The sequence below is a fragment of the Thalassophryne amazonica genome, chromosome 15 (assembly GCF_902500255.1).
Source record: "Thalassophryne amazonica chromosome 15, fThaAma1.1, whole genome shotgun sequence".
Taxonomy (NCBI): Eukaryota; Metazoa; Chordata; class Actinopteri; order Batrachoidiformes; family Batrachoididae; genus Thalassophryne; species Thalassophryne amazonica.
Genome location: NC_047117.1, coordinates 64892574 through 65136366, shown reverse-complemented (window position 1 = coordinate 65136366; position 243793 = coordinate 64892574). Strand labels below are relative to the sequence as shown.

Sequence of the window (243793 nt, the reverse complement as noted above, 5' to 3'; positions counted from 1 at the left end):
ATCATCCCGGAGTCCACTATCGTGGCCACCCTCACCTGGGACGTAGAGAGAACCGTCCGGGAGGCCCTGGCACGAAGCCCGGACCCCGGAACTGGGCCGAAGAACAGACTTTACGTCCCACCAGAAGCTAGGGCTGCAGTCCTGGACTTCTGTCACGGCTCTAAGCTCTCCTGTCATCCAGGGGTGCGAAGAACCGTGGCAGTTGTCCGGCAGCGCTTCTGGTGGGCGTCCCTAGAGGCCGACGTCCGGGATTATATCCAGGCCTGCACCACCTGCGCCAGGGGCAAGGCTGACCATCGTAGGGCTTCGGGTCTGCTCCAGCCGCTGCCCGTGCCCCATCGCCCCTGGTCCCACATCGGCCTGGATTTTGTCACGGGTCTCCCGCCGTCCCAGGGCAACACCACCATCTTCACGATAGTGGACCGATTCTCCAAGGCGGCCCACTTTGTGGCCCTCCCGAAGCTCCCGACGGCCCAGGAGACAGCGGACCTCCTGGTTCACCACGTCGTCCGGCTGCATGGGATCCCAACAGACATTGTCTCAGATCGCGGTCCCCAGTTCTCCTCGCACGTCTGGAGGAGCTTCTGCCGGGAACTGGGGGCCACGGTGAGTCTCTCATCCGGGTACCATCCCCAGACCAACGGTGTGGCGTGCCGCCCGTTCTGCCTTGCTGAGGGCCCGGATGAGGTCAAAGGCCCATGCAGACCGTCGGCGGACCCCGGCCCCTGCGTATCGGCCAGGGCAGGAGGTGTGGTTGTCGACAAAGGACATCCCCCTCAAAGTGGACTCCCCCAAGTTACAGGACCGTTACATTGGTCCCTTCAAAATCCAGAAGGTCATCAGTCCAGCCGCAGTGAGGCTTCAGCTGCCGGCCTCACTGCGGATCCATCCTGTATTTCACGTGTCCCGAATCAAACCACATCACACCTCACCCCTCTGTACTCCGGGTCCGGCACCGCCTCCTGCCCGGATCATCGATGGCGAGCCGGCTTGGACTGTGCGCCGGCTTTTGGATGTCCGTAGGATGGGCCGGGGCTTCCAGTATTTGGTGGACTGGGAGGGGTACGGACCTGAAGAACGCTCCTGGGTGAAGAGGAGCTTCATTCTGGACCCGGCCCTCCTGGCCGATTTCTACCGCCGCCACCCGGACAAGCCTGGTCGGGCGCCAGGAGGCGCCCGTTGAAGGGGGGGTCCTGTTGTGTGGGCCGCTGAAGAGGAGGTACTGCTGGCCCACCACCACCAGAGGGCACCCTGCCTGGAGTGCGGGCTCCAGGCACCAGAGGGCGCTGCCGCCTCACAGGAGCAGCCGGGGTGACAGCTGACACTCATCACCTGTGACAGCTGTCACCACTCATCTGATCTGCATCGGTATATCAGCAAGACGTCATCTCCACCTCTTTGCCGAGATATCGTTCTACCTGAAAGGTAATATCCTCAGCCTGACTGCTTGATAGAAAGCCCTTTTTGTGATTTTTGTGAGTGATAACAGACCTTTTCTCCAACGAGAGGTGGAGGTAGCTTCCCTGCCGTGCAGATTGCTGGGTGCAGACGCACCCACGTTTAATTGTGTTTTTGTTCCTCGCCAGCAGTACCAGGTCCGACACGCGGAGGCAGTGGCCACCTGGGAGTTCGGGACTTGGCGGCTCCAGTATTCCCGGGGTCTGGTGGCGGAGGAAATCGTGTGGTTCCGGTTCTGCTTTGGACGGGCGTCTCCTATCTTCGAGCCTGCCCACACAACACCTTGTAATTTGACCTTTGATCTATTGTGTAATCTGTTGTGTTTGTTGTGCACGTTCGCAACAGTAAAGTGTTGTTATTTGACCTATTCCATTGTCCGTTCATTTGCGCCCCCTGTTGTGGGTCCGTGTACTTACACTTTCCCAACAGAAACGAGGCCATTTTAAGCAGAAACAAGGCGATAATCGGTGAATCGCTACTGACGCTTCGAAATGTCATAGGCACAGCAGCACATCAGATTCAGACGTTCTGCTGTGGCACTCTGATCGGCCCTCTGTCGTTTTTTATGAAATAATGCTGAATTTATGTAGAAATGATTGTTGTACAAAAGCTTCAGATATCTGTCGCTGAGATAAATGATGACTGGAGTGCAGTTTTAAGCATAAATGAGGTGATAATTGGTGAATCGTTGCTGACACTCAGAGATGACGCTACTGATGGTCCGAAATGACTCTTGTGCAATGAAGGCAGGGTGAACCAATTTTTAGGGGGCACTGTTTGGTTGGTGTCACCAGTTTGGTGTGCAACAGATACTCCATACAGCCTGTGCACGTCTGCGGTCCTTTTGCCATAGCAGTGAGCAGAGCTGTATGCCTCGGCCATGCTAATCTCACCCCACTCCCCTGTGCAAAGCCACTGCATACCGCTGTGCACAATGACTACCTGCTCTGGTCAATTAAATCACCCTGCTTCAAAAAACAAAACAATCTGCACTGTATTTTTCAAGATGCGCTCATAAGAACCAAAGCTCTTTGGAAAATTACAGTAAAAGATGCATATTATAACCCCCCATCTGCACAAATTACATCCCATTTTTCACTTTTATGGATCACGATTCATCCCAATGTCATTAATTTTTTTAACATGTTCAAAACCTTTTCCATTGGTTGCAACGTTCTACAATGCTACCGTTACCACAGATTACACCTGTTTTCCTGCACCTGTTGGGATTGTTTTTTGCACCAAACAAGTACACAATTAGTACGCTAGTCTCTTTGGCTTTTCCCTTGTTTTCACTCAGGGTCACCATAGCAGATCACAGGTGTATCCACATTTTGACTTGGTACAAGTTTTATACTGGATGCACTTCCTGAAGCAACTCCAGATTACACCGAGAGTGGGCAAGGAGTGGTCTTGAGCCGAGAAGCTTTGGCAGTGGCAACAATCACACTTAACCGCTTTTTGATGCCAAAAATCAGCAACGCGAGACCGCCTTCAGGATTAGGGTTAGAGCTCTTTATACTTTTTTGTACTCAGGCTTTCTTGATGTCATCATCAGGATTGGGTGGGGGAGGGGGGTGGAATTAGAATTCTGACCGCTTTATAATTTTTGTACTCAGGCTTTCTTGATGACATCATAAATTTCAAATTTAAATTTATTAATTTATATAGCGCCAATTCACGACAAAATCGTCTCAAGGTGCTTCACAATATAAAAAACAATTCAAAATTTAAAACACAATAGAAACAACCATAAAAGAAAGACAGCAGTAAAAGAATACAAGATTAAAAACACATCATAACACTAATGATAAAACAGGGAAAATAAATGAGTCTTTAAACGTGATTTAAAGGTCTCCACAGTGTCCGACTGCCGAATGTGTGCTGGCAGATCATTCCACAGAGCTGGGGCACGATAGGAAAAAGCTCTGTGACCGGCAGACTTTTTATTCACCCTGGGAACACACAGAAGTCCTGCACCCTGAGAATGCAGGGCCCGAGCTGGTACATAAGGGCTTATCAAGTCAGCCAGATAGGGAGGTGCAAGTCCATGAACAATTTTATAAACTAAAATCAGTACTTTAAAATCCAATCTTGCAGAAACAGGAACCAGTGCAGGGACGCCAAGATTGGCGTAATGTGGTCAAACTTTCTGCTCCGTGTCAAAAGTCTGGCAGCAGCATTCTGACCAATTGAAGACCCCTGATCCTGGACTGCGGTAAGCCAGAGAATAGAGCATTACAATAGTCCAATCTAGAAGAGACAAACGCATGAATCAAAGTCTCAGCATCAGCCATAGACAGAATAGGACGAATCCTCGCTATATTTCGCAAATGGAAGAAGGCAGTCCTTGTAATGTCTCTAATGTGGAGATCAAAGGACAACGCAGGATCAAAAATTACTCCAAGGTTCCTCACTTTATCCGTATGATGTATAACACACGGACCTAAGCTAAATGCTAGCTGATCAAATTGATGCCGATATCTCGCTGGACCAAAAACCATAACTTCAGTCTTATCAGAATTTAAAAGTAGGAAGTTACTAGACATCCAACTTCTTACTGATGCAAGACAATCTTCCAAGGATTTTATGTGAGTAAGATTACCAGCAGTTATTGGCATATACAATTGAGTGTCATCAGCATAGCAATGAAAGGGAATCCCAAAACGCCGCAATATATTCCCGAGGGGTGCTACATAAAGAGAAAAAAGCAAGGGGGCCAAAACGGATCCCTGAGGAACCCCAAACTTCATGTCTCTACGATCGGAGGAGGTTCCATTACACAATACACAGTAGGAACGACTGGACAGGTACGACATCAACCATGCAAGAGCAGTTCCAATAATCCCAAAGTGATTCTCCAGCCTATTGAGCAGAATATGGTAATCCACAGTATCAAATGCAGCACTAAGATCCAGCAGCACCAGGACATCATCGGGATTGGGGTGGGGGGTGGGGGTGGAGGTTATATTAGAATTCTGACCGCTTTATAATTTTTGTACTCAGGCTTTCTTGATGTCATCATCAGGATTGCCTTGAGGCAACCTTGTTGTGATTTGTGGTTGAAGCATCCTGTGCTTGACGTGTTGGCATCAGAATTTTGGCTCTCTGTTGGGACTGTTTACACAGAGACTGCTACCTGCTGCTTTGGACTTGAATTAACAGTCTTCTTCAAGACTTTTTTACCTTTTTACTTTTTTACTGTGCTCCAACGCCTAAGGAAGACCTCTAACGGTCGAAACATCGCGACGGAGCACTTTTATCAGCTAACTTTCATCAGCGTTGGCAAGCTAACTAGCTTGCTAACGCTTTCGTTTTTATTTTTTTTATTTTATTTTATTTTATTTTTTCTCTTTTAGCACTGTTGTCGTGCGTTATCTGTGCTGCTCCACAGCGTGTTTAGTTGATTTTTATTTTATTTTAGCACCGTTGTCGTGCGTTCGCTGTTGTCGTGCGTTGCCTGTGCTGCTTCATGGCCTGTTTGGTGCCTTGATTGGGGCACTCCTTCTGCTGAATCACCTTTAAATTATTTACACATTATTCACTTCGTGTGTTTTTAGGAATCCGCTAGGTTGCGTAGCTACTAGCTTTTAGCCGATTTAGCATGGCGGCTTCTCCTGTCTCACCCGCACTTTTCTGCTCTGGGTGTGAAATGTTTAGTTATTCCTCGGCCTCCTTTAGCAGTAACGGTACTTGTAATAAGTGCAGCTTATTCGTAGCTTTGGAGGCCAGGCTGGGCGAATTGGAGACTCGGCTCCGCACCGTGGAAAATTCTACAGCTAGCCAGGCCCCTGTAGTCGGTGCGGACCAAGGTAGCTTAGCCGCCGCTAGTTCCCCCCTGGCAGATCCCGGGCAGTCGGGAAAGCAGGCTGACTGGGTGACTGTGAGGAGGAAGCGTAGCCCTAAACAGAAGCCCCGTGTACACCGTCAACCCGTTCATATCTCAAACCGTTTTTCCCCACTTGACGATACACTCACCGAGGATCAAACTCTGGTTATTGGCGACTCTGTTTTGAGAAATGTGAAGTTAGCGACACCAGCAACCATTGTCAATTGTCTTCCGGGGGCCAGAGCAGGCGACATCGAAGGACATTTGAAATTGCTGGCTAAGGCTAAGCGTAAATTTGGTAAGATTGTAATTCACGTCGGCAGTAATGACACTCGGTTACGCCAATCGGAGGTCACTAAAATTAACATTAAATCGGTGTGTAACTTTGCAAAAACAATGTCGGACTCTGTTGTTTTCTCTGGGCCCCTCCCCAATCGGACCGGGAGTGACATGTTTAGCCGCATGTTCTCCTTGAATTGCTGGCTGTCTGAGTGGTGTCCAAAAAATGAGGTGGGCTTCATTGATAATTGGCAAAGCTTCTGGGGAAAACCTGGTCTTGTTAGGAGAGACGGCATCCATCCCACTTTAGATGGAGCAGCTCTCATTTCTAGAAATCTGGCCAATTTTCTTGGATCCTCCAAACTGTGACTGTCCAGCGTTGGGACCAGGAGGCAGAGCTGTGGTCTTATACACCTCTCTGCAGTTTCTCTCCCCCTGCCATCCCCTCGTTGCCCCATCCCCGTAGAGACGGTGCCTGCTCCCAGACCACCAATAACCAGCAAAAATCTATTTAAGCATAAAAATTCAAAAAGAAAAAATAATATAGCACCTTCAATTGCACCACAGACTAAAACAGTTAAATGTGGTCTATTAAACATTAGGTCTCTCTCTTCTAAGTCCCTGTTGGTAAATGATATAATAATTGATCAACGTATTGATTTATTCTGCCTAACAGAAACCTGGTTACAGCAGGATGAATATTTTAGTTTAAATGAGTCAACACCCCCGAGTCACACTAACTGTCAGAATGCTCGTAGCACGGGCCGTGGCGGAGGATTAGCAGCAATCTTCCATTCCAGCTTATTAATTAATCAAAAACCTAGACAGAGCTTTAATTCATTTGAAAGCTTGTCTCTTAGTCTTGTCCATCCAAATTGGAAGTCCCAAAAACCAGTTTTATTTGTTATTATCTATCGTCCACCTGGTCGTTACTGTGAGTTTCTCTGTGAATTTTCAGACCTTTTGTCTGACTTAGTGCTTAGCTCAGATAAGATAATTATAGTGGGCGATTTTAATATCCACACAGATGCTGAGAATGACAGCCTCAACACTGCATTTAATCTATTATTAGACTCTATCGGCTTTGCTCAAAAAGTAAATGAGTCCACCCACCACTTTAATCATATCTTGGATCTTGTTCTGACTTATGGTATGGAAATAGAAGACTTAACAGTATTCCCTGAAAACTCCCTTCTGTCTGATCATTTTTTAATAACATTTACATTTACCCTGATGGACTACCCTGCAGTGGGGAATAAGTTTCATTACACTAGAAGTCTTTCAGAAAGCGCTGTAACTAGGTTTAAGGATATGATTCCTTCGTTATGTTCTCTAATGTCATATACCAACACAGAGCAGAGTAGCTACCTAAACTCTGTAAGGGAGATAGAGTATCTCGTCAGTAGTTTTACATCCTCTTTGAAGACAACTTTGGATGCTGTAGCTCCTCTGAAAAAGAGAGCTTTAAATCAGAAGTGTCTGACTCCATGGTATAACTCACAAACTCGTAGCTTAAAGCAGATAACCCGTAAGTTGGAGAGGAAATGGCATCTCACTAATTTAGAAGATCTTCACTTAGCCTGAAAAAAGAGTTTGTTGCTCTATAAAAAAGCCCTCCGTAAAGCTAGGACATCTTTCTACTCATCACTAATTGAAGAAAATAAGAATAACCTCAGGTTTCTTTTCAGCACTGTAGCTAAGCTGACAAAGAGTCAGAGCTCTATTGAGCTGAGTATTCCATTAACTTTAACTAGTAATGACTTCATGACTTTCTTTGCTAACAAAATTTTGACTATTAGAGAAAAAATTACTCATAACCATCCCAAAGATGTATCGTTATCTTTGGCTGCTTTCAGTGATGCCGGTATTTGGTTAGACTCTTTCTCTCCGGTTGTTCTGTCTGAGTTATTTTCATTGGTTGCTTCGTCCAAACCATCGGCATGTTTATTGGACCCCATTCCTGCCAGGCTGCTCAAGGAAGTCCTACCATTATTTAATGCTTCAATCTTAAATATGATCAATCTATCTTTGTTAGTTGGTTATGTACCACAGGCCTTTAAGGTGGCAGTAATTAAACCATTACTTAAAAAGCCATCACTTGACCCAGCTATCTTAGCTAATTATAGGCCAATTTCCAACCTTCCTTTTCTCTCAAAGATTCTTGAGAGGGTAGTTGTAAAACAGCTAACTGATCACCTGCAGAGGAATGGTCTATTTGAAGAGTTTCAGTCAGGTTTTAGAATTCATCATAGTACAGAAACAGCATTAGTGAAGGTTACAAATGATCTTCTTATGGCTTCGGACAGTGGACTTATCTCTGTGCTTGTTCTGTTGGACCTCAGTGCTGCTTTTGATACTGTTGACCATAAAATTTTATTACAGAGATTAGAGCATGTCATAGGTATTAAAGGCACTGCGCTGCGGTGGTTTGAATCATATTTGTCTAATAGATTACAGTTTGTTCATGTAAATGGGGAATCTTCTTCACGGACTAAAGTTAATTATGGAGTTCCACAAGGTTCTGTGCTAGGACCAATTTTATTCACTTTATACATGCTTCCCTTAGGCAGTATTATTAGACGGTATTGCTTAAATTTTCATTGTTACGCAGATGATACCCAGCTTTATCTATCCATGAAGCCAGAGGATACACACCAATTAGCTAAACTGCAGGATTGTCTTACAGACATAAAGACATGGATGACCTCTAATTTCCTGCTTTTAAACTCAGATAAAACTGAAGTTATTGTACTTGGCCCCACAAATCTTAGAAGCATGGTGTCTAACCAGATCGTTACTCTGGATGGCATTTCCCTGATCTCTAGTAATACTGTGAGAAATCTTGGAGTCATTTTTGATCAGGATATGTCATTCAAAGCGCATATTAAACAAATATGTAGGACTGCCTTTTTGCATTTACGCAATATCTCTAAAATCAGAAAGGTCTTGTCTCAGAGTGATGCTGAAAAACTAACTCATGCATTTATTTCCTCTAGGCTGGACTATTGTAATTCATTATTATCAGGTTGTCCTAAAAGTTCCCTAACAAGCCTTCAGTTGGTTCAGAATGCTGCAGTTAGAGTACTGACGGGGACTAGCAGGAGAGAGCATATCTCACCCGTGTTGGCCTCTCTTCATTGGCTTCCTGTTAATTCTAGAATAGAATTTAAAATTCTTCTTCTTACTTATAAGGTTTTGAATAATCAGGTCCCATCTTATCTTAGGGACCTCATAGTACCATATTACCCCATTAGAGCGCTTCGCTCTCAGACTGCGGGCTTACTTGTAGTTCCTAGGGTTTGTAAGAGTAGAATGGGAGGCAGAGCCTTCAGCTTTCAGGCTCCTCTCCTGTGGAACCAGCTCCCAATTCAGATCAGGGAGACAGATACCCTCTCTACTTTTAAGATTAGGCTTAAAACTTTCCTTTTCGCTAAGGCTTATAGTTAGGGCTGGATCGGGTGACCCTGGACCATCCCTTGGTTATGCTGCTTTAGACGTAGATTGTGGGGGGGTTCCCATGATGCACTGTTTCTTTCTCTTTTTGCTCCGTATGCATCACTCTGCATTTAATCATTAGTGATCGATCTCTGCTCCCCTTCACGGCATGTCTTTTTCCTGTTTTTTTCCCTCAGCCCCAACCAGTCTCAGCAGAAGACTGCCCCTCCCTGAGCCTGGTTCTGCTGGAGGTTTCTTCCTGTTAAAAGGGAGTTTTTCCTTCCCACTGTTGCCAAGTGCTTGCTCATAGGGGGTCGTTTTGACCGTTGGGGTTTTTTATAATTATTGTATGGCCTTGCCTTACAATATGGAGCGCCTTGGGGCAACTGTTTGTTGTGATTTGGCGCTATATAAGTAAAAAGTTGATTGATTGAGTTGATTGGGTGGGGGAGGGGGGGTGGAATTAGAATTCTGACCGCTTTATAATTTTTGTACTCAGGCTTTCTTGATGACATCATCAGGATTGGGGGGGGTGGGGGGGGTTATATTAGAATTCTGACCGCTTTATAATTTTTGTGCTCAGGCTTTCTTGATGAGGTCAAGTAACCGTTAAAGATAAATAGATAAAGATAATAGATTAAAGCATTAAATTAATGGTTGCCAAGAACTTTTTAAAAAATGGTACCAGTTTGTTCCCCATGTCATAAGGATTCAGAATATATATAGTTTTTAGGGCTACATGTTATAGTTTTGGAGTTTATCCCGGACAGACAGACAGACAGAATTGGCCCTTTATGTGTATTGATTATATATCACTTTGAATTTTTCTGTTTCTGGATATTATCGATGACGTGATCAAAGTTTGATAAACACACAGCTCCACCTGTTGCTTTTGACGAAAGCGCACGCGGAGCAACAACAGGAAACACGAGGCCATGAGGAGGACCGCACTCATCCTCCTCCTCCTCCTCCTCCTCCTCCTCCTCCTCGTGGAGGAGTCAGGTAACCACACGGGCTGCTTTCTTTCTCACACGGCGGTGAAAGAGGCTTTCTGGCAGCGTTCCTACTTTACAACAGACTTTATAGCGCAGTAAAAGTAGTTTTATAAGACTGACGTGGTGTCTGGGCTCGTGCTCGGAGTCCGTCAGGTGTCCACTTCCTCTTCATTCATAAAACTGGGACAAAGTTTGCTTTTTACTCTCTTTGGAGACTCCAAGTTCCAACTTGGTTTCGTTTTTTACACTTTGTTGGACTTAAGTGGCTGAATTTAAACCTGGTAAGTTTGGACTTTCTTGTTAGAATTTTAAAGCTGGTTTCGTGTTCGGTTCACACCGAGCAGGTCTGACAAACACTGAAAATATTACAGCTATTCAGAAGTCACTCTTACACATTGTTTACCATTTCTGTCTTCTGAGTTTTGTCGGCTATGATCAGGGAGTTTGGAGCTTTTAAAGGGGACATATTATACATGCGAACCAGGACAAACAACTCCTGAATGTGAGCATTTCTGGAAGGGCGCTGCGCCCTTTGGTGTAGCCTTAAAAACTGATCTTTCCCCTGTTAACAACCAAGCAAAATATTTATCTTCAGTGGTTTAGCATTAGGGTTATGGTTAGCTGTTTATTTTTATGAAATGGATAAAAAGTTTGGAATTTCCCAATCCAATTCTGGAATATTTCCTGTTTGCATACTGCAGGGAACATGGGTATGGATTAATGTTTACCTTTTGCGAAATACATCAAAGTTTGTTCATTTTTAATATTATTTCCCCTTCCAGACTATGGTTTTGTGCACTTCCAGAAGTTTTGTTTTTCATACTGTAGGGAACACAGATAAGGGTATGGGTTTAATTTTTGTCAAAGGCATGAAACTTAGCAAATTTCAATACTTCTTACCTTCAGGTCACAGCTTTGTGCACTTGAAGAAGTCCTGCACAATAGCAGAATTCTGACTTGGTCCCAACACTGTTGTGAAAAGTTTTTGTTCACATACTGTGTGGAACATTTAATAGTTTGGCCACTACCCATAATGCAGTGTGGTGCTGAACTGAACTGCATGTGCACCAAATTGCTGGGAGAGTTTCAGTTTATAGTTTCTCTTGTGTATATATGGAATCAGGTTTTTAATGTTGATGTGACAAGATTGCTAATGAATATGACTAACATATGACTGGCAAAGCTTCAGGGACTGTCGGCAAGACAAACCACAGCTGTAAATAACTTTTGTTCAGTGCCTTTTTGCTAACCGTACAACGGGAAGTGTACACATGGGTACCAAACCAGAATTCTTGGAATGTTTTTGCGCACATACACTGTGCTCTTACTTTCACAGTTATGGATCCCAGAAGGTCACGGGTCCATGAGGGTGTCGTTGGTGAACTGGAATATTCAGTCATGGTTGCTTTGGTTTACCCATGGCTGGATTTTCCAGATGTTCAAAAATTTATTTTTGTCCGTCATAAACTTTGACATAGTTTTGTAATCACTTGCATTCCCAAGACGCTCATGATGGTATTGTTCATGCTATGACGCCCATGGGAGGTTTTCTGGAAACTATGGTTATTTCATCATTATGCTGTGATGTGCCAAACATGGTTCTTAGGGCCCTGTCACACCTTGACGACTTATCCAGCATATGCTGACAGCCCCGTTTCCACCGAGTGGTTTGGATCGGTACTACACGGTTAAGTCTGTCTTGGTTTGCGTCTCCACCGCCGGCAGAACCTTTTTGTTTGGCTGGCAGAACATGTAAATATTGACAAGCATGTCGTTAAGCACGCGTACCCTGTCACACGGCCTCTCCTCTCCACACGGAGGCCAAACAGAGTAATTTAACATTTTTTAAATTTTATTTTATTTCATTTTTGTCTCAGTGGATCATGGAATTTATTTTCATTGCATGCAGAATGCTGAAGAATTGATTGATGCCTGTGGTAAACACTGACATGAATGAATGAGGTGCTGTGACTCTTAAATTTCTTGTTGTGGCACAAAGCACCGGGGTTCTCTGGATCAGACTGAGAAATACACAAAGCACAGAGGGACTTCATTTAAAATGCTACATTTCTTCAACCACAACAAGGAATTAAAGTATTCTCAGATGTCGTTTTCTAAAATCAGAACGCTTTAGGTGGATACATTTTTGTCAGGCTGTGACGATGAAGCCAACTGAAATGAACATGTAAGATAAGACTTTTTATTATATGGCTGTGATGCTACGCGTGCTCTGAATACTGATTTCTGGTGTCATATTTCGCATATCCTACCAGTTAACCTGACAATCAGTCTGAAATGCGTATCCCATTTGTTAAAAACCAGAAAGGTAAAACACGATTAGAAAAACCAAGTCGGACATGAACATACTGCATAAATATCTAAACATCATTAGAACAAACACACAGACTGAAAGCGTACCAGCTAACAACCGGACCATCTGTTAGCAAGTTCTTTATGAAGGTGAAGAGAACAGGTCTGACTATGAGCCCAAAACAGTCAGCAGCTTTCGTATTCAGATGATACCCTACATTTGTGTGTGTATAATAGCCATATAATAAACAAATTATTAACTTCGCTTGCTTGGTCTGTACGGGAATATCAGACATCGCTGTTTTTCGCACGGACCTAACGCTTGGTTCATGCTTACGCCTCGGTCTGATATTTTCCTGTACAGACCTCGCACTCGGTTAATAATCCTTTAATATTTCATCTCTGTGTGAATGATTTTAATATTTGTAACAGTCTGAACTGTTTCCACGAGGACTGCAGGCTTCAGTTGTTGAGCCAATCAGTGGACAGTCAGTGGACGTATTTCAGCTTATGAATAACTTAAAAGAAATGTGTCAATAATCACATAACTTACCTACAACTTATGGTCTGTGTATGCGGGATGTATGAGCCATACGCTGGCATACATTGAAAATATTGTGCATGGCCAAAAATGATCATATCCGATCATTTCTGGTGATCAGAAATGATAATCATTACTGATTTTGGACCCGCAGCGGGTGCAAAATCAGCCTACAGAAATGATCTTTTTTTTCCATCAATCTCAATCAAACCCATTTAAAGATGTCAATCATGACTCACTTTTCTGCTGGTTAAAGTCGCTACCAGACTGTCATCTGTTATTGTGAGCAAGAAGAGAAAATTGTCCACTGTTTCACACCACAGTTTTTTTTCCGTTCCTCATGACGTGCGTTTTCCATGGGACAGCGCACAAAGGTTCTCTGGTGTGGATCATTGTGCGTATGGGAAAAGTTCTTGGGGGAACTTCTCGTACAGCCGCTAAAGTTCTTCTGCAGTGTGCTGGGCACCGAGCGCTGGGGGGAAAGTTCTGCAGCCGCTAAAGTTCTCCTGCAATGTGCTCCACACTGAGTGCTGGGGGAAAGTTCTGCAGCCACTGAAGTTCTCCAGCAATGTGCCCCACACCGAGTGCCTGGGGGAAAGTTCTCTGCAGTCACTAAAGTTCTGCAGCAGCTAAAGTTCTCCTGCAATGTGCTCCACACTGAGTGCTGGATGAAAGTTCTGCAGCCACTGAAATTCTCCTGCAATGTGCTCCACACTGAGTGCTGGGGGAAAGTTCTGCAGCCGCTGAAGTTCTCCAGCAATGTGCCCCACACCGAGTGCTGGGGGGAAAGTTCTCTGCAGTCACTAAAGTTCTGCAGCCGCTGAAGTTCTCCAGCAATGTGCATCGCACAGAGCGCTGGGGGGAAAGTTCTCCTACAGCCGCTAAAGTTCTCTTTGCAGTGAGTTGCATGCAGAGTGCTGCAGGATAGGGGAGAGCGGAACCAGCTTCCCCTGCTAGATTTTTAAATTTATAATGCTCTGAAAAACTATTGCCTGCATTTTGAGCGCCAGATTGTGTGAAGTAAAGCCATAGTTTTTTTTTTTTTATCTTTGTTACAGCCTTACTTTAAAGCCAAGAGAAACAAGCCATCAGGCCAAAATACAAAACAGTGTAGATGTGTGTCCGGAACATCAGAACTGCTTATTTATACATAGCAGTTTATTCAAGAAAATCCTTGTGTTTTTTCATACATTAAATAAATTGCAATTAAAACAGTTTTAAGTAAAATAAAAAAAGAAGATTCTTTAGAAATCTTTGATGTTTGTCTGTAAATTAAAACCATAATGATTGATTCCTTCATTTAATGTTAAAATGAGGAAAAGTTTTTTTAAAATAATAAAATAGTTACTGTTTAAAGAGCCTTCGTTTTATTTAGAAGCATAGCAGCAGGTGTGAGTTCAGCACATCTAACCAGATGAAGGTCTCCTCTGCAGCTTCACCTTCAAATTGATGGCTTTTTTGGAAACACTTTCCTCACATTTTGAAACACAGAGATGTTCTCTTCTTCTGTCTGGACATCAGATTTTGGTATATTTATTTAGATTAACAAAGAAGGCTCTTTGTAAGCCCATAATGCAAAAGTTTCGGGGGCGAAGCCTAAGCATTCCCCAAACCCCTGGCTTTTTAAGGTGATTTTTCCATCCCATTACACTGCATCCCAAAATCCTGCTGAGACCCCTGCCCCGACGTACTCGCCCTGTTACGACGTATATCAACGTGCGTCAATGTGCTCTTAATTCATACAAAACTTACTCATAACTTATTAGACGTATGCCAGCATTTTTAATACGGTCGGCATACACTGGCTAAATTGTCGAGGTGTGGCAGGGGTGTTAAATTTGTGACAGCACAAAGTAAAGATTTTGATGTTGTTTGTTTGTTTTGCAAAGGACTGTCTTTAGCTTTTTGGAGCATTAATGGTAAATGGAGAACCTCAGCATACAAATCTATAAGATACTAAGAGCTGTTTTATCATGCAGAGGCTGAGAGAGGTTCTCTGTTGACACTTTTCTGGCTGCTGCAGTTGCAGCTCGCCACCACTAAAACACGCGCGCGCGCGCACACACACACACATGTGCACGCACATCTCACATTAACCACACATAGGTTTTTAAACTTGCTTCACCTACTTTTGAGCTACAGATAAATGCAGCTATTTGCACGCCTGCAAACTGCAGGTTGTGGTTTGGCCAGGTCAGCACTACACATAGTTTTTTTTAAGTGTGTCACTCATCAGAGAAACAAACAGTGTTTATCATGCAGCTCGACGTCCTGATTTGCAAACAGACATCCCAGCAGGAGCTCCTGACACAGCTTCTCATCTGTCAGGATGAAAAGCTGGCCTTGAGGCTACATCCTCAGGGTGTTCTGCACCTCTGGCTTATTTTGATTCTTAGGAATGGGGTGCTTTTTGAAGATTGGTTACCATGGATGCTTGTTGCCCAGGTTTCAAAGGCAAGTTAACCAACACAGTGGTGTAAAAGAGGTGGAATCACACAGCTGTCTTGCGCTATTTAAATTACATCATGTCATGTTGGTAAGAATAGAACTCCTGTTCTGGGGCAGTCATTGTCCCAGTATGACTAAATAACCCTCCAAGGTCAAAACAATAAGCTTGGCATTGCTCTGTTGTTCTGGCTTCAAGAAGCAGTAGTAAATGGATATATCAGGTTGAACAAATCACAGAACAGCTGTGACTGTTATGAGCTCTGGAGGAGCTTCATGTGGGGTTGTCATACCTCCATTGTCTGTCATTGTTTTTTACTGGGCGTACCATGTTATGATGACTGTATGGAAGTCGGTTATTGCTGTTTTATTCTATTGTACGATAGCATGCAGGTGTGAAATGAGTTGGGCTGATACACTGATCAGGGATGTGTTTGGACACTTAACCCTCTGGGGCTGATGCCGTCATATACGAGGGCTAAGACCAAGCTTTACTACATTATAAATAATGTTTTATTGATATGAGATAGAAACTTACTTTTTTTTTTGCTGAAAAGTTAACTCCACGGACTTTCGAGCCAGCCATCGGCCATCTTTGTACTCCTCATAGAAGCTGTGTGATGACGTGCGAATGTGAGTGTCCAATCAGAATTGGTTCACCGTCACATGGTTTTCCAAAATCCAATTGTAGGGCAGATTTACCTCATGTGAAAAGCCAAAGATCGTTTTCAGGAGTGATGTGTTACTAGTTGGCCCATTTGAATAGCCCCCTGGGTGCTCCAATGAGTACATACTATTAGTACATACTCAGTGCGCCCTGCACCATTACGCACAGAGATCAGTGAAAGCAGGAGCAGACGGAGAGCCTCTGATGACAATATCATGTGCTCAAAGAGTGTGTAGCTATCAGGATTGCTCCACTAGTTTGCATGTGAATGTTACTGGATAACTCTGTTGCTTTCTCTGCGCAAAGCACTGTTTACCATATCAATGGACAACAAAATGCATAGACCATTTTGTATATATTGTTCAAAATGTGCATTTGTGTTTATTGTTTGAACCTTTTGGTTGTACAGTCTTTCACACAAGACCTCAAATTACCTTTATAAAGTATCAAAACAGTTGTTTATTATAGTTTGCTGTGTGTTTTGAATAAATGTGTGTGGAAAATTATTTTTAGCTTTATTTTTTCCTTGCCTATTTTTGATTGTAAGCCTTTATTTCACTTATAAAACACAACAAAAACATACATATTCTGAAAGCACAGGTTGTCCTGAAAAAAAAGAGACATAACACTTGATTGTGGGATGCAGGGAGAGCTGTTAACAACAATAATAAAACATTTATGCCAGGCGAGTGAACTATCCAAAAAATGCCCTCGGACCCAGAGGGATTTTGTTCAGCTAGAAACAGTATTTTTATTGTGTTATAAGAAAGTTTATTTTTTGGCTTCTATGTCAGTAAAATGTAATTCAGTACTTACAGCACCACACACAGGCCTGGCATATGTACTACAACATTAAATGAAGCTTCGAGGCACAGAATTTGCCTCGAACATTTTTTGTAATCAAATTATTCGAGTTACTCGACTAATCGTTTCAGCGCTATATTTAATATTTCTTTTAATGCAATATTTCTTTTCTTTTAATTGTGGTTTTTAATGTTTTAATTGATTTTAATTTGTTTTTGGGTTGTTTATGTGACGCGCCTTGGGGAAACGCTGTCGTGATTTGGCGCACTACAAATTGAATAAATTAGATTAAGAAGATCCTCTCAGCAGAAGTCCACTCTTTCTTGTGTGTTTTGCTCAGACTCGCACTGAGTGTTTCACTTTTTAGTTTTTGCTTTTTTGGGCAACACACAGTGCTTCACAAACAGGGTAACTTCAATAATAATAATAAAAAAACAGACATGTTCAACCTCCAGCTGAAATGCGTCTGCTGAATTGCAGAGAAAGAGGGATTAAAAAAACACGCAAGGACTGTCCACCAACTTCTACAAAAAAAAAAAAGAAAAAAAGAAAAACTTAAAAATGGTTAAATTTTACAAGTTGGTGGAAAAAAAAATAAAAACAGCAAGCCACATCCCATCACAATTTCAGAAAAATGTCAAGACTTTGGTCCGACCATGGTCGGGCAAATAGACTTTTGTCTATTCGCCCAATTATTTGTCAGCCGGACTGACTGAGAATTACACTGACCGCCTGTGCTTAGGGTCCGGTGTCAGGGGAGTGCTGAGCTGAGTTCCTAACACCGGGAAAGATCCAAAACTTGTAAAGATGTGAAAAAATAAATATTTACCCAGGTAAACAGAAAGGGATACACTAAATTTGACAGTTTGTGTAATGGCACAGCAACATTGTGCCACGGCTTAGGGAGAGCCCTGGACTGTTGATGTTGTTTAAAAACGCAAGAGTACTTTTTCCAATTACTCGATTAATCGCCAGAATAATTGATAGAAAACTCAATCACTAAAATTATCGATAGCTGCATCCCTACTGCCAGGCTTCGCTAAAATCTTCATTACTTCATGTGCTTGTGGCTGTTCTATTAGATGTTGCCACATGACCTCATCTTCATCTTGTGATGTACTGGTCAGATAATTTGGGGCACAGTACTATAATATAAAAACTCATTTTTCTTCTAGCTTCTGCTACAAGTAAAATTTGAGTCATTATGGAGTATATATAACAACTCCAGATGAATTAACTGCTGTAGATTTTAATTTATTTTATAATTATTTTATAATTTTAGCAAAACATAATGTTCAGATATGCAATATGTTGTTTAATAATAAAATACATTTTGTTCAATGGGATTTTGTTAACCCAGGCATTTCACATTTCAAAATGACACATTTTCAAGCTGTAATTGCAATACTGTGACATATTTGCTTAAGGTTATCATACCTTAAGCATACCTGCGACTCATACTGGTGTCGCAGACAGAACGGTCCCCTTAAAAATCAGTCCCCCCGATGACGCGGTTCACTGATTAACACCTTGTTTCTGCTTCAAACTGCACTCCAATCATCTTCTATCTCAGCGACAGATATCTGAAGCTTTTGTACAAAAATCATTTCCACATAAATTCAGCATTATTTCATCATCAAAGACTGAAGAAGTGATCAGAGCGCCATGGCTGCATAAGCTGCTAGCTGATGACCTAGTTCAAAAATAATGAACCCAAAGTGTGACATAACCACCATCAAAATGTAAAAGTGGTCTTTTTTGTGAAATGTTATCATTTAAGGTATGGTTATATATCAGAGTTTCAATATTTCTGTTGGTCTCAGTTCAGTCATTGCTAGAAATTATCAGTGCATATACGAGGGCTGTCCGTAAAGTATAGGTCCTTTTTATTTTTTTCAAAAACTATATGGATTTCATTCATATGTTTTTACGTCAGACATGCTTGAACCCTCGTGCGCATGCGTGAGTTTTTCCACGCCTGCCGGTGACGTCATTCGCCTGTGAGCACTCCTTGTGGGAGGAGTCGTCCAGCCCCTCATCGGAATTCCTTTGTCTGAGAAGTTGCTGAGAGACTGGCGCTTTGTTTGATCAAAATTTTTTCTAAACCTGTGAGACACATCGAAGTGGACACGGTTCGAAAAATTAAGCTGGTCTTCAGTGAAAATTTTAACAGCTGATGAGAGATTTTGAGGTGATTCTGTCGCTTTAAGGACTTTTCACGGTGCGAGACGTCGTGCAGCGCTCTCAGGCGGCGTCATCAGCCTGTTTCAAGCTTAAAACCTCCACATTTCAGGCTCTATTGATCCAGGACGTCGTGAGAGAACAGAGGCGTTTCAGAAGAAGTCGGTTTCAGCATTTTATCCGGATATTCCACTGTTAAAGGAGATTTTTTTAATGAAAGACGTGCGGACGGGTCTGCGCGTCGGGACGCAGCCGACGCGGCGCGGCGGCACAGGAAAAACACCTCCATGTTGATAACCATTTGTTAAAATCCAGTTGGCTTTTGATGGCTTTCAGTGGAGTGAGTATATGAGAAATTGTTTATCAGCTGGAGATGTTCCAACTTGTCCTTAAGGCTTCCAGCAGAGGTGTTTTTCCTGTGACGGAGCGTCGCGGCGGCTGCGAGCCGACGCTGCAATCCGCCCGCACGTCTTTCATTAAAAAAAATCTCCTTTAACAGTGGAATATCCGGATAAAACGCTGAAACCGACTTCTTCTGAAACTTCTCTGTTCTCTCACGACGTCCTGGATCAATAGAGCCTGAAATGTGGAGGTTTTAAGCTTGAAACAGGCTGATGACGCTGCCTGAGAGCGCTGCGCGACGTCTCGCACCGTGAAAAGTCCTTAAAGCGACAGAATCACCTCAAAATCTCTCATCAGCCGTTAAAAGTTTCACTGAAAACCAGCTTAACTTTTCAAACCACGTCCACTTCGATGTGTCTCACAGGTTTAGAAAAAATTTTGATCAAACAACGCGCCAGTCTCTCAGCAACTTCTCAGACAAAGGAATTCCGACGAGGGGCTGGACGACTCCTCCCACAAGGAGTGCTCACAGGCGAATGACGTCACCGACAGGAGTGGAAAAACTCACGCATGCGCACGAGGGTTCAAGCATGTCTGACGTAAAAACATATGAATGAAATCCATATAATTTTTGAAAAAAATAAAAAGGACCTATACTTTACGGACAGCCCTCGTATACTATAATGTGCTAGAGCGTAACGCTTGTGACAACAGTTGGAGGTAAGAAATTGTGTCCATTAGTTCCTGGTATTATTGAACAAGTAATATAATTATTCTATTGAAGCAGAGTAGGAAATATAGCTAGGGTTTTGACACAAATAAATCAAGGACTTATTCTCAGCGTTACGCTTGTGACAGTTTTACCTTGCTTTAGAAACATGATGTTTTTTCTAGGAAATGACATTTCTACCTTTACAAAAATGTATTACTATGTGTTAGTATGAAGCACAAACAAACACACGGACAAAATACAAGGGTATTTCTTTAACATTCAACTTTAAATGATAATGCTAAATAGCAATGTCACACAAAATTGATGAAAAAGGTGCTATTTTGGGGGTACATTTCGTGCATATCTCTGGAACCGTGCGGAATTTTTCCACGAAATTTTCAGTACGTCAAAGAGACTATAGGCAACTCACAGATAAATCTGGATGGTGCTAAATAAAATAATGGCTTGTTCATGACAAATGCAATGCAAATCAGCAGTTAGGCTTCATTATTTTTGAACTAGGCCTGATGTGTTCACTGCGCGTCAGACATTTCAAAGCGTCACAGAATTTCACCTTGTTTCTGCTTAAAACGGCCTCTTTGCAGTTTAAAACTAACTTTAGAATGATGTAAGAGGTTTTACCTTTATCATCTGATGGTTAATAATCCCATTAATCCATTTGATTGCTTTGGGTGAAAAGACTCCCTCTCAGACATGCTGCTGTGGTCCGAAATGACGCATGCGTAGATGCAAAAGGACGGACCGATTTTTAGGGGCGGACCGTTCAGTCTGTGACACCGGCCTGTGCCTAGTTGAGAGAGACTTTTAACCCAAAGATTTTTTTGGTGATTACAGCCGCTAAGATGCTGCCTGTAAACCTGAGCCACAGTGATGTGCAGCGTAATAAGCAGACAAAACTTTATCTCGTCTGATGGGTTGTTTGTTGCTACACCAGTTAGTGTATGGAGTTCAGATTGAACATTGAGAATCATTTGCTAAGGAATTTTTGTTGTGATCTGAATCTGCGGAAATCATCTAATCGTGTAGAGAGGGAGCGAGAAGGAGTGTGATGGCTGTTAAAGACAGATAAAAGTAAACGAGAAACTGTGTGGTCGTCGGCACCGTCAATCAGTGAGTGTTTTATCTTTTCAAATCTTGGTGAAGAGAGCAGGAGCGAGTCAGACAGTGACGAGGCAAAAGGAGATTGTAAAAGGGAGAGATAAAGGGGAGGAGAAAAAAGTAACTGTTTGAAGAAATTCACCACTTGTTCTCTCAGTAAAGTGGGTGATGGATGAATCTAAAAGGGAGGGGACATTCCTCAGTCCCACATTGCCCCCGGCTTAATTTCTGTCTCTCCCAAATTTTTTTCTTCAGTCTCATGTTAAGTGATAATGGATTTTCTCTCGCTGGCCGGATGTCACATTTTCATCACAGACTATTAATTATCAGACATGAATAACCAAACTCAGACTATCAGCTCCTGTCATCTGATATCACACCATTTTTAAAAAGACATTTTGAAAATGGAATGGGACTGATAAGATTGAAATTTGTTTGAATTTATTGATTTTTTTTTCCTCATTGTGTTTGGATTACTGGTGTTATGTACACATACCGACCTAAGCTCATATATTTATGTGTCCTCCTTGTGCAGAGGCAGAGAGGCCAATGTTGCGTTTCCTGTAGGGTTTTTATTAGCAGCCGGGGCAGGACAGTCTGAACCCTCCAATCATTACATTGAAATAAACGTACACTTCACTGCGAAATAAACTTGAACATACAGTTGTATGTATAAGTTTGGGCACCACTGATCATTTTCATGATTTTCCTTTATAAATCACTGGTTCTTTCAGCAATTTCAGTTAAATATATCATATAGCAGACAAACAGTGACAATTGAGAAATTAAATGAAGTTTATAGGATTTACAGAAAGTGTGCAATAATTCTTTAAACAAAATTAGACAGGTGCATAAATTTGGGCACCCCAACAGAAAAAAATACATCAATATTAAGTAGTTCCCCCTTTTGCAGAAATAACAGCCTCTAAATGCTTCCTATAGTTTCCAATGAGACTCTGGATTCTGATTGAAGGTATTTTGGACTATTCTTTACAAAACATCTCCAGTTGAGTCAGGTTTGTTGGTCTCTGAGCATGGACAGCCCGCTTAAAATCACACCACAGATTTTTAATAATATTCAGGTCTGGGGACTGAGATGGCCATTCCGGAACATTGTACTTGTTCCTCTGCATGAATGCCTTAGTAGATTTTGAGCAGTGTTTAGGGTCATTATCTTGTTGAAAGATCCAGCCCCGGCACAACTTCAACTTTGTCACTGATTCATGAACATTGTTCTCAAGAATCTGCTGATATTGACTGGAATCCACGTGACCCTCAACTTTAACAAGATTCCCAGTACCTTCACTGGCCACACAGCCACACAGCATGATGGAACCACCTCCAAATTTTAGAAAAATTACTCTAAAACTCTGTCACAAGGAAATCTCTTTATTATTGTTTGTTGTTGCTGTTGCAGTATATAAAAAATGTCTTTAAAATGTCTTCAAAATTTTGACCTTTAACAGTATGGTGGCCATCTTGACCCCTTCTCTGGCTGTGCACCTGTACTGTCTCTGTAAGCAGGAGAAACAGCCACAGCAATGAGAAAAACCTGTTTATATTTTGTGGCAGTTGCTACCTGATTGACCTGTGAGGCTCACACATGCTGAAACAGGCTTGTTGTGCATTTTAAGTGAAGGAGAGTGAAATGTTTGTAAAATTGGCACCATGGCAGCACTGTTATTGCTCTGTGCTGATGAAGCAGAGCGAGACTGAGGCTCTATCAGATACACAGTGTAGTATTTCATACAGAAAAATATACCGGGTGAAATGATTAATGTATTTTTGTAGAATATTGTTCCCAGGATTATTCTGACACCAATGCTTATGCTGATCAAATAAATGCATGTAAGTGCACATTCCGGACATGTGACTGTCCTACTGAATCAGCTATAGCAATAATGCCACAAAATGTTTATAGGCTGCGATGCACATAAAATAATCTGTGACCTCCCCATCAATTCTGTTTTTATTTGCCCTGCTTTGCCACCTATGTCAATGGGCCACAAAGAGGTTCTCAAATACCACCTAAGCTACGCATTTCCCATCTCTCTTTATTCTGCCACTAGTGGAGTAAGCTCGTTATAGCGTCTGTAGTTGACTGGCTGCACACCTCAATCATAAAGAGTTTCTAGGTGGTGTAGATGTCGGTGTGATAGGGTGATTTATGTGTGATGTTGGGTGGGGATTGTTTTAGTCAGGAAGTTGGTCAGTCTCAGCAAAACCACCATGAAGCGTTGAAGGAGTGAAGCAGTGAAATTGATCTAGATGGCAGCTCAACTTCTGTCTCGCCTACAGTCAGGGAACAACTCCACCAGGCAACACGGAAAAACAGAGTTACCGGTAAGAGAGAGAGGCTATCGCATTTTAACATCAATGTAATATCTATTGAAGATTAACTTGGAGAACGTGAATTACTGACAACATCATAGTCACTAAGCAGGGATGCACCATTCCACAATTTTTCACTTCCGATCCGATCCCGATACCTGAATTTGGATATCTGCCGATACTGATACTTTTCCGATCCGATACCAGAGCTCTGTTTGCTTTAATATTCTTAACATTATTGTTGATTTTATATGAGGATTTTCTTAAAACGAAGACCTGAAAGTTCAGCTACAATTTGCCAGAAAGTGCATCTAAGATGAAAGTCTAGATTTGATGTTTTGGTACTATAGCCTATAACCTTTTTTTTTAGACTTAAAGAGAAAAGGTAGCACTCTCTCTCTCTCTCTCTCTCTCTCTCTCTTTCTCTTTCTCTCCTCAATTTTCACTTTCAGTTTAGCTATATTGATATTGGAGACATGTTTACATTGTCAAAGCAAGTGTTAAGAGTAAAAAGTAAGTCCTCTCTGTCTCTCTCAATTCAGTTTAAATTGAAATGTACGTATAGGGCAGTCACAATTATTACAATATTCGCCAATCGCGATTATTTTTCATATTCACAAATATTTTTCATAATCGCGATTACTGTGAATTACTTATTTTATCCACAAAGTTGCACAAAACGACTTGGAATCTGACGTCATCGTGTTGCAGCAGCAGCCACACACAGCCTCGCTGCCTCACTCACTCTGTTTCCTCTCGTCTTGGTCGGATGGTTAGCAAGGCTCGGAAAATGACACAGAGAGTGATGAAGTTCTGGTTCCAAAGCCATGTACCACGGCACCACTGTGGATGCATTTCGGTTTTAAGTAGGGCTGGCACGACTAGTCGACTAGTCACGAATATGTGGACGATTGAAATCGTCAACAATTATTCATAGTTTTAGGCAGCAAGCCGTCCTGCCATCATTTGGACGTTCAAATTTTAAAACTGGCCATCTTGTTCAAAGCCTTTTAAAATGCGCAGTTTACCGAAGGAGCTGTGTGTGTGTGTGTGTGTGTGTGTGTGTGTGTGTGTGTGTGTGTGTGTGTGTGTGTGTGTGTGTGTGTGTGTGTGTGTGTGTGTGAGCAGAGTCAACTCACTGCAGACTGCGAGGGAGGGAGGGAGATTCCTGAACAGAGGCACAAAACGTTACGTTCTGCTGAGAACCATCAGTGCACATGAGACAGCGAGTGTGGAGCAGAGAGAGAGGATGTTAACCCGAGTGAACATGTTAAAAGAAACAAAACCAAACCGTGGAGCTGACTTTACTCTCTGTACTTTCTCTACACATGCCATCACAACACACTTCATGTTCTGATGGCACCGTCCTGTTCACACCATGTGCGCGTCATATACTGAATTTATGAGATCATGAGATGAAATAAACGGTCAAACATCCTTAAAAAAAATCCTTAAAAATGAGAATATATAAATGAACTGAGCAAAAATTACACATACACGGGTTAAAAACCCTGCTGTGGAGAAGCTGTGCAGTGATGTTCAGAGGCACAGATCACAAAAAGCTGAACTTTAACAGCTGTTATTTTCCAAAGGTATGTATTTGTTCAGTCTTGAACTTAATGTAGTGTTCAAGCACAAAATGTGACAATGACAAAAAAGGATGACTTCATCACACTAAAATGAACTGGAGTCAGAATAAAAATAGAATCTGCTGATTTCTGTTATTTTTCAAAGTTATTAAGCTGCAGCTATATGTTTTAATTATTTCAAAGTGAGTTGCCTCTTATTTTATTTTGATTTATTTATACAAAAAAATATGGGAGTCTAATCAGCCTGCATTGTCCGGTTTTCCTGCACATGTCCAGGTGTTTTTTCCTTCTTTATAAGAGTTTGGTGTTTGCGTTTTCTCCACAAAGTTTTAAAACACAATAAAATGTTCACACTTTTCTTTATAGCAGTTCTGTAATTTCAGAAATGCAACAGAAATAGCCACAAATCAGAAAAAGTTGGGACTATACAGTAGTGTTCAGAATAATAGTAGTGCTATGTGACTAAAAAGATTAATCCAGGTTTTGAGTATATTTCTTATTGTTACATGGGAAACAAGGTACCAGTAGATTCAATAGATTCTCACAAATCCAACAAGACCAAGCATTCATGATATGCACACTCTTAAGGCTATGAAATTGGGCTATTAGTAAAAAAAATAGAAAAGGGGGTGTTCAGAATAATATCATCTGCTGTTGACACGACAAACTCAAAACTATTATGTTCAAACTGCTTTTTTAGCAATCCTGTGACTCACTAAACTAGTATTTAGTTGTATAACCACACTTTTTCATGATTTCTTCACATCTGCGAGGCATGGCGTCAACCAACTTGTGGCACCTTTCAGCTGTTATTCCACTCCAAGTTTCTTTAACAACATTCCACAATTCATTCACATTTCTTGGTTTTGCTTCAGAAACAGCTTTTTGATGTCACCCCACATGTTCTCAATTGGATTTAGGTCCGGGATTGGGCAGCCCACTCCAAAACATTAATTTTGTTGGTTTGGAACCAAGACTTTGCTCGTTTATTAGTGTGCTTGGGGTCATTGTCTTGTTGAAACACCCATTTCAAGGGCATGTCCTCTTCAGCATAAGGCAACATGACCTCTTCAAGTATTTTGACATATCCAAACTGATCCATGATACCTGGTATGTGATATATAGGCCCAAAACCATAGTAGGAGAAACATGCCCATATCATGATGCTTGCACCACCATGCTTCACTGTCTTCACTGTGAACTGTGGCTTGAATTCAGAGTTTGGGGGTCGTCTCACAAACTGTCTGCGGCCCTTGGACCCATAAAGAACAATTTTACTCTCATCAGTCCACAAAATATTCCTCTATTTCTCTTTAGGCCAGTTGATGTGTTGTAACCTCTTCTGCACATGTCCTTTATTTAACAGAGGGACTTTGCGGGGGATTCTTGCAAATAAATTAGCTTCACACAGGTGTCTTCTAACTGTCACAGCACTTGCATGTAACTCCAGACTGTCTTTGATCATCCTGGAGCTGATCAATGGGTGAGCCTTTGCTGTTCTGGTTATTCTTCTATCCATTTTGATTGTTGTTTTCCGTTTTCTTCCACGCGTCTCTGTTTTGTTTTGTTTTTTGTCCATTTTAAAGCATTGGAGATCATTGTAGATGAGTAGCCTATAATTTTTTGCACCTGCGTATATGTTTTCCCCTCTCCAATCAACTTTTTAATCAAACTACGCTGTTCTTCTGAACAATGTCTTGAACGTCCCATTTTCCTCAGGCTTTCAAAGAGAAAAGCATGTTCAACAGGTGCTGGCTTCATCCTTAAATAGGGGACACCTGATTCACACCTGTTTGTTCCACAAAATTGACGAACTCATTGACTGAATGCCACACTGCTATTATTGTGAACACCCCCTTTTCTACCTTTTTTTACTAATAGCCTTAAGAGTGTGCATATCATGAATGCTTGGTCTTGTTGGATTTGTGAGAATCTACTGAATCTACTGGTACCTTGTTTCCCATGTAACAATAAGAAATATACTCAAAACCTGGATTAATCTTTTTAGTCACATAGCACTACTATTATTCTGAACACTACTGTATGTAAAATGAAGATAAAAATAAAAATGTTGCACTATTCCCAGTTTCTCCACTCACAGAAGCCAAATGTTCTTTCAGACTTGTGTAATTATACTACAATAGTAGAATATAAAGAAGGGGAAAAAAGAAAAAAATAGACAATATAATCGTAATTATTTGCCTGACAAATAATCATCTCCAGAAATTCCTAATCGTGACAGCCCTACGTACGTATACATTGTCAAAGCAAGCGTTGGAGCAAAAAAAAGAAAAGAAAAAGTCCTCTCGCCGTCTCTCTCTCTGCCCCTCTCTCTTTCTCCCCCTCGCTCTCGCTCTCTGTCTCTCTCTCCCTTGCCTCTCTCTCTCTCCCTACTTGCCATTTTCCTCCTGAGCAAACACGAAGCCTTTCAATTACAAAATAAACTGTAAATTTCTAAATGTATCATCAGCAGCGCTCACACAAGTAACTCTGGGTAAACACTGAAGGATTTTGGTGGAGGTTTTCCCGTTCAGCGCAGAGAAAGTGAATCTCTGTTCGGCTGGCCTCCTCAGCTGTGCTCTGCTGTTAAAGCGTTTCACAGCCTTGGGACATTGAAGTGGCGGATTTTTCAGTAACAATTCAGTTAATCTTTTGGAAAATCCGTATTCGGCGGCACAGATCATTTGAACCCAAGAGCCGGGTGGAAATTTGCCATTACCAGTGGCTTAAAAGCTGTGGTGCGTGGAAGAAACAGCTCAGCTTCAGCTCAGAAACATCCCCTTCCCCCGCCTCTCCTCCCGTTCAGCAGTAAACAGAGCAGAGAGCATGCAGCACTAGAGAGGTTTCACAGACGTGGTTTCTCTCCAGTATCAGAAAATCCCGCATGTTGATTCGGGAAATTCCGATCTGCGAATTACGTCCGTATTGGAACCAGATACCGATCGGGGTTCGGATCGGCCCCAACCCTATCACTAAGACATGAAAATTAGGAATTTCTTCTCAAAGTATCTGAACCACGCTTCCCAGTAATACTCCTATTCAGTGTCCAAGAATTGTGGAATAAAAGTCAGAAATCCAAGCAAATTATTAAAAAGTACTTGTTTAAGGCAGCATAGCACCATTTTTTTTCTTTTTTTAAGGAAGACGCATATCAGATTTTTGAGATATCATGTGCGTAGACAGACAAACCTGTGCTTACATAACCTATCTTCATGTATCACTTGTCCAGCTCATGCGCTTTGTGTCATGTTACCACTATTGTGGCTATCAGTTTACAAACCACACAAAAGCACATCTTTGGGCTGTTCGTATTATGGCTGTGCAGGAGATTAGCTCAATGGTGGTTCATTTAGAAAAGGAGACAGACGCTGTCCATGCAGATTTTTATTATATTTTCCAGTTCCCTTCTCATATATCATGAAATGAAGTTGATGAGTTAGAACAGTGTGTCTTCCCAGCGTAAAATGATAGAATAATGATGTCACAGTTCATTTGAGGTATATATCTACCACACCTTTCAGTAACGTGCTTAAAACTGGTGTAGTCACCATGTATTAATTCAGTTACAATGACTCCGACTCAGAATTTCTTTGGATTAAGGGATGGAAATCCTCTTAATCTTTTTCATGGGTGGTTTTATTTTCACTGCTGAGAAATGCACTGAAATTAAATTAATCTAAATTATTCCTCAATGAGCACATTTTACCTGCAGTGCACGTTTCTGGATTATGTCATCATGTCGGTCCTCACATACCTAATTGTCAAAGCATTCAAGTGAGGAGTATGTTTGATTTCGCAGGGGTTCATCCATTTATCTGGACTCGATAATGTTTTATTTTTCTCAGTGATTTTGTATCTTTGTAGGAATAGAAGGCAGTTTTGTGACAGTACCTTGTGGATCAGTGTTTGTGTATATTCTTTTAATTTGGAACAGTCATTTGACTTAATACTGCACAAATCTTAGCTGACAGTTGGTGAGAGTAGGAAGAGGATACAAAAACACTATGCATCTAAGGTTTTCTCAGTCTGTAGTATTGTACAATGTACACATTGCTGTCTGACAGCAGCAGCTATTAAATGTCATATTCTGGCCTTTCATATATTCACAGCTAGTCAGCAGCAGGCAGTGTGTCATCTAAAAGTATCAAAGGTCAACTGACAAAGCAGCATTCTGACAAAGTTAATAACTTACAGAAATATTGCATGATTTATTTTACTTTTCAGATCAGTTGCAGCTATTTTATAAACCAAAATCACTACACAATTTATCACAAATAATGTTATTGTTTAAAGTGCAGGTGAAAGCAGTTTCATCATGGCGACTGGGCGACATTAGTTTGCTAACTCAGTTGTTTTTCTAAATTCAAACTTAAGCCGAGTAGTTACAGCATTCAGGTGACTTCATACTCTACGAGCCTCCATGGTACACCACTTCCAGTGCATCTATCTGGCATATTGCCTTTGTCATGTCCTCGCTTAGTTTATAGTAATTCCAAACAGGTGAGGATAGGTGGCCAAGATGAGATTCTAGCTATTTTTCCCATTTCTACAGAGAAATTAACTTGTATAAATAAATCAGGCCTCCAAGAATGTGCTGACAAAGTCCATCTTGCAGCTGACCTTTATTTATTGCCTATATTTATATTTAAACATAAAAAAATCTGACTTCCACAATTAAAAACCAATGACCATCTTAACAAGTGAATATCAGAGTAGTCAAGTATTCTGGTTCAGCCCTAGACAGAAAGGAAACAATGCTCAGAATGACAGGTGTATATGCTCAGGATAAAGATAGTCACTTCTTAAAATGTGCATTTTCTTCAGCTATCGGTTCATTTTGGCTTAATACAAATGTTTCGGGGTGAAACCACCTGAAGCTAAGGGCTTAGTATCGCTTATTAACTTGTTTTACATACTCTTTTGTTTCTGTGTGTCAGCAAACACTCCACATGTGTCCGTTTACAATAACGGTGCAGACGTACGATCATGCACAAACACGAAAACGTCCAACCAAGAAGGAAACTAAAACCTGAGAAAGTGTTTTGAAACGAAAGAAGATATTTGATTCCAAGAGGGATAAAACTAGAGTTGTGCTTTGAATTAAATATGAATGTTTGTGTGCACTGAAGACTGAGCTTCAATGCAAACACTCTCTGCCAAGTCAATGGAGACATGATTGCATGATTGATTGTGAGCATTTATTAGATTTATTTGTTAGTGGTTTTCAACAGGCTAAAGAATAGTACTTGAAAGGAGGAGTAAGAAGCATTTCCTGGAACACAAGCAGTTTGACAGCTTTCAACAGTGATATTGCTGAAGCCAGAGAAACCAGTGTTGCAAAACATACTGGAAAAGTGACAAAAGTGACAAAAGTGAAGAGCCATTGTGTGTGGTTGATGATTTCAGTAGTATTTGTACTTCGCAACACTGACAGTGTGCACCTGTTATGGAGTGTTGTATTAGTGTGTCCCAAATTGCAACATTGTGGAACTGTTACGTATTTCTCCTAAAAAATAATACATTAAAGGTGTATGGCCTTTTGGTTTTTCTAAGCTTTAAGTCATAAAAATAATTTTCTTTGCCACCTCTATAATTTTATTTCTTATGTATTTAAATAAGGGATTCATAATATTATATTGCCAATATGATCAAAATTTGTGCTGTCTGGAAACAACTTAGAATTTTGACCCCTTAAATTTAAGCGATCAGACACCAGGACCTACATTTGTTAGCATCATCATAGATCACACGGGGGCTTACCTAGAGCTTTTGTTGTGAAAGGGTAGTGACACGGACCCACAACAGGGGGCGCAAATGCACGGCCAATAGATGAGCCAAAAAGTAACAATTTAATGTTGTGAAATGTGCACAACGAAATACAGACAATCTCAGAATATAATTACAGTCAATTCACAAAGATGACGTGTGGGCAGGCTCGAGGATAGAAGACGTCTGTCCTGAGAAGAGCTGGAACCACACGATTTCCGCCGCCACTGAACCTGGTGAATACTGGAGCCGCCAAGTCCCGAATTCCCAGGTGATCACCGTCCCCGACTGTCGGATCTGGTACTGCTGGCGAGAACAAAGACAGTCAAGTGTAGGTGTGTGTACACCCAGTAACAACAACGGTGGGAATGCCACCTCCACCTCTCACTCAATATGTGTTGCAGCGGTCCCTCAGAGGAAAAAGAGTGCTGTCCTGCACAGCCTCCACAAACGAAGGACCGGTACTCCTGCAAACACTCACAATAGACAGATTCAGAAAATACCACAAAGGCTGAGGATATTACCTCCAATGAAGTACGATATCTCGGCGATGAGGTGGAGATGACGTCTGGGTTTTATGGAGTGCGATGATGAAGAATGAGTGACAGCTGTCAGGAGTTAATGAGTGACAGCTGTCACTCCCGGCTATGTCTGTGGCGGCAGCGCCCTCTCGTGCCTGAAGCCCGCACTTCAGGCAGGGCGCCCTCTGGTGGTGGGCCAGCAGTACCTCCTGCTCTGGGGGCCCACACAACAGGACCCCCCCCTCAACGGGCGCCTCCTGGCGCCCGACCAGGCTTGTCCGGGTGTCGACGGTAGAAATCGGCCAGGAGGGCCGGATCCAGGATGAAGCTCCTCTTCACCCAGGAGCGTTCTTCGGGTCCATACCCCTCCCAGTCCACCAAATACTGGAACCCCCGGCCCATTCGACGGACGTCCAGGAGCCGGCGCACTGTCCAAGCCGGCTCCCCGTCAATGATCCGGGCAGGAGGCGGAGCCGGACCGGGAGCACAGAGGGGTGAGGTGTGGTGAGGCTTGATTCTGGACACATGAAAAACCGGGTGGATCCGCAGTGAAGCTGGGAGTCGGAGCTTCACTGCGGCGGGACTGAGGATTTTGAGGATCTTGAATGGTCCAATGTAACGGTCCTTCAACTTAGGGGAGTCCACTTGGAGGGGGATGTCCTTCGTGGACAGCCACACCTCCTGCCCGGGCTGGTAAGCAGGGGCCGGGGATCGCCAGCGGTCCGCATGGGTCTTCGCCCTCGTCCGGGCCTTCAACAAGGCAGAACGGGCGGAGCGCCACACCCGACGGCACTTCCGCAGGTGGACCTGGACCGAGGGCACACCGACCTCTCCCTCCACCACGGGAAACAATGGGGGCTGATACCCCAAACACACCTCAAACGGGGAGAGGCCGGTGGCAGAGGACACCTGGCTGTTATGTGCATACTCAATCCAGGCCAGATGTTCACTCCAGGCCGTCGGGTGTGCGGACGTTACGCAGCGCAGGGCTTGCTCCAATTCCTGATTGGCCCGTTCTGCCTGTCCATTGGTCTGCGGGTGATACCCGGACGAGAGGCTCACAGTGGCCCCCAGTTCCCGGCAGAAGCTCCTCCAGACGTGTGAGGAGAACTGGGGACCACGATCAGAGACGATGTTGGTGGGTATCCTATGCAGACGGACGACGTGGTGGACCAGGAGGTCTGCTGTCTCCTGGGCTGTTGGGAGCTTCGGGAGGGCCACGAAGTGGGCCGCCTTGGAGAATCGGTCCACTATCGTGAAGATGGTGGTGTTGCCCTGGGACGGCGGGAGGCCTGTGACAAAATCCAGGCCGATGTGGGACCAGGGGCGATGAGGCACAGGAAGTGGCTGGAGAAGCCCTTGGGACCTCTTGTGGTCTGCCTTGCCCCTGGCACAGGTGGTGCAGGCCTGGATGTACTCCCAGACGTCGGCCTCCATAGATGCCCACCAGAAGCGCTGCCGGACAACTACCACGGTCCTTCGCACCCCTGGATGACAGGAGAGCTTGGAACCGTGACAGAAGTCCAAGACTGCAGCTCTGGCCTCTGGTGGGACGTATAGACGGTTCTTTGGACCGGTTCCGGGGTCCGGGCTCCGTGCCAGGGCCTCCCGGACGGTCTTCTCCATGTCCCAGGTGAGGGTGGCCACGATAGTGGTCTCCGGAATGATGGGCACCGGTGGATCCGACAGCACCGTTTTGACTTCGTCTTCGTGTACCCGGGACAAGGCATCCGATCTCTGGTTCTTGGTCCCGGGGCGATAGGTGATCCGGAAGTCAAAACGTCCAAAGAACAGTGACCAGCGGGCTTGCCTGGGGTTCAGCCGCTTGGCGGTCCTGATATACTCCAGGTTCCGATGGTCAGTGAAAACCGTGAATGGCACAGACGCTCCCTCCAACAGGTGTCTCCACTCCTCAAGAGCCTCTTTCACCGCAAGGAGTTCTCGATTGCCGACGTCATAGTTCCGTTCAGCTGGGGTCAACCTGCGAGAAAAGTAGGCACACGGGTGAAGAACCTTATCAGTCTCTCCGCTCTGGGATAGCACGGCTCCTATCCCTGAGTCAGAGGCATCCACTTCAACCACGAACTGGCGGCTAGGGTCGGGCTGCACCAAAACTGGCGCAGTAGAGAACCGTCGTTTCAACTCCTTGAACGCGGCTTTGCACCGATCCGACCAGGTGAAGGGGACTTTTGGAGAGGTCAGGGCTGTCAGGGGGCTAACTACCTGACTGTAGCCCTTAATGAACCTCCTATAGAAATTAGCGAAGCCGAGGAACTGTTGCAGCTTCCTACGGCTTGTTGGTTGGGGCCAATCTCTCACCGCCGCAACCTTGGCCGGATCAGGGGCGACGGAGTTAGAGGAGATGATAAACCCCAGGAAGGACAAAGACGTGAGGTGAAACTCGCACTTCTCGCCCTTCACAAACAGTCGGTTCTCTAATAACCGCTGCAGGACCTGATGTACATGCTGGACATGGGTCTCAGGATCCGGAGAAAAGATGAGAATATCGTCCAGATATACGAAGACGAATCGGTGCAGGAAGTCCCACAAGACGTCGTTAACCAAGGCTTGGAACGTCGCGGGGGGCGTTGGTGAGGCCGAACGGCATGACCAGGTACTCAAAGTGACCTAACGGGGTGTTAAATGCCGTCTTCCATTCGTCTCCCTTCCGGATCCGAACCAGGTGATACGCATTTCTAAGATCCAGCTTAGTAAAGATTTTGGCTCCATGCAGGGGGGTGAACACGGAATCCAACAATGGCAATGGGTATCGGTTGCGAACCGTAATCTCATTCAGCCCCCTGTAATCAATGCATGGACGGAGTCCGCCATCTTTCTTTCCCACAAAAAAGAAACCTGCCCCCATCGGGGAGGTGGAGTTCCGGATCAGCCCGGCAGCTAATGAGTCCCGGATGTAGGTCTCCATTGATCCGCGCTCAGGTCGTGAGAGGTTGTACAGCCTGCTGGACGGGAACTCAGCGCCTGGAACCAAATCAATGGCACAATCATACGGACGGTGCGGGGGAAGGGTGAGTGCCAGATCCTTGCTGAAGATGTCAGCAAGATCGTGGTACTCAACCGGCACTGCCGTCAGATTGGGAGGGACTTTGACCTCCTCCTTAGCATGTAAACCGGGAGGAACCGAGGATCCTAAACACACCCAATGGCAGGTTTCGCTCCACTGAACCACCACCCCAGACGGCCAATCAATCCGGGGATTGTGCTTCAACATCCATGGGAAGCCCAAAATCATGCGGGAGGTAGAAGGAGTTACAAAAAACTCAATCTCCTCCCGATGGTTTCCAGACACCACCAGAGTTACTGGTTGTGTCTTGTGTGTGATTAAAGGGAGGAGGGTGCCATCTAGTGCCCGCACCTGCAATGGCGAAGGAAGCATCACCAGAGGGAGCCCTACCTCCCTTGCCCATCTGCTGTCTAGCAGATTCCCTTCTGACCCCGTGTCCACCAGTGCTGGGGTTTGAAGGGTTAAATCCCCGCTCAGGATTGTAACTGGGAGTCGTGTGGCAATCTGTGTGTGTCTCACGTGAATGTTTTGACCCCCCCTTAGCCCAGTCTCTGAGGGCGGTTGTTGTTGTGGCCGTTTGGGGCAGTTTTTCTGTGTGTGCTCCTTTGAGCTGCAGAGAAAACACTCCCCGCGAATCAGCCTCTTCATTTTGGCCCTGTGCGTTTCCCTAACAACGTCAGCAGGGGGAGCTGTTGCCCCACAGAGCGCTGCGGCTGTGGAGCGTGGGGAGGGCGGCCCCTTTTCGAACCCGGAAGGGAGAGGGGCGGCGCGTATCCGGCCAAGTCCTTCGCCTCGCTCCCAACGGCGTTTCTCCAACCGATTGTCTAACCGTATAACGAGATCGATAAGCCCATCTAAATCCCGCGGTTCCTCCTTAGCTACCAGATGCTCCTTCAGGACCAACGACAGTCTGTTTATGAAGGCGGCGCGGAGCGCAACGTTATTCCAGCCGGACCTCGCAGCCGCGATGCGGAAGTCGACTGCATATTCGGCTGCACACCGGCGCGGAGAGAGCCTCCACCCTGCGGTTCAGGAGGATGTTTTGCTCGGTCATTTGATCCAACCGAGCCGTAAAGGCGGTGAGAATGTGCTGCAGCTCACCAACCACGCCTCCTGCAGACGCCTGCACTCCCTGCTCTCCCATTGGTCGTTCAACAGCCGGGTGACACCCCTCGGAGTCCATGACGCTGGCCGAAATATCCTGTTGTGAAAGTGTAGTGACACGGACCCACAACAGGGGGCGCAAATGAACGGCCAATAGATGAGCCAAAAAGTAACAATTTAATGTTGTGAAATGTGCACAACGAAATACAGACAATCTCAGAATATAATTACAGTCAATTCACAAAGGTGACGTGTGGGCAGGCTCGAGGATAGAAGACGTCTGTCCTGAGAAGAGCCGGAACCACACGATTTCCGCCGCCACTGAACCTGGTGAATACTGGAGCCGCCAAGTCCCGAATTCCCAGGTGATCACCGTCCCCGACTGTCGGATCTGGTACTGCTGGCGAGAACAAAGACAGTCAAGTGTAGGTGTGTGTACACCCAGTAACAACAACGGTGGGAATGCCACCTCCACCTCTCACTCAATATGTGTTGCAGCGGTCCCTCAGAGGAAAAAGAGTGCCGTCCTGCACAGCCTCCACAAACGAAGGACCGGTACTCCTGCAAACACTCACAATAGACAGATTCAGAAAATACCACAAAGGCTGAGGATATTACCTCCAGTGAAGTACGATATCTCGGTGATGAGGTGGAGATGACGTCTGGGTTTTATGGAGTGCGATGATGAAGAATGAGTGACAGCTGTCAGGAGTTAATGAGTGACAGCTGTCACTCCCGGCTGTGTCTGTGGCAGCAGCGCCCTCTCGTGCCTGAAGCCCGCACTTCAGGCAGGGCGCCCTCTGGTGGTGGGCCAGCAGTACCTCCTCTTCTGGCGGCCCACACAACAGCTTTGAGAGGATGCTGAGAAGGACACGGCCACTGGCAATCGGAGTTAAAAAAGGCAGCATACCCTCAGCTGGCTGCTCGAACAAACAAAATGAACCAAGATGGTGGAAAAGCTTATTCTTGTTTAAATCTAATATGTGCTTCGTATATTTTGTAATAGTTATCGAGAAATAAACATTTCTGAATCTAAAAACTAAACCAGATAACATGAAGTGATTTACAAGACATCTTGTGGATGCTGGCCTGCACGCTCCGGGAACACGCATCAAGCAGGTGGGTGAGGTCACAGATAATCTCAAAACCTCACTCATTTCAGTAGAAACTAAATGTTATCAGTTTTGTGAAATTTGAAAGGCCTTGCAGCTTTAACATCAGTTTCGACGAAAATCATGCGTCGGTCAAAGTGTTGGATTATTTGGGTTAAAATGTTTGAAGGGCCTGTTCAGAGTGCCACTATTTATTTATTTTTATTTGTTTGTTTTTCCTCCAGCTGTGACACTCTGACTGTTGTCTCACTCCAATCCATTCATACGGTTTGTTTACCAAAAGTTAGAGGGCCGCACAAATTTCACTAAATTGCCAACATTTAGTTTCCGCTGAAATCCAAGCATTATATTGGTTTATTTTCAAATCATCTTATATAACTGCGGGGGGGTTCCATAACGAATATTGTCTTTTTTTTTTTTTCTTTTTTAACGTTGTCTACAGAGGGGCATGTGTGTGCACATGTTTGACCTTTTGAAAAGACCGGAAGTTACCTTTGGCCGCGGGTGATACGTGATACGCAGATAGCATGCACACTGGCGTCCATGAGATGTATTGGAAATCCCTTCAGAGGCATTATCAGGTTATAAAAACAGCATTTTTAGTTTTAGAAGTGTTTATTTCTTGCTATCTTTTACATAATATATGCGAAACATGTTACATTTATACAGAAACGTAACAGTTTCTGCGCTTTTTACACCATGTTGGATTAGCAACCAGAGAGAGAGAGAGAGAGAGAGACCAACCAGTGACATCACAGGCCTCTCTATTCTGATTGGCTGGCACGGTGTCCTTCCCAGAATACCTCGCACAAGTCTGAGGAAGCCCCCATGTGATTGATGACATCACTGTCATAGATTGTATGAGTCTCAACCATCACTGGCATTAGTAGTTCAAGGTCGTCTGTTCTTTTGAAAGTTTACCTTTCAGGGAAAGTTTTTAATTTTTTCTAGACAACGCAAATTTTTATTGTTTTGGTAAGATCATATTATGAATCCCCTATTTAAAAGACAATGAATAAAATTATAAGCAGTGCCTAAGAAAAGTATTTTTATGCCTTAAATCTTAAAAAGCTCAGTGAGCCTATACTTTTAAGAGAGTGTCTCCTCCCACACTAAATTGGGTTTATGGGTTTGATGTGTTTAATGAAACCCAAAGAACAAGAAACCTTGTCCTGGAGAGATAGAGGCTTTCTGTTGTACCAGTGTTTTGACCCGGGTTCAGTCATAGTTTTGTGTTGTGCTTTTGACCCAGGTAGTGAAAGCCTGCAGTGTTGAAACATGGGAGTCATCCAAGACCTTTTACCCCTGAAAGAAAGGATTTTAAACCCAACACTGGTTTTAAAGTGAGAGTGGGAACTATTAAATAATTAACTGTCTGTGTGGTTACATTTTCACCTACATCCTTTTGCTTTGTTTGTTCACCAAGATGATGCAAAATTTTAAGGGCCACTTTAAAATTTTGGTGTGGATACTCTATACTTTTTCGCTTTTGATGTTTAAAAAAATCTGTTAAAATTGAAAAACTGGTTTGCATTATTTGTAGCATGACTGAGCTATCACTACAGCATGTCAGTCAAATCTCTACAACATGTTGCATATGTGGGCAGCCTGTTCCTTACTGTTGGCTACATATTTGGACAGTGAGACAAGTTTTGTAATTTTGCCTCTGTACACCTCCAAATTGGAGTTTAAATGAAGAAAAAAAAAAAACTGAGACGTGCTTGTAGTTTATACTTTATTTCATGTTTTTTATCATCACATGAATAATTTAGGAATTGCAGCCAGGAATTGCAGTGTGTCCATATTGAGGGGATAAACTCTGAATTTTTGAAGATTACATGTGGTGTGCCTCAAGGTTCAGTTCTTGGTCCACTGCTGTTTCTTTTATATATTAATGATATATGTTTGATTTCTAAGTCCCTGAATTGTATTTTATTTGCTGATGATATGACTGTGTTCTGTAGTGGGGATCATTTGGGGCCGCTTTTGGACATGATGGAGACGGAATAGCAGAAATTTATTTCACTTCATCTTGGTAAAACAAAGTATATTATATTTGGAAATAAGCCCAGGAATTTAAGTAGAAATTTATTATTACAGGATGCTGAAATTGAAATTGTAACCAAAAAAAAATTTGTTGGCGTTATCATTGATGATGAATTAAGATGGAAAACACACATAAATTATGTTAAATCCAAAATGTCAAAAGCCATTGCAATCCTGTATAAAGCCCAAGATTTCTTCCCTCAGTATTCGCTATCACTTTGTATTATTCATTAATAGCTCCTTATATGACATATTGTATTGAGGTTTGGGGAAACACTTATAAAACACACACTAATTCAATATTTTTATTGCAAAAGAAAGCCATAAGAATTATCAGTATTAAACCATACCGTGAGCCGACAAACCCACTATTTATTTGTTTGAATATTCTGAAATTCAAAGACTTAGTTGATTATATTACAATACAAACCATGCATAAAGCAAAAAACAAACTTCTACCTCAGCTTGTCCAAAATCTGTTTAAAATGAAAGACTCCAGTTATAATTTGAGAGGAACATTATTATTTGATAAATTACAGTAAATATTCGAACTACTGTAAAAAGTCACTGTGTTTCTGTAAAAGGTGTAAACATTTGGAACATCTGTCCTAAACATATTTAATTACGCTCTACTCTAGTCAGCTTTAAAAGACTTTATAAAACTAATATAATCTCTCGTTACAGTATGGGCAATTAAGTTTAATGATTTGGTATTATTTCCTTTGGATTGTGCATTATTATTTATTTTGTTGTGATGAGAAAATTCTGTTCACTGATTAATCTCAAAGATCTGTGCTTTGTTCCTTTTGTATTTGTTGTTATGCGTATGTATTAGGTATATGTGTATGTATGTATATATCTATATATACACACATATACATATATACTACCCCAATTCCAATGAAGTTGGGACGTTGTGTAAAATGTAAATAAAAACACAATACAATGATTTGCAAATCCTCTTCAACCTATATTCAATTGAATACACTACAAAGACAAGATATTTAATGTTCAAATTGATAAACTTTATTGTTTTTGTGCAGATATTTGCTCATTTTAAACATGCTGTGGTGGAACCAAGACTCAAAAAGCCTAACTTGGACCAGTCTGAGCTTAAGAATTTCCGGCCAATATCGAAGCTCCCCTTTCTAGCAAAAATACTGGAAAAAGTGGTCGCAAAACAACTAACGTCTTTCCTTGAGATGCACAACATCTATGACACTTTTCAGTCAGGCTTTCGGAAACACCACTCCACCAAGACCGCACTAATGAGAGTGTCTAGTGATATCATGATGGCCGCTGACGCAGGAAGATGCACGGTCCTAGTCCTGCTAGACCTGTCCACAGCCTTCGACACCGTCGACCACAGCATTATGGTCAACCGGCTGCGCGATCTGGTAGGGTTGTCGGGGTCCGTGCTGAAGTGGTTTGCCTCATACTTGGAGGAGAGGACCTTTAGTGTGTTGGCTTGCCATAAACTATCGAAAACAGCTGCTTTACAGTATGGTGTCCCACAAGGTTCTGTTTTGGGGCCACTGCTGTTTCAGTTGTATGTCCTTCCCCTCGGCCAGTTGATTCAGGGCTTCAGGGATATTTCCTACCACCTGTTTGCGGACGACTTACAACTGTACTGTTCCTTTAAGATTTTAGAAGTCCACAAATTGAACTCTTTATTTGACTGCCTGTCACAGGTGAAGAAGTGGCTTAATGGAAATCGTCTGCAACTAAACTCTGAAAAAACTGAGACACTTATTGTTGCCCCTGACAGTGCTGTTCCTGTTATCAGGAGCCTCCTTGGTGACTTGGGCTTAACGGCAAAAACAAGCCTTAGAAACCTTGGCTTTATTTTCGATGAAGGAATGTCTCTTGCTCAGCACGCAAGCAAGCTTGTGAAGAATTGCTTCTTTCAACTGTGAAATATCGCCAAACTTAAACAATTGGTGTCACAGAAAGAATTAGAGGAAATCATCCATGCCTTTGTCTCCACGCGGTTGGACTATTGCAACAGCCTGTTCACTTGCCTGGGTAAGTAAGGAGATAAATCGGTTGCAGTATGTCCAGAACTCTGCTGCGAGGCTTCTGACCCGCACCAACAGGAGAGCCCACATCACGCCTATCTTGGAATCCCTCCACTGGCTCCCTGTTGCCTCCAGAATTAATTTTAAAATCTTGGTCAGCACTACATGGTCAGGCTCCCGATTACATTGCTGACTTGATTCAGCCCTACACCTCAGCCCGCAGCCTCAGATCTTTAGGTCAGAACCTGTTGATGGTTCCTCGAACCTCCTTTAAAACTCGAGGAGACCGATCTTTTAAAGCCGTAGTGCCTCATCTCTGGAATGAACTCCCTCTGTCCCTGCGATCCCTGGACTCTGTTGAGATATTCAAAAAGCAACTGAAGACTCTACTTTTTGAACAGGCTTTTCATGGCCAATAATCTTTTAGTACTGAGTGTGTATTTTTACTGTATATTTTTATTGTTTTACCTTGTAAAGCGCTTTGTGACCCCTGTCTGTGAAAAGCGCTATATAGTTAAAGTTTACTTACTTACTTACTTACTCATTTTGAAATGGATGCCTGCAACACATTTTTAAAAAGCTGAGACAGTGGTATGTTTACCACTGTGTTACATTACCTTTCCTTCTAACAACACTCAATAAGCGTTTGGGAACTGAGGACACTAATTGTTGAAGCTTTGTAGGTGGAATTCTTTCCCATTCTTGCTTAATGTATGACTTCAGTTGTTCATCAGTCCGGGGTCTCCGTTGTTGTATTTTGCGCTTCATAATGCGCCACACATTTTCAGTGGGCGACAGGTCCGGACAAGGGATAGGTATCGAGAACTGGATCTTTTCGGGTATTTTTAAGAAATTATTTGATCCACCGACATCAATAGCCTTTTTGCTTAGCGATTCCCTTATCGGTCCTTCAGACTGGCTGTTATTTTTGGAGGTGTTTGTTGGGAAAATGATCATTTCTCTACATTGATTACAGACCCTGCAGCGGGTCTGTAATCAACCGTTTCTGCAGCGCGGCTTTGCTTTGAACCTTGAACCAATGAATCAATGCTTTGATCTCCTACTTTGTTGGGTCTTTGTTTTATTTTGCTTTATCTTAAATTTTCCCCGCTAAAACCCCGCTAAAAGGTATGTCTGTGAGTAATATTTACCTTTTTTATGTTAAATCGTCCTGTTATGGTCTTCTGAAACAGTTGATAGATGTATTTTATAACTTAAAAACTGGACCAATGCTAATGCATTTGCATGTCTATGGCATTTTCAATGTTAAAGTTAGCATTAAGCTGTTCGCATCTCAGCACGTTTGTGTGCATTTGTTTTCTGTATAATAAATAATGGCTCACCGTTTGTTGTCATAAAAGAGTCAAATGTATTAAAAATTGTAAGATGCTTTTAAATGTATTATTTATTTATATATTAATAATAACAGCAACAACAGCAATAATAGTAATAATACCTAATAATGCTACAATACAATTTTAGACAAAGAGACAAAAAGAACCTCATAAAACAAAACACAACAGAAAAGATAAAACCAACTAACAAAACATAAATAAATAATATAGAAATAAATAACTGTTTCCTGTGAACACCTAATGACTCTTCCACTTCCACTTCATCCCTGTCTTATTTAAGTTTAATGACAATTTGTTTCGGTCAAACCATATTTTCAATTTGTTCATTTCTTCAGTGATTTCCTCCAGAAATATCTGCCAAGCTAGAAAACTGCTGCATCCTATTAAGAGCAGAATACTACTGGAATGAATTTGACTAAGGAAAGTTATGTTTTTTTTCTCACCAAAATGGATGCTGCACTCACTGCAGTTTATTGTCTGGAATAGTCCCAGATTGCATTTCAGAGCTTCTAGAATTCAAACATTTTCATGCGGATGGTGTTGGTGGGTAATATTGGGTTGGAATACAAACTGTAATCGATCAAAATGAGACGTCCTGCGCTGACGTGCAGCAGCCGGCTGAGCTCAGCTCAGAGGTATGGAGAGACCTTCATGCCAAAATGTCTGAAAGGAAATACTTTTGACAAAAACTACAGATTTTATATATGTCCAGAGATCAAGGATACAGTGACCAATTTAAAATATTGTTGACATAGAAAACCTGTAAAGCGTACCTGTAGTACACAGAAAATTCACAAGAGGTATCGATAAGGGAATAGATAAGGAATTGGATTGATAAGCGGAATCGATAATGGCATTGATATTGATAAAATCTTATCAATATCCATCCCTAGTCTGGATTGCAGGCAGGCCAGTCTAGTACCTGCACTCTTTTACTACGAAGCCACGCTGTAACACGTGCAGAATGTGGCTTGACATTGTTTTGCTGAAATAAGCAGGGGCGTCCCTGAAAAAGAATTGCTTGGATGGCAGCATGTGTCACTCCAAAACCTGGATGTACCTTTCAGCATCACAGATGCGCAAGTTGCCCATGCCATGGGCACTAACACTCCCCCATTCCATCACAGATGCTGGCTTTTGAACTTTGCACTGGTAACAATCTGGATGGTCTTTTTCCTCTTTTGTCCGGAGGACACAACGTCCATGTGGACTCATCAGACCACACCACACTTTTCCACTTTGCGTCTGTCTGTTTGAAATGAGCTCGGGCCAAGAAAGGCAGCGGTGTTTCTGGATGTTGTTGATGTACGGCTTTCGCTTTGCATGGTAGAGTTTTAACTTGCATTTGTAGATGTAGCGACGAACTGTGTTAACTAGCAATGGGTTTCTGAAGTGTTCCTGAGCCCACGCGGTAAGATCCTTTACACAATGATGTCGGTTTTTAATGCAATGCTGCCTGAGGGATCGAAGGTCACGGGCATTCAGTGTTGGTTTTTGGCCTTGCTGCTTATGTGTAGAAAGTTCTCCGGATTCTCTGAATCTTCTGATTATATTATGGACTGTAGATGATGGAATCCCTAAATTCCTTGCAATTGAACATTGAGAAACATTGTTCTTAAACTGATGGCCTATTTTTTCATGCAATTGTTCACAAAGTGGTGATCTTCAATGGCTGAGCCTTTTGGGGATGCGCCTTTTATACCCAATCATGACACTCACCTGTTTCCAATTAACCTGTTCACCTGTGGAATGTTCCAAACAGGTGTTCTTTGAGCATTCATCAACTTTCCCATTCTTTTGTTGCCCCGTCCCAGCTTTTTTGAAACATTTTGGAGGCATCCATTCCAAAATGAGCAAATATTTGCACAAAAACAAAAAAGTCTATCAGTTTGGACACTACGTATCTTGTCTTTGTGGTGTATTCAATTGAATATAGGTTGAAGAGGATTTGCAAATCATTATATTCTGTTTTTATTTACATTTCACACAACATCCCAACTTCATTGGAATTGGGGTTGTATATATATATATATATATATATATATATATATATATATATATATATATATATATATATCAATCACTGAAAAGCCATGCGGTGCAGGTGTGTGTGTGTGTGTGTGTGTGTGTGTGTGTGTGCACTTGCGGTTATCTTGACAAACTAAGACTTTTATTGGCCGCTGAGAAAAGCAGTTCGACAACCACCCACCCCCATGACTGAATAATTCAGTTTTGACCTAGAAATTAACCCTGCTGACTGCACTGACTGACTAACTAAATACAGCCAACTGCATGCTGAAGAAATCAAATCTGGTCACACCTCTGCCCTCTGGGCACTGAGCTAATCACAGTGAAGTCATTGCACAACTGAGACTGGTTGTTTGCACTGATGCTTGTATGAATGGTGATGATTTTTAAATTGGTATTCATGGCTACCATCTCTCTTGTAATCATCCCTCCCTTTTTAAATTTAATGAATGAAGTAAATTCATGTTTGCGCTGACTTTACAGCTGTCTCGATGTTTGCTCTACAGCAACTTGACTTTTTGTTGGACATAGAGATGTTCCTTCACTCATCCAATGTGAATGCTTCAATTTTTAAAAAATAAAGTCTCTTGAATGGGTGGAGAAATGTCTTGAAGTCCAGCTGCTGTGGAGCAAACCTTAATATCTCATGCCTGTATGAGTGAGAACCTTCATGGACTGACTTCACAGCCCTTCACTCTGTGTTACGCTGGGAATGAAGGATTTATTAGCTCTAAATTTTTTAAGCCCAGGGCTGGACTTTCAGCTCTGTATTTGTCCATGGTGATAGGAAAAAGGAGGAAAGTTAAACATTACTTGATTTGCAGAATGGGTTTATGGAAAACCTGTGAACCAACAATGTCAAGTTATTACATTTCAAGTATATGATATCTGTTATGTGTCGACGCGAGTTGAGGAGCGGACCTGCGTCAGACAGAACCCAGCGCTAAAAATAACCAGAAAGCGGTTCCAACAACAGAAACAATTTATTTTTCACCTGTGCATAATAATGTGTACAAAACTAAAAGAACGTCCTTCTGGTGGAGTGACTGTTGGCACGCTCTTAAGCGCCCAAAAGGATAGAAGCCCGGCGTTCCTGGACCCACTACCACCAGACAAACACCCCCCAGGTGGACACGACAAACTGACTCTCTGTGAAGCAAAGAAGAGGTGAGGTAAGTCAGCAGTTACAACAATATCTTTCAAAAGACACACGCTATCAGCAACACATTCAGGTCTGTATTTTTTAACTTTATGCAAATGAGCAGCTTCTCACAACAAGTGGAGGATCACTTATCCGCACGCCACAGCAGTGAGAAGCAAACTGCACAATTCTCATCACAATTCCAGTATACTGCGTAACAAAACACCAAGTTACTATCAACAATTAGTCGAACACTTAATCACCTTTAATGTGTGCTGACAGCAAGTGTCCTCACCCTTCCTTGCTTCACGGGCTCGATGTGTCAAACCCAGGCGCGGTCCTCAGCGTCTCACAAACGGACATCACAAGGTCGAGTTCCCGGCAGTTCTGCTTGAATCACACATGCCTTAAATGCAGAACGCCATCCAATTATCTGCTTCAGCTGAAAGTCTTTAAGGTTGCATGTGAGCACCAGTCACAGGTGCTACGCATGATGTTGACGAGGGTGAGGATTCTTCAGCCAGCACCTTCTCCACAGACAAATCAGTTCTCATGCCACCTGAAGAGCAAAGAAAAGAAAAGAACACCAAAACATCCAGCCACACCCCCCAACACACAACAATATCAAATAAATGATAATTAGGGATTGTATCGCCAACAGATGCAAGGACATTTATATTTGTCTTTCAACAGAGACTTAAAGGATAAGATCTTTTTTGAACAACCGTTGTCATGTATTATATCTTTGTTAATAATCAAGCCTTTGAGTGTTCTATTCACACTTGACAAGTTGTTCATTTGCAAAACTTTTTTTCTTTTTTCTCAGCGTGTTTAGGAAATTGTTTTTTCTAGAAACCACTTAGGTTAGACCTTACTTGTGTGAAGGGCCTTGAGGCAGCTTTGTTGTAATAAACTGAAACTGAAAGCCATCCGTCCCAGGACTTAAACGTGTACACTCAAAATAGTATTGAAATAATGCTAACAACTGACTTTTCTAATAAACACATTAGTGGAACTAAACCTTTGAAGAAAGTAATCACTTTTTTTAAATATGCTAGCTTGTATCAACGCTGTATCTGTTTTAAAATCTGACACCGGTCTGTGTTGTTTATGGTGGATGTGTTGGGGAAAGTGTAATGCACGGACCCACAACAGGGGGCGCAAATGAACGGTCAATAGATAATCCAATAAATACAATTTATTGTGGCAAATGTGCACAATGGCTCGAATACTGCTTTTAGACAGTCAATCACAAAATACAATTGGTGACGTGTGGGCAGGCCTGAGGGTAGGAGACACATATCCAGAGAAGAGCCGGAGCCCACAAGGTTCCGCCGCCAACGAAGACCTGCAGTATACTGAAGCCGCCAAGTCCCGAGTCCCCAGGTGGCCTCTGCTTCAGCTGTCAGATCCAGTACTGCTGACAGGAACAAAAACAGGTTAATGGTGGGTGTGTGGACACCCAGTAAGCAGTCAGCAAACTCACAGTTCTTATCCACTTGGAGGGGACACCTCCACCTCCAACTCAGGAACAATTCAACGGCAGAGCCTGAACTACTACTTATCGTAAGTGGAGCGAGGAGTGAAAGTCGCCACTCCTCCACCGTCCACAAACCCAGCTCCAGCTGCGAGTAGAGTTCCAGGTACTCCTGCAAAAGGTTCAGAACAGACAAGGTACGTGCGTTCGGCACAGAAAAATGGCTGAGAGGATTACCTGTGTGGTAAACTGATATCTCAGCAGAGATGTGGTGTCTCCTCCAGGCTTTTATAGTGATGATGATGGTGATTGCTGACAGCTGTCAGTCCTGGCTCCTGGGTAGTAACTGCGCCCTCTGGTGCCTGAAACCCGACTACAGGCAGGGGGAGCCCTCTGTCGTAGGCCAGCAGTACCTCCTCTTCGGGCGGCCCACACAACAGGACCCCCCCCCCCCTCAACGGGCACCTCCTGGCACCCGACCAGGCTTGTCGGGGTGTCGCTGGTAGAACTCGGCCAGGAGGGCCGGATCCAGGATGAAGCTCCTTTTCACCCAGGAGCGTTGTTCAGGTCCGTAACCTTCCCAGTCCACCAGATACTGGAGACCCCGACCCCTCCGGCAAACATCCAAGAGCTTGCGGACTGTCCACGCAGACTCACCGTCGATGATGCGGGCAGGAGGCGGCGCCGGTCCGGGGGTGCAGAGGTCCGAGGTGTAGTATGGCTTCAATTTGGAGACATGAAACACGGGATGAAGCTGAAACTCCCAGCTTCACTGCGGCTGGACTGATGACTTTAGTAGTCTTGAAGCGTCTGATGTATCTGTCCATGAGTTTTGGTGACTCCGTGTTGAGAGGAATGTTCTTGTTTGAAAGCCAGGCCTCCTGCCTGGGCTGATAGTCTGGGGCCGGGGCGCGTCGGTGGTCTGCATGGCTCTTCGCCCTCGTCCGGGCTTTCAGCAGGGCAGGGCAGAGCAGGCTGTACGCCACACCCGACGGCACCTCCTGAGGTGGGCCTGGACCGAGGGAACCCCGACCTCTCCCTCCACAGCTGGAAACAATGGGGGCTGTTACCCCAAACATGCTTCAAATGGGGAGAGGCCGGTTGCTGATGAAACCTGACTGTTATGAGCGTACTCGATCCAGGCCAGATGTTGACTCCAGGCTGTCGGGTGCGCGGAGGTCAAACACCGTAGGGCCTGTTCTAGCTCTTGATTAGCCCGCTGTGCTTGTCCGTTGGTCTGGGGGTGGTACCCGGATGAAAGGCTCACGGTGGCCCCCAGTTCCCTACAGAAACTCCTCCAGACTTGCGAGGAGAACTGGGGACCACGATCCGAGATGATGTTCGCAGGGATACCATGCAGACGTATGATGTGGTGGACCAGGAGGTCTGCAGTCTCCTGGGCCGTCGGGAGCTTTGGGAGGGCCACGAAGTGGGCCGCCTTGGAGAACCGGTCCACTATCGTCAGGATGGTTGTCATTCCCTGGGACGCAGGGAGACCCGTGACGAAGTCCAGGCTGATGTGGGACCAGGGGCGATGAGGCACTGGCAGCGGCTGGAGGAGTCCCTTCTCCGGTTGGTGGACTGCCTTGCCCCTGGCACAGGTGGTACAGGCCCGGACATACTCCCGGACGTTGGCTTCCAAAGACGCCCACCAGAACCGCTGCCAAACAACTGCCATGGTCCTTCGCACCCCTGGATGGCAGGTGAGCTTAGAACCGTGACAGAAGTCCAAAACTGCAGTCCTAGCGTCTGGTGGGACGTACAAACGGTTAGGTGGTCCACCACCGGGGTCCAGGTGACGCGTCAGGGCCTCCCTGACGATGTTCTCCACGTCCCACGTCAGTCTGGCAACGATAGTGGACTCCGGGATGATGTCTTCTGGTGGATCCGACAGCTCCGCTTTGACTTCTTCTTTATGCACCCGGGACAGTGCGTCTGACCGCTGGTTCTTAGTCCCGGGGTGATAGGTGATCCTGAAGTCAAAACGTCCAAAAAAAGAGACCAATGGGCTTGCCTGGGGTTCAGACGCTTAGCGGTCTGGATATACTCCAGGTTCTGATGGTCGGTGAAAACCATGAATGGAACCACAGCTCCCTCCAACAAGTGTCTCCACTCCTCCAGGGCCTCCTTCACCGCCAGGAGCTCCTGATTGCCGACGTCATAATTCTGCTCTGCTGGGGTCAACCTGCGGGAGAAATAGGCACAGGGGTGGAGAACCTTATCGGACTCCCTGCTCTGGGACAGCACGGCTCCTATCCCTGAGTCAGAGGCATCTACTTCCACAACAAAGTGGCGGCTAGGATCAGGCTGCACCAGAACTGGCGCAGTAGAGAACTGGCATTTCAACTCCCTAAACGTGGCTTCGCACCGATCTGACCAGGTGAAGGGAACTTTTGGGGAGGTCAGGGCTGTAAGGGGACCAACAACCTGACTATAGCCCTTGATAAACCTCCGATAGAAATTAGCGAAGCCGAGGAAATGTTGCAGCTTCCTACGGCTTGCCGGTTGGGGCCAGTCTCTCACCGCCGCTACCTTGGCTGGATCAGGGGCGACGGAGTTGGAGGAGATTATGAACCCCAGGAAGGACAAAGAAGTACGGTGGAACTCGCACTTCTCACCCTTCATAAACAGCCGGTTCTCCAACAACCGCTGCAGGACCTGACGTACATGCTTAACATGGGTCTCAGGATCCGGGGAGAAGATGAGGATATCGTCTAGGTATACGAAGACGAACCGATGCAGGAAGTCCCGCAAGACGTCATTTACTAATGCTTGGAACATCGCGGGGGCGTTAGTGAGGCCGAACGGCATGACCAGGTACTCAAAGTGACCTAACGGGGTGTTAAATGCCGTCTTCCATTCGTCTCCCTTCCCGATCCGAACCAGGTGATACGCATTCCTAAGATCCAATTTAGTAAATATTTTGGCTCAATGCAGGGGCGTGAACACTGAATCCAACAGGGGCAATGGGTATCGGTTGCGAACCGTGATCTCGTTCAGCCCTCTAAAATCAATGCATGGACGGAGTCCGCCGTCCTTCTTGCCCACAAAAAAGAAACCAGCACCTAACAGGGAGGACGAGTTCCGGATCAACCCGGCAGCTAAAGAGTCCCGGATGTAGGTCTCCATCGATTCTCGCTCGGGGCGTGAGAGGTTGTACAGTTTACTGGACGGATACTCAGCACCCGAGATTAAATCAATGGCACAATCGTACGGTCGATGCGGGGGAAGCGTGAGTGCCAGATCTTTGCTGAAAATGTCAGCAAGATCGTGGTACTCAACTGGCACCACCGTGAGATTGGGAGGGACTCGAATCTCCTCTTTAGCAGTCTCACCGGGTGGAACCGAGGATCGTAAACACTCCCGGTGGCAGGTTTCGCTCCATTGAGCCACAACCCCAGACAGCCAGTCGATCCGGGGGTTGTGTTTACTAATCCATGGATAGCCCAAAATAACTCTGGAGGTAGAAGGTGTTACAAAAAACACAATCTCCTCCATGTGATTCCCAGACACAACCAGTGTTACGGGCTGTGTCTGGTGTGTGATTAGTGGAAGAAGGGTGCCATCTAGTGCCCGTACCCTCACTGGTGAAGGAAGAGCCACTAGAGGGAGCCCTACTTCTTTAGCCCATCTGCTATCTAGCAGATTTCCTTCTGATCCCGTGTCGATTAGTGCTGGGGCTTGAAGGGTTAAATCCCCACAGAGGATCACAACTGGGATTCGTGCAGATTTACGTGCATTACCCGCGTGTGTGTTATGGCCCACCCTAAGCCCAGTCTCTAAAAGCGAGCGTTGGTGTTTAACCGCTTGGGGCATTGTTTCTGCAAATGCTCGTTAGAGCCGCAGAAAAAGCACTCTCCGCGGGCCAGCCTCCTCTGTCTGTTTTCTAATTTTATTTTGGCCCTGCTTGTGTCCATAGCTTCGTCAGCAGGGGGAGCTGTCGTCACACGGAACACTCTGGCTCTGGAGCGTGGGGCAGGCGGGGCTGCTTCGGACCGGGAAGGGAGAGGGATGGCGCGTGCCCGGCCGCGCCCTTCGTCTCGCTCCCGTCGACGTTCTTCTAATCGGTTGTCTAAACGTATAACTAAATCAATAAGCCCGTCTAAATCCCGCGGCTCATCTCTACCCACCAGGTGCTCCTTCAGGACCGAAGACAGTCCATTTACGAAGGCGGCACGGAGCGCTACCGTATTCCAGCCGGCCCTCGCGGCCGCGACACAGAAGTCGACTGCATACTCCGCGGCGCTCCGTCGCCCCTGTCGAATGGACAGCAGCAGCGTGGAAGCAGATTCGCCTCGATTAGGGTGATTAAAAACTTGTCTGAATTCCCGTACGAACCCAGTGTAAGTCGTTAGGAGCCGCGAATTCTGCTCCCAAAGCACCGTAGCCCAGGCGCGTGCCTCACCTCGAAGCAAATTGACAACATAAGCCACCTTGCTGGAGTCTGACGCGTACATTACTGGACGCTGAGCGAAGACGAGCGAGCACTGCATTAAGAAGTCCGCGTACGTCTCAACACAGCCTCCGTACGGCTCCGGGGGACTTATGCATGCTTCAGGGGATGGGGGGGGGGTCCGTTGAATGACCACTGGAGGGTCCCTGTTCTGCAACAGGTTGGCAGGAGGAGGAGTGGCAGCCGTGCCCTGTGCATGCGCTTCCACCTGTGCGGTGAGAGCCTCCATCCTACGATTGAGTAGTACATTCTGCTCAGTTACCAAATACAACCGAGCAGTGAAGGCGGCCAAAAATTGCTGCAACTCTCCCATAATTCCTCCTGCAGAAGCCTGTGCACCTTGCGTCTCCATTGACTGTTCAACATGTGGGTTGTGTCCCTCGGGATCCTTGACGTTGGCCGAGATATCCTGTTGGGGAAAGTGTAATGCACGGACCCACAACAGGGGGCGCAAATGAACGGTCAATAGATAATCCAATAAATACAGTTTATTGTGGCAAATGTGCACAACAGGTCGAATACTGCTTTTAGACAGTCAATCACAAAATACAATTGGTGACGTGTGGGCAGGTCCGAGAGTAGGAGATGCCTATCCAGAGAAGAGCCGGAGCCCACAAGGTTCCGCCGCCAACGAAGACCTGCAGTATACTGAAGCCACCAAGTCCCGAGTCCCCAGGTGGCCTCTGCTTCAGTTGTCAGATCCGGTACTGCTGGCAGGAACAAAAACAGGATAATGGTGGGTGTGTGGACACCCAGTACGCAGTCAGCAAACTCACAGTTCTTATCCACTTGGAGGGGACACCTCCACCTCCAATTCAGGAACAATTCAATGGCAGAGCCTGAACTACTACTTATCGTAAGTGGAGCGAGGAGTGAAAGTCGCCACTCCTCCACCGTCCACAAACCCAGCTCCAGCTGCGAGTAGAGTTCCAGGTACTCCTGCAAAAGGTTCAGAACAGACAAGGTACGTGCGTTCGGCACAGAAAAATGGCTGAGAGGATTACCTGTGTGGTAAACTGATATCTCGGCAGAGATGTGGTGTCTCCTCCAGGCTTTTATAGTGATGGTGATGGTGATTGCTGACAGCTGTCAGTCCTGGCTCCTGGGTAGTAACTGCGCCCTCTGGTGCCTGAAACCCGACTACAGGCAGGGCGCCCTCTGGCATAGGCCAGCAGTACCTCCTCTTCGGGCAGCCCACACAACAGGATGCAAGTAATCTCACCAGCAATTAGAGGTGTTGGGGGGAAAAAAAATATTTCAGAATCGTGATTCTTATCTTTAACAATTCACAATCGATTGAAAAACTTTCCAGTATTTTTTTTTAAATAAGGTTTTCCTCACTGACGTAAATGTAGAATTGTTGTCACATGTCCTTCTCAGCTAACAAACAACAGTTTGCGCCACATTAGCAAGTTAGCTCAGTTCATTAGCATGGAGCTACAACAAATTCAACCTGCTCAATCAGTGTTAAAAGCAAGTTGTGTGCACTTTGGATCCAGTAATATCCCGGGAAAGAACAATACCAGGAGCTGACCAGTGCACACTACAATACTTGAACAAACTTCCAACCAATTCTGAACGTGCAAAAAGAATAACTGGATCCATCGCCTGTTTCATTTCAAAAGACCTACGCCCCACCAGCATCGCAGAAAACAAATACCTTTATTCATTTACTTTTTTTTTACATTGCCTTTTTCAAATATAAAACTACACAGTCTTAGACACATTTGGCTTTTAAGGCATCATTTACTGCACCACCTTTCTTAGAACACTGCAGCACACTTGAGTAGATCCTGAAATTAGCAGCTGTATGTACTGAATAGATTCAGAATCGAAAATCAATTTTTAATCTAATCGTGACCCCATGAATTGGAATCATATTGAATTGTGAGATAGTGAAACATTCACACCCCTTCCAGCAATATACATTGTACGTAATCATAAAATGCAAAAAACAAACAAACAAAAGAATCAATAAACATGTTCATAACTACACTATGCAATTTTAAGGTTTGTGAAAATGAGACAGGATTGTCTCAAGACACAAGTCTGGGGAAGGGTACAGAAACATTTCTGCTGCTTAGAAGGTCCCAGTGAGCACAGTGGCCTCCATCATCCATAAATGTAAGATGATCGAATCCACCAGGACTCTTCCCAGAGCTGGTCGCCCGTCTAAACTGAGCGATTGAGGGAGAAGGGCCTTAGTCAGGGAGGCGACCAATAACCTAATGGTCACTCTGTCAGAGCTCCAGCATTCCTCTGTGGAGAGAGGAGAACCTTCTAGAACGATAATCATCTCTGCAGCAATCCACCAATCAGGCCTGTGTGGTAGAGTGACCAGATGGAAGCTACTCCTTAGTAAAAGGCAAATGGCATCCCACCTGGAGTTTGCCAAAAGGCACCTGAAGAACTCTCAGATGATGAGAAACAAAATTCTCTGGTCTGATGAGACAAAGATTGAACTCTTTAGCGTGAATGCCAGAGATCAATCCTGACTAGTCTGGGAGACTAGTCAAGATGGAGGGAAAGATGGATGCAGCAATGTATAGAGATATTCTGGATGAAAACCTGCTCCAGAGCGCTCTTGACCTCAGACTGGGGCGACAGTTCATCTTTAGCCCAGACCTGAATCCCACTGAACATTTCTGGAGAGATCTAAAAATGGCTGTGCACCGACGCTCCCCATCCAACCTGATGGAGCTTGAGAGGTGCTGGAAAGAGGAATGGGCAAAACTGTCCAAAGACAGGTGCACCAAGCTTGTGGCATCATATTTAAGAAGACTTGAGGCTGTATTGCTGCCAGCAGTGCATCAACAAAGTATTGCGCAAGGGGTGTGAATATGTATGTAAGTGTGATTTCTTAGTTTTGTATTTTTGATACGTTTGCAAAAAAAAAAAAAAAACTTCTTTCATGTTGTCATTATGGGGTGTTGTGAGTAGAATTTGAGGGGGAAAATGAATTTACTAAAATGAATTTACTGGCAGCATGGTGGCATAGTTGTTAGCACTGTTAACTCACAGCAAGAAGGTCATGGTATGGATTCCCATCTGTGGCCTTTCTGTGTGGAGTTTGCATGTTCTCCCCGTGTTTGTGTGGGTTCTCTCCAGGTGCTCCAGCTTCCTCATACATCCAAAGACATGAAGGTTGAAAACTTTAAATTGTCTGTAAGTGTGTATGGGGGTGTGAATGTGTTTTGTTTGACTATGTGCGACCCTGCGACAGACTGGCGTCCTGTCCGCGCCCTATGACCGCTGAGATAGGCTTCAGCCCCCCGTGACCCTTAAGTGGAGTAAGCGGATGAAGATGAGTGAGTGAATGAATGAGTGAAAATTAATTTATTCCATTTTGTAAAAAGGCTGTAACATAACAAAACGTGTTAAAAGTGAAGCCCTGTGAATACTTTCCGGATGCACCCTATCAGTGCTGGATGTGGCGAGCCATTCGTCCACTGTTTTGTGCAGGACCTCAGAGTGCTTTAAAAAAGCTAACGTCATCCCGTTGTGCCTCTCAGCGTGGTGGCGATGCAGCAAATGAGCACACCTGGTGTGAGTTTTAAAACATATTTATGCTTTGCTTTCCTTTCAAAGGCTGTGCACATCCTCTGGCTGTTTTAGCGTGAAGCCGTCAGCAGCTAAAAACAGATCAGCAAACCCGCATGTTGCATGTGTTTTAACGTCCCAGTTAGCAACACATCAAAGTACTCATGATTGTAATTCTCTCTGCGTGCATGCGCTCATAATTAGTGGTTTCTGATGTTTTTGATTCCTCTCCAAAAGCAAGGTAACAGCTGCATTTCTGGAAAACGTCTCACTTGGCAATTCTCTGCATTTCTAAGTGTGTGACATAGTTAACAGCAAAACAGAAACATCCCAGACCGACAGACGGCGCAAAACAAATGCAATTATGTCCGAGAATGAAGCTTCGGAGCTTTTCTTTGCAAGCAGTGGTTTGGATATTCAGAGGAGACGACACACTTCACCCCAAAACTAATTTTTTCAGAGTCTGTTGGATTTTGGAACTTAAACTGTCATGAAGCTGCTGTTTGTGTCACAGCTGCATGCTGCTGGGTTCATGGACATGCCTGGATACGCAGATGTATGTCTCGTATTGGAAAAGCTCAGAAGATGCTATTTTCAGGAGATAATGGACTCTCTAATGTGCCACACAATCCTGACAGAATTTGAGTTGAAGGCAGAGCTGTGATTGGACATTATGCACACATGGGTGCGCGCGATCAGAGCAAGTGGACATGCACACTCTGGCCGAGTGGAATTTGAAAATGATCTCTGGCTGTGGATTCTAGCGAGGACGAGTGGACTGTTCCATGGCTGGCAATCGCAATTGTGATCACGCGCACGCGTTAAGTGTACGTGAGGGCTTCTTTTTGTTGTGGAATAATTTGGAAATCTTTACACTGGGTGAGTGGAACGTTATGTTATGCTATGTTATGTCTTTTTCATCTTTTGCTTTGTGTTCTTTTCAACGGAGTTTTCAATGAAAGTATTTTTTTTTTTACTTTGAAAGAGTCTGTGGATGTAGTGTTTGTGTGAGTGAGTGTGTCTGTGTGCGCACAGCAGCTGTTTTAACCCTCACTTTAGATGGACTTCTGGCTGAATTTGAACAATATATTATCAGTATTAAGCTTGTAGACTCTCTCAAATGTCATAAAATTGTCAATCTCTATAAGGAACTTTGAATAATACCTTAAAACAAACAGCTGACATGAGGGTAAATGGCTGTTACGCTGTTTTAACTGCATGTCAGATGTTTATTGCCGCTTAATGGATGTGGAATGTCTCTGTGATGACACATATATATATGTATATATACGAGGTCTGTTAGAAAACTATCTGACCTTTTTATTTTTTGCAAAAACCATATGGATTTGAATCACGTGTGATTGCATCAGCCAAGCTTGAACCTTTGTGCGCATGTGTGAGTTTTTTTCACGCCTGTCGGTTGCATCATTCGCCTGTGAGCAGGCTTTGTGTGAGCAGTGGTCCACCCCCCTCGTCGGATTTTTATTGCGAGTAAAATGTCTGAACGATTTGGAGCTTTGCTGCATCAAATTTTTCCAGAAACTGTGAGAGACCTCTAGGTAGAGACCATTCGGAAAATTCAGATGGCTTTCAGGGATGATTTTATGGGGATCACATAAAATCGGCACATTCCACTGTTACAGGAGTTTTTGTCATGGAAAGAGGAGCGGAGGAATGCGCCACAGAGCTGCGAATGGTGCAGGACAAAAGCACCTCCGTGTTGGTCTCACAGGACGGCTTTCAGATGGCTTTCAGACGGCTTTCAGACGGCTTTCGGTGGCTTTTCAGTCGTGTGACTATCCGAGAAATTGTGGATGAGCTGGACATGCCAGAACATGTCCTGTGAGGCTTCATCATGGCATTGCTTTGCGCCATGCGGCTCCGTCCCGACGCGCAAATTCCTCCGCTCCTCTTTCCATGACAAAAACTCCTGTAACAGTGGAATGTGCCGTTCATTTCCAAACTGAATGCTGGGTTGATCCGGGACGTCGTCTGACTACCAGAGAAATCGCAGAAGACGTGGACATCAGCACTTTTTCGGCACATTGAGACAGACGTGCGGAGGAATTTGCGCATCGGGACGGAGACGCATGGCGCAAAGCAACGCCGTGATGAAGCCTCACAGGACATGTTCTGGTATGTCCAGCTCATCCACAATTTCTTGGCTAGTCACACGACTGAAAAGCCACCGAAAGCCGTCCTGTGAGACCAACACGGAGGTACTTTTGTCCCGCGCCATTCACGGCTCTGTGGCGCATTCCTCCGCTCCTCTTTCCATGACAAAAACTCCTGTAACAGTGGAATGTGCCGAAAAAGTGCTGATGTCCACGTCTTCTGCCATTTCTGTGGTAGTCACACGATGTCCTGGATCAACACAACCTTCACTTTGGAAATGATCTGGTCGTTTCAGCCTGTCGATCACTGCTCGGAGTGCGGCACGCTCTCAGCCACTGTGGGCGGTCTTTAAACCAGTTGGATAGTTTTCTAACAGACCTCGTGTGTGTGTGTGTGTATATATATATATATATATATAGAGAGAGAGAGAGAGAGAGAGAGAGAGAGAGAGAGAGAGAGAGAGAGAGAGAGAGAGAGAGAGAGAGAGAGAGAGAGAGAGAGAAATTACATTTTTCACAGTTATATACAACACTTATTAGCATTTTTAACAGTCTGTGTTTATGACACAAAACCTTCTCACAGCTGCTCCTTTTACCATGACTGCATCAAAATGAACAATTATCACTTAAAAACGAGTCATCATAGCACAACATCACACTTGTGTGAACTTTGGAATTAATCTGTGCCTCAGTTTTTAATGTTAGCAGATACATTCCATTGAAGCACACGCTGGGATGCTTCTAGTAGCGACGTCACCTGTCGGAAACACCTGAGTACTCACGAGTATTTTGTTTTCGGAATGCCATATATGTTGAAAACGGTCATGGAAGTGCACAAAATAATCCCGAATGGCCACGAACAGCCTAAATCTAAATTGTTATAATTTCAGTGCGACATGTCCTTTAAAGTAGTATAAATACCTATGTACTGAAATTCATGTGTTTTCAGGGTTGCCAAGTCTCACGCATTTGACGTGATAGTCAAGCTTTCAGCATCAATCTCACACTGTCACGCACAAGCAAGAAATGTCATGCCAAAATAAAAATATCTTGTGTTAATTTTTTGTTGATGACTAGATTAGACTAGACCAGACCACAACGCATTGTTTCTTAATGAAAGGAGAGGAATTTAAGCGGCACACCTGAAACAGCTGTTCACATCTGCTGACAATGTTCTGACTACAATATTCTCTGATCGCTGATTCGCTGAAAACCTTGCACCTGATACGTCAGCTATGCGTGAAGAGTTCAAAAAGTGTTCGAGCAAAGCTTTGGAGCTTTGTTCTGAGTCAGACACTGATGCATAACAGAAAGTTTTGGATGACAAGGTAAACTGATAAATAGCCTAACAAATCAAATAATCTATTGTCTAATAAAAGTGGGTCCCTTGTCACTACAGAGGGAGCCTAATCAGTCTAATTGAGTGTTGAGACAGTAGGCTACAGACTTCAACTAGTTGCAAAGTAAGTAATTTAAAGGACATATCATACATTATTTATGTCCTGGTTAGCAAGTATTCATGATTGTAAGTCTATCTGTGCACATGCACTGAAAACGTGTAGTTGCTGATGGATTTTATTAATAATTATTACTGATGGAGAAACCAAAGCATTTTCAACCACTGAATCAATATGAAGCAATTGTGTTGAAATGGTTCAGTGTTTGAAACATTTGATACAATTAAATATGGCGGACATCTGCTGGCCAATTTGTAACACATTAATGATATGCTTGTGTTACAATGTGATTGTGCTGTCATAAAATACTGTATGTAATGGAGATATAAATTGTGAAATGTCTGTGCAACTAGGCACTGTTATGACCATAGTTGTACAAAATGAAGGGGATTTGGGGGCTTCAAAGGTTTTTAATTAAAAACAATATCATTTCAGTGGTGTTGGGCTCAAGTCTGTTCCTCCTCTCAAGTTTTGGAGAAGACTCACATGGCACAGAAGCTGCTGGCATATGAAGATAGATTTTGTCCAGCTTGTAAGGAGTTGGATAAAGAGCTGCCTCTGATCCCTATCTCTCCTTGCAAATTCACTGCAGAAAATGGTTCTGGAGAGCTCTAGATGAGCTTGCTGAAATATTTTGGAAAAAGGAAGGATCATGGACATGGATTGGATAAGACTCAAACAAAGTTTTCCTTATATTTTTATTTTTACTTGTAAACGAGGACTGTTGTTTTTAAAAATTAGGGTTAGGGTTACAAAGAATTTTCGGCGCACGCTATGCATTCCAGCCAAGGTCCCAAAGTTAGCAACCCTGTATTTTTTGATGTTTGAACTCCTCAGTTTTCTTCTTTGTTTTAGGTAACAATTTAAGCCGTTGTGCAGCAGAGAGGAAGCAGTGGTGCACCAACCAGAAGCAACATAGATGGAGGTGGAGAAGTTAACAGCCATTTAACAACCACTTAAACACACTTTGCTCTCCTGAATCTGCAAGAGTCTCTCCAAATTGATGGAGTTGTATCATTTTTTTGCAATCGATTTCCAGTTCATATTGGCAAATTGTTACACATCAAATGATTATTTATGGTTATATGTTGTTTGGGCATACTTTGGAGAAATGTTACCCCACTACGGCTGCCACGATGAGTCATCTAGACACGATTATGTCAGCTATCAAAATTGTCTGTGACTAATTGAATAATTGGCGTCATCGTTTATTTTTTTATGCTTTGTTTTTCTCTCAAAACTGCTGCTGTAGCTTCTGTTGCCTTTCTGTCCTTGACGCACATGTACAGTAGTGGTAATCCAGGTCAGCCACGATGTCACCGGGAAAGTCACGCCCAAACAAAATCATGGCTAGCTGGTGTTCTGTCGAGATGAGCTCCTCCGTCAAGTTGAACAAACCATTATCTAACAGCTATAATCTGCTTTAAAGACAGTATGTACATGGAAATCTTTACTGTTAAAATTGTAAAGACACTTCTTACTGTATTTTTATGTAAAGACAAAATTTATGTGGGTTTTCTTCGGTGGCTGATGGTGATGAAGAGGGGCAGTCATCTTGGTAAGCTAACTGGATAGTTAGCCGCTAACATTATTGTCTAGTGAGCTACTTACTTATATTGAGAGCTGTCAACGTTAACATTAATAATGACGATTTCATTAGCCTTTGTACACATTATGTGTTTGCTGCAACGTTATAACAGCATATCATGTTTGAATAGGAAATGCGCTCATGCTAATGTTTTATAACGCTACATTACAGTGCTACAAAATATGTTCCTCTTCAATGGATGAGTTTGTTAGCAAGCCAACAACATGCACGCTTCGGCAAGCAAATAATACCTGCATGCTGGTGCAATAAGCCACAATTTACATATGATCTGATTAATCGAATAATAGCAAAAATAATCTATGATTATTATTAATGTTGAGCCCCTGTTTACTTTAATCAAGCCCAACTGAGGTTTTTTTTGTTTGTTTTTGGAGGATCACTCTTTGTGTAATTAACTCTAATCCATATCTGAGTGCTTTGATCCAGCAGTTCTAAATGTCTTGCACAAGATTGTCTCTTCTCCAACACATATCTGAATTTAGTCAATCGCAGATCAAAATCATACTGCCTAAAACCAAACAACTGTGCCAAAAAACAGTCGGTTTTAGCATCTGTTTTAGCTTTTTGTCTGTCTTACAGCACATCGCCAACCACATTTCAAACATCGTCATGAAACATGTTTAATTCTCCTCTGACTTCTCTTCCTTCTGTGTCTGTGAATTGCTGCTGAACACAGAGCAGGTGGATGATACCAGTAAACTGGTTACTTTAACTTCTACAATCATAGTATTTGTTTTATCAGTGATTAGAAATCTGTATGATGTTATAACTGAGCAAAATCTGCAAGGAAACTATGACGAAAGCTATGATGGCTTGCTCGGGCCACTACAAATATTCACAAAATTTGATTTATTTTACCTTTTTTTTTTTTCAGCAAAGTCGAATTTCTTCACATCTCCACATCATCAAACTTCAGCAAGTCCGCCATGTTTGTTTTTGTCTCATGCACACTTCTGCAGCAGAAACAAGATTAGCTGCACAATCAATGGGTCCCACAATTTACCCAATCTGACTCCAAATATGAGTAAATTAAGTACTTTTATTAATTTTTGGTGCCTTCTTGTGGCATTTTGTAAATGTGGAAATGCACTCCATCGTCAAACTGTACCCCTGTGAACAAATTAAGGGCACCTCTCTCTTCTTCTGTGGCATTTAACAGCAGTTGTCGCCCTTATTGCTGCATTGCTGCCACCTTCTGCATCAGTCTTTTATGGGAGTACTAAATCCTCTCGATGAGTCCAGTGTCTTTCAAGTATTGAAAAAGCCAACACTTCCCCTTCCCACTTGACCTTATGTCAAAAACACTTCCTACAGAAACTTTTTTCAGGCCTGTTCTTCTAAATTCTGAGAGAAGTTCTTGCCTTCTTTCTCTGGAATATTTATTACAATACATGAGGACATGCTGCACTGTCTCTGGCTGTGGACATTCCAAACATAGTCCATCCTGGTGCTTTCCTAGGAGGAAGAGAGCACTGTTAAAGAAAGTATAAGCAGTTCTCAGTCTAGCAATAGTAACTTCATCCTTTCTTTTCCTCCTGTTTCTTCTGCAACTATTTACTGACTCTCTGTCACTCTACTAGTTATTGAAAATAAATGCCTACCCTTTGTCTCCTGCTTCCAGCATTTTTGCCTTTGCAAGTTCATTTCCCTCCATACAATACACTTGCACTCTGCTTTGGAAAGATTGATGTTGATGTCTATGCTTTCATTTGTCACAGCTTTTTTGCCCAACCTATCCACCTTCTCATTTGTTGGGATACTTGTATGTGCTGCAGCCCACATTATCTCAGCCTCTTTCCTTGCTACATCAATACACGCCAAAAGAATGTCCTAAATGAGGTCTTTCAGACTCCTAGATGAACCTGTCCCAATAATATTGATAGCTGACACAAAGTCGATTGAATGTGCACTGTTTGCACTGTTTTTTATTACATTTATTTAAGCAATACACTGCCTGAACATTTCTTAATCAAATCTCTGATAGAAATGTACATGTACATTTTTTAAAGATATTTAGGTTCCACCTTGGATTTGGCATGTATAATAGAAGATATACCTTACTGAATTTTCATGTAACTGTTTTAGTTTCAATAAATGTTGTTGTGAGCTCATGATTGAGGTGCTGTTGTGAACTTAATACTGCTATACTAAAAATTTCTGGGGTGAACCCTGCTTTGATATTTGGTTAATGCTATTTTTTGTGGTCAGAATAACTTTGATACACACACAACATATACGTGCACAAATTAAGTTTAATTCTGTTTGAAACTACAGCATGTTTTGTGGGATAATCTGTGTAATGATGATGTCTGAGCTCTGAGGCCCTGTGGCACACGGGCCTCCAGCCTTTGACTCAGTGACAGCACTGAAAATGAACTGAGACAGGATTACACCAATCCTACATTCCTCTCCAAACCAGTTTCTCTCTGTTACACACACACATACACACAAATCTGGTATTCATATGCTCCAGGGGACTTTGCATTTCTTTAAATGTCAGTCTCTCATCTGTCATTGTAACACCAACCTGAACCCTAACAGTTAATGATTGCCTGCTGTTAATGCATCACTTGTTAAATCTTGTGAGTGGAGAAGTCGCGGTTTGTGTCCCAGCAAGTGGAATTTGACCAGTCTATGCACACACAATACCCCTGTGCACACAAACACATTTCTGAAACAAGCTGTTACAAGCATGAAACTGTCATGAGAACACTTGCCAACTGGAATTGTATCTGTATGTGTGCACGTTGGATGTTTCATTAATTGAGAATCCTAAATTAGTTTAATCAAAGGGACCAAATGAAGGAAACAGCAAAAAGGAAGGGGGGGGGGCAAGGGGGCAACTTACGTTGTAAACCAGTAAATGCATTATGACACATTAAAGCAGGTTTCAAATGTCTGAGGCTTTTTGTGTCACAAACCACCAAATGAGAATTGGTCCATTTTAAACAAGCAACAAGAATGAAAGGACATCAGTTCCTAGGGGTCGGGTCTGTACCGGGTCATGGAATTATCAGTGCGCTGGTACAAGGTGTTTAGTAGGGCTGCCACAAATGACTATTTTGATAGTCGACTAGTCAACAATTATTTTCGCGATTAGTCGACTAGTCGGATCATACGTAATTTGCAAACACATTATGTGTTTGCAAATTACAAACTTTGCAAGAAAAGATAAGAAAGATAATAAAAGATAATATTCTGAGGAGGAAAGTGAGAGGTAAGAACCATGTAAGTGGAAAGAACCATTTACATGCATCAGTGCCTTGTATTGGCTGTCACTGTTGGTTCTTTTCACTGGAACTGAAGGCAGATTTTTAAAATAGTTTTAGTTTTTTTGGGACTTGTAGCGGCTGGTTACGTTCATTTTTATTTATGAACACATTATGTAGCCCGTTGACTTTTCTCGGGGTTTAAGGATGGTTTTCCTTAGTTAACCTGCATGTCAGCTGTTTTTTAAGGGATTATTCAACATTAATTCTCTTTTAAAAAGTTCCTCATAGAGATTGACAGTTTTATGACATTTCAGAGAGGCTACAATCTTAATACTTGGACCCGGCGCCACAAGGGGGCATTTTGGGGCGACGCCCCCTCACGTCATCACCCTCGCCCCCTCGGATGTGAGAGTTATCAAAAATAAAAATAAAAAAGAAAGAAAAAGAAATATTGGAAAATATAGTGCCTCGCAGTTTTGCGGATTTTTTTAGTCCAATTTTGCATGCTTTTTTTTTTTTTTTTTTTTTTTTTTTTTTACAGCGCATTGTGCTCTGCGTCCTCATCAAGCAGGCCGGTGTTCTGTCAAGATGACGGGACACCTGTTGCGGCACCGCAAAGGGAGAGCACGTGTATTGTGTTCTGTGTGTCTGTTTATAAGAATCTTCTCGCCCAGAAGAAAAAAGAGCGCCAACAACTACCCATAACTGTGTTCTTCACTCGGAAAAAGACACCTGCAGCGAGGTGTGAGTGGTAAAAGGCGCGACAGTGGCGCGGCGCCAGGATGAAGCGGCGCGATCAGAGGAACTGTGAAATACTGGTCAGTCACTATTAATAATTTCTTATGTGTCCAACCTCGTAGGTTGATCGTTAAAATTAAATTCGTTAGTTCTAAAAGCCATCATAATTATTTATAGGAAAACGTTCTATTTTTATTTCTCAAACGAATGTTTGGGCCTGAAAACAGGTTGGTCTTATTTTTCTACTAAGGTTTGAACTTTGAGAGTGTTTACACATGAGAGAAAAGTGAGAAAATGTTAATGCCTGTTTGAGAAAAGTGTATAAAGTGTGTAGTGAGGGGTTTTACAGCCTTAAAACGTCTATAATAATTGTAAAAAATAACGCTGACTACTTCGCAGATTTCGCCTATTGCGGGCTATTTTTAGAATGTAACTCCCGCGATAAACGAGGGACCACTGTATATCTACATGAAAGGTTTATCTTTGACCCGTTGTGTGACTGTCATGCCCTATTGCGCTGTGTTTGCGCTTGTGATGGAGGGCTGAATGTGGGGTTAATCTACTGTCTCGTGTCGTTTCTCAGATCAGTTGTTGGTTTGGTTTTGTGGTATGCAGGAGATCACTTGACTGAGGGTCTATACGTTCAAATAATAATTAAAAAAATACTGTCATCACTCTTTACTCTTAGTCAGTGTGGGGGGGACCCCGCCCCCTGTGATAAACTCATCGCCCCCTCTAATATTTTTTTTCTGGCGCCGGGCCTGTTAATACTGATTATATATTGTTCAAATTCAGCCAGAAGTCCATCTAAATTGGGGATTAAAACAGCTGCTGCACGCACACACACACCACATGCACAGACTCTTTGAAAGAAAAAAATACTTTCATTGAAAACACAAAGAAAAAGATGAAGAAAAAATAACATTCCACTCACCCCAGTGTAAAGATTTCCAAATATGTCCACAGCAAAAAGAAGCCTTCACGCACACATTACGCGTGTGCACATGATTGCAAATGCGATCATCAGGCATGGAACGGTCCACTGGTCCATTCGTGGCACATTAGATGCACTAAAATGAGCTAATACTAAAAAGATAAGAGAAATATGGAAGAGGTTTAAGAAAATGTTCTTGAAGGAGGCCCAGTGTTTGATCAAATGGAATATGTGCAGTTGAGTTTGAACGTTTTTACCCAGAGCGTACATGAACCTTTGACTACAACTACCGCATGTCAAAAACCATAAGTGAGTGCTTCAGTCATGATCCACACCCACAGTGTGATTCTACAAGCAAGTATTCATTTTTCTTAATTTTTTTCTTTTATTTAAGGTAATTTGACATTGTCAGTTGCACAATCTCTCTGAAGTGCTTCCACTGGTGTAAAAGCTGCAGTTGAACTTTATCTTTTCTTGATGAGGTGAAGAGAAGCTGTACAAATCCTGTAACTTCCATTGCCGTAGGAACCACAGCATTTTAGAAAGCTATTTACTAAACCATTATTCCAGCTAAATTGACTTAAAAACTGGCTGCATAATACATTTTGCCTTTTTCATTGTTAATACTTTCAAGGTTAATAACTAAATTGTTAATTTTTAACAAATTGTTAAGGTTAAGAAGAAACTTGCAACACTTTTTCATTTTGCCTTCCAAACTGACAGCATTTGTTTTGTTTTGTTTTTTCTCTTTCCTTCAGGAATTTCTTACATTGTTTGTAGGTCTTGGTGCATAATAATTTTGGCTTCAGTTACAATTGTGGCTTCAGAGGATTACAAATATAATGTAAATGAGATTTTTAAAATTCTGTTTTCCTGCAGTCCGTTTTGCAATGTCAATGGCAACATTTTGTGTGTATGTGTACCTGTGTGAACTAAGGCCCCATTAAAAAACAGTTTATCATCCTTGACATCACAAAAAAGTGATGAGGGTGAGTGTTTTTTTCTCTCCTTACAAATAGGTACACTCAACATCATTTCAAACGTGAAAATGACACATACAGCACCTGCATACCAAGTGGGGAACTGAAAATATCAGCTGTTTTTTAAAATAAATCTGGTTTCCATGTTGAATACAGTCAGTGTAGTGCACGCTGGTAGCATACTGTGTGTGAGTGAGACAGAGCCACTGACTGTGTGGTTGTCAATGATAACAATTCCAGGCTCGGCTCTGAAAACTTCAGCCGTCTTCGGCCAAAGCATACTTACCACCTAGCGAATGTGCCAGTTCTTGCATCAGCTGTACTGCTATCAATGAAATTCAACAAAAATAAAAAATTAATTTATGTGGGCTAATTTTGGCATGCAGGCAGGGATGGTAAACTAATGTTTTTGTTTTTTTAATAGGGCCTAATAAGAGGTATCAAGAGGTTGGTGATGTTAGTTCACTGATGGCACCACTGTTACTGAGGCAGTGCCCCGTTCATACAACCCCTGGCAAAAATTATGGAATCACCGGCCTCGGAGGATGTTCATTCAGTTGTTTAATTTTGTAGAAAAAAAGCAGATCACAGACATGACACAAAACTAAAGTCATTTCAAATGGCAACTTTCTGGCTTTAAGAAACACTGTAAGAAATCAGGAAAAAAAATTGTCAGTAACGGTTACTTTTTTAGACCAAGCAGAGGGAAAAAAATATGGAATCACTCAATTCTGAGGAAAAAATTATGGAATCACTCAATTCTGAGGAAAAAATTATGGAATCATGAAAAACAAAAGAACGCTCCAACACATCACTAGTATTTTGTTGCACCACCTCTGGCTTTTATAACAGCTTGCAGTCTCTGAGGCATGGACTTAATGAGTGACAAACAGTACTCTTCATCAATCTGGCTCCAACTTTCTCTGATTGCTGTTGCCAGATCAGCTTTGCAGGTTGGAGCCTTGTCATGGACCATTTTCTTCAACTTCCACCAAAGATTTTCAATTGGATTAAGATCCGGACTATTTGCAGGCCATGACATTGACCCCATGTGTCTTTTTGCAAGGAATGTTTTCACAGTTTTTGCTCTATGGCAAGATGCATTATCATCTTGAAAAATGATTTCATCATCCCCAAACATCCTTTCAATTGATGGGATAAGTGTCCAAAATATCAACGTAAACTTGTGCATTTATTGATGATGTAATGACAGCCATCTCCCCAGTGCCTTTACCTGACATGCAGCCCCATATCATCAGTGACTGTGGAAATTTACATGTTCTCTTCAGGCAGTCATCTTTATAAATCTCATTGGAACGGCACCAAACAAAAGTTCCAGCATCATGACCTTGCTCAATGCAAATTCGAGATTCATCACTTAATATGACTTTCATCCAGTCATCCACAGTCCACGATTGCTTTTCCTTAGTCCATTGTGACCTTGTTGTTTTCTGTTTAGGTGTTAATGATGGCTTTCGTTTAGCTTTTCTGTATGTAAATCCCATTTCCTTTAGGCGGTTTCTTACAGTTCGGTCACAGACGTTGACTCCACTTTCCTCCCATTCGTTCCTCATTTGTTTTGTTGTGCATTTTCGATTTTTGAGACATATTGCTTTAAGTTTTCTGTCTTGACGCTTTGATGTCTTCCTTGGTCTACCAGTATGTTTGCCTTTAACAACCTTCCCATGTTGTTTGTATTTGGTCCAGAGTTTAGACACAGCTGACTGAACAACCAACATCTTTTGCAACATTGCGTGATGATTTACCCCCTTTTAAGAGTTTGATAATCCTCTCCTTTCTTTCAATTGACATCTCTCGTGTTGGAGCCATGATTCATGTCAGTCCACTTGGTGCAACAGCTCTCCAAGGTGTGATCACTCTTTTTTAGATGCAGACTAACGAGCAGATCTGATTTGATGCAGGTGTTAGTTTTGGGGATGAAAATTTACAGGGCGATTCCATAATTTATTCCTCAGAATTGAGTGAGTCCATATTTTTTTCCCTCTGCTTGGTCTAAAAAAGTAACTGTTACTGACTGCCACAATTATTTTTCCTGACTTCTTGTAGTGTTTCTTAAAGCCAGAAAGTTGGCATTTGAAATGACTTTAGTTTTGTGTCATGTCTGTGATCTGCTTTTTTTCTACAAAATTAAACAACTGAATGAACATCCTCCGAGGCCGGTGATTCCATAATTATTGCCAGGGGTTGTAGTTTTTAATACTCGCACCAAAGCCGCTTGTGATGAAAAACTCCGCCCAGCCCAGAAAAATAGGGATTAACAGGGCTGAATAGTAATGCTTGTCTGCTCAACATTGGTGAGTGAACAGTGCTATTGGACTAGTGCTCCATGCCCATGTCTTGCCCGACGTGACAGTTCAATTTTCAGGTGCCTTTAGAATGAAATCTGGTCAAAAGTCAATGTATTCATCCCTGGGGTGGCACAAGCATTTTTGTGATCAACTGATTTAGGATAAATAAAATCAGATTCTCCAATCCATTTACACATTTTCTCCTCACTACGTCTCATATGTGCAGTGTCATTGGCGTGAGTTGGAGTCATTGGAGTTTCGTAAGCAATGGTGGTCGGCGAAACTGCCTGCAATGATGGCGGACCCTGCCAATTCAAAAACGTCCACACATATAAGACTTATGGGTGCAAGATCTCCATTTAGATTGATTTCCGTCAATTTATAATAGCATCTCTGCCAAATCCTGCAGCAGAAACGGATTTTCAGTTCAGTATTTGAAGCGTACATTAGCCGAGTCTAACTCTTCTGAAGCACTGCTTCATATCAGAGTCAGAGAGAGCTACCCGTGATATATTATTATTGGTGAATAAACATAAAAAAAACAGAAAAGTCATAGAGCGGTGTAAGATTGCCTTCGTTTCACTGTTGAAGCTGTAATGCTGTTTAATGCTTCATTATGAATCAGCTGTGTTTTCTTCCTGCTCACAGATTTTGGCCGTCTGTGTCATGGGTGTAGGCAGCAGGGCAAGGGGTGAGAACAGCCCCCCCCCAACCACCTAAGATAGTAAAGATCCACTTTTTAAAGACATTTTTAAGACATTTTGCACATATTATTACTCTTACTAATAATAATAGTACTACTACTACTACTAATAATAATGAATTTAGTTTTAACAGCTAAAACAGTCGATCAGTATTATGCTGAATGTCCTAGTTCTACTCCAATTCTGTGCTAAGTGGAATTGAGGAACAATATAAAAAAATGGTTTCCTTTAAAAAAAAACATAAGTAAAATGGAAAGGAGTAGCTTTTATTAAAGGTGATTAACTCAAACCAAATGCATGATGGAGCTGTTAACTTAAGAGCCAGTTTTTTTACAGGATTAGGCGGGCTGTGATTCAAGCCGACTCGGATTTCAACGAAATGTGGCTCAGAGATGGAGCCTACCAAACATTCCCAAAATTTTTCAACCGAAAACCAAATGGTGACCTTGCCGAGGGTCATCAAAGTTCAAGGCAAAAATACACAAAAACTGATATTTCATTAAATTCCCATCTTTCAAATGGTGTAACATTCAGCGCCATCAAGTCCCCAAGCCAGTTTAACTATCAAATGTCTTATGGAGGCAAACTCTTTCATCTTACATACATATTAGGTTGGGGGATCGATGGCACTGAATATAGGGGGCACTCAATCTCTGGTCTTTTTGCAAAATTGGCTGTATTTAAAGGCCCATAACCCTCTGCACCATCAAGACCCCAACCAGATTTCAATGTTATCAACAAGTATAGGTCCTACTCTATCCAATGCAACAGTTTGGTTTTCAGTCGAGAAATTTTGGGAAAGTTTGTTTAACAAAATTTTAACCAAATTAAAGAGAAAAATGTGCAATGCAAAACTTGAAAAGCAGGACTTGCCTTCTATGGCAGTACAACAGTGATGCAGGAGCATCTGAGAAGGAAGCACGTTGTGGCTGATGCTGATGAAGAGGGGCAGTCATCTCGGTATGCTAATTTGCTAGTTAGCCGCTAGCATTAATGTAATAAAATTAACAAAATAAAAAAAAAAAGATCATTACAGGCGGTTTTGCCGACCACCATTGTTTATGAAACTCCATTGAATCCAACTCATGCCAATGACACTGCGCATAAAATGAGAAAATGTGCAAATGGATTAGAGAATCCGATTTTATTTATCCTAACAAAATTCTGCATATTTTTGCAGCATTCTGCTGGCATTGTGAGGTCTCATGCTGTGTTGTGGCCGCATCCAACCTGCACTCTGGGTATTCGTACTGTGTTCCAGCTGCAGTCGACCTGACGTCGGGAACTGCTGCACTCCAAATGTGTGCGATTCATTCGAGTCGGCTTCGACACACATTCTGGGTATTCGGATGCCATTCATACACGGCTGGACGAATAGTTGTACCTCCTGATTGCGTCCCGAATTTTGGCTTTTTTTACCCATTCAGGCTGATTCAGCTTCATTCATGTTAAGTGTGAAGGGGTCTTAAGCTGCATCTGTTTTTTGCTGCTAAATTATGTAAGATAAGGTACCGTCCACTGGATTGGATCAAGATATATATTTATATATTGATCTGGCCCATTCATGGTTCTCACTATTCGTGCTCAGCTGCTGCTGACAAAGTTCATTGACTGTTGAGAATACTGTGCATGTGTGTGTGCATGTCTGTTATATGAGGACTGACACTGTGGTTGGGGCTTCTCTGCATGAACTGTGTCCTGGGTGTGAGCCAGGAGCTTGGTTTGCTAGAGGTGCTGACAGAATATTTACATGGAGACACTGACTGAGGTGTCTTTCGGGACTTGTCAGCACAGTCATCTCCAGCTCTGATCCTTCTCGTCACATCACTTCTTCAAGTGCATTTCTCTCATTCTTTTGAACCTCCCTGATCCCTTGTGGGATTTTCAGTTTTCATGGTTTTTTCCAGTTTATCGTTCTCTGTCTGTGTGTGTGTGTGTGTCATTCAGCACTGGGATCCAAATGTAATCATTCCTGAACTTTGTTCTGATTTTCAAATTTGGCTTTTGTGAAAAGTCACAAGAACCGTTTTTTCCTGTTGTTTTGCACTTCCCCCTATTTAGTGTCTTTATGCATTTGTGAACACAGTTGTTTAAATATATATAAAAAGTGTGTCCACTTTTCATCTCGAGAAAGACATCATTGCTGTTCATAAAAGTACAGGTGTTGTGTGTAGTCAAGTTTTTACCATTATTTCATTGAGTGAATACCAGCTGTGGTTTTCATGCTGTTTTCCCCAGAAGATCCAACAACAGAGAACACAAGTTTTAGTTGTTGTCGTTGTTGTTTTTTAAGAAGCGATGTAAATGGATCAGAGCTGCCACTACCACCACACACATCTTACACTGCACGTAGGGCATCAAGTGTTGTGAAAGTGTAGGTACACGGACCCACAACAGGGGGCGCAATGAACGGACAATGGAGAAAAGTAAGAACAAGTTTTACTGTTGTGAAAATAGCACAACTGATACAACAATTAGCAATTTGTAAGCCGAAATCTGCTGGTGTCTTGTGGGCAGGCCCGAAGGTAGGAGACGTCCGTCCTAGTTGAACCGGAACCACCCAGATCTCCTCTGCCACCGAAACCCAGAAGTACTGGAACCGCCAAGTCCCGAATTCCCAGGTGGCCACTGCCTCCGCTCGTCGGATCCGGTACTGCTGGCGGGAAAGAACACAAACACACAGGTTGGGATGCGACCGCACCCAGTAGATGAGAGGGGCAAAGCCGCCTCCACCTCTTGTCACACTGAAGCAGGAAAGGTGAGTACTTATCCGAACACTTGGCCTTCCGCTGTCCTGAAAAGTTTATAATGTATTGTCACAAAGATACAGTATCTGTTGCAGAGGTGATTACCTTAAACTCAAGGTGGTATCTCGGCACTGAGGTGGAGACGCTGTCCTGCTGATATACCTCCGTACTGAGTGAAGTCAGCTGTGTCCAGTAATGGTGACAGCTGTCATCCTGGCTGCTCTCATCAGGCGGCGGCGCCCTCTGGTGCCTGGAGCCCGCACTCCAGGCAGGGCGCCCTCTGGTGGTGATGGGCCAGCAGTACCTCCTCTTCAGCGGCCCACACACAACAGGACCCCCCCCTCAACGGGCGCCTCCTGGCGCACGACCGGGCTTCTCCGGATGGCGACGGTAAAAGTCGGCCAGGAGGGCCGGGTCCAGGATGAAGCTCCTCTTCACCCAGGAGCGTTCTTCGGGGCCGTACCCCTCCCAGTCCACCAGGTACTGAAGACCCCGGCCCATTCGACGGACATCGAGGAGCCGACGCACGGTCCAAGCCGGTTCCCCGTCGATGATCCGGGCAGGAGGTGGTGCCGGACCCGGGGTGCAGAGGGGTGAGGTGTGATGGGGTTTTATCCGGGAGACGTGAAACACTGGGTGAATCCGCAGTGAGGCCGGAAGCTGAAGCCTCACTGCGGCGGGATTGATGACTTTGAGGACTTTGAAGGGACCGATGTATCGTTCTTGGAGCTTGGGGGAGTCCACTTGAAGGGGAATGTCCTTGGTGGACAACCACACTGCCTGCCCAGGACGATACGTGGGAGCCGGGGCCCGCCGCCGGTCTGCATGTGTCTTCGCCCTCGTCCGGGCCTTCAACAAGGCAGAGCGGGCGGCACGCCACACCCGACGGCACCTCCGTAGGTGGGCCTGGACCGAGGGCACACCGACCTCTCCCTCGACCACCGGAAACAAGGGGGGCTGATACCCCAAGCACACCTCAAACGGGGAGAGGCCGGTGGCAGATGACACTTGGCTGTTGTGAGCGTACTCGATCCAGGCCAGGTGGGTACTCCAGGCCGTCGGGTGCGCGGCTGTCACACAGCGTAGTGTCTGCTCCAATTCCTGATTCGCCCGCTCTGCTTGCCCGTTGGTCTGGGGGTGATACCCAGACGAGAGGCTGACCGTGGCCCCCAGTTCCCGGCAAAAACTCCTCCAGACGTGTGAGGTGAACTGGGGACCGCGATCGGAGACGATGTCTGATGGGATGCCATGCAGACGGACGACGTGGTGGACCAGGAGGTCCGCTGTCTCCTGGGCCGTTGGAAGCTTCGGGAGGGCCACGAAGTGGGCCGCCTTGGAGAAACGGTCCACTATCGTGAAGACAACGGTGTTTCCCTGGGACGGCGGGAGACCCGTGACGAAGTCCAGGCCGATATGGGACCAGGGGCGATGAGGCACGGGCAGTGGCTGTAGCTGCCCTGAGGTCTTCTTGTGGTCAGCCTTGCCCCTGGCGCAGGTGGTACAGGCCTGGATGTAGTCCCGGACGTCGGCTTCCAGGGATGCCCACCAGAAGCGTTGCCGGACGACTGTCACGGTCCTTCGCACCCCTGGGTGACAGGAGAGCTTAGAACCGTGACAGAAGTCCAGGACTGCAGCCCTAGCCTCTGGTGGGACATATAGTTTGTCCTTTGGTCCGTTTCCGGGGTCCGGGACACGGGTCAGGGCCTCCCGGACGGTCTTCTCCACGTCCCAGGTGAGGGCGGCCACGATAGCGGACTCCGGGATGATGGGATCCGGGGGATCCGACGGTTCCGTTTTGACTTCATCCTCGTGCACCCGGGACAATGCGTCCGATCTTTGATTCTTGGTCCCGGGGCGGTAGGTAATCCGGAAGTCAAAACGGCCAAAGAACAGTGACCAGCGGGCTTGCCTGGGGTTCAGACGCTTAGCGGTCCTGATGTACTCCAGGTTCCGATGGTCAGTGAAAACCGTGAATGGCACGGCTGTTCCCTCCAACAGATGTCTCCACTCTTCGAGGGCCTCTTTCACAGCAAGGAGTTCCCGATTGCCGACGTCATAATTCCGTTCAGCGGGGGTCAACCTGCGAGAGAAATAGGCACACGGGTGAAGGACCTTATCGGTCTTCCCGCTCTGGGAGAGCACCGCTCCTATCCCTGAGTCCGAGGCATCCACTTCAACCACTAACTGGCGGCTAGGATCGGGCTGCACCAGAACTGGTGCAGACGAGAAGCGCCGTTTCAACTCCTTGAACGCGGCCTTGCACCGGTCCGACCAGGTGAAGGGAACTTTTGGAGAGGTCAGGGCTGTCAGGGGGCTAACTACCTGACTGTAGCCCTTAATGAACCTCCTATAGAAATTAGCAAAGCCGAGGAACTGTTGCAGCTTCCTACGGCTTGTGGGTTGGGGCCAATCTCTCACCGCCGCAACCTTGGCCGGATCCGGGGCGACGGAGTTAGAGGAGATGATAAACCCCAGGAAGGACAAAGAAGTGCGGTGGAACTCACACTTCTCGCCCTTCACAAACAGACGGTTCTCCAACAACCGCTGCAGGACCTGATGGACATGCCGGACATGAGTCTCAGGATCCGGGGAAACGATGAGTATATCGTCTAGATATACGAAGACGAACCGGTGCAGGAAGTCCCGCAAGACATCGTTTACCAACGCTTGGAAGGTCGCGGGAGCATTAGTGAGACTGAACGGCATGACCAGGTACTCAAAATGACCTAAGGGGGTGTTAAATGCCGTCTTCCATTCGTCTCCCTTCCGAATCCGAACCAAATGATACGCATTCCTAAGATCCAGCTTGGTGAAAATCTTGGCTCCATGCAAGGGGGTGAACACTGAATCCAACAAGGGCAACGGGTATCGGTTGCGGACCGTGATCTCGTTCAACCCCCTGTAATCAATGCATGGACGAAGTCCGCCATCTTTTTTACCCACAAAAAAGAAACCTGCGCCCATCGGTGAGGTGGAATTCCAGATCAACCCGGCGGCTAATGAGTCCCGGATGTAGGTCTCCATTGATTCGCGTTCCGGCCGTGAGAGGTTGTACAGCCTACTGGACGGGAACTCACTGCCTGGAACCAAATCAATGGCACAATCGTACGGGCGGTGGGGAGGAAGCGTGAGAGCCAGATCCTTGCTGAACACGTCAGCGAGGTCATGGTACTCCGCTGGCACCGCCTTCAGATTGGGCGGGACTCGGACCTCCTCCTTAGCTTGGGAGCCGGGAGGAACCGAGGAACCGAGACACTCCCGATGGCAGGTTTCGCTCCACTGCACCACTACCCCGGACGGCCAATCAATCCGGGGATTGTGCTTAAGCATCCATGGAAACCCTAAAACCACACGGGAGGTGGCCTGAGTCACGAAGAACTCGATCACCTCCCGGTGGTTACCTGACACCACCAGAGTTACTGGAGGTGTCTTATGCGTGATTGGTGGGAGTAGGGAGCCATCTAGTGCTCGAACCTGCACAGGCGAGGTAAGAGCCACCAGAGGGAGCCCTATCTCCCTGGCCCATCTGCTGTCAAGCAGATTCCCCTCAGAGCCCGTGTCCACCAGTGCTGGGTCCTTCAGGGTCGAATCCTCATACAGGATTGTGACTGGGAGTCGTGTAGCAATGTGGGTGTGTCCCACGTGAATGTTTTGGCCCACCCCTGGCCCAGTCTCTAAGGGCGGGCGTTGGAGTTTAACCGCTCGGGGCAGTCATTTGCCATATGCTCACTCGAGCCACAAACATAACAAGCTCCGTGGGCCCGCCTCCTTTGTGCTCCAGGTGCCCTAAATGTTGCCCTGCTCGTGTCCATAGCTTCGTCAGCAGGGGGAGCCGTAAGCGCACGGAGTGCAGGAACAGAGGAGCGTGGGGAGGGCGGAGCTCGATCGGACCCGGAAGGGAGAGGGACGACGCGTGCCTGGCCACGCCCTTCGCCTCGTTCCCGACGGCGTTCTTCTAACCGGTTGTCGAGTCGTATGACTAGATCAATGAGCCCATCTAAATCTCGCGGTTCGTCCTTAGCCACCAGGTGCTCTTTTAGGACCAGAGACAGTCCGTTTACAAAGGCAGCGCGGAGGGCAGTGCTATTTCAGCCGGATCTCGCCGCCGCGATGCAGAAGGCGACTGCATAGGCAGCTGCGCTCCGACGTCCCTGTCGCATGGACAGTAGTGCGGTTGAAGCGGACTCTCCTCTGTTGGGATGATCGAACACCGTTCTGAGCTCCCGTACAAACCCATCGTATGTATGAAGGAGCCGAGAGTTCTGCTCCCAGAGCGCTGTAGCCCAAGCGCGTGCCTCCCCGCGAAGCAGGTTTATCACATAAGCTACTTTGCTAGCATCAGTCGCGTACATCACGGGACGCTGAGCGAAGACGAGCGAACACTGCATAAGAAAGTCCGCGCACGTCTCCACACAGCCTCCGTACGGTTCTGGAGGGCTTATGTATGCTTCTGGGGACGGAGGGAGGGACCGTTGAACGACCAGTGGAACGTTACTTTCGCGCGCAGGGTCCTCGGGAGGGAGAGCCGCAGCGGCGCCCGAAGGGCGTGCCTCCACTTGTGCGGCGAGAGCCTCCACCCTGCGGTTTAGGAGAACGTGTTGCTCGGTCATTAAATCGATCCGAGAGGTGAAAGCGGTGAGGATCCGCTGCAACTCACCGATTACCCCTCCCGAAGCCTCCGCCACGTCTTGGTCTTCCAGTGGCCGTTCAACAGCCGGTTGACGCCCCTCGGGATCCATGACGCTGGCCGAGATATCCTGTTGTGAAAGTGTAGGTACACGGACCCACAACAGGGGGCGCAATGAACGGACAATGGAGAAAAGTAAGAACAAGTTTTACTGTTGTGAAAATAGCACAACTGATACAACAATTAGCAATTTGTAAGCCGAAATCTGCTGGTGTCTTGTGGGCAGGCCCGAAGGTAGGAGACGTCCGTCCTAGTTGAACCGGAACCACCCAGATCTCCTCTGCCACCGAAACCCAGAAGTACTGGAACCGCCAAGTCCCGAATTCCCAGGTGGCCACTGCCTCCGCTCGTCGGATCCGGTACTGCTGGCGGGAAAGAACACAAACACACAGGTTGGGATGCGACCGCACCCAGTAGATGAGAGGGGCAAAGCCGCCTCCACCTCTTGTCACACTGAAGCAGGAAAGGTGAGTACTTATCCGAACACTTGGCCTTCCGCTGTCCTGAAAACTTTATAATGTATTGTCACAAAGATACAGTATCTGTTGCAGAGGTGATTACCTTAAACTCAAGGTGATATCTCGGCACTGAGGTGGAGACGCTGTCCTGCTGATATACCTCCGTACTGAGTGAAGTCAGCTGTGTCCAGTAATGGTGACAGCTGTCATCCTGGCTGCTCTCATCAGGCGGCGGCGCCCTCTGGTGCCTGGAGCCCGCACTCCAGGCAGGGCGCCCTCTGGTGGTGATGGGCCAGCAGTACCTCCTCTTCAGCGGCCCACACACAACATCAAGTGCTGGAGGGTATATCATAATGAATGATCATCATAATCATGGTAATCTGGGCGGCATGATTAATCACATCACAGTCAACCCCATGTGATTACATAATCTTGAAAGGCTGCAATTTTAAATAGACAATCTTAACAGTGTGGTCTATGAGCAGTACACCACACATTTAAAATGTAATTTTCCCCTCAACAGATGCTCTAAACTTTTGCATATTTCATGAAAAACATAAAGTATAGATGAGTAAATCCATTCCTTTCAACACACAGTTTTTTATAATATAGAGCAAAAAGCTGTGTCCGAGCTGTGATTAAAGTGAAGTTTGAATCAATCGCCACAACTGAGCTGGATTAGTGCAGGGGTGTGCACAGACTGAAAGTCACGGTAGGTAGGTGGAGTCACACTGTCTTCGACCAGAATGATAAAAATAACACAAGGAACACACAATATAACATAAAATCATAAATACTAGTGACTAATAACATCCTAGCCATTGCTAACAGTAATAATAACTAAGGTTGCGACCGATCCGGTATTGGGACCCGCTTCCAAAACCAACGTATACTCAACAAAAATATAAACGCAACACTTTTGGTTTTGCTCCCATTTTGTATGAGATGAACTCAAAGATCTAAAACTTTTTCCACATACACAATATCACCATTTCCCTCAAATATAGTTCACAAACCAGTCTAAATCTGTGATAGTGAGCACTTCTCCTTTGCTGAGATAATCCATCCCACCTCACAGGTGTGCCATATCAAGATGCTGATTAGACACCATGATTAGTGCACAGATGTGCCTTAGACTGCCCACAATAAAAGGCCACTCTGAAAGGTGCAGTTTTGTTTTACTGGGGGGGATACCAGTCAGTATCTGGTGTGACCACCATTTGCCTCATGCAGTGCAACACATCTCCTTCTCATCATCCATGAAGAGAACACCTCTCCAACGTGCCAAACGCCAGCGAATGTGAGCATTTGCCCACTCAAGTCGGTTGCGACGATGAACTGGAGTCAGGTCGAGACCCCGATGAGGACGACAAGCATGCAGATGAGCTTCCCTGAGACGGTTTCTGACAGTTTGTGCAGAAATTCTTTGGTTATGCAAACCGATTGTTTCAGCAGCTGCCCGAGTGGCTGGTCTCAGACGATCTTGGAGGTGAACATGCTGGATGTGGAGGTCCTGGGCTGGTGTGGTTACACGTGGTCTGCGGTTGTGAGGCTGGTTGGATGTACTGCCAAATTCTCTGAAACGCCTTTGGAGACGGATTATGGTAGAGAAATGAACATTCAATACACGAGCAACAGTTCTGGTTGACATTCCTGCTGTCAGCATGCCAAATGCACGCTCCCTCAAATCTTGCGACATCTGTGGCATTGTGCTGTGTGATAAAACTGCACCTTTCAGAGTGGCCTTTTATTGTGGGCAGTCTAAGGCACACCTGTGCACTAATCATGGTGTCTAATCAGCATCTTGATATGGCACACCTGTGAGTTGGGATGGATTATCTCAGCAAAGGAGAAGTGCTCACTATCACAGATTTAGACTGGTTTGTGAACAATATTTGAGGGAAATGGTGATATTGTGTATGTGGAAAAAGTTTTAGATCTTTGAGTTCATCTCATACAAAATGGGAGCAAAACCAAAAGTGTTGCGTTTATAATTCAAGTATTGGAAAATACCAATCCAACCCGTGACGTTTTCCGATACGTGAGGAGACACTGTGAATCTTCTCAACTGCTGCTGTTTCCTCTCTGCTTTGTTTGCTGCCGAGTGTGAGGAGGGGAGGAGGAGAAGTTTCTGAAGTCGAGCTGTTTGAGAGTGAGCTCTCTTCCGCAGTGTTCTAGTTGCAGGTATCTGCAAATTTCCGCCTGGATCACGGGTTCAGATTGTCGGATTTTCCAAACAATTAACTGAATTGTTGCTGGAAATGTGTGCTGAAAAGTTAGCTGCTTCAGCATCCCAAGGCTGTGAAACGTTATGAAAAGCCAGCTCAGATCACAGCTGAGGAGGACAGTCAAACAGAGACTCTGTCCGATAAAAGGGAAAAAATCTCCATTAAAGTCCTGCGTGTGAGCATCACTGATGATACATTTAGAAATTTACGGTTAATTTTACAGTTGCAATGCTTCGTTTTTCCAAAAAGTTTGAAGTTTACGCAGCATGAAAACAGTGAGAGAGAGAGAGGGAGAGAGAACAATTTAATTTTTTTCTCTTACCACTTGCTTTGACAATGTTAACATGTTTCCCATGTCAATAAAGCCCCACTGAAATTGAAAATTGAGAAGGAGAGACAGAGAAAGAGGACTTAAATGTGTCTTACATTTCAATTTTAATATATTTTCATTTATATAGCACCAAATCACAACAAGGTGGCCTCAAGGCGCTTCACACAAGTAAGGTCTAACCTTACCAACCTCCAGGGCAACAGTGGTAAGGAAAAACTCCCTGAGGAAGAAACCTCAAGCAGACGAGCTTGAAGCTTGAGCTCCATTGAAATTAAAAATTTAGAAGAGAGACAGACAGACAGAGAGACAGAGAGACAGAGAGAGAGAGTGTGCTGTATTTTCTCTTTAAGTCTATAAAATAAGGCTATAAAGAAATAAAAGTACTTGATTCTTTCACCAAAACATCAAATCTAGGATTTCATCTTAGATGCACCTTCTGGCAAATTGTAGCTGAACTTTCAGATCCCCTTTTTAAGAAAATCCTCATAAAATCAACAATAATGATAATAGTAATATTAAAGCAAACAAAGCTCTGGTATCGGATCGGGAAAGTATCTGTATCAGCAGATATCCAGATTCAGGTATCGGGATTGGATAGGAAGTGAAAAATTATGGCTCGGTGCGTTTCTAATAATAACATCATTATTATTACTATTATATTTTAAGGCACTTTCAGGCAAAATATTTCAAAGTGCTCTTCTCAATAAAACATCCAGAACACAACAATAAATAGATTTAAACATCCATAAAAATAAACATCAAATACAAACCAACAAAAGTAGCTAAAATGGGGTTAAAGCCATAAACTAATTATAGGCAAAACAGAAAATGTTTTAAATGAGTCTTAAAAAGATGAATCAGAATGGCAGCAGGCTTGCGGTATAATGGGAACTGAACATATATGTTAACTATATGTCAATAATATTTTATTCTAGTGAGGCAGCGGATGATGGGGTATTTTGTGGCTGTCCTCCCTTCCCATGATTCGTGTTCATCAAGAATCCGAGAAACCAGACCTGTTTTTAACCCAAATATTCTTGAATTAATTGAAGACTATATTATCCAAGTAGTAATATAACATTTTTATAGGCTATAACAATTTTATAGCCTATAAAATTGTTCACGGACTGGCACCTCCCTACCTAGCTGACCTAATTAAACCCTACGTACCGGCCCGGGCTTTGCGTTCTCAAAGTGCAGGACTACTTAGTGTCCCTAAAGTGAATAAAAAGTCTGCAGGTCACAGAGTTTTTCTCTTATCGTGCCCCTGTTAGCGAAGCTTAGGGCTAGTGGCCAGCGATCACCTTAGTATTTCTTCTGTGTTTCTTGTTGCTTAATGCTGACAAATTACACGGTATTTGTCTTTCTGATGCCTGATTCTGCCTTTTTCTTTTCTCTCTGTTTGAGGTGCAGCTCCATCCAGATATGGGCATGGTATCTGTTCCAGAAACTGTCCTGTGCACTGGCAACATTTCCTGTATATTCGTTTTGTGAATTGTTTTGTATTTTGTGTCTGTAGCGTGGGCCGGGCAGAGGGTCACCCCTTTGGGTCTGGTCTTCTTGAGGTTTCTTCCTCAGAGGGAGCTTTTTCCTTACCACTGCTGCTCTGGGGGTTGATAAGGTTAGACCTTACTTGTGTAAAGCGCCTTGAGGCAACCTTGTTGTGATTTGGCGCTATATAAATTAAAATAAATTGAAATTTAAAATTTAAATAGTAATAATATAGTATTATATATATAATATATAATATATATAATATTAGTGGTAATTGTTAAATGGAACAGTTGCATCAGTGACATCTGGTCTGTCATCCATGCTCCGGTGCAGTTGGAGGTCACAATGGATGCATACCTTGTCAAAGTCCAACAGAACCATGTTCAAGACCACCTCTTCGATATTGGCCAGGGCACAGTACAGAGTACTCATATTAGTCAAATTAACTGGACACTGGAGCATCAATCACCTCATGTGAGTACAGTATTAGTTCTTCATGCCTGTATTTTGGATGTAACATGAAATTAACCACTCCTCTGCGATTACCTTGAAAAGTTGACGTTTGCTGGAGCCCAGTGCGTTGCTATTTAAATGCCAAACCAAAGTGACACATTTCCTAGTGGGAAAATGGATCTCATCTCAGTGAAGTGTCAATGTGAACAAACAAATCATTTATGGTGGCAACCACCAAACAGAAAGCAGTGAGATAAAGTTTTGTATTCATTTAGTGTTTACCTTTATTTTAATGTTTGTTACCTCCGCCAAGGAGGTTATGTTTTCGGTCGCGTTTGTTTGTTTGTATGTTTGTCAGCAGGATAACTCAAAACGTTTTGAACAGATTTTGATGAAATTTTGTGGAGTCGTTGGAAATGACAAGAGGAACAAGTGATTAAATTTTAGTGTTGATCCGGATCACGATCCGGATCCCAATGCTAACGCGTTAGCATGTCTATGGCATTTTCAATGTTAAAAGTTAGCATTAAGCAGTTGCAGCTGTCATCACGTTCGGGTGCATTTGTTTTCAAATTGTAATATTTCTTAAATTATTTTGGTTTATATATTAATAATCTAATGATTATTATATACAATTTTAGAGAAAGAGACAAAAAGAAATAGATCACTGTGCCAAGGAGGGAATCTCTTTAGGGTCAGTGACCCTTTGGCCTTGTTTAGAGAAGTGTTTCATAAATGTTAAAAAATTCATATATTTGCAGTTTAGTTGAATAATAAATTGAATTTTGTCTCTTATTTGTTTTTGTCTATAAGCACACACAATATCAATATCAGTGCTCAGATGACAGTTGCTTCTGGGAAAGGTGCAAGTTGCAATAAACTGTGATGCCAAGCGCTAAGGATACATGCTATCCAGTCACAGCAGATGAAACTTTTTTTACTACTGAGCAAACATCATTGTTAGACTTTTTTAGGTTCAATGATTCCACGGCGTGTAGATGTTATGGCGTCGGTGACCCCATGGCCTTGGCAGAGGTTTGCACTCTTGGAGTGCTTCTAGTTTTTAATTCAGTTTTGTTGTAGTTTGTTGCATTAATGCAGATCCCTCTATGTAGCAGTGTGTACTCATGTTGTCAACCCGCCTGTGTAAGGGTTTGAATCTTGTGCTGTTTTTGTTTTCAGCTGCCCCCAGTTTCTGAGGGTTGACACAGCAGATCTGGTAGAGATTGCCATTGGGATTTGGCAGTTTGATGTCCACCTAACACAACTCCAGTTCTACATGGAGAAAAATGTGAAGCTCTTGGTGTTCCAAAGTGGTCATCTAGCACAATACTACCGTATTCGCACATCTGGGCGTTCTGCATGAAAGTATAAAAAACTTAATCTGTACTCTCCCATTAAGGTGCTGTCACTTTTATACTTTCATTACATCTGCTTATGACACATTTTGTGGACGAATCACACTTGCACATTTTACAGACTTCCACATCTGTTGTCATTTGCGTGATTTATTCAATTTACACTGTTCTCAAATGTGATTATGATTTACCTTTTTATACTCTTTGTTGTGTGTCATATGTTTACACTGGGGTCTGTGAGAAACGGTATTTCACATCTGTGTCCAATAGATATAGCAGTTTTAACAAAAAAGTTGGCTTTGACGTATGTATCGATTGTGCAGTGCAATGTTTTGCAGTGCACTGGGTGTAAAATAGGGTCCAGCAAGCATGGTGCATAGTGCTCTTTCCCACCCAACAAGAAGGTACTCCGTTCATTAATACCCCTGCCTCAGTCTCCATGTACATCTGTAGAGTTTGGAAGGGCATCTGAAGAAAAGCCTTTACCATATCAACATGCAGGATCCGCTGATGGGACCCCAAGCCAAAAATGAGAGCAGACGGAGGACAACCCTCAATGTCTTTCTTTATTTATTTGGAACCCCATTAGCTTCCACTAGGTGGTTACTAGTCTTCCTGGGGTCCAATAACTTAAAATCACAATACAATTACATTCCAACAATAAATAATACATACAATTAAATCACAACTACATTTCAATAAATACTCCATACAGTTAACAAATTCAATTCATGATCCTTCACATTAAACTCAGTCCAAAATCTATGCTTTTTTCAGTTCATTCATACAGTTTTGTTTTAAAATCTTTTTAAAGTAATATCTACAGTTTATTTGCCGGATGCCGTCCCTCAATGTCTGTATGCATAAGAATAAAATATGGCACTTCTTTTATTTTTTTAAACAATATATTTAAAGCTTTGAGCTAATGGCATACAAACCACTCAAAAAAGGTTCACCTGTCATTAAGCTTTTGTAGATCAGTTATCATTTTTAAAACTGAACCATTAAAGCAAATTAACATATTTAAGGTAATTAATTACATGATATGACTTCTTCAGTTTGATTAATTATATAATCTTGCATGGCTGATTATTCCTTTAAAAAAAAGAAAATAAAGCTTCTGTTTACTGTTTTGCTTCTGGAAACACGAGTCCGATGTGTGGTTTTGAACGTACAGTGTGCAGGGCTGGATCCAGAGTGAAAATCTGACAGATGCATTTTTGCCCAATGATAAAATAAAAATCGTACGCGTCTTGTTATTCAATAATCGTCATTCTTTTATTTGTGTGCAACATACACTGTCACACTTCTTTTAATATATTTATTATACTTCATGGACCATAGTGAACACTTAATTGTGTAAATATGATGTCCTAAAAAAAACCCACTATAACAAAAATTGACTGTAAACAGGATCAAATTTATTGCCAAAATCTTTCAATTAACTGTCTGTATCTCAATTCAATTGAGATACAGACAGTTCACAGAAGACATTTTCCATTGATACCAATCAAAATTAGAAACAGTCCAGCAGGTAACAATATTCATCATGTCCATGACTAAATACTAAAACAAATACATCACAACTGTACACATATCACAACTGTGATATGTGTACAATTGTGATTTAGTATATTGTGTTTTAGTATATTTAGATTTTGTTGTGATTTGGCACTTTATAGGCCAATTAAGTTGAAATTGAATTGAAATTGAACATTTTATTGAGTCTTAAAGTAAATAAATATGAAATTGGTCACTGGATCCTTAAACTTTGGACATAATAAACTCTACATGTGGATCCTTGATCTCTGGACATAAATAGGAATAAACAAAATCTGTAGTTTTTGTCAAAAGCATTTCCTTTCAGACATTATTGGCATGAATGTCTTTCCATACATCTGAGCTGAGTTCTTGCTTCACTTCAGGATGTAATTTGTAAAGAAATACAGCATGTTTCATTTTGGGAGGAAAAAAACGTTTTAGTCGATTGTAGTTTCCTGTCTGTATTACAACGTTTGGAAAGAGGTGTCATTTTATTTAAAGCGGCAATTCATTTTGAAGTTATTAATTCCAACCGGACTCTGTCTTGGCAGAGAGCCGCGCAGCGTTTGGAGCTGTGTGGACAGAACGGAGGACGATTCTCATTTCTTGACAGCAACAAGACAAGAGTCCCAGTTAGTGACTTTAATACACACAAAAATGACTCATGATATTTTAATGACTTTGAGAGGGGTTAAGAGGAGGACTTACCGCTTCTGACGAGCAGCGAATCAAAGAGCCATGAGCCATTGAATCGAAGCATTGCTTCAGTGGTTCACGGCTCCAAAGTGGAGTCGCGCTGCAGAAACGGTTGATTACAGACCCGCTGCAGACCAAACCCTGAATATCCGACTTTATTTGTACATCCATATGACTCTGAAACACGGAAAAATCTATATAACTATAGGTTGACATGAAAACCAAAGCTGTGTTCACCGCGGGGACATGTTCGGCACTATTCGGGATTATTCAAGATTTTTTTTTTTTTTTTTTACCGATGACAAACGAGTAAAAAAATTTGACCGATGCAACTGCATCGGTCCAAACCAGTCTGGATCCGGGCCTAATGTGAGTAGTCAGATCGCATCAGAACATCGGGCCGTATAGTGTGAGAACATAAATTGTGCACTCTAAACTTTTACATCGTGCGGTTTTGTCGTACAGTTTGAGCTGGAGCTGAGTACAACAATTGAAAATATCGTACAGTGTCTGCCCAGCTTTACTTGATCGATGCTGTCTGCCGTGGGATCCAGAAGATTGCTGGCTACCAATAATGCTGCAGCCCCTGTGACAGTGAACAGAGAGGCTTGTATGACGAAAATATCCCAGCATGACCGTGAATGGAATATACCTGCTAATGTTAAGGACGGCGCCACAGACTAATTGCAAAGTTTACATATGTGTGATGTCATGCTTTGACAACTTATTTTTAAGTGATAACTGTTAATTTTGATGCAGTCACGGTAAAAACAACAGCCACATCCCACTGTGAGAAAATGTAGTGCGTTTGCACATCCATTAGTCATGAACGCAGCCTATTAGAAATAGTTTGTTAGACGCTCAGCATTGTGCACGTTTATAACTGTTGTCATCGATATAACTGTGACAAGTCTAACAAATACATCTGTGTGATCAGAAAGATCAGCCTGAAAAAAGAGCTAAGAGGCCCACGTGCACATTGCGCGAGTTCAGTGTAAGACACTGTGCATGCTGCTCCATTACAGAACAGACTCAAATACAAACTTAAATACAAAATTAAGAAAAAAAAAACTCAACAGAGCACTCACTCACTTGTAGAATGTTTTCCAAGATTAAATATGTAAAGTCCAGTCCACCAAAGAGCCCCCACGCGCACGATTGCCAGCCAGTGTCACTGAGCTCCTCACAAAGTTCTCTCACGATTTTGGCACGTTTGATAGAAAGTCCATTATCTCCTGAAACTAACATATTCTGACATTTTTCCAATGTAACAAATCCATCTGTGTGTCCAGCCTGTAAACACAGTGTCATGGAGACATTCAGCATGCACATTCACGGCAGGGCTAAAATAGCATCCTGCAACACAGACATCAGGGTCTGCGCACGTTAGGATCCAAAACACATCAGCAATCACTAATTATCTCATTTGCACATATAGGCTTTCATTAATATGTTGATGTTGTGTTGCTAACCGGGACGTTAAATAAAATGCAACATGTCCTTGTTTTTGTACTTGTTTGTGGCTTCTTTTTTAGATCTAAAAGGTAATTTTGGGGGTTATTTTCCATTCCATTTTTTTATTCTTCTTGCAAGAAGGAAGGCATAAATACTTTTTAGTCTGTGTAAACTGGTTTCAGTATCAAATTTAGTTATTTCTTACATTGTAAGTTCATCATTAGCACTTCCATTTTTTCGGGGAGGAAAGCTGGACCTTTTGTTTTTCTGTTTTTTATTATTTATTTATTTACTGGCAATATAGAGGAGTGTCAAAATCTGATTTACAAGGACATGGTGAGATTTTCACACTTTATCAGGACACAAGGTCAGATAGGACCCAGAGTGGAAGCGCTGCACACCACTTCGAGTGATAGTTGCTAGCAGCACCACTATACTAAAAATTTCTGGGGAGAATTATGATTCTTGATCCTCTTCATAGCTGCCTTCACTGCATCCTTACTAATCTCTTCCACTTCCTGATTTACTTTCTCCACTTCATCCAGCTTCTCTCATTTTCTTCATTCATCAGCTCCTCAAAATATTCCCTCCACATTCTCAACATACTCTCCTCACTTGTCAGCAGATTGCCATTTGCATCATTTATCAACTTAACTTGCTGCAGATCCTTTTCAGCTCTGTCCCTTTGTCTGGCCATTCGGTACAAGTCTTTTTCTCTTTCCTTACTGTTCAACTTCTTGTACAGCTCTCTAAATGCCTTTTCCTTAGCTTTTGCTACTTCTCTTTTTGCCTTATGCCATATCTTGTTATACTCCTACCTACTTTCTTCATCTCTCTGATGATCCCAATTCTTTTTCGCCAACCTCTTTCTCCTTATGTTTTCCTGAACATCTTCGTTCCACCGCCAAGTCTCCTTGTCTTCCTTCCACTGTCCAGATGTCACACACTGTACCTTCCTAGCCATCTCCCTCAACACATCTGCAGTACTTTTCCAGTTGTCCAAAACTGCTTCCCCTCCATCCAGTGTCTCTCTCATCTGCTCACTGAATTTCACACAACAGTCTTCCTCCTTCAGCTTCCACCATCTGATCCTTTGTTGAGCTCTGACTCTCTTCCTTTTCTTCACCTGTAATGTCATCCTATAAACCACCATCCTATGCTGTCTAGCTACACCCTCTCCTGCCACCACCATACAGTCTCTAATTTCTTTTAGCTTGCATCTCCTACAAAGAATGTAGTCCATTTGTGTGCACCTTCCTCCACTCTTATATGTCACCCTGTGCTCCTCTCGTTTCCTAAAGTAGGTATTCACCACAGCCATTTCCATCCTTTTTGAAAATCAACTACCATCTGTCCTTCCACATTACTGTCCTTGATGACATATCTACCCATTACTTCCTCGTCACCTTTGTTCTCTTCCCTCCTGTCACCACTCTTTCATGTTTGGGCACACTCTCCACCACCTCATCTAACTCACTCCAGAAATCTTCTTTCTCCTTTGTCTCACAACCTACCTGTGGGGCATATGCACTGATGATATTCATCATCACCCCTTCAATTTCCACCTTCACACTCATCACCCTATCAGACACCCTGTCGCTTACCCTCCAACACACTCTTAACATACTCTTCTTTTAAAATGATCCAACACCATTTCTCTTCCTATCTAAACCATGATACAACAACTTGAACCTACCGCCTATGCTCCTGAACTTACTTCTCTTCCACTCGGTCTCTTGCACACACAATATGTCTACCTTTTTCCTCTGCATCATGTCAGTCAGATCTCTCCCTTTACCAGTCATACTGCCAACATTCAAAGTCCTGATTCTCACCTCCACCCTTTTAGTTCTTCCTCTTCTCCTGCTGTCTCTGGACATGTTCTTCACCCAGCAGCAGCCTGCAGTAACTACGATTAACCTGCAGTAACTACAGTTGTCAGTAGCTGTTAGCATTAATTTTGAGGAGTGGGATTTGACAGAACACTGATCCAACGTAAGCTTTTTTATAGCTGTAGGCCTTTGAAATAAGTGAGAACAAAGGGATTTATCCTTTGAGGTGCTTTTCTAATCATTCATCTCTGAGCATGGTTTCCCAAAATCGTTAGTGCTTTAAACTGGCTTTTTGTCGTGCTGAACTCTGGAGCTATTTGCAAGAAGACATCTTTTGATATTCTGCTTTTGCGTTTTTGATGCACTCTGGTGCATGTTCTGGTGCGATCCTTCACTGCATCTGTATGCTGTAAATATAATGTACTGACAACTATTGGATGATGTGTCCAGCTGATGTCTTGATGCTACATAACTCGAGTCTCTATTGTTGCAGTCTTGATGATACAGAAGTAATAAATTATGTTGAGAAAATTTGTGATATTACTAAATAATTTTCATAATTGCCAGTCAGAAATTTCCACTGCAGTGTTGGTTCACTGATGTAACACGCAAATACTTTACAGGAATGCAGTGTTTTGATTCTTCTGACCTTTCCTGTCAATCAAAGGAACTTGGCGGTGTGCTCTTAGAGTGGGTCCATCAAAACAACACAAATTCCACCCATACCACCCACACGCAAACACATAACATCCCTCTGTGTCTCAGATTTATTTCGATCTAGATAAGCAGGACATCTATCTCCAGTAATGCATTTTCTGTAACGCAGTCTGTAAAACTGCTGAAAATCAATAGCTGATGGAAAAGCACTTTACAGCAATTTGTTTCCCCGTCCCTCCACTACTCAGTGATTGCATGTTTGATTGCAACACATCTGACTGAGCTTCCATTTAGGACTTCGTTTTACAGTCAGTTATCTGTGTGTTTTAGCCAAAGTTTTCCTGAGAAGCACCCAGTGACGACAGCACGGCATAAATGAGGATGCACGAGGTTGGAGATCAGGGTCACTATGATTGCATGTTCTGGATCTAATCAGGTGCAGGACAGCAATGTTTGTTCACTTCCTGTTTTCAAACACATGAAGGAAGGATATTTCTTTAGTAGTGTAGCTCAGTGTTTGGGTCTCAAAGCGTGAGCAATCCAAAAATACACACTACATGGAATTACAACAAAGACATATACAGGATACATATTTGGAGCCCTTGAGTCTACAATGCTGAAAACCATTGTAGACTGCTTCAGAAAGACGGCCTAAATCCAGAATGAAACTGCTGTTTTTCTTAGTATAATTTGAGAAATATTTATCGATTACTAATATAATTGTTAGTTGCAGCCCTAATGCTTAATAGTATTGCACGAGTGATTCAAGTGATGTTGTACATGAGTGTAGAAGTTATTATTCCACAAAAATGTGTAGTATTATTGCACATGAGAGACAGAAAAATTGTTACTACATATAATGATATTAGTAATTTGAGTGAGTGGTCTACTGGGAGCAGTGCTGGTTGTGGACTCTGACAACACCAGGAAAGAAGGACCTTTTGGTATCGCTCCTTCACGCACTTGGGGTGGAGCAGCCTGTTGCTGAAGGAGCTTTCCAGTGCAGTCAGGGTGTCATGCATGGGGTGGAAGGCGTTCTCCAACACAGTTTAGCCTTCATCTTCCTTTCTCCCACCTCCTGCACTGAGTCCAGGGGACTTCCCAGGACAGAGCTGGCCTTCCTAATCACTTTGTCAAGTTGCCTCCTCTCAGCAATTGTGATACTGCTGCTCCAGCAGACCGCTCTGTAGAAAATGGCTGATGCCACTATAGGAAGGTCCTCAGGCATGTCCCCTGCATCTGCACTCCAAAGAACCTGAGTCGCCTCAACAGGTGGAGTCTGCTCTGGCCTTTCTTATGAAGTGCAGTAGTGCTGTTTGACCGGTCCAGTTTATTGTTTAGGTGAACACCCAGGTATTTGTAAGAGTCCACTATCTGAATATCTGTTCCCTGGATCTTCATTGGTGTCAGTGAAGAGCACCTGTGCCTGCAGAAATCCAGCACCAGCTCTTTGGCTTTTCCCGCATTGATCTAGAGGCGGTTCCACTGACACCATTCCACAAAGTCCTGGTTCACCCCTCTGTGCTCTCTGTGGTCCTCTTCAGTGATTAGGCCAATGATTGCAGAGTCATCAGAGAACCTTTGCAGGTGACAGTTGACAGAGATTTATATGAAGTCTACAGTGTAGAGGGTGAACAGAAAGGGAGCCAAGACAGCTCCTTGTGGGGCCCCCGTGCTGCAGATGACCATATCTGAGACACAGTCCTGAGCCCTTATGTACTGTGGTCTTTCTGTGAAGTAGTCTAATGAGAGCTGGGGCTTCACATCTGTGATCTCCAGCTTGTCCCTCAGAAGCACTGGTTGTACGGTATTGAAAGCACTGGAGAAAAAAAACATGATTCTCACAGTGCTTCCAGGCTTTTCCAGGAAAGAGAGAGCTCTATGTTGGAGGTAGATGACAGCATCATCCATTCTGATGCCAAGCTGGTACGCAAACTGAAGTACATCCATCGATGATTTCACCAGGCCAAAGATGGCCAAAGAGCAGCTTTTCCAGGGTCTTCATCAGATGCGATGTCAGTGTCACTGGCCTGAAGCTGCTGAAGTCCTCCTGGTGTGGTGACCTTTTCTTCTGAACTGGTACCACACAGGAGGTCTTCCATCGCTGAGGCACTCAAAGGATTTGAAGAGACTGGAGCTGATGCCATCAGGACCAGCTGACTTCTTCACCTTGATCTTCTTGAGCTCATTTCTCACCAGCGTTATTGAGAGGGACAGACAGGGGGGTTGGGTGCTGATCGGTGGGGGTGAAGTTGTGGGACTATTGGCAGGGGGAGCAGCACAAAGTGGTTGTGAGCTGAGAATTGTGTAGAGTGAGACATAGGTGAAAATGGGGGAGTGGGACAGTTTACTAAGGGGGTTGTAGCAGGGATGACTGAGCTGGGGGACAGGAGTTGGGGGGAGGGCCTGGATGGTTGATCAAACCTGTTGAAAAACAGGTTTAGGTCATTCACCCACTTCTGATAATAGGGTCTCATGCTAACGGCTAACAGCTCAGTGTCCTTACAGCAGAGTTGTTCTTTAATTTTGATGTGCCCAGAGTTGCACCATCTATCATTCACAAAATAAGCCAGCCCACCTGCATTTTCTTTTACCGCTCTCCGTTGTACTGTCCACCCACGTCAGATGAAAGCCATCCAGTGAGACGTCGTATCCAGAGTTACCGCTGTTAGTCAACTCTCAGTAAACAGCATGATGCTACACTTACGATACTTCCATTGCTGCCAGGTCAGCACCACCAACTCATCCATTTTGTTAGGGAGAGATCTTACATTTCCCAAAATGACAGACAGAAGAATGAGTCTGTAACGTCTCCTGTTGGCCCAGTGTCACAGACCGAATGGTCCGCCTCTAGAAATCGGTCCACCTTTTGGATCTGCGCACGTGTCATTTTGGACCACAGCAACACGTCTGAGATGAAGTCTCTTCACCCAAAGCAATCAGATGGATTAATGGGATTATTAACCATCAGATGATGAAGGTAAAACCTCTTAAATCATTCTAAAGTCAGTTTTAAGCAGAAACGAAGCCATTTTAAGCAGAAATTCGATGAAATTCCGTGATGCTTTGAAATGACCGGCGCGCAGTGAACGCATCAGCTAGCAGCTCATTTAGCTGCGGTGCTCTGATTGCTTCCGCTGCCTTTTATGATGAAATAATGCTGAATTTATGTGGAAATATTTGTTGTACAAAAGCTTCAGATATCTGTCACTGAGATAGACAATGACTGGAGTGCAGTTTGAAGCAGAAACGAGGTGTTAATCCATGAACCGCGTCATCGGGGGGGACCAATTTTTAGGGGGACCATTCAGTTGGCGACACCGGCATTCAGTTCCAGCATGCGTCCCCTTCTTAGCTCTCATGGGGCAGAACTGCTGTGTTACAGCGCGCTGACAGCTGATACCGAGTGTAAACAATGGGGCCATAGTTGTGCACGTGATCTCTGAGCATGGATTTAGTCTCCATTGTGCATGTCTGTGAAAAGAAAATAAGAAAAAAACCAGAAAGTACAAAAGAAGCTCAGAAGTGAGCAAGAGCTGCTGCAACAGGCTGCCTCTTGCACAGCACTTTTTTTTATTTTTTCCCAAGTGTGGGTTTCAGAATTGCTTAGCAAGGGGAAATATTTGCCGGAAGTCAATCACCGGGGTGAAGGTCATGTCTCCCTGTCAGCTGGCCTACTCTTCTTAGGTCATGTTACTGATTTCTGTTGCTGATTGGTCCGGACGTATTTGGAAAACTATGAGAAATGATTAAAAAATGTTGTTTGTGCCTGTATCTGTGTTTAAGTAAGAATAGTAGGAAGGTAAAACTTCTAAAATCCCAACCCTACCCTTGGTTTACAGTCTGGTTTGTTTTTGTTTTCTTTTTTTCTCCTTCCTCCGTCTCCATCCTCCGCTCTCTCCAAGAAATGGGGCAGCAGCGTCACAGTGAGAAGCAGCAGGATGGCTTAACTAACAGCAGCATAATTACATCATCACACCAAAACAAAATGTCACTTTGTGGCCTTTTAATGACTCCTTCTGCCACCTCCCCATCTCCTGCAGTCCGAAAGCTATTTTTGCTGCTGTGCTTAACAGCCAGTATTTACAGAATCACCCATTTCAGAAAAACGCTGTACTTTGATCTTTCTGTTTCCTCTTGACATACAGTATATTTTGTTATTTTTAGCCAATTTCACCTGCTCGCTAACTCTTATTTTGTGTTACGACCCTCGACCATCCTTGAGTTTCACTTCTCTGCACTATTAAGGAGACGCATCGAGCCGACAGTCAGAAATCTGACCTCATCGGGAGTTAATGATGCACGTTGGCTCAGTGCGTCCTGTACAACCGGCACGTCTGCACTCACCAATGGTAGCTTTTTTGCCAATTCCAAATGCTGAGCTGGCATTTCTGCCCATGGGTTAAAGAGTGCACCCCGATTGGCTGCTCAGCTTTGCCAAACCAGTGCATGAGAAGAGAAACATAAATGTCAAGTCTGACTTGACATTTCAATGTAATATAGAAATATGCTTTAAAGTCTTGAAACCTTTACTTTGCACGGCCAGATTAACTAAACCTGAATTCGGACGAGCTTCTTTTTGTCAGGTAATGGCAATGCAGAACAACAAGAAACTACCAATCATTTACACAGATGTTTCTCTAGCCTTTGTCTGTTTACAGGCATTCTAGATAAAAAATGCATAAAAATTTCTTGCAAATAGTTTGCAAATGGGGAAGTTTTCTTGTGCATTGTAATTTGAAGTCAGCTGCAAAACAAAATAGTTTATGGAAATGGGGATTCTGACTAAAATTAGACAGCCCTGCTTCAGTGATTCTCTTCGCTGTGTTTGTTACACTGTGAATTGTGCATGCCCTACTTGTGCACGTTGCCTTTGTGTTTACATGTGGGAGAATGCAGCAGTAAGCTTTGATGCTAAACAATTCTTATAGTTTGTTGTTTGTTTTTTAATTCCAGACACCCTGCTGTTCTTCCATCTGTTCCCACAGCGCTAATGTCACTACATCGACACTCAACTCTGCAAATACACAATGATAATAAACATACACTCATTCACTACAGTCGCGTGCGCGTTTTCTCATCAAGGTCGGAAAGATTTCTGGTCTGAAACTCTGCTAACGGCAGTAATGCCAAGAAGCTGAGAAACAGCTGTCTTTGGCATATTTCCTATTGTGCCTTCCTATATTGTAAATACTCACAATATTCAAAGTGATTTTTTTTCTTTTCGTTTTAGATGTTTGGCCACAGTTGCTTCAGTCTACTGATGGGACTGGGTGAACAATCAAATTTTGGCTTCCAGCAAATATTGTACAAGGGAGGTGATGGTTAGGTGATTGAAACGGTGATCTTATGATCAGAGGATCCTCGGCTCAAATCCCCATCAGAAAAATCACTAAGGTCTCTTGAGTAAAGTCTTTCATCCCCAAGTTGCAGAGCAGCACCCTGACAATGGTTTGTGTAAATATGTGAACGTGATGCCTCATTATAAAGTACTTTGACCATGAAAGTGCTACTGTGGATTCAAAGCCAAGTTTTTCTTTTGTGAGTATTTTATTTGGAATGTCTATATATATGATATGGCTTGCTGGACTGTTAATTTTACTAATGGACCATCTAAGAAGTCTGTGCTGCAGTATTTCAGTTGAAAGACTGAAATATCAGATGTGAGGAAGGAGAGTGTGCAGCATGCTCCCTGTGCCTTTTTGATGCACAGGGATGGGCCTGTGCATAGGTGGACTGAGGTGGCTGTGAGTGGGGGAGTGATTCTTTCCGATAAATCCGTAAATCCAGCTTTTCCGCTCGTCAGTCATGCAAATTAGGGCTGGGCGGTATGACCTAAAATTCATATCACGATATAAATTGAGTCCCTTCACGGAAACGGTATATATCGCGATATAAACTTAAGTGTAAAAATTCTAATGTGTTTCTGAATGGGTCCCTTAGCAAAGGTAAATTCATCAAAATAAATAAATAAAAACGTCAATTAAAAACAAAAACAGATATAATGTAATTTTGAAAACATTTATTGTGCAGATCCCAAAACTACAGGTACAATTTGCCAGAAGGTACATCTAAGATACGAGCCTAGATTTGATGTTTTGGTGAAAGAATTAAATAAATTTATTTATTTTTGGGGTAGTGGCTGAAGTTTCATCTCTTGAACACAAGATAGCACACCCGCTCTGAATACATGAAGCGTTTCCAGGACGGTCACTGGCGCTTTTCCTCATTTACAAAAACTACATGAAACCACCAAAAAAATGAATATCAAATCATTAATAATTAATATCATAATAATAACATAATTAAACATTAACAACATAATTAATAACTAATAACATAATTAATAACAACTCATATTTAAAGTCAGTCAGTCTGTGTAAATCGAGGTTACCTGGCTGATTTGGTCTTTCTAATCTGGTTTTAAAATCCTTGCGTTATTTAATGTGGCACTTTCTCAAATGTTTAATTCGACCTCAGCTCAGAACTTCAGAGGAGTTTTCCTGCATCGAAAAAACTCCATGGGCATTATTCCAGTTAGCCGGTGGAGTCCAAATCTGTACCGTCAGCCAAAATTATACTGTGTAATGGTTAAATCAACTATACCACGCAGGCCTAATGTTAATCCTTTTTTTGTTTTTCTTATTTTTACTCCCCAAAGAAAGAGCAAATAAATAGGAGTTGGACATGTTGGAAAAATTGCCGGGCAAGTAAATACGAGTTGGAAGCAATATCAGGCAAGTAAGTGCAACCTTGACACATTATTTACGTGCACTGCAAGAAATGGGACCACCCCCCAACTCCTATTTACTTGCCCTGCCAAAAATAAGACCACGCCTGACCACACCCCACTACAATTCAGTGATACAAGACTCCACCCAACTATTAACCACACCCTACTATTATACACCCAACTCCTATTTAGTCTTCCGAAGGTTACAGACCCAGCTCCTCATTACTTTGCTGGGAAGTGCCAGGTAAAAGTGGTAGAATACCAGGTATCTTCATGAAGGCAAGTAAGTAGGACCTTTGAGCAAGAGACTAGTCAACCAAAATTTTGCCTGGAGCCTAGGCAAAAATGTAATTGCTTTCAATGCTCTTCTTTAACTTTATGGTAGATGGAGAGAAAATCTTATTTATTTCCCCCTTTGGCTAATCCTAAAATAAAATGATCTGTGACTAAAAACCATGATCCAATCGAACCATGAGTCTGGTGATCTTTTGCAGCCCTACTTGATAATAAAATAATTATTTGTTGCAGCCTTAGTTAGTCTGAACTTCAGCAGATACAAGTACTCTTGCACACGTCTACGTGCCAAAATGCATTCTGCCATGTGATTGGCTGCTTAGACATTTGCCTTAATAAACAATTGAACAGTTATATCTCATGAAGTGACCACTGAATGTATGTTCAACAAACATTGTCTTTCTTGGCATCCAGCTGGTGTTACAGGTGAACGTCTCTCTGTAATTAAAGAGCAGTCAGTAAACCACATTAACGGCCAACTCTCGTTGGTGTTTTACAGCTGCTGGGTCTCTGTGAGGCGTTTAATGAATAGTGTGAATTGAGGCAAGGGTGCAATGAATAATTACAGTTTTTGTTCATTGTGGGATGCTGTTCTTTCTCAATCCCACAAATGTGCTGTGGGAGTTGTGTGAAAATTCACAGTGAAGGTGTAAATATTCACAGAGTAAAATTTTGGCAAATTTGACACTCTTACCTCCATTATGTGGTTACTGATTAATGAAGAGCAGAAATGATTTACAGGACAGTAATGATCCACCTGCTCATCAGTTCATTTCTTCACAGCGACATTTGGGTTTAGTCCTGTTTGGAGCATCACAATAGCTGAAATAGTACAGGACCCATAAAGAATATATTTTAATTATTTCTTCAAAATCACTTCAGTAATTATTGTTATCAATACAGCAAAGTCTCCTTTTCCTTTCAGGACCATAAAGCTCACTTATTGTTTTTCTGATGCACCCCCTTCATAGAGAATGTGATTTGATTTGTCTTAAATAAATCTCACATTGTATTATATTGGTAGGCTTACTGTGTGTATCTGTCATATTATCACAAATGTCTTTTTCCTACATGAAGCTAATCAGAAACCAAATGGTGTAAAAGGGAGAGTTTAAAAACAAAAATGATCATTAGTGCTTGTTTTAATTCATTCATAAATCGACCAGTTTAGCTCATGCCACTGGTTTTCAAAACGTAATCATGACAGTGAAATGCAGTGTTTAATTCATAAATTGTAAGTATCCCTTTGACAAATTACAGCATATTGCAGAAGCTATGTCTTAAGGCTCATTTATGCTCAATGACGTTCATTTAGCTATTTTCTGAAAGCCTAGGGACACGGAAAAAAAAATGCAGTACCACTGGAAATCATAGGAGCAGTGTTGCCAAAGTTCAAGCGCAGCACAACCCTAAGCACAAGGACACGAAGAAGACCGTTAATATTTTGACAAGAGGTTTTGATGTATAGTCTTGTGAAGTATTTAATGGCCCCACATACCACCTCACCTCAGCACCGCTGCCTACGGGGTTTTTTTCTCTTTTTTTGCGGTAGAAACATTAAATTTCTTTAACCATGGCCATGTATGATGTTGCAGCAGTTTCTCCAATCACAGGGACAGAAGCTTCAAAATCCTTGAGCATTCTGTGGGTGTTGAAGTGCTGTGTGGTGCAGGGGCAGAATCTCTTGAGTTTTTCTCTGTGAAAACTGGCATTCACTAGGTCTTTGCAGCGGGTTCCTTGGAAACTGCTCCAATGATTTAGGGTAAAAATAAATGGTTACTTAGGTAGTCGTTGATGTTGAGTATTGATTGCATTGTGAGGAAATGTCAGCTGCAACATGTTGGCCATGTGGCACTTTTCTCTGTGCATGATCCAGTACTTAGGTGCCTCAGCTTTGAAGACCACAGTGGGTGAGGAAGACCAAGGGGGCATAGGCCTTACACCAGGCTGTGCCAGATAGGTGGTTATTTTTAAGAGGTGGGGATTGACTGAATGTCTGCTTGGGTGGTTGCCATCCCGGACCCAAGGTGGTTTTATGAAGTGGTGGATACACAAACATTCAGCCCAGACACATCCTCTCAACCAAGCACGTCTGAAATAATCTTTAACAAAGAGAAAAGCGGAACATGTTCTCAGGTTTGTTGGCGTTGTTGTCGCTGGTGTCAGCAGTTTGAGCTGCATTTGAACAGGCATTTTTCAGAAAGCACAGTAACCCATAGAAAGGTGCTTCTTAAGGGGCCGCATGATGGAAAAAGTTTGAAAACCACTTCTGTCTACAGTGAGGAATGCTGGGAGCAGAGTGAACATGTGACCTGGGATTCCTTGTTACCATTTACACTGTAGTGAGAAATAGTTTTTCCAGTTAATATCATGTTTTTCTACCAGTGTTGTATTTCTTCCTGTGCATAGTTTGTTCTATTTAGGGGAACTGATCCCCCAACCATTTGGTACGGTTTCTGTCAACACCTTTGTCTTGTGCGCTGCATTTCTTTGTGCATCTTCCCAGTCATCTTGACTTTGCCTCTTAACTTTTTGACTTTGTCTGCCTCCATTCTCTCTACCTCCCCATATCATGTGTAATTATCGAAGGCAGTGCATGTCTTTGGGGAGCGCTTCAATACCTCCTTATCAAAGCCTCTGTTTGTGTTTGCTTGTTTATCTCTGGCTGCTGTTCTCGGCACTCTCCTGGAGCCCTGATGAGACACAAGCGTGTATGTCCCTATGGAAGCTAATACTGTAAGCTGTCACTGCACCTCCAGTCATTCCAAACACTGCTAAAATGAGATTCTGTTTTCTTTCTCCTGTTGTCGCTCTTGGAGGGTACACTCCACCGTGTGTCTCAGGTTCTTACTATATGTCATAAGTGTGTGTGTGTGTGTCTTTTAGCTGATCCCTTTCTCCATCTCCCTCGGTTCTTGAGAGAACTTCAGTGTAATGAAAGGCACGCCAGAGGTTGTTTCCCTATCACATTTTTCTCCTCTGCACCCTTCTTTCATCCTTCCATTTTCTCCTCTATAAACACTACATTCGCATATTCATAATGTTGTGTCTGGGCGATGCAATGCTGCCACCCACCTCCACCCTGTGTTTGAGGTGAAGAATCTTTTGAGGCGTACGTAAGGAGGGAATTCTCACCAACAGCTTGATGATCCTGAAAGATCTGCTGTGTTGTAAGAACAACAACAACATCGGATTTACTCTTTGGCAATACAGCAGGAGTGGCCAAGTTCGGTCCTCTAGAGCTACCTTCCTGACACTCTTAGTTGTCTCCCTGCTCCAACACACCTGAATCCAATAAAAGGCTCATTAAAAGTCTGCTAACGAGTCAATTTAAAAGAAAACAAGAGCAATCTAAGATTTCTGAAGACCACCAAGGGTTGATGAGGACTCAAGATAAAAGATGTGTGATTCACATCATGATCCAGACTTTACCTGGATTTGGATTCCACAACACAATTGCATACTGTTCCAGAATGATCCGACTGATCAAGATGTTGCAATCTGATAGTTAATTCATAAGTTGAAACAAAACAGCGTCTTCCTGATTTTGGTTTTACATCGTGATGTTGTATCTTTCTGCTGTAGAACCTGCATAGTGATCCGGATCACACCCAGCAAATCCTGAGCCAGAATCCGGATCACCTCCAAAATTCATTGGAGTCTTCCATGCCCTCATATCTATCTGAGTTGCAAATTTGGTGAGAATCTGTGAAGTATTTTTGACGTAATCCTTCAAAGCCCATTATAAAGTGAGTGAAATCTTGATCCAAATTCCAGATCTGGATCACCTCCAAAATTTAATGGTCTTCCATGGCCTAATATCTGTCTGTGGTGAAAATTTTGTAAAAATCTGTGCAGTAGTTTTGACGTAATCATGCTAATTGCTTTGGCAGTTCACATCTCCCTCAGCCATCTGGAGAAGGGGAATACGTATGTGAGAATGTTCTTCATTGATTACAGCTCAGCATTCAACACCATAATCCCCTCCAAACTGGTCACCAAGCTCACTGCCCTAGGCCTGGAGAAGTCCATATGCTGCTGGATCTTGGACTTCCTCTCTAACAGACCACAGGCGGTGAGAATCAGCAGACACCTCTCCTCCACACTCCTCAGGGCTGTGTTCTCAGTCCACTTCTCTACTCCCTCTTCACGTCTGATTGTACAGCCAAGCACTGCTCTAACGTGATCCTCAAGTTTGCTGATGACACCACCATCTTGGGCCTCATCACTGACAACGATGAGACTGCCTACAGAGATGAGGCAAAATCACTGACCAGCTGGTGCCAGGAGAATAACCTCTCTCTGAACATCAGCAAAACTAAGGAGATGATAGTGGACTTCAGGAGATAGCGCGGAGGTCAGCACTCCCCCATCTACATCAACAACACCGAGGTGGAGCAGGTCAGCAGCTTCAAGTTCCTCGGCATCCACATCACCGAGGACTTATCCTGGACCTTATATGCAGACACTGTGGTTAAGAAAGCCCGGCAGAGACTCTACTTCCTGAGAAGGCTGAAGACGTTTTGCACGAACACCACCATCCTCACGAACTTCTACAGGTGCATCATTGAGATTGTGCTGACAGGCTGCCTCACAGTGTGGTACGGGAGCAGCACCAGCCAGAGTCAGAAAGCACTGCAGAGGGTGGTGTTCACGGCTGAGGACCTCACTGGCAGCAGTCTTCCCACCATCCAGGACATTTACCACAGTCGGTGCCAGCATAAGGCACGCAGCATCATTAAGGATCACACTCACCCCGCAAAAGGACTATTCGAACTGTTACCCTCTGGCAGGAGGTATAGGAGTCTGCCAGCCCGTACCAAAAGACTCAGGAACAGTTACTATCCACAGGCTGTCAGACTACTGAACTCTAAATAACACAGAACTATGATAATAACACTGCACTAAGCCACTTCTTTAACACTATATGTCTATTGCTGTTATCAGTGTGACTGTATCTTGTATGTCACCACCTTACCTTTCATAACTCATCTCAGTTTTTACTATTTATTATTACCTGTGCAATAACCTGCTACACAACTGTGCAATATGTCATGTGCAATAATACTATGTGCAATATGAACAATACTACAACCTGACTACTGCTGACTATTATTATTATTATTATTATTATTTTTATTTTTATTTTTTTACATATGCGTATATTTTCAGTATTTATATTGCATGCTATTAGTACTTCCTGCGAGTTTGAACAGTCCTTCTCATCATAAGCATTTCATTGCACTGTTGACTCTGTGTTAACCTGCATATGATCAATAAATTATCTTGTATCTTGTATCTTGTAACAGACAGACAGTAAATCAACACTGATGTTCTCATGCTGTTGGTGGAAACCTTCATGAATCAAGCCATCCAGAACCATCTGTAAACATGCTACTCCTGCTTAGTTTTGGTTTTTTCTCTGCACCTTTGATGCCAGCATCTAGTTGCTCTCATCGGCCATGTTAAAATGACACAGGGGTCATTCATTTCACTTGACACCACAAATGGTTGAGAAATTATTTTGTTTTTTATAAACTCCATAGGCAGTAGGACCCTCCCCCCCCCCCAAACAAAGCACCGGCAAGGGATATAGCAAAGAGCACCATCTGTCGGAAGATTTGCCAGTGTATCTCCAAGACCCTTGGGCCCAAACTAACCCAGGTTACTTACATTGATAGCCCCAGTGGGGGGAGTGATTACCATAGCAACAGGGAACCGATTGACATATTAATGAAGTCATAGGGTCAGTGAATAAAAAATCACATGTTGACTCATATACCTAAACAATTACTTCTTGAGACATCCGCTCACTACTAGGTGATCTTATTATGAAGGTCATGAGGTCATCCAATGCAGAATTTTACTCAGAGCCAGGTGGAGTTCACAGTCCAGAGCTTCTTGTTTGTACCTCATTTAAAAAAACATTATTATTCTTATTATTAATATTATTACTGTTGTTAATAGAAACCCACCTGCTGCATATTTAAATTGGGGTTTAACTCAAAGTAAGCATTGTTTTCTTCCTGATACGTTGACCTGTAGGCTGTGAGTTTCTGTTTTTGCTTGTGATGGTAGCAAATGAACTCCTTTCCGTGAGTCGGTTGGTTTGTATGAGTGGAGTCTCTCGTGTACCTCTGAGTTTCTTGGAGCTCTCATATTGACCTATTTATTGTCAGTTGCAGAGGAAAACAAAATATTGCTGGTGTTCTTGGGGTGTTCATGTTATATAGAGAAAAAATAAAAGTTGTGAGAGACTTCGGGCCACATGTTGTTTTTGTTCCACTTAGGGTTTTATAGGTGCAGACCAAATTTGAACTCAATCAGATAAGATTTAGAGGTCCCCCAGAGTGACACATGTTCCTCTCCCTCCGCTGACAAGGCAACGTCACCCTAACGGGAGAAGACTCTGATGCCATTATTTTTCTTTTACAGGTACATGTGATGGCTTCTCATCGCACAAATGGTGGTTGATTGGTCACCCAAAGGAGAACATTACTGGAATTACTGGATTACTACATTGCTTGTTTGGGGAAAATTGTTGCTTTGTGGGGGACCCCTAAACAATGTCAGATTACAGTAAAATTTGGCACAGATCTTTCATTTTATTAGTGCAACAAGAACAACATGTGGCCCAAAAGATTTTGTAACATTTGATATTTTGAACAGGTCTACTCTGTTCTTTTTCTTGGAAATGCCCGAGGCTGTATAATGGCAAACCGTTTAATGGGGTGTGAAGAGACATTTTTGCCAAGGATTGAGAATCGTATTGGCTCTGCAGAAGAGGGCACCCAAGATACTTCTCAAATTACATACTGCACAAATGTCAAAGGCTTTGCAACAGGGATGGGAGTGGAAGAGTTTTGGGGAGTTGCACAGCAATACTGTTTGAGCATCTTTTCAGTGCACACTTACAAACTCAGGCAAATTTGAGTATTTTTTGTTTGCGAAATGCAAACTGTAGACTGCCCAGCAATATAAAGATATGTGCAGAAGAAAACACATCCTTGTATGTCAAGATTAAATCTACCGTATGTAAGATTTATAGGTGTTTATCAGCAGAAACAATGGAGAATTCATAACGTTTTGTTCATTAGTTTATAATAAACAACGATCAGTGTGTTTTCAAACCTTTGAACAAGCTCTTTATTTCTAGGTGGGAATGGGCCCCCTCTTGGAGACTGGTATCTTGATACAGTAGCCCAGAAGGAACATACTTACTCCGCATTTTGTAGTGTTGTTGTGTTCAGAACCCTCGGAAGCTCCGAAAGACCCAACATAAAAAAATACCTACTTCCAGAAAAAGTGCATTTGTGAGATTACGTCAGAGATAACTATTTAGCCTATCACAGTAGAGCTAGGCTAACATTATCTTTTGGGTTAAATGAAATCATCAGACATTTTTGCTGATGTGCAGTGCTGCTAAATTAACTAATTGTACATAGAATGTGAATATATTACATTTAACAGTAATGCCTTGTTAAAATTTCATTTTAAACAAATATTTTCAACGTTACTAGCAGTTTTGTCTAACCAATCGCAAACTCTGTTGCCATGGCTATGGTGTCAATTCAGAATCTTTGAGTTGCTCCATTTCCTCAAGTTTCCAAGCAAAAATTCCAGCCAACTGAGCGTTTAAGGCATTTGTCCATATCGCAAACTCTGTTGCCATGGCTATGGTGTCAATTCAGAATCTTTGAGTTGCTCCATTTCCTCAAGTTTCCAAGCAAAAATTCCAGCCAACTGAGCATTTAAGGAATTTGTCCATAAGCTAGAGTTCAGAACCTCTGACCTTCCAAATGTTTTGAATGCAGCATGTGGCAGGAACTCTGAAGAAAAAACAAGAGGATTGGTTGCTCCCCCTGTATACGTCTACTGGTTGCTAGTGCAGGCTAACAAATTTGAGACATTTTTTCTGAAATGGAGCATCATACGTTTTACTTATTACAAGAAAGGGCAAGGGAGCATGAATCCTCGTCACCAAAGAAATAAAAATGCGAAGGGGAAATAAAATTGTGGCCAACTATAGCATAATGTATGCCACAACATTACCACTAGATGACACTATATCTTAAACACTGTAGCTTTAAATTAGAGTGTAATCACTCCATTTTTGCTTCAAGATGTAGCAGTAAATCCAATTGACTCATATTCCTTTAACCTCTGAGCATTTCTCTTTGTGTCACAGATGCAAGAATGGATGAGGCAGAGAAGTACCAACAGCGAATACAGGCTATTGCTGTGAGTTCACTCACCCCCGTCCATTTATGCGTGCATGCACACAGCATGCAAGCTATTCTCCGAGTTGCCCATTGGTCTTAAATGATTCATTGAATGTGCGATGTGGTGAGTCGGGCGATCCCGGTGTCATGAAAATAACACCATGGTTGCCATAGGGACAGCTGCTTTGGACACTGTGGGACATGCAGTATACCTAAATTCTGTGGTGACAGTGTATTTTGAACAGATGTTTGACTAGTTCTCTCTGCTTTAATCATCTCCAGTGATGTTTTATTCACCATCATCTTTCTTTGTTTCTCCTTCTTTCCACCTCCAAACTCTCATTCTGCCTCAATTCATTCACTGCCCCTCTCTCCTTCCTTCTTCAGGAGAAGCGTCGGCTGCAGGAGGAGCAGGACAGAGCCAAGAGAGAGCTGGAAGATGAGAAGCTCAGACTACAGCAGCTCAAGGTTGTCATGCACAAACAGAATAAACTTAACCTGTCTCATGTGTTTATGCACACGCAGCCTTAATTTTACACATCAGAAATCTTCCATAGACTCATTCCAGCTTGTTAGCACGGAGATATATTCCAAATTTATTACCGCTATACACAGATGCAGTCTTCCATGCTTCTGAATTCTGCCACTCTCTGCCAAGTTTGGAGGCAAACCTTCTTTTGCTGAGTTTTTTTTTTTTTTTTTTTATGTGAGTGTTTACACACCATGGCTCTTTTGTTTTCACATTGTTTTCAGAGTGGGGTTCTTATCTCTCTGCTCTGGGGCCACATTCCTCAGATTATGTGCATTTTGTGTAGCATGTGTTTGTGTGCACGGGCTATGCATGTGTAAGTTTATAAAGGATGGCGTTTTGTGTGTGCTTACAAAATGCAAGCGAGTTTGTGCACAGCTTTTTTTTGCATATCCAACGTCAGAATCAAAAATGGACTTGTTCTCTCACATTTGGTGATCATAGCTTTTAAGCATGTCCATTTGCTTTAGCTTTGACTCAAACAAGACTAGTTCAACACTGCAGGAAAAAATGCGGTAAGTGTTTTGTGGTACTTTTAGTTACTTTTAGTTGGCTCACAGTTTCCAAATTTGGTAAGCATAGGGTGAGCGGCTATAAAGGTGATATGAAATTCTGTTGAATTTGCTTCAGTAGTCACGCATAGCACCAGCACGTTCTTCAACACTTGAACCCATCTTTTATGACTTCAGCTGGCCAAACACTCCCCGATGATGACATGCAGTCATGCTGTATCCAGTGTAGCAAAGGCATGCACAGCAAAACAGGTTTGACTTATGGTCTGATCTAAAAACTAAACTAATTCCAGACGTTTTTTTATATTAACGTCAACTCTGTCATTTTTGCAAAGTGAAAATATAACACATATCTTTTAATGTTAAAATAATGCACTATAATTCTGAAGGTTTGAACATGAACACATACATATGCCAAAAGGCATTATGGGAAAATCAGCCTCCGCTTCTCACTGATTAGTTGATTTATTATATGTAAAAACCAACACACAAGTTACTGTAACGTGTCTGTTGGTTTGTACAAATAAATGCCTATTTGTAAAATATGTCTTTTTTTTCATTTGTAAAAAAAAAAAAAGGCATTTGCAAAACTGAAAATTCTGTTTGTAGTTTGATTCAAATCAACGGCCGTGTGATACTTGGGCGGGTGCTATTCATACTGCCATCCACACTGCCATCCAGTAGATGGCAGTGTTCTGTGCATTTTGACCAATTTACTGGATGTGAATAGCGCCCATCCAAATATCACATGGTATTAGTGTATTGTTTTAAAATTAAAAGATATGTGTTATATTTTCGTTAACGCTAATATAAAAAAAAAACATCCGGAATTAGTTTGTTTTTTTTTTAAATCAAACCATAAGTCAAACCCGTTTTTCTGTGTATGCCTTTGCCACACGTCAGGTGTGCAGCCTGGCAGCCAGGCCCCTTCTGCTGGGGTAGAGCTGAAATTGGCTCCTCACAGCTGCCTGACTGCTGCAAAATACATAGCAGGCAGGAACCAATATGTATGATTTTAGGGTTTACAAATGTTTTTGACCATTACTAACTATGCCAGCAAACAAAAATAAAAATAAAAAAAACGTTAGCGGATTAAGTTAGCAGAACAAAATTTAGCAGAAGCTAATTGGGCAGCTGATAGTTTTTGAAGTTAGCTGAAAGCTAATCTGCTAACAAAAAACGTTAGCTTTGCTAATTAGCTGTTAGCGGATTAGTGGAACTGTGCCCATCACTGCATGTAACGCAGTTCTGCTTTAACGTAACAATTTGCACTTCAAAGTGTGCGACTCTACATTCAGCGAAGGAGGAGTGGGAGCTGCAAAACGGTGCAGATGTTGTCCCATCTGTGGTTGGTACAGAGCTCTGGAGTTCAAAGAAATACATACTATGTAAGGAGGTCACGTTTTATTGACCACTCTAAATGCTGCTGTGTGCTCAGAAACTACATTTATTTTCCGTTTGATTAGTTCATGTGTACATGTAATGTGCCCTGTGTTGTCCCACTTCCAAAGACATGCAGGTTAGGTCAATTGGAAACTTTAAATTGACTGTAGGTGTGCGTGTGGGTATGCCTATTTATATGTGGTCCTGCGATAGGCTGGCATGCCATCCAGGGTGTACCGCGCCTCACGCTGTATGACTGCTAAGATAGGCTCCAGCCTCGCCCCTGTCACCCTTTGTTGGAGTAAGCAGGCATGGAAAATGACTGAATGAATGAATGTTCAGCAATTATCATATACAATGCATCTGACAAATATTCACAGCGCTTCACTTTTTCCACATTGTATGATACAGCCTGATTCCAAAATGGATGAAATTTTCCTCAAAATTCCACACACAATACCCCATAATGACAATGTAAAAAAGGTGTTTTTGACATTTTTGCAATTTTATTAAAAATTTGAGAAACTAATGAACGAATTAAATAAATGAAGTAGGTCACGACCATCACTTTATCTCCTGTCTGAGATGCCACAACGCAACACTTGACTGTTGTAAAGGTGCCGTGCTGTGTTCTTTTTCAGCATGTGCAGTGTGGCACGCTGCACAGCATCAGGAAGTGCATCATTGTTTTCTGAACATGTTGATGCAATCTATATTAATCACAAAAATGAATGAATAAGTAATTTGTGCTAAACTGCAACATGAATTGTGCATCCCTTGATTAATTTACATCTGACACATTTTGTCATAATCACTCATCTCATCATGCAAAGCGTCCATCACTCAGACGGTAGTCATTAGTGATGACTGCACAGCTCCTTGATGGGGGGAGCATAGGTTCCTTCTACAATAATTTGTATTTAAATGTTAACCATAATTTGTTTGTGCATCCGCTGAAGATTTTATTTTAGATATTATTCACCTCATCTACGGGAAGAAAAATGCCCCTTTAGCCAAAGTGCATGCACATATGAAGCTTTTAAATAAAACACTGCTCCTCAAATATGCTAAGTAAATTGAAAATCTCACCCTCCCCAGCATCACGTATACCTTGCTCAAGGACAGCACGGTTGTTCTTTAAATGGCAATTCTATTTGTGATCTTCTGTGCGCTCATGGATGCGTTTGTCCTAAAGTGAAGTGTGGTCTGGTGCGGTGTTTGGTGTATTGTTGTTGTGGGGCTCCAGAAAGTGATTGCAGTATTGACAATCAAAAACCTGGTCAACCTGGTCAGCACAGAGCTTTTATGTTGTTTGTGCACTGCATTATTCAGATTACCTTACACACAAGGGTTTACCCCCCCACACACACACACACACACACACAAAATGATGTGCACTGACATGTCAGAGTACCTCAAAACTAAATTGAAAGCAAGTATTTGAAATGAAATAAAAGTAAATGCCAATGGGGGAAAAGTGCGTAGTATATTTTTTGTGCTGGTTTTTTTTCTGCCAGCACTGACCTGTTGGTACAACCACCTATTAAAGACAGGGACAGGTAACATTCTGATTGGTTAGTTTCATCTTATGGCCACAACACACCTATGACTAATTAGGTAGCCCTTTTTATGGCTTGCGGCGTACTGTGCACTCAGATTACACACTGTGTACATAGCAAAGTAGAGCTGGACACACCCAAAAATACTTGCACTATGCACGTATATATATATATATATATATATATATATATACAATAGACTATGCGCTATAGATCATTAAGATGGGGCCCTTTCTGTCTGGCTTGTCTCAATTTGTTTTCCTCACCGGCATCACTTCATCTTCTCTGTCCCCTTTCCTACCGCCTCTCTCACTCACTGCAGAGGAAATCTCTGAGGGACCAGTGGTTGATGGAAGGTCCTCCCGTGTCCCCAACTTGCCCTGAAGCCCAGAGACCTCGTTCTCCTCTATGGGACCCCCAGACACAGGACACAAAGAAGCAAATTGAAAAGTGTGTGTTTGTGTGTGTGTGTGTGTGTGTGTGTGTGTGTGTGTGTGTGTGTGTGTGTGTGTGTGTGTGTGTGTGTGTGTGTGTGTGTGTGTGTGTGTGTGTGCGCGCGCGCGCGTGTGCGTGTGTTCGCAGTGCAAATGTAGGCAACAGTGCAACAGCAGGTCAGAATTATCACATTAAAGGACCAAAAGTAACTGGATAATATGCTAATGACTTTTCCCCAGCCAAGGTGTGTGTTCTTTCCTAATTTCAGTGACAAGGCAGCACATAAAAAGTCAAGAGTAAATTTCATGTGTGACATATCCTTCATTTAATCATTCATCCAGGAATGCACGGACTACTGTGCAGACTGGAAAAACAGCCTTGAGCAGGCCAACTTGAAAAACTTTGATCATGCATGAAGGAGAGGGAAGCCTCCAAGACACCTGTGACATCTCGGAAGGAGTTACTGCGTTCAGTGACAGTAACTAACAGCAGAGCCTGAGCATGAAATAGGTTTTGCCTGTAGCACATTTTGAGAAGCACAAAGTAAATTCATGTCATCCTGGCAGAAATAAAAATGGCAGTGGCCACAACATTAGCTAACCCTGCAGTGTTATATTATAAAATTCTGCTACTATATACAGTAGTGTTCAGAATAATAGTAGTGCTATGTGACTAAAAAGATTAATCCAGGTTTTGAGTATATTTCTTATTGTTACATGGGAAACAAGGTACCAGTAGATTCAGTAGATTCTCACAAATCCAACAAGACCAAGCATTCATGATATGCACACTCTTAAGACTATAATTCTGAACACTACTGTATATATATATATATATATATATATATATATATATATATATATACAACCCCAATTCCAATGAAGTTGGGACGTTGTGTGAAATGTAAATAAAAACAGAATACAATGATTATATTGGACTTGGCTACGCCTCGTCCAATATAACTTTTCATCATCCAATATTTCTCTATGTTGGACTCCTTACCATCCATTATTTGTATAATATTTGTTATGTACAGATATGCAGTACTGTTAAATGGGTTTGAGTTTTAAAAGTATGATGTAAAATTAGACAGCACTAGATAATCATACCTTTGGGCATGAAGACATTAAGGGCTGTAGCTGTTTGCCCCCAATTACCTTGACCTTTACCCAAATGTTTGGTCTCTGGCTGACCCTGCCAGGACAAATCTGGAATCCACCTATAGTAAATGTGTGCCACATTTGATCCAAATTGGACTGGAAATTAAATTCCTTGACTTTGCTACTTGACAATAAATTAATGCTTTAGGGATCGTTTTGGGCTCAACCTTCATTGACATACTATGTTTGTTAAATATTAGCAAAAGGATCTAGGAGGAGTCAACAAATGCCCCAATTTGATCTTTGATCTCCACAATCCATAAATGTGTGACAAGTTTGTTGCAAATGGGAGGACAAAACTTACATTTTGACCTTTGACCCCAATGTCCTTGACCCCAGTGATTGATCTTTGGCAAATTTGATTTCAGCTGGGCAATTCCAGAATCTACATGCATATGTGTCTCATGTTTGGTGGACATTGGAGTGGGGGGAAGAGAATCATAATTTTGACCTTTGACCCCATGATCTTGACCTTTTGCAAAACAAACCCTCTAAGGGAAATTCTGGGGTCAGCATATATGCACACAGTTTGGTGGAAATAGGCACGGGCATCTCGGAAGACCAGTGGGATGAACAAAGAAATATTTCTCAGATTATATTGTCATAGTTTATAAAAACACAAAATTAAGATGCATGTGTGTGTTGGTGTAAATGTTTCTGTCTCAGGTTGCAGTTGGAGAACCAGATGTTGGATGAAGAAATGAAGCTGAAGGAAGATGTGGAAAATGGCAAAAGTGTGAGGAAGGAAAAACACACACACAAAAGCACAGAGAGGTTTGGAACACATGTTGAACAAGCTGGTCCATCAGCTTCCATTAAGCAGAAAACATCCCCTAACTTTGGTCTGTGGCTTTTTTCCATGAATAATGCATTTCCCCGCTTAATGCACCTTTGATGTAAAGCCCCTGTCACAGTGGCGTATTTGTAGAGCTGCTCATTACAGCGTATCGTCTACGCTGTAATGAGCAGCTCTCCGCCCACTTCACGTGGAGTTTTTTTCTCAATACGCAGCAGTATGTTGAGGGCTACGCATGTAGGACGGAAGAAATTAAACCTGTTTAATTTTCTTCAGCGTACAGCACAGCATGGAGCCTTCACGTGAGTACACGCAGCGCCGTGCTATTGTCCGCTATTGTGAGCCCGCCCATGCTTCAACACGGTACTGTGCACCATTTCACATCTCCCTGTTGTTCTTCTGGAGCTATAAATACTGCAAGATCATTGCTTCACTTTATCATACTGGACTAAGTTTCATAAAAGCGCTGTCTCACGTGCACTCTCTCTCTCTCTCTGTGAGAGAGAGAGAGCGGTTTTATTTTGAGGAGTCTGAGTCTCCTTAAAATAAAACCGCTCTCTCTCCTCTATCAGACACCTTAAAATAAAAGCGCTCTCTCGCACGCACGCGCTCTCCCTCCCTCTCTCTCTCCCTCTCTCTCTCTCTCTCTCTCTCTCTGTGTGTGTGTGTCTAATCAGAACTGTGACTATTTAAAATAAACGCGCACTCGCTGCATGTCGGTGCGCTCATCCAACACCCTGATCGATCAGTCTGATCAAAGCTGAAAAGAGCTGTGACTCTAAAATAAACACGCACTCGCTGCATAAAAAAAATAATAAATAATAATAATAATAATAATGTTAAATGACTGGTTTTGAGCCGCACCACACCATGCAGTAGAGAACAGAGCGCACTTCCACAGAGGCAGAAAACAGCACTGAAACTGGTGCAGCATGGCACACGCGACTGTGTGCAAAACGCGAACACACGCAGCTGCAAGTATGAACGAACACTGTTAAAGGCTGAGTATGCGCGTATTTCAGTCGTATTTAAATGAAACACAACGCTGCAATGAGCAGCTCTACGAATACGCCACTGTGACAGGCCCTTAAGGCCTCTGGTTCCGAAGCAGGGCCTTTATGAATACAAGTGGCCCTGTTACATAAACAGTTCAGCACTTGATTCGCTCTGTAATTAATGTTTCACTTCAAGTCAAGTGCAAGTGTGTTTTTCTCACTTTGCTGAAGGTCTGATTGTAAAACAAAGAAATTCTCCCTCCCATTCTGCTGATTCCTCTGGGGGCTTTTCAGAAAGTTTCTCACAGCTGTCATACATTCATGTCAGTCTTGGCTTTTGTAATTAATAGTTTTTACAGCCTGTTAATAATGCTGACTGGGATAGAAGCAACTTCAGGCTCACTATGTTGGAGGAATAAGTCTTTGGTTTATTGGAGTGAGTGACAGGTGGCTGTCTGGCTCATAATTCCAGAAATCAACCAGGTACATAATGTTTTTAATCACTTTTTTGTATTTATGCCTTCTGGAAAAGCCTACAGACATTTACGCAGCAGTCTGTGGAAGTTTTTAATTGTAACAGATGTCCAAGCGAGCGCGCAGCCTGCTGTCAATCAGCTGTACCGACAAGATGTAAAGAAATCAAACTGGAAGCTAAGGGACCTTTTAAAAGGCTCAATCTGGCTTTGCAGCTCGCTTACTCCCCCTTGTGACCAGGCAAAAAGTTTTGACCAGATATCTTGCAAAAAATTAGTTTTTGTGGGCAAAGAAAAACAAAATCCAATCCAATCCAGCTTTATTTATAAAGCACTGTAAAATCACCCACAGGGTCCAAAGTGCTGTATAATAAGACAATAAAATACATAAAAGTAACTCAATAAATACATTAAAATATAAAATGCATTTAAAAAATGCTTGACAACACATAAAAATATTCTCAAAAAATGTTACCAAGTATAAGGTGCTGAAATAATCGTCAGTGCCTGTTGCATAAAACCTCATTTGATAGTCCACTGTCTCATTGGTGTTTACTTTTTGTTGACATAAACGTGAACATTTGTCTTTTCTGTTTTCGTTCTCATCCAATAGGAGGCGCTGGCACTGTCAGAAGCAGGTAAGTGATCAGATTGATTTTGCTATTGTTATTATATTTCAGGCGTACAAAATATTGGCATTTACTCTTTGCAGCCGCAGAGTTGCTAGACTTCACAACCAGCTTGTGAGCAGAAACCCGGGATTTTCCTAGTAATTATGGTGTTCATTAGGGGTGTGTTCTGCCTTCTACTCTGTTTAGTGCTTGCATGGACTGGGTGTTGGGTGCAGTTGTGGAAGCCTACAGGTTTACTGACCTTGACGTCACAGTTAATGCTGTGATCTTTGGAGAATCATTGGATGCTCTGATTACAGCACTTGAGAAACTGTCTGGATCTGTCGATTGTACTGGATCAAGACCAAGATCCAGGCTTTCAGTGACTTCCTGGACTCGGCCATGCAAAGTATATCTGTATGGGATGAAAGTGTTGGCTCTGGCTTTTCAGCATTTGAGCTCGAGAGACACCTGGGAAGAGCTTATGGAATCACGATGTGATGAACAAAGGTGTTTGGTGATACTGATACCTTTGCTGGAGAATGAATGAAAGTCCACATGCAAGATGAAGGGAAAGGTGAAGTGGTAGGGTGAAGAGAGCGCATTGGGATTGGGAATTTCATTCACACGCAGATGCTCAGAGCTTCTCTATAGTGGAAGCAATTTGGGGTTTGGTGTCTTGCTCAAGGACATTGGCAAAGGCAGACATTGATTTCTTTAAAGAATTCATGTGTTAGTTTGTTGCCTCAAACCCAGTTACTGTGCCTTGTTGTCAGGGAGATACAGATGAAACTACTTGTATTTTGTGTATTGTGAAGGAGCATCAGCTATGACATAACAGCCACGTGGTGCATTTTCCTGATCGTTACTGAGGACCCTAGCACCTGAACCAGACCAGAAGGACTCCACCATAACCTCTTCCTGCAGCAGGTGGACTGTTACTTTGACGACTGGGCACAGGCCTTTGTGGATGGCTGCCTGTTGAAAACACGCTGCACCAAAGCATGAACTGCAAATTATTTGGTTCTTACCAAGATAAAAAAAAAAAACAACTTACTTTAGAAGTGTTAGATAATTTATCTTGTGTTATGAGTTAGTTTCTTACATTAAGTGTTTGACATGCTTATTTCTAGATTTAACAATCTTAATTCAAGACATATTGTCAAGTGAAATTATCTGTTGATTCAGAAAGATAATTTCCCTCAGATTTAGTGTTTTTATCTTGTTTTTAGATACCCCTTTTTTGCAGTGTGTGCCTAAACCTGAGCTGTCATATTTGCCTTTCTGTATTTTGGTCTCTCTATTCTTGCTGAAACTCAAAAATTGGGATGTGAATTACATTATAAATTTCTAGAGAGGTGGTGCTTGGATTCAGGAAGAATTGAGACAATGTTAGGGGTGATTTCCTTTGAACCCATTCTAGAGTTTATCATTATGAGAGTTTTTTTGTTTGCGTTTTCTGTCATAGAGACGTAACAGGGATTTAAAAAAAATCTGAATTCTGACTGTCCTCCTCTGTTGGTTAACAGAGGTGTTTCTGGTTGGTTACTATTCCCCTGGCAGAGGTAGTATGTGCTCCAAGTGCACCTTCTAGTTTCCAACTGCTTCATGCAATGTGTGAAATAACCTCGACAGATATAGCACCTTGAGACCAAGCAGAACATGTTTCAAACAGCCTGTTCCAAACAGCCTCTCAAACAGTCGTGTCAGGTTGTTCCAACATATATACGAGGGCTGTCAATAAAGTAACGGTCCTTTTTATTTTTTTCAAAAACTATATGGATTTCATTCATATGTTTTTACGTCAGACATGCTTGAACCCTCGTGCGCATGCGTGAGTTTTTCCACGCCTGTCGGTGACATCATTCGCCTGTGAGCACTCCTTGTGGGAGGAGTCGTCCAGCCCCTCGTCGGAATTCCTTTGTCTGAGAAGTTGCTGAGAGACTGGCGCGTTGTTTGATCAAAATTTTTTCTAAACCTGTGAGACACATCGAAGTGGACACGGTTCGAAAAATTAAGCTGGTTTTCAGTGAAAATTTTAACAGCTGATGAGAGATTTTGAGGTGATTCTGTCGCTTTAAGGACTTTTCACGGTGCGAGACGTCGTGCAGCGCTCTCAGGCGGCGTCATCAGCCTGTTCAAGCTGAAAACCTCCACATTTCAGGCTCTATTGATCCAGGACGTCGTGAGAGAACAGAGAAGTTTCAGAAGAAGTCGGTTTCAGCATTTTATCCGGATATTCCACTGTTAAAGGAGATTTTTTTAATGAAAGACGTGCGGACGGATCCGCGCGTCGGGACGCAGCCGACGCGGTGCGGCGGCACAGGAAAAACACCTCCGTGTTGATAACCATTTGTAAAATCCAGGCGGCTTTTGATGGCTTTCAGTGGAGTGAGTATATGAGAAATTGTTTAACAGGCAGGACATGTTCCAACTTGTCCTTAAGGCTTTCAACAGAGGTGTTTTTCCTGTGGCGGAGCGTCGCGGCGGCTGCGTCCCGACGCGCGGACCCGTCCGCACGTCTTTCATTAAAAAAATCTCCTTTAACAATGGAATATCCGGATAAAATGCTGAAACCGACTTCTTCTGAAACTTCTCTGTTCTCTCACGACGTCCTGGATCAATAGAGCCTGAAATGTGGAGGTTTTCAGCTTGAACAGGCTGATGACGCCACCTGAGAGCGCAGCGCGACGTCTCGCACCGTGAAAAGTCCTTAAAGCGACAGAATCACCTCAAAATCTCTCATCAGCTGTTAAAATTTTCACTGAAAACCAGCTTAATTTTTCGAACCGTGTCCACTTCGATGTGTCTCACAGGTTTAGAAAAAATTTTGATCAAACAACGCACCAGTCTCTCAGCAACTTCTCAGACAAAGGAATTCCGACGAGGGGCTGGACGACTCCTCCCACAAGGAGTGCTCACAGGCGAATGACGTCACCGACAGGCGTGGAAAAACTCACGCATGCGCACGAGGGTTCAAGCATGTCTGACGTAAAAACATATGAATGAAATCCATATAGTTTTTGAAAAAAATAAAAAGGACCGTAACTTTATTGACAGCCCTCGTAGACAGCAGCTCCCATAGTTTAGTACTGGTTCAATATTCAGGCATAGTTTATCAAATGCTGAAAGGACCAATAAATATTTGCTGGATAGATTATTCTGTGGAATGATCTCCCTGCATCAATAAAACAGTCAGATTCTGTGGAGTCTTTCAAGTCCAGACTTAAGACGCACTTATTTTCCCTTTCATATGGCTAGCATAGTTCTACGCTTTTCACTCTTTTAATTCATTTTATTATGAAATGGAGCGGGCCGCGGCCTCAACTTTACCTAAATTCTGGGTCTTTTAGTGAAGCTTTGGGCTAGTGGCCGACGATCACCTTAATACTGTTTTTCTTGTTGTTTAATGCTGACAAATTATACTGTATTTCTTGTCTTTCTGATGCTTGATTCTGTGTTTTCTCTCTGTTTAAGGTGCAGCTCCATCCAGAGATGGGAGTGGTAATTTTGCTGGAGACCCTCCTGTCCTGTGCACCAACAGCTTTTCCTGTATATTCGTTTTGGGAATTGTTCTGTAAAGTATGTTTGTAGCATGGCCCAAGCAGAGGGTCACCCCTTTAAGTCTGGTCTGCTTGAGGTTTCTTCCTCAGAGGGAGTTTTTCCTTACCACTGCTGCTCTGGGGGTTGGTAAGGTTAGAGCTTACTTGTGTGAAGCACCTTGAGGCAACTCTGTTGTGATTTGGTGTGATGTAAATGAAAATAAATTGAAATTGAAATTGTTGAACTGCTCTGGAATATTAAAAGGAAACGCTGACATTTTTCAACCTGGGTTCTAGTTTTAGATGTTTTAGAGTTCATCTTTTCAGTCAGGACAAAAATGATTTGAAACAGTGCAATATTGCTGTAGACACAAACACTGTCAACCGGCTCCATAATGTTATTGCACGGGGCAAACTAAAAACACTCATACCCCTTCTTGTCACTACTGTATAGGTGAAAATATTAAGGTCGATTGCTGATGACAGGTTTGTTCTTTAAAATGTAGCCACTCCTTAACAGTTGACATGTGGAGACTCTTGGTGCTGCACAGCAAGAACACGGAGGTAAACGGCAAACTGTATAATCCATCATTTAAAAAAAATTTCTTTAAATTTTTTTCTGTTCAGTGGTGACAACGGTGGTCAGTGGGTGCTAACCACTGACCAAAGGCGACAGCTGGATGTCTTTGGTTCAAGCCATCTTTCTGAGGCTCCTTGGGTACCATTGGAATGACTTTGTATCCAATGATGAGTGTCACGCATTGTAAGGGAGCATTTTTTGGGGGGGCCCCCCCAAAAAACTTAATGCAATCAGCTCTTATGTTTAATGCCCTTTTCTAAAAAAAAAAAAAAACTAATATACCCCCCCCCCCCAAAAAAAATACACACACACACACACACACACAGAGGAATTTCCAACTAAATCTGCATTTTGTCTGAAATCTCCTAGCTGATGCAAGAGTTCACTTCAGTGCTGCGATAATTAACAGAAAGTCGCTGTTACTAATGCTACTGTGAATTTCTTTTCTCAGACGTGTCTCAAAATACCATCGTGCAGAACAATGAAAATGATGGTGCAGGATCAGGTGGGAAAAAATTGCTTTTAACTATTTATTGATGACAGTCTATTTGCTCAGCATCCTGAACCTGAAAATGTCTTATTCCTTCTTTGCCTGTTGTTTTATTAAATGTTATATAAGCATGGTCTTGCACGTACCCTATCAACTCCCCCATAGCTGTATTAATCTGCATGCATGCAAGCATATAATGTTCTTCAGAAATTTGCATTAGAAAAGAAGTAGATTCACAGGCTTGCTTATTCTTCACAAGAAGTTCAAGTTTCTGTTCAGGCTCACTGCATATATATTCATGCAAATGTGGGCTCATTTGCATATTGTGCATTTTTATGCTGCAGCAGGTATGTGGGAATCCCAGTCCAGGTGTTGATGGGAGAATTTGCAAAATTATATGTTTATGAGCATTTGTCTTTTAAACACTCCGGTTCTGTAACATTCTTGTCCAGATACAAGTTTCAAGATTATTAATTCATTCAAGTTTATTGCATGTGTTCATTGTCTGGCTGTCTCTTGCTTTCTTTTTTGTCTTTAAGTAACTCACATTACACATTCATTGATGCATTTCCCATGCACATGATATGCAGGACATTTTGAGATACCACTTCTCTCTGTCTGTGTGTCTGTCTGTGTATATAACACTTGATACTTACACCGTAGGTGCCCCCTGAGGAGTGCATGAGTTGATTATATTTTGGAGTTGTTTAGTGCAGATATTTGAATGTTAAGTCATTTTAAAACAGTATTTTTTGTGCATATAACTCCTTAAAAATGCATATTAGAAACTTGATACTTAAACCATAACAGTTGGAGCTCCAGTGTTTTTGGGGATGTTAGCACTACTGAGGGTGCCACAGTTACTGAGGCAATATGCCTGTCATACACAGTAAATTTACTCTGCTGTGATAACATTTGATCCCAGTCCAAACAGAGTTAAATATACTCTCTCACAGTGTAAACCACTTGATTTGACAAGACTGTAGAGCTGATTTCACTCCATAACAAAATGTATTTTACTCTATTTAGACTGGGACCAAATGTTATACTGGCAGAGTAAATTTCTACTCTGCAAAATTTACTGTGTAGTTTTTAATACCTGCGCCTCTGCCACGCATCATGAAATCCACCACCCAGTCAGCAAAAATATGCATTAATCAACCACAGTTAGCCTGTTAGCTTTAGCTTTCTTGGTAGCTGCAAGATGGGGGTGTGCTCAAGGTTATTCTTCACACCCAAGTTACCCCATCTTGAACACACACCACCTCTTTTAACATTTATGGGTCAGCCTGGAGTTATGTTGTTAATTTTTGTTTTTTGGTTATTTTTTCAGTTCAGTGATATTCAAATTAACGTTCTGTTCAAAGAAAATCCCCTTGTTGTGAAAGTGTAGTGACACGGACCCACAACAGGGGGCGCAAATGAACGGTCAATAGATGAGCCAAAAATTAACAATTTAATGTTGTGAAGATAAATACCCTCTCTAAAAGATAAAAGACAGATACCCTCTCTACTTTTAAGATTAGGCTTAAAACTTTCCTTTTCGCTAAGGCTTATAGTTAGGGCTGGATCAGGTGACCCTGGACCATCCCTTGGTTATGCTGCTTTAGACGTAGACTGTGGGGGGGTTCCCATGATGCACTGTTTCTTTCTCTTTTTGCTCCGTATGCATCACTCTGCATTTAATCATTAGTGATCGATCTCTGCCCCCCTCCACAGCATGTCTTTTTCCTGGTTCTTTCCCTCAGCCCCAACCAGTCTCAGCAGAAGACTGCCCCTCCCTGAGCCTGGTTCTGCTGGAGGTTTCTTCCTGTTAAAAGGGAGTTTTTCCTTCCCACTGTAGCCAAGTGCTTGCTCACAGGGGGTCGTTTTGACCGTTGGGGTTTTTCATAATTATTGTATGGCCTTGCCTTACAATATAGAGCGCCTTGGGGCAACTGTTTGTTGTGATTTGGCGCTATATAAAAAAAAGTTGATTGATTGATTGATTGAAGGAGCACAACGAACATACAGACAATCTCAGAATATGATTACAGTCAATCCACAAAGGTGACGTGTGGGCAGGCTCGAGGATAGAAGACGTCTGTCCTGAGAAGAGCCGGAACCACACGATTTCCGCCGCCACCGAACCTGGTGAATACTGGAGCCGCCAAGTCCCGAATTCCCAGGTGATCACCGTCCCCGACTGTCGGATCTGGTACTGCTGGCGAGAACAAAAGACAGTCAAGTGTGGGTGTGTGTACACCCTGTAACAACAACGGTGGGAATGCCACCTCCACCTCTCACTCAATATGCTGCAGAGTACCACAGTGATTCCTCAGGGGAAAAGAGTGCCGTCCAGCACTCTCTCAGCTTCCACCGACAGAGGTACCGGTACTCCTGCAAACACTCACAATATACAAATTATATTGTACCAAACAAACGGCTGAGGATATTACCTCCAATGAAGTACGATATCTCGGCAACGAGGTGGAGATGACGTCTGGTCTTTATGGAGTGAGATGATGTTGAGTAGATGGGTGACAGCTGTCAAGAGATAATGAGTGACAGCTGTCACCCCCGGCTGTGTCCGTGGCGGCAGCGCCCTCTCGTGCCTGAAGCCCGCACTTCAGGCAGGGCGCCCACTGGTGGTGGGCCAGCAGTACCTCCTCTTCTGGCGGCCCACACACAACACCCCTGTTAAAATGCAAACTTTAAAATATCAATAAACCCAGAATGTATTGAACGTCCACGTGTTAAATATTGCAAGGTTTGAGAGCAGTGCATTTTGTCAAAGTTCAGGGGTGTTCACAACCCCAAATTTGAACATTTGGGCCAATTTGGAAAATTAAAAAAAAAACAGTGATTTTTCAATTTAATTTTTCTGTTTCAATGCAGACAGTATGAACTCAAGATATTTCATTTATTTCATTTGTTAATATGCATCCACTTCTACATATCAGGCCTTCACCACATTCAAAAAACAGCTAGAAAAACACCAGTTTACGTCAAGTAATGAGGTCAGGAAAATAATTAATTACATAATACTATTTCAGATGGGGGATATCAACAGGTCATTATCATCATGATTTTATTTTTTTATTTTATTTTATTTTATTTTTGCAATCACAGTATCCCTAAAAGGTTTTGAGGAGCAATGATGAGCAGATGATCTCCATTTTGTCAACAGATGTGAGAAATTTCTTGAAATGTTTAAAAACGATGTTCCTCAAAGAAAGATTGGCAGGAATTTGCATATTTCCCCCTCTATAGTGCATAATATCAATAAACAATTCAAGGATAATGGAGAAATTTCACTGCACAAAGGGCAATGGTGCAAGCATAAGCAATGCACTTGGCAAAGATAATTTACACTTCTGTGATGGCAGCGCCAGTGCAGAGAATTATATTGAGATTTTCGAGCAACATATGCTGCTTTCGAGACAACGCCTTTTCCAGCGACGTCCATGCATTTTTCAACAAGACGATGCATAACCACAGTGGGCACACATTCTGAAGGCATTACTGTGAGGTGGATATGGGTACTGGACTGCCTGCCTGCAGTCCTGACCTGTCCTTCATAGAGAATGTGTGGAGTATTTTTAAAATGACAAATGCAACAAAGACAACACAGCACTGTTGCACACCTTCAGACATGTTTGCAAAAAGAATGGGACAAAATAACACCGGACAGGCTTCATCGTTTGGTATCCTCAATCCCTAAATGTCTCTTTAACTGTTGTAAAGAGGAATGGCATCATTATAAAATGATGAATGCTTTAGCACACCAGCTTTTTTTTGGAATGTGTTGCAGACCTTAAACACAAACATGGATGTGTATTGACAAATGAAATGAAGTTGACCACACAAAACATGAAATATCTTGGGTTCATACTGTCTGCCATGAAATAAAAGTCAAAGTAAATGTCAGAATCACTGCCTCTTTGTTCATTTTTCATACCATGCCAGCTTTTTGTGATTTGGGGGCGTAAAACTCAGCAGCACATTAAACAGTTGAAGTGCCTCTTATTGAACTGTTGTCTTTTTTCCTTTCTGGAACAATAACTGCTCTTTTTGTTATCATCTCCTGTAACAATTAGAACCCTTATTTTCCTGTCAGGGTGCAGCATATTCTGTATACTGCTGTTTAAAAGCGGTCACGTTGGTAACAAAGCAACCTCTAATTGTAATCAGTGTGCCACATCATGTACAATGATATCTAGTAATCACTGTGGCATGTTGATTGGAAGCGACTCCACATTGCGTAACTGCATGAAGTCTGTTTTTTCACTTAACATGATTTCACGGGTTTCTCCTGGTTTCCCAGCAGTGATGTTCTTTGTATTCATGCTTACAGGAGTAACTGAAGGGAAAGTGAAGAGGAACAGCATCCCACTGGAGGAAACTGTAGCTGTCTTAACTAATGGTGAAGTAGCTTTGGAAGAAGACGTCAGTCATACTCTGTCCACCACCACTGGTCCAGTTGAGGCTCCCATGGAGATCCAGGATTTTTCTGAAGGAGAGCCCGCTGATGTTCAGATTGTCAGTGAAGACGAGGATGGGACTTTGGTGAATAGAGCAGAACGAGTGATCATTGAAGAAGAAGTGGCCAGTGTGCCAGAGAGTCATGAAGCTCGGGCAAATGAGCAGGAAGTCACGCTGTTAAATCCAGGAGGTAAAGATGGAGCTGAGGGTGTAGAAGAAACACAAGCAGCTCCAGAGGCTTGGACACAGTCTGAGAAGAGTGAGGAAGCTTGTGTCAGTGCAGAGCCACACGCAGCAACTGTAGGAGTCGAGATGAGCAACCAGAAGGCAAACCAGAATGTAGATAAAAAACCTGAAGGTGGGAATGATGATCCAGAAGCTGCTGCATCTGTGCAGTCCCCAGTCAGCGCTCTAGAGGGCACTACAGTGGCTTCAGTGCCAGTGTACTCTGAGATGCAGCTGCTCTCGCTCTTCCCCAGACCAGACGTTGAGGATGAAGTTATGGCAGCACCGAAGGAGGCAAAGGCAGCACAAGATCCTGCCACGCAGCTCAGCCATTTCCAGGAGGTGTCCCTGACTGACCCACAGGAGAACCGCAGGATAGAGGAAGGGGAACAGGAACCTCTGCTGTCACAGGTCAAAGCACCTCAGACCCAAACGGAGCCAGCGGCAGCTCACAGTCCATCCAGCACCGAGACACAAACCACAACCAGAGTTAACCCAGGTGTGGACGCTGAGTCACCAAAACGTAAAACCTGCCAGTGCTGCTCCGTCATGTGAATCCGCCCTTGGCTTTCTTTGTGTCCTCTTTCCCACATCATCTATTATATTCCATCTCACTGCTCTTCAGTGTGGTCCATCCTTTTAACAACATTACATCCACAGTCCACATCCCTTTTGACTTTTACCGTCTGCTGTCGTATTTGTTTTCAAATGTCCCACTGAGCTTTAGGCTCCAACAGGAAATCAGCTCAGGAAGGAGGAGGAAGCTATTTAAGTGCCTTGTGGAACTCCTGTTCACACAAAAAATATTGAGTTTGATTTTCTTAGCAGATGAATCAACAAATGTACGTCTGATTTTTTTTCCCCCTTTTTTTCGATTTATGCCTGTAAAATGTGTAACTTCTGTGGTCATTCATGGGATCATTATGCTGTTTTAGTGTTATTCATTAATGATAAAATAAGTTATTGATGATGGCCAATATATTTTAAAGGAGTTAATTTTTTTTTATTTTTTTTTCTCCATGTTATAGTGTGGTTTCATGTTAAAGAGCCTCAAAGTCCCACAATTCTAGATTTGGGCACATGAAAAACTCCCCTGCTGAAACAAAATGTAAGTCTGAAACAGTTCATTTTGAACTGTTGTGATGTTCATCACCGACGTCCATATCCAAAATCCTGCTCGACGTATGAGATGCCCACAGAGGCGGCCTACACTTTGTTGGAGACACCCAGAGAGTTTGTGGAAGAGAGGTGGAGAGAGAAGAGAAGTTTGCTCCTTTCCTTTTCAAGTCAAAGGTGCAGAAACAGACTTTTGGATGGAAATCTGTAAAAGTTTTGTAAAGATGAATTTGAGATTGTTTTCAGCATGGGGACTTTTATTTTTTTAACATGTTTTTAGGATTTAGCTTTTCACTGCTGGACAAAATGATAATCATCAGCTCACACCGTGAATGGATGTACATTGTGAGCTGATTGGAAAGGTAAACGCACAGTAAACTGCTTCTGGTCACCACTGAACAGGAGAGAAGTGTCGGGCAGCACGAGGCGGATCCCTGTGGACGGGCTCATTCTACTGCTTACAACAGGAAGGAGCTCCTCAATGGTCGACTTGGATGGACTTAATGGGGAGTGTGAGACCAAATGGGAAGAATGCTGAGTTAAGTCACTGCTTGTATGATCTCTTTTTTCGTTACAGTTACATTATATAGCACAGTGATTCCAAAAGTACTGAAGGTGGGCCAGGAGATGTCATGAAACATTGATGAAAGTCTCTGTTTTCGGTTATGTAATGAAGCTTTAAAATCCACCATATATTACTGTTTATTTTAAAAAGTGTAGAAAGAAATAGAAAAAATAAGCCATTTATTTTTATATGTACTCATTTATCTGACCTTCTGTAACACATATTTGGAAGTACTTAGCCATGTGTTGATCAAAATTGCAAGCGTTGTTCACTGCAGAAGATTTTCAGAGTTCCAAGTGAGCCGTGATGTTGAGTTTGGTTGGTGTCATTGTTACAACACCAGCCAAAATAAAATGAAATGTAAACCCAGACGCATTTTAAAATGGAGCCTAGGTTGAAAAATCCCTAAGGTCACTTTTAAGGGTGCACCATCTTGGTGTCTGATGTATCTTAACTACAAATATCAATATTTTGGAAGTTACCAGCTAATGAATATTCAAAATGTGGATTTGTGACCTGTACATTTTATTACCTCGAACGACGAGGTCAGAGGATGTTATGTTTTCACCCGTTTGTTTGTCTGTCTGTGAACAGCCTTGAGTCCACAATTTTTATATATCATTCTGAAATTTTTACGGAAGAGTCATATCCTGATAGACAAGAACTGATTCAGTTTTCAAGGCCAAAGTAAGGAAAAATCTTGGAAAACTGGAAAAATCCCTATCTTTAACAATGAATGAATTTTCAAAAATTCATAACTCTATCAAAAAAGATAAAATTCCTTTCATATTTGAGAGCATTATGTACGATGGTAACCTTTATCGACTGACAAAAGTTTTATCCAGCTTTATTCGGAAACCCCATATAATGTATATTGTACATTATATCTTAATAAAACGTACCACAATCACTCTCATATTTGAAAAGGAGGTGCAGACTGGCACTCACTGTCACCTGACGAAGTTTGATCCACCTCTGATCCGGATTGTGGATTTTGTGAACATTTGAATTTAATATTGAAAAGCCCATTTGGTTTACATTTTGTATTATATCTCAATCAAAAGTGCCTCAGTCAATCTCATTTTTTTTTTTTTTTTGTTGATTTTACCTGCACCATCAAAACTGGATGGGCCAGCAGTACCTCCTCTTCTGGCGGCCCACACAACATGGCGGTTCCAATTTTATGCCTGTTTGACTATCTTCCAATTATCAGTCAGAAACCAAGTGCCAAAAAGCAATGACAAAGCAGTTATAACCAATATTCTGTGAAAATTATCTGAAAAATAATACAGAAACTGAAAAGGTTGGAAGAAAATACCTGACACCACCACAAAAAAACTTCAGCTCAAGTGCATGAACTAAATACATCCTGACATTTGATCACATCTAATTTAGCTTAAGAAAACCAATTCTAAAAGGACTATGACCTTGAAAATTTTTTCCAAGGTAAAATTTTGTGGAATTGGAAGCTGGTGGAGGTTTGCCGGTTGCTGTGGTTCACTTTGTACTGCACCACCATGAGCCCCACTGAATGTGCTGTGGACCGTTGTCACATAAAAAAGTTATTTTGAAAATGTTGTCTGACTAAATGTCTACAGAGCTGGTGGCTCTGTAGTTCTGTATATATTGTATAGAGAAAGTGTTTTTACTTCAGAGCTGGTGGCACGTCAGTTTTGAAATGATTGGGTTCATGATTAAACTGACATTTTCCTCCTGAGTTGTTTAATGTTCTCATTCTGCTCTTTTAAACGGTTGCTTTATCCAGAAAGCACAACATTGCTTCATGCAAAAGTGACTGCGTTGCTAATGTTCAATCTTAACTTTGATGACTTTTTATTTACTCAAGAAACCAGATCTGAACATGAGATTTTTTTTTTTTTTTTTTTTTTTGCCAGTTTCCAAGAACAAATAATACAAGTTGCATGAATACGTTAAAGGACCATACTGGAAATTTAAATTTTGGAGCTAATTATATCCAAATTGGCATAAAATTACATTATTTGCAACATTTTTCAACCGCGAGAATGCAAACTAGAATGGTGTTTTTTTTTTTTCTTTCCTTTCATGGTTACCATTTGGATTGATTTCTCTGTCATGTATCCATCCCTTGATTTGTCTTAAGAAAACTGACTGTAAAAGTTGATTTAATCTTTATAGTTAGAATAAATTATTGCCCCAACTTTTATTGGAATGTGTTGCAGGCTTTAAATTCAGGAATGGATGTAGTATAATGAAATGAAGTTGACCACACAAAACATTAAATATCTTGATTTTGTACTGTCTGACCTTGTCAAACTTTGATACTAAGCAGTGACCTACGGCAATGGCAGAATGTGTTTGGTACCAGGTCTCTTTGGAGGATCCAGGGGTACTGCTGGAATAACTTTGTTATTGAGAGGAACTCTGATGAGGAGTACCACCTGTATTGTGAGGTAGCATCAGACGTACAGCCTATAAATGATGATGATAAAGTGTGTGTGTGTGTGTGTGGGGGGGGGGGGGGGGGGGGGGTATGTGTACATTCATCAAATTGAGATTTACAATATCAAAAAAAGCTGTGGTTATATTTGTAACTTTATCAGCATTATAGTGAGGCAAATAAGTATTTGATCCACAGTAAATGTTGCAAGTTTTCCCACCTACAAGGAATGAAGAGGTCTGTCATTTTATCGTAGGTACATTTCAACTGTGAGAGACATAAAAAATAAATAAATAAAATGACGTATGATTTTTTAATTAATTTGCATTTTTTTGCATGAAACAAGTATTTGATCCCCTAATAACAGCAAGAATTCTGGCTCTCACAGAGCTGTTAGTTTTTCTTTAAGAAGCCCTCCTGCACTCTTTACCTGTATTAATTGCACCTGTTTGAACTTGTTAGCTGTGTAAAAGACACCTGTCCAGAGACCCAGTCAATCACACTCCAACCTGTCCACCATGGCCAAGACCAAAGAGCTGTCTAAGGACACCAGGGACAAAATTGTAGACCTGCACAAGGCTGGGATGGACTACAGGACAACAGGCAAGCAGCTTGGTTAGATGTCAATGTTGTTTAACCCCGACTCTTTCTGTAATATTGTCCCTCACAAAGTACAAACTCAAAGTATTCTGCACTTTTAAATTTATTCAAAGTCACGATGGAAATCAGGCCTGGGTTCTGAAGAACGTCTCTCACACATGAGATTTCCCCTTTCAGAACCAAGAACAATGGATACAAACAGTTTTATGAAACACTCCATGGGCATTACAAAGGCGGACCTTATATTGCAAAATCCTTCCCTTATTGGTCCCCGAGGGCATACGGGGGAGGTCATTTATGATTTGTAATGTAACCTGAATCTCTTTGTTCTAAGTGGTAAAACTGGTTAAATCCAGTTTGACATGCACACAGCAGATGCACATTCCAGCAGAGAAAGGGATATGAAACTAAGGATACAATCCTAAGTAAATTATCTACTTTAATACCAAGACAAATAAAGAAAACAATAATCAAACACACCAATATATCTAACTGCAACAACTGTTGGTGTAATTATTAGAGTATGGAAGAAACACAAGATGACTCAATCTTCCTCAGTCTGGGATTCCATGCAAGATCTCACCTTGTGGAGTAAGGATGATTCTGAGAAAGCTCAGAACTACACAGGAGGACCTGGTCAATGACCTGAAGAGAGCTGGGACCACAGTCACAAAGATTACATTAGTAACACATGTTGCTGTCAGGGTTTAAAATCCTGCAGGGCCGCAAGGTCCCCCTGCTCAAGTCAGCACATGTCCAGGCCCGTTTGAAGTTCACCAGTGACCAGTGTTGCCACAGTTACTTTGAAAAAGTAACTTAGTTACTTTACTGATTACTCTATTGTAAAAGTAACTTAGTTACTTTACTGATTACTCTATTGTAAAAGTAACTAAGTTAGATTACTAGTTAGATTAATGCAGAGTGGTGCTCTGTATGCACCACTCTGCATTTAATCATTAGTGATCGATCTCTGCTCCCCTCCACAGCATGTCTTTTTCCTGGTTCTCTCCCTCAGCCCCAACCAGTCCCAGCAGAGGACTGCCCCTCCCTGGGCCTGGTTCTGCTGGAGGTTTCTTCCTGTTAAAAGGGAGTTTTTCCTTCCCACTGTAGCCAAGTGCTTGCTCACAGGGGGTCGTTTTTGACCGTTGGGGTTTTACATAATTATTGTATGGCCTTGCCTTACAATATAAAGCGCCTTGGGGCAACTGTTTGTTGTGATTTGGCGCTATATAAAAAAATTGATTGATTGATTGATTGACTTTTTTAGTTACTTTTCCCAGCTGCCGACAACAACCCTCTGCCACCTCAACATGACAATGATACCTGTTTTGCCAAAACTCACTTTATAGTAACCCTTTCTTGACTTCAATGAAAATAAATACTTGTTTTATAAAAAGTAAAATAAAGATGTCTTTCTTGACCTCATATATAACTGTTGACAGCACTGTAACAGTAAAACTTGCAATTTCGAGCCTACATTGTTTATAAAGGTAACTATTAAATTCTAACATTTTTCTAACATTTAAATTCTCTCTAAACATTTTACTTGTCGAAATTATTATTATTTTAAGCAATATTAGTTGTAGTAAAAAACGGCTTCAAAATTGCACCTTTAATCTAGGGGTGTTGTGGGGGGGCACATCCTTGCCCCACGCCCCCATTCCATCTAGATTCGCCCCTGCTTTGGCGTTTGAACACAAAGAATGGATAACATTTATTTATGCAGAAAACAGGACCAGATTTACAGGTAAGAAAGTTTTATTGCGTTTTCACATCATGTGGTCCTCAGAAAGAGAGTTTAGGTGCATTTGAGTGGAAAATAGTGTTAGTTGTTGACGCGTCGCGGAGGATCAGCTGTTTTAACGTGCAGATACAGAGCGGCTCAGCTCAGAATTCTAAATAAAGGAGGAAAAAAAGTATAAAAATGTCTTTGTAAAGCTCAGTGCAGGTGTGCTGATCACCGCGCTTTAAGAGGTGAGGACGAGTCGAGCAGCTGCAAAAAACCGCGGATTAAAAGCTCACAGCTCACTTAAAGTGGGCAGTTCAGTCGAACCTCGACCTCCTGCCCACAGACCAAGTTTAATGCTGCTGTCGACCCACAATGAAAAATAATAGTAACGCACAGTGACATGGAGAAGTAACTTTAATCTGATTACTGATTTGGAAAGATTAACGCGTTAGATTACTCGTTACTAAAAAAAGTGGTCAGATTAGAGTAACGCCGGCATCACTGCCAGTGACCATCTGGATGATCCAGAGGAGGAATGGGAGAAGGTCATGTGGTCAGATGCGACCAAAATAGAGCTTTTTGGTATCAACTCCCTATGTTTGGAGAGCGAGAACAACCCCAAGAACACCGTGCCAACTGTGAAGCATGGGGGTGGTAACATCATTTTTGGAGGTGCTTTTCTGCAAAGGGGACAGGACAACTGCACCGTATTGAAGGGAGGATGGATGGGGTCATGTATTGCGAGATTTTGGCAAACAACCTCCTTCTCTCAGTGAGAGCATTGAAGATGGGTCATGGCTGGGTCTTCCAGCATGACAATGACCCCAAACACACACCCAGGGCAACTAAGGAGGGGCTCCGTAAGAAGCATTTCAAGGTCCTGGAGTGGCCTGGCTAGTCTTGAGACCTGAACTCAATAGAAAATCTTTGGAGGGATCTGAAACTCAAAACGTAAAAGATCTGGAGAAGATCCGTATGGAAGAGTGGACCAAAATCCCTGCTGCAGTGTGTGTGAACTTGGTCAAGAACTACAGAAAATGTCTGACATCTTTAAAGGCAACAAAGGTTTCTGTACCAAATATTAAGGTCTGTTTTTCTGTGGTATCAAGTACTTAATTCAGTAAACTTAACACAGTAAAATGCAAATTAATGCAAATTATTTATTTAAAAATCATACAATGTGATCTTCTGGGTGTTTTTTTCATAGATTCTGTCTCACAGTTGTGTACCTACGATAAAAAATTACAGACCTCCCCATTCTTTGTACAACCCCAATTCCAGTGAAGTTGGGACATTGTGGATAATGTAAATAAAAAGAATACAATGATTTGCAAATCCTCTTCAACCTATTTTCAACTGAATACACCACAAAGACAAGATATTTAATGTTCAGACTGATAAACTTTATTGTTTTGTGCAAATATTTGCTCATTTTGAAATGGATGCCTGCAACATGTTTCAAAAAAGCTGAGACAGTGGTATGTTTACTACTGTGTTACATCACCTTTCCTTCTAACAACACTCAATAAGTGTTTGGGAACTGAGGACACTAATTGTTGAAGCTTTGTACAACTTCAGTTGTTCAACAGTCCGGGGTCTCTGTTGTCAAATTTTGCGCTTCATAGTGCCCCACACATTTTCAATGGGTGACAGGTCTGGACTGCAGGCAGGCCAGTCTAGTACCCGCACTCTTTCACTACGAAGCCACGCTGTTGTAACATGTGCAGAATGTGGCTTGGCATTGTCTTGCTGAAATAATCAGGGACGTCCCTGAAAAAGACGTTGCTTGGATGGCAGCATGTGTTGCTCCAAAACCTGGATGTATGTTTCAGCATTGATGGTGCCATCACAGATGTATAAGTAACACCCCCATGCCATCACAGATGCTGGCTTTTGAACTTTGCGCTGGTAACAGTCTGGATGGTCTTTTTCCTCTTTTGCATGGAGGACACGACGTCCGTTATTTTCAAAAACAATTTGAAATGTGGACTCATCAGACCACAGCACAATTTTCCACTTTGCGTCTGTCCATTTCAAATGAGCTCAGGCCCAGTGAAGGCAGCGGTGTCTCTGGATGTTGTTGATGTATGGCTTTCGTGTTGTGGTTTGGTTCTGTTGGGTTGTTTTGGATGTGTCCCTTGTCCTCATGTCCTTTTGTGTCTTAGTGCTCACCTGTCCTGTTGTTTTCTGGTTGAAGGTGTGTAAGTGAGCATGCCTCTCACTCTCCTCTGTTCATTGTCTGCATTAGTTGTTGTGTCAGTGAAGTTAATGCATGTGCTGTACGTGGAGTCTGGTGTGTGTGTGTGTGTGTGTGTGTGTGTGTGTGTGTGTGTGTGTGTGTGTGTGTGTGTGTGTGTGTGTGTGTGTGTGTGTGTGTGTGCATTTTGTTTTGACAGCTGTCATGCTGGGCAGCACGGTGGATTAGTGGTTACTGTTGCCTCACAGCAAGAAGGTCATGGGTTCAATTCCCACCTGTGGCCTTTCTGTGTGGAGTTTGCATGTTCTCCCCGTGTTTGCGTGGGTTTCCTCCGGGTGCTCCGGTTTCCTCCCACATCCAAAGATATGCGGGTTGGGTGGAATGGAAACTTTAAATTGTCCGTAGGTGTGCGAGTGGGTGTGACTGTGTTTGTTTGTCTATATGTGGCCCTGTGACTGGCATCCTGTCCCAGGTGTACCCCGCCTCACGCTCTATGACTGCTGGGATAGGCTCCAGCCCCCCGCGACCCTTAATTGGACTAAGTGGTAGAAGATGAGTGTGAGTGTGAGTGAGCTGTTATGCCAGACCTGGGCAAACTGCGGCCCGGGGGCCACATGCGGCCCTTTGCATGTCTCTGTCCAGCCCTCATGAGGTCTGTGATTATTATTACATATATTAAAAATGTCAAGTTTGTGTGTTGCAAATCATTAGAGAGGTTTATTTAGGTATATTTAAATATTTACATATTATTACAATAATAAAAATTACCTATAAAAGCTATTAAATAGGTAATTTTTTGTAAAATTTGTAATGGGAGACAGCCGAGTTATCGATGATGTGGCCCTTGGACATAATTCAGGTTCCCTATGTGGCCCCTTGTAAAAATTAATTGCCCACCCCTGTGTTATGCTAAGGCTCCACCCCTTGCACTGGTAGTGTTTATTTCTTCTTGTTTTTAAGTGTTTAGTTTCCCTAATGATGGTTTCTGTGATTGATCACAATATTGTGTTATGGATTTCTAGATTTCTTGCTCTGTTTATTTTTCCACCCAATCCGATTATTTGATATCTTTGTTTTCTGATTGATTTGTTTCCCACATGCCTCATGTGTTATGTTCACACCTGATGGTTATGTTTGTCGCTAATTCCACTTGTTATTTAAGTGTCGCTTTGATCGAGGCTGGTTGCGGGTTGTTCGTTTTGCCACACGTCTGACTGAGAGATGAAGTTTTGTTTATCCTCCTGCCTGATCACTGTCACTCTTTTGGTGCCAGCTTCATTGAAGGTAGGATCTTTATAATATTTTCTCTCGCTGTCACGTTTTGATAGTTGTTTTTTGTAAGCACGTTTTTTAGTCTCCGTCTTTTGTAGAGTTTCTTGAGTTTTTGATTTCCTTGGTTTTTCCACATCACCTCCCTTTTCATTTGAAAGACATTTTTTGGATTTGTTGGATTGTTTAATGTCACTTAGTTTTTTTTCCCTGATGTCAGTAAATAAACACCTTGTTTTGTATTGTATCCCTTCTTGTATTGTCTTCTGCATTCTGGGGTCCAGTTCCTAGAGTTCCCGGGTTCTAAATCATAACATTTCGCTTTGCATGGTAGAGTTCTAACTTGCACTTGTAGATGTAGGGATGAACTGTGTTAACTGACCATTGTTTTCTGAAGTGTTCCTGAGCCCACGCGGTAAGATCCTTTACACAATGATGTCAGTTTTTAATGCAATGCCACCTGAGGAATCGAAGGTCACAGATATTCAATATGGGTTTTTGGCCTTGCCGCTTACATGTTGAAAGTTCTCCAGATTCTCTGAATCTTCTGATTATATTATGGACTGTAGATGATGGAATCCCTAAATTCCTTGAAATTGAACATTGAGAAACATTGTTCTTAAACTGTTGGACTATTTTTTTACACAGTTGTTCACAAAGTGGTGATCCTCGGCATCTATGCTTATGTATGGTTGAGCCTTTTTGGGATGCTCCTTTTATACCCAATCATGATACTCGCCTGTTTCCAATTAACCTGTTTACCTGTTGAATGTTCCAAACAGGTGCTCTTTGAGCATTCATCAACTTTCCCAGTCTTTTGTTGCCCCTGTCCCAGCTTTTTTGAAATGTGTTGCAGACATCCATTTCAAAATGAGCAAATATTCACACAAAAACAAAAAGTCTACCAGTTTGAACATTAAATATCTTGTCTTTGTGGTGTATTCAACTGAATATATATATATATATATATATATATATATATATATATATATATATATATATATATATATATATATATATATAAATATATATATATATATATATATATATATATATATATATATATATATATATGGTGTTTATTACATGGAAAACAATACAAAAACATTGGGATTTCTTTGTCTGACTGCGAATATCCAGTTTATACGATGACGATGTAGGTGAGTTTTACTGTACATGGGACTGAACAATAAATTTACTTCTCAAAACATTGATGACAAAAGCGTTAACATCCCACATGGCTGACTTTATTTTCCCAAATTTTTCTTCTGTTCAGATCTGAAGGGAATCTGTACATCTTTAAGCCATTGTTGTGTCTATCCATGCCTCCAAATGCACAACAACCCTTTAGTCAGCGACTAAATCAATAAATTAGCTGGATTTACATGCAGACAGATTAACAGTGAACACTATTTTGAATCCAAGATGGCACCACAAGTCACATGATCTTTTTTTTTTTCAACTTGTCATGTCGCCATTCTCTCAAGGCACAGTAGTTGACACTGAAACAGGAAATGTTCAATCTTGAGTCAACATTGAAACTAGCCTGACAACCGTCCCAGATACTGGCCTCTCTCTCCTAGCCTGTGATTGGTTGGCGGCCGAGACGCTGACGTTAGTCCATGCGTCAACCTCACATTGATGTGGCACGAGCACTGCTCTCCTATTGGATGTTTTGGAGAGGGAATTCCAGCACTGCTCTCCTATTGGTTGTTTTAGGAGTGGGAAATCTCACTCCAAGATGGAGGCCAGTATCTGGCCCACTTCATAGCCTGGCTACATTGAATCTGGGAATGCAAAAGTGAGAGGCAGCACACATCTTGACAGCACATGAGGTGAGTCAGGGACTATTTAGTCTGTAAATTGCATGGGTTTTATACATGGAAATGCTGGCCAGAAGCATTTACTGAAAATAAAGTGTGAAGGATCTAAATGAGATGGTGAGGCTTTTCGAGGCAAGTGAGACACAAATAGAGAAAAATGCTTAAATTGAAGGGGAGTTAAGAGGGCCGTAGTTGGGAGTTCTGGGGGCGATGGTTTTTAGCCATGGTAATGCGGACCAAAAGCATTTACTGAAAATAAAGTATGAAGGACCTAAATGAGATGGTGAGGCTTTTCGAGGCAAGTGAGACACAAATAGAGAAAAATGCTTAAATTGAAGGGGAGTTAAGAGGGCCGTAGTTGGGAGTTCTGGGGGCGATGGTTTTTAGCCATGGTAATGCGGACCAAAAGCATTTACTGAAAATAAAGTATGAAGGACCTAAATGAGATGGTGAACCAGAGAAGGCATCAGGGGAGTGATATAGCTCCCCCTGGGTAACACCCCCAAGAAAATAATTCTTTTATTATTTTAATTTAATTTCATCCTATGTTTTTAAGGCCTTGTCCATACTGAAATTGAACTTCCCCTATGCAGTCTTTTTCTGTCATTTTCAAAATTTGTTCCATTCAAGAAATATCTCTGTTGTCACAGTTTCTGTGAAGCTGCTTGAAAATGCTTTAGTACACATGCCAGGCCTGTATGTAGTGCTGTAACACTTTTACAAAAAATGGAGAAAACGACATGGAGCTAATCAGTGTAGCAATGGAAGCTAAAACTTTACAAGGCTGCACACAGATTGAATAACGTCTTTTTATCAGACCTGTTGCAACAATTCATTGTCACAGCTGAAAAGTGTTCTCCACGTGACATCCTTGTTTTGTAAGATGATGTCTGGAAATGCGTTAATCCCTTATAATGGAAGTTTAAGGGTTTCTTTTTTTTAGAAGTCCCTCAGTGTTTGTCTGCTCTGGGTGCATTTCTCACCCTGAGCTGAAGGACACCAGCACTTTGTCCCACCACCACCAAGAAGAAAAAATAAATTACACTGTTAACAATGTGATGCCCCTCAGAGGCAGGGCGATGACATCATTTTTTAAGTATAGTTTTCCACACAAATCTGACGTTTTCAGATTTATGTGATTAGATAAATATTTCCTAAAAGAAAATAAACATCAACAGAATTGATTGTTTTACACAAGACGAGTGTAATGTGATGTTCAGCAGCATCATGTTCAATGATGTCATGATGACGTCATTGTACTGTCGTGAGCGTCATTGTACTGTAGTGAGTGCCTCTTTGGCTTCTCTCTTGTTTTCACTAGGGGTTGCTACAGCAGATAAACCTGCATGTTGATTTGGCACAATTTTTACACCAGATTTCCTTCTTGATACAACTCCACACTACATGAAGAAAAGTGGCAACGGTGGGAAGCAGGAACCTTGTGTACCGAAACCAAGTGACGTAACCACTTGGTCACCACCCATGCTGAGTATACGAGGTCTGTGAGAAAAGTATCGTACCTTTTTATTTTTTTCAAAAACTAAATGGATTTGATTCATATGTTTTTACGTCAGACAAGCTTGAACCTTCGTGCGCATGCGTGAGTTTTTTCACGCCTGTCGGTTGCGTCATTCGCCTGTGAGCACGCCTTGTGGGAGGAGTGGTCCAGCCCCCTCGTCGGATTTTCATTGCGAGGAAATGGCGGAATGATTTGGGCTTTTTTTCCATCAGAATTTTTTCAGAAACTGTTAGAGACAAGCAGCTGGAAACCATTCAAAAAATTTATCTGGCTTTTGGTGAAAATTTTACGGACTTCACAGAGAATAAGGACTGTTACTACAGCTTTAAGGACGGCCCACAATGGCGCACGGCACGCCGCGCTCGGAGCCGCCATCGAGAGTCAGAAACCACCACATCATTTCTAAACGGATGGCTGTGTGGAGCTGGGACCGTCGTGTGCAATTTCTCTGTTTATCACAAGAGCTGGACATCAGCCATTTTCCGGCAGATTTTACTTTTAACAAGAGATTTTGTCATGGAAAGCCGCGCGGAGGCTTCGCGCATCACGACCGATTCGCTGATCGAGCGAGACAAAGGAACACCTCCGTTTCGGAGTGCCAGGGGACAAGTTGGGACATACCCAGCTCTCCACAATTTCTCTTATACTCACTGGGCTGGTAAGCATTGAAAGCCGAGATAGACATGTAGAAACTTAAGTTTTTTAGCCATGCTAATGCTGTCCAGAGGCATTTACTGAAAAAAGTCAGAAGGACCTAAATGACATGTCGAGATGCTGAAGAGCTTCACTCGTTCATGTTTGCGACATATACATATTACATGAATTATTTAATAAAGATCAGTGTGCAATTTCCTGAGGAATTAATATGAGTAAAGCGACACACAGCAACGTGAAGCTCACTCATGTTACACTGTGTCCCAAACAGTCAAATGTTGAACACTTCCTGGATTGACACTTTGTGGATCGACAATAGACGAGATCTTGCAGGAATTCAGTGGCAAGTTCACACTGAAACAGGAAGTGCTGAATTTTGAGCCCACAGTGAAACAGGAAATGACAAATGTTAAACACTTCCTGCACTGACAATAGAGGAGATCATTGTGGAGGAGATAGTGGAGAACTGGACACTCTCCAGTCCCTGACTGCATCTTGAAGCCCTGTCAGTGAATATCATGAACAGGACTGGTGAACAGGGGCAGCCCATACAGTTCAGCACCTGCTGGAAACTGGTCTGACATAATGGTAAGAATGCAGACACAGATCCTACTTTGGTCTTAGAGAGACCGGACTGCATGTCGCAGCGGGTCTGGGATCTGACACTCCCACAGCACCCCCAACAGGATACCCTGAGGAACCCAGTCGTACATATTTTCCAAGTCTACAAAACACATGGCAACTAACAGGTCATACTCTTGAGCCTCTTTGAATATTTTTGCAAGGATAAAGGTCTCATCCACCGTTCCAAGACAAAAAAGGAACCTGAGTTGCCCCTCTTGAATCTGAGGTTTGATTAATGGTCTAAGTCTCCTCTCGAGTACCCTGGTATAGGTTTTCCCTGGGATGCTGAGAAGAGTGACTCCTCTGTAATTGGAACACACTCTCTGGTCCCCGTTTTTTCATGTTTAAAGATGTGGACCACCATTGCAGTTTACCAATCTGGAGGTTCTGTCCTCAACTTCCATGTAACATCAGGCTTGGGGACTAACGGAATACATGTAACGGCATTACGTAATTAGGATACAAAAAAAAAGGTAACTGTATTCCGCTACACTTACAGAAAAAAAGACGTATTCAGATTACAGGTATATTTAGTAAAAATGGGGATTACGTCGTAGGATTACAATTTTAATGCATTTTATGATATTATCCAGGGTTCTAGCTAGCGCAAACGTACGGCCCGTTACGCTATAATTTTGGACCGTTACGCTTATTTTGGACCGTTACGATTTTCAATACAGCGTCTGTAATCAACCGTTTCTGCAGCGCGACTCCAGTTTGAAGCGTGAATCGAAGCAATGCTTCGATTCAGTGGCTCGTGGCTCTTTGATTCGCTGCTCTTCAGAAGCGGTAAATCCGCTTCTTCACCCCTCTGAAAGCCATTAAAATATCATGAGTCACTTTTGTGTGGCTTAAAGTCACTAACTGGGACTCTGGTCTTGTTGCAGTCGAGAAACGAGAATCGGCCTCCGTTTTGTCACAGCTTTAAACGCTGCGCGGCTCTCTGACTCCGCTCGGAATTAATAACTTCAAAACGAATCGCCGCTTTAAATAAAATGACACCTCTTACAAAGTTGCAATACAGATAATCAACTACAATCGACTAAAACGTTTTTTCCTCCCAAAATGAGACGTCTTGCATTCTTTATAAACTTGACCTGCAGCACATCTGCAAGAGCTCAGCTCAGAAGTATGGAAATACATTCATGCCAATAATGTCTGAGAGAAATGCTTTTGACAAAAACTAACAGATTTTATTTCTGTTTATGTCCAGAGATCAATGATCCAACATGTAGAGTTTATTATGTCCAGAGTTTAAGGATCTAGTAACCAATTTCATATTTATTTACTTTAAGACTCAATAAAATGTTGTTCAATTTCAATTTAATCATCTTATAAAGCGCCAAATTACAACAAAAGCTGTCTCAAGGCGCGTCACACAGAACAGTTCAACATAAAAAATTTAAATAAATAAATAAAAATAAAAAAAATTCAAATACCTAATTAAAAACAGAAGTAAAAGAATAAAACATAACAAAATAAAAACTACTCATAAGAAAGAGAATAAAAATAGGTTTTAAGTCTTGACTTAAAAATGTCCACGGACTCCGACTGCCTCACTGAGGGTCATGTACTGGCGAACCCAGAATGAGATTGCCCACTCAACAAACTTCCCTTCATGGACAGCGACACGACATCTCCTAACCGGGCAAAATATTGATGAAGTACCTGGATGTTAATGCATTTTCAATGGAGATCCGCGACTGGACACAGAAAAATGCTCGCAAAATACGTGTTAAAAAATTCCATTTTGACCTGGATATTGAGCCAGTAAAATTAAATTACATTAAATTATGTCAGGAAAGTATTAAACTTACTCTGACACACATACATTCCCAAATATTAGTGTTGAAAGTTACACGGATCTGCGCTGTTCCAGCTGCTGAGCTGAGGCGTCCTGCTGCAGCTGCTCAACGCAGCTCCTAAAACCATTACAATACATTTATATACATATTATATTTTTACACAATTATCCTGTAATGACTGAGTTTCATTCATGAAGTCAGTGGTGTTGGTACACATCTCTGTGTGTGGGTGTGACTGTGAGCAGCACAACGCGGGTCAATATAATCTCATTATTTTAAGGTGCAAATTAAAAAAAATCCCCAGTCTTGTAGAACAATTTGAATCACTAACGACAAGTATTTTAACTAGACATTTGTCTAGCAGTGGAAAATATCAACTAGACATAAGTGAAGAGTTAATGGTCCGTGTCATCGAGCAACACAGGTACAGCAGGAGACATACAGCTGTTTATCATCCAAATATCACGGACAAAGTGACAAGAATAACTAAAACCACTTACTTATGGAAGGAAATATTGTCTCCCTTGTTCCTCCGTTTGTGGCTTTGCCAACATGCGCAGCTTTCCGGCATATTCCACCTGTTTCTTGAACTTCTATGCACGCAAATCACTAACTTGCCCGGAATTAAAATGACGACCACGCCTCCTTACTGACAGTATTTACTTAATGGTTTTCATTATGCTTTTGTTCTTATTTTGAAAGTTCAGTAAGTGGACTGATATGTTAAACATGGTGCGAATTTATTGAACAAGTAGTAGACTTTTTTTGTTTTGTATATTGTTCTGCAAGCCACTTTTAATTACAAATTCATCCGCGCACGCCTGAGTTTTCATTATCCTTCATTTGTTTGGCATTTTTTGTTGAAAATTTAGCAGGTGAACACTGGGTGTGTTTAAAACAATATTGTGGGTGCTCTTAATTCATAATGTGAAGTAAAACAGAGCATGCCATGTAAAAGAAACAGCTTTATTTTTGCTTAATAAACTGTACTATGTAGTCAAGACTATTTATAGTTAGTTTCTTTTGTCTATATTAGCATATTTGATATTGGAGTAATCCAGAAGTAACTGAAAGTAATCAAATTACATTACTTTAATATTATGGTACTTGGATTACGTTGCTGATTACATTTTTCGACAGGTAACTAGTAACTGTATCGGAATACATTTTTAAAGTAACCCTCCCAACCCTGTGTAACACTGTATATGCATCAGGCAAGACAGCTCAACAACATCCAGAGACCTCAGCATCTCAGGGCAGGAGTTTCTTGACGACCTCAGTGACGTCCACAATTTGGATGACAACAGATCTGCCTGAGTCTTCCATCTGTGCAATGTTGGCATGTCAGTAGTGTTGAGAGGATCCTCAAAGTGTTCTTTCCACCGCAAACAAACATTGCAGAAACCAAACACTTTTTTATTTCACAATCACCAGGTTTCCAGGCACATGGACTTTGGAATTTTTAACATTGTGAAACCTGCTTAGTGAAACCTTTATAAATCAAACAAGATTCTCCAGCAACATCATTTTCTGCTTCACACGAGTGCAGTTCAGACCTCACAACTGCCTGTGCACAACATCCGTCACCCGGAAATATGGCTGCAGTGTGCACTATCATTCTCCTCTGTTTGATGGCTGAGAGCCTTTCAGCTCCTCTGACCTGTGAGGACTTGGTCCAACCTTTGGCTCAGCTAGATCCACATAACCTGGAGGGACAATGGGCGATGGTTGCAGGCAGTCTGAGCCACCTGCCATTCATTGAGATCTTCAAACAAAGAGACAGCGCCACAATCAACTTCTCCAACAGCAGCGACGCCGGCACCATTTCATACAGCCGCAGCATCCGTTTGGAAGGAAAGTGCCACTCTGCTGACTACAACATGTCACTGGAGGGCAGCATCTACAGCCTTGAGAATGAGAACATCACAGTGACGTTCACCTACACGTCATGTCCCGACTGCATACTGCTGAGCTTTGATGTGGAGTCGGGGAAGCGTCTGCATTTTTACCTGTTCAGCAAGAGGAGGCAGCTGGAGCAGGCGGAGTTGGAGGAGTTCAAAACTCAGACGGAGTGTCTGAAGTTGCCTCCTCCTGTGGTGCTGGATCCTAATAAGGAGCTTTGTCCAAAACAGAATGACATCAGTCTTGCAGCAGCTCCAGCGAAAGAAAAAACTCAGTAATAAAGAGCATAAAAGACTGTAATGATGATCAGTTTCATGTCTCTTCAAGTTGGACCTTTCTGATGATTTAAGGTTCTTTTTCCTGATTCTCTGAATAAGTCTTTTAAAAAAACGCATGAGCTTTAAATAAATAAGAATTACTGTATAAACTTCATGTGGTCTCTGTCATTCAGCAGAGTTTAAAGCAGAAGGTCTTGTGTGTTATTGTCTATTGTTTACTTTGAAACTTGAATTAATCTGTAAGTGAAAATAAAAATTGTTCCTTTAAAACACTGCACTTGCAAATCCCTTCTGGAAAACTGTGCTAATTCATGAATTCATTTCCAGGGGTGGTACCATTGGACAGATACAAAACTGCCTGTGGGCACTATTAGCTAGATATAAAAACAATCAGAGAGCAGGTTCCACTCCTCAACTGCTCCTCCGCCTCTCAGCAGCCAAGCTGCCACTTTGCTCCTCGATGTGAAACACACAGACTTGATATTGTTCACATCGTACAAACAGAAGCAAGCGAGCTGATTTTAAAGTAATCAGTCCACAGCAGCGACAGCCATCTTGTTTGTTTCAAACTTTTCATATAGCCCGCCACATATGAGACAAACAGCTGTGATCGAGTTGACCTGCTTTTGAAAGAGGAGACCCTGTACATTAGAGGGCTGTATTGGGATCAAGTCCCGCTCGGTCCCACAGGACCCAACACAAGTCTTGCAGGAGTAGGCGGTTAGAACTTCGTTGCTGGCGGGAGCGGGTGGCTAAAAAAATACACTGTGGGATCCGAAGGGATAGCATGACTCAGTCAACAAAGGAGAATAATGTAAAAGTTTGCAGTGTCAACACGCTATTTTCAGCTTAAATAGTATGGATTTAAATTTGTCTCAATACCTGCAAATGCACAGAGGGTGATCAACAAACATCCCTTGATTTGCACACGTATTTTGTGATCCACAAACACAAATTTCAGATTTGTACTTGTCTGTTGGTTTTTAAAAATAAATGTGTATTTGTAAATATAAATATATATATATATATATATTTCATTTGTTAAAAAAAAGGCATTTACAAAACTGAAAATTCTGTTTATTCTGTTTCCTTTTGATGGCTTTAATTTTGTCATACCCAACTGCATTAAACTCATTTCAAATGAATGTTTTTTTATGGACTGTCTAAGGTTGCATCGATTGGTATGATAAGTATTCTGGGTTTAACCTTTGATTACGTATAGACATGTTTTTTTGTGTATATAGACTGACTATGTGTGATGATTAATTTAATATGATTGGAATTTGTTTTATTTTTTCTTCCTCTTTTTTTTTTTTTGTCTTTTACTATATTTTTGAATGTATTTTGATTTGTGTTTATAAACTTCTGTGGACCCCAGGAAGAGAGCTAATGGGGATCCAAATAAATAAAGAGATTGTTTTAAATAAAGAGTTTGAACATGAGGAATTGAGGATTGAAGCTGTATGTTGCTTTATGTCTTTCCAAAAGACAAATCCTGCCTGACAGTGGCACATAAGCCATAACGTCTCAATGGAGTAGCCACAGTTAAATGCAACCCAGCAGAAATACTTTTAAAAGTGGCAGCTATATGCACACGACCAAAACAAAGTAAATTCAAAGATGCATACAGAAATTGTAAAGTAAGCGCAATCAGAAAGATGAAACCCTGTTCAATAATAAAAAAAAACAAACAGCAGGTTTACACGTGGGTTGTCAGGAGACGTGCACTGTGTCATGTAGGCTCCTAGTTGAGAGGTGGGAGTGCATGAGCTTGTCAGAGATAAGTGATGCTATCAATCTAACGTTAGTTTAAGGTACAACAACACACACACACGACACATCCTAAGTGAAATAAGACACAGTCAAATAATATTTCTTGTGACTATCTTGGTAACTAGTGTCACGGTGGGCATATGATAAAGGAAACCCTATTGGCCCACCTTAATCGTTGTAGCTGCATTAAATCTTGCTATTAGCCATATGATCCATTTGTCTTCTTTCCGCCCATACAACTAATTACTTTGTTTAAATCTGCGATTGTAATGGACTAAAACAAAAAACTAACACCACGTTGGGCTTTAACAGACGGGGCGTCGGACTGGGAGGGTAAAGGGTACTATGTACCCAGGGCCCAGAGCATGGGCTCTGGGTACATAGTTATGGCATTAACTGGCATTAAATACATTTTTGTGTTGCATGTTATTAATGTCCATACAATTCATGTTGTAAAAGAACATAATTAGAATGAATGTATAAATGTTGCAAAACATAATTCTGCTCTAACAATATTATTGAAAGATCTCTGAGGGCCCTTCCACCCCTGCACAGTTGTACAATGGTTTAGTCCAGGCGCACAGGCGGCACCCCCCCCCCCCCCCCACACACACACACGTCCCAAACAGTATCTGACAGAAAAGAGGTGTTTAGTAGTGCTGAAACAACTAATCGATTTAATCGATTATTAAAATAGTTGTCAACTAATTTAGTCATCAATTAGTTGTTAAATAACTTGTTTTACCGCAAATGTTCGTTTCTTCCATATAACTCAATTGTTTCTGCAGCGTGCTTTGCTTTGAACCTTGAACCAATCGAAGCAGTGATTCGCACATCAAAGCACTGCTTCGATCTGCGAATCACTGCTTCGATCTGGTGCTTTGTTGATTCAGTGTTTTATTTCGCTTAATCTTAATTTTTCCCCACTAAAACCCCAAAGAGCATATGTCTGTGAGTACCATTTACCTTTTTATGTTAATCTGACCTGTTATGGTCTTCTGAAACAGTTGATAGATGTATTTTATAACTTAAAAACAGGACCGATGCTAACGCATTAGCATGTCTATGGGTTTTTCAATGTTAAAGTTAGCATTAAGCTGTTGCAGCTGTCAGCACATTTGTTTTTTGTATAATAATTCATGGCTCAGCGTTTGTTGTAAAAGAGTCAAATGTATTACAAATTGTAATATTTTATTCATTTATTTTTATTTATATATCAATAATAACAATACGAGGTCTGTCAATAAAGTATAGGTCCTTCTTATTTTTTTCAAAAACTATATGGATTTCATTCATATGTTTTTACGTCAGACATGCTGATTAGACACCATGATCATGATTAGTGCACAGGTGTGCCTTAGACTGCCCACAATAAAAGGCCACTCTGAAAGGTGCAGTTTTATCACACAGCACAATGCCACAGATGTCACAGATTTGAGGAGCGTGCAATAGCCTGCCCACACGTCACCTTTGTGGATTGACTGTTATCAGATACTGAGATTGTCTGTATATTCGTTGTGCACCTTCACAACATTAAATTGTTACTTTTTGGCTCATCTATTGACCGTCATTTGCGCCCCCTGTTGTGGGTCCGTGTCACTACACTTTCACAACATGACGTCCACAATTTGGATGACAACAGATCTGCCTGAGTCTTCCATCTGTGCAATGCTGGCATGTCAGTAGTGTTGAGAGGATCCTCAAAGTGTTCTTTCCACCGCAAACAACATTGCAGAAACCAAACACTTTTTTATTTCACAATCACCAGGTTTCCAGGCACATGGACTTTGGAATTTTTAACATTGTGAAACCTGCTTAGGGAAACCTTATAAATCAAACAAGATTCTCCAGCAACATCATTTTCTGCTTCACACGAGTGCAGTTCAGACTCACAACTGCCTGTGCACAACATCCGTCACCCGGAAATATGGCTGCAGTGTGCACTATCATTCTCCTCTGTTTGATGGCTGAGAGCCTTTCAGCTCCTCTGACCTGTGAGGACTTGGTCCAACCTTTGGCTCAGCTAGATCCACATAACCTGGAGGGACAATGGCGATGGTTGCAGGCAGTCTGAGCCACCTGCCATTCATTGAGATCTTCAAACAAAGAGACAGCGCCACAATCAACTTCTCCAACAGCAGCGACGCCGGCACCATTTCATACAGCCGCAGCATCCGTTTGGAAGGAAAGTGCCACTCTGCTGACTACAACATGTCACTGGAGGGCAGCATCTACAGCCTTGAGAATGAGAACATCACGGTGACGTTCACCTACACGTCATGTCCCGACTGCATACTGCTGAGCTTTGATGTGGAAGTCGGGGAAGCGTCCTGCATTTTACCTGTTCAGCAAGAGGAGGCAGCTGGAGCAGGCGGAGTTGGAGGAGTTCAAAACTCAGACGGAGTGTCTGAAGTTGCCTCCTCCTGTGGTGCTGGATTCCTAATAAGGAGCTTTGTCCAAAACAGAATGACATCAGTCTTGCAGCAGCTCCAGCGAAAGAAAAAACTCAGTAATAAAGAGCATAAAAGACTGTAATGATGATCAGTTTCATGTCTCTTCAAGTTGGACCTTTCTGATGATTTAAGGTTCTTTTTCCTGATTCTCTGAATAAGTCTTTAAAAAAATGCATGAGCTTTTAAATAAATAAGAATACTGTATAAACTTCATGTGGTCTCTGTCATCAGCAGAGTTTAAAGCAGAAGGTCTTGTGTGTTATTGTCTAGTGTTACTTTGAAACTTGAATAATCTGTAAGTTAAAATAAAAATTGTTCCTTTAAAACACTGCACTTGCAAATCCCTTCTGGAAAACTGTGCTAATTCATGAATTCATTTCCAGGGGTGGTACCATTGGACAGATACAAAACTGCCTGTGGGCACTATTAGCTAGATATAAAAACAATCAGAGAGCAGGTTCCACTCCTCAACTGCTCCTCCGCCTCTCAGCAGCCAAGCTGCCGCTTTGCTCCTCGATGTGAAACACACAGACTTGATATTGTTCACATCGTACAAAACAGAAGCAAGCGAGCTGATTTTAAAGTAATCAGTCCACAGCAGCAACAGCCATCTTGTTTCAAACTTTTCATATAGCCCGCCACATATGAGACAACAGCTGTGATCGAGTTGACCTGCTTTTGAAAGAGGAGACCCTGTACATTAGAGGGCTGTATTGGGATCAAGGCCCGCTCGGTCCCACAGGACCAAACACAAGTCTTGCAGGAGTAGGCGGTTAGAACTTCGTTGCTGGCGGGAGCGGGCGGCTAAAAAAATACACTGTGGGATCCGAAGGGATAGCATGACTCAGTCAACAAAGGAGAATAATGTAAAAGTTTGCGGTGTCAACACGCTATTTTCAGCTTAAATAGTATGGATTTAAATTTGTCTCAATACCTGCAAATGCACAGAGGGTGATCAACAAATATCCCTTGATTTGCACACGTATTTGTGATCCACAAACACAATTTCAGATTTGTAACTTGTCTGTTGGTTTTTAAAAATAATGTGTATTTGTAAATATATACGAGGTCTGTCCATAAAGTAAGGGTCCTTTTATTTTTTTCAAAACTATATGGATTTCATTCATATGTTTTTACGTCAGACATGCTTGAACCCTCGTGCGCATGCGTGAGTTTTTCCACGCCTGTCGGTGACGTCATTCGCCTGTGAGCACATCCTTGTGGGAGGAGTCATCCAGCCCCTCGTCGGAATTCCACTGTTAAAGGAGATTTTTTAATGAAAGACGTGCGGACGGATCCGCGCGTCGGGACGCAGCCGACGCGGTGCGGCGGCACAGGAAAAAAACACCTCCGTGTTGATAACCATTTGTAAAAATCCAGGCAGCTTTTGATGGCTTTCAGTGGAGTGAGTATATGAGAATTGTTTAACAGGCAGGACATGTTCCAACTTGTCCTTAAGGCTTCAACAGAGTGGTTTTCCTGTGGCGGAGCGTCGCGGCGGCTGCGTCCCGACGCGCGGACCCGTCCGCACGTCTTTCATTAAAAAAATCTCCTTTAACAGTGGAATATCCGGATAAAATGCTGAAACCGACTTCTTCTTGAAACTATCTCTGTTCTCTCACGATGTCCTGGATCAATAGAGCCTGAAATGTGGAGGTTTTCAGCTTGAACAGGCTGATGACGCCGCCTGAGAGCGCTGCGCGACATCTCGCACCGTGAAAAGTCCTTAAAAGCGACAGAATCACCTCAAAATCTCTCATCAGCCGTTAAAATTTTCACTGAAAACCACTTAATTTTCGAACCGTGTCCACTTCGATGTGTCCTCACAGGTTTAGAAAAATTTTTGATCAAACAACGCGGCCAGTCTCATCAGCAACTTCTCAGACAAAGGAATTCCGACGAGGGGCTGGACGACTCCTCCCACAAGGAGTGCTCACAGGCGAATGACTCACCGACAGGCGTGGAAAAACTCACGCATGCGCACGAGGGTTCAAGCATGTCTGACGTAAAAACATATGAACGAAATCCATATAGTTTTTGAAAAAAATAAAAAGGACCGTTACTTTATTGACAGCCCTCGTGTGTATATATGTATATGTATTATATATATATATATATATATATATATATATATATATATATATATATATATATAGATTTCATTTGTTTAAAAAAAAGGCATTTACAAAACTGAAAATTCTGTTTATTCTGTTTCCTTTTGATGGCTTTAATTTTGTCATATCATGAAAATTGATACACAGGTCAAGAATGACAACCTCTTACATGTGATAGGGGCGTCAGCCATGGGTAGGGATGGGTATTGATAAGATTTTATCGATATCGATGCCATTATCGATTCTGCTTATCGATCCGATTCCTCATCGATTCCCTTATCGATTCCCTTATTGATACCTTGTGAATTTTGTACTAAAAGTAGGCTTTACAGGTTTTCTATGTATTTCATTGAGTCTTAAAGTAAATAAATATGAAATTGGTCACTGTATCCTTGATCTCTGGACATAAATAAAATAAACAAAATGGTGTTTCGCTTGAAGTTATTAATTCAGACTGGATTCTATCGTTCTAACTTGACTCGGCAGAGAGCCGCGCAGCGTTGGAGCTGTTTGAACAGAACGGAGGATGATTCTCATTTCTTTCTCGCAACAAGAGTCCCAGTTAGTAACTTTAATCCGCACAAAAGTGACTCACGATTTCACATATTCAGGGATGAAGTGGTGAAAAACAAAAAAAAAGTTGAAAACCCAAAATTACCCCCCAACACCATGTGCACAAAAATGTTTGAATTCTAGAAGCTCTGAAATGCAATCTGGGACTATTCCAGACAATAAACTGCAGTGAGAGCAGCATCCATTTAGTAAAAAAAAAAAAAAAAAAAAAAAACTTTCCTTATTCAAATTCATTCCAGTAGTATTCTGCTCTTACTAGGATGCAGCAGTTTCCTAGTTTGGCAGATAGTTCTGGAGGAAATCACTGAAGAAATTAACACATTGAAAATATGGTTTGACCAAAACAAACTGTCATTAAACTTAAATAAGACAGGGATGAAAAGGAGGTGTGAGAGTCACTAGGTGTTCACAGGAAACACTATTTATTTCTGTATGTATGTATGTATTTATGTATTTATTTATGTATGTTCATTGTTTAGTTGGTTTTATATTTTTGTTGTGTTTTTATTCAGGTTCTTTTGTCTCTTTCTCTAAAGTTGTATATAATCATTAGATTAGTTATTATTACTATTATTGTTGTGTTTGCTATTATTATTAATATATAAACAAAAATAAATTTAAAAAATATTACAATTTGTAATACATTTGACTCCTTTACAACAACAAACGCTTGACAGCTGCAACTGCTTATGCTAATTTTAACATTAAAAATGCCATAGACATGCTAACATGTTAGCATCGGTCCCATTTTTGTTATAAAATACATCTAGCAACTGTTTCAGAAGACCATAACAGGTTGGTTTAACATAAAAAAAGGTAAATAATACTCACAGCCATATGCTCTTTAGGGTTTTAGAGCGGGGGAAAGCGAAAGAAAGAAATTTATCAACGAAGCAATCATCGAAGCACTGCTTTGATCTGCGAATTACTGCTTCGATTGGTTCAAGGGTTCAAAGCAAAGCCGCGCTGCAGAAAAGTTGATTACAGACCCGCTGAAGGGTCTGTAATCATGTAGAGAAATTATCATTTCCTGACAAACACCCCCAAAACAACGGCCACTCTGAAGGACCGATAAGGGAATCGTTAAGTAAAAAGGTTATTGATGTTGGTGGATCGAATCATTTTCTTCAACCGGTTCTCGATACTCATCCCTATTTAAGAGTCACTAGGTGTTCACAGGAAACAGTTATTTCTATATTTATTTATGTTCATCGTTAGTTGGTTTAAATTTTCTGTTTTGTTTTATCAGATTCTTTTTGTCCGTTTCTCTAAAACTGTATTGTGGCATTATTAGTTATTATTACTATTGTTGTTGTTTCTATTATTATTATTATTATTATTGATATATAAATACAAATAAATGAATAAAATATTACAATCTGTAATACATTTGACTCTTTTACGACAACAAATGCTGAGCCATGAATTATTATACAGAAAACAAATGTGCTGACAGCTGCAACAGCTTAATGCTAACTTCAACATTGAAAACGCCACAGACATGCTAACACATTAGCATCTGTCCCGTTTTTAAGTTATAAAATACATCTATCAACTGTTTCAGAAGACCATAACAGGTCAGATTAACTTAAAAAGATAAATGGTATTCACAGACATATGGTCTTTGGGGTTTTAGTGGGGAAAAATTAAGATTAAGCGAACTAAAACACTGAATCAACAAAGCACCAGATCGAAGCAGTGATTCACTGTGAATCACTGCTTATGAAGTGGGTATGGGTATGAAGGAATGGAATTTATTACCCAACTGCATTAAACTCATTTCAAATGAATGTTTTTTTATGGACTGTCTAAGGTTGCATCGATTGGTATGATAAGTATTCTGGGGTTTAACCTTTGATTACGTATAGACATGTTTTTTTGTGTATATAGACTGACTATGTGTGATGATCATTTAATATGATTGGAATTTGTTTTATTTTTTCTTCCTCTTTTTTTTTTTTTTTTGTCTTTTTACATATATTTTTGAATGTATTTTGATTTGTGTTTATAAACTTCTGGTGGACCCCAGGAAGAGAGCTAATGGGGGGATCCAAATAAATAAAGAGATTGTTTTAAATAAAGAGTTTGAACATGAGGAATTGAGGATTGAAGCTGTATGTTGCTTTATGTCTTTCCAAAAGACAATCCTGCCTGACAGTGGCACATAAAGCCATAACGTCTCAATGGAGTAGCCACAGTTAAATGCAACCCAGCAGAAATACTTTTAAAAGTGCAGCTATATGCACACGACCAAAAACAAAGTAAATTCAAAGATGCATACAGAAATTGTAAAGTAAGCGCAATCAGAAAGATGAACCCCTGTTCAATAATAAAAAAAAAAAAAACAGCAGGTTTACACGTGGGTTGTCAGGAGACGTGCACTGTGTCATGTAGGCTCCTAGTTGAGAGGTGGGAGTGCATGAGCTTGTCAGAGATAAGTGATGCTATCAATCTAACGTTAGTTTAAGGTACAACAACACACACACACGACACATCCTAAGTGAAATAAGACACAGTCAAAATAATATTTCTTGTGACTATCTTGGTAACTAGTGTCACGGTGGGCATATGATAAAGGAAACCCTATTGGCCCACCTTAAATCGTTGTAGCTGCATTAAATCTTGCTATTAGCCATATGATCCATTTGTCTTCTTTCCGCCCATACAACTAATTACTTTGTTTAAATCTGCGATTGTAATGGACTAAAAACAAAAAACTAACACCACGTTGGGCTTTAACAGACAGGGGCGTCGGACTGGGAGGGTAAAGGGTACTATGTACCCAGGGCCCAGAGCATGGGCTCTGGGTACATAGTACTGGCATTAACTGGCATTAAATACATTTTTGTGTTGCATGTTATTAATGTCCATACAATTCATGTTGTAAAAGAACATAATTAGAATGAATGTATAAATGTTGCAAAACATAATTCTGCTCTAACAATATTATTGAAAGATCTCTGAGGGCCCTTCCACCCCTGCACAGTTGTACAATGGTTTAGTCCAGGCGCACAGGCGACACCCCCCCCCCCCCACACACACACACACACGTCCCAAACAGTATCTGACAGAAAGAGGTGTTTAGTAGTGCTGAAACAACTAATCGATTTAATCGATTATTAAAATAGTTGTCAACTAATTTAGTCATCAATTAGTTGTTAAATAACTTTGTTTTACCGCAAATGTTTCGTTTCTTCCATATAAATCAATTGTTTCTGCAGCGTGGCTTTGCTTTGAACCTTGAACCAATCGAAGCAGTGATTCGCACATCAAAGCACTGCTTCGATCTGCGAATCACTGCTTCGATCTGGTGCTTTGTTGATTCAGTGTTTTATTTCGCTTAATCTTAATTTTTTCCCCACTAAAACCCCAAAGAGCATATGTCTGTGAGTACCATTTACCTTTTTATGTTAATCTGACCTGTTTGGTCTTCTGAAACAGTTGATAGATGTATTTTATAACTTAAAAACAGGACCGATGCTAACGCATTAGCATGTCTATGGGTTTTTCAATGTTAAAGTTAGCATTAAGCTGTTGCAGCTGTCAGCACATTTGTTTTTTGTATAATAATTCATGGCTCAGCGTTTGTTGTAAAAGAGTCAAATGTATTACAAATTGTAATATTTATTCATTTATTTTTATTTATATATCAATAATAACAATACGAGGTCTGTCAATAAAGTATAGGGTCCTTCTTATTTTTCAAAACTATATGGATTTCATTCATATGTTTTTACGTCGACATGCTTGAACCCTCGTGCGCATGCGTGAATTTTTCCACGCCTGTCGGTGACGTCATTCGCCTTTGAGCACTCCTTGTGGGAGGAGTCCTCCAGCCCCTCATCGGAATTCCGTTGTCTGAGAAGTTGCTGAGAGACTGGCGCTTTGTTTTGATCAAAATTTTTTCTAAACCGTGAGACACATCGAAGTGGACACAGTAGAAAAATTAAGCTGGTTTTCGGTGAAAATTTTAACAGCTGATGAGAGATTTTGAGGTGATACTGTCGCCTTAAGGACTTCCCATGGAGAGGGACGTCACACAGCGCTCTCAGGCGCCGTTGTCAGCCTGTTTCAAGCTGAAAACCTTCACATTTCAGGCTCTATTGATCCAGACGTCGTGGAAGAACAGAGAAGTTTCAGAAGAAGTCGGATTTCAGCATTTTAATTCCGATATGCCACTGTTAAAGGAGATTTTTTTAATGCAAGACGTGCGGACGGATTGCAGCGTTGGCTCGCAGCCGCTGCGACGCTCCGCCACAGGAAAAACACCTCCGTTGGAAGCCTTAAGGACAAGTTGAAACATGTCCAGCTGTTAAACAATTTCTCATATACTCACTCCACTGAAAGCCATCAAAAGCCGCCTGGACTTTACAAATGGTTATCAACACGGAGGTGTTTTTTCCTGTGCCGCCGCACCGCGCCGGCTGCGTCCCGACTGCGGACCGGTCCGCACGTCCTTTCATTAAAAAAATCTCCTTTACAGTGAATATCCAGATAAAATGCTGAAACCGACTTCTTCTGAAACTTCTCTGTTCTCTCACGACGTCCTGGATCAATAGAGCCTGAAATGTGGCGGTTTTCAGCTTGAAACAGGCTGACGACGGCGCCTGGGAGCGCTGCGCGATGTCCCTCTCCATGGGAAGTCCTTAAAGCGACAGTATCAGCTCAAAATCTCTCATCAGCTGTTAAAAGTTTCACCGAAAACCTTAATTTTTCGAACCGTGTCCACTTCGATATGTCTCACAGGTTTAGAAAAAATTTTGATCAAAACAAAGCGCCAGTCTCTCAGCAACTTCTCAGACAAAGGAATTCCGATGAGGGGGCTGGACGACTCCCCCACAGGAGTGCTCACAGGCGGATGATGTCACCGACAGGCTGGAAAAACTCACGCATGCGCACGAGGGTTCAAGCATGTCTGACGTAAAAACTATGATGAAATCCATATAGTTTTTGAAAAAATAAAGGACCTATACTTTATTGACAGCCCTTGTAATAGAAACAACAACAATATAGTAATAATAACTAATAATGCCACAATACAGTTTTAGAGAAACAGACAAAAGAATCTGATAAAACAAAAAAAAAAGATTAAACCAACTAACAATGAACATAAATAAATATAGAAATAACTGTTTCCTGTGAAGACCTAGTGACTCTTAAACTTCCACTTCATCCCTGTTTTATTAAGTTTAATGACAATTTGTTTCGGTCAAACCACATCTAAGTTGTGTTTTTACACAAGAAAAAATGAAATGCAGTAAACTGCACATTTGTGTCGTTTTTCATGAAAATATCTTACTAAATATACACTCAAACAAAATATAAACGCAACACTTTGGTTTTGCTCCCATTTTGTATGAGATGAACTCAAAGATCTAAAACTTTTTCCACATACACAATATCATCATTTCCTCAAATATTGTTCACAAACCAGTCTAAATCTGTGATAGTGAGCACTTCTCCTTTGCTGAGATAATCCATCTCACCTCACAGGTGTGCCATATCAAGCATCACACAGCACAATGCCACAGATGTCGCAAGATTTGAGGGAGCGTGCAATTGGCATGCTGACAGCAAAAATGTCAACCAGAGCTGTTGCTCGTGTATTGAATGTTCATTTCTCTACCATAAGCCGTCTCCAAAGGCGTTCCAGAGAATTTGGCAGTACATCCAACCAGCCTCACAACCGCAGATCACGTGTAACCACACCAGCCCAGGACCTCCACATCCAGCATGTTCACCTCCAGATCGTCTGAGACCAGCCACTCGGACAGCTGCTGAAACACTCGGTTTGCATAACCAAAGAATTTCTGCACAAACTGTCAGAAACCGTCTCAGGGAAGCTCATCTGCATGCTCGTCGTCCTCATCGGGGTCTCGACCTGACTCCAGTTCGTCGTCGTAACCGACTTGAGTAGGCAAATGCTCACATTCGCTGGCGTTTGGCACGTTGGAGAGGTGTTCTCTTAACGGATGAATCCCGGTTCACACTGTTCAGGGCAGATGGCAGACAGCGTGTGTGACGTCATGTGGTGAGCGGTTTTCTGATGTCAATGTTGTGGATCGAGTGGCCCATGGTGGCGGTGGGGTTATGGTATGGGCAAGCGTCTGTTATGGACGAAGAACACAGGAGGGAAATGGTGATATTGTGTATGTGGAAAAAGTTTTAGATCTTTGAGTTCATCTCATACAAAATGGGAGCAAAACCAAAAGTGTTGCGTTTATATTTTTGTTGAGTGTAACATATTACACTTTCGTCAGGCCTTTAAAATACGAGGTCTCTTAGATAATAAACCGACCCTTTTATTTTTTTTTTAACTATATGGATTTGAATGACATGCGATTACACCAATCATGCTTGAACCCTCGTGCGCATGCGTGAGTTTTTTCACGCGTGTCGGTGACGTCATTTCCCTGTGGGCAGGCCTTGAGTGAGATGTGGTCCCGCCCTCTCGGCTGAATTCCTTTGTTTCACATGCTGCTCGAGACGGCGCGCGTTGCTTTATCAAAATTTTTTCTGGACCTGTGAGGAATATCCGAGTGGACACTATTCGAGAAATTAAGCTGGTTTTCTGTGAAAAGTTTAACGGCTGATGAGAGATTATGGGGTGTTTCTGTCGGTGTAAGGACTTCCCACGGAGCGGGACGTCCTGCAGCGCTTCCAGGCGCTGTCGTCGGCCTGTTTCGAGCTGAAAACATCCTAATTTAAGGCTTAATTCACCCAGGACATCGTGAGAGAACAGAGAAGATTCAGAAGAGGCCGGCATGAGGAATTTATGCGGACATTCCACTGTTTAAGGACATTTTTTTAATGAAAGACGTACGCGCAAATTCGCCGAGTCGTTTCCGTGACGACTCGGCAAATCTGTGTGCGCCGCGACAGGAAAAACACCTCCGTGTTGAAAACCATTTGTAGAATTCAGGCGGCTTTTAATGGCTTTCAACAAGTGAGTAACTGAGAAATTGTTTAACAGCTTGGGCATGTTCCAACTTGCCCGTTAAGATTTCCAACGGAGGTGTTTTTCCTGCCGCGACCCCCCGCGGTCGGGTCCAGCCCGACATGCGACTCTGCCCGCACGTTCTTTCATTACAAAATGACCGTTAACAATGGAATGTCCGAATAAACTCCTCATGCCGACTTCTTCTGAAAGTTCTCTGTTCCCTGACGACTTACTGCGTCAACAGAGCCTGAAATGTGGAAGTTTTCAACTTGAAACGGCGAGACGCTGCCGCCTCGAAGCGCAGATCGCCGTCAGGCGCCGTGGACTGTCCTTAAAGCGACACTACCAGACCAAAATCTCTCATCAGCCGTTAAAATTTTTACCGAAAACCAGCTGAATTTATTGAATGGTGTCCACTCAGTTGTGCCTTACAGTTTTGAAAAAAATTTTATCAAACAAATCAACAGTCTCTGAGCCATTCCTAAACAATGAAAAAAAATCGACGAGCGGGTGGACGACTCCTCACTCAAAGACTGCCCACAGGCGAATGACGTAACCGACAGGCGTGAAAAAACTCTCGCATGCCCACGAGGGTTCAAGCATGTGTGATGTAATCACACGTGATTCAAATCCATATGGTTTTTGAAAAAATAATAAGGTCGGATACTTTTCTAATAGACCTCGTACTTTCGTGGACTCTTGCTGTAATATGTTGTCAGTGGTTGAGATAGTGGCTGTAAGCATCTAAACCTGTTGGAAATCTCTCTGTGGTGTGTCAGTGATGTATGTATGTGCAAAATAAAACAAAACACTACTCCAGGTATGTTTTTGACGACAATATAACATAACTTTGTTACAAGGTCAAACGTTGATGTTGCATGATAAAGGCCTTTTAATAATAACTCACTTAAAGAAATAATGGCAAAACCCACATGTAAGTAAAAAAACAACAAAATGATTAATCAAAAAAATAATCGACCGATGAACTGATTAGTAAAATAACCGTTAGTTACAGCCCTAGTGTTTAGGCTGAAATAAAATATGTCTTTCCTAAAAAAATCAAGGTCTGGATTTCAAAAAAGAAGAGAAAAACAGACAGGGAAAGAAAACTAAATGAGGGAAAGCAGCTGCCAACCAAATTCTTTGAAAAGAGAGGTGAGCTTGAAAGCTAGCTATATTGAGTTGGGGGTCTGGGGGATGAAACTGCACCATTTTGGTGCAGTTTCATCCCCAGACCCCCAACTCAATATTGCTCCCCCAACTTAAAAAGGCTTCTGTCTCCCAGGTGTGACCTAAGGCATACATGATTTAGACCTGGTATGACTACGCATTAGAAATTTGGTGTTTGTGTTAATAAAAAAGAACATAACAGTGGGGGGGGTCTTCAATATGGCTAGTACCTAGGGCCCAGAATTTGGTGCTACGCCCCTGATAACAGACTAAAACAAAAAACTAACAACACGTTGGACTTTTACACTGGCAGCCTGCATGTCACGTTCTAAAGGAGGGGAGAGTTTTTGATACATTTGGAAAATTAGAATTTGCCATGAATCTATGAATGGAGTTCCGGTTAGAGGGAGAAATACAATTTAATTTTATGGCTTCCAATCCAAGTCAAATGCATTATTGTGTATAATAATATGTATAACATTTAAGCGTAAATGTAGGTCTAATTACAGATATTTTGTCATGACGTTTAAAACGGAAAATGATAAACAACCTCTCAATAACTAACCCTAACACAAGAATCTATTTTATATGTTTCTTTCGACTCTTCTTTCTTGCAAAGTCATCCACTAATCCTGTTGTGTGGGCCGCTGAAGAGGAGGTACTGCTGCCCCACCACCAGAGGGCGTCCTGCCTGAAGTGCGGGCTTCAGGCACATGAGGGCGCCGGAGCACCGGGAGTGGCAGCTGTCACTCATCATCAACGCCAGCTGCCACTCATCACCATCATCCACACCTCCATAAGAGCCGGGCAGCATCTTCACCTCACTGCCGAGAAATCGTCTACCAACAAGTAAACGTCTCAGCCTTTTGGTATCATACAGTGGTAACGTTTTTACTTCTGTGCTGACTGACATTATTCTGAGTTTGCAGACTCTGTTTAAGTGTGACTTCAGGATCTGTACAAGCTCCGTGTGCATTGTGATTGAGAGGTGGAGGTGCTTTCCACCTTTATGTTGAACTGTTTGCTGGGGGTTCACGCACCACCATCACCTGTCTGTTCTTCCTGCCAGCAGTACCCGATCTGACAGCCAGAGGCAGTGGCCACCTGGGGACCCAGTGCTTGGTGGCTCCAGGATTGCTTCAGGTCCGGTGGAGTGGAAGGCGTGTGGGATCCGGCTCTTTTCTGGACGGGCGTCTCCTATCCTCGAGCCTGCTCACACATCACCATAACTTATTTGACTGTTGATCTCAATTGTGTTGTCTGTTGTTCTGTTGTGCACATTCACAACATTAAATTGTTATATTTGGCTTATTCCATTGTCCGTTCATTTGCGCCCCCTGTTGTGGGTCCGTGTCCTACACTTTTCACAACAGGATTTCTCGGCCAGCGTCATGGAGCCCGAGGGGCGTCAACCATCGCTTGAACCGCCAATGGAAACACAGGGTGCACAGGCGTCGGCAGGGAGACGTGTTAGGAGATCTGCAGCAAATTTTAACCCGCTTCACTGCTCGGTTGATTTAGTAACCGAGCAGAACGTCATACCTCAATCGGAGGATGGAGGCTCTCACCACCCAGGTGGAAGCGCGCACTCCAGGCGCTGCTGCAGCACCTCCTCTAGCCGACCGAGCACAAAATACAGACATTCCAGTGGTGATTCAACGAACCCCCCCCCCCCCCCATCCCCTGAAGCATACATAAGGAGGTTGTGTCGAGACGTGCGCGGACTTCTTAATGCAGTGTTCGCTCGTCTTTGCACAACGTCCCATCATGTATGCGTCAGATGCCAGCCGGGTGGCTTATGTCATCAATTTGCTTCGAGGAGAGGCACGCGCCTGGGCTACGGCGCTCTGGGAGCAAAACTCACGGCTCCTAACGACATATACTGGGTTTGTGAGGGAGTTTAAACAAGTGTTTGATCATCCCAATAGAGGCGAGGAGCCGCTTTGACTGTGCTTGCTGTCTATGAGACAGGGACGTCGGAGTGCAGCTGAGTACGCATTCGACTTCCGCATCGCGGCTGCGAGGTCCGGCTGGAATAACATTGCACTCCGCGCGCCTTCGTAAATGGACTGTCTCGGGTCCTGAAGGAGCACCTGCTGGCTAAGGATGAGCCGCAGTTTTGACGGGCTTGTTGACCTGGTCATACGGTTAGACAACCGGTTAGAAGAACACCGTCGGGAGCGGGGCGAAGGGCGTGGCCAGCGCAAGCCGTCCCTCTTCCTACCGGGTCCGAAAGGGTGCCGCCGTCCCACGCTCCACAGTCGGAGAGCTCCGTGGGGCAACAGGCTCCCCCTCTGACGAAGCTATGGACACGAGCAGGGCTAAAGTAAAATCACATGACAGACAACGGAGGCTGGCTCGCGGAGAATGTTTTTTCTGTGGCTCGAATGAGCACATACAAAGAAACTTGCCCCAAGCGGTTAAACTTCAACGCCCGCCCTTAGAGACTGGATTAACGGTGGGCCATACATTCACGTGGGGAAAGCCCCATAGATCCGCACGCATCCCAGTGACGATCCTGAGTGGGGTTCTTACTCCATTCACGCTCCAGCCACTGGTGGACACGGGGTCTGAAGGGAATCTGCTGGACAAGCAGATGGGCCAGGGAGGTAGGGGCTCCCTCTAGTGGCTCTACCGTCATCATTGAAGGTACGGGCACTAGATGGCACCCTTCTCCCATTAATCACACACCAGACACTACCCGTGACTTTGGTGGTGTCTGGCAATCACAGGGAGGAGATTGTGTTCTATGTAACACCTTCTACCTCCCGAGTGATTTTGGGATTTCCATGGATGATTAAGCACAATCCCCGGATTGATTGGCCATCTGGGGTAGTGACACAGTGGAGCGACACCTGCCACCGGGAATGTTTAGGATCCTCGGTTCCACCCGGTGTGACAGCTAACGAGGAGGTTAGAGTCCCCCCCAATCTGTCGGCGGTGCCTGAGGAGTGCCTCACTCTTCCCCCGCACCGTTCGTATGATTGTGCCATTGATTTGATCCCGGGCGCTGAGTACCCATCCAGCAGGTTGTACAACCTCTCTCGTCCTGAGCGCGAATCAATGGAGACCTACATCCGGGACTCCTTAGCTGCTGGGTTGATCCGGAACTCCACCTCCCCGATGAGTGCAGGTTTCTTTTTCGTGGGCAAAAAGGACGGCGGACTCCGTCCATGCATTGACTACAGAGGGCTGAACGAAGTCACGGTTCGTAATCGATACCCGCTGCCTCTGTTAGATTCTGTGTTCACGCCCCTGCATGGAGCCCAAATCTTCACCAAACTAGATCTTAGGAATGCGTATCACCTGGTTCGGATCCGGAAGGGAGACGAGTGGAAGACGGCATTTAACACCCCTTTAGGTCACTTTGAGTACCTGGTCATGCCGTTCAGCCTCACCAATGCACCCGCGATGTTCCAAGCGTTGGTTAATAATGTCTTGCGGGACTTCCTGCACCGGTTCATCTTCGTATACCTGGACAATATCCTCATCTTCTCCCCGGATCCTGAGACTCATGTGCAGCATGTACGTCAGGTCCTGCAGCGGTTGTTGGAGAACTGGCTGTTTGTGAAGGGCGAGATGTGCGAGTTCCACTGCACTTCTTTGTCCTTCCTGGGGTTCATAATCTCCTCCAACTCCGTCGCCCCTGATCCGGCCAAGGTTGCGGCAGTGAGGGATTGGCCCCAACCGACAAGCCGTAGGAAATTGCAGCAGTTCTTTGGTTTTGCAAATTTCTACCGGAGGTTCATAAAGGGCTCTAGCCAGGTAGTTAGCCCCCTGACGGCCCTAACCTCCACTAAAGTCCCCTTCACCTGGTCAGGATCGGTGCGAAGCCGCATTTAAGGAGTTGAAACGTCGGTTCTCGATTGCACCCGTTCTGGTGCAGCCCGATCCCAATCGCCAGTTTGTAGTCAAAGTGGATGCCTCTGACTCAGGGATAGGAGCCGTGCTGTCCCAGAGCAGGGAGTCCGATAAGGTTCTCCATCCTTGTGCCTATTTTTCCCGTAGGTTGACCCCGGCAGAGTGGAACTACAACGTCGGCAATCGGGAACTCCTAGAGGTGAAAGAGGCTCTTGAGGAGTGGAGACATCTGTTGGAGGGAGTGACGGTGCCCTTCACGGTTTTCACGGACCATCGGAACCTGGAGTACATCCGGACCGCCAAGCATCTGAACCCCAGGTAAGCCCGCTGGTCACTGTTCTTCGGGCGTTTTGACTTCCGGATCACCTACCGCCCCGGGACCAAAAACCAGCGATCTGACGCCCTGTCCCGGGTCCACGAAGAGGAGGTCAAGGTCGAGCTGTCAGATCCACCGGAATCCATCATCCCCGAGTCCACTATTGTGGCCGCCCTCATCTGGGACGTGGAGAAGACTGTCCGGGAGGCCCTGGCACGGAACCCGGACCCGGGGACCGGCCCAAAGAAGAGACTTTACATCCCACCAGAAGCCAGAGCTGCAGTCCTGGACTTCTGTCACGGGTCCAAGCTCTCCTGTCATCCAGGGGTGCGAAGAACCGTGGCAGTGGTCCGGCAGCGCTTCTGGTGGGCGTCTATGGAAGCCGACGTGCGGGAGTACGTCCAGGCCTGCACCACCTGCGCCAGAGGAAAGGCTGACCACCAACGGGCATAGGGACTCCTCCAGCCGTTACCTGTGCCTCACCGCCCCTGGTCCCACATCGGCCTGGACTTCGTCACGGGCCTCCCACCGTCCCAGGGCATGACCACCATCTTCACTATAGTGGACCAGTTCTCCAAGGCGGCCCACTTCGTGGCCCTCCCGAAGCTCCCGATGGCCCAGGAGAACCGCAGACCTCCTGGTCCACCATGTCGTACGTCTGCATAGGATTCCATCCGACGTCGTCTCTGACTGTGGTCCCTAGTTCTCCTCGCAAGTCTGGAGGAGTTTCTGTAGGGAACTGGGGGCCACCGTGAGCCTCTTGTCCAGGTACCATCCCCAGAAAAACGTGCAGGCAGAGCGGGCCAACCAGGAATTGGAGCGGCCCTTCGCTGCGTGACCTCAGCGCACCCGACGGCCTGGAGCAACCATCTGGCCTGGATCGAGTACGCACACAACAGCCAAGTTTCATCTGCCACTGGCCTCTCCCCGTTTGAAGTATGTTTGGGGTATCAGCCCACATTGTTTCCGCTTGTGGAGGGAGAGGTCGGGGTGCCCTCAGTCCAGGCCCATCTGAGGAGGTGCCGTCGGGTGTGGCGCTCTGCTCGCTCTGCCCTGCTCAAAGCCCGGATGAGGGCCAAGGCCCATGCAGACCGGCGGCGATCCCCGGCCCCTGCATACCAGCCCGGGCAGGAGGTTTGGTTGTCAACAAAGGACATTCCATTACAGGTGGAGTCTCAAAAACTAAAAGACCTATACATCGACCCCTTCTCCATCCTCAGGGTCCTCAGCCCGATTCACCCAGTTTTCCACGTCTCCCGGATCAAGCCATGCCACAACCTCATCCCTCTGTGCCCCCGGACCGGCGCCACCTCCTGCCCAGATCATCGACGGGGAGCCTGCGTGGACAGTTCGCCGGCTCCTGGACGTCCGTCGTAAGGGCCGGGGGTTCCAGTATCTAGTGGACTGGGAGGGTTATGGACCCGAAGAGCGCTCCTGGGTGAAGAGGAGATTCATCCTGGACCCGGCCCTCCTGGCCGACTTCTACACCCATCACCCGGAGAAGCCTGGTCGGGCACCAGGATGTGCCCGTTGAGGGGGGGGTCCGGTTGTGTGGGCCGCTGAAGAGGAGGTACTGCTGGCCCACCACCAGAGGGCGCCCTGCGGGCTTCAGGCATGAGAGGGTGCCGGAGCAACGGGAGTGGCAAGCTGGCATTCTCACCAGCACCAGCTGTCACTCATCATCACCACAACCACATCTCCATAAAAGCCGGCAGCATCGTCACCTCTCTGCAGAGAAATCGTCTACCATCAGGTAAACACTTAGCCATAGTTTTGTGCCGTACAATCGTTCTGAACATTTGCAGGCTTCCTGTTGGACTGGTCAGCAGCTGGAAGCTGGGAGGAGACGACGCTCTTCGCTCCTTGGATAAGTAGTCTTTCAGGCGCTGCATGTTATTGTTCCTGCGTGACTGTGCTTAAGAGGTGGAGGTGTTACCCACCCTTTCTGACTGTTTGCTGGGTGTTCACGCCCCACCATCATCTGTCTGTTTCTTCCTGCCAGCAGTACCCTATCTGACAGCCGGAGGCAGTGGCCACCTGGGGACCCAGCGCTTGGTGGCTCCAGGGTGCTTCAGATCCGGTGGCAGTGGAAAACGTGTGGGATCCGGCTCTTCTCTGGATGGGCGTCTTCTATCCTCGAGCCTGCCCACATGTCACCGTGAATTATTGACTGGTAATCTAAATTGTGTTGTCTGTTGTTCTGTTGTGCACATTCACAACATTAAATTGTTATATTTGGCTTATTCCATTGTCCATTCATTTACGCCCCCTGTTGTGGGGTCCGTGTACCTATACTTTCACAACAATCACCGTAATATGAGCGTCATCATGATCACACAGAACGTGTTTCATAAAGGGAAATACAGTCAAACCATCAGCTTGAATTGTAATTATATGGTTGAGACAAGTTACAGAGTAACATTCTGGCTCAGCAAATGTTTCCCGGCAGAAAAGTTTTTTTTTGGAGGTTCTTGACGATGCTACGAGCGTACCTTACGGGTACTTATTACTGGATTGCACGCAGGAGTGTCCAGATCAGTTTAGACTGAGATCGGGATTACTCCCGCATGAGTGGCCCGCGGTTTACTTACAGAAAGATAAACAGGTAAGAGCTCTCTTTTAAAAAGGAATGCCCCCGCTCTTAAAGCGCTAATCAAAGCTGGGGCGAGGGAGCGTCACCATAGCCTGAAGACCTGCAGGCCGGAGCTTCTGAAAACTTTATCTGAGATCACTTTGAATATATTAAAGGGGAATATCGCCTTGAGCGACTCTCAATTCCGTGCCTTGAAAAAACGAAAGAGAGTTTTACATCTTCTCGGGCCGACAGAAAAACCAGTTACAAAAAGAATCGGGGAGCGCTGATTCAGACGGGCGGCTTTCTCCTGCCTCTGCTCGCCGCAGTCTAATACTACCCAGAGGATAATGGCGTTCAAAGCGGCCCAAAAGATGTTTTACTGACTCCTCAACAGATGCTTCAACTCGGGCATTCACGTTCCGCCGAGCGGAAATAACATCAGACAAACGCGGAAAATGATTTAGACTCGCAAATGCGGGCCGTGCTGGAGGAATGTACTCACTCCCCTTATGAAAAAATTAAAAAGTATGAGGCTCTGCTGCAGCGCTATTTAACCCTGATCAACAGGGGGAACTCGAATCACGCGTTTCACCCCCGCAAGAGACTCACGTCGCTAAGCAACCTGAGGAGGAGGAGGAGGTGGATGAGACTGTCACAGAGGTCCTGAAGAATATCCCCTCCAGAGAGTGTAGAAACGCTGAAGATCTTATGAGGAAATTGTCGATGGGTGATACGCGCTGGAGACCGTCTGAGGGAATTTATTTACAAGGGGAAAGTCGTGAAGGAGTCTCACGCCATAGATCTTATGAAACATCTCGGATACCTCGCTCAAGAAATCTGACTGGTGATGTCTGTACTGGGTGAAAATTCTTACAACTTCAGGATGATCCGTTGCTTGAAAGATGAGATTGTCTAAAATAACCAGATGGCTCTGACTTTCAGGGAAAAGGCTCTCGTCCAGAATGAGTCAGGCAGTCCTCTTACAAATTTAATATTTTTATTCTCAGTTCAGAATACAGAGGTTGTTCAGACGTATACAGCCATACAATGTTGTCAGGCACATATCTCATAGCGTGGCTACATTTTTCAGCAATGTTTTCACAAACACAGTCTTTCCCGAACCACTCGGTCCAACGATGAGACAGGAGAATGGGGGGCTGAAGTCTGGGGTCAAACTCCACCGTATTTCCTGAGTGAGACATGTTTCAAAATCTGAACAGTTCAGTTTCCCCGTCCTTTAAAAGACGCCGCTTGTCATACACCACCCTGAAGGATTTTTGAAATGACACGTTTGTCAAACTAAAACTGCTTTATGACGTTTAATTCCCTGCTGCAAGTGTTTTGATAGATGCAGCGAGGGCGGGGTCTTTTATATAACCCTCGACCAGATCTTTGATGCTGTCAAAGTTTATTTTCTGACAGCTCTCGTGGGTTTGAGTGATCCCCTTCACACGCATGACCAGGTTACCTCGTACGGTTTTATATGCATAACTTTTAGGCCCCGCTGCTGCAAACTCTGTGATGACGTCCCCACTCAACTCGTCGGTGAGCTGTCCCAGATAATTACCGGTAGGCAGTGGGGTTTCACCCCACCTACAAACGTAAATCAGGCTATCGGTATCATAATACAGAATCCTGTCAGGATTTGCCACAGCCTCCATAAAACCGTACAAGGTCAAACGCGCGTACGCCGTTGTAAACGCTGCGATGAAAATATTGACGGCTTTACCCAGTCATCTGACGTACCACGGGCGTACCACCATTGAACCATAGCCACCTGACTGCTGAGGAATGTTAGATATGTGACCTCGTACTCTTCAGAAAACAGATCCCTGAACAGATCGTCAGCGTTTTTAACGAGCGTGGTCTGCGTCAGATTTGACCTCTGGGCGAATTTCCCCAGAAGGAGTTGAGGCAGATCTTAGCCATCTGTCATTTTGCCGGATTGTGACTGATTTTTTCTGGGTCTAAACGAATCTTCTGATTCAGCCAGTAGTCCGTGATCTTCAGCTTTAAGCGGCGTCATATAGCAGAGGTGACCCTCGCCCGGCTCCTGGAGAGCCTCGCCGCATATATGACACCTCTTCTGCTTACACACGTGCGGAGCGCTGTTTTTAGAACATGTTATGTAATACTCGCGTTTACATTGAGGGCATTTTTTTCTGTTATCACACACATTAACAAACTTACCGGCGGAAGGACGATACTTCGGTTGTTTATACAGGCTGTAACAGGCGGGCGAGCGACACTTCTTGTTACATTTGCTGCAGAATACCGGGTTATTTTTCTCGTAACACTGCGTGGATTCACAAATTTTACAATATGACGGACATTATGGGAAGCAGGGTTATTTTACCCCTCAAAGCAAACTCACATACATATCTCACTCCCAAAAATCTCTTTAAAATCGGTGATTCCGTAAAAATGATTATTAAACAGAAAACGAAAAGAGTTTTCTGCTGCGCCGGTATTCCTGTTTGGAATTTTGTCAGCTTTCTCTCCCCTTCAGGTCTGAAAAACACCACAATTTTACAACCCAGAACGTTTTCAAATTTTCCCACCTGCTCTAAAGATACCGGCGCAGCAGCCGTTAATCCGACGCTAATTTGTAACGCCAGCCCGCGCTGCTCCGCCTCGTGCGTAGTCAGATGAGGATTCAATAATTGAATGAGGTTTATTGCGAAACATAAACTGTTGTCAGATTATACACGATATTAAGGCATTTGGATTTTTCCTCAGAACCTCGTGATGGAGGAGGTCATCTATTCTGGCGTTTCCCTGTGCTGTTCTGGTTGCGGATGACTTGGACCACTAATTCCAGAGACTCGTCGGATAAAACGTTGGAATTCGATTGTATCAGTCGTTGTAGCAGATTTGGAAGCCCGTCACATCGCCCGCGTCATTATATGAGCTGATCAAAGCGGCCATCGTTGTAGACTGAATCTCCACGAATCTCCATTTGGATAAAGTCCCCGGTCCTGGCGTGTGTAAAGCCTTTTGACCGAGTTCTGAAGAGTCCCAACGACTTTATGATAAAATTCTGCGTAGTCGGGAATTTCATCGACACGGTGGAAATTTAGAGGCTGTCTGATTTCGATATTGTTAAAAGCCGGTCTCCTGATGACGTTAGCAGCCCCACCGCCCATCATGGGAGAATGTCGGCTGGACCCCGGTCGTGCATCATCCCCGCCTTCCATCAAACAGAGATTGCCGCGTTTATCGGGTGTAAACAAGCTCTGTTTAAAATATCTTCTCCGTGCGCATTGCGCGGGGAGGGACTTCTTAAAGGTGAAAAACGCACGCGTCGTTAGGCATTTGATTTAATTCATCCACCGCAGATTGGACATGAGGATTAACTTCACCCGCGAGGAGGTTTACAGCATTATTTAGAGGAGTCAGACGTACCTGGTTCAACGCCGCGGGACCGGACTCATCTGGAGGCGGGGTGTGCGGGGGGTCAGGGGGCTGTTCAGTATCAGATTGGACCGTCGAATTTATCGCGTTAATCGCAGAATGATGTATGGGGTTAATTTCTTCCGATTCTCCTTCAGCCGCCAAATTGTTAAGAGCATCAGTTTAGCGGTGTTTTAAACGAACACAGCTTAAAAGTCTCTCTCCAGACTCGATGTTATTTCGAGGCAGCGAATTTACACCTCGGGTAATGGGCATCTGTTCCAGGAGCGCTCCCCGCTGAGTCGCTTATGAAGTGTTTAAATCTAATACACGTCCGAAGTTATTTTCCCGGCCTGGATTCTCTCCTTCCATCTTTTAAAAGCTGTACCAGGATGAATCTACCTCAAGAAAATCAATTAATATCCTCTTCAAAATGAATTCTCCCGTATCCATCGGAATAAGAAAAAAAAAACAGAATACACATTTCCAACAGTTGCAAGATGAGATTAATCCCAGCTCAGAATATCTTTGAGCCTTGCGTCTCGTGGAAAATAGACGGTCTCCCTCCAGCGAGAGCTGAAAAAAGAAGAAAAATATTAGTTATTAAATATTTAAAATAAATAATAAATAACTCCGACTCCTTACCGTGTAAATCCGTGGATCGTTTTACGGTTCTCTGCCCGCTGACACCGCTTCTCCACGGGCTGTAACAGAAAAAAATCGGGTTATTCCAGAGTTTTAACACGTGATTTAATTTCGGTCGTTGTACTTACATCTGCGTGGTGAAGTCGGGGCTTCCAGCCTTCGAACTTCTTCAGGGGGCTCTGACTTGATTTCTAGAATTAAAATAAATAAATAAATAAAAACCAGCACCCTCGCAAGCAGATATTCTGTAATATTTCAAATATATTACCGAGGCCGGGTTCCGAACGCACTCTGGAGCGTCTTGCGTGGTTTTGTCTAAAAAAGACACCGTTTCAGACCGCGTGCATCATTTAAAACAGTCTTTCTATAAAAAAAAGATTACTTAAATTACTTACCTTGAAAGCTGATGTGGTTTTCGCACTCTGCTCGAAGACAAGAAACTTAATTAAACAACATGGTTTTTCAGGACCAGGGGATTTTTTACCGCAAATTAATTCTATTTTATACCCATCGCGGGGTCCAGGCGCCTTCACTCTTCACCGGTCGTAGTGGAAATGAGAGGTTGACTCCTTCCTACAGGGGGACGTGACTGAGAAGAAACTTTGTTTTTTCCGCCTTCATTACCTCGGGCGGCATCAGCGATCAGCGGGTGTCCCGCAACCCCTGATCACCGGGTAATATCTTAAAAGAAACTGCATCTATCATGACTAAGAATAAGCTTTGTTTTTCCATCTTCAAACAAGCCCAGCGAACGACCCCATCATCAGGAAATCGAATGTAATAAAACATTCAAGCTTCAACCAAAGATTCAAGCTTCTCTACTATGTTATAAAAGACCATCCGGCGTGACACCCCCGCTGCGCAGGTCACACACACACACACACAGAGCTCCGAAACACACACACACACGCACACAAACACCCCCAGACAGACACACACGCACGCACACACACACATACACACACACACACACACGCATGTACACAGCTAGCCTCGGCAACAGGTATTACAGCCGTGGGGTCATGTTTCCGTGAGGAGGTCTATGCGCGGGTATTTAACCGTCTTGCTGCAAAGACTTACAGCCGTTACAGCCGAGAGACGGTTATTTTTAACCCTTCTTTAATTTAAGAATTAAAAAACAGAAAGGAGATGCTTTAAGAATTAAAAAATATTAAAGGGGTATTAAAATATTCGTGTTTAATCAGTAAATTGAAGAAAACCTCCCATAATTATGTAAAAGATACGGGTATTTTTTAATCCTTCTTTAATTGAGGAATTAAAACCATAAAAGGACGCGCTTTATTTAAGAATTAAAAAATATTAAAGGGGCATTAAATATTAGACAGTGATTATGTTTAATTATTTCAGAATTAGTTTAATTCTTTAATTAATACATTAAAAAAGATCTAGGTATTTTTTAATCCTTCTTTAATTCATGAAATAAAAGGACATTAAAATATTAGACCCAGGTGGGAGGGGAGGTAGGGCTTGGAGGCGGAGCTTGGGGCGGGGTTAGGGGAGGTGCTAGTTGCGGGTTAGGGGTGGAGATTGGGGGTGGAGTTAGGGGAGGTGCTAGGGGCAGGGTTAGGGGTTGGAGTTGGGGCAGGGCTAGTGGAGGTGCCAAGGGCGGAGCTTGGGGTGGGGCCAGGGGAGGAGCCAGGGGCGGGGCTAGGGGCGGGTTTAGTGGCGGGATTGGGGCGGGGGCCTAGGGGCGGGACATAGCAATGTAGTCTATTCTCGATGGCTGTGATGTCATAAGGGGCGGGGCGTAGTGACATAGTCATTCTGATTGGCTGACAGGGCCATAAATCAGTTTCTGCATAAGGTCGCTCAGTTTACTCTCTCTTGTTTTTGTCTGTTGAGGTGTTAATGATGCTTTCATTTAGCTTTCTGTATGTAATTTCCTTTAGGCGGTTTCTTTCCAGTTTGGTCACAGACGTTGACTCCAGTTTCTCCCCCATTCGTTTCCTCATTTGTTTTGTTGTGCATTTTCGAATTTTTGAGGACATATTGCTTTACGTTTTTCTGTCTTGACACCATTGGTCTACCAGTATGTTTGCCTTTAACAACCTTCCCATGTTGTTTGTATTTGGTCCAGAGTTTAGACACAGCTGACTGTGAACAACCAACATCTTTTGCAACATGCGTGATGATTTACCCTCCTTTAAGAGTTTGTAATCCTCTCCTTTGTTTCAATTGACATCCTCGTGTTGGAGCCATGATCCATGTCAGTCCACTGGTGCAAACAGCTCTCCAAGGTATTGATCACTCCTTTTTAGATGCAGACTAACGAGCAGATCTGATTTGATGCAGGTGTTTGTTTTGGGGATGAAAATTTACAGGGTGATTCCATAATTTATTCTCAGAATTGAGTGAGTCCATATTTTTTTTTCCCTCTGCTTGGTCTAAAAAAGTAACCGTTACTGACCTGCCACAATTTTTTTTTCCTGATTTCTATAGTGTTTCTTAAGCCATAAAGTTGCCATTTGAAATGACTTTAGTTTGTGTCATGAAAGAACATCAATAGCTAAGTTAAGTGTGTGTATGCATTCAAACGGTGGTCGAGACAGGACACGAGTTTGTCAATGAAAATTCAGTAAGGTATATATTATATTCCAACTCTAAGGTGGAACTATGCTAGTATAGAAAGGTATATCTAAATATCTAAAAAGGAAGAGTAAAATAGGAGAGTAGAAAAGAGTAGAGTAGAGCCTCTTAGGTGCCTGGTCTTGAGAACCAGGGATGGTAGGTTGAAAGCTTTTTTATCCATGGGACTCTCCCTACCCACCCAAGCGGCTCAAGAAAAAAGTATATATATATATATATTATATTATATATATATATATATATATATATATATATATATATATATATATATAATAAGACATAAGAAAGATAAGACATCACAGGAGAAGAAGGTAATTTAGTATGTAGACTAGTAGTAAATTAAATATAGTTAGTAGGCTAAGCTATAAATCTGGTATTTTATTATAGAAACAGAAGCTATGAGTGCATAGTGTATTGGTATCTATCTAAAGTAACTCTGCTAGCATACGATAGGAAATAAAAAGTATATCATTATGCTATCAAATGGAAACCTAAGAACCTAGGTACTATATGTTGATATCTTTAAAAGAACACATAAACTGATGAATCATTAAAATCTACACCAGGTAAAATAAAATTGTAAATAACGAAAATAAGCTAGTTATAGTAGAAGAGCTAAATTAGCTGTTAATAAGCCAACCGTACCCAGCAAGCTAACATGATAAACAACAATGGTAATTAGTGTATAAAGTATAATAACATAGTTAAACCTACAATACGATATTAACAAATACATATCAAATTAATTTGGACAAAAGTATGAATTAATGTGGGTTATCAAACAGAAAAGAACCAACTATTTTGTAAGCTACGATAAACGTTGCTGCAGCCGGCTAGATAAGCTAACGTTACCTGTTAGGTATAAACTAATTGTACCCTACTCCTCCAATATTACAATATTGACAATAATGACAACATTGAAAGTTTCGATCTGAAATGTGTCCTTTCCGTTAATGCTACATGTGGCTCTGCACTATCATCAGACATAATTTTGCGCTTCTTTGTGCGCTGGAGGTCATGCCTGTAGTGTTGGGAGACAGCATCCGTGACATTTAAGGATGCCCCTTCAAACACCTCAAAGTTATCTCTCTGTGCTGCCACAAAGTCTCGTAAAGACAAGAGAAGTTGTTCATTTTACCTGTTGTATTGGTGAGTTTGATATTTATGACTTAAACATTTTCTTGTTCATCCGGTTACTTTTTAGGTTTAGAATTGTTTTGTTTAATGCTGTTTTTTGTTTTGTTTTGTTTTGTTTTTTTTTACTTTCTGCCTGGTTGCCAGAACTGATCCGGTAGAGATGTGCACAAGGGTTTGGCACAAGTTCTTCCTGACACAGCTCCAGGTTTCACACGGTGGAACACTCATTCAATCCACGGTGTTCTTTGGTGGCCTCCCAGCAAAGTGTTAGGTAGGACCTACTCTGCTTAACTTCTGAAATCTGACGGGATCAGGTGTGCACTGAGGGGAACGGCTGCTTTCATTTCATTTTCATTTATATCCCGCCAAATCACAACAAAGTTGCCTCAAGGCGCTTCACACAAGTAAGGTCTAACCTTACCAACCCTGAAAGCAAGAACACAGGTGACAGTGGTAAGGAAACACTCACTCTAATGTTTTGAGGAAGAAACCTCAAGCAGACCAGACTCAAAGGGGCGACCCTCTGCTTGGGCAATGCTATTGACACAATTTACAAAACAAATATAAAGGAAATTTTGTGAATCCACGCTGGTGTCTGTAAAGAATAAATGAAAATATATGCTATTTTACTCGGTTAATTGCGCTTGGTTTCAGTTCAGAAGGTTCCGGGTTCAAATCCCACCCCTGCCACATTTCTCCATGTAATGTGGAGTTGCATCAGGAAGGGCATCCGGCGTAAAACTTGTGCCAATTCAACATGCAGATCCACCTTGGATTTGCTGTGGCGACACCAAGTGCAAACAAGGGAGCAGCCGAAGGGACTTACTTTTTTACTCATAATTAGCTTTGCATGCTAACAATACTAAAAGTTACCAAACTGAATAAAAGGTTTTGTGTTCATTATTTACAAAAAGTAACAAATGTATAGAAGTATGTACACCATGCTGGTTCAAATGAACTAGGTATTGTATGGAATGAATGAAGATGAATAGAGTGTATACTTGTGCCATAATGTGTTTAAGAGTTTTATCATGATGTCAAATGAATGAAAATGTGTATGCCTATGCTTTGATAGGTGTTCAACTGATTTATGATGGTTTGAAATGATACAATATTATATGGTTTGATTAATGATTGAAATATGTGCTTATGATAAATTGTATTGAACATGTGGAACTGCTGGTGTGCTGACTCTCAAATCAGTAACGTGTTTTGGTTTAAGGTTTTCATAAATAACATATGCTTAAGTAGGTGTAACATGTTGGTTTAAAACATGTCAGACATTGACCATTTTAATAAAGTCATAACTAATGCCTGACATGATGTTTCATAATATGTTCAAAGGTCATGAGGTCAAGATACAACATGGTACTGCAAATAATATTGTTGTTGCCTCTGTTTATAGTCAAGGGTTTGTACATTATATTTGAACTATGCTGATCAACAGTGTTGCCACAGTTACTTTGAAAAAGTAACTTAGTTACTTTACTGATTACTCAATTGTAAAAGTACTTAGTTACTTTACTGATTACTCAATTGTAAAAGTAACTAAGTTAGATTACTAGTTACTTTTTTAGTTACTTTTCCCAGCTGCCGACAACAACCCTCTGCCACCTCAACATGACAATGATACCTGTTTGCCAAAACTCACTTTATAGTCACCCTTTCTTGACTTCAATGAAAATAAATACTTGTTTTATAAAAAGTAAAATAAAGACGTCTTTCTTGACCTCATATTTAACTGTTGACAGCACTGTAACAGTAAAACTTGCAATTTCGAGCCTACATGTTTATAAGGTAACTATTAAATTCTAACATTTTTCTAACATTTAAATTCTCTCTAAACATTTTACTTGTCGAAATTATTATTATTTTAAGCAATATTAGTTGTAGTAAAAAACGGCTTCAAAATTGCACCTTTAATCTAGGGGTGTTGTGGGGGAGGGGGCACATCCTTGCCCCACGCCCCCATTCCATCTAGATTCGCCCTGCTTTGGCGTTTGAGCACAAAGAATGGATAACATTTATTTATGCAGAAAACATGACCAGATTTACAGGTAAGAAAGTTTTATTGCGTTTTCACATCATGTGGTCCTCAGAAAGAGAGTTTAGGTGCATTTGAGTGGAAAATAGTGTTAATTGTTGACGCGTCGCGGAGGATCAGCTGTTTTAACGTGCAGATACAGAGCGGGCTCAGCTCAGAATTCTAAATAAAGGAGGAAAAAAAGTATAAAAATGTCTTCGTAAAGCTCAGTGCAGGTGTGCTGATCACCGCGCTTAAGAGGTGACGACGAGTCGAGCAGCTGCAAAAACCGCGGATTAAAAGCTCACAGCTCACTTAAAGTGGTCAGTTCAGTCGAACCCCGACCTCCTGCCCACAGACCAGTTTAATGCTGCTATCGACCCACAATGAAAAATAATAGTAACGCACAGTGACATGGAGAAGTAACTTTAATCTGATTACTGATTTGGAAAGATTAACGCGTTAGATTACTCGTTACTAAAAAAAAGTGGTCAGATGAACGCGTTACCGGCATCACTGCTGATCAATAATGAACAGTTGAATGACTGTATTGTTCAAAATTAATTGCTGCTTCTGCATTCTGTAAAATGTGAGTCATTTCATACTTTGTGAAAGAACTTTGCTTCCACAGGAGAGAACAATGACTGGGTTATTCGTTATCGGGGAGGCAACCTTGAAAGTGTCTGGAGAGACACAATAATGACTAAACTACACACATGGACCTGTTCTCATACGGAGCTGAAAACAAGAAAACAGTGCACAACGTTGGATGATTAAGGATTAACAACGCCTGCTTTATTCCATGAAGTTACACGTTTGCGCTTAGACTGAGGACGCGTGGGACTGGGCGCCCCGCCCGGATAGATTTCTGAACTGCAAGCTTAAAAAACTCTATTTTGGAAAAGAAGAGTGTTGTATTTGCAGAGGTGTCAAGTAACGAAGTACAAATACTTCGTTACTGTACTTAAGTACACTTTTTAGGTATCTATACTTTACTCCTTTACTTATTTTTCTGCCTACTTCTGACTTCTACTCATTACATTTTCACACAAGTATCTGTACTTTCTATTCCTTACATTTTTAAAACAAACAGCCTCGTTACTCTTGGCTTCAGTTTAATGTTTATATATATTTTTTTTTTTCACGTCATGTGCGCCTGTAATCAACTTTTCTGCAGCACGGCTTTGCTGTGAACCAATCCAAGCAGTGGTTCGCAGATTGAAGCAATGCTTCGACCTATTGCTTTGTTTATTCTTTCTTTCTTTCGCTTAATTTTCCCCTGCTAAAACCCTAAAGAGCATACTTCTGTGAGTATTATTTACCTTTTCTATGTTAAACCGACCTGTTATGGTCTTCTGAAACAGTCGATATATGTATTTTATAACTTAAAAACGGGAGCGACGCTAACGCGTTAGCATGTCTATGGCATTTTCAATGTTAAAAGTTAGCATTAAGCAGCTCTCATCACGTTCGGGTGCATTTGTTTTCAAAATGTAATATTTCTTAAATATATTTTTGTTTATATATTAATAATCTAATGATTATTATATACAATTTTCGAGAAAGAGGCAAAAAGAACCTGAATAGAAACACAACAGAAAATATAAAAGCAACTAACAATGAACATAAATAAATACATACATACATACATAAATAAATCAGTGTTTCCTGTGAACACCTAGTGACTCTTATTTAATGACAATTTGTTTCGGTCAAACCATATTTTCAATGTGTTAATTTCTTCAGTAATTTCCTCCAGAACTATCTGCCAAACTAGAAAACTGCTGCATCCTTGTAAGAGCAGAATACTACTGGAATGAATTTGAATAAGGAAAGTTTTTTTTTCCTTCACTAAATGGATGCTGCACTCACTGCAGTTTATTGTCTGGAATAGTCCCAGATTGCATTTCAGAGCTTCTAGAATTGAAACATTTTCGTGCAGGTGGTGTTGGGGGGTAGTTTTGGGTTTTGGGCCACATGTAGAACGAATCAGTTTTTAAATTAAGCTTTCAATTCATATAGTGGCATCTACCTTTTTTTTTTCTTTTTTTTTAAAGGTTACTTTATACTTTTATACTTTAAGTAGGTTTTGGAGTACATACTTTTTCACTTTTACTTGAGTAAAGAGGTCAAGTTGATATTTCAACTTTTACCAGAGTGTTTTTAAACTGCAGTATCTATACTTCTACTTAAGTAACAAATGCCTGTACTTTTGACACCACTGTGTATTTGCTGCACATGCTGTGGGTATCGGTTTTGTAGCATTATTAAAGATGTGTATGCATTCTGAACCCATTTTTTGCGCAAAGATGAATGATTTTTGATGACTGATCTGCTCTGCTGCTTTAATAAACCTGGTAGGATTAACTTGAATTCAAATTATTGTTGTGTATTCTATTTGCACTGCCCACGGACTAACGAGGGGAAAAAACACCTACATGTCCCATCCTGGACATCAGCATGTGTGTATTTAATACATTAAATCCAAATTAATCTATTAGTTACAGCACATGCTGGAGTAAATATCACACATATAATGTGACTGACATTAGACCAGGTTTTTGCTGGTCTATGGTTCCATGTGTTGAGGCACCAGCACTGCAGATGAATGCACTTGATTTGTAGCTCACACATTGCAAGGACCTACAGACGTGAGTGTGGAATTGCAATTAAACGATCTGGTTCCTGGGCATGAAAACCACATCTGGGTCAAATACGAGGTCTATTAGAAAAGTATGCGACCTTATTATTTTTTTTAAAAAACATATGCACTGAAAAAATGCTACTTTGGATCATCTTAAAAAAATTGATGTAATTTGTTACAGCTAATTTTTTTAGTTTCTCACAATGTATATTTATGATTTTGTAAAGTGATTCCAGCAGATTTAAACTGGAAACCACAATTTTCCATTAGACCAATGTAAATAAGTACTTTGAATGAAGTGCGCTGTGTTTCACTTTTTTCAGTGTGGATTTGAATCACGTGTGATTGCGTCAGACAAGCTTGAACCCTCGTGCACATGCGTGAGTTTTTCCACACCTGTCGGTTGCGTCATTCGCCTGTGAGCAGGCTTTGAGTGAGATGTGGTCCACCCCCTCGGCGGATTTTCATTGTCAGGAAATGGCGGAATGATTTGGGCTTTTTTTCCCATCAGAATTTTTTCAGAAACTGTTAGACTGGCAGCTGGAAACCATTTGAAAAATTTATCTGGCTTTCAGTGAAAATTTTACGGGCTTCACAGAGAATAAGGACTGTTACTACAGCTTTAAGGACGCTCGACACTGCCACGCTCCGTGCCGCCATCGAGAGCCACAAACCACCGGATCATTTCTAAACGGATGGCTCTGTGGAGCCGAGACCGTCGTGTGCATTTTCTCTGGTTATCACAAGAGCTGGACATCAACGATTTTCCAGCAGATTTCATTTTAACAAGAGATTTGTCATGGAAAGCCGAGAGGAGGCTTCGCGCGTCATGACCGATTCGCTGATGAAGCGAGACAAAGGAACACCTCCGTTTTGGTCTCACAGGACGGCTTTGAGATGGCGTTCAGACAGCTGTCGGGGGTTTTTCCATCGAGTGATTATCTGAGAAATTGTGGATGTGCCTGGACATGCCAGAACATGTCCCGTGAGGCTTCATTACGGCGTTACTTTGCGCCATGCGGCACTGCTGCAACGCGCGGAATTCCTCCGCACGTCTGTCTCAATGTGCCGAAAAAGTGCTGATGTCCACATCTTTTCACAATTCCTGTGCTAGTCAGACGACGTCCCGGATAAAACGCAGCGTCCACTTTGGAAATGAATGGCACATTCCACTGTTACAGGAGTTTTTGTCATGGAAAGAGGAGCGGAGGCTTCGCGCGTCGCAGCAGTGCCGCATGGCGCAAAGCAACGCCGTGATGAAGCCTCACGGGACATGGTCTGGCATGTCCAACCAACAGGCGTTGAAAAACTCACGCATGCGCACGAGGGTTCAAGCTTGTCTGTCGCAATCACATGTAATTCAAATCCATATGGTTTTTGAAAAAAATAATAAGGTCGGATACTTTTCTAATAGACCTCGTAATGCTTGCAATGTGCTGTGTGCCACTTTATGCCTGGTGGAAGACTGGCCACTCAGTCTCACAACAATAATTTCAATTTCAATTTATTTCCTTTATATAGCGTCTAACCTTACCAACCCACAGAGCAACAGTGGTATGGAAAAACTCCCTCTGAGGAAGAAACCTCAAGCAGACCAGACTCAAAGGGACTCAAAGACTCTGCTTGGGCCATGCTACAAACATAAATTACAGAAATAATTCACAGAACAATTCACGGACGAATATACAAGAATTGCTGTTGGTGCACAGGACAGGAGGGTTGCCAACACAAACAACTCCCATCTCTGGATGGAGCTGCACCTTAAACAGAGAAAAAACAGCATCAGGCATCAGCAAGACAAAGAAATACTGTATAACTTGCCAGCATTAATCAACAAGAAAAACATTAGAAATACTAAGGTGATCACCAGCCGCTAGCCCTAAGCATCACTAAAAGACCCAGAATTTAGGTGAAGTTGAGGCCGCGGCCCGCTCCAATTACTAATAACATGAATTAAAAGAGAAAAGCGTAAAACAAAACTGTACCAGTATGCTAGCCATATGAAAGGGAAAATAAGTGCGTCTTAAGTCTGGACTTGAAAATCTCCACAGAATCTGATTGTTTTATTGACGCAGGGAGATCATTCCACAGAACAGGGGCACGATAAGAGAAAGCGCTGTGACCCGCAGTCTTCTTATTCACCCTAGGGACACAAAGTAGTCCTGCACCCTGACAAACATAAAGCCCGGGCTGGTACGTAAGGTTTAATTAGGTCAGTTAGGTAGGGAGGTGCCAGTCCATGAATAATGTTATAGGTTAGTAGCAGAACCTTAAAATCTTATCTCACTGGGACAGGAAGCCAGTGAAGAGACGCCAAAAAGGGTGTAATGTGGTTAAACTTTCTGCTTCGTGTCAGAAGTCTGGCTGCAGCATTCTGAACCAATTGGAGAGCTCTAATGCTAGACTGCGGTAAACCAGAAAATAGAACATTGCAGTAGTCCAATCTAGAAGAGATGAACACATGGATCAGGGTCTCAGCATCAGCCATAGACAGGATGGGATGAATCTTCGCTATATTTCGCAGGTGGAAGAAAGCAGTCCTAGTAATATTTCTAATATGGAGGCCAAAGGACAATGAAGGATCAAAAATTACCCCAAGGTTCCTCACTTTGTCAGTCTGATTTATGACACACGAGCCTAGGCTGAGTGTTAACTGGTCAAGTTGATGCAGTTGTCTCACTGGACCAAGAACCATCATTTCAGTCTTTTTAGAGTTTAAAAGTAGGAAGTTTCTAGACATCCAACTTCTCACTGCTGCAAGGCAATCTTCTAAGGATTTTATGTGAACGAGATTACCAGCAGTTATCGGCATATATATAACAGTATCATCTGCATAGCAGTGAAAGGTAATCCCAAAATGTCACAATATATGCACAAGGGGTGCTATATAAAGGGAGAAAAGCAGGGGGCCTAAGACAGACCCCTGAGGAACCCCAAATTTCATGTCACTAAGGTTAGAGGTAGTGTTACTGTACAAAACACAGTGAGAATGACTGGTCAAGTATGACGTCAGCCATGCAGTGGCACTCCCAGTAATCCCAAAATGATTTTCCAGCCTATCAAGTAGAATATGATGATCCACTGTATCAAATGCAGCACTGAGATCTAACAGCAGCAGAACCAGATCAGGGTATTTCCACTAATGTGCGTCGAATCCCGAATGCATTGCCGAAATCCTAATGCATCCACAATTTCCATAAATGATTTGCAGAGGGGATCAGAAAGCTTATTTATATGAACGTTAAAGTCACCAATGATCAGAAAGTTTTCTGCTCTAGTTGACAAGTTAGAGATGAACGCACCAAATTCATCTAAGAATTCAGAATATGGGCCAGGAGGCCTAAATACTGTGACAAAGTAATACGGCTGATTTTTATTCTTCTGACCTTGGCAATGTGTAATTTCCTGAGCAAAGTAGAGAATCAGATGCTCAAACGAGTTATATTTGTGACCCCCAACAGCTAATAAGCTAAACCTAGATTTATAAATAAGTGCAACACCCCCGCCTTGCTTCGCATCACGAGGGACGTGACTAAATGTATATGCTGGTTGGTAGGGATCATTTAAGGGGAGGACAGCTGTAGGTTTAAGCCAGGTTTCACATAACCCAATCATATCTAAGTGATGATCAATAATTAAGAATTATACAGTTAGACTGAAAGCATCAGGACGCTTGGACCTTCATCCTCCTCCAAAGATATCAACATCGCCATTCACTTCTGGTGAGCATCCTCATTAACTCTTTCCAGATGCCTTTTGGCTTCATAGGCTGAGTGTCCAGAGGCATGAAGTTCACTCTCAAAGTAACTGAACCTCTCAAGAAGTTTGACGCATTCACGACATACAGATCCACTTCTGATGGCTCCATCCAGGAAGTCATTGAGAGCCTGGATCTTATACTTGGTCCAGGACAGTCATGAAGCCAGACAATTTGGCTGAGTAGATCCTTGTCATTCAACTGGTGCTTTGTATGTCACATGACATGGATTATTCATCCCATTTGTGTTGCATTGCATTTAGAGTGCAGCTTGGTTACATTTGGAGTGCAAATTTGGTTCCATACGTTTGGTACCATTGCACTCTGAGCGCGCATGCACACACACACGTGTGCACACATGCACACACGCGCACACGCACACACAAAAACACAAAACAAATCCACTGCGCTGTCTGCAGGCTGTTAGCAGGAAGTTGGAATGAAAAACTGGACTAATTTCTGACATGATTTTTTTTTCTCGCTGCACTGAGGATGTACACAGTCTTTTTTTTGTAACACATGTGGGACAACGACACAAGTGAGACGACGATTCGATTGAGCTAACTGACGGTGCTAATTCTTGTAACACACACACCAGCCTCGTCTCACGTTTTTTTTTTCATGACCCCGTCATGAAATGAGTCAAATTCTTGTGACAGGGTTTTTTTGACTCACTATTACAAATCCTACTCGTACCCCTAACCCTAACCTTAACCATAGCCTAACCCTACGAGGCACTTTTCGTCACAATATCATGAACCAATAGATTAATGTATATTTCGTGCTGCTGAATCACGACTTGCCGTGAGACCAGGTTGCACACACACACACACACAAAATCCACTCCGCTGTAAGCTGTCTGGATGCACGAAGAGCTGTTCAGATGAAAAGCTAAAAAGCTGACATGATTTTTGGCTGGACTGAGGAACTACACAAAGTTTTTTTTTAATGGAAATCTGAAGTCAGTTACACAGCATCATTGGACTACGTGTCACAATTTGACTTTAACAGCAGTGGAACACCAAAATGTAACTCCCTTTTCTGTTGTTTATAAATTAATAAAATATCAAATGACAAGGATCTATTTTGGCCCTTATATAAAACAAATAATGAATGTTTTTACATTCTTTCAATGGAACAAATATTTAATTCGGTGAAAGCTGGAACATACCATTCAAAGAGGTGAAGCCGCATTGAATGGTATGTTCCAGCTTTCACCTCATGAAATATTCATACCATTGAACTCATAAACATTCATTACACTATGTAACAGTTTTTTATTTTTGTTTTGTTCCTGGGTACACAGTGTGTTTTCCTAACCTGTTATGCCTTAAATAAATAGAAAATAGCTGTTATTCCACAGAAACTTTGCTTTTTTCGAATGGTTTCCAGGTGCCAGTCTCTAACAGCTTCTGAAAAAATTCTGATGGAAAAAACCCCAAATCATTCCGCCATTTCCAGACAATGAAAATCTGACGAGGGGGCGGGACCACTCCTTCCCAAGGCGTGCTCACAGGCGAATGACGTCACCGACAGGCGTGGAAAAACTCACGCATGCGCACGAGAGTTCAAGCATGTCTGACGTAAAAACATATGAATGAAATCCATATAGTTTTTGAAAAAAATAAAAAGGACCGTTACTTTATTGACAGACCTCGTACTTGTGTATTTTCATTGTAAATATATGCCGATATATTTCTTGACCAAAACAAATGGGCTGCATTCCCATAGTTTGGCACCTTCCTGTCGGAACATCTTGGGAACTAATGACCTAGATTAATGAACAAACGTAGGACCATTTGGTCACAATATCACATCTTTAAACTTTAAGCCTCCGTGCCAAATAATAAACTTGCATCAGAATGTATTTGTACATCAATCTACATGTTGGCTACAAAGATGACCTGTTCAAAGTTTTGACAGAACTTCTGCTCTGTGCGGAATTCCAATGGTTTTCCAGGATATGTACCTTATGTACCACCCATATGGAAACAACATGTCAACAGTAAATATATATGTATGCCTGTTTTATTTGGGCTGCTCGCGTTTGAGGTCACCAGCAGCAGTTCATCTGTTTCCATCTCACCCTGTCCTCTGTGTCTTCCATCATCTCACCAACGCATGTCCTCCCTCAGCACATACATAAACCTACTCTTTGGCCTCCCTCTTCTCCTCCTGCCTGGTGGCTCCATCCTTAGCATCCTTCTCCGTATATGACTCGGGTTCCTCCTGTGCACATGTCTAAACCATCTCAATCTCTCCTCTCTGAATTTGTCTCCAAACTGACTGTCGTACCTGTGCTGTCCCACTGATATTTGTAAGGATGCAGATGAGATATAAGTGGCAGAAATGAAATTCCTTTGTCAGGTATCTGGACTTACACTATGGGACAGGGTGAGAAGCTTGAATATCTAGGAGGGACTCTGAGTAGAGCCGCTGCTTCATGGCATCAAAAGGAGCCAGCTGAGGTGGTTTGTGCATCTGGTGAGGATGCCCCCTGGTCGTCTCCCTCGGGAGGACTTCCAGTCATGTTCTACTGGGTGGAGGCCCTGGGGAGGAGACCCAGGATACACTGGAGGGTTTATATTTCCCAGTTGGCTTGGCAACACCTCAGGATCCTCCAGGAAGAGTTACAGGAGTGGGTCGAACAGTTTAGTCGGCTGCCACCGTGAGCTGGACCCGGATTAACGGCAGAAAATGAATGAATGAATGGAGATCATAAATAAAATTCATAATCACTCTTAACGAATATAATAAAACAAAATCCTTAAAGTAATAAATGAAAATGTTTACAGACATTTATGGTTTTTAGAAGGTTTCTATTTTGGGAGTTTTTCAAAATGTTAAGCTATAAATTAAAGTCTGATAGAAAGTCTCTAGGAGCCTTTTCAGAACTGAAAAATGCAAATTTAACATTTTCACAACAGAAAATGAAAACTATCTACATTGATCTCACTGACTATAAACTGTCACAAATCAACTTATATATACATACGAGGGCTGTCCATAAAGTATAGGTCCTTTTTATTTTTTTCAAAAACTATATGGATTTCATTCATATGTTTTTACGTCAGACAGGCATGAGCCCTCGTGCGCATGCGTGAGTTTTTCCATGCCTGTCGGTGACGTCATTCGCCTGTGAGCACTCCTTGTGGGAGGAGTCGTCCAGCCCCTCGTCGGAATTCCTTTGTCTGAGAAGTTGCTGAGAGACTGGCGCTTTGTTTGATCAGATTTTTTTCTAAACCTGTGAGACACATCGAAGTGGACATGGTTCGAAAAATTAAGCTGGTTTTCAGTGAAAATTTTAACGGCTGATGAGAGATTTTGAGGTGATACTGTCGCTTTAAGGACTTCCCACAGTGCGAGACGTCGTGCGGCGCTCTCAGGTTTTTCCTGTGCCGGCGCGGTGCGGCGGCACAGGAAAAACACCTCCGTGTTGATAACCATTTGTAAAATCCAGGCGGCTTTTGATGGCTTTCAGTGGAGTGAGTATATGAGAAATTGTTTAACAGCTGGACATGTTCCAACTTGTCCTTAAGGCTTCCAACGGAGGTGTTTTTCCTGTGGCGGAGCGTCGCGCCGGCTGCGTCCCGACACGCGGACCCGTCCGCACGTCTTTCATTAAAAAAATCTCCTTTAACAGTGGAATATCCAGATAAAATGCTGAAACCGACTTCTTCTGAAACTTCTCTGTTCTCTCACGACGTCCTGGATCAATACAGCCTGAAATGTGGAGGTTTTCAGCTTGAAACAGGCTGATGACGGCGCCTGGGACCGCTGCACAACGTCTCGCACCGTGGGAAGTCCTTAAAGCGACAGTATCACCTCAAATTCTCTCATCAGCCGTTAAAATTTTCACTGAAAACCAGCTTAATTTTTCGAACCATGTCCACTTCGATGTGTCTCACAGGTTTAGAAAAAAATTTGATCAAACAAAGCGCCAGTCTCTCAGCAACTTCTCAGACAAAGGAATTCCAACGAGGGGCTGGACGACTCCTCCCACAAGGAGTGCTCACAGGCGAATGACGTCACCGACAGGCGTGGAAAAACTCACGCATGCGCACGAGGGTTCAAGCATGTCTGACGTAAAAACATATGAATGAAATCCATATAGTTTTTGAAAAAAATAAAAAGGACCTATACTTTATGGACAGACCTCGTATATATGTGTATATGCAGCATGGTGCATCAGTGGTTGGCACTGTTACTACCTGTGTGGAGTTTATTTACCGACACATATGTACATGTTGAAGAAGTGGCTTTTTAGCCAGTGATTGACATTGTATTGGCCATTAAAAAAATAATTTAAGGTTTTTTTCTGTTTTTAGAACTGAGTTTTTAATCACAGTGGTGTTTCATTTTTATCCCTGCTATGAAATATGGGGGGACATAGCGATCAGAATGCCCGTTCATATGGAAGCATCGACAAGGAGGTGCGCAGCGTATGCCTAATGAGAAGCTGTGCTGGGCTGTATCCGTTAGCCAGCGCTGTGGTCCTGTAGGCCAATAGTGGACGTTATGGATCACTGGCCTTTTTGAGGAGGCTTTTAACGGTACAGACATGGTACTACTGGTCATATGCTCAAAACAGTATTCATTTGCAAAGTCTTTCATATCTTGACAAGCAAACTGTGGGCCACTGTCTGTGATCAGTACCTCTGGTATCCTGTGACTTGCAACTATTGACGAGATGTGTGCTAACATTGGCTGAATGAGTAGGGCTGAGCTCAGCAATCTCTATAGACCTAGAGAAGTAGTCCTCTAGCAACAGATAGTGTTTGTCTGATAATGTGAACAAATCACCTCCTAACTTCTGCCGTGGCCTTTCTGGTAGATCTGTGGGCAGATGGACTGTCTGTATCTGAGGACAAGTTCACTTATCTGGTTACTTCATCCAGGCCACCACACTAACATCATTAGGACTAACATCATTACAATGCATTAAAATTTAAATTGGCTGTTAGTTAAAGACAGACTTTTATATTCACTGATTATTTTTACCAGAAAGATTATTGTCACTAAGTTACCTTGTATTTTGTTTTAGGAATTTTTCTTTCAGTTCAGAAAATCAGAGATACATAACAAGACATGCCGTGGTGGGAAACTTTACGCTACCCGACCCAGAACTAATGCCATAAAAAACTGTCATATTCAGGGGTATGAACAGGGGCATAGCACCAAATTCTGGGCCCTACGTACTAGCCATATTGAAGACACCCCCACCCCACCCCACCCCCACTGTTATGTTTTTATTTATTAATGCAAACACCAAATTTCTAATGCATACCAGGTCTAAATCATGTATACCTTAGATCACACCTAGGAGTCAGAACCCTTTTTAAAGTTGGGGGAGCAATATTGAGTTGGGGGGTCTGGGGGACCAAATTGCACCATTTTCTAGAAAAATGGTGCAATGTGGTGCATTCCCATCTGTTAAAATGCACAGGAATGCACCACATTGCACCATTCCCATCTGTTAAAATGCACAGGAATGCACCAAACTGCACCATTTTTCTAGAAAATGGTGCAATTTCGTCCCCCAGACCTACCAACTCAATATAGCTAGCGTTCAAACTGACCTCTCTTTTCAAAGAATTTGGTTACCAGCTGCTTTCCCTCATTTAGTTTTCTTTCCCTGTCCTTTTTTCTCTTCTTTTTTGAAATCCGGACTTGATTTTTTAGGAAAGACATATTTTATTTCAGCCTAAATATTAGGGCTGCAACTAATGATTATCTTACTAATCAGTTCATCGGTCGATTATTTTTTAGATTAATTGTTTTGTTTTGTTTTTTTTTACTTACATGTGAGTTTTGCGATTATTTCTTTAAGTGAGTTATTATTAAAAGGCCTTTATCACGCAACATCAACGTTTGAGCTTGTAAAGTTCTCGTCAAAAACATACCTGGAGTAGTGTTTTGTTTTATTTTGCACATACATACATCACTGACACACCACAAAGAGATTTCCATCAGGTTTAGATGCCTACAGCAACTATCTCAACCACTGACAACATACGAGGTTTGTCCGTAAAGTATCGTACCTTTTTATTTTTTTCAAAAACTATATGGATTTCATTCATATGTTTTTACGTCAGACATGCTTGAACCCTCGTGCGCATGCGTGAGTTTTTCCACGCCTGTCGGTGACGTCATTCGCCTGTGAGCACGCCTTGTGGAAGGAGTGGTCCCGCCCCATCCTCGGATTTTCATTGTCTGGAAATGGCGGAATGATTTGGACTTTTTTTCCATCAGAATTTTTTCAGAAGCTGTTAGAGACTGGCACCTGGAAACCATTCGAAAAATTTATCTGGCTTTCAGTGAAAATTTTACGGGCTTCACAGAGAATAAGGACTTTAACTACAGGTTTAAGGACCCCTTTAAAGGACGGTCGGTGCGCCGCGCTGCGAGCTGCGACGATGCGGCACAAACCACTGGATCATTTCTAAACAGATGGCTCTGTGGATACGAGACCGTCGTGTGCTCTTTCTCTGGTTATCACAAGACCTGGACATCAGCCATTTTCCGGCAGATTTCACTTTTAACAAGAGATTTTGTCATGGAAAGCCACGCGGAGGCTTCGCGCGTCACGACCGATTCGCTGATGAAGCGAGACAAAGGAACACCTCCGTTTCGACGTGTTAGAGGACAAGTTGGGACATGTCTATCTCGGCTTTCAGTGCTTACCAGTCGAGTGAGTATAAAAGAACTTGTGGAGAGCTGGACATGTGGATGAAGTGGAGGTTTAAGGTGGGGCAAAATGCCTCTATAACACCCCCTTGCAACTTTCAAAACCCCTCCCCCGTAGGGGTTTTTTGGAGTAGGGAGATGAAAATTGGTACACGTGTCACACGTGTACCAATTTTCATAGTACCAATCAATTTTATGTCTATGCATTTATGCATAGACATAAAAAAAAATCCTCTTGCACCATTGGTCTACTCCAAACAGGAAGTTGGCCATTTTGAATGTTTGTGTCATTTTGGCGTGATTTCCACACATTGTATTTAAATGAACTTCCCCTAGGGATTTTGTCCAACAGACTTCAAATTTCTTTCAGATCGTCCAGAGACTATACTGATCAAAAGTTACTAGCTTTTTACTATGTCAAAGGGTGTGGCCAATATGGTGCCGCCATTTTTACCCTTTGTCATGGAATATCAAGTCATGATAAGTCCTTCATGCTTTGTCTGATTGACTAGAAACTTCACATGTCATATGGGTCGGCACCTGAACACACCTGCCCCTTCTGTTTGTACTCTGAGTGCCCCCTAGTGGATGAACCATCAACTTGTCATAACTCCTTCATGCATGTATGATTTGCTTGAAACTTGAACTGTGTGATGAGTTTCTGCTGCCCCCATACACACCTGCCTACATCAGGTCATACGCTGAGCATGCTTTGAGCAGTGGCGCAGAAACGCGCAGGCCCATCCATGACTGCTTGAAGTCCTAGTTTTATTTGAAATTTTTATGGAGAAGCGTTGCGGAGAAGCAGTGCGTAAAGCAGTGCTGTGTTTTGGATTCAAGAGTGCAAAGAGCGCTGTGTTTGGTTGCTTTGCAGTGAATGGTGGTGGTGACGCTTGAAAAGTTGTTTGGGTTTTTTTAAACTTTTCCTTAAATTTGGCACAACGATAAATGACTGTTCTGTTTGACAGCATTCTGGCTGTTGTGTTTAACAGAAAAGTGTGTGTGGGGCTTCCAGGAAAACGGCTGCGTTTTTAGAAAAAGAACAGCAGCTTTCTTTACAGCTATATACATCCATCCAGCTGTTGCTCACTCATCCCGTCACCAACACCAACTGCTCCACCAGAGGCGGATCCAGCCTTTTATAGGGGCTGAGGCCCCCTCCTGGTTTCTCCAGACACCACACTGGCTTTCTTTTCTATCGCTGTTTCACTGTCCACTCTTTCTGGATTTTACTTTTGCTCAGAACTTAAAGTACTTTTACTTAAAGTATACTTTATATGAGAAATTTACTTTTGATACTTAAGTACAGAAAATGACATACTTTGAGGCTTTTTTGACTCAAGTAATATTTTTAAAGGAGACTGTAACTTTCACCAAAGTAATTTTATGCTAAGATACTTGTACTTTCACTCAAGTATCACTTCGAGTTACTTTATACAAGACTGGACAAGATCCAGAAAACAATGAATCAATGCCCCACTTTGGGTTGCCACAATAGATCCAGTGACAATCAACATATTGATTTTACCCCAGATATGGAAATTAGTGCACAAGTGGCTTTGAACAAGAAAATCTCAACACTCGTGTCTCTGAGTTCTCAACCTTTGAGCTTATGGAGAATGAAGTTGCTAGATAGAGGTGTTTGGCGATGCCAATCTTTGAAGGAGAATGAAGGTCCAAGTGTTTCGGATCCTTGTCTTTCCTGTCTTCCTCTGTCCTTGTCAAACTTTGATGCTAAGCAGTGACCTAAAGCAGTGACTGGATGTGCTTGGTACCAGGTCTCTTTGGAGGATCCTTGGGTACCGCTAGAATACCTTTGTTCTTGAGGGGGACTCAGATGAGGAGTACCACCTGTATTGTGAGGTAGCATCAGATTTACTGCCTATAAATGATAACAATGAAGAAAAAGCATCAAACTGTGATTTACAAAATCAAAAAATGCTGCCATAATTTTTGTAACTTTACCACCATAATATATCTGCAACATTTGTGCTGCTGTCCAAAAATACCTTTTCTACCCTAAAACATGATGTGCTGCAACTAAGCGAGAGTCAACAATGAACCCTTCAGTGTAAATAATCAGATACAAAAAATCAAATATTGCTCAGTTTGCTCATCATGTTGGCCACACATGGAAATGGGACTTTGCTCTTGTTTGTCAGTGTTGCAAAACTGCTGTTTCCTGAAACATCTATAAATCCAGACAGGCTTCTAGAAACATTATTTTCAAACAACAGTCAAACTAAAATGTTACTTGCTGACCTTCCAATGATGTTGGACTCCAGAAGCCTTCTTGCCGTGTGGACCGTCGCCCTCCTCTGTTTGACGTCCCAGATCCTTTCAGCTCCTCTGGCCTGTGAAGACCTGGTTCAACCCCTGGATTCACTGGAAATTAGTCATTTTTTGGGCAAATGGGTTTTGGTCGCAGCAAGTATGAAAGATGCCAAAGCTGCAAGCGTCTTCAAGAAAAGAGACAGCACAGTTATTGAGATATTCAACTCCTCCTACACCCAGTTCAACCGCTACGGTGATACATGTAAGAATTACTCCCATGACTTTTCGGTACAAGGCCCAAATGTGACCATTACTGTGAAGTCCTACATCTTCACCGGGACCTTCTACCCCACAACATGCTCGCACTGTGTGATGTTGAAACTCCATGTAAAGTCAGGGCAGTATAATACAGTGGACTTGTACCTGTTTAGCAGGAACAAGGTGGTGGGGCAGGCCGAGATGGACGAGTTCAAAGCTCAGCTAAAGTGTCTGAATATGCCTTCACCTTTGATGACTGATCCAACCAAGGAGCTTTGTCCAAAGGAGCCCTCCAGTAGACTCTGAACAGTAGCAAATGTGCTTTGTCACACAGATGGATTGGAAATTCACAAATTTGATGAACTTCATGATCATCAGTTTGAAGCAACTTTTCCAAAGTTCAACTTTTGTTTTGAATTAAAGAATTCAATATATTACCATACGTTTGTCTGTCTTTGAATCTTCATTACTGTGTGCAATAAGGATACATAGCCAAAAAAAAAAAAAAAAAAATATTCCATTATAGTTATAGAATAAACTCATATAATCTGATTACAGAAACATAAAAACTAGAATAACATATAAACATGAATAATTATAACATTTCTAACCACATTAATTTATACATTAATATTTAATAAAGATCAGTGTGCAATTTCCTGAGGAATTAATAAAAATGTCAAATGCTTTATTGTGCAATGTCAGTGACAATGTTTATGGGACATAGACCTTGGACAAGTTCAAGATGGTTCACCTTGATGTATGTTAAGAGGTATTTTAAGAGGTTAAAAAGTCACATTTTGTTTCAAGCTGATCCATTTCATGTGTGAGTGGAGCGGGTGACAGTCAATCACAATAGAGCTGCACCGTCACGTCAGTTGCTGGTCTCTTCAAAACTGCTTTGTTTTCTGTGTTTATAGTTTGTCATATATTATGGAAAAGCTAGGAAAAATGAAACATTTCTAAAACTGAAAAAGCTGTTTATGTAATCTGTTAACACCTCTGGAAGGATTTACAAACCATTTAGTGGACGTTAGAGTGGTGACGTCACAGGCTGTTAGCTAGGTGGAAACTCTGTTTCGTTTGTGTGTAAATATAACCTCTTTGTCATATATTTTGTAAAAGCTAGTGAGAAACAAACACTTCTAAAACTGAAAACACTATTTTTGGAACCTAATAACACTTCTGGAGTGATTTATGAGACATTTAGTGGACGTTAGCATATGCGCTAATGTCCGCTGGAGCTAATGTCCGCTAACTCAAAGTCCATCAGGCAGGCTGGACTTTGAGCGCTTGGATATTAGTTTGAAACTTCTTCACAATCCTCCATATTGCCTTTCTGTCTGGAGTTTTTCTATCTGCAAAATGATATTGATATTGTCGTTGGGTTTCCACGATCTATTTGGTCACAAAGTAGAATTCCACGAGTTTCCCTTTTTGCTCCAAGGTAAGCAGCTTCCTCATTGGATCAGTCTCAAACTACATCAGAAGAAATTCCTCATATATGTCTTGATGTCTGAAAAAACAAACAAACCAAAAAAAAAAAAAAAAAACAATTCAGATTAGCCGCTGCAGAATTTGAGTCAAATGATTTTGTGGCACTTTTTGGGGGGGGGCACCCTGATGTTATGTAAATGTGATTTCTTAGTTTGTTTGTTTGTTTTTTTTTTTTTAATAAATTTGCAAAAAATCCCAAAAAATAAACTTTTTCATGTTGTCATTATTGGGTATTGTGTGTAGAATTTTGAGGGGAAAATGCATTTCATCAATTTAATTTTGGAATAAGGCTATAACATAACAAAATGTGGAAAAAGTGCAGCACTGTGAATACTTTCCATATGCACTTTTGTGGTAAAATGAAAGCTAAAAGGAAAAAATCTGCACACTTCAGGTCTGTGCAAAATAGCTTTACTGAAGCTGCAAGCTTTCGGTCTGTAAGACCTTTATCAGGCAGAGTGCATGTTACAAACAGTGCTTGGAGTTAATATACTTGATTAGTGGCACCTGTAATCAGTGGTGAAGCACTCTGAGTCAGTAGAGCATCATGGGAAATGTAGTGAAAGACAGACATGAAACATACAAACAGGGAAAAAAAGTCCATTCTGTGTACACATCAGGCATCGGCCATCATAAAACAAAGCACAAACAGTTCATAATTCCAAAACAGTCCCTAATATAATCCAACACACAAGAAAAAACATAAAACCCACCCAAAACCTCCCCAGGGGACCGTCCCATCTAACCCCGGGAAGAAAAGAAAAACTCCCAAATGCAAAAACCCAACACAGCCCCACAAACACAATACAAACATAAATGCATAAAAGAAAAATAACAAACAACCCCCCCAGAACGACCTGCAGAGCCCAACCCCCCCCAGAAGGCCTTTACCGCCAGTTCCAGGAGGAACGGCCAGAACCAGAATCCCACAAAGGTCCCCAGGTGTACATGGAGCAAACGGCGCCCCCCAGAGGACCGTACCATCAACCCCAGGAGGTACCCTCCCCACAACCCCGGAACCCCAGACCCGGCCACACTTGGCTAGTCGGCCCCAAGCCAATTCCCCCCCAGAGGACCGTCCCATCAACCCTGGAGGTGGAACCCGGAAGGAAACAAAACAAAATCAAAATCCAACCCCCGGAGGACTACCAAAAACAACCCCGGGGGGATATAAAACGACCGTAAACCCTGTTACCTTCCCCGGCACCCCGAAAGACCCCAGGTCCCTCCCAGAGCCCCTCGGCGGCTCAATTTTGGCGAACGGCTCAAAACATTAAGCCGGGGAAGGGAACAGGAAAAACTAACCCAGCCCCAACCCCAAGGCGCAGCGGAAAACCGGAAATACGTCCGGTGCCCCAACTCGACCATACCCCAGCCTCTCGGGAGGGGTGGAACTACCGAAATGGCGAACGGCAACAGATCGGCCCACCCCTCCGACTGAGGTATGTCTCCGCTGCACCACACCCCGGCAACACCAATGACAAACGGTACAAAGGCTCACCGAGGCTGGAGTGGAACCGGGCCCTAACCAAACCTCTTCAGCCAGCACCTTCTCCACAGACAAATCAGTTTTCATGCCACCTGGAGAGCAAAGAAAAGAAAAGAACACCAAAATGTCCAGCCACACCCCCCAACACACAACAGCATCTAATGTATATATCCAGAAGAGTTCTCGTTGGCATAATTTCCTGTCAACGTCACCCCCTCTGTGTAGGGTTACTTGTTCTATACCCTGGAATCTAAGGGAAGAAAGAGGGTGTGATAGATCATTAAAATAACAGGCAACAGGATAGTTTTCATCTTTTCTCCTAATGGAGCTCTTATGTTCACTTATTCTTTGTTTCAGAGGGCGGGTGGTTTTACCAATGTAAATTTTGTTACATGGGCATGTTAACATAACATTTTTCGTATTACATGTGATTATTCCCCTGATTCCAAAACTTTTACCGGTTCTAGGGTGCTTAAAGGTATTTGCTTTTGCTGAATTATCACAAAGAGCACAATTTCCACAGGGATAATTCCCTTCTTTGATAGGAGTTAACAGTGTTTGTTTTGGAGGGGGTAAGATGTTAGCTCTAATCAATTTATTACGGAGGTTTGGTCCTCTTTTGTGAACAAAGAGAGGAGGGTCCTGAAAAAGTTCAGACAGGGCTGGATCTGTGGTTAGAATATGCCAGTGTTTCTTAATAGTTTTTTTGATAATGTGGGCCTGGAGAGTGTAGGTGGTAATAAAAGAGACTGAAAACTGTTTTTCTTTTTTTACACCTTTTTTCACAAGGTCAACTCTGGACTTAGAAAGAGCATTCTGATATGCTGTATCCACACACTGAGCTGTATAGCCCCGTTCTAAAAACCGCTGTTTCATTTCTACTGCCTTCTCAATGAAGTCATTGTCAGAGTGGCAGAGTCTTCTTAATCTATAGAATTGGCTTTTAGGTAGGCCATTCTTTAAAGCTCTAGGGTGGGCGCTGGTGGCTAAGAGGAAAGTATTACGGTCACTTTCTTTCTTGTATAAGGTGGTAGTCAGACTCCCATTACCTAGCATAATCCACATATCTAAGAAAGATACACGTGATTGATCATATTCTAAAGTAAATTTTAAATCAGAGTTACAACTATTCAGATATGTACCAAATGCAAACAGTTCTTCACTTGTTCCTTGAAACAAACAGAAAACATCATCCAGGAAACAATACCATTTAAGGATTTTTTTACTAAAAGGTTTTATATCTGGATTAAAAGCAAACTTCTGTTCAAAAAAACCCACATATAGGTTGGTGTAATCTGGAGCAAAAGTAGAGCCCATAGAGGTCCCTTTCAGTTGTAACTAAAATTCCCCTATAAATGAGAAGTAGTTAAACTTCAGTACCATGGAGGCCAACTCAATGATAAAGTGACTTAGTGGGAGTTCTATACAATCTTGAAGATAGAGACTTAAGGCATCTTGTCCCCGGTCATGTGATATATTTGTGTAGAGGCTCTCCACATCTAAGGTAACTAACAGTATGTCAGCAGGTAAATCTGAAATCTCTGAGATCTTATTGATAACATCAGTGTTGTGAAAGTGTAGTGACACGGACCCACAACAGGGGGCGCAAATGAACGGTCAATAGATGAGCCAAAAAGTAACAATTTAATGTTGTGAAGGTGCACAACGAATATACAGACAATCTCAGAATCTGATAACAGTCAATCCACAAAGGTGACGTGTGGGCAGGCTCGAGGATAGAAGACGTCTGTCCTGAGAAGAGCCGGAACCACATGATTTCCGCCGCCACCGAACCTGGTGAATACTGGAGCCGCCAAGTCCTGAATTACCAGGTGATCACCATCCCCGACTGTCGGATCTGGTACTGCTGGCGAAGAGCAAAGACAGTCAAGTGTGGGTGTGTGTACACCCCGTAACAACAACGGTGGGAATGCCACCTCCACCTCTAATCACACACTCGTGCAGCTTCTGTTTAACCACTTATCTGAATCTGCAGGCTGAGAAGGTTACCTCCATAGAAGTACGATATCTCGGTGATGAGGTGGAGATGACGTCTGGGTTTTATGAGATGATGAAGCATGAATGAGTGACAGCTGTCAGAAAATAATGAGTGACAGCTGTCACTCCCGGCTGTGTCCATGGCGGCAGCGCCCTCTCATGCCTGAAGCCCGCACTTCAGGCAGGGCGCCCTCTGGTGGTGGGCCAGCAGTACCTCCTCTTCTGGCGGCCCACACAAAAATCAGTAGAATCCTTGACATATGATGGAAGTTTGCAGACATATGGCTTGATGAAGTAATCCACAAAATTAGACAATGGTTCTAAAAGAGAGTCATTGCTAGCCACGATAGGCCTTCCCTTAGGATTGTCCAAATGTTTGTGGATTTTGGATAACATATAAAACACAGGAGTCACAGGGTGTTTACAGTTCAGAAAGGAATGTTCATTTTTAGATATCCAGTGCATTCTCAAGGCATTATCTGCAATATCTATGATCCTTCTCTGAAAATCTTTAGTTGGATTGACACTTAGTCTTCTGTAAAATTCTTCATCATCAAGTTGGCGATAGGCCTCTTTGTTATAATCAGCCATGTTCTGCACAACAATTGCACCGCCCTTGTCAGCGGGCTTGATTATTATGTTAGTATCCTTAGAAAGTTCTTGAATAGCCAACTTTTCATTTGGGCTGATGTTTGAGTAATGGGCATTGACTTTATAGTTCTCCAAGATTTCACCCTCAACTATTCTGCAAAACATTTGAATAGAGGGGTTTGGACAAAGAGGATTGAATTTACTGTTATTTTTGAACACCGGTCCACTTGATTCTTGCATTTTAGAGTCCCTGAATATATATCTTAACTTAATCTTTCTGAAGAAGCGGTACAGTTCTATTTTGACTTCAAATGTGTCAGCTTCATATGTGGGGACAAAATTCAATCCTTTAGATAATACAGAGAGTTGGTGGGCAGTAAGTACCTTGTCAGAAAGGTTTATCACTGGGCTTTTGCCTTCTGACGGGTGTTGGGCCTGTTCCAGATGGTAAGAGCGTTTCTTCCCACGCCTCATCTTCTTCTGTTTTTTCCCCTTTGGCCGATTTGATTGGCGATGTCCTGCTGGATGGGGGTAGCTGGTGGAAGACTCAGAGTCACTTAGAAGGTCACTGTCGGCTGTGGTAGCGTCAGATTGAGGGACACTCGCAGAGGGTTGTTGAGCTGGATTTTCACGTAGAAAATTGTAGACTTTCCCAAGATGATAATCCATTGAATCTCTCTTGTATTTTCTGATTTTAGTGGTCATCAATCCATCTTCAAAGTCTTTCAAGATTTGTTTGATTGAATCATGAATTTGTAGAAAATTCTCACCCAGTTTCTGTTGTATTGTTTGTTGATCTTCTTTGTTGATGTTGTACTGTTTCATGATCTTTTATGTCTTTTAATATGATGTCTTTTTGGTTGGTTACCTCCTCAATAATCAGTAGCATCAAATCCATGGAGCATTTGTTTAGGATTTCACACCATTTCTTAACAAAGTCTTTAGATTCTCTTCCAATGGTTGGTGCTTTTTGTATGCGCAAACCTAGTGGGATGCGTTTGTTGCGCCAGTACTCACTCAAGGTGTAATTTTGGAATAAGGCTATAACATAACAAAATGTGGAAAAAGTGCAGCGCTGTGAATACTTTCCATACGCACTTTTGTGGTAAAATGAAAGAAAAATTTGCTTACTGAGTCTGCTTGGTTCGCAATGTTTAATGTTATGAACATAAAAATAAAGTTTGTTCTCTTTCATATTTTTTTGAAAGAAGTGTAACAAATGCTTTTCAGTTTTACCTCAGGTATGGTGTTACTGTGGGTGTATAGCTCTATACCTCACTTCCTGTCTACAGTTCAGTAGACGGCTGATGTTTCAGTTGGTCTAAGACCTTGGTGATTCATCAGGCTTTGCAACACAGCAATGAGAGGAAAGTTGCAGAGCGAAGAAGCAGGCTTATTAATAATTTTGAGCACTTAAGTGCACAGACATTGATAATGAAATGGCAATTTCACTGGGCTGCTTCCAGTCTGAATGAAGTGATGAATTATTCAAGTAGGATTGAGAGGTCACTAAACCGTGGTGTGCTGATCTCACCCTCAGATACACGCTGCCAGCAACCATGTACCAAAGCTGTGTCCATGGTGACAAATTTCTTTTGACCACTTACAGTTTGAGAAATCCATCTGATAGCAGATAACTGTCACCATCAGTCTATGTCTCAAAAGAGAAAGTGAGGAAGGCACATAGTTACAGAAGGTTCATGGTTTCACCCTTCAGCCGGTGCTGGCAGATATTATATTTGCACAATAATTTAGCCTGTTTGTACAATGTTTAATGATTACCATGTGCAGACATTTTGGTATGTCTGTTTATTCCATACATACAACATTTAAAGTGTGTAACTATATATATATATATATATATATATATATATATATATATATATATATATATATATATATAGTATGTACAGTTCTAGCTAGGACCATTTTAGTGCTGGGTAAATTATGTGATCGTGGCTTATAGCTTATAGGGGTTTTATACTAACTAATTTTAAGTGGCTTTACATGCATTGAAAGCAAGAGTAATAAACAAAAATATGTATATTTTTGTTGGACAATGACCCGAAGCACACAGCCAAGATATCAAAGGAGTGGCTTCAGGACAACTCTTTGAATGTCCTTGAGTGGTCCAGCCAGAGCCCACATCTGAATCTGAATGAACATCTCTCGACTGTCTTGTATGAGACATCTCTTCAATATTGCATGGAGGTCTGGGACAGTGCCTAAGGAGTGAGAAACTGGGGTGGTGGTCACCATATTTTAAAAAGTGGACCAGAGAGTGTGTGCCAATTACAGGGGCATCACACTACTCAGCCTCCCTGGTACAGTCTACTCCAGGGTGCTGGAAAGGAGGGTTCTGGTGATTGCCGAACCTCAGATTGAAGAGGAACAATGTGGGTTCTGTCCTGGCCGTGGAACATCTGACCAGCTCTTCACTCTCACAAGTATCCTGGAGGGTGCCCGGGAGTATGCCCATCCAGTCGCTATGTGTTTTGTGGACTTGGAGAAGGCGTATGATCGGGTACCTCGGGAGATACTGTAGGAGGTGCTGCGGGAGAATGGAGTAAGGGGGTCCCTTCTCAGGGCCATCCAATCTCTGTACTCACAAAGCCAGAGCTGTGTTCGGGTGCTCGGCAGAATGTCGGACTCGTTTCTGTGGGGGTTGGCCTCCACCAAGGCTGCACCTTGTCACCATTCCTGTTTAGAGGATATAGAGGCGTAGTTGGGGGGAGGCAAAGGCAAAGCTCTCGATCGACTCGTCAGTCTTCATACTCCCACCTATGGTCATGAGGGTTGGGTCATGACCGAAAGAACTAGATACAAGTGTATAAGTGGCCAAAATAGGTTTCCTCAGGAGGGTGGCCTGTGTCTCTCTTAGAGATAAGGTGAGAAGCTCGGTCATCTAAGATGGGCTGGGATTAGAGCCATTGCTCCTTGGCATTGAAAGGAGCCAACTGAGGTGGTTCGGACATCTCGTAAGGATGCCCCCTGAGCACCTCCCCAGTGAGGTGTTCCAGCACGTCCATCTGGGAGAAGACTCAAGGAAGACCCAGGACTAGGTGGAGAGATTATGTTCCCTGCTGGAGCTGTTGCCCCCATGACCCGATCCCGGATAAGTGGTTGAAGATAAGTGAGTGTGTCCAGTGTTTTTTTTTGTGTGTGTGTGTGTATGTAAAACATAAAAATGCCTCATAGCTCAAATTCAAGCAAATTTTTTTCAACAGTTTTCATGCCTTTTTGATAAATTATAATATAGTTTCATTCATTTATTCACTCACTCATTTTCTGCTGCTTATCTGGGTCCGGGTTGGCCTGGCACCAGACTAAGCAGTTCATCCCACACTTTCCTATCCTTGGCCAAATCACGTAACTCTTCCTCGGGAATTGGGAGGCATTCCTAAACCATCTGGAAAATATATTCCCTCAAGCACATCATGAGTCTTCCCCTTGGCCTCATCCCAGTTGGACATCCCTGGAAGACCTCCCGAGGGAGACAACTAGGAGACATCCTTACCAGATACGCGACCCACCACAGCTGTCTCCCTTCGATTCAAAAAGCAGCGGCTCTACTCAGAGTCCCCCCTAGATAGTTGAGCTTCTCACCTTGTCTATGAGCGTAAGCCAAGATACCCGACAGAGGAAACTCATTTCCACCATTTGTATCAGCGATCTTATTCTTTCAGTCATTACCCAAAATTCATAGCCATCTGTGAGGATAGGAGTGTAAATTGAGAGCCTCACCTTCTGGCTCAGGTCCTTCTTCACCACAATGACCTGAAACAGTATCCATAAAACAACAGATGCTGCCGCTATCCATCTATAGATCTCATGCTCCAACTTACCCTCATTCCTGATCAAGACCCCGAGATACTTCAGCTCCTCCACTTGGGGGAATAACTCTCCCTTGACCCAGAGGGGACAAGCTACAGTTTTCCAACAGAGGATAATGGTCTTAGATTTGTAGGTCATGATTCTCATCCCAGTCACTTCACACTCTGCCTCAAACCTGTCAGTGCACATCAGAGGTCCCTGAGATAGTTTTCTTTTGTTAATTGCCAAATTGTTATTCCCATTCATCACACACACATACTCTAACTAACATCTTTGCAACCCCCTGCTGATGTCATTGCCAGAAGTGCCTCTCGCAAGTAACTGCAAGCAACACACTGTGTTGTAGATCCATCAAATAGTCACATCAGACAGAAGCTTGATGATCTGCAGTGCATGGTCTGTGGCATACAGCACAAGTCTATTTGTGGTGCTTCAAACTCATTGCGGAGAACAGAAGAGGTTGCTGAATGCAAAAGGGTCTGATTTATCCTCGGAATTATTCACAGACTTGTTTTGAAATGTGAAATAAACAGAAGAATGTTATCTGTCGTGTCGTTTAAAAGGAACCTGCACAATCAGTACACTCTGTATTCAGAAAATGGACAAGTTTAGAGTGTGTGTGGTTAGTTAACAGATCTGTGTCAAAGCATCTGAGGACTCCAGCAGACACAAGCCACCAAAGCCCCCTGAGGTGAAGCAGCATGATGATGTTTTGCATTTTCCTATGAGTGTTTACTTTTATTTTCTTGAATAGTTTTTTTCAATTTGCTTTCATTGAGTGCACAAGAAGGGAACGCGTGCGTCATGAACCATGTCATGTAAGACTGAATATTGTGCCATTTGAAATGCTACAAATAGAATGTGCTTGATTTTAAACCACAGTTTTGGGGGTCTATGGCACAATAAATTTCTGCTTACACATACAGTGCATCTGGAAAGAATTCACAGCGCCTCACTTTTTCTGCATTTTGTTATGTTATAGCCTTACTCCAAATTGGAATATATTAATTTTCCCCCTCAAAATTCCACTCACAACACCCCATAATGACAACATGAAAAAGGTTTTTTTTTGCAAATGTATTAAAAATAAAGAAAAACTAAGAAATCATGTGTACATAAGTATTCATAACCTTTGCTCAATACTTTGTTAATGCACCTTTTGCAGCAATTACAGCCTCAAATCTTCTTGAATGCTACAAGCTTTGTGCACCTATCTTTGGGCAGTTTTGCCCATTCCTCTTTGCAGCACCTCTCAAGCTCCATCAGATTAGATAGGGAGCATCGGTGCAAAGCCATTTTCTGATCCTTCCAGAGATGTTCAGTTGGATTCAGGTCTGTGCTCTGGCTGGGCCACTCAAGGATATTCACAGAGTTGTCCTGAAGCCACTCCTTTGATATGCTGGTTTTGTGCTTAGGGTCATTGTCCTGCTGAAAGATGAACTGTCGCCCCAGTCTCAGGTCAAGATCGCTGTGGAACAGGTTTTCATCCAGGATGTCTCTGTACATTGCTGTATTAATTTTTCCCTCAATCCCTACTAGTTTCCCAGTTCCTGCCACTGAAAAACATCTCCGCACCATGATGGTGCCACCACCATGCTTCAGTGTAGGGATGGTGCCTGGTTTCCTCCAAACATGACACCTGGCATTCACACCAAAGAGTTCAATCTTTGTCTCATCAGACCAGAGAATTTTGTTTCTCATGGTCTGAGAGTCCTTCAGGGGACTTGTGGCAAGCTCCAGGTGGGCTGCCATGTGCCTTTTACTAAGGAGTGGCTTCTGTCTGTCCACTCTACCATGCAGGCCTGATTGGTGGATTGTTGCAGAGATGGTTGTCCTTCTGGGAGGTTCTCGTCTCTATACAAAGGAATACTAGAGCTGTGACAGCATGATCATCAGGTTCTTGGTCACCTCCCTGACTAAGGCGCTTCTCTCCCAAGCTCTCAGAAAAGTCCTGGTGGATCTGAACTTTTCCATTTACATATGATGGAGCCCACTGTGCTCATTGGGACCTTTAAAGCAGCAGAAATGTTTCTGTATCCTTCCCCAGATTTGTGCCTTGCGACAATGCAGTATGGTGGATTAGTGGTTAGCACTGTTGTCTCACAGCAAGAAGGTCATGGGTTGGATTCCCACCTGTGGCCTTTCTATGTGGAGTTTGCATGTTCTTCTCATGTTTGCTTGGGTTCCTCCCACATCCAATGACATGCAAGTTTGGTGGATTGGACACTTTAAATTGTCCGTAGGTGTGCATGCGGGTGTGAATGTGTTTGTCTATATGTGGCCCTGCGACAGACTGGCATCCTGTCCATGGTGTGACCCGCCTCACACCCTGTGTCTGCTGGGATAGGCTCCAGACCCTTAACTGGTGTAAGCGGTTGAAGATGAGTGAGTGAGTGTGTGACAATCCTGTCATGGAGGTCTGACATGCACTATCAACTGTCGGACCTTATATGTAGACAGGTGTGTGTGTCACGATTTTGGCCGGCTCTGGGCTTCAATCCTCATTTTTCCTCCTTCTTTTACTCACCGTCTACCCCAGCTCTGTTTTATTAGCTATTTTTCTTGGGTTTATTGTGTTCTATTTTGCTTTGCTACTTTGCTACTTTTATACTTTAGCCATTGTCCAGTTTTGTTCTTGTTTTGTTCAGCCAGTTTGGGTTTCCATTGTTTACCATTTGTTTATTTTGTTCTTCTCATTTGTTATATTATCTGTTGTGCTTTGGTGTCAGGTTTCATTACAGTCTGTTTTATTTTTGGTTTGTTTTACCACTCTGTTTTCTTAGTCAGTCCAGTTCAGTTTTATCTTGGTGTCTTCTTTCAGTTCTCATGTTCATGTCTGGTTTGCTATTGCATTATATTCTGCCCCTGATTTCCATTTTAGCTCTGTTCTGCTTTTGCCATTTGTTTCCACTCCGCACCTCCCATCAAGTCTTTGCTCCTCGTCTCACACCCAGTTATTTATGTTCACTTCACTTCACTACACCTGTCCCATGTCTTTGTCTCCCACTTTGTTTATGTCTGCTTTGTGTTTCCATTTACTCACGCTCTTGCACCTGCTCCAGTGTCTTTGTCTATTACATCATGCCACTGTGCTCACTCCCTTTAGTCACACTCTTGACTCCTGTTCACACATCTTTGTCTTTTCTTCTCTCCACCTTGTGTTCTCTTCCCTCACTGTCTTGCACAACACTGTATCTTTGTTCATTAGCCATGCCCCCTTTCTGGATCCTTCCTCTCACGTACACCTTGTTAACACCACCTGTTACTAATTAGTCCACACGTATTTAAACCCCACAGTTCTTCACTTCCTCACCAGATTGTTGTCTTGTACACTTTCCAGCGCCCTTCATTGTCCTGATTTTGTCTTGCCGTGTTATGAATCCTGCTCTGTTGTCTTCAACCATGTCTCTTGCCTCTTCCTGGTTGTCAGTGTTTGCTCTGCCTCTGAATCCTGCTCATTTATGACTGCGTCTCAGCCTGACCCTTCTTGTACCTCTGCCTCGCTGGCTGATTACTTGTGTACCAAACCTGATGCTGGAATAAAGACCTTGATACCCAACTCAACTGAATTTACCCCAAGTGGACTCCAGTTAAGCTGTAGAAACATCTCAAGGATGATCAGTGGAAATACGATGCACCTGAGCTCAATTTTGAGCTTCATGGCAAAGGCTGTGAATACTTACGTACATGTGACTTTTTTATTTTTATTTTTAATAAGTTTGCAAAACTCCAAAGTATTGTCATTATGGGGTATTGTGTGTAGAATTTTGAGGAGAAAAAAAGAGTTTCATCCATTTTGAATGAGGCTGAAATGTAACAAAATGTGGAAAAAGTGAAGCACTGTGAATACTTTCCGGATGCACCGTCATACCAAGCACCATCACTCCCCCTTACCTCACCTCATTTTTAGACATCAGCAGTTATATGCTGTATTTACACCATGTGAGTGCTGGGCGTGAAAATGTCAGCTGTCTTGACTGGAAACTCCCAATGACACTTGAGCTCGCTGGGTAGACAAGTGTAATTTACTGGAGCTTTTCAGAATGTACCTCAGTTTCTCAAATGGAATTGTGGCTTAAATATGCATTTTATTTCTGACATATCTGACAAAGTAATTATGAAATGCAGCATGAAATAAGTGCATTGATTGAGAGCATTAGTTGACATATACCGAGTCACCCATTTATTTGATACACTTATACAGTATAATAAAATAAAGTAAAATCCATAGAGTCAATCCATCAAACTCTTCCATAATTTAATAAAATATTTGACTTCCACCAGACAGTAGAGCAGGTATCTCAGTGGGATAAGGAGTTGGACTAACAATATGTAGACCTGAGTTAGATTCAAGATCATGCAACCTGTCTGTGTCCCTGAACAAAACACTTCATCTGTATTGCTCCAGTCCGCCCAGCTGTAAATGGGTACCAGCCTTGCCTTTGGGCAGTAACCGTTGTTGGACTATCCCTCTCCGTGGGGAGTTGTAGACTCTCATATGACTCTCACACTACAGATTACTTTTAAAACAGAAAAGGTACAGTATTAATTCCATCTTTGATATATTTTAATTTCTCTGCTCTCCAGTGCGCATTGTCATTCCGTTGCTGTTGTGCATGTCATCATGGAGTTTTCAAATGTCACCAACCAGCACTGTAAGAAGGATTTAGCCTTTAATAAGTGGCCCTCCTGAGACACTGCCCCGTATTCTTCTTGGTGAAAAACTCCACAAGGTTTTCAGACTTTTTGTTGATCCCAGTGCTCCTGACCCCATTTTTTATTCTCAATCCCTGACCTCGTTTTAAAGTCCTCTGCTTTCTCACTCCTCCTCATCACCCTATTTTGGCTTTCTTTGTACATTCCGTCAGTCTTCCACCTCCAACCTTGAAACACCTTCTTTCTTCCTTTGTTTCACCCTGATGTCTCCTCATTTGTCTTCCTTGTTGTGTCCGTTGACGAGGTATGATTCTCAGTGTTGCACCAGAAGAGTCTTCTGTTTGGGGGCTTGGGGACTCTTGAGGATCTGTGGTTAAGGAGAGAAGAAGAAGAGTGGTAATACTTGAAAAAAAAAACCTGCATTTCCAAGCAAATATTAAGGGTTCAAGCACCCCTCATGCCACCATGTATCCTGCCCCAAACAGGGACCATGGAGAGGCTGTCCATACACTTGCCAAATTTCATGTCATACGATTATCCCGTTAATGAGAAAACCCATCAGAGCACAAGGTCCAACTTAAAGTAAAAAACTTGCCAACACAGCAAAATATTTGAAAGGTTCCACTCCACATTTTCTGTTGTGAAAGTGTAGTGACACGGACCCACAACAGGGGGCGCAAATGAACGGTCAATAGATGAGCCAAAAAGTAACAATTTAATGTTGTGAAATGTGCACAACGAAATACAGACAATCTCAGAATATAATTACAGTCAAATCACAAAGGTGACGTGTGGGCAGGCTCGAGGATAGAAGACGTCTGTCCTGAGAAGAGCCGGAACCACACGATTTCCGCCGCCACCGAACCTGGTGAATACTGGAGCCGCCAAGTCCCGAATTCCCAGGTGATCACCGTCCCCGACTGTCGGATCTGGTACTGCTGGCGAGAACAAAGACAGTCAAGTGTAGGTGTGTGCACACCCAGTAACAACAACGGTGGGAATGCCACCTCCACCTCTCACTCAATACGCTGATGAATTTACAGTGATCCCTCAGAGGAAAAGAGTGCCGTCCTGCACTCACTCAGCCTCCACAGGAAGAGGGACCGGTACTCCTGCAAACACTCACAATATACAGCTTATATGTGACACAAATGGCTGAGGATATTACCTCCAATGAAGTACGATATCTCGGCAACGAGGTGGAGATGACGTCTGGTCTTTATGGAGTGAGATGATGTTGAGTAGATGGGTGACAGCTGTCAAGAGATAATGAGTGACAGCTGTCACCCCCGGCTGTGTCTGTGGCGGCAGCGCCCTCTCGTGCCTGAAGCCCGCACTTCAGGCAGGGCGCCCACTGGTGGTGGGCCAGCAGTACCTCCTCTTCTGGCGGCCCACACACAACAGGACCCCCCCCTCAACGGGCGCCTCCTGGCGCCCGACCAGGCTTGTTCAGGTGACGGTGGTAGAAGTCGGCCAGGAGGGCCGGATCCAGGATGAAGCTCCTCTTCACCCAGGAGCGTTCTTCGGGTCCATACCCCTCCCAGTCCACCAAGTACTGGAACCCCCGGCCCATCCGACGGACGTCCAGGAGCCGGCGCACCGTCCAAGCCGGCTCCCCGTCGATGATCCGAGCAGGAGGCGGCGCTGGTCCGGGAGCACAGAGGGGTGAGGTGTGGTGAGGCTTGATTCGTGACACGTGAAAAACCGGATGGATCCGCAGTGAAGCCGGGAGTTGGAGCTTCACTGCGGCAGGACTGAGGACTTTGAGGATCTTGAATGGTCCGATATATCTGTCCTGAAGTTTCGGGGAGTCCACCTTTAGGGGGATGTCCTTTGCGGAAAGCCACACCTCCTGCCCGGGTTGGTAAGCAGGGGCCGGGGAAAGCCGGCGGTCTGCATGGGTCTTCGCCCTCGTCCGGGCCTTCAACAAGGCAGAACGGGCGGAGCGCCACACCTGACGGCACTTCCGCAGGTGGGCCTGGACCGAGGGCACACCGACCTCTCCCTCCACCACGGGAAACAATGGGGGCTGATACCCCAAACACACCTCAAATGGGGACAGGCCGGTGGCAGAGGACACCTGGCTGTTATGCGCATACTCGATCCAGGCCAGATGTTTACTCCAGGCCGTCGGGTGTGCGGACGTCACACAGCGTAGAGCTTGCTCCAATTCCTGATTGGCCCGTTCTGCCTGTCCATTGGTCTGCGGATGATACCCGGACGAGAGGCTCACAGTAGCCCCCAGTTCCCGGCAGAAGCTCCTCCAGACGTGTGAGGAGAACTGGGGACCACGATCTGAGACGATGTCGGTGGGTATCCCATGCAGACGGACGACGTGGTGGACCAGGAGGTCTGCTGTCTCCTGGGCTGTTGGGAGCTTCGGGAGGGCCACGAAGTGGGCCGCCTTGGAAAATCGGTCCACTATTGTGAAGATGGTGGTGTTGCCCTGGGACGGCGGGAGGCCCGTGACAAAATCCAGGCCGATGTGGGACCAGGGGCGATGAGGCACAGGTAATGGCTGGAGAAGTCCTTGGGACCTTTTATGGTCTGCCTTGCCCCTGGCACAGGTGGTGCAGGCCTGGATGTACTCCCGGACGTCGGCCTCCATAGACGCCCACCAGAAGCGCTGCCGGACAACTGCCACGGTCCTTCGCACCCCTGGATGACAGGAGAGCTTGGAACCGTGACAGAAGTCCAAGACTGCAGCTCTGGCCTCTGGTGGGACGTACAACCGGTTCTTCGGACCTGTTCCTGGGTCCGGGCTCCGTGCCAGGGCCTCCCGGACGATCTTCTCCACGTCCCAGGTGAGGGTGGCCACGATAGTGGACTCAGGCAGGATGGGCTCCGGTGGATCCGACAGTGCAGTCTTGACCTCCTCTTCGTGTACCCGGGACAAGGCATCCGACCTCTGGTTCTTGGTCCCGGGGCAATAGGTGATCCGGAAGTCAAAACGCCCGAAGAACAGTGACCAGCGGGCTTGCCTGGGGTTCAGCCGCTTGGCGGTCCTGATATATTCCAGGTTCCGATGGTCAGTGAAAACCGTGAACGGCACAGATGCTCCCTTCAACAGGTGTCTCCACTCCTCAAGAGCCTCTTTCACCGCAAGGAGTTCTCGATTGCCGACGTCATAGTTCCGTTCAGCCGGGGTCAACCTGCGTGAAACGTAGGCACACGGGTGAAGAACCTTATCGGTCTCTCCGCTCTGGGATAGCACGGCTCCTATCCCTGAGTCAGAGGCATCCACTTCAACCACGAACTGGCGGCTAGGGTCGGGCTGCACCAAAACTGGCGCAGTAGAGAACCGTCGTTTCAACTCCTTGAACGCGGCTTCGCACCGATCCGACCAGGTGAAGGGGACTTTTGGAGAGGTCAGGGCTGTCAGGGGGCTAACTACCTGACTGTAGCCCTTAATGAACCTCCTATAGAAATTAGCGAAACCGAGGAACTGTTGCAGCTTCCTACGGCTTGTTGGTTGGGGCCAATCTCTCACCGCCGCAACCTTGACCGGATCAGGGGCGACGGAGTTAGAGGAGATGATAAACCCCAGGAAGGACAAAGACGTGCGGTGAAACTCGCACTTCTCGCACTTCACAAACAGTCGGTTCTCTAATAACCGCTGCAGGACCTGACGTACATGCTGGACATAGGTCTCAGGATCCAGAGAAAAGATGAGAATATCGTCCAGATATACGAAGACAAATCGGTGCAGGAAGTCCCGCAAGACGTCGTTAACCAAGGCTTGGAACGTCGCGGGGGGCGTTGGTGAGGCCGAACGGCATGACCAGGTACTCAAAGTGACCTAACGGGGTGTTAAATGCTGTCTTCCATTCGTCTCCCTTCCGGATCCGAACCAGGTGATACGCATTTCTAAGATCCAGCTTAGTAAAGATTTTGGCTCCATGCAGGGGGGTGAACACGGAATCCAACAATGGCAACGGGTATCGGTTGCGAACCATAATCTCATTCAGCCCCCTGTAATCAATGCATGGACGGAGTCCGCCATCTTTCTTGCCCACAAAAAAGAAACCTGCCCCCATCGGGGAGGTGGAGTTCCGGATCAGCCCGGCAGCTAATGAGTCCCGGATGTAGGTCTCCATTGATTCGCGCTCAGGTCGTGAGAGGTTGTACAGCCTGCTGGACGGGAACTCAGCGCCTGGAACCAAATCAATGGCACAATCGTACGGACGGTGCAGGGGAAGGGTGAGTGCCAGATCCTTGCTGAAGACGTCAGCAAGATCGTGGTACTCAACCGGCACTGCCGTCAGATTGGGCGGGACTTTGACCTCCTCCTTAGCCTGTAAACCGGGAGGAACCCGAGGATCCTAAACACACCCGATGGCAGGTTTGGCTCCACTGAACCACCACCCCAGACGGCCAATCAATCTGGGGATTGCGCTTCAACATCCATGGGAAGCCCAAAATCACGCGGGAGGTAGAAGGAGTTACAAAAAACTCAATCTCATCCCGATGGTTTCCAGACACCACCAGAGTTACTGGTTGTGTCTTGTGTGTGATTAAAGGGAGGAGGGTGCCATCTAGTGCCCACACCTGCAATGGCGAAGGAAGCGCCACCAGAGGGAGCCCTACCTCCCTTGCCCATCTGCTGTCTAGCAAATTCCCTTCTGACCCCGTGTCCACCAGTGCTGGGGCTTGAAGGGTTAAATCCCCGCTCAGGATTGTAACTGGGAGTCGTGTGGCAATCTGTGTGTGTCTCACGTGAATGTTTTGACCCCCCCTTAGCCCAGTCTCTGAGGGCGGTTGTTGTTGTGGCCGTTTGGGGCAGTTTTTCTGTGTGTGCTCCTTTGAGCTGCAGAGAAAACACTCCCCGCGGATCAGCCTCCTCATTTTGGCCCTGTGCGTTTCCCTAACAACGTCAGCAGGGGGAGCTGTTGCCCCACAGAGCGCTGCGGCTGTGGAGCGTTGGGAGGGCGACCCCTTTTCGAACCCGGAAGGGAGAGGGGCGGCGGGTATCCGGCCACGTCCTTCGCCCCGCTCCCGACGGCGTTCCTCCAACCGATTGTCTAACCGTATAACGAGATCGATAAGCCCATCTAAATCCCGCGGTTCCTCCTTAGCTACCAGATGCTCCTTCAGGACCAACGACAGTCCGTTTATGAAGGCGGCACGGAGCACAACGTTATTCCAGCCGGACCTCACAGCCGCGATGCGGAAGTCGACTGCATATTCGGCTGCACACCGGCGCCCCTGTCGCATTGACAGCAGCACTGTTGAAGCGGTCTCTCCTCTGTTAGGGTGATCAAACACTGTTCTGAACTCCCCCACAAACCCAGTGTATGCTGATAACAACCGTGAGTTCTGTTCCCAGAGCGCCGTAGCCCAGGCGCGTGCCTTACCCCGAAGCAGAGCAATCACATAAGCTATTTTACTAGCATCTGACGCGTACATGACGGGACGTTGTGCGAAGACGAGCGAACACTGCATGAGAAAGTCCGCGCACGTCTCCACACAACCTCCGTACGGCTCAGGAGGGCTTATGTATGCTTCAGGGGATGGTGGGAGGGGTTGTTGAACCACCACTGGAACGTTCATATCCTGCACAGGGTCGGCAGGAGGAGGAGCTGCAGCAGCGCCCTGAGCGCTCGCCGCCACCTGCGTGGAGAGAGCCTCCACCCTGCGGTTCAGGAGGATGTTTTGCTCGGTCATTTGATCCAACCGAGCCGTAAAGGCGGTGAGAATGTGCTGCAGCTCACCAATCACGCCTCCTGCAGACGGCTGCGCTCCCTGCTCTCCCATTGGTCGTTCAACAGCCGGGTGATGCCCCTCGGAGTCCATGACGCTGGCCGAGATATCCTGTTGTGAAAGTGTAGTGACACGGACCCACAACAGGGGGCGCAAATGAACGGTCAATAGATGAGCCAAAAAGTAACAATTTAATGTTGTGAAATGTGCACAACGAAATACAGACAATCTCAGAATATAATTACAGTCAAATCACAAAGGTGACGTGTGGGCAGGCTCGAGGATAGAAGACGTCTGTCCTGAGAAGAGCCGGAACCACACAATTTCCGCCGCCACCGAACCTGGTGAATACTGGAGCCGCCAAGTTCCGAATTCCCAGGTGATCACCGTCCCCGACTGTTGGATCTGGTACTGCTGGCGAGAACAAAGACAGTCAAGTGTAGGTGTGTGCACACCCAGTAACAACAACGGTGGGAATGCCACCTCCACCTCTCACTCAATACGCTGATGAATTTACAGTGATCCCTCAGAGGAAAAGAGTGCCGTCCTGCACTCACTCAGCCTCCACAGGAAGAGGGACCGGTACTCCTGCAAACACTCACAATATACAGCTTATATGTGACACAAATGGCTGAGGATATTGCCTCCAATGAAGTACGATATCTCGGCAACGAGGTGGAGATGACGTCTGGTCTTTATGGAGTGAGATGATGTTGAGTAGATGGGTGACAGCTGTCAAGAGATAATGAGTGACAGCTGTCATCCCCGGCTGTGTCCGTGGCGGCAGCGCCCTCTCGTGCCTGAAGCCCGCACTTCAGGCAGGGCGCCCACTGGTGGTGGGCCAGCAGTACCTCCTCTTCTGGCAGCCCACACACAACATTTTCAGAGTCATGAAGCAGAGAACATTTTGACATCAATCTGGCCTTTCTGTGTGAATAATCCAGAGACAGGTTGATGTAGTGCCATTTTGCATATTTGGGAATTTTGTAAAAAAAAAAAGTATCATGGCACAATTGGGCATGGTCTTTACCCGTGGAAAGAGTTCCCTCCACTGAACGCAACAAGTATGTAAACAAAGTGAAAAAAATCAAAGTAAAAAAATTGAAGGTTTCCGGTCTAATTTTTCAGCGTCAGACTCCAGAGAATGCTTTGACATGAATCTGACCTTTCTGTCTCAAAAATCCAGAGACTACTGTGCGCCAGCTAATGTTGCATATTTCGTAAATTGTGAAAAACATATCTATGCACAAAGAAGCATGGCCTATACCAATGGAAAGAGCGTAATCCAGTGATTGCAACAGTACATATGTTTCTGATGTGCACCTGATGGATCAGAAGTTATTAGAAGTTGTTTTTTTACAAAGCGGTTTTATATTTATAGTGCCATCTAGCTTGTTTTACTGGCTATTTTTATATACAGAAAGGTTGTACTGTGCACTACACAGTGGCAGCTGCTGGTCTGTCAAAGAGGGGAAGCTCATTGTCGACTTGCATCATAAAATTTGTCAATTTATTTATATGTAAATTCAAATATGTAAAATGGTCATAACAGTCTCAAGTTGCACAAGCATTTCACAATTTATATCTCTATTACATATAGTAATTTATGATGGCACAATTACCAAGTGGTTAGTGAGCTTGGTTTCAGTGTGGAAGGTTCCCAGTTCAAACCCCACCCCTGCCACATTTCTCCATGTAATATGGAGTTGCGTCAGGAAGGGCATCCGGCATAAAACCTGTGCCAGAATCAACATGCAGGACCACCTGTTGTGGTAACCCCGAATGAAAGGGGTGAAAAGGGAGCAGCCGAAGGGACTCACTTTTACAAGAACATTATTAATGTTTTTAAACAAAAATATCAAAAATTTCAAGAAGCACATAGAACCTTTATTATTAAACATACATAACAGCGTCTAACTGTTTTATGACATTGTTCCATGCAAATGTTATTTTAAAGATTGGCCAGCAGATGTCACCATATGTAATTGTATCAAAGCTTCAAAACACTGAATCAATACTTCATATTGATTCAGTGTTTTCAAAACACTTCGTTTTCTCCGTCACTAATTTTTATGAATAAAATGCATCAGCAACCACTAATTATTACCACATGTGCCTGGATAGACTTATAATCATGAATACTTTGATGCTGTGTTGCGAACCAGGGTGTAAATTAACGTGCGACGACTTTTAAACACTTACTGAAGAACGAAGCAGAGAGTAATTCACCGAGATCTTCTCACATAACGTCGTCTAATCCAGTGTGCTACTTATATTTATAGCCCACCCAAAACACTTTGCCATAAATTTATTAATGCATAAATACACAAAAATATGTAAACTAATTCTCATTTCTATAGCTGTCAATCAAAATGGGATTCAGCCTTTCGACAGATCATCCAATCACTGTGCAGAACTCCAGTGTCTAGGCCTGTCCACAGCTCCATTCACCCCCAGAGACGCTCAGCTTCTACAGGAAAATGCATTGACCACAGACCACATGAGATAAAAGATTTATGAGACGTTAACAAAATAGATTCAGCCCATTTGTGATAAGTAGGTGATTCCGAAGGAACTCGTCTTCAAGATGAACATGTTCTAATGCAGTTATAGTCAATGAAATGATAACAAACTGTACAAATTTGACCATTTTTTTTCACATTTTAGGGAAAGCTGAGCTTCCCTTGCAGTTAGAGAAGCCACCTTTTGCACTACACACCATACAACCTCACGTGACCAACCGGTCGATCGTATTAAAAAAAATAAAAATCTGTCCCTGGACTCGAAAGGCTTTAGTGCTGCTATAACAGACTGATGCAGCAGGTAGCAGCAATGCACAACAAGGATGTCGGCTGCCGTTAAACGCCAGAGAAGAGCTCTTCTTCTATGATGGATAAGAAACAAAAAATATAATTTTCATCCTGGATTATTTTTTCATTTATTCGCATGGCAAATCCATCTGTCATATCTGCAATGTAACTGCGGCTTTACTGAAGAAAGGAAATTTGGGGCGGCATTCAGACGATTCCATAAGAAATACGACACTACACTTCTAATGCTAAACCGGCTAAATCCCCCTCTGCTCGCTCGAAAAACTGAGGAATTGAAAAGTCGGCGAGCAACACAATGGTTCATGGTCCATACGATTGAGTGATGAATGTGCCAAACAAGACTGCAGTGTTCGTTTTGGGCCAGGAGTCCTGAGAACGCATTTATTCTGTTCGCACCTGGAGGAGACGCACATCTGCTGCACACAGATGTTAGGTGGCTCAGAAAGAGTATGGTGGCTGCTGTATCACTATATTACGTTACTAACCATATATATTGTTTATTAACACAAAGCTGTCAAAAAGGGGTAATAAATATAATGTAAAGAACGCTTGAATATATCATCAGAGCAGTAAATTGATCAGTCTGCGTGAAGACCGCGCAGGTCGCTGCCTGCGTTCATGTACCGTCGGAATTCTATCCTTGTTTGCTTGGATTATTTTTATGTGGGTGGGGGTCTGCTACACTGGCTCAGGCACCTTATATAGGCCAGAATTAATATTTTTTGTGGATACAATGATTTTTTTTTTTTTTTTTTTACCAAAAATAAAACAAAAACCACAACACACCTGTGCACTAATCATGGTGTCTAATCAGCATCTTGAATATGGCACAGCTGTGAGGTGGGATGGATTATCTCAGCAAAGGAGAAGTGCTCACTATCACAGATTTAGACTGGTTTGTGAACAATATTTGAGGGAAATGGTGATATTGTGTATGTGGAAAAAGTTTTAGATCTTGAGTTCATCTCATACAAAATGGGAGGCAAAACCAAAAGTGTTGCGTTTATATTAGTGTATTTATCATATTTACAAGTCAGTCTGGGTCGGTTTGCTCTATTTCTTTACTTTTTACTCCCATTTTGTGATTATTAGGGTCTATTTTGTTACTTTTTACCCACATTTTGTGATTATTAGGCTCCAGTTCACTCCATTTTGTCCATTTCGTATTTTGCTATAGCCACAAATGGTACCTTTGAATTTCAAAGAAAACGTGCTTTACAGCACCATCTAGTAGTGTGGTTCCACCAAATTTGGCATGGAACTCTAACAGAGGTCATGCATATACCTGCCAGATTTCATGCCATTCAGAGATCCCATTAATGAGAAAAATGCGTCATGATATAAAGAGCATCATACATGGTCAAAACTCAAAGCCATGAAAATTACAGAGCAACAAATTTTAAGGTTTCTGGTGCAATTATTAAGACTCGTGATCCAGAGAATGTTTGACACCAATCTGGATTTTCAACATCAACATTCCAGAGACACATTCTTTCGGGCCAATTTGGCATATTTAGCAATATTGCGAAAAAAAAAATTCTAAGTGCAAATGTGTGTTGCCTTCACCGTTAGAATGGGTTCATTCCTCTGATCGCAATGGTATAATGTTTTCCTTTGGTTGACCCCATGGATCAAATGGTATTAGTGTTAACCCATTTTTACTAATTATAGCACCACCTAGCATTTTTCACCGGCCACCTACCCTGTAAACAGCTACCTGTAAATTTCACATTTCAACTCCGGCTGGTTGAGGCTAATGAGATGGATACAGAACAACGTAGAGAGAAAATGAAAGTAGACGAGAGAAATGGGAGAAAACATCAGATGTGTGGGAGCAGCAGATGGGACGAATAAGCCATCAGAGGAAAAGGCAGGAAAAAAAGATGTAGAGGATGAATTTATTTCCTCACAAGGACGTGTCTTGGATGAGCATCAATAACTCTGTAAGTCAGAGGGAGGTTAATGGGACTGTGATCCACAGACATGTTCAGTATGACTAAGTCAACAACTGAGATCAGTTTCTGCTGCATGCCTTTGTTTATTTATGACGTAAGGTCTGTGTTCAAAGATGATAACTAACGGAGAAAGGGGAAATGGGAACACTGCAAAATGCCGCTGATGTACAGTGAATTGTGCAGTGAAAACCAAGGAAAACTGTGATGATTTAAAGGAGCTGTGGCATGTTATATTTCAGGGCCAATTACCAGAGGTTCAAAGAGATGCAAAACCCAAAAGACAGGTAACACAAATCAGTAGGAGTCAATCGACTGACTCCCACCCAACCACAAACCCACACAACATCTCAGTGTGCAGATTCAGCTTCCCGCTGCCTCAGGGATGTTTGCCTTCTTATCTTTAAAGATAAGCTTCTTACTTTGTGTTCAGTATGTATCAGATGTCTTTGGCCCATATTTGCTCCTTGATAAGAAATGCTGACATTTTCCCAAATTTCTTCCGTGGACCTAACATCCATCCATCCATCCATTTTCTTCCGCTTTATCCGGAGTCGGGTCGCGGGGGCAGCAGCTCAAGCAAAGCCGCCCAGACCTCCCGATCCACACACCTCCCCCAGCAAGGCGTTCCCAAGCCAGCCGAGAGATGTAGTCCCTCCAGCGTGCCCTGGGTCTTCCCCGGGCCTCCTCCCAATGGGACGTGCCCGGAACACCTCTCCAGCGAGGCGTCCAGGGGGCATCCGGAAAAGATGCCCGAGCCACCTCAACTGACTCCTTTCGATGTGGAGGAGCAGCGGCTCGACTCCGAGCTCCTCCTGAGTGACCAAGCTCCTCACCCTATCTCTAAGGGAGCGCCACCACCCTGCGGAGGAAACTCATCTCGGCCGCTTGTACTCGTGATTGTTCTTTCGGTAATGAGCCAAATCTCATGACCATAGGTGAGGGTCGGAACGTAGATCGATCGGTAAATTGAGAGCTTTGTGGACCCTAACAATCCAGTACAAAATTAAAATTAATAAACACGTCTCCATAAGCAGATTGCTTTCAGTTAGCTTTGTATTCTCTTAGCGCTGTGATAAGTTAGAGTTATATTCTCTTATTTCTATGAACAATAACCTATATATACTTTTAGCTTTAAAATAAATTTACATTCAGTTGGGTGTCAGTTTGCATAATTTCTCCAATCACAGCCACATAAACCTATAGCTTCTTCTGGGTTGTCTGGGTGTTTTGGTGGCTTTCCTCACTCTTCTCTTTCTTGCACAGTCACTCTAGTCTACTCCATGCAGATTTACCATAGAGTGCCATACTGTTTTTCTTTGTAACTGATGTAAATCAAGTCCAAGACATATTCAGTAGCAGCTTTACCATCAGAGAGCCCAGTGTTGGGCACAGTTCCGCTAATCCGCTAACTGCTAATTTTCAAGGTCGGTCATCTGAGAATTGAAACTTGGGGTTTGGGTTTTCTCTGAAAACATCACCAAACTCAATACAAGTACATGTAATAGAAGGCTGCAGTCTCGTTTGAACCCTCCGTGATATTGCCGGTACTCAAAGCATGTGCTGACCAACTGGCTGGCATTTTCACCTGCATCTTCAACCTGTCCCTGTCGCAGGCCATCATTCCACTCTGCCTCAAATCCTCCATCTTTCCAGGCCCAAAGAAGTCAGCAGTGGAGAGCATAAATGACTACAGGCCTGTTGCACTTACGCCTGTGGTCATGAAGTGCTTTGAAACACTGGTCTCTGAGCACATCAAAGCCTGTCTGCCTCCCACTCTGGACCCCCACCAGTTTGCCTACAGGGCAAACCGCTCCACAGAGGACACTATCACCACAGCTCTCCACACTGCGCTGAGCCACCTGGAGCACCAGGGGAGCTATGTGAGGATGCTCTTCCTGGACTTCAGCTCAGCCTTCAACCACATCATCCCGGAGATCCTGGTCCAGAAACTGACACATCTGGGCATCTCCAGCCCCATCTGCCAGTGGATCAAGGACTTCCTCACAAACTGCCCACGTCTGTGAAACGTGGCCCCCACCTTTCCTCCACCATCACACTCAACACCGATTCCCCTCAAGGCTGTGTACTGAGCCCCCTCCTGTTCACCCTTTACACGCACGACTGCTCTCCGACCCATCCCACAAACACCATCATAAAGTTTGCGGATGACACCACCGTGATTGGGCTCATCTCAGGGGGGATGAGACTTACTACAGAGACGAGGTCAATCGACTGACAGCGTGGTGCTCAGCTATCAACCTGCCGCTGAACACCACAAAAACAAAAGAATAATCCTGGACTTCAAGAAGAACAGGGCTGAACCAGCCTCGCTCTACATCCATGGGGACTGTGTGGAAAGGGTCAGCTCCATCAGGTTCCTGGGAGTGCAGCTCTCTGACAGCCTCTCCTGGACTGCCAACACCACAGTGGTGGTGAAGAAAGCCCAGCAGCGACTCCACTTCCTGAGGGTGCTCAGGAGAAACAATCTGGAGGAGAAGCTGCTGGTGTTGTTCTACAGAGCACCATCGAGAGCATCCTGACGTACTGCATCACAGCGTGGTACGGGGGGTGCTCAGCAGCAGACAGGAGAGCGCTGCAGAGGGTGATCAATACGGCCCAGGGGATCACTGGCTGCTCTCTGTCCAGCCTGGAAGACAGTGCCAGCTCTCGCTACCTCAGCAGAGCTGCCAGCATCAGCAAAGACACATCCCACCCCAACAACCACCTGTTTGACCTACTACCCTCCGGCCAACAGTATAGGTCAATCAAAACTAGGACAGACTCAGGGACAGCTTTCTCCCAGAGCAATCACTGCACTGAACAATAACAAATCACTCTAACCTGCACCTTTCAAGTTTCTTGTGCAATATCTGTAAACCATGTGCAATTTTCCCGTGCAGTATGATTCCACAGTTGTATATAATTTTGTTTTACATTTTACTTGGTCCACATTTTATTTATTTTATTTTACCTTATGTTTATATTGTTGTACATATACTCTGAATAATTTACCGTTAAATTTCACTATCTTTTATATTGGCTAAAAATTACTTGCACCACGGAAAGCACCTTTTTGGAGTTGCACTCAAATCTCATTGTAATGCAAATTACAGTGACAATAAAGGCGATTCTGATTCTGATTTTCACTTTGTTTCCATGTAATTTGCAAAAATAGCCATTGAAATGCCGTGGTTGTACCCTGGAAGTAGAGAAATTACTTCATATGCGTCATATTTTACCCCTTTAGCGCCCACCCCCAAACGAGACTGTGGTCCCCAATTTGTTCACTGTTCAAACAGGTCAGACTTATCAGTAAAGTCAATTTAATGTACAGCAGTTCATTTTAGGTCAGTTTGGTGTGTAAATCTCATCGTTCCAGGCAATGAGAGCTGTCAGGCCATTTGAAGCAATTTCGAGACAATGAAAAAGCGGCTTATTTCAATAAAACAGCATACATCCCAAGCATGTTTTCACCGAGTGGCCAGTCACGGAAGTATGAATTCTTGCTTTCGGATTGGCCACTTTGCCGAACCGATTTAGTGCTGACCTTGAGAATTAGCGGAGCTAAAGTTTCTTTAGCTTATTAGCTTTTCAGCTAACTTTGAAAACCATCAGCGGACGAATTAGCTTTTGCTCAATTTACTTCCGCTAACTTTCAGTCTGCTGACATTGTTTTTGCTGGTAAAGTGAGTAAATTTAACGGTCAAAAACATTTGTAAACCCTAAAATCATATAAATTAGTTCCTATTTATGAATGCAGAAAGCTAGCTAACACTTCTGGTTCACAGGTCAAAGCACACATATGCTGGTATGAAGACAAGAAGTAATACTGCGGACAAAAATGGTATGTAAGCAGCTCAAAGTTAGTATTTTATTTATTAATTTTTTGTGCATTTTGTTGTGTTTGTGAATGCAATACGGGTATGCCGTAGCGCCAGTAACGGTTTATAAATAATATTATAGAGATAAACTGTGAGTTCTAATACTGCAATTTACTGCTTTTGATAAAGATAATGACAGTGTTTGGGGTTTTATTTTTTTATTTATTTATTTTACCTGTGTTTGTTTTGTGTTTGTGATCACCTTTGAATTTACCCAGCAGCCCATGGAGCTTAAACTTGAAACTGACTATCAGTAGCTGACAGTGTAATACGATGTGGCTGTGACCCAGTCAAGACTAAAAGTTAGCAATAACTTCCACTAAATTTTCTAGTGGTTTAGCATTATAAAAGTTAACTTTTTCAGTAGTGGTTTAATGGTGAAGGTCATGTGGTTGGATTCCCACCTGTGGCCTTTCTATGTGGAGTTTGCATGTTCTTCTCATGTTTGCTTGGGTTCCTCCCACATCCAATGACATGCAAGTTTGGTGGATTGGAACACTTTAAATTGTCCGTAGTGTGCATGCGGGTGTGATGTGTTTTTGTCTATATGTGGCCCTGCGACAGACTGGCATCCTGTCACATGGTGGTGACCCGCTCACACCCTGTGTCTGCTGGGATAGGCTCCAGACCCTTAATGGTGTAAGCGGTTGAAGATGAGTGAGTGAGTGTGTGACATCCTGTCATGGAGGTCTGACATGCACTATCAACTGTCGGACCTTATATGTAGACAGGTGTGTGTGTCACGATTTTGGCCGGCTCTGGGCTTCAATCCTCATTTTTCCTCCTTCTTTTACTCACCGTCTACCCCAGCTCTGTTTTATTAGCTATTTTCTTGGGTTTATTGTGTTCTATTTTGCTTTGCTACTTTGCTACTTTTATACTTTAGCCATTGTCCAGTTTTGTTCTTGTTTTGTTCAGCCAGTTTGGGTTTCCATTGTTTACCATTTGTTTATTTTGTTCTTCTCATTTGTTATATTATCTGTTGTGCTTTGGTGTCAGGTTTCATTACAGTCTGTTTTATTTTTGGTTTGTTTTACCACTCTGTTTTCTTAGTCAGTCCAGTTCAGTTTTATCTTGGTGTCTTCTTTCAGTTCTCATGTTCATGTCTGGTTTGCTATTGCATTATATTCTGCCCCTGATTTCCATTTTAGCTCTGTTCTGCTTTTGCCATTTGTTTCCACTCCGCACCTCCCATCAAGTCTTTGCTCCTCGTCTCACCCAGTTATTTATGTTCACTTCACTTCACTACACCTGTCCCATGTCTTTGTCTCCCACTTGTTTATGTCTGCTTTGTGTTTCCATTTACTCACGCTCTTGCACCTGCTCCAGTGTCTTTGTCTATTACATCATGCCACTGTGCTCACTCCCTTTAGTCACACTCTTGACTCCTGTTCACACATCTTTGTCTTTTCTTCTCTCCACCTTGTGTTCTCTTCCCTCACTGTCTTGCACAACACTGTATCTTTGTTCATTAGCCATGCCCCCTTTCTGGATCCTTCCTCTCACGTACACCTTGTTAACACCACCTGTTACTAATTAGTCCACACGTATTTAAACCCCACAGTTCTTCACTTCCTCACCAGATTGTTGTCTTGTACACTTTCCAGCGCCCTTCATTGTCCTGATTTTGTCTTGCCGTGTTATGAATCCTGCTCTGTTGTCTTCAACCATGTCTCTTGCCTCTTCCTGGTTGTCAGTGTTTGCTCTGCCTCTGAATCCTGCTCATTTATGACTGCGTCTCAGCCTGACCCTTCTTGTACCTCTGCCTCGCTGGCTGATTACTTGTGTACCAAACCTGATGCTGGAATAAAGACCTTGATACCCAACTCAACTGAATTTACCCCAGGTGGACTCCAATTAAGCTGTAAAAACATCAAGGATGATCACTGGAAACAGGATGCACCTGAGCTTAATTTTGAACTTGATGACAAAGGCTGTGAATACTTATGTACATTTGATGACTTAGGTTTTTTGTTTTTTTTTAATAAGTTTGCAAAACTCCAAAGTATTGTCATTATGGGGTATTGTGTGTAGAATTTTGAGGAGAAAAAAAGAGTTTCATCCATTTTGAATGAGGCTGAAATGTAACAAAATGTGGAAAAAGTGAAGCACTGTGAATACTTTCCGGATGCACCGTCATACCAAGCACCATCACTCCCCCTTACCTCACCTCATTTTTAGACATCAGCAGTTATATGCTGTATTTACACCATGTGAGTGCTGGGCGTGAAAATGTCAGCTGTCTTGACTGGAAACTCCCAATGACACTTGAGCTCGCTGGGTAGACAAGTGTAATTTACTGGAGCTTTTCAGAATGTACCTCAGTTTCTCAAATGGAATTGTGGCTTAAATATGCATTTTATTTCTGACATATCTGACAAAGTAATTATGAAATGCAGCATGAAATAAGTGCATTGATTGAGAGCATTAGTTGACATATACCGAGTCACCCATTTATTTGATACACTTATACAGTATAATAAAATAAAGTAAAATCCATAGAGTCAATCCATCAAACTCTTCCATAATTTAATAAAATATTTGACTTCCACCAGACAGTAGAGCAGGTATCTCAGTGGGATAAGGAGTTGGACTAACAATATGTAGACCTGAGTTAGATTCAAGATCATGCAACCTGTCTGTGTCCCTGAACAAAACACTTCATCTGTATTGCTCCAGTCCGCCCAGCTGTAAATGGGTACCAGCCTTGCCTTTGGGCAGTAACCGTTGTTGGACTATCCCTCTCCGTGGGGAGTTGTAGACTCTCATATGACTCTCACACTACAGATTACTTTTAAAACAGAAAAGGTACAGTATTAATTCCATCTTTGATATATTTTAATTTCTCTGCTCTCCAGTGCGCATTGTCATTCCGTTGCTGTTGTGCATGTCATCATGGAGTTTTCAAATGTCACCAACCAGCACTGTAAGAAGGATTTAGCCTTTAATAAGTGGCCCTCCTGAGACACTGCCCCGTATTCTTCTTGGTGAAAAACTCCACAAGGTTTTCAGACTTTTTGTTGATCCCAGTGCTCCTGACCCATTTTTTATTCTCAATCCGACCCACTCGTTTTAAGGTCCTCTGGCTTTCTCAATCCGCCTCATCACCCTATTTTGGCTTTCTTGTACATTCCGTCAGTCTTCCACCTCCAACCTTGAAACACCCTCTTTCTTCCTTTGTTTCACCCTGAGTCTCCTCATTTGTCTTCCTGTTGTGTCCGTTGACGAGGTATGATTCTCATTGTTGCACCAAGAGTCTTCTGTTTGGGGGCTTGGGACTCTTGAGGATCTGTGGTTAAAGGAGAGACGAAGAAGAGTGGTAATACTTGAAAAAAAACCTGCATTTCCAAGCAAATATTAAGGGTTCAAGCACCCCTCATGCCACCATGTATCCTGCCCCAAACAGGGACCATGGAGAGGCTGTCCATACACTTGCCAAATTTCATGTCATACGATTATCCGTTAATGAGAAACCCATCAGAGCACAAGGTCCAACTTAAAGTAAAAAACTTGCCAACACAGCAAAATATTTGAAAGGTTCCACTCCACATTTTCTGTGTGAAAGTGTAGTGACACGGACCCACAACAGGGGGCGCAAATGAACGGTCAATAGATGAGCCAAAAAGTAACAATTTAATGTTGTGAATGTGCACAACGAAATACAGACAATCTCAGAATATAATTACAGTCAAATCACAAAGGTGACGTGTGGGCAGGCTCGAGGATAGAAGACGTCTGTCCTGAGAAGAGCCTGGAACCACACGATTTCCGCCGCCACCGAACCTGGTGAATACTGGAGCCGCCAAGTCCCGAATTCCCAGGTGATCACCGTCCCCGACTGTCGGATCTGGTACTGCTGGCGAGAACAAAGACAGTCAAGTGTAGGTGTGTGCACACCCAAGTAACAACAACGGTGGGAATGCCACCTCCACCTCTCACTCAATACGCTGATGAATTTACAGTGATCCCTCAGAGGAAAAGAGTGCCGTCCTGCACTCACTCAGCCCCACAGGAAGAGGGACCGGTACTCCCGCAAACACTCACAATATACAGCTTATATGTGACACAAATGGCTGAGGATATTACCTCCAATGAAGTACGATATCTCGGCAACGAGGTGGAGATGACGTCTGGTCTTTATGGAGTGAGATGATGTTGAGTAGATGGGTGACAGCTGTCAAGAGATAATGAGTGACAGCTGTCACCCCCGGCTGTGTCTGTGGCGGCAGCGCCCTCTCGTGCCTGAAGCCCGCACTTCAGGCAGGCGCCCACTGGTGGTGGGCCAGCAGTACCTCCTCTTCTGGCGGGCCCACACACATACAGGACCCCCCCCTCAACGGGCGCCTCCTGGCGCCCCGACCAGGCTTGTTCAGGTGACGGTGGTAGAAGTCGGCCAGGAGGGCCGGATCCAGGATGAAGCTCCTCTTCACCCAGGAGCGTTCTTCGGGTCCATACCCCTCCCAGTCCACCAAGTACTGGAACCCCCGGCCCATCCGACGGACGTCCAGGAGCCGGCGCACCGTCCAAGCCGGCTCCCCGTCGATGATCCGAGCAGGAGGCGGCGCTGGTCCGGGAGCACAGAGGGGTGAGGTGTGGTTGAGGCTTGATTCGTGACCAGTGAAAAACCGGATGGATCCGCAGTGAAGCCGGGAGTGGAGCTTCACTGCGGCAGGACTGAGGACTTTGAGGATCTTGAATGGTCCGATATATCTGTCCTGAAGTTTCGGGGAGTCCACCTTTAGGGGGATGTCCTTTGCGGAAAGCCACACCTCCTGCCCGGGTTGGTAAGCAGGGGCCGGGGAAAGCCGGCGGTCTGCATGGGTCTTCGCCCTCGTCCGGGCCTTCAACAGGCAGAACGGGCGGAGCGCCCCACCTGACGGCACTTCCGCAGGTGGGCCTGGACCGAGGGCACACCGACCTCTCCCTCCACCACGGGAAACAATGGGGGCTGATACACAAACACACCTCAAATGGGGACAGGCCGGTGGCAGAGGACACCTGGCTGTTATGCGCATACTCGATCCAGGCCAGATGTTTACTCCAGGCCGTCGGGTGTGCGGACGTCACACAGGTAGAGCTTGCTCCAATTCCTGATTGGCCCGTTCTGCCTGTCCATGGTCTGCGGATGATACCCGGACGAGAGGCTCACAGTAGCCCCCAGTTCCCGGCAGAAGCTCCTCCAGACGTGTGAGGAGAACTGGGGACCACGATCTGAGACGATGTCGGTGGGTATCCCATGCAGACGGACGACGTGGTGGACCAGGAGGTCTGCTGTCTCCTGGGCTGTTGGGAGCTTCGGGAGGGCCACGAAGTGGGCCGCCTTGGAAAATCGGTCCACTATGTGAAGATGGTGGTGTTGCCCTGGGACGGCGGGAGGCCCGTGACAAAATCCAGGCCGATGTGGGACCAGGGCGATGAGGCACAGGTAATGGCTGGAGAAGTCCTTGGGACCTTTTATGGTCTGCCTTGCCCCTGGCACAGGTGGTGCAGGCCTGGATGTACTCCCGGACGTCGGCCTCCATAGACGCCCACCAGAAGCGCTGCCGGACAACTGCCACGGCCTTCGCACCCCTGGATGACAGGAGAGCTTGGAACCGTGACAGAAGTCCAAGACTGCAGCTCTGGCCTCTGGTGGGACGTACAACCGGTTCTTCGGACCTGTTCCTGGGTCCGGGCTCCGTGCCAGGGCCTCCCGGACGATCTCTCCACGTCCCAGGTGAGGGTGGCCACGATAGTGGACTCAGGCAGGATGGGCTCCGGTGGATCCGACAGTGCAGTCTTGACCTCCTCTTCGTGTACCCGGGACAAGGCATCCGACCTCTGGTTCTTGGTCCCGGGGCAATAGGTGATCCGGAAGTCAAAACGCCCGAAGAACAGTGACCAGCGGGCTTGCCTGGGGTTCAGCCGCTTGGCGGTCCTGATATATTCCAGGTTCCGATGGTCAGTGAAAACCGTGAACGGCACAGATGCTCCCTTCAACAGGTGTCTCCACTCCTCAAGAGCCTCTTTCACCGCAAGGAGTTCTCGATTGCCGACGTCATAGTTCCGTTCAGCCGGGGTCAACCTGCGTGAAACGTAGGCACACGGGTGAAGAACCTTATCGGTCTCTCCGCTCTGGGATAGCACGGCTCCTATCCCTGAGTCAGAGGCATCCACTTCAACCACGAACTGGCGGCTAGGGTCGGGCTGCACCAAAACTGGCGCAGTAGAGAACCGTCGTTTCAACTCCTTGAACGCGGCTTCGCACCGATCCGACCAGGTGAAGGGGACTTTTGGAGAGGTCAGGGCTGTCAGGGGGCTAACTACCTGACTGTAGCCCTTAATGAACCTCCTATAGAAATTAGCGAAACCGAGGAACTGTTGCAGCTTCCTACGGCTTGTTGGTTGGGGCCAATCTCTCACCGCCGCAACCTTGACCGGATCAGGGGCGACGGAGTTAGAGGAGATGATAAACCCCAGGAAGGACAAAGACGTGCGGTGAAACTCGCACTTCTCGCACTTCACAAACAGTCGGTTCTCTAATAACCGCTGCAGGACCCTGACGTACATGCTGGACATAGGTCTCAGGATCCAGAGAAAAGATGAGAATATCGTCCAGATATACGAAGACAAATCGGTGCAGGAAGTCCCGCAAGACGTCGTTAACCAAGGCTTGGAACGTCGCGGGGGCGTTGGTGAGGCCGAACGGCATGACCAGGTACTCAAAGTGACCTAACGGGGTGTTAAATGCTGTCTTCCATTCGTCTCCCTTCCGGATCCGAACCAGGTGATACGCATTTCTAAGATCCAGCTTAGTAAAGATTTTGGCTCCATGCAGGGGGGTGAACACGGAATCCAACAATGGCAACGGGTATCGGTTGCGAACCATAATCTCATTCAGCCCCCTGTAATCAATGCATGGACGGAGTCCGCCATCTTTCTTGCCCACAAAAAAGAAACCTGCCCCCATCGGGGAGGTGGAGTTCCGGATCAGCCCGGCAGCTAATGAGTCCCGGATGTAGGTCTCCATTGATTCGCGCTCAGGTCGTGAGAGGTTGTACAGCCTGCTGGACGGGAACTCAGCGCCTGGAACCAAATCAATGGCACAATCGTACGGACGGTGCAGGGGAAGGGTGAGTGCCAGATCCTTGCTGAAGACGTCAGCAAGATCGTGGTACTCAACCGGCACTGCCGTCAGATTGGGCGGGACTTTGACCTCCTCCTTAGCCTGTAAACCGGGAGGAACCGAGGATCCTAAACACACCCGATGGCAGGTTTGGCTCCACTGAACCACCACCCCAGACGGCCAATCAATCTGGGGATTGCGCTTCAACATCCATGGGAAGCCCAAAATCACGCGGGAGGTAGAAGGAGTTACAAAAAACTCAATCTCATCCCGATGGTTTCCAGACACCACCAGAGTTACTGGTTGTGTCTTGTGTGTGATTAAAGGGAGGAGGGTGCCATCTAGTGCCCACACCTGCAATGGCGAAGGAAGCGCCACCAGAGGGAGCCCTACCTCCCTTGCCCATCTGCTGTCTAGCAAATTCCCTTCTGACCCCGTGTCCACCAGTGCTGGGGCTTGAAGGGTTAAATCCCCGCTCAGGATTGTAACTGGGAGTCGTGTGGCAATCTGTGTGTGTCTCACTGTGAATGTTTTGACCCCCCCTTAGCCCAGTCTCTGAGGGCGGTTGTTGTTGTGGCGTTTGGGGCAGTTTTTCTGTGTGTGCTCCTTTGAGCTGCAGAGAAAACACTCCCGCGGATCAGCCTCCTCATTTTGGCCCTGTGCGTTTCCCTAACAACGTCAGCAGGGGGAGCTGTTGCCACACAGAGCGCTGCGGCTGTGGAGCGTTGGGAGGGCGACCCTTTTCGAACCCGGAAGGGAGAGGGGCGGCGGGTATCCGGCCACGTCCTTCGCCCCGCTCCCGACGGCGTTCCTCCAACCGATTGTCTAACCGTATAACGAGATCGATAAGCCCATCTAAATCCCGCGGTTCCTCCTTAGCTACCAGATGCTCCTTCAGGACCAACGACAGTCCGTTTATGAAGGCGGCGCGGAGCACAACGTTATTCCAGCCGGACCTCACAGCCGCGATGCGGAAGTCGACTGCATATTCGGCTGCACACCGGCGCCCCTGTCGCATTGACAGCAGCACTGTTGAAGCGGTCTCTCCTCTGTTAGGGTGATCAAACACTGTTCTGAACTCCCCCACAAACCCAGTGTATGCTGATAACAACCGTGAGTTCTGTTCCCAGAGCGCCGTAGCCCAGGCGCGTGCCTTACCCCGAAGCAGAGCAATCACATAAGCTATTTTACTAGCATCTGACGCGTACATGACGGGACGTTGTGCGAAGACGAGCGAACACTGCATGAGAAAGTCCGCGCACGTCTCCACACAACCTCCGTACGGCTCAGGAGGGCTTATGTATGCTTCAGGGGATGGTGGGAGGGGTTGTTGAACCACCACTGGAACTTTCATATCCTGCACAGGGTCGGCAGGAGGAGGAGCTGCAGCAGCGCCCTGAGCGCTCGCCGCCACCTGCGTGGAGAGAGCCTCCACCCTGCGGTTCAGGAGGATGTTTTGCTCGGTCATTTGATCCAACCGAGCCGTAAAGGCGGTGAGAATGTGCTGCAGCTCACCAATCACGCCTCCTGCAGACGGCTGCGCTCCCTGCTCTCCCATTGGTCGTTCAACAGCCGGGTGATGCCCCTCGGAGTCCATGACGCTGGCCGAGATATCCTGTTGTGAAAGTGTAGTGACACGGACCCACAACAGGGGGCGCAAATGAACGGTCAATAGATGAGCCAAAAAGTAACAATTAATGTTGTGAAATGTGCACAACGAATATACAGACAATCTCAGAATATAATTACAGTCAAATCACAAAGGTGACGTGTGGGCAGGCTCGAGGATAGAAGACGTCTGTCCTGAGAAGAGCCGGAACCACACAATTTCCGCCGCCACCGAACCTGGTGAATACTGGAGCCGCCAAGTTCCGAATTCCCAGGTGATCACCGTCCCCGACTGTTGGATCTGGTACTGCTGGCGAGAACAAAGACAGTCAAGTGTAGGTGTGTGCACACCCAGTAACAACAACGGTGGGAATGCCACCTCCACCTCTCACTCAATACGCTGATGAATTTACAGTGATCCCTCAGAGGAAAAGAGTGCCGTCCTGCACTCACTCAGCCTCCACAGGAAGAGGGACCGGTACTCCTGCAAACACTCACAATATACAGCTTATATGTGACACAAATGGCTGAGGATATTGCCTCCAATGAAGTACGATATCTCGGCAACGAGGTGGAGATGACGTCTGGTCTTTATGGAGTGAGATGATGTTGAGTAGATGGGTGACAGCTGTCAAGAGATAATGAGTGACAGCTGTCATCCCCGGCTGTGTCCGTGGCGGCAGCGCCCTCTCGTGCCTGAAGCCCGCACTTCAGGCAGGGCGCCCCACTGGTGGTGGGCCAGCAGTACCTCCTCTTCTGGCAGCCCACACACAACATTTTCAGAGTCATGAAGCAGAGAACATTTTGACATCAATCTGGCCTTTCTGTGTGAATAATCCAGAGACAGGTTGATGTAGTGCCATTTTGCATATTTGGGAATTTTGTAAAAAAAAAAGTATCATGGCACAATTGGGCATGGTCTTTACCCGTGGAAAGAGTTCCCTCCACTGAACGCAACAAGTATGTAAACAAAGTGAAAAAAATCAAAGTAAAAAAATTGAAGGTTTCCGGTCTAATTTTTCAGCGTCAGACTCCAGAGAATGCTTTGACATGAATCTGACCTTTCTGTCTCAAAAATCCAGAGACTACTGTGCGCCAGCTAATGTTGCATATTTCGTAAATTGTGAAAAACATATCTATGCACAAAGAAGCATGGCCTATACCAATGGAAAGAGCGTAATCCAGTGATTGCAACAGTACATATGTTTCTGATGTGCACCTGATGGATCAGAAGTTATTAGAAGTTGTTTTTTACAAAGCGGTTTTATTATTTATAGTGCCATCTAGCTTGTTTTACTGGCTATTTTTATATACAGAAAGGTTGTACTGTGCACTACACAGTGGCAGCTGCTGGTCTGTCAAAGAGGGGAAGCTCATTGTCGACTTGCATCATAAAATTTGTCAATTTATTTATATGTAAATTCAAATATGTAAAATGGTCATAACAGTCTCAAGTTGCACAAGCATTTCACAATTTATATCTCTATTACATATAGTAATTTATGATGGCACAATTACCAAGTGGTTAGTGAGCTTGGTTTCAGTGTGGAAGGTTCCCAGTTCAAACCCCACCCCTGCCACATTTCTCCATGTAATATGGAGTTGCGTCAGGAAGGGCATCCGGCATAAAACCTGTGCCAGAATCAACATGCAGGACCACCTGTTGTGGTAACCCCGAATGAAAGGGGTGAAAAGGGAGCAGCCGAAGGGACTCACTTTTACAAGAACATTATTAATGTTTTTAAACAAAAATATCAAAAATTTCAAGAAGCACATAGAACCTTTATTATTAAACATACATAACAGCGTCTAACTGTTTTATGACATTGTTCCATGCAAATGTTATTTTAAAGATTGGCCAGCAGATGTCACCATATGTAATTGTATCAAAGCTTCAAAACACTGAATCAATACTTCATATTGATTCAGTGTTTCAAAACACTTCGTTTTCTCCGTCACTAATTTTTATGAATAAAATGCATCAGCAACCACTAATTATTACCACATGTGCCTGGATAGACTTATAATCATGAATACTTTGATGCTGTGTTGCGAACCAGGGTGTAAATTAACGTGCGACGACTTTTAAACACTTACTGAAGAACGAAGCAGAGAGTAATTCACCGAGATCTTCTCACATAACGTCGTCTAATCCAGTGTGCTACTTATATTTATAGCCCACCCAAAACACTTTGCCATAAATTTATTAATGCATAAATACACAAAAATATGTAAACTAATTCTCATTTCTATAGCTGTCAATCAAAATGGGATTCAGCCTTTCGACAGATCATCCAATCACTGTGCAGAACTCCAGTGTCTAGGCCTGTCCACAGCTCCATTCACCCCCAGAGACGCTCAGCTTCTACAGGAAAATGCATTGACCACAGACCACATGAGATAAAAGATTTATGAGACGTTAACAAAATAGATTCAGCCCATTTGTGATAAGTAGGTGATTCCGAAGGAACTCGTCTTCAAGATGAACATGTTCTAATGCAGTTATAGTCAATGAAATGATAACAAACTGTACAAATTTGACCATTTTTTTTCACATTTTAGGGAAAGCTGAGCTTCCCTTGCAGTTAGAGAAGCCACCTTTTGCACTACACACCATAAACCTCACGTGACCAACCGGTCGATCGTATTAAAAAAAAATAAAAATCTGTCCCTGGACTCGAAAGGCTTTAGTGCTGCTATAACAGACTGATGCAGCAGGTAGCAGCAATGCACCAACAAGGATGTCGGCTGCCGTTAAACGCCAGAGAAGAGCTCTTCTTCTATGATGGATAAGAAACAAAAAAATATAATTTTCATCCTGGATTATTTTTTCATTTATTCGCATGGCAAATCCATCTGTCATATCTGCAATGTAACTGCGGCTTTACTGAAGAAAGGAAATTTGGGGCGGCATTTCAGACGATTCATAAGAAATACGACACTAACTTCTAATGCTAAACCGGCTAAATCCCCTCTGCTCGCTCGAAAAACTGAGGAATTGAAAAGTCGGCGAGCAACACAATGGTTCATGGTCCATACGATGAGTGATGAATGTGCCAAACAAGACTGCAGTGTTCTGTTTGGGCCAGGAGTCTGAGAACGCATTTATTCTGTTCGCACCTGGAGGAGACGCACATCTGCTGCACACAGATGTTAGGTGGCTCAGAAGAGGTATGGTGGCTGCTGTATCACTATATTACGTTACTAAGCCATATATATTGATTTATAACACAAAGCTGTCAAAAGGGGTAATAAATATAAGTGTAAAGACGCTTGAATATATCATCAGAGCAGTAAATTGATCAGTCTGCGTGAAGACCGCGCAGGTCGCTGCTGCGTTCATGTACCGTCGGAAATTCTATCTTGTTTGCTTGGATTATTTTTTATGTGGGTGGGGGGTCTGCTACACTGGGCTCAGGCACCTTATATAGGCCAGAATTAATATTTTTTGTGGATACAATGATTTTTTTTTTTTTTTTTTTTTACCAAAATAAAACAAAAACCACAAACACACCTGTGCACTAATCATGGTGTCTAATCAGCATCTTGATATGGCACAGCTGTGAGGTGGGATGGATTATCTCAGCAAAGGAGAAGTGCTCACTATCACAGATTTAGACTGGTTTGTGAACAATATTTGAGGGAAATGGTGATATTGTGTATGTGGAAAAAGTTTTAGATCTTTGAGTTCATCTCATACAAAATGGGAGCAAAACCAAAAGTGTTGCGTTTATATTAGTGTATTTAATCATATTTACAGTCAGTCTGGGTCGGTTTGCTCTATTTCTTTACTTTTTACTCCCATTTTGTGATTATTAGGGTCTATTTTGTTACTTTTTACCCACATTTTGTGATTATTAGGCTCCAGTTCACTCCATTTTGTCCATTTCGTATTTTGCTATAGCCACAAATGGTACCTTTGAATTTCAAAGAAAACGTGCTTTACAGCACCATCTAGTAGTGTGGTTCCACCAAATTTGGCATTGGAACTCTAACAGAGGTCATGCATATACCTGCCAGATTTCATGCCATTCAGAGATCCCATTAATGAGAAAATGCGTCATGATATAAAGAGCATCATACATGGTCAAACTCAAAGCCATGAAAATTACAGAGCAACAAATTTTAAGGTTTCTGGTGCAATTATTAAGACTCGTGATCCAGAGAATGTTTTGACACCAATCTGGATTTTCAACATCAACATTCCAGAGACACATTCTTTCGGGCCAATTTGGCATATTTAGCAATATTGCGAAAAAAAAATTCTAAGTGCAAATGTGTGTTGCCTTCACCGTTAGAATGGGTTCATTCCTCTGATCGCAATGGTATAATGTTTTCCTTTGGTTGACCCCATGGATCAAATGGTATTAGTGTTAACCCATTTTTACTAATTATAGCACCACCTAGCATTTTTCACCGGCCACCTACCCTGTAAACAGCTACCTGTAAATTTCACATTTCAACTCCGGCTGGTTGAGGCTAATGAGATGGATACAGAACAACGTAGAGAGAAAATGAAGTAGACGAGAGAAATGGGAGAAAACATCAGATGTGTGGGAGCAGCAGATGGACGAATAAGCCATCAGAGGAAAAGGCAGGAAAAAAAGATGTAGAGGATGAATTTATTTCCTCACAAGGACGTGTCTTGGATGAGCATCAATAACTCTGTAAGTCAGAGGGAGGTTAATGGGACTGTGATCCACAGACATGTTCAGTATGACTAAGTCAACAACTGAGATCAGTTTCTGCTGCATGCCTTTGTTTATTTATGACGTAAGGTCTGTGTTCAAAGATGATAACTAACGGAGAAAGGGGAAATGGGAACACTGCAAAATGCCGCTGATGTACAGTGAATTGTGCAGTGAAAACCAAGGAAAACTGTGATGATTTAAAGGAGCTGTGGCATGTTATATTTCAGGGCCAATTACCAGAGGTTCAAAGAGATGCAAAACCCAAAAGACAGGTAACACAAATCAGTAGGAGTCAATCGACTGACTGTCCTCATTCCTCCCAATCCATCCTCCCCACAAACGCACACATCTCAGTGTGCAGATTCAGCTCTCCCGCTGCCTCAGGGATGTTTGCCTTCTTATCTTTAAAGATAAGCTTCTTACTTTGTGTTCAGTATGTATCAGATGTCTTTGGCCCATATTTGCTCCTTGATAAGAAATGCTGACATTTTCCCAAATTTCTTCCGTGGACCCTAACATCCATCCATCCATCCATTTTCTTCCGCTTTATCCGGAGTCGGGTCGCGGGGGCAGCAGCTCAAGCAAAGCCGCCCAGACCTCCCGATCCACACACACCTCCCCCAGCAAGGCGTTCCCAAGCCAGCCGAGAGATGTAGTCCCTCCAGCGTGCCCTGGGTCTTCCCCGGGGCCTCCTCCCAATGGGACGTGCCCGGAACACCTCTCCAGCGAGGCGTCCAGGGGGCATCCGGAAAAGATGCCCGAGCCACCTCAACTGACTCCTTTCGATGTGGAGGAGCAGCGGCTCGACTCCGAGCTCCTCCTGAGTGACCAAGCTCCTCACCCTATCTCTAAGGGAGCGCCCAGCCACCCTGCGGAGGAAACTCATCTCGGCCGCTTGTACTCGTGATCTTGTTCTTTCGGTAATGAGCCAAATCTCATGACCATAGGTGAGGGTCGGAACGTAGATCGATCGGTAAATTGAGAGCTTTGTGGACCCTAACAATCCAGTACAAAATTAAAATTAATAAACACGTCTCCATAAGCAGATTGCTTTCAGTTAGCTTTGTATTCTCTTAGCGCTGTGATAAGTTAGAGTTATATTCTCTTATTTCTATGAACAATAACCTATATATACTTTTAGCTTTAAAATAAATTTACATTCAGTTGGGTGTCAGTTTGCATAATTTCTCCAATCACAGCCACATAAACCTATAGCTTCTTCTGGGTTGTCTGGGTGTTTTGGTGGCTTTCCTCACTCTTCTCTTTCTTGCACAGTCACTCTAGTCTACCCCATGCAGATTTACCATAGAGTGCCATACTGTTTTTCTTTGTAACTGATGTAAATCAAGTCCAAGACATATTCAGTAGCAGCTTTACCATCAGAGAGCCCAGTGTTGGGCACAGTTCCGCTAATCCGCTAACTGCTAATTTTCAAGGTCGGTCATCTGAGAATTGAAACTTGGGGTTTGGGTTTTCTCTGAAAACATCACCAAACTCAATACAAGTACATGTAATAGAAGGCCGCAGTCTCGTTTGAACCCTCCGTGATATTGCCGGTACTCAAAGCATGTGCTGACCAACTGGCTGGCATTTTCACCTGCATCTTCAACCTGTCCCTGTCGCAGGCCATCATTCCACTCTGCCTCAAATCCTCCATCTTTCCAGGCCCAAAGAAGTCAGCAGTGGAGAGCATAAATGACTACAGGCCTGTTGCACTTACGCCTGTGGTCATGAAGTGCTTTGAAACACTGGTCTCTGAGCACATCAAAGCCTGTCTGCCTCCCACTCTGGACCCCCACCAGTTTGCCTACAGGGCAAACCGCTCCACAGAGGACACTATCACCACAGCTCTCCACACTGCGCTGAGCCACCTGGAGCACCAGGGGAGCTATGTGAGGATGCTCTTCCTGGACTTCAGCTCAGCCTTCAACCACATCATCCCGGAGATCCTGGTCCAGAAACTGACACATCTGGGCATCTCCAGCCCCATCTGCCAGTGGATCAAGGACTTCCTCACAAACTGCCCACAGTCTGTGAAACGTGGCCCCCACCTTTCCTCCACCATCACACTCAACACCGATTCCCCTCAAGGCTGTGTACTGAGCCCCCTCCTGTTCACCCTTTACACGCACGACTGCTCTCCGACCCATCCCACAAACACCATCATAAAGTTTGCGGATGACACCACCGTGATTGGGCTCATCTCAGGGGGGATGAGACTTACTACAGAGACGAGGTCAATCGACTGACAGCGTGGTGCTCAGCTATCAACCTGCCGCTGAACACCACAAAAACAAAAGAAATAATCCTGGACTTCAAGAAGAACAGGGCTGAACCAGCCTCGCTCTACATCCATGGGGACTGTGTGGAAAGGGTCAGCTCCATCAGGTTCCTGGGAGTGCAGCTCTCTGACAGCCTCTCCTGGACTGCCAACACCACAGTGGTGGTGAAGAAAGCCCAGCAGCGACTCCACTTCCTGAGGGTGCTCAGGAGAAACAATCTGGAGGAGAAGCTGCTGGTGTTGTTCTACAGAGCCACCATCGAGAGCATCCTGACGTACTGCATCACAGCGTGGTACGGGGGGTGCTCAGCAGCAGACAGGAGAGCGCTGCAGAGGGTGATCAATACGGCCCAGGGGATCACTGGCTGCTCTCTGTCCAGCCTGGAAGACAGTGCCAGCTCTCGCTACCTCAGCAGAGCTGCCAGCATCAGCAAAGACACATCCCACCCCAACAACCACCTGTTTGACCTACTACCCTCCGGCCAACAGTATAGGTCAATCAAAACTAGGACAGACTCAGGGACAGCTTTCTCCCCAGAGCAATCACTGCACTGAACAATAACAAATCACTCTAACCTGCACCTTTCAAGTTTCTTGTGCAATATCTGTAAACCATGTGCAATTTTCCCGTGCAGTATGATTCCACAGTTGTATATAATTTTTGTTTTACATTTTACTTGGTCCACATTTTATTTTATTTTATTTTACCTTATGTTTATATTTGTTGTACATATACTCTGAATAATTTACCGTTAAATTTCACTATCTTTTATATTGGCTAAAAATTACTTGCACCACGGAAAGCACCTTTTTGGAGTTGCACTCAAATCTCATTGTAATGCAAATTACAGTGACAATAAAGGCGATTCTGATTCTGATTTTCACTTTGTTTCCATGTAATTTGCAAAAATAGCCATTGAAAATGCCGTGGTTTGTACCCTGGAAGTAGAGAAATTACTTCATATGCGTCATATTTTACCCCTTTAGCGCCCACCCCCAAACGAGACTGTGGTCCCCAATTTGTTCACTGTTCAAACAGGTCAGACTTATCAGTAAAGTCAATTTAATGTACAGCAGTTCATTTTAGGTCAGTTTGGTGTGTAAATCTCATCGTTCCAGGCAATGAGAGCTGTCAGGCCATTTGAAGCAATTTCGAGACAATGAAAAAGCGGCTTATTTCAATAAAACAGCATACATCCCAAGCATGTTTTCACCGAGTGGCCAGTCACGGAAGTATGAATTCTTGCTTTCGGATTGGCCACTTTGCCGAACCGATTTAGTGCTGACCTTGAGAATTAGCGGAGCTAAAGTTTTCTTTAGCTTATTAGCTTTTCAGCTAACTTTGAAAACCATCAGCGGACGAATTAGCTTTTGCTCAATTTACTTCCGCTAACTTTCAGTCTGCTGACATTGTTTTTGCTGGTAAAGTGAGTAAATTTAACGGTCAAAAACATTTGTAAACCCTAAAATCATATAAATTAGTTCCTATTTATGAATGCAGAAAGCTAGCTAACACTTCTGGTTCACAGGTCAAAGCACACATATGCTGGTATGAAGACAAGAAGTAATACTGCGGACAAAAATGGTATGTAAGCAGCTCAAAAGTTAGTATTTTTATTTATTAATTTTTTGTGCATTTGTTTTGTGTTTGTGAATGCAATACGGGTATGCCGTAGCGCCAGTAACGGTTTATAAATATATATTATAGAGATAAACTGTGAGTTCTAATACTGCAATTTACTGCTTTTGATAAAGATAATGACAGTGTTTGGGGTTTTATTTTTTTATTTATTTATTTTACCTGTGTTTGTTTTGTGTTTGTGATCACCTTTGAATTTACCCAGCAGCCCCATGGAGCTTAAACTTGAAACTGACTTATCAGTAGCTGACAGTGTAATACGATGTGGCTGTGACCCAGTCAAGACTAAAAGTTAGCAATAACTTCCACTAAATTTTCTAGTGGTTTAGCATTATAAAAGTTAACTTTTCAGTTAGTGGTTTAATGGTTATCAAAGCTAACCTTTTTTATTTAAAAAGAGTAAACACAGTTGTATGACAGTAAATGGCTTCACCCAACCGCTAACCATGACTGGAAAAAAGTTTTTGTGTCATTCATATTCTTTGAATAGTGGCCAAAAAAAACAAAAATTCGCCCAGGGTATGTAAACATTTGAGCACAACTGTTCATCTGTTCTTCAGGTAGATTTTGTTCAGTTAGCTTTACATAATATTGTAAATACATGTACTTTTATATTCTAATGTTAGCTTTTAGTTACATTTATATTCTGTTATGTTTATGTTTCATTAATTTTATATTCATTTTCAATGATTAGGAGTCTTGTCTCACACCTAAAAGCACAACCCAGTAGTACGTACACTCTTATTCGTCCCACCATCAAAACATGCACATTATCCTGATTGAAGTTGGTGGAAGGATTTTGCACTCCATTCACTGTAAAAACATTCAAAATCACATCAGGTTGGAGCAGTGCTACGGGTCAGCGGTATACAACTAAGTGCCCAGTCCTCAGTCTATGGTCTGATCCATATACCACTCCCAGAAACCAGCCATGAATTTGTAAGTGACCACTTATTCAGAGACCCTTTGTGCAGGTGTCTTGTTTGCAGCAGGGAGACTCAGAAAACTGATTTGCCTACATTTCCATGTGCGTCCAAAAAGTGCCTGATGGGAAGGGTTGCTGTGTTAACCCGGAGAGCAACTAGAAGGCACTCGGAGAGTGCATACCTCTGCAAAGGCCGCATGTTCCTGCATGTTCCTGAATGTTCCTGAATGAAGATCAAATTCAAATGAAAAGCCCTCATTTTTCTGGGAGAGTATCCATCTGCTAACTAAATTTCATCAATATCCTCTCAAAACATTTTGAGTTAAATGTTGCTATGTGCCAAACATTCTTCTAGACCTCAGTGCCACAACATATTCTGGATCACCTCCAAACTTGAGTCACGTATTCTCTGACCATTATCTATCTGCTTTTCAAATTTCATTAAAATCTCTCCGTTAGTTTTTGAATTAACCTGCTAAAAGACAAACAGACAAATGGCTGTGAAAGCATTCCCTCCTTGGCGGAGTTAAATTTATATTGTATGTGCCATTGTGAGGGCAGGAATTGTTGAACACTGCCACACATTCAGAAGTCAATAATGAAATGCAAAGTGTCACTTGTATACATCATAATACAAAAACGGGTAGAACGGCAGCAGTGACTCACCTCTGGCTGGCTAATTGGCTCTTTTTCAGCTTGTGCTGGGGCCAGCGTGCCAAGAGACTGGAGCACTGGAGGAGGGAGGAAGATTAAATGTTGGCCAGGGCATGAACAACAAGAGAAGCAGGGGACAATGGCAATGAGGTAAATGTGTTCCGGGGGAGCGGGGGGTGCGCACCAAATTGTGAGCAATGAAGCCTGTTGAATCAAACAGTAAATACAGACAGGCAGCTGAGCTGTTGCTGAGAAAATGGCATATTTAAAAAAAAAATGAACTCAGTGCACATACAGTATAAACAAACACCAGCGATGACTCAATATGAAAATCTGTAGCTCATTGTTCATAAAATAATAATGGTTCACGTCCCAGCAGTGACTGGAGTGCCACACCTTGTTTAGATCACCTACACAGTTATTAACCACACACGCGGATGTCGGGTGGGGATTGTGTGAATGTCCCTGACTGCGTACAGAATGCCATGTCCTTGGACCAGATCCAAGTATGCTGTCATTCTCTAGATAGTTAAGCTATGATAATCCACAGTGACAATACATCACAAAAAACCTCCCCTTCCAACCAAACTACAACATGTACAGTACATTCTCGCACTTACTTAAATTAGACATACAGTTCGGACCATATATATTTGCATATCCACCAACTTCTGGTTAAATTGGCTCTCACAGTATATTACAGGTGAACAAAAAAAACTGACATTTTAATTAACTGGTGCAATTGATTTAGATTCCAAACACTGGATGCGTATAGTAGTGCAGCAGATAACAGAATATTTGCAGAGGAATCCTTCAATTCCGGTTAAAGCACCAAAGTTTGACTGTGTATACCTTTTGGTACATATTTTAGAAAAATAACATTAGCTATTTGAATTTTCAGTAGGTGGCCAAGTAGGGGTCAATTGAAGAACTGCATAGGGGTCAAAAAAATGTTCCAATCATATTGAAAGCTATACCACATTATGTGTCTGATCACAAAGATTCCAAAAAGGTATAGTTTGGACTATCTGTGACTGAATGTTCTGGAGTTATGGGGTAAAAGCAGCAAGCATGGCGACAAAGATAAAGTTGCTGCAATTATGGTAAAACATGATGCAAATTATTGGTTGAGTTAGTAGGATTTTAAAAAGGAATAGTTTCCACCATGTGTCATGCTTAGTTATCATGTTACGGGGTAACATACAGTTGTGCTCAAAAGTTTACATACCCTGGAAGATTTTTATTTTTTTTTTGGCCATTTTTCACAACACAAACTACCCAAAAGACCCTCATCAAAAGTTTACATACCCTTGTTGTTAATACTGTGTATTGCCCCCTTTAACATCAGTGACAGCTTGGAGTCTTTTGTGGTTGTTGTGGACGAGGCTCTCTGACGGTAAAGCTTCCACTGAATATGTTTCGGACTTTATTTACATCAATTACAAAGAAATACAAACAATATGACACTCTATGGTAAATCTGCAAGGAGTAGACAGTTCTCAAAAACTGAGTGACTGTGCAAGAAGAGTGAGGAAAACTACCAAGACACCCAGAAGAAGTTATAGGCTTACATGGCTGTGACTGAAGACATTATGCACAATGCAAGCTTTGCATTTTGTATCACCAGTTATCCATCTTCATGATGAAGTGGTATAGAGGAGGATTTTCTTAAAAAGAAGACCTGAAAGTTTAGCTACAAATTGCCAGAAGGTACATCTGAGATGCAAGCCTGGATTTGATCTGTTTTGGTGAAAGAAAATCCTTCTCTGCTCTACTCCACTATGAAGCTAAGAGTAGTATAATGTAAATGTTAATGTAAATAAAGTCCAAGACATATTCAGTGGCAGCTTTACCATCAGAGAGCCTCGTCCACAACTACCACAAAAGACTCCAAGCTGTCACTGATGTTAAAGGGGGCAACACACGGTATTAAGAAAAGGAGTATGTAAACTTTGGATCAGGGTCATTTGGTTGTTTGTGTTGTCATTATGATTTCAAAAGAGTAAACACAGCTGTTTGACAATACATGGCTTCACCCAACCACTAACCCTGAGTGGAAAAAAAGTTTTTGTGTTATCATTCGTATTCTCTGAAAAATGGGCAAAAAAAACTAAACTTCTGTCAGGGTATGTAAACTTCTGAGCACAACTGTATGTCACATGTCATAGAATCCAATGGACGTCGACATTGTTTGACCTTTACTTTGGAGACCAAACATTCAGCACAGTCAGAACTATTCCATTTGTAATCCTATTAGTTCAATCAATAATTTGCACCACGTTTTACCAAAACTGGAGCAACTTTAACTTTTGACCCCTGTACAAACTGAAACTGACCTTTGTCATCATTCTTGCTGTTTTTACCCCATAACTCCAGAACATTCAGCTATAGATAGTCAAAACTATATCTTTTTGGAATCATTGTCAGCAGATACATAATGTGATATCACTTTCAATATGATTGGAACATTTTTTAATTTTGACCCTGTGCAATTCTTCAATTGACCACTACTTGGCCCCCTATTGAAAATTCAAATGGCTAAAGTTAGTTTTCTACAATATGTACCAAAAGGTATACACAGTCAATCTCTGGTGCTTGTAACTGGATTTGAACTATTCTTACAGTTATCTGCTCTGCTGTAGAGATAAATGTGTTCATATTTACCTCACTAAATGTAAATAAAGTTTTTAAATTGGCCCATTTACACAGTTGGCCGCTTACCTTAGCGTGCAGTCCATTCTGTGACTTTGGTCTCCACTGAGTCATTACAAGTTGATTGTTGATGATGGGTTCATTCTATAAGTCATACCTGCTCATTGAAAATCGATTTGTAATGCCTCAGTAGATTACAGCAATGTCCAAATGGACTGCAGGTTAAGGTAAGCAGCTAACTGGTGAATTGTCATCTTTAAAGGTTTATGTCCATTTAATGAGATAAATGTGCATGCAGGTTAGGCTGAGTGAGTGATTTCAGCTTGTACAACTAGTTCAGCCTGGACGGTGTTTGTCAAAGTCTATATTGGACCACTTAATTTAGGTTTTGTCCCCAGATAGATGTTTAAGCCCAAAACATCTTAAAAACAAAACTGAGGCCAACATATATCAAACCTTCTCTTTAACATGAGCCTGATTACAATCAAAAGACACTTGGGTGCCTCACTGATTCATATTCTGTGGTGACAAGTCAATGAATGAATGATCTGGAGTCCATTTCAATTGTTGCATGTCCCTTGAATTTAAGAGTAAGAGGCAATACATCTATGCATAGTAAAACTGCAGTACACGTACTGCAGAAATAATGCTGAAGCAAGGTACAAGGTTAAATATAGCTCCTCTTCTCAACAGGCTGCAGAGATACCCCGATAAATCATATTTTATCTTGTTGTGAAAAATATATACCCTGCCTCACGCCCTATGACCGCTGGGATATGCTCCAGCCCACCGCACCGCCCCTTCATTGGAGAAATAATAAAAAAAATGTTTAGTTTCCAAACCACCGTAATAACTGGAAACTAGTTACACACAGTTTTTGAACACTGAATTTAGCTTTTATTGACATACAGCGTACTTCAGCTGACACAAAAAAGTGCCATCATGAAGTATGACACATGAGATGCAAAGGTTACCATGGAGATACAAAATTAAATTTTTTCTTGGTCAGCTTATGGCCTCTGGTGCAAAACTGTTAAACTAACTGTACTTTTGATAGCCAAACATGAGCTAAATGAAATAATGTGCTTGCTCAGCTGTTTCAGGCCCATTTTCATCATCTCACAGCAGATATAAAAATTACACACATACCCACCCACAAGCATGCAGCAGCACAGACCGAGTTACAGAATCAGTGATGCCACAGGCTGTTGTATTTTACTGTTTGACAAGCTGGATAATGTACTACACTAACCTGCTGAAGGTCCAGTTCCCGGTCTGGATGAGGAGCCAGGATCTGTCAGTCCATTTAGAGAAAGAGGAAACAGGGTGAGGTTCCTTCTGTCCATGTAGGCTGGCCTCTTTAGTCCCCCTCCATCTTTATCTCCTCTTCCCAAACCGCCACCACCTCCTGGAACCCTTGGGCCTGCGTACAAACGGGTCCTCTGCTTGCAAAGCTCCTTCTCTCGTTCTTGAGCCTCCTTGATGTCTTGCTCAACTTTAACCAAAGCTGTGGAAGAGCGTAACTTAAAAAAGCGGTTCTCCTTGGGTGGCACCTCTTCTTCCTGCTTCTGTTCAGAATATTTTTTAGCGTAGTGGTTTTGTGCTGGGACACTCAGACTGTTCTCTATGATGATGACCTGGTAGCCTTTTTGCTTCTGTGCCTCAGTCAGTAGGTCAATGCTCCGTCTTCTCTCTGCAGAAGAGCTTCCTACCTTGGTTGTTGATGGTGAGATGTCCTCTTTCTTCTTCAGCTTGGTAAAGTCACTGGAAGATATAGAAGATGTGGTCCTACTCCTTGCTGGAGTTACCTCCTTGGATTGCTGAAAAATCTCGAAAAGCTGCTTCCTCTCTTTAAGTTGTCGGACTGTGCCTTTGTCATAGATGCCTGGCACCTTTCCAAGCTTGACCAGATCCTGTTCCCTTTGGGTCTCCTCCCGGATCTCCCGCTGCATCATTGCGCCTGAAAAATCTTTGCCTTGAGATCGCTCAGACTTGACAACTAATGACTGGGAAGGAACACTTTTTCTTAATGGGATCTCAACAAATTCTGGGGAAACGGGTTGATGTGGAAGCCCTCTGGATCGTCTCAGGCTGTGTTCACGTTCTATAGCCCGCCGGATCTCCCTCTCGATTGGCGTCTCTTTGGTGTCTCGTGCCAGATTGTCTGTGGGGACGGTGTTGCTGCTCACCAAAGTGTTACATGGAGAGAAATCTGCAGACACTCCACTGTCACTCTGGTTGTCATCACTTTCCATCCTGATGGATTTGGTGAGTCTTGAAGACACACGGTTATATTTTTCTGTCTCCTTCAGTTCCATTTGGACTGTTGTTGAATGTGTTAATAGTCCTCCTTGCTCGGGTTTAAGTCCAGTCTCTTCTTTTACTTCCTCTGCACCTGTTTGCTGGCTTTTTCCGTCTATCCTTTCCTCTGCCCTTCTGTGCTGTTCTGCAACATACCTTGTGCCTTCAGAAGCCGCCCCACCCTGATTGGACAGCTCTATGGCAACGTTCGACAAAGGTGGATAGCGCTGCACCTGTTGCACAGCTTCCTGGATTCCTAGCCTGAGGGCTGTTTCACTTTGGTTTGGGGGAAGTAGCTCCTCCTGGTGTAAAGCTGAGGGAACTACAGGCATGGTTGAGTTTGTTTCATAATATGAGGTTTGGCGTATGAGAGCTGGAACATCCTTGCATTCTTCCTCCCCTTCATCACATTCATCAGCAAACAGAGGGAGACTAATGATCTGTTCCTCACCTGATTTGTTTCCATCAGAAGGAAGAATGATTGAATCCTGCCCGGCAACAACTCCTGACTTTTTCATTTCAAGGTTGCTGTTCTTAAAAGTATCTCTTGAAGTATTTACCTGTGCAGTGAGCTCTTCTGTTACTATATTTTCTTCTGCCTCCTCCACAGATGGATCTACATGTCTGTCAATGTCACCACTCAGTTGAAGCACCTTTGGCCCTTCTAGTGACATATGTTCTTCTTCTGGTTCTAAGATAATGTCCAGATTCGTGGTCCACTCTTCCACCTGTCCATCTATTCTGGAAAAGCCCCCTTTCTCATAGCATTCAAACATCAGTAATGTCCCAAGTGGAGAAGGAGGTGGAAATATAGTCTCACATAGATTTGGAGGACTTTCAAATTCCTCAAGAGGTTGTAATTCTTCAAATTGTTGGAGAACTTGGTCTAATTCTGTCCCTCTGCAGGAACACAAACTCACTCCTGCTGAATCTTGAGTTTTCATTTTGGGTTCATCACTCATTTTGATTCTTGAAGGCATTTTGCTCTCTTGTAGAGTTTCATCTTCTGTTCCAGGCTCCAGGGCATCTATGTCCTCTTCTGGCTCTGCTCTGGGAGCTTCCTTGCCTTGACAAGGTCCGGCCAAGTCTTTGGTTGCATCCACTTGACAGTGTGTCCTGGTTTCACTGACATTCTCATCTACAGAGTTAGCAAAACGTGTTTGCTTCCATTATCTCATGTTCCACAAGTTTAGTTGTCATAATGTCAATTCTTGAAGGCTTCTATCGATGTGGAATTATTGGCACAATCAAGAGATTCACCCTTTAGACAGTCAGTCTGAGTTAAAACAGAGAACATGGAAAGAGAACAATAAATTGATCAACAATACCTCTTTATGTGTTATTATTAGTGCTGTTTCCACCTTATGAACTACTCTCCAGATTTTATGAACATTTACAGGAATGGCCCTGGAAGAGCAATGTATACCTATTTTTTATTTGACTTCGGCCCTGCAATAGACTGGCAGCCTGCCCAGGGTGTACTCTGCCTATCAACCACTGCCCACTGGGATATGCTCCAGCTCCCCTATGGCCCTTACTTGGAATAAGCGGTTGTAGAAAATGAATGAATGAATGAATTTTTTTGGCCTCCCGCATAATTGCTATCATTGTGCTCAGTAATGCAAACTCACAATATCATTCATTGTTTACCTGACTGCAGATTTCTCAATTGCTGCATCGTTTTCAGCATTGAGCTCCACCGAGCAGTATTTCATGGCTGCTCAGGAGTACATACCCCCGAAAATGTCTCTGGAAAATAAATTTTTCAGGCAGTATCAGACACCTTAAAATGTATTTAATTATGAAGGGTATTAATTAAAACATTGGATTTGCTGTCAGACTAAAACAGGGCAAGTCCATATTGATCCCCACAAACACTGTCAAACTACCATCCAGCCTCTCCATCACATGGAAGCTGCATGTCAGGCATCATTGCAATAAAGTTGAATACACACGAGTCAATGCATGAGAGGCATCTGAAACAACACCAGGGGATCATAGCAGCAGCTACTAATCAACAGAGCAATAATCCAGGACTCTAAGACCTGACAGAACAACACGAGCACAGCCTGGATTGACTCCAAGAAAGTCTATGATTCAGTGTTCCACACATGGATACTGGAATGTTTGGCTCTATAAAAAGTCAAGACATTGATTGGCCTCCTGAGAAAGTCGATGCAGCTGTAATCGACAACACAAAAGGTGAACTTGAGTATCTCATGAGAAGAAATAACCAGTCATTGGTGGTTGTTTGGGAAGAAATGCCTTGTAGAAACCAGGAAAGAATCACCAGAATGGATTGATCTGATAGAAAAATACCAGTAACTAAAGTAACCACTGGTTGCAACCAAGGTATGCAGAAGAGCATCTCTGAAGGCAGCAGGTAGGTTACAGCAGCAGAATACCACACGAGGTACACCTTCTATCAAGCTAAGTAGAAGAAACTGAAGCTACATTGGGCACCGGGCCACCAAAGTTAGACATTGGAAGACTGAAAAAAATGCCTTGTCTAAGGACTGTCAAATTCCTCTACAACATTCAGATCAATAGGGTGAGAATTTGACAGTAACTTGAAACCTGCCATGTAGAAAAATCTAGGCTAATGGTGGTGCAGTAGTATGGCAACTTCGTGATGCTGTAATGTCAATCTATGAGAAATGTCTGTAGCGCTTTGGATGTATGCTGTGAAGACTTGAAGCAGCTCTGAATGTAAAAGGTGGCCAAACTCTTGCCTCAAGCAAGGTGTAGCTAATGAAGTGGTCAGTGAGGGTGTCAGACAAAGAGGCTTCCGTACGGACTTTTGTCGATGAGATCATACCAACACAGTATGTGCTCTGCTCCACTCGGCAATATGTAAAGTTTTCTGCTGAACACACATTTCTGTAATCAGCTTACAGGCTGTAGAATGGTTCAGTAACCCCTCCACCCTCTACCGCCGCAATAAACTGGTCTGCTTGGATAACTGGCTGAAAAGAACGCCAGCCGCGCCAATATTTCTTTGTGCACAAATGCACAGTCTCTGTTCTCTATTCCAGACTTGTACTGCATCAATATTATTGTACCCTGCTGCATCTCCCTGACAGAACACAATGTTTATCGTTCATTCTGACAAACTCTTGCTACAGTACATACAATCCTTGCCAGGCCACTCTGACCAGGCCAGACTCCAACAGTGTCTGATCGTTAAGTGTAATGTAGATCAGACCACTGGGGATGTGTAGTCTCAGATAAACTTGGACTTCATGTATGGACAGATGGATGGATGGAGTGAGGCACAGATAAGTGGAAAGATGGGTTAAATAAACAGTTATGTTTATTTTGTCTGCTCCACTTACCCTCCAAAGATAATGAGGACCAGCACTATGAAATGATAGAAATAACGGGGAAACACCATGGTAACAATGGTAGAACATGATTTATAATGATACTACACAAGAACCAGAAGGCATATTGTTAAATTAGAAAGGAATAATGTGACAAAAACTGATTGAGGATGTAGCGAATCACTGGTGTTACAATATGACAGTGTTTGCAATTCATAATTGTCAATTTTGGAATAGTGCAGCTTAACGGTGAACATTGCTTGTTTTCAGATACAATAACAACTGGAATATTCATATGTTTGTACTGTTGTAGAACAATAGACACCTGACATTCATTTTCATACAATTCAAGTAGGAAAGTAGCAGAATATGTAACAACTGACTTATACATTATGAAATGGAACACAGAAAAAGAGAATTTTGTGATAATGGTTTTAAATGTGGCAACAAATCTTTTACAAATCACTGTTTAAACAGTTTTATTCGCCCACATCTGTTGATTCTCCTGCAAATCCTTTGGAAAATAAACATGCTTAGTTCCATTCTTATAAAGATTATTCAAATCTGCTCTGAATAATCCCCTAATATTTTATTGTGACACACTTGTGCAGTTTGACTAGAAATATTTGTGCAGTAATCCTGAAGTGCATTTTAAGTGTTCTTATCAATCAGATTTTAAAATAATGAAAATGATCAATGTGTTTGTAAGATTACGGATGTTGTCTTATATGCGGATTAGAAATAGTTGTATTGAGACATAGGTTTTAACATAAACTATGTATGTACTAGCTTGATAAAAACATGAAAAATATTTGCTCACAACAGGCTCATTTTGAGCCAGCTACTTGCTAACTAGCTACA

General features: G+C 43.2%; 2 protein-coding genes and 2 long non-coding RNA genes across 5 annotated transcripts; 2 read left to right on the top strand and 2 right to left on the bottom strand.

Moving 5' to 3' along the window:
- The first annotated feature begins 9980 nt into the window (after window positions 1-9980).
- palm3 (paralemmin 3) lies at window positions 9981-123954 on the top strand. Of its 2 annotated transcripts, XM_034187855.1 has the most exons (8): window positions 9981-10277; window positions 103834-103886; window positions 104255-104335; window positions 108173-108300; window positions 110112-110181; window positions 112323-112347; window positions 116894-116947; window positions 121269-123954. In XM_034187855.1, exons 2-8 carry the CDS (start codon window positions 103842-103844, stop codon window positions 122174-122176), a joined length of 1311 nt encoding a protein of 436 aa, XP_034043746.1. In that variant the 5' UTR covers window positions 9981-10277; window positions 103834-103841; the 3' UTR covers window positions 122177-123954. The 2 variants fall into 2 exon arrangements, with proteins under 2 accessions (XP_034043746.1, XP_034043747.1); XM_034187856.1 differs by lacking the exon at window positions 108173-108300.
- A 31595-nt stretch (window positions 123955-155549) lies between these two features.
- LOC117526769 lies at window positions 155550-174337 on the top strand. Its single transcript, XR_004565345.1, has 3 exons — window positions 155550-155778; window positions 171928-171931; window positions 174327-174337. It is a non-coding gene; the product is annotated as an uncharacterized LOC117526769 (long non-coding RNA).
- A 26563-nt stretch (window positions 174338-200900) lies between these two features.
- On the bottom strand, window positions 200901-240773 carry LOC117526513. The gene is made up of 3 exons (XM_034188574.1): window positions 238561-240773; window positions 234669-234733; window positions 200901-201753 (listed from the first exon to the last, which is right to left on the bottom strand). The coding sequence occupies exons 1-3, from the start codon at window positions 240587-240589 to the stop codon at window positions 201700-201702; spliced, it is 2148 nt and encodes a 715-aa protein (XP_034044465.1). The 5' UTR covers window positions 240590-240773; the 3' UTR covers window positions 200901-201699.
- On the bottom strand, window positions 215426-228977 carry LOC117526514. The gene is made up of 4 exons (XR_004565315.1): window positions 228967-228977; window positions 227065-227072; window positions 217503-217506; window positions 215426-215532 (listed from the first exon to the last, which is right to left on the bottom strand). It is a non-coding gene; the product is annotated as an uncharacterized LOC117526514 (long non-coding RNA).
- Window positions 240774-243793: the final 3020 nt, after the last annotated feature.

Coding starts and splice junctions, on each gene's coding strand:
- LOC117526513 (XM_034188574.1), bottom strand. CDS start 240,589: ATGCCTTCAAGAATCAAAATGAGTGATGAACCCAAAATGAAAACTCAA. Junction 234,734..238,560: donor GGGAACTGGACCTTCAGCAG/GTTAGTGTAGTA, acceptor TCCCTCCTCCAG/TGCTCCAGTCTCTTGGCACG. Junction 201,754..234,668: donor AGCCAATTAGCCAGCCAGAG/GTGAGTCACTGC, acceptor CCTTAACCACAG/ATCCTCAAGAGTCCCCAAGC.
- palm3 (XM_034187855.1), top strand. CDS start 103,842: ATGGATGAGGCAGAGAAGTACCAACAGCGAATACAGGCTATTGCT. Junction 104,336..108,172: donor TCAGACTACAGCAGCTCAAG/GTTGTCATGCAC, acceptor CACTCACTGCAG/AGGAAATCTCTGAGGGACCA. Junction 116,948..121,268: donor AAATGATGGTGCAGGATCAG/GTGGGAAAAAAT, acceptor TCATGCTTACAG/GAGTAACTGAAGGGAAAGTG.